The sequence below is a fragment of the Myodes glareolus genome, chromosome 1, assembly GCF_982192425.1.
Source record: "Myodes glareolus chromosome 1, mMyoGla1.1, whole genome shotgun sequence".
In the NCBI taxonomy this organism is placed as follows: Eukaryota; Metazoa; Chordata; class Mammalia; order Rodentia; family Cricetidae; genus Myodes; species Myodes glareolus.
In genome coordinates this window covers 53,508,651-53,797,008 of record NC_142026.1, presented here as the reverse complement: position 1 = coordinate 53,797,008, position 288,358 = coordinate 53,508,651, and the positions used below count along the sequence as shown (strand labels likewise).

Below are 288,358 nucleotides of genomic sequence, written 5' to 3'. Positions count from 1 at the left end.
ACCTTATTTGGGGCCCACCTCTTCTCTTTCTAGGGGTAGATAGGAGTTTCTGAACTCTGTAGGTGAAGCTCTGTGTGCCCCCAGACAGGGCTGAGCGCATCACCAGGTAGCTGCCCAGCCCACCCGGCAGGCCGCTGCTCCTATCCGTACCTCCCTTTTGTTATCCACTGTCCAAGTCCTCAGTCAGGAATTCAGGGCTGGATTTGTATAGGAAATTGTGCTCCACACGCCACCATCATTCATGGATCCTGATGTCCCAGAATTCAGTGTCCTCTTGCCTCCGCCCGTATATAAGAGGGAATGAGACCCCTCAGAAAGCCAGAACCTGTGTGGGGTTTGGAATAGGGCAAAGAGAAAATCCATCACCTGAACTTGGGTTTCTTATTAGAGCTTGGGATGGGGGGGGGAGGAGGACAGAGGGGTCTGTATTAAGGATTGTCATATCCCTGGACCTTGATTTTCACTGAGGTCCTAGGAACATTTTTACTATTAAACGTGCACCCCTCTCCCAGATCCCTCAGAATCTCTGTGCTCTCATCCACCAGGCCCCAGTCCTGCCCCTCAGGTCCAGCTGCTTGCTCACGCCAGTGTAGTTCATGGCTCCTGCCGGGGGCAGTGGGTGTCCCCTGGGTGGCGTCTCTCTCCTCCAGGTGGAGGCTCAGGGTCTTACTGCTCTTGCCCTTCTGCTTCTGTGTGGAGTGGATGTGATGGGCAGGAGAGAGGTGTCGGTAGCTGTTCTAGGGGTGCAATGGGGAGAGTGGGGGAGAGTCTGGCTTGGCAGCATGAGAGGTGGAACTCACTGCCTCCCCTGCCCTTCCACTCTCACACCATGCTCTGGAGGCCCAGCCCTCTCCAAGCTGTGGATGAACACTGTTGTCCCAAGCCCACAGGGATCTGAGTCAGTGGAGGTCATCGGATGGGAGACTCTTGACCACAAGGAGACGGCTGAGCCACTACCATTGACCTGGGAGGTAAATTAAACTGGAGGCCAAAGCCACAGTCCCTTGAGGCTGGCGGAAGTGGGGTTTCCCTGGATCGTTATTTTTGTTACATGGCACAAACAATGGCTAGAGTGAACGCCTAAGGCCACGTGCTTCTGGGAAGTACAAGGAGTGTGGGCTCTTCTACAGGGTGCGACAGGAAGGTCTCAGCCATCTGGGCAGGGATTTGGTGTCAGGCAGGGAACAGCTATCCCTGGCTCACATTAGCCCTCAGTGAAAACACTCACTTTACTCTGTGCTGCTCGGGTCCTGGTGCTAACTTGCATGTAAGACTGTCCTCATCACACCCCACACCATCCCTGTCCCTACCACCTCGCACTTGGCGATTTATGAGGATTTACCTGGTCATCCCGACTGAGTCTTCTTCCCCCCCTCCCCCCCATGGGCCCTCTACCTCTGCCTGATCAATGCCTCTGAGATACAGCGGGCCACACCAGTCTGATGTTCTGCAATCTGATAACTACCCAGAGCTCACCAAATGGAGCGCACAGTCCTCACCGTGGATCTGAGGCCAGTTTCTCCCTCCTCTCTGAGTGTGGCCCGTCTTCCTACAGCACCCACTCACAGGGGTTCTCTGAAACACATGTCCCGCGGCTCACCCTCACACACCCTCGCCTCCTAGCTGGCGTCTCTTGTCTGGTATCCTTCCAAGCATTATAGCCTGTGCAATATGTCAAGAAAAGAAGTATCGACGAGAAGAGGGAAGAGCAAAGGAAGGAAAGGGTTTCAAAGCACTCACCAAATAAAAAAAGCAGACTATCAAGACCAGAAATAGCACCGAGATCCACCATTATCTACATGCAAATGATAGCCAATTAAACATAATGGGGGCAGGGATATCCCATTCACCATAGCAACAAAAATACAAACTATCCAGGAATGATTAAGCAAAAGAAATTTATAGCATCTGAATTTTTTTTAAAAAAAAATCTATAAAATGACTGTGGGATACAAAATATGAGCTTCATAAATGGAGAGACACGTTACAGCCTACAGAGACTCGATAGTAAAAATATATCAACCCCCCCCCACCCAAACCAATCTATAACTGTAATTTCAGTAAAGATCCTAGCAGGACTCAGAAGGAAGAAGATAGTGAGATTCAATGGGAAGGATGCCAAATGACTAAGATGAGCTCAGAATGAAAAACAAAGGAGAATGAGGGGCTGGAGAGATGGCTCTGTGGTTAAGAGCACTGATCGTTCTTTCAGAGGACCTGACTTGGGTTCCTAACACCCACATCGTGGCTTACAACTTTCTGCAAATCTGTTTTCCCAGGGCCCAGCACCCTCGTCCAGCCTCCATGGACTCCTGCATGCACCTGGTGCACAGACATACATTCAGGCGCACACACACATGCACATAAACATTTTTTTAACCTAAAAAAGAATAGTGAAATAGACATGTGTTAGTGGGTACTAGACTGGAACAGGAGGAGAAACAACCAAGGATAGCTAAGATGATCCCTTCTCTGGTGTGGAGCTGGGATAGCCAACAGGCATGATGGAAGTTGGCCTAGGATTTCCACCTGCCCAGCCTGCTGCTAAGGACTTTGCATATTACCTCTTTTAAATCTTGACAGTAACCCATATTATGATCCCAAACAAGGAAACCGAGGCACAGAGATATCAATTAACTTGCCCAAAGACACAGAGCATTACATAATTAGAGGGGAGATGAAGTCATGTAGAGGAGAGTGTGGCATTCAGAGGCTTCTAATCTCACACCGTGGACAAAATTGAACCCCAAATGTGGGAAGCATTTCATGGTAGAAGAAGCCAGGCATGGTGGCGTATACCTGCAATCCCTGACATTCAGGAGCTTGAGGCAGAAGGATTGAGAGTTCAAGGTTAGCCTGAGCTACCTTGTCAAATCTTGTTTTAAAACAACAAATGGAAAGCTATAGCTCAGTAGTAGAGTGCTTGCTTAGCATGTGCACGACTCTGCGTTCAGTCCCTGGTACCGTATCTTCTAGCTCTTCCTCACAACCAAAAGCACTAGATATTTGTAGCAGTTCTGTTAAGAATAGTCAAACACAAACGCGGTGCAAATAACCGTCCACTGGCAAATGACTTAAGTGTGGTGTAACCGCACCAGGGAATCTTTTTCAGCCCTGAAGAAGGAATGAAGTTCTGATATGTGCTTCAACACAGCAGATCTTGAAAACAGCACATTACAGGGGATCCGTGGTGGCACACACCTTTAATCCTGGCACTCAGAAGCCTGAGGCAGGTGGATCTCTGAGTTTAAGGTCAGCCTGGTCTACAGAGTGAATTCCAGGACATTGAAGGCTACACAGAGAAACCTTGTCGAAGAAGAAGAAGAAAAAGAAGAAGAAGAAGAAGAAGAAGAAGAAGAAGAAGAAGAAGAAGAAGAAGAAGAAGAAGAAGAAGAGGAGGAGGAGGAGGAGGAGGAGCAGGAGGAGGAGGAGGAGGAGGAAAAGAAAAGAAAAGGTTAACTGTAAAAACCCAGGCCAAAGAAAGCAGCTGTCCTATGATTCCATTTGCACGAACCTCCACGAGAGATAACTCTCCAAAGACATAAAGCAGACTAAAAAGGGCTGCAGTGGGAAATGGAGAGTGGTTGTCTTAGAGGCCCAGGGTTTCCTTTGGGGCTGATAAAAATGTCTTAGAAGTAGGTAAAGAAGATGTGAATATTCTAAAGGCCATTGCATCTATTTATGTGTGTGTAGGTCCTTAAGGCACAGTAGTAGCCAGGCCCTGCTCCCCTGACTACTCCAAAGGTCAAAATGGCTGCTTCCAGGCAGCCAAGCTCCACCCTACAGAGAAAAAGAGAGCCCAGGATAAGGTACAGAAGTCCATCAATCCCTGAGCCTGTAATCATGTTTGATCCCATCTATCCCAGAGTTTGCCCCCAAATCCCACCAATCCCAGGATACCCTGGAAGTTCTGCCTCCAACCCTTCTCCTTAACAGGCACTGCAAAAGACATACACTTCAGGACTTGCCTGTAATCTCAGGAGGCTGAGGCAAGAAGAATAAGGCACAGTCAAGCCCCTCCTCTCAAAACAAAGCAAGAAACATTTAAATAAACAAATGAAAAACAAAATTGCAACTTTCACTTTGCTAACCTGGATCCCTAGGACCACCTACTTGGTCCTTAGCAGAGGCCAGTGTGGTATCTTGCAGGATGAGGGACCCACAACCACCTGCCAGTCTCAGTCAGGTGAGACCAACAGAAAAACCAACCACCTGAACCAGGTCCAACCGTCATCCAGATAATTATCCTAAAAACAGCGCCTGGTCATTATTGTGAGTTGCAGTGTTTTCCAGAGAGAACTGTTGGGTAGAAATAGGTAACATATACATTTAGGCTCCCAGGGTCCTTTGCCCCCAATGCAGAAATAAGATAAATCTAACTATAGAAACTTTAAAACTAAGCTAAGTCACAGTTACATAAAACCCTTTTATCCCATGGTCCCTATCCTGGGGTGCATCAAAACTGCCCGGAAAGTGAAAGTTCTTAGGTAGGGGTGCAAGAGAGACACTAAGATGTACTGCTGGACATGTCGGGTTTATTAGGAGAATTATTAGCACCCTCAAGGCTGCACCTCTGTAACTCCAGCTCCAGGGTGTCTAGCACCCTCTTCTGGCCTCTGAAGGTACTACACTATGTGCACATACTTGTATATAGACACACACATAATTTAAAACAAAATAAATCTCTAAAACAGAAGCACCAAACAGCTACTGAACAAGATATGGATTTAGGATGTTCACTGTTGATCTCTTCATGATCATCCCTTGTTAAAACAACACCGATGCCAATTAAGGTAGATTCATAAAGTAATGGGTATTAGAAAGACACTAAAACAAGTTTCAGAGCATAATGGCTCTGATAGGATCCATTTTGGCATAGAGTTATGCCTCATCTGGCAAGTGGCGGGGTGGACTATAGCATCAGGATATCTCACCACGCACCAGGGGCTGAGGATCCAGCCGTGCACATCAGCTTCATCAAACCCAAGGCTGATTTCCTCTCCATCTGTCTGATTACTGTATTTTATATTTCAAAGCATGGTGGAGAGAAAGGGCATTGTTTATCGTACACCTCCAATGCCAACAAACCCCTCATCTTCTCTTGTTCGTTCACAATAGGCCTGATTTGATGAACCATTAAAGCCCATCGTTTAGCAACCAAAAACCTGGTTACCCTTTCTTTCCTCAAGGGCAGGAAGGGCTTGCTAATGCAAACCTTCCTGGGAGGGAATGTAAGAGCTTTGCATTCTGTCTTCCTGATGCAACAGGGAGGGCAGGAAAAATCAAATACTGGGGAGTCTCTATGAAGTAGGCTGAAGTAAATATTCTGTTACCTGGAAAATGTAAACTTCTTTGTAAATACAGAAGGGGAAGTGGCTGGAAGGGCGCCCCTCCAAGAGGGAAGCTGAGGAAGGGGTTAACAGTAATGGGGAGAACAGACAGAGACTCGCAAGTTCAAGCTGTCAGTCACGCCCATTGCCAAACTGGTGAGGAGCCCTTGCTGGCAGCCTTGTGATGCGAAGGGTCTGAGAAATGAGCTGTGCTGAAATCTGGCTGGGCTTCTCTCCCTGGATTCTGCAAACTTAGAAAACAGCAGCCAACAAACAAACAAACGAACAAAGAAAAACCCACCCACTTTTTACCTAGCAGCCTCAGCAGTGAGGAGGAGGTGGGAGGACAGCTCAAATTCTTCTTGAAATCAATCTGGACAACGTGGTGAGCCCTCACAAGGGATTCTTGACTGTCGGAACCTAGTTGGATTGAGAGTCACCAGGAAATGAGAAAGCATGCTTTTCTCAGTATGTTGATGATGGCATTTCTAGGGAGGATTAAACAAGCAAGAAAGACCTACCCTGGATGTAGACAGAACTGTCCAATAAAGTTGATGCCCATGGGGACAAAGTGGGGAAGGGGGGAAGCTGTGGCATCCTCTCCCTCTCTCTACTTCCGGATCAATGTAAGGTGAGCAAGGAAGGTTATACATCCACACCCTTCCTCCATAGTTCTGCCTCACCACAACCCAGAAACAACAAAGTCACTTGCTTCTACACCGAGGCCTCTGAAAACCACGGGCTAAAAGAGATCCTTTTCACCTTTAAGTTGGCTCTCTGAGGGGCTCTGTAATAATGACAGATACAACCATCTGAAAGCAAGCAAGCGCATGAACAAATACATAAACAAGCTGTTTAAGCCTGTCCTGGCTGCATGATGTCATCAGAAGCATGGTTAACAGGCATCAAAATTGGTACCGGAAGTGGGATTGTAGGCGAACAGTCTCTCTCTGAAGCACAACGGACTGACTGAGAAAGTATGAAGGTGAGAAGCTGGTAATGAGGATTTCCCAGCCCACACGGAGAAACCTCTCCACTGGCTTGACATATTAGAGAAGCAATCAATGATGCCTGTTGGCTCTTGGCTCGAAGAGTAGAAACCAGGAGAGAATGAGGCTGGAGGAAGCCCTCACAATTGGATGACTCAGATTTTCATTAGAGATGTGTTGCCAGAAAAAAAAGAAATCTGGCCAAGAGGAACTGGTGATTCTGAGCCCCTCCGGTCATCCAGCTTCCTCCAGGAACCCTCCCCAGAGCTCCTTTGCAGGGGGATCCCACAGGACTCTTGCTTGCTCCCCTGTCCAGCAGAAAACACCATGGCCCACAGGTCAACAGAGAAGAACCAGGGGAGGCAAAAGTCAGTTTGTTGTCTAACTGCTTCGTTCTCTGTGGGCAGGAAGCCATGTCACCAGCTTCGGGAGAGGAGCAGACTGGAATTCTGTGCGGGAAGATTCTTGTGTTGCTTGAGATTGAGCCCAGGGCCTTGAGCATGTCAATCAAGTGCTGGGCCACTGAGTTATTTCTCAGGCTGCGCGGAAAGTTGCCTCCTCTTTCTTCCCTCCTCCTTTCCTTCCTCTGTACTGGGGATCAAACATAAACCTGTAAGATTTCTAGGAAGGCATGCTACCACCAATTATCCCTCCATCCGAGAAGGCTCTTAACGTGGTCTTTCTTTCTGAAGATGTACCTTTATCCTTTTTAATTACGTGCATGTAAGTGTAGGTACCTGTGGAGGCCAAGGCATTAGAATTCCTTAGAGCTACAGTTACAGGAGGTTGTAGGTGGCCTCCATGGCTCTTAAGAACCAAATTTGGGTCCTCTGGAATAGAACTACACACTTCTAACCGCTGAGTCATCTCTCCTGCCCAACATGACCTTTCTTATAATAAAATTCAATACATTCATGGGGTATGCTGGGAAGATTTCATTAGAACTCAGCCTGCATGTGGCACCATGGAGACCAGGCTCAGGGGAGGTGCAGGAGTGTTCTTCCCTCCAAGAAGGTAATGAGCTCTGAGTTTAGTCACTGCCCGGTAGGGTGGTCAGGGATGTCATGTTTCAGGCACTTTTCCCTGGCATCAAACCAAAGCAGTTGGATAGGTCAGAGGGGGCATCCTGGGAGCTCTATACCTCTGGTTCTTAGAATTCCAACACTGACTGTCCTTCTAGACATGGACTCCAGGGTGGCCTTCAAAATCCTTCCAAAGAGCACCCTAATTGGGCACGGTGGCACCTGCCCAGGACTCCGGAGACTTAGGCAGGAGGATGAAAAATTCAAGGGTCACACAACAAAACAGCACGCTTGATGCTGAAGTCAGCTGCTACCATCCATTGTTCCTTGCAACTTACAGAGTCTTGATTTGTTCATTTGTTTTGGTTGGTTTGTTTGTTTTTCAAGACCCCTGTCTTTCTCTGCTGTCCTGGAAGTCACTTTGTAAACCGGGCTGGCCTTGAACTCAGAGAGCTGCTACCCGCCTCTGCCTCCAGAGTGCTGGGGTTAAGAGTGTGTACTATAACGCCCAGCTGAGTCTTGAATTTTTTAGTTATTTTCACTAAAAGGCAATAACTGAACACTATAATGAATTAAGGATTCTATATGAAAAGTAGGCCCCCCCTCTACACCAGACCCCTGACCTATGATCCAACAGAAGACACTGTTGACAATTTCTATAAATCCTTTGAGAAACTGCTCATGCACATATAATCTCTGTATGCATGTATGTATGTATGTGTGCAATGTGTGTGTGCGCGTGTGCATGTGTGCGTGTGTGAAGGTCAGAGGACAACTCATGGGACTTGGCTCTCTTCCACACCATGGAAGAAAATCCCTAGGCTGGAACCCAGGTCCTGCGACTGGGCGGCAGGTGCCTTTCCCCCCTGAACTACCTCACCAGTTGTTCTGTATGTAGTTCTTGAAAACAAACAAGAACCAGGCATGGTGGCTCACATCTATAATTTCAGCACGTGGGAAGCTGAGGCAGGAGGATCACGGGTTCAAGGTCAGCCTGGGATGCGTAATGAGCTCCAGGCTAGCCTGGGTTGAAGAGTGGGATCCTGTCTCAAGACACCAACCAGCTAAACAAACAAACACAAAGAAAACAAACAAAAACAACAGCTCATTAAGCCCACTGTTCTGCCCTTTTAGTTTCCCCTTTACTTAATAATATCTTGGGGATTATTTCATGTACTAATTTATTTTTAATTTAAAAAACCACACAGATAAATAAATGGTGCTGTGGTAATTAACTGTTTATGAAGAAAAAATATTAAATAGATTCTCTCCCTTATATCATGTACCAAAATGAATTTCAAGTAGTGGATTAAAGATCTCATGATAACAAATGGAGACCTGAGAAACAATGCAGGGACCTGTGGGTGTGCAATCCTCATGCCGCACACTTGGGTGGGAGGAATGTCTTCTGGGCTAACAAATTAAAAGATCCCCAGACTCAGAGGTGTGAGCATGTGTGTCTCAGGGCTCTCTGGACTCTTGTTTTTTTGTTTGTTTGTTTGTTTGTTTTGTTTTTTGTTTTTGTTTGTTTGCTTTCCTATTAAGAGAGGGATCTTAGGTGGGGTAGCACCTCAGACAGAGCAGCTTCAGACAGGTGACTAGGAAGAAGATGCTCAGGAAATGTGCCAGGGGAGGGGTGTGCAGGGCAGGAAAGGGCAAGGAGCCAAGCTAGAGTGGGCCCATGCAAAGTTGTCACTGTCCCCACAAGGCAAAGGATTCGGCTCTCATCCCACTGGACCCATCACGTTTTCCCCAGAAGTATCCAGAGGGACCTGAGCTCCTAAGGTCACCACTCCCTGTGCCCAGTGAGGAGGTCAACTTCCTTTCCAGGGTGGTCTGCCCAGGAGTTGAAGATGAGCAAAACGTCCTACATGGCACGGGGAACCAGAGGGATTCTGGGAAGAGAAGCCACAGTGACCACTGGTGGTGGCTCATTTCTGTAACCCCAGTACCTGGGAGTCAGAGGTGGGAGGATTTCGAGTTTGAGGCCACTGATCTGGGTTCCGTAATGAAATGCCGTCTCAAAACAGAGGGTGGGATTGGAGGAAGTGTAAGCCCTTACACAGGAGCCATGTATCTGTTCAGGTTAAAGTTTCTGCTTGTAGTTAAAGAATGAATTCCTGTTTGTCTTGTTAAATCCTGGCAAGTTAAAGCTTCTGTATCTAATTAAGAATAAGTTCTTGTTCCTTAGATCTGATGTAAACTGCAAAACATGTTTTTCAACCTACACTGAACTTGTGGCCCCGTTCACATGATGTATTTCCTTACTTTTGTTCTTCCCCTTTCGTTGTATTTTTCCTAGAATAACAACCAGTTCTCTCGCCCCTGTAAACTTTATCTCTCCTATAAAAGGGACCTGCTCTCTAAAACCCCGACTTAGAGAGATGCAACGGAGCTGGCTAGTCCCGGTGAGCCCCCCAAATATAGCTTGCTTTAATCAAATAATCGCGGAATTGATTTTTCTCCTTGCAATTTTCAGGTTTAACTGAAGGAGTCGCCAAACAGAGCTCACTGCAGGTGGACTCCTTCACAAAGGCGCCCGGGCTTCCAGAAGAAATCCTGAGCCAGTAAACGCAGCAAGTCCCTCACACCTAAAACTAGCCCAAAGGCAACCTAGGCTTAGCTTCCTGCATTCCAGCTCGGTCTGAGCAGGTCTGCTCTCAAGACTAGGAAAAGAGTGTGCCCCGAAAGAGATCCCCACCATGAGCTTTATTTCAACAGTTCCTGAGCACACGCGGGGATGGGGTGGCGGGGGGGGGGGGGGGGATCTCTAGACGGGAATTCCCCCTTCGGAGTTGCCCCAAATCGGGGCAAGAGGCAGCACTTTTGTTTTCTGACCTCGGGCAGAAAACAACCTCAAAGAGGTTGTAACCCTGAAACCCCGCCCTGTCTGATGAAGTAATTCCCGGTGAAGAAGGCAAGAAGATTCCTGCAAGAATAAAACTGTGGGCCTGTGGATGAGGGCTGCCGCCTGGGGCTGGTCTGTCGGGAGCATTACTATAAAGTGGGGAGCTGGCGGATTTCTTCAATGGAACTCCTTGGCAAAGGAAGACCCTGGATCGCGTGTCTGTCTCCAGAAGGGACCTACTTGGGGCAGAATGGCCTGGCTTGGAGTGTGCTGTGAATTCCTTCCAGCTCCTATATCAGAAGAGCAGAGAAAGGGGCCCGGAAATATGGTGTGGGGCTAGGGAGGTTCATTGTATGGTACCCCAGCCCCTCCTGTCATCTCAACAGCTATTGCTTTTAAATAACTTTATAGGCAGCCAGGCCTGGGGGCACATGCCTGTAAGCCTGGATACTTGGAAGTCTGAGGGAGAAGGATTGTAAATTCAAGGTCAGCCTGCCCTAGTAAGATTGTACCTCAAAAGAAGAAGAAGGAGGAGGAGGAAGAGGAGGAGGAGGGCTGGGGATGTAGCTCGATGGTAGAGTGCTTGTTTGCCTTAAGATAGGTAAGATCCCTATCTTTAAAAAAAAAGCATCCACAGGAGATGGCTGGAGGTACAGTATCCCACACGTTTTACAAGTGGGGAAACTAAGGCTACAGCTGAGGAGTGTCCTGGGACCCCACAGAGAGACAACAGAGAACGCTAGCACCTCCATATGTCAAGTACAGCCACAGCTCAGGGTCTGGCAGGAACAAACCAGTCAAGGAAGAGACAGAACAATGAAAACAACCTGTGTGGTGGCCATCCCCCTACCCTGCCCAGCGCTGGACCTGAGCCGGGATCTCAGGAGGACTTGGCTTTGGATCTGGTTGCCAGGATACAGCACGGCCCTGCCTGAACATCCTTGGAAAGCCAGGTTTCTTATAACACCCCCAACCAGAATTGGAATGGAAGGGCCGAGCCTCATTATGGGCTGAGCTGATGGTTCTTAACAAATTGTCTTCAGCAAACTTGACAGACAGGGACGTGAGGGCAGCTGAGCCGTGTGAGATCAGCAAGGTTTAGCTACCTGAGGCTCAGGGAAAGAAGCTGTGCATCTGTCAAGATCAGGGCAGCTGCCATGCGGCAGGACAGGTCCTTGTTGTTATTATGTTTTTCCAGAACCATCCCTAGAACACCATGCACTGGATCCTGACCATACATCCCTCTTCCCAGCACCGCCCTTGGCTCCTGTGGAACCAAAGAATGGGAGCTGAATTATGGATTACGTCCCAAACCAGGAAGGACAGCCTACAACTCAGGACAAAGCTGTTTACACGGTATCGATCGGACCTGGCAGTGACTTAGAGGCCAGAGAGAACCAGAAGTGCTGGCGGGAGGTGAGAGTCTCCTGACTGGCGGGCTGTGAACGAATTCAATACACACGTAACATTTCCCGAGGGTGGCACGGCGCCCCCATTGCTCCACCCTGCTCAGAAAGCCGCAGATGGTCCACTTGGAGCTCAAGTCCAGCCCCCCAAGGACAAAGGGGTTCCACTAAGGACTCAGGATCTTGGGAGGAAACAGCCCATTATTTACAGTTTAGGAGAGGACCTGTTGGCCAGCGTGGGTACATCCTGGGTTCTGTCCTGCTGGATGGTGGGAGGACCAGGGAATGTGACACCAGCCACATGCCCCTAGCTCCTAATACTGGATGCAGACCTACTGTGCTCCAGGGCATTCAAGGTAGAGATGCAATTGGCGTTTGGCATGTCCACCCTTAGTGCCTTCCCTGCCCATGGCTTTCTAGAAGGGAGTCCTGGTCAAGTGGACTGTTGGGAGTGGGGGTTAGGGCCTTCCTAATATTTCCATGACTTTTAGGGGTTTGTCGAGAAACCCGGGTGGGTGGGGAAGGTTATGTTTGCCTAGGCAGCAGGTAGGGCAAGCTCCGGAGAAAGGAGTAAGCAGCCCTGAGCTGAGGCCTTTAGAGGCTGACCAATATGGTCAGGAGTATGGAAGTAGGCTGGGCACTGGAGGACAGGACAGTTTCTCCAGGCCGAGCGAAGGAGTCCTTGCCATGCAGAATGCTTGGCTTCTGCCCCGCTAAGTTCTCCTCCAAAGTCCTGAGGTGTTGTGGGATGAGTGTGTAGTGTCCTCAACATGTATTTGAATGTCTGGTCCTCAGGTATAGAACCCCTTTTTCAAAAATGTATTTATTTACTTATTTATTTATTTATATGTATGTGTGTGCACCTGCTTGAGCTAATGTTCACCGTGTGAGTGTAGGAGCCTGAAGAAGTCAGCAGAGGGTGCTGGGGATCCTGGAACTGGAGCTGCAGGCAGTTGTGGGTCACCATGTGGATGCTAGGAACTAAACCAAGGACCTCTGCAAGAGCAGCAGGCACTGTAACCACTGAGCCACCTCTCTAGTCCCCATTGTATAATCTTTTGTGGGATCTAGCTGGATGACATAGGACCATTGGGTGGGAGGCTTTTAGGTGACAGCCGGGACCCTCTTCTGGCCCAAGGTTCTTGCTTCTTGGGTTGGCCATGGAGATGTGAACAAGCTGTCACAGCTGGGAGTTCTGTGGCCACCATGACACTGTCCCCTACATGTTTCTGTCAGTATTTTCCTGTGATGGGAATATTAACTAATACAAGAGGAGGGCCATGGACGAAACCTGGGGTGGGTGCTGGGATCAGTGGTCACTAAGGGTATGTTCTATATAGTGCTCTACCCAGAATGTTCTGTCCATCACCAGCCTGGCTATCTTGTCACTGAAACTGGACATCTCCCTAGCTCCTTCCACTGACCACTGTTTGCGGTGCCCGAGGGCACAGGCAAGTGGCTTGCACAAACAGGAGTATTCTGAACACACAGCCCAAAGGTGAGAGGCTGCAAGCATCTTAATTCCTTTCTCGGAAAGCCACCTGCAAGCCAGAGCACAGGCTCCATCCTTGCGTCAACCAGCTGGATATCAGGGCAACACCTCCCCAGAACATCTGTGTAGACGGTGGCACCCCACAAAGAGGGATTTGACCTCAGACACCCAACTAGGCTGGAAAATTAGGGAAGTGACTTTTCTCTTATTTGCTTAGGTTAATGCAGCCGTGACCAGATAGGCTTCTGCAAACTAGACTCCTTGGACTGCCATGATGAAGGAGCTTGGAGTGTGAACCCCAAATCGCCCCCCTCCCAGGCTCATGTTTCACTCCTTGCTGCACAGAGGTGATGCCACACTGGAGGCTGTGGCACCTGCAGAAGGTGATGCTACACTGTTGGAAGTCCTTCACTACGTGTTCAGGTCTCTCTCTCCTTCCCTGTCATTCGTGATGTGAGGAATCTAAGCTACATGTTCCCAGCACCGTGGGCTCTGCCATGGCTCCTGCACCAAGATGGACCAAAACCATGAGCCCAAACGAATCTTTACTCTCTTACTTCCCTCAGACATCATGGTCATGGCATTAACCAGCTACTCCGAGAACCGACCTCAGGGGCTGCAGATAGATCCCGTAGAGGGAGTGGTACTCCACACCGGAAAAACCTTTGGCCACAGGCTCCTGCCAGGAGCTTTCCCAGAGTCCTTTGGGGTCGCGGGTGCTCAAGACAGCTCATCCAGGCTTCACTCCCATCCTACTGAGATGTGTGGTGCCCGGCACACCTCGCAATTCTCTGGGCAGATAGAGGAAGGCGCTGCCAGTTATGGGAAGAGCTTTCTGGTCACCAAAGCGCAGACTGCTGGCTGATTGTCGCCACGACCCATCTCCATGGCTCTTGCGGTCATCAGTGTGTGGAGAGAATAATGAACAGTGGAAGGAAGGATCGTGACTTAACTGTCACTCTTCCCGAGGGGTGGAGCCTGGTGAAGAAAGGACAACCATTATGAGGTCTTTCGTGTGGTGTTCTCAGAGAGCCAACTGGGTTTTTGTTTCCGCTACACCAGCTGCATTTACACAGGAAAAGGCTTTTAATTCAACTTTTTTTCATACAACATATTTGATCATATTCATCCCACTTCCCCCATTCCTTCCAGATTCTCCACACCTCCTACCCACCCAACTTCATGTTCTCTCTCTCTCTTTCTTTCTCTCTACCTTTCTCTCTCTCAAAAAGAAACTGAAAGAAACAAACAAAACTTCCAAAATACAAAAGAAAATTACACAAAAGAAACAAAAGTTTTTGTGTACACACACACACACACACAAAAAAAAAACAAACATGGAGAACGTTTTGTGTTTGCCAACTTCGCCTGGATACAGGCCTGTCCCGAAGTGTGGTTGGTATACGTGGTGACACTCCATTGGAAAAAAATAAAACCGATTTCCCTCCCTCTCAGCAGGTATCAATTGCAAAGAGCTTCTTGGCTAGGAGCAGGACTTTGTATGCATCTCCCCTGCTCAGTGCTGGTTTTATCTGGTTTGAACCTGCGTGGATCATGTGCGTGCTGCCACAGTCTCGTGAGTTCATGTGGGCATCAGTCCTGTTGGTCTGGAAGATACTGTTCTCCTAGGAGTCGTCCATCCGCCTGACTCTTGCAGTCTTCACATACATCCCTGAGGACCTGGATGAACACATCCCGGTTACATTGTTCACTTGTGGTCCTGTGTTAATTCTCATCTACTGCAGGAGTCTTCTCTACAGCAGACTGGGTGAAGTGCTGATTTGAGTTGCAGCCTAGTGCTTTTGTTTTTTGTTTTGTTTTGTTTTTGAAACAGGGTCTCTCTGTGTAGATCCGGCTGGCCTGAAACTCACTCTGCAGTGCAGTCTGGCCTCGAACTCCGCATGCCTCAGCCCTTTTGGAGCCGAGGCTCCCGCATGTACGACTCACCCAACAAACCTCCTTTCTGTTCTCGCCCTCACTGACCCTTATGAATATGAATGCATATGAATGTGTGCCATCCATGTGTGATCTCTGCACTCCTGGGGGCATCTTCCACCACACAGGGGAGGGAATCAGGGGGCCTGGGCATCAGGTGGGAGGCACTATCAAATGCAGAGGAGAGAGGTGCCCAGCAAACAGCTCCCTGCAGAGACCAATAGCTCCCCCTTTTCCTAGTTGATTGAGAGGCTGGGCAAGGTGTGCCAAATAAATCACAGAGGTGTGAGACAGCGAAGAGGATGGGAATCCAGCAGAGCTGGTGGCCAGGCCAGAAGGGCCATGAGAGAATAATTCATTCCCCTCTGTCGGCTTCGGCTCCGCAGGACTCTCAAGTGAGTTATTAGACTTTCGCATGCATGTGAAATAGTATCTAGATTGTGAGGGCCACCTGGGTTATAGCTGTGAGGTTTGATGGTGCCTGACTTTTAATATCGTTATCAAAGCCGTGCATATGCATAGCACTGAGAGCGAAAGACTGACCATGGGGGACAGGAGTAGGCCCCAGTCTTCCTTCCTGACAACTCTTTTTTGGACTCCTGTTGGTACGCTGGACTGAGATTTCCAAATTTCTTATCTTTCTGGCCCAATGAGGGTCTGAGTCAGAAACTGGTTCCATGGCTTTTCTTTTACGCCAGAAGAACCAGCTAGGATTTTAGCCCAGAGTGTGTGTGATTTCCTTGTGGGTGTGTGTGATATATATAGTACATAAGTATGGTGTATGATGCGTGTATATGGGGTTGATGCAGACATATGTATATTGCGTGCAGTGTATATATGGTGTACGTATAGTGTAGTGAATGTTTTCAGTATTGTGTTATGTCTTTGAGTGTGGTGTATATTTATGTGTGTGTATGGTGTGATGTAAGTATGTGGACATGATAGGTGTTTAGGTGTTCTAAGTCTGTAGAGATGCACATGAGTGTATGGCTGTTGTATGTGTGTTTGAGTGCAGTGGGTGTGGATGGATGTATATGTGTGTAGATGTTGTATGTGTGTACATGTGGGGTATGTGTATGTGTACAAGTGCAGCATATGTGTATGGATTCAGAGTATGGGTGTGTGTGATGTGTTTGTACCGATGTATTGCGTGTGAACATGTGTGGTATGTATATGTGACTATGATGCGTATATACATGTGGGGGAGTGGCATGTGTATGTATGTGTATATGTATTGATGTGACATGGGTGTGGCATGCATGAATCATATGTATTGTGTTTGTATAAATATAATATGCAGATATAGGTGTAGTGTATATTCAGTGCAGTACATATGTGGGTTCAGTGTGTATATACATGTATAGTGTCTTAGTTAGGGTTGCTATTACTGTGATAATGACTGAAAGCATCTTGAAGAAAAGGTTTACTTCACCCACAGTTCCAGATAACAGTTCATCACCGAAAGCAGTGAAGGCAGGAACTGAGAGAGCATGGGAACCTGGAGACAGGAACTGATGCAGAGGCCGTGGCAGAGTGCTGCTTACTGGCTTGCTTAGTCTGCTTTCTTATAGTACCCAGGACCACCAGCCCAGGAGTGGCGCCATCCACAGTGGGTTGGGTTGGGCCCTCCTGCGTCAACCATTAGTTAAGAAAATGCCCTCCAGGTTTGCCTACAGTCTGATCTCATGGAGGCAATTTCTCAATTGAGGTTCCCTCCTCTCATTTGACTACAGCTTGTGTCAAGCCGACATAAAACTAGCCAGTCCGGTGTATAGATGTACGTAGTGGATTGGCATGTGTATGTTTGTGGGTGGGTATGAGGCTGTGTGACAGAGGGCATCCTGTCTCTGGCCAGTGGAAGTCTGAGCATCCTCACTACCCACAGTCCTCTGCTCTGCCCGATACCGGAAAGTTAGTTCACTCCTTGGTTCAGTTTCCTAACAAAGTGAATCTCCAAGCCCCGTTTCCTGTCTCTGGTGCCAGGGGAGATGGTTTCCTAAGCATGGTAGCTGCAACCTTAGTCAGTTCTTATTTTTTAACTTCTTCTATTTGTTTTTTTTTTTGAATTTTGGTTAAATGCATGCCAACATAAAATTCACTGTTCTCTCTCTCTCTCTCTCTCTCTCTCTCTCTCTCTCTCCCTCCCTCCCTCCCTCCCTCCCTCCCTCCCTTCTTTCCTTCCTTCTCCCTTCTCCCTTCTTCCTTCTTCTCCTTCTTGTTTTGGTTTTGATTTTTCCAGTTAGGGTTTCTCTATGTAACCCCGGTGTATAAAGTGGGCATTTCGGCATCAGATGTATAAAGTGAGAAGATAACTGCTCCAAGGTATGGTTGAGGAGAAGGCTTTTGTTGTAGATATGAGGGAGAGTACAGCCAAAGGCATCTAGAAGAGTCTAGGGCAGGGAGAGAAAGCAGTGGACTGAACATGGGCAGTAGATAGAACCAGTCATGAGAGGGACAGGGCAGGCAAGAGAGTAAGAGAGGAGTCAAGTGCATGCATGGCCAAAATGGCAGGGTTATGTGGGAATGAGAAGTTGGGGAGGGAAGTTCAGGACCTGGAGTTTAGGGTAGGGATCAGGGTGAGAAGAGCTGAGGAGCCAGGATGCCAGCATGGAACCTATGGCAGGTACTTGCTGAGCTGAAGGAGCCTGGAGGCCAGCATGCACTATGGTGTGCTAATAGACACCACAGGTAGCCATTTGTCCCCATTTTATTTCTGACCTGACACCTGGTTGTCCTGGAACTCCCTCTGTAGACCAGGCTGACCTTGAACTCAGAGATCTCAGAGACCCACCTGTCTCTGCTTCCCGAGTGTGGGGATGAAAGTTGTGCTCCACCGCTGTCCGGCTCATTTTCTACTTTTAACAATACAATTAGTGGCATCAAGTGTGCGTACAATGGCCATAGCCGCCACTGCTTTCCATTTCCAGAGGATGCTGTTCTCTGACACAGCAACTCTGCACCCCCTGAGCACTCTGAGGGTGCACCTTCACCATCTGCTCCTACCCACAAGATCTTCTGCTGTCCTGCAAATCTGCCTGCTCTAGGTGTTTTGTGTAAGTAGCCTTATACAGTATCATCCCTTCCAGGCCTGGCTCCTCCCACTCATTGTAGTGTTTCCGAGGTTCGTCCCTGTTTTTAACATGCCTCTCAATTCAGTTTGTTACACAACTGGTTGTAGAAGGAATGGCAGGAACGGCGGGTTGCGTTCCCACCCAGATCCCGGCTAGCTTACGCCAAAATAATTACACGGAAGCTGTATTCTTTTAAACACTGCCTGGCCCATTAGTTATAACCTCTTATTGGCTAGCTTTTACATATTGATTCAACCCATTTCTATTAATGCATATTGCCACTTGACTGTGGCTTACCGGGATGAGTCTAACCGGGGTCCATCTCTGAGGGGAGAGCTATGGCGTCTGCCTCACTGCCTTCTTCCGCCCAGCATTCTGTTCTGTCTTCCCCGCCTACCTATATTCTGACCTATCAGGCCAAGCAGTTTTCTTTATTAATTAACCAATGAGAGTAACACATAGACCGATGACCCTCCTCCATCAACTGGTTACATTTTCTTTATCCATCCATCCACTGATGGAGACTTGGGTTGCTTCCACCATTTTAGTTGTCAAATAATTGGTACAAAAATATTCACTCTTTTCTCTACTTTCAGATATTTTAGATACATACTCAAGAGCGGAATTGTTGCTAAAGATATGGCAACTCTGTGTTGAACTTAAAAGTTTCTTTCATTTATGTGTATGAGTTTTATCCTGCATATATGTCTGTCACCATGTGCATGTAGTGCCTGTGGTTGGGGGAAGAGGTGTTGGAATCCATGGGATGGGAGTCACAGATGGTTGTGAGCTGCTATATGGGTGCTGGGAATTGAACCCAGGTCCTCTGTAAGAGCAGTCAGTGCTCTTAACCACAGAAAAGGTTCTGGTTTTATTTTAATTTGAAGAGGGAAAAAAATCAAATTGTAAAAAACAGAAATAAATCTGGGCATGGTGGTGGATGTCTGGGACTTAGTACTGGAGAAGCCCAGACCGGAGAATTATAGGTTCAAGGCCAGCCTAAGCTATGTCCTGACATTCTATTTAGAGGCAGTGGAGTTTGCCGTGAGACAGCTCTGCAGGTAAAGGGGCTTACTGCCCGACCATGCAAGTCTGACTACCTCATTCGCTCCTCAGAACCCTGGTAAAGGTAGAAGAAGAAAAAGGGAATAAGCAAAGTTGTCCTCTGACCTCCACGTGCATCCCACCCCCACACTACTACTACTACTACTACTACTACTACCAGCAACAATAACAATAACTATTTTAAAAGAGTATATATTAGCAGGGTTGGTGGCATCACTAAAGAAACACAATTTTACAGCATAACCTAGAACACTTTAAAGTATTCCACAGCGACTTCAAAACAGTTATGAAAGACACATGAATGCCAAACAGAGTCTCTTCAACCAACCCAACCCTGTGTTAATTTTGAGAATGCTGCAGGCTGGCTCCCCCTGGGCTTCATGCTACTGCCTTCCAGTTTACATTCCTACTAGGGATACACAAGAGGTTTTGATTGATTGCCATCCCCACCAACAGTTGTTGAGAGATGACTCAGTGGTTAAGAGCACTGGCTGCTCACCCAGAGGACCTGGGTTCAATTCCCAGGACCTTCATGGCAGCTTACCACCACCTGTAACTTCATCTCCAAGGGATCTAATGCCCTTTTCTGGCCCCTGGGAGAACCTGGACACATGTAGTGGACACGCATACACCCAGGCATAAGTGAATCTTTTTTTATTAAGGTTCATGGTGTGAGAAAAATAACCATAAAAATCAACGTCTCTGTCACACATCACACCTGAATCCTGCAAGTGTTCAACAAGGTGACCGAGTTCTACACAATTGCTTCAGACAGCTGTTGCCAGCTCCACAGATGTTTGGGTAGAGAGAGATTCTTCTGACTTCCGACATTGTCATTATCTATGACATCACCCATTTGTCCTGTCTGTCACCTTTTGTGACACCACTCCCTTTCTCTGGTTATAATCCTTCTAACCGTTATTCCCAGTTCCAGCTTCCAGAACCTGCCTAGCCCTCCGTCACTGCCTAGGAATCATGATCAATAAGCTCACGCCTTTGGTTCCTCTGAGCCACATCCAGTGTTGCCTTCTCTGCTCTACTTAGTCAGACTGCAGTCTTCCCTCTTTGTCTACCTCCCAAAGTCCACCAGAGTCTCTCATTGCCATTATCGCCTCAACTGGTCCTGTCCCTACCTCCCAAAGTCCACCAGAGTCTCTCATTGCCATTACCACCTCAACTGGTCCTGTCCCTGTTAGCTCATACCTTTCTAAATGGCTTTGCTTTCACAGTGACAAGATTGATCTATCTGAGATCTACCCACTTGTTTTAGCAGGACCACTTGGTTTTTCTGACCGTCTCACTTTTTTATGTGTGGCAGCCGTTATCGTGGACTGTCATTTTGTCCCTCTGTACACTGGCTCTGGCAGTCAGAAGGGGTGGAGTCCTGAGTTTGGAAGGGTTTTGCCCACCATTGTAATCAAGTCATTGCAAGAGTGTCCGCTGTGGGCTGCATGTGTGAAAACTGAGTCAAGATGGGGTGGCTTGGGCTCCCAGGTGTATTTCAGGAGGGAATGCTGTCTGTCACACACAACTCCGGAGCAGACTTTTCTCCAAGGAAAGATTGTGAACCACGTTTGTGACTGTCATGTCCCATGGATGGGAGAGGGGTGGGGCAGGGGGAGCCTGAGCCTTAATAGGAGTCCAAGAGTGGCCGAGTCTCTATCTGATTGCCAACGGGTGCCAATCACTCTCCCAGACCCGGGGAAGGCATCTCCTTCTTCTGTCCTGTAATGTTTAATATTGTGTTTCAGCCCAGCTTATGATCTCAGCCGCTGTCAAAGGACCTACAGCAAAATCCGCTTTTATTGAGGCAGAAAAGGTCAGCTTTCTTGGATGTCTCCATGGTGAGGATAATAAATGCAGCACATTCATACCCTTATGACATTTAGGCACTTCAGCCGCAGTGACCCTTGGGAGAAGGCATTGGAGATTTTAATTATGTTTCTGCAGAAGAGATTGGTTAGTGGGCTGTCTCCTTCCTGTGTCAGGGAGTTCGCCCCCTCTGTGTGGCATCTGGCTTAGCCTGGATGAGCTCTCAGTGTGCCATCTGGCTCCGGGGAGTGTGGCATCCATTTAGTCTGAACGTGCCCCAGAAGCCGTGTGCTTTCTGCTATTCGAGGCTTGTCCCATCATTGATCTGAATCCGCGGGACAGGCCTCTCTTTTCTGTCCCATCTCACCCGCAGCAGAGGGACCCTCTGTTGGAAAGGTACAGCCAGCTGTGCTCCCTAGGACACACTCCCCGAGGCAGATAGATGGACCTGGATTTCCTGATGACAGACCCGGAACAAATGTTGTGAACAGAGACCAGGAAAGAGAGGAAGTTGCTGAACTGGAAAGGAGAGGCCACGCCAAGACAAACAGGTTTACAGAGATGCGGAGGAGGAACCCAAAGCCAGCCTGTCCTAATCCCTTCATAGCTGCTCTTTGCTCGTTCGTCTAAGAGGTCTGACTGTTTAATCAGCCACCTCTCAACGTTTGTGGGTTGTCTTAGTCGAGACTGGGTTGTTATTTCATCCTCCTCTTCTCCTCTTCTTCTTTCTCCTACCCCCTTCTTCCTTCTTGTCCCCCATTTTCTCCTCTTCCTCCCACTGACAGTGTGTCTCAGGAACTTTATGCAGACCATGCTGGCCACAAATTCACTGTCCTCCTGCCTCGGTTTCCTAACCATGCCCTCAAGGCTTGGTAATGTAAAAAGAATAGAAGTTAATTTGGCTTATGGTTCTGGAGCTGCAGAAGGTTCAAGACCCCTGTGTTGGCACCTGCTTGTCCTAGTCAGTGTCTATATCTGAACAATGCGTTGTCTATCACATGGTAAGGCAGAGTACTCATGGCCGCTCTAAACTCTCTCTGTGTGTGGGTGTGTGCTTAATTCTGCCTGTTATCCAGAGACAGCCTACAGATGTGGGTCTATCTTCGTTTCAACGATGTTTTCTTCTCGTTCTTTTTGGTGTTTACTTTTCCTTTGTATTATTATGAAAACTCCTTTCTTGGCTGGGTTCCAATGTCTTTCTCTCAGATGTGCTGCCTGCTCTTTACTCCTCACTTCTCTCTTCTTTTTGGAGATTCTGAAATGTCACTGTCCACAGGGCTTCTCCACAGGTTCACTCTCGGTCAGTGGTAGCTTTAGAAATTCTGTCATTTAGGATCAAGTATAACTTAGTACTGCAGCATTTGCATAGAATCCCCCCAGGGTGGCTAGGGTAGAGGGAGGTTGGCTCAGTGGTAGAGCCTCTGCCTAGAATCCCCCAGTGAGGGGCTGGGGGTGTGGCTCAGTGGTAGAGCCCCTGCCTAGAATCCTCCAGTGGGGTGCTGGGGTGTGGCTCAGTGGTAGAGCACATATCTTGCACATTCAAGTTCTTGAGTTTGATTCTCAGCTTAAACAGTAGAAATCAAAGCAAACATAACAAAATTCTGCTCTTTTCCTTCAGATTATTTACCTGGCTTCCAGCTTCATTTTGGTCACAGCTTGCTTTCATCTCCTCCCTATTTTCTGGTTTTCAGAGTCGATTACTGTCAACAACACAGCAAAGAAAACCCTGCATCCTTCCAGGTGTGGTGAAACACACCCGTAATGGCAGCACACAGCAGGCCGAGGCAGGAGGATGATGAGTTCCTTAACTACCCAGTGAAACGTTGTCTCAAAACAACAATGACAAAATCTGTTTTGTGGAGTAAATATTTTGGGAATTCTGTTCTTTCTCCTTTCTTAATATTATTACAACACAGTTTCCGGCTCCATCTGCCTTCTCTCCAGGTGCTGGGTGGCTGGGGTTCGCTCTTGCTCTCAGGTTTCTACCTGCTGAAGTGGATACCTGTTTATGCCATTTGTGAGGGAGATGCACCCCTCTTTTTCAGGAAGGGTCCCTTCCTGAAAAGGTTAAGCCCAACATGGTGGTGAAAGGGAGTCCAAGAAGAACCTGGCCACAGGGTCAGCCTGAGGATGCTGGGTCTTTCAGGCATCAGTTTCCTTGTGGCAAGAGATTCTTATTATGCCCAGGCTGCTCTCTCTCTCTCTCTCTCTCTCTCTCTCTCTCTCTTTCTCTCTCTCTCTCAGTCTGTTCTGGGAATGGAACTCAGGCCCTTGCAAGCTAAGTAGCACCCCAGCCCTCACTGGGGGATTCTAGGCAGGTACTCTAACACCGAGCCACACTCCCAGCCCCTCATTTGGGGGTTCTAGCCAAGTGCTCCGGTACTGAGCCACCCAATTCTTTTTAATAATATACAGGGCTCACTGAATTGCCTAGACATGAGCTCAATATGTAACCCATATAGGGTTGAACTTGTGATTCTGCCTCAGCCTCTTGAGAACATGGGAATGCAAGACTTCCCCATCAGGCACCACTATAGACTACTCTTTATATCCAGATTGCCTCTCCAGGGTAGGAAGGGTTTACCCACAAATTACTCAACCCAAGGAAATAGCCAGGTCATGGAAACGCTACTCGCTCACATCTTCTTGGTTTAGCCAAGACTATGTCCATAATCCTGGGGTTTTAGCCTCTGAAGTCCTTGAAACACGGCAGTTTGAGGCCACATACTCCATACGACCATGGTCACTGCCTCATCGAGACAAGAGAAGATGTGTGCAAGTTCCAGCATTTTCTGTCTGCCTGTCCCTGACACTTCACTGACTCTCGGCAGAGAGGGGTGTAAGACAGCGTCAACTAACCAACTTCACCCTGGTACCCTGGTGTCTGCTGCCTAGTAACTACTGAAACTCTATTGTTACAGTTTGAATATGAAGTGTGCCCCCCAAAGGCTCAGGTCCCCAGCTCATAGCACTGTCCTAGGTGGGTCTGGAACTCTTGCAAAGTTGGGCCAGCTGAAGGAGGTGGGACTTGGGTGTATCTTTCATCTCTGTCTTTATCTTTGCTCTCCTGCTGTAGTTCCTGTTTGTCAGGAGGTCAGTTCCTCTTACTGGACATCTGCTTTTGTTCCCAGCACTCACGCGCCAGAGGCAGGAGGATCTCTGTGAGGTTGAGTCTAGCCTCGTCTACACAGCAAGTTCTGGGAGAGCCAGGGCTGCACAGAGTAACCAATGAAAACAAAACAGGGGTTCTCTGTCACACTCCCAGCACCAGAATGTTCTGTCCAAATGTGTGATGATCAAGCAGTCACAGACAGAAGCCTCTATGAGCAAAATACATCTTCCCTGTCCCCATCCCCACCCACCTCCCCCCCCCCAGTTCCCAGTTTCTCCTCTTTTAAGTTGTTTGCGTCAGATAGTTTGGTCAAATTTGCACAAAAATAATATGTATGCGAACTGGTTGGTGTTGGAGCTTCTGCTAAGCCTCTAACTTTGTTTTTCCCCCCAATTATTCTCATTTCAGAGAGGAGAGCCGAGGCCTTTTCCTGACACCACTGTCTTCGTTTACACACCTCACGCTTGGTAATTGACACACTCTGTCAGTCACGGCTAAGAACCCTAGTGAGTCATTTTTCCCACGGAGACTTTCGGAAGAGACAAAAATATTGTGTGTGTGTGTGATAAAAGGCTGATGACATATTTGGAGAGAGGAGAAAGCTTGACTTGATCTGAAGATGGAGAAAGTAATAGGACGTACTTTTGTTTCTCTGGCTGAAAGTCATTAAGAGAGCCTGTGCCTGCAAAGTTTAGCTCTGTGCCCTGCAGTGGGGAGGGGTAAGCACTTCTTGGGCGTGTTACTCCATAAAAACACGGTCGCTTCTCTTCTGGTTACAACTCTCTCAGGTTAAATTGCTATGCTATGGTCAAATCGCATTCTGTGTTTACGGCGACACACACAGCACATCTTTAAAATACAAAAGGGCCCCAAGGTTGGGATTATCCTCTTGCCTCACATTCAAAGCCCGAAGAGCTTTGACTAAAGACCAAAGGCGGGTAAACATGCCACTGCTGAGGGGAAAGGGGGACTGCCGAGCTATTGTGGTTTATCCTAGTGAATGACTCTTGTGCCAGGCGCTTTTAAGAATAATAAAGAAAACGTACATGTTTGTGAATGTGTTGTCCAGCGATACTTCCGCCCAACTGACCACCCACGATGTGACGATGGTCTCTGAAAATTTTAATGGATTTTTCTGCCACCTAGTGATGATGTAACTGTCACACCACAACGAGATGCACTGGACCCCTGTCAACTGTGGTCATCTGTGTGAACACTTTCTGATGTTGCTATTTTGTTTTTCGAGACAGGGTTTCTCTGAGTAACAGCCCTGGCTGTCCTGGAACTCACTCTGTAGACCAGGCTGGCCTCGAACTCAGAGATCCACCTGCCTCTGCCTTCCAAGTGCTGGGATTAAAGGTATGCAGTATCACCACGTTGCCAGTGTAAACCATTTTTTAAAGAGTTCTGTCTGCTATTTAAAAATATGACAATACGGTAATGTTTGTGACTTAATTATGTTTTTTTCTTAAAAAGTATTCTGGGGGGGGGAGGTTCGAGACAGGGTTTCTCTGTGTAACTCTGGCTGTCCTGGAACTCACTCTGTAGACCAGGTTGGCCTTGAACTCACAGAGATCCACCTGCCTCTGCCTGTCTGAGTGCTGGGATTAAAGGTGTGCGCCACTACTGCCCAGTTTAAAAAATATGTGTGTGTTTTGCCTGCATGTACTTCTGTATATCATTGCATACAGTGCTTCTGGAGGCCAGAGGGCCTGGATGTCCTGCAGCTGGAGCCACAGACTGCTATGAGCTGCCATGTGGGTGCTGGGACTCAAACCTGAGTTCTCTGGAAGAGCAGCTAGTGCTCTTAACCGCTGAGTCATCTCTCCAGCCCTATTCTGTTCTTTGTTATTTTTAATTAGTGTGAAAATATTGCGTTCCAGGGGGCTGGAGAGATGGCTCAGCGGTTAAGAGCATTGCCTACTCTTCCAAAGGTCCTGAGTTCAACTCCCGGCAACCACATGGTGGCTCACAACCATCTGTAATGAGGTCTGGTGCCCTCTTCTGGCGTGCAGACATACACACAGACAGAATATTGTATACATAGTAGATAAATAAATAAATAAATAAACCCCAAATAAAAAAAAATTGGGTTTCATTATGATATTCCCAAACATGCACATCAGGTGCTGTCTCTTTTTCTGAGATGAGGGCCTCATTGTGTTGTTCAGGCTGGCCATAAACTCCTGCATTCCAGCTATCCTCCTGTTTCAGCGTCTTCAGCAGCTGAGCCCACAGGCCCCGCTACTGTGCTTGACTGCTCGCAATCCTCCATTGCACGTGGCTGTTGCTTTCGGAGACACTTGCTGCGTGGTCCAGACTGGCCTTCGGGCCACACCCAGAGTTCTGGGACTACAGGTGTGCACCTCCACACCTGGCTTATTTTATACTTATTTTTAAAAGATTATTTTTGAAAGCACAAATAATTATAACAATTTATAGTAAATAAGAGTGAAGCTTAAATCCATTAGGGGAAAATGGAAATCACAAGCATTTCTATAAAAGAAAGTCCAACCCCAAGTGTTAAAAGCTTAACATTAACCAACTGCATTAAAAAAAATCAGCATTTAAAGCACTCAGAAATAGTAATATTTACTAGGAAAACGGAAAACAAATGAGAGAGATGGGTGAAGCAAGAAAATGAAACATGAACAGGAACCCTCAAAGGCATTTTAAGAACCAGGAAATCACAGCGGGGGATAAACACACACCTTGCCAGGCATGAGGCCCTGGATACAACAAAAAGCAACTCAGAGGCAGGATAAAATAAACAAACAGCAGCCCCAAACTCTGGTTCTTAAATGGCTTAATCCAGGTGTTACTCTGCCTTGGCATCAACCCCCAGAGATGTAGACTTTCAGAACCATTCACCCTGGAAAATATTGTTTTGTTCACATATCTGTTGACAGGAAAGAGTAGCATGTCAAAGGAGGATTTACACAAGCCACGTTTTCCAGTGACCAATAGGATCTCAGTCTTTCTTCGTGAGTGGATCTTGAAATGATTGTCTTCTGATTGACTCTGGTGTTCTGAATCAGGCGGCTGTTTACTCAGTGGCTGTCACACTGCGCTGTCAACATTTATTTATTTATATTCTACGCATGGGGTGTTTGCCTACATGTATGTATGCACACCATGCATGTCTGGTGCCCATGGAAGCCAGGAGAGGGTGTCAGACCCCCCAGAGCTGGTGTTACAGACAGCTGTGAGCCTCACTCGGGCTGGAACCCAGGTCCTCTGCAAGAACAGCCAGTGTTAACTGTTGAGCCATCTTTCCAGCCCCTTCTTCTGTATTTTAATCTTTATTTTAGAATATACTCTCCTACTTTAAAAAAAAAAAAGTGTTCACTAGAAAACATTACACTGCCAGGCTAAGCCAGCAGCAGCTCACACAGCTCTTGGGACAATGAGGACTGTCAAGTGGTGAACCTAGACCGTGTAGGCTCCGTGTTTATATCACAAAGTCACCAAGTGACACGCTTCTCAGAATGTGACCCTGACTTCAAAGGATGCCTCTCTGTGACACATATACACACATGTGAAGGAATGCCTGTAGAACATTCCGCCTCATCCCTCATCCCATCGTCTTCATAGTGGTACCTGGAGTTAATGCTCACCTTTAACCTTTACAACATCCAACGAGAAGGGATTCTCCTTTGGGAGTCAGAATGAGGTTCTTCTCTCGCTCAGACCCCTGAGGCCCTGGATTATATATAGCCTCACAATCCACGTATAGGTGCTCTTTCCAAAAGTTCAGAGGAAGGGAGTTTTTCTTCTCCAAGGACAATTGGCAAGAGGGGCACTACTTTACCAGTGTGGCTCTGTATCCTGCAGATGATAGGAAAAGAGACCTTATGTGTTCTATAGCATCATGGTGGTCCAGTGACTGTGTTGAGGATGCTACTGCCCCACTGCAGATGGTCCCTGGCAATTCCCTCTCAATGTGTGTATGGGGGATGTCTTGTGTATATGTAAGTGTACCACATGTGTGCCTGATGCCCACATCCCCACTCTCTAGGGATGTATGGGTATTTATCTGCATGTCGTATGTTCACCACGTGTGTACCTGGTGCCCACATTCCCCCTCTCTATGAATGTATGGGTGTTTGCCTGCATGTATGCATATATACCACATGTGTGCCTGATGCCCACATCCTTACTCTCTAGCGACATATGCCTGTGTATATGTATGTGCACCATGTGTGTGCCTGATGCCCACAGGTCACACCATTTAACTTGACCATGTACTATCCTGTAACATGAAGGGCCAGCTTGTTGGGGTATCTGTCCCACCTGGTACCCCACAGCCAGCAAGCCCCAAAGAAAATCACACAGAGGACCCCATAAGATTATAAAACTGATTGGCCCATTAGGTCAGGCTACATATTAGCTCTTGTAGCTTATATTAACCCATTGTTTTGATCTATGTTAGCCATGTGACTCAGTACCTTTTTCACTGGGGCAGATCGCATCCTGCTGCTTTGGTGATCTGCGCAGGACTGGGAGGAATCAGCTTCCTCCTTCCCAGAATTCTCCTGTTCTCCTTGCATCATTTCTACTTCCTGTCTGGTTTTTCCGCCTATACTTCCTGCCTGGCCAATCAGCATTTATTTAAACATGATTGACAGAATACAGACAATTCTCCCACACCACTTAAAAAAAAAATAAAGGAAAATATCCATAGTCCATTTTTGGGGAATGTGGGCATAGTATTCCAGGCTACTTCTGGCTGGTTGGGGGCATTGATAATCTTATGGGGACCTAAAGAAACATTTAGAGCTACGATCAAATCCTGTGAGTCTTGATCATCTCAGGTAGCAGTCTTGAACCTGTTCTGGATGAAGAACTCAGACATCTGGGCCATATATTCCTGTCGGAGATGTCCTTGATCAAAGCTGATTTTTCTTAACTCTGAATAAATCCACAGCCTCTCATTTTCTGTGGAAACAAAAGCAAAATCTCTTCTCCAAAGTAACATACATTTTGACTTCAATTTTGAAGTCAAGGTATTTTCAAAATACCTATCATGGATTAATTCTGCAGCATTTATAAGCAAATATCTTTTAGCAGCTGTTGCTCCTTCCTCAGCATTCAAACAATTTAAAGAGAGCATAATAACATACACTATCAAGACTCTCTGTGTATTTTCCATCTTTACGTGGCTTTATTTTAACCTCTATTTCTTTTATTTTTACTTTTACTTTTTGAGACAGATTCTCTGTATATCTTTGTCCTGGAATAACTCTGTAGACCAGGCTGTCCTTGAACTCACAGAGATCCATTTGTCTCTGCCTCCCAGGCAAATCCTACCAGCATGCACCACCACAACCGACAACTCTTTTTCTTTCTTTCTTTCTTTTTTTTACTCTGAGAACTTTAACCTTTAGCCTGTATATATTTTTAACACATTGTAAACCATTTAGAGGTTTTCTTCCTCTTTGAATCTCTCTTTACTGAATATCTCTCTTTTTCTGACCACATGGGTCTTTAATTTGCTAAGGAATATGAAGAAGTTTTTTGCCACAACTCTACTGGCGTTCTTTGCCAGGAAGCAAGCAGCAACAGTGTATTCATTGGGACCACTTGCTTGAAAGAGTCAGAGTTTTCCCTGGCATTTTAAAACAGCACAGCTTTTTTCCTGCTACGGCTGAAAACCGAAATGCTTTACTCTAGTCTTTCCCAAGCTTTCTCAGGCTTTTTGTGGATGCAGTTATCCACGTGGGCGCCATTTGTAGCATGGAGGGCCAGCTTGTTGGGTTATCTGTTCTGCCTGGGTCCCACAGCTGTTTATCCCCAAAGAAAAATCACACCGAGATCTCCATAAGTTATAAGCTGATTGGCCCATTAGCTCAGGCTACTTATTAGTTCTTGTAGCTTATATTAACCCATTATTCTGATCTATATTAGCCATGTGGCTCAGTACCTTTTTCAGTGGGACAGATCACATCCTGTTGCTTCGGTGATCTGGGCAGGAGTGGGAGGAATCAGCTTCCTCCTTCCCAGAATTCTCCTGTTCTCCTTGCATCACCTCTACTTCTTGTCTGGTTTTCCCACCTATACTTCCTGCCTGGCCAATCAGTATTTATTCAAAGCATGATTGACAGAATACAGACAATTCTCCCACACCACTTCCCCCTCTAAAAAAAAACAAAAAACAAAAAAAAGGAAAATATCCATAGTCCAGTTTTTGGGAATGTGGGCATAGCATTCCAGGCTACTTCTGGCTGGTTGGGGGCGTTGATAATCTTATGGGGACCTAAAGAAAAATTTAGAGTTATGATCAAGTCCATCAAGTCCTGACTGAAGTATTCTGTGAGTCTTGATCATCTCAGGCAGCAGTCTTGACAGAATACAAACAATTCTCCCACACTATCCTCTACTGCACTTCTGCCCTTGTTGTTGTTGGTGGTGGTGTTTTTTTTGTTTTTTTTTTTGTTTTTTTGTTTTGTTTTGTTTTGTTGTTTTTTTTTTTTTTGGGCAGGCTGCATTGAGGAGTCAACACTGTGGGCTCAGGTGACCTCGGTGTGGGCTAGGAAGTTTCTAAGTTCTCTGAGCTGCAGTTTGTGGGCCTGAAAACTGGGGATATCTGTAGGGAAAGGCACCATTTAGAATTCACTTAAAACCTCCTCGTTCCCTGTGGCCCAGCGGCTTGCCTAGCTGTCAAATCGCATGTCTCTACTTAACCATCATCCTAGACACCCCTGTTTAATGCAGACAGGCTTCTCCACTAGGCCTATTCTAGCCTAGTGGTTTGATCACAGCTGACAGTTTCCACTTAGTTAATCACTAAATCCCTCTGCTGCCACCCAGGTCCCAGTCTCCTCCACCCTCGCCCCATCAGCCTGGAGGAGGGAAGCAGAAGCAGAGCTCCAGTACATTTAGAAGCCCGAGAATATACTGGAAAGACCAATAATGACCCATGTAACCACAGGCCTGGACTTCAGGCTTACTGTCAGCCGGACCCCAAGCAAGCCATTAAGAAGGGAACAGGCACCACGCTGACAGTAAATGCCTACCCCACTGTGGTGCAGTGCAGTGAGCCCTGGGGTATATTCGGTGACAACTGGGCATTCTCTGGAGCCATTAGCACAGTCTGTGCCCTGGTGGTGCCAGCCCTGAAAGATCTGGGCCAGTATGAGGGATATCAAGAGCAAGATGCCCAGACCCTTGCCCCGTGCCAACCAACTTCAATGCCCTTTTGGGTGACACTGGTTAATAAGAGAGTTGTCTCTGGAGAAGGAAACAGGATACATTGCACACATGGATACACGTTTACCCAGATATGTATACCTGCATGCTCACACATATTGCATATATGCACCCTGTACACACACCTGTGTGCACCTCCCCTTAAATGCCATAAACATTTAAATACCTTTCTCATCCTGAAGTCACCCCTTGGCCAGGTTGGCACCCCTCCCCCTGGCTTTGGTGGGCCCAGATGGCCCCAGCAGGCTAGATATCATTAGATGTCTGCATGTCCCAGTGCCCCTGGCCTGGCCTCTGCTGTTCCAGGAGGCAGACGCTGCTGTTTAATTTCCCATTTTCTTCCCTTCACCAAGGAGACCTGGAAACCTGAGCCGCCTAAGGGCATGAGCTGTGCGTGGAGCTGCATGGGATTCATTTCAGAATCTCCAGCGGTAGTGTCAGACTGCGTCAATTCCAGAGTGTCAGACTTTATTAAAAAATGAAAAACAAAAAAAAAAACCCACAGTGTCTGGTCTGGTGTAGCCTCTCAGATAAATGCAGGTGCCTGAGCACACACACAAACCTGCAAAGTCACACGTCCTTAAATTCGCGCAATATACATCTACCCCAGCATGCATGCTTATGTGTGAAAGATCCACACACAGACACAAATCCACAGGCTCACAATACAACCATGCTATACACATTTCCACAAATGCTAATACAGAAACACATGCTTGCACAGTACAAATACATGTAGGCAGGCATTTGCACACAAAGTAAGTGCATGTGCACTTATTTACATACAGAGAAATACACCTGCCACAAAACCATCATGCATGTATACCCATATTACAGTGGGGTAAAGATGTTGCTAGCATCCTACTGCTTACTGAAAATCCTTCTATCCCATCTACTTCTGAGCCCCTGCTGCAGGAAAAGACTGGGTATAATTTCCTTTCTGCGGCTGTGATTAAATATCCCGACCGAAAGCTACTTAGGGAAGAAAATGATTTATTTGGCTTACAATTCCAGATTACAGGCCATAGTTGCAGAGAAGTCACTGCACCAGGAGCTTGAGACAGCTGGGCACCATACATCCACAGTCAAACCACAGAGAAACAAATGCACCCATGTTGGCCTGCTTGCTTGCTTTTAGCTTCTCTTTCTATATAGCTCAGGATACCTCCTCCCACTCCCACACCCCCACACACAGGGAATGGTGCCACCCACGGTGGGATGGATCTTCCTACACTAATTAACAATCAAGAGAGTCCCCCACAGACATGCCCACAGGCCAACCTGAGCTAGGCAATTCTTCATTCAGGATCAGTTCCCAAATGATTTTCAGCCATGACAACCTGACATTACAAAACTTGCCAGTGCAGACCTTTCGCTGAACAGACAAGAGAACCCCAAGGAAAGGGGGAGCAGATGTGAGAATTGACCTTCCAGGTGCCTGCTGGCCACTCCTTCTTCTAGACTTCTCCCTGCCCCCACCTTCCCACAGTGCTCTGAGCTGTGGAAAGCACCTCAATAAGGAGACAGGCGACCTCAGCCTGACCCCATCTCTCCCCAGCCTGCAAACTGACAGCACCGTGACTTGAGAGGAGTCCACAGTTTGTACTCCGTGCAGCCAGAGTTGCTCTCCTCCCACCAACGTTCTAACGTCTTCCTTTCCCCTTTCCCGTATAGTTCAGGATCGCCACAAGCTGGGGGTCGAGTGTTCAGAACATGAGCCAATGGGGGACACCAGATTCAAACCATAATTCTGTCTTTGTCACGCTGAAGATCAGTGAGACTCAGTTGTGTCTCCATCGTCTTGACTGTTTCCTCTTCACCTGAGTGTGCAGGGAACCTGGCCCGGAGTAAGCCCTCCATGGATATTTGCTGTCAGAGCAAGGTGCAAACACATCCACCAACGGTGTTAAGTTGAAGTCGGTTCTGTTCTGTTTGGAGACGAGGACCTGGGCCAGCTAGACGGTCCTCCCCTCCGCTATACCGTTCTCCAAATTCAGCCATGTTCCAGGAGCAGGATCTGCCTAGAGATCTCGGCAATAGAGAGGCACCTCCCACCCCTGTTCCTCACAAGGTGCCTCAGCAGGAAGGCACCTCTAAGCAAAAGGGAAAAATCAAATCAGGTGTTCTGTTGTCAAGTCTGTGGAACTCAGATAGACAAATCGAAACTGTGTTATCGTCCAGCTGTGGCTTGGATGTGGCTTCCAGCTGCAGGGCCATGAAAATGCCTGGTAACAGGAGAGGCTGAATTCCTGTGGGTGGAGTCACAACCCTGAGTTGGTCCCTAGAAGCTGAACTGGTGCTCAGGGGACACCCACCCATGACAAACTCTCTGCCAACATGAACCATCTGCCATTCGTTCTCATCTCTGGAGCCTTAAAGAACAAACCTTCCTTCCTACCCACAACCGTGTCCACTCATTGCAATCCAAACCTGAGACTTTTGCCTTTTAAGGACAGTTCAGATATTTTTGGTCCTAAGTTTCCGCATTTATCATTAAAGCAATTATCAGCAAAGAGCTCTTGGCTCCCTAAGACAATGTAATCAGAGAGCAGGAGGGAGTTGGATTATAAATAACTCGCGCACTCCCTGCTTTTCGTTTGTGGTGCTATATAAATCTTTAGGTGTGTGAATTGCATCATTACTAATGGTCTTTAAAATGTAATACAACTTTTCTCATTAAACAGAGCCAGCCAATCAAAAGAGGCACCTCACAGACCCTCCACCAAGGAGCTGCGGCATTTGCATTGCACAAAAACTGTAATTTTATTCATGGGTTGGCATCGCCTCAGCCCATCAGTAATTAAACACAGAACAGCTGTCACTCTGCGGCATCCTAGGCAGGCAGGATGGAATAATGAGCCTGTATCGATGGGCTTGGCGGTAGGGGGCTGGCATGGCTGGGGAAATGGCGCTTCGAAGAGGCTGGCGGGGGCGGGGCTGACAAGGTGAGGGACTCCCAGGACTGGGCTCAGGGCTGTCCCTGCCTCATCTGTGCCCACTGCTAATCCTTTAGCCAGAGTAGCTGGTGATGTGTAGTGGGAGATGGGAGCCGAGAGGGGTTTGTTCAAGTCGGAACATAGATCCTGGAGGCCACATGGGATCTGGGAAGAGGTAGGCTGGGGAGGATAGGTTGGGGGACACTTCCGGCTTCTACTTTTTTTTTTCTAGTTGAATTGTGTTAACAAGCAAGTAGGCATTCCCTCTGTAATTCAGAGGACTACTTTATTTATTTTAAATCAGCATTGGAGACTGAACTCAAAGCCTTGCATGTGCTAAGCAAGCACTCCACCATGGAGCTATACCCCAGACCTTGATAGAGCTAAATTAAACATTAACATTTACGTGTGTGGGGATTTGTGTGGAGCGGGGTGCATGCACCATGGTGCACGTGTGAAGCCCAGAGGACAGTTTTGAGGGTGTCAGTTCTCTCCTTCCATCATGTGGGACCCAGGGATTGAACTCAGGTCCCCAGGCTTGGCAGGAAGCACCTTTACCTGCTGGGCCCTTTTACTGACCCACCCCAGAGCTAATGTTTTAAAACTGTGGTTCTCAACCTATGGGTTGCAACCCCTTGAGGGGTCGAATGGTCCTTTCACAGGAGTCGCGTATCAGATATTTGTATAACAATTCATAACAGTAACAAAATTACAGTTGAAAAGTGACTGCGCAAATAAATTTTTGGTTGAGGGTCACCAGCACGTGAGGAATTGTATCAAAGGGTCGCAGCATTAGGAAGACTGAGAACCACTGTTTTAAATGTTTGCGTACTGAGCAGAGGGAGCAGAGAGGAGGGGGGCTACTGCTCACTCCTGGGTTTGGAGGGCGGGGTCTTAAACATGCATATCCCAGCCGTGTGCATGTGTGTGTGCATGTGTGTGTGTGTGTGTGTGTGCGCGCGCACGCGTGTGCGCTCTAGAGGTCTTGGGCCCCTGTATCCAGGTAGCTTTCTCATTGCCACGACAAAAGGCCCAACAAGAAGCAATGGAAGGGTGGAACAGTTTATTTTGGTTCATAGTTTGAGGGTACAGTCTGTCATGGCAGCCGCAGCCTGAGTCGGCTGGTCACCAGGCATCTACAGTCAGGAAAAGTGATGACAGCCAGGGCTCACTCAGCTCAGTCTCTCTCTGCAGTCAAAGATGGCCACTCAGGGAGGGGTATCACCCACAATTAAGGTGACCCATTCCACCTCAATCAACCAACCTAGGTAACCCCTCACAGGGTTGCCTTTAGGCTTGACTTCTGGATGATTCTGGATCCTGTCAAGCGGGTGATAAACATTAAGCATCACATGACCCAAGGGCTTATTTTGCTAATGAGGAAAACTGAGGGCTGTAGAAGGAAGTGGTTTGGAGCTATGGTCAGCAAGAGGCTAGCATATCCAGAGGCCTGGGTTCTGAACTCCCATGGTGGAACCTCAAGCGGATCTCTGGGCTTCAGTGCCTCTTCCAAACAAGGGGTACGGGGTGGGGGAGTCTTTAGGAGTGCCAAACCAGAGGTCCTAGGGACAGGCTTGACCCATTCATGACTGTGGGCCACATGCCTGACTGTTTGCTGCCTGTTCGTCTATCAGCCTCTACTAGCTGGGTTCCCCTCCTGTCTCCCCAGCCCCAGACTGCAGAAAACTTATCCGCATACTTCCCAGGAACCCCCTCCCTCCTTTTTTGTTCTGGACATTTCTAGGCTCTCTGGACCAGCCCAGCAGCGTCAGCAGGGGACAAGAACAAGGTATCCCAAAGTACCATATCATGAGAAATAATACCTCAGGCTCTACATTCCTGCAGGCCTGGCTCTATGTCTGCTCTCAGGGCTACGATGCAACAATATCCCCTTAGAGGACCTTCTGTCCTGACTCAGGCTTCCTGCCACGTTGAGGTTCAGGGTGGTGACCTTCAGGGAAGCTTCTTGACTTGTTTGAGCCCGCCAGATATCTTGCCTGTTTTGGAACCCTGTCAGAAAGGGCACAGTAGACCTGGCCAGCCCAGCTAAGGTTGGCAGACCCAGCCCCCCCCCCCCCCCCGCAGTGGGGCTGTGTTGACTCAGTGTCACCAGAGTGATAAGGAGAGGTCTTGTGCTGGTATGTGTTCAGTGTAGCGCTGGGGTCTGATAGCTACATGCGCTGTATCCACAGTGACAAGAGAGGGACCCTGTGAAACACCACAGGGAACACTGCCTGTCCTGAGTGTGTAGACAGTGGGCGTGTTCGTTGCTTTGCACATCACTGTGGCAAAATCCCCAGCAGAAGAAACTTGAGGCAGGAAGGATTTGTTTTGACTGAGGACCATCCTGGTAGAGAGCCTGATGCGGTTCACGGAGACACAAAGCCGGGGCTGGGAATCCTTGCATCTTGGTGGATCAGGAGACACTCGTGAGCTTGGCGATAACCTTTCAGGTAGCCCTCACCTCGTGGCCCAACTCCTGAGAGAGGACATTTTAAAGGTTCCACAACCTCCCGAACAGCTCCACTAGGTGAGGAAAAGGTGTTCAAACACACAAGCCTGTAAGTTACTCTGTGCTCAAGTGTTTGGCTCTGTGGGAGGCTGAGAGTACAGCATCCCAGAGAGAGGGGGCTATGCCTGGTACCTCTGAGGTCATCATTGCTGGGAAAGAGGTAATCAGGCCATTGCTAAAAGACAGTGGGGGGTGCCAACAGCCAGGCAGTGCCCTTTAGGACCCTGCTCCAGTAGGGAAAACATGTAACCCAGACCCAGGGCACACAGTGTGTCCATCACACACCATCACCACACATCCCAAGGCTGTCCCAGACACTCTCCTGGGTCTGTTTTCTCCCTGTGACAGTGTTTTATGTCCTACTGGGTCTGCTGTCCTCTAAGTCATTTTGCCTAGGCCAGCGAGGGTGGCTGGGCCCTCTGTGATCTGATGACAACATGCTGGGAATCAAAGAAAGGCCTTCTCGTCAGGCTCCTGGGCAATGGGGCAGGAGACTGTCCTCCTGTAGGATAGGTGAGGGTCAATATTTATAAGGATCAATGGATACAGGATATGACCTGTCCATGTGCTGGGGACCTTGGTGAGTGGAGAGGACAGTCACAAGCAGCAGATGGTTTCCCAGGCTGACAGCAAATAGTGCTCAGGGTGTGTGGATCCTGTGGAATGCCATAAAGAGGCAATGCAATGAAGAGGCTTCTGCTATCTGCAGGGAAAGCAAGCATTTTGGCATGTGTATGAGTGTGCTAGTGTGCACACATGAGAATGTACATGTGTGCCAGTAAGAATGTGCATGTGTACTTATGTATTGATATATGCTTATGCATTGGTGTGTGAAAGTGTTTATAGATGTGAGCATGCTCATGTGTCCATATATGTATGTGTAAGTGTGTACACTTGCATGTGTGCATATATAACAGTATGCATGCATGTGCACATGTGTATTGAGAGTGTTTGTGCATGTGTGATGGTATGTATGTGTGTGAGAGTATGCATGTGTATACATGAGGGTTGCATGTATGGGGGTACATGCATATTTGAAAGTGTGTATATTGGTGAGCATGGACATGTATGGATGTGTGATCAATGTATATGTGCATGAGTGCCTATGTGTGTGCACATGCATGTGTGTACACATAACTGCATGTATGTGGTACACATGCGTGTATGAGAGTATACCTATGTGATGGAGTGTCTGTGTGTGGCCATGAGAGGATGTAAAGTGTACATTTGTATGAATGTATTTATATGTGTACACATATATATGTATGTGAGCATGCTTGTTGTATGTAAAAGTATATTACTTGTGTCCATATATGAATGTATGTATATGTCTGGAAATGCAAGCATGCTGACATGTAAACATGAGAGTGTACATGTGTACATGTATGTACATATGTTAGACGTGTATGCACGTGTGTAAGTGAACATACAAATGTATATGTGAACATGCATGCTATGTATATATCTGTAAGAGTGTGCATGCAAGTAAGAATGCATGCATGTGAGAGTGTACATGTATATATGTTAGTGTGCATACATAAGTATTCATGTGTACATGCAAAAGCATGCATGTGTCCATGAATGCCTATGTAGGAGCATGTTTGTATACAAGCTTCTTTGTCTCCATGCATTCAGGAGGGCTTGGGATGCTGAGTTGACTCAAATTACAGTGTCAGCCCAGATAGGAGATGTGTCAGAAAAACTAATGGGAATAGAGGTGTCATTCCCACAAGTGGGCAGGGGTGACTGTCTCTGCATCCTCATTGCTGAGAAAAGGATTTGAAACCAGCAAGGAAGTTTTCTTGGGGCAGCCCCATTAGTGGCTTCCGCAGTGAAGGCTGCCGTGGTAGAGGGCATCTGCTCAGAGTGGGGGATTTGGATTTCCTTCTGGCCTGCTGTTCCCGGCAGTCCTGGGAGACTGATGGGCACACGGGCTGGGCACCATTCGGCTCTGAGTGCAGGAACGCAGGACGTTTACAGTTTGACTTGTGGGTATCCAGGGGCATCTAGCAGAGCACAGGGTGCATAATTGCTGAAGAGGCACAAGAGGTAAGGCAGCACCTCTGCCCTGAGACAGAGGCCCCAGGTAGTCCAAATGCGGTGGGGTGTGGTTCACCGCACTGTGCTACACCCCTCTCCCCACCGGCACACCAGTCATTCCTTTTAGCCTGTGCTTTGTACAGAGGATCAATGCAGAATTGACGTGGGCACGGTAAGGGGCCCTGGCTAGCGCAATCAATAGGATTAGGCCTGTGGAGAAGACAAGGGGTGCTTCCTAGCAGATGGGAAAGTGCTCCTGCGCACTATGAGTCTGGCGGGCAGGCCCTCTTCCTGGACTGTGATATCGCCTCGTGGCTCTTTCCACATGATAATTTCTCGACAAGCATCCAGCTTCTACTGGAAGCCAGGGCCATTCTTTATTGCACAGTTCCTCTGGTCAAGTGCTGGGCTTGGTGGCATGCACGGGTAGCCCATGCTTAGCCATTACAAACCTCCATAGTGTTAGGAGACGGGAGAAGCCCCCAAAGAAGACCAACAGCCACATATGCAATAACAAGAGAGCTTTATTAATTCCAACATTGGGGTGGCACCTGGAGACTCCCAAAGAAGATCACAAGCTCCTTTTAAGTGGAGTTAGGGGAATTCCAGAGAGGAGAGATCAATCTGGGGCTGATTGGTGGAGGAAAGATTAGTATGGAGACTGATTGGTAGAAGGTCCTAGTGGTTAGGTTCCTTCCAACAGCGGGGTAAGGAAAGCTATCTTTAGTTATCAAGAGACTGGGGGCGGGGCACGTTTACTGAGCCAGCAAAGAGACTTTCAGGGCCTGCTGAGCCAGCATAAGGCTGTGGTTTTTCTGAGGTCTGTCTGTTTAGCTCTGTCCCATTTTAGTGAACCGAAACGAAGGCTTAGACTTCTGTCAGGCTACCAGGAGAGCCTGGTCTGCGCCCGCCCCCGCGTTTCCCCCCAACCCCCAGTTCATTCACATAGGAGCTCATGCTCTCTCCCTGTAGTGCTGGAGAAATGGATGATGGCACAAGTTACAGCGATTGAAATCTGATTCTTTTCTGAGCCGCATCGCTCTGCCCAGCTCTCCTCCCGGTCAGCTCCACCTGAGCACAAGATGGCCGCCAGGAGTTCCCAGACCAGCCGGCTGCTCAGAAGTCAATGGGATGGAGAGAACACCGATGTTCATGTTTCATTGGCTCAGCGTGAGTCACATGCTTAGTCTTGACCCAATCACCTTACGTGGAAAATTCAATGCTCTGATTGGCTTACTCCAGGGTTGAGGTCCTTCTGCGACTGCAGAAGCAGAAAGTCCAAACAGTGAGGGATGATGAGTGGGGTAAAGAGAAAATGAAAGGTTCCGTGTTGAGTGGCAAAGTATAGATGCCCACCATAAAGGCCAGACAGAGATCCAAGAGTGTGCCCCAACGCCTCCTCTTGTCCAATATTCTATAGCATGCTAGGGTCACTGAGCAGATGTAGCTGCTCCCCCCCCCCTTTTTTTTTTACTATATGTTCCTGGGAAGAACTGTGACTGGGCCTCAGGTCTTAGGGCCCTGTATCAATGTATCAATCAACATCACTTCTGTTTGAGATATTTGGGGAGGTGCAGGATACAGGAGACGGGAAGAGGGTCCCCCAGCATAAGCCCTTTAAGCTAGGGACCCTGGGGAGCCCAACTAAATTTGCCACCGCTGTTATATAACTTAAATATATGGGACATAATTATTTTTAAAAATATACCCATAAAATTGTCTCTGATTATTTTAGTCACAATACAAATAGCCTCAATTAGAGCAGAAATAGGGCGCGGGTTTATGGCTCCCATGAATCTGTGAGTAACCTCAGCACCAAGGCAGTAAAGCCTGCAGCTCCCTGCTGGCCCTGCCATGAATTCTGGGACAAAATGGATCCAGATCCGGCAGCATGGAGGCAGCGGCAGGCGGGAGGAGCAAGGAGGGCACATTTCACTGGGTCTTTTGTTGTGTGGACTTGGATTTGTGTGCCCTTGCCTTTCTGGTGGGATCAGTGGCTGGACACCCTCAGGACATAGAAAAGACCCATATGGAACAGAATTTGTTATTTCCTTTTGGGCTGTCAGTGTCTGGTCTGTTCCACACAGTCCTCCTGAGAAACTGGGCCTCCAGGTTCCCTCTTCCAAGATGGTAGCAGCCACTAGCCAAGCATCTGATGACAAATGAAGAACCCCAGGATTGGAAGGGAAGCATGCCTTCCATGTTCCTCCAGAGTAGGGCAGGATCCTTCTGGAGTGGAACTCTCCCTCCCTGGCTGAGGCCCACACATCAGAACACATCCTCGTGGCCACACACCTCAGTCTAGTCTAGTGGAGTCTGCTCTGTCTGATGAACTTTAGCGTTTCCCATCAATCTCCCATGGAAATATCTTTGGGGACTTTAAAAATTAGCAATGACAATCAAAAAAAAAAAAAAGAAAGAAAGAAAAACCAGACAACAGATAAATTTAAAAAAAAAACAAAAAACAAAACTGGAATCTTTTCAAAAAGGAGTCGTTTCCATCTGGGGAAGACTGTTTCTTTCATGAGGCTTGTCTTTTGGTCCTTTGAAAATGGTTTTTGTTTGTTTGTTTTCTTCGTCTATGTCTCATGTGGGTTTTGTTACATCTGTATGATTTACAGCTTTGTTCTGGTTTCTTCTCCAATGCTGTGATAGAACACCCCAACCAGCAGCAATCCAGGGGGTCAGAGTGTTTATGTGGCTTATGATTTCAGGTTTCAGTCCCACGGCAAGGAATTCACAGAAGCAGGAGCGTGAGACAGACTGGTCACACCGGTCACTGTCGGGAGCAGGGAGACACAGTGCCTGTTTGCCCATCCCATGATGCCTCTTGGCCCTTGTTGGGCTCTTGCATCAGGAAATAGGATCATCTTTTAGGGTCAGCCCTACATCACCCACGGTATGGAGGTCCTTAAGAGGGAGCTGAGTATGGTGGGACATACCTGTAATACCAGTGCCCGGGAGGCAGAAGCAGGAGGATTAGGAGTTCAAGGTCAGCTTTGGCTACACAGCATCTGTGGTGAACCAACAAGATCAAAACACAAAAGTGCAGCACCTGGAGAATGTGAGAACAAAGCCAAGAAAACCTCCCTCGGCACCTGCCCTCCCCCACCCTCCCCCTACCTGCTCTAGGAGTCACTTAACACAAATTGGCAGCACAGCCCGCCCAGAATGAGCTGGAATAAGATCCAAGCCCTGGAGGATTTTCTCAAGATGGAAGACAGTCCTGAGATGTCTTCTAGAATCGTGCATGTGCTTCAGACAGAAGCGTCTGGCGTCTCCCATCGCCACAGTGGAAGTCTTGAGCAAGACACTCCAGAGCCCTCGGGGCTCCTCTCTGAGGCCTTACTGAGAAGTTGCAGATGATTGTCACATCACAAAGCAAGGGGCTGGTCCAGTAAGACAGGATAAATTAAACAAACAAACAAAAAAAAACCCACAGTGCAAAGATTTAAAAGGAAAGGACAAGATTATCATTCTTGGCAGATGATATGCTCATGTTTATCTTGAAAATCCAAGAGGATTAATTGCAAAATGATCAGGTAGAGAAGGAGCCATAGGCTGGGGGCGAGGGTGGCTCATGCCTTGATACCGGCACTTAGGAAGACCAAGGTGTGAGGATGTCAAGCCAGCTTGAAATAAATACCTAAAAATAAATGAACAAATATAAATAAACAACCCAGTTAGATCCATGGCTTCCCATGTGCCATGGAAGTGTTAGTTTCTAGATATAATGAAAACAAAACAAAACCTGTCATTCCAGCCTCGTTTTAACTGTTGATGCAACCTAGAGTCACTGAGGAGGGCGGTCTGAGTGAGGACCATCTTGATCAGACTGGCCTGTGAGTATGTCAAGGGAGGGTGTTATTCTTTTGGTCTGGTCCCTTTAAGGGGGAAGCCACGCCCACTCTCAGCGACTTCTGACCTCTCTTCTGACCTCCCGTGGTCATCTTAACTCCCTCTTCTGTTCCCTCCCTTGGCGTGTGCACACGTGTTTGCCCCCTCTCTCTCTTTTTCTATTTCTGCCTTTCTTTCTATCCCTCTTCTTTAAGTAATAAATGTTCATCTTTATGTTTAGCCTTACGTCTATTTACTATGTCCTGTAAGCCTTTTATCCACCGCCTGGTCACTTTCCCGCTTGAATGACTCTCCCGGCCGCATGGCAGGACCAGCCTGTCCGGGATGCACTCTCACCAGGTCTGCTGCTCGCCGTGGGGACCCTCACCACTCTAGCCATCTCTGCCTGGACTAGTGGCTGCGAATATGCCAACATTATATTTTTTTAAAGAACAAAAGAGGGTGTCTTTTTTATATATACTTATTTATTTATTATGTATACAATATTCTGTCTGTGTTTATGTCTGCAGGCTAGAAGAGGGCACCAGACCTCATTACAGATGGTTGTGAGCCACCATGTGGTTTCCAGGAATTGAACTCAGAACCTTTGGAAGAGCAGGCAATGCTCTTAACCACTGAGCCATCTCTCCAGACCGAGGGAGGGTGTCTTGATTGTTAGTCATGGACCTGATGCAAGAGCCTAACAAGGGCCGAGGGGCACTGTGGTCCTCTTTTCCAGTGAATTCCATTTGTCTTCCATTCATCTCAGTGCAGCCACTGAGCCAAAGGAGAGCATCTGAGTGTAGGGAGAACGCTCAAGGGCAGCTCAGCCAGATCAGCAGCCGCTTATGGAGTGAGGAGAAGGCGGGGAGTTGCTGCCGAGGCAGAAGTAGCACCTCTGCTTGACTTGCATCATGAAGAGGGGAGAGGCAAACATGAGGGGCATGCAGGTACCTAGGTGGACATGATGAAAAGACAACGCCAGGGGAGGAAGGCCATCGGGGCTCCAGGCTCCAGCCCGGGCAGACGTCAAGGCTGAGAAGGAGAGGCTATGATGGTGGCGGTCGTTGGGAGAATGGGCAGGAAGGGGAAGTACGAGTCAGAGGGTCCAAAGGGAGGAACTTATGCTGAGAGTGGAGGGAGGAAATGTCACTTCTGGTATGGCGTGGTGGGACACATTTGTCATCCTGGTGCTCAAGAGGCTGAAGATTAGGAAGTTGAGGCCAGCCTGGGCTACACAGTAAGCCTGATTTATGGCAGGGACAATGTTCACATCTTAAAAACTCTTAATTACTCCTTTGGGGGGTTGGGTATGTGCTACAGAGCACATGGTAAGTCATGGGATAACTGGTGGGGGTGAGATCTCTCTTTCCAGCATGTGGGACCCAGGGTCAACCTTAGATCACCATGCTTGGTGACAAGCACCTTTACCAACTGAGCCATCTCACTGCCCCAGTATTTATATTCTAGCAGCTTCCAATAGCATACCTGTTTTGGAAGTCCTTTACTCAGGGCCAGGCCCTGGCTGCCATGCTTGGGATGGAGACCCTGCCAGATGGATTCTCTCGGGGACAACAGCTGATGGTACCAGGAGCCCTGTTCATGCTCAGAGCCAGGGAGAGAAAGAGAAAGAATTCCATCCCTGAGGCCTTCTTAACTCCCCAGATGTGTTACTGTTCTCTTTATTAGAACACACTTTGGGTTGGTTTGGGGATGCCCAGCACTCATCCCTCATTCTTAGGGTACTGACTCACTGGTGAGTATCTCCACTCCCTTGTTGTAGATGGAGCTGTACCCTAGAAGGCATAAGACTTAGGGTCCATGTCTATCACAACATGGCTCTTCTGTGGCTATGGTAATTGGACTTGGGCTGAGTATGTGGCTCTGGTTAAATAATCAGGCCCTGCTGGAACTAGCCCCGGAGCCATTGTCTGAGAAACTTGGAAGCCGGACCCACAGATCCTAAAGATTCTGCGCTGGACAGTTGCAATGAGCTCACTGTTGTATAGAACTTGGTATATCACTGTCAGAGTCAGCCTGAACCTGGAGATCGTGGCTGCATCCAGCCCTGCCATTACCTAAGCTTCCCTGGGTGGAATCTGCTTGGCAGAGTTGGCATTAGCTTTGTCTCTCCATCGCCAAATATCCAACAGACACAATGCAAGGTGGGGAAGGGCGGCTTTGACTCATTGTTTCAGAGAGTTCTGTCCTTCTAGAAGGAGGAGGCCTAGTAGGGACAGCGGAGGTTCCTTATATCATTTTAACATAGTAGACAAGGCATAGAGTAAGTGGGCAACAATGGTAAGTGAATCTAACCTTCAAAAGCATGCTCCCAGTGGCCTGCTTCTGCCAGCCAGGCCCTGTGTCCTGGAAATCCCACAACCTTCCAAAACAGTGCATTCAACTGGGGATCAAATATTGAGTATGTGATCAATACTCAATATTGGAATGTCCCAAGTATGTGTGGGACATTCCATCGTTGAAAGGTAGCCTAAACATTCCTGCCTCTGCCATCCAAGGAGACTATCCTATGTACATCATTTTCCCAACATGCTGACCCCTCCTCTGACTTAGTTCAAAGTGGTTTGCGTTTCCTGGCAGATGAGGCAGCCTGGTGGTACATAGTCTACAATCCCAGTTACTTGAAAGTCTGAGACAGGAGCATGACAGGTCCCAGAGGTTAAGAAGAGCTCTTTAACACAATCTGGAGCTGGCCATATCTGAAGGTTCTGGCAGTTCAGGAAGAGATAAGCCTGGCTAGCATTGGCCTTTTGAGGAAAGGGACAGGAAGGGGTATTTCCTGAAGGGGACCCTGGGACAGGCCTGGAGTGGCTTGCATTAGGTCTTGATGGCATTTGGACAAGAGGTCACATACCGATATAGAAAAACAAAGGACTCAGGCAGGATAGTCTTAGATCCCTAGTCGCACCCTGGAGTAGAGGGGGTACAGCCTGCAAGCAGGCTGGGCAGTTTGGACTAGATCTCTAGGATGTAGAAAGTCTCTGCAATAAGATTTACTTTGGAGTGGAACTTCGTAGCATTGCCCTATAAGTCCAGCAATTCTGAAGGCAGAGACAGGAAGATTCCAAGTTCAAAGCCAGATTAGCCTTTCAAGCAAGCTCAAGGCCAGCCAAGGAAACTTAGGGAGGCCCTATCTCAGCAAGTAAAAAGAGGGCCAGTAATATAGCTCGGTGGGCGAGTTCTTGCCTAGAATCCACCAGCGAGGACTTTAGAGTAGAGCTGAGGGCTAGGACATTGGCCTAGGACCCCCTGGTGAGGGACTGGCAGTGTGACTCTGCTGTATAGAGCTTGCCTTGCAAATGCAAGACCCTGAGTTCAATCTCTAGCACCACAGAGGGGGATACAAAAGGATTTACTGCACATGGATGGTCAATGATTCCACTTCTGACAGGTGTGCTATTCTGGAACCTGTCAAAGAGAAACATTAGATCCAGAAGTCCCCATTCTGCATGGGGCAATCGCATTTCTCTCCGCCTGGTCAACTCTCGAGCCCAAGCACTTTGGGCCCCCGGAGAGGGGGAGCGAGGATGGATTTGAATTAACCGGGAAGTTCTTTGATGGCTATTTTAAAACTTCTCTCTGGTACCTGGCCTGACATCGTAATTACCCACCTGTGATTTATCTCAGGCAGATTATGAGTGATGATGGGTTTGGGGGTGCTAATTGAGCGGATCCGGCGCCTCACCCCCTCCCAGTCATTCACTCTGCAGCATCTGAAGTTCCCCTTGAACACCGGCATGCAATGCTGCATGGTGCAGAAGGTGTCCTGAGTTCTGCAGCTGTAACCCACTGTGGCCAGTCCCACAGGTTTGAATCTGGATACTTGGAAGCCATCCCATAGACATAATCCCAACCCATATGTTAAACTTGACCTATGCTTGACTTCACCTGTTAGTGATTGGATCCTACCCATGGCCAGCTCTGCTGTGGACTCTTGTCAGACAACAGAAAGTGCTCTCCCTGCAGGCTGCTCAGCAGGGAGGTTGGAGAGGCAAGAGTGGCCATGATCGAATCAAAAGAAAGGGTCACTTCAACAGGAGAGGTGTGGAAGGCAGCACAGGGAACGCTGGGAATGGCTGATCCCATATAGACTGTTCAAGCAGGGAGGTCAGGAGGCCACTCTGAGAGAGGCCATTGGAGGTGATCGCAGAATAAGCCACCACAGGCAATTTGGGAAAGTTTGGTCCACACGAAGGGAATAGCAGGTACAAGGCTCCTAGCATTGCAGAGGGGCCAGTGGTGACAGAAGACGGCCAAGGCACTGGCGATGTGGCCCGAGGGAAAGTGAGAACAATTCAGAGAGGCTGACGTACTGGAGGGGTGCTCTTCCATAGGCTCCCGGTTAAGTTGTCTCCCTAAAGTGTCTGCTTATCCAACGAGAAAAGCTGACCAGACACGGTGGCACACAGCTGCCATCCTAGCCGTCATGAGGCAGAAGTAGGAAGATGGCTACAACTTTGAGACCAAGTCGCTCTGAGTTCTAGGCTAACCAGGGCCTCATAGTGGGACCCTGACTTTAAAAAATAATCCCAGTGTCTAGGCCCCATGCCACACAAATCTTGAGAATGAATTTGTGGCATTATAATTTGCTTAAGAGTGCTGTCATTGCTAGGAGAGATAGAACCTGTTTTCTTTAGGGGTGTGGTCCCTGGTAGCTTGACCATGCTCCAGTGGGTAACTCCACACTGATGCAGATATATATATATATATGTGTGTGTGTGTATGTACATATATTTGTATATATATCACTAATTGAATTCAGTGGGTTATTTTTAAAAATTAGAATATGAAGTTGGAAGGGAGGATCTGGGAAGAGTTAGAGGGGGAAGGAAATAAATATAATTGAAATTCGTTGTATGCATATATGAAATTCTGAAAGAATAATTTTTTAAATTTTTAAAAATTTTATATACATTGGTGTTTTGCCTGTATATATGTTTGGGTGAGGGTGTTGGATTCCCTAGAACTGGAGTTCCAGACAGTTGTGAGCCTCCGTGTGGGTGCTGGAAATTGAGCCCAGGTCTCTGGTACAGCAGTCAGTGCTCTTAACCACTGAGCTATCTCTCCAGCCCCCTCAAAGAATAAATTTAAAATGATGTATAAAAAAGTATACAGCCAAGGTTGAGACTCAGCGATGCCAGGCTGTTCTCCCTGCTGGGGAGTAGGGATGGGGAGACGAGGAAATGGAAACCATTACTACAGCTCTCTGGTGGAGAGAGGCCAGCCACACAGTAACTGAGTCCTAGCAGGCAAGCTACCCAGAGGTGCTGGGGACCCTGGAGCTGTCTGGCTGCTCTATGTTAAGTTTAGGGATCAGTGGTACATTCTATGGGACAAGGGAGGGGACAGAGGCAGCGAAATTGGCCCTGATTTCTGAGAACTAAAAGGTGCAATGGCAAGAGAGAGGCCCCTTTGCTGCGAACGGGGAGAGGGAGGGCACTAAAACCAGCCAGAGCTGGTAAGCCAGGCCTGTCAGATACATTGGCTTCAAAAAAATCCCAAAACTTTAATTAACCAACCAACCAACTAACTAACTAACTAATTAGTTGGTATGTTTGAGAGAGATGGAGAGAGAGAAATAGAGGGACAGGGAGGGAGGGGGACAGTCGTGCTACTGCATACACGCATACACGTGGAGGTTAAAGGGCAATCTGAGGGAGTCAGTTCTCTCTCTCCATCGTGTTTGCCCAGGAGACTGCACTCAGACCTTCAGGCTTGCCGAGCATCTTTACCAGGTGAGTCAGCGGCCTGCCCTTGGCTCCTTTCACTTTCTGTTTGTAGGATGCATTAGCGTTTCAGCTCCTCCAGCTCCTCCGGGTGTTTTGTTTTGTAGCAGGATCTTGCAACTGAGTTCTGACTGATCTTTGGTTCACTCTTCCTGTCATAGCCTCCTGGATGCTGGTACCATCACTCCTGGCTCTTCAGTCTTAAGACCTAAACTGGAGTCTTTTTCCTGGGAAATAACAGAACTGACCATTAGGAAAAGGTTGTTGAAATCCCAGTCACCAAATCACCCCTTGAGCTTGTCTTGAAGAAACAAAGGCAGGGGGCCCCAAGCTGTGTGGGAATGAGGAGGGACACCCTGTCCATGACAGAAGGGAACAACTGGAAAGGTCATGTTTTTGTTTATTTGTTTGTTTTTGTTTGTTTGTTTTTATGAACCCCTGTTCAAACTGGAGCTGCTACATCCAACAGGCTTCTTGCTGCACGAGAGTTCTGTGATAGTCCTGAAGACCGAGGTGTGATGCCTGTAATCTCAGTACACCAGAGGCTGAGGCAGGAGAATCATGAATTGAAGGACAACTCTGGGTTACAAAGTAATCCCCTGTCTGAGAGAGGGAGGGATGGCGGAGGGGGAAAGAGATGGAGACGGGGGTGGACACAGTTGTTCTGGCTGTTTTAGTCCAGACCCAGCATGGACACAGGCACCCTTCCGGTCAGTCTCTCGGACAGCCTCTTATTGCTCTACCCGGAAGATAAAGGGACACCACCAGCAGGCATGCCTGGTGCAGGGGGACAACATCTCAGCAGCTGAGAGTCAGGTGCTGTTGGGGTTGGCATGAGCAAAATGTTGAGAGCCGACCCCCTCCCCCAGTCATACCAGTCTGGCTTCGTCTGGAGCCAGCGAGCTGAGCTGTACCCTGGGCACCAATATCTGCACGGATGAGTTGGGTGATGAGGCTTCCATGAAGCACACAAGCGTCTCTTTCGAACACTGTTGTTGAGTTCAAGAAGCTTTCCGACTAAGCCAGGCTGTTCTGGAGCACGCGAGGGCCCAGTGATGGACTCCTCGTGGGAGTCGGTTCGGCTGCAGAGCTCCACCAGAACTTGGCAGTGACATCATCAGGCCTCTCCCAGGACCCACAGCTCTCCCTGCCTGATCTCTCCCACTGGCCTCTTTCACAGAAATCATCTCTGATGAGCCTGTGGAGTTTCTGACTCTGTCATCTCATCTGCTACTTCCCCAGGGACCTGCAATGAGGAAGACCTGGGATAGCATGAAAGCGAATTCAGGGCCCTAATGAATAACTGTTGCATTGGGGGTGTCATCCATTTGGATGGAGTAGGGCCCTGCAGTTTCACGGGGAGAGTCACCCCTGTATACACCAGCCAATCTGCTGTGCCAGTGTCCACAGCCGGGCATGGTAACAGAAACTCCTGGAACCTGACGCCCAGGAAGGATACCCTTTCTCTGGAAGTGACCACAGAGTCTCTGAATACGCATGAGCCTTGCTATGGCTCGTACTCTGTCTGGGGAGCACTGTGTCCCCAATCCATGGACCCAGAGGCCCTTCTTGACTGGAAGAGCAAGTTGGGGAGAGGCATTTAGCTTGTGGATGCTCATGGTGTTTGCTGAAGCAGTGGCGTGCTTGTGAACCAAGAAGCAGGACGTCGGGACTCTACCCAAATTCTGCCACCCGCTTCCCTGCATGAACCTAGGGAAAGGATCTGTGGGGCCAGCAAGATGGTTCAGCGGGTTCTATCACCTGTTGCTGCGCTAATGAGCTGAGGTCTAACCTGGGACCCACATGGCAGAAGGGAAGAACAGACACCCTCAAGTGGTAGCACATAATCATAACCCCAACATTTTGGGCAACTGGGACAGGAGGATTGTTAACTTGAGGTCAACCTGGGCCTCGTAGGAAGAACTTATCTCCAAAATAAAAAAGTCACTGGGCCAGTGAGAGGGCACTGCGGATTAAAGGCACTTGCTGCGCCTGTCTGGAGACCTGAGTTCGGTCACTGACACCCGTGTAAATGTGGAAGGAGGGAACTGCATTTACAGAGCTGTCCCCTGACCTCCATGCATGCCCTAAGAACGCATAGTAGGTGGGGGAACGACAAGAAGAAATAAAATTTTTTTGTAAAGGAGAGAAAAGGTTGAGGCTGAGGTTCAGCTCAGCCTCAACACATTGAGCTGTAAAATGGGTGGAATGCCTTCTCCACAGTGTCCCTTCAGAGCTGTGACTGAGGGACTTGGATCAGCAATTGCTGGGCTGGGTGGGGTTGGCCACAGATTTCCAGGTAACCTTCTCGTTCCGAGTGCAGAGGTGGAGACAGCTTAGAGGGGGTAAAATCACACAGGCAAGCCCAGGGACTGAGGGGTCTCTGCTTCTTGTTCAGCGGGTGTCCAGGACCTCTTAGGAGCAGGTTTTAGTGACTGCAGATAATTCTTCCACCCTCAGTTCCAGGGTGGGACTTGACCCACATCGGACCAATGAGATGAACTCATTCCCGTTGCCGACTTGATTGGTTGTGTGATGGGCCTGGCCTGGGGCAATAAGAAGCTGCCTTTTATCTGAGTTGAGGAGATGCTAGGTGGACAGAGACTTTGGAAATGACTGTGACTGTTGCTACCGCAAAAGTCAGTCTTCCTAAAAATGGAGCCCAAAATACACAGAAGCAGAAACCAAAGGAATCCTCCCGCTGGCGCGCCTTTTGGAACCTGGTGGCGCGCCGTTCAGACTCGGATCTGTCTGTTCCTGAAGCAGAAACCCATTTAGACTCCTCAGTTGTGCAAGTCAATAAACCCTCTTCTCACTCAACAAGTGATCTTTTAAGCGCTTGTTAAATGCTGGGGAATTTACCGGACTCTGTGAAAACAACGTGAGGGGGACAGATGCGGCTAAACACAGGCGGAGCTCACAGGTTGTTCAAGAGAGCGCCCCGCCACCCCCAGCGACGAATCCAGCAGGAGTTTGTCGATTGGATCTTTGCAAGGGATGTGAGGGACACAGCAGATGGTGTCTGCCAGTGCAGTTTTATGAAAAAAGGCAGAGAGAGTCTTCATGCGAACATTTTGTCTATTGATCTTTGGCACAGACTGGGAGGGAGCAGAAGATGGGGCTTGGTTAAGGAAAAAAAAAAAAAAGCAGGTTCTGTATGAAAGCTGAGAGGCGCAGCGCCCGCCCGGCATGCCTTTCTGGCAGTCTGCGTTGAAACCGGAGCTGCAGTGCTTGGTGTGACTGTGAATGGCTGGTTTGTCCCCTGAGCAGACTCCTCTGAATGACAATTATCCTAGCCCTGCTCTTGACAGAAGCAACTCCAGAGAGAAATGTTTTAAATGTTTGGATACTTTTTTTTACACTAATGCAGACAACAAAAGCAACAAATGTTTGGAAAAAAGAGAGAAGAACATCCCTTGTACCCCCAGAACCTTGTACAAGCATTGTTGAAATACACGATTTTCCTGTCTCTCTACAATGACCTGTGTGAAGTTTGCATTGCTCTGTTCTTGGCTCACCACGGATCTGGCCTCACAAGTGAGGAAAAGGTGCTCAAGAGAAATCGGCGTCCCGTTCTTTTAAGGACTGTGTGATCTTGGGCAAGTGGCTTGGCCTCTCTGAGCCTGTTTTCTCCTGCTATAAGATGGAGATGTCTCCTGTATCCTCAGCAAGGGACAAGACTGCACAGGTCACAGCAACTGGGCCTTAGCCGCTGCTGAGCACAGGCACGGCTGTGGCTTTTCTCTTGGCTCTGACAAGATAGCTGACTGAACTGAAGTGCAGAGTTTTGTTTTGGCTCACAGTTTAGAGAGTATGGTCCGTCCCGGCAGGGGAAGCAGGTCATCCTGGGGCCATGGAAGACTGTGTTGACTGTTCACATCACAGTGCTAGACAGGAAGCAGACAGCCCAGTCACAGTGAGAAGTAGATACTATTGTCCTGGCCCCAGTATCTTGTCCCACTAGGCTTCAAATTCTCCCAGCCTCCCAAAACAGAGCCACCAGCCATTCAGATACACTCACTTATGGGGGACATTTTATTTAAACCACGACAGACATAGACCCTGACCCTGACTGACCTCATGCCCCTCCAGTCACCAGCCATGGGTGTCTCAACCGTGGACCGTTGGTGAGGATGCCACTTCCATGCAGGGAAGGCCACGGGGCTCAGTGGGAAGACTGACAGTGCGTGCTCTCCCAGTGTCCAATAGGATGGATGTGGGACCAATGCAGCCATCTTGGGAACCAGCCTTCTGGTTTCACCTAGACCCTCTCCTCCTGATGTCACTCACCAGATCTGCATTTGAAGGTGTCTAGTCACCACATGCCAGGGACCCTACTGTTGCTTGCATTCATCCACAGAGGCATTTGCTTATTAGTCTTACTGTTGCTGTGACCAAAGCACCTTAGAAAGGAAGGGAGGGAGAGAGAGACAAAGAGAGGGAGGGGAAGGAGGGAGGGACAGAGAGACAAAGAGAGGGAGGGGAAGGAGGGAGGGAGGGAGGGGAGAAAGGAAGAGAGGAAGGCTTCACCTGGCTTATAGTTTCAGAGGATTTATCCACAGTCTTTCCACCACATGTACTTGGGTAGGAAATCGTGGCTGCTGGAGACTTTGGCAGAGGACAACTGTTCTACTCTTCATGGTGGACAGTTAGCCAAGCTAAAGACTATAGGAAGAGGTCTGGGTAAGATGGAGCCCCAAAGCCACACCCACCGGTGACCCCTTCCTTTTACGAGGTTCCACTGCCTGCCTCCCACCTTTGCCCAGTAAGAGTTTCAGGTTTTGAAACTATCAGGGGATTAATCCCCTCCTAAGACCAGAGCCTGGGATCTGCTGTCTCTGGAAATGCACTCACAGACACACCCGTGTTGTGCGTCACTCGCTCCCTGGTGTCTCTGAATGCCACATTGACAGCCATCTTTAGCCAACCCAGGACACGATTCTGCAATGTCCAGGGGCCTCCAAATCCCACTAAGTGTAAAAAGGCCTGTGGGTTGACCCAGGGGTAGAGCACTTGCCTCCCTCCGGGCTCTGCGTCTTCTCCCCATTCTGCTGTGTGAGGAGTTGGAGGGGATGGGAGAGAAGTGTAAAAATCTCAATGAGAGCTATAGATAGGGTTTTGTAGCTTTTGAAGTTACACTACTCAAAGGACGGAACTCCAGTCTGGTTCAAAGATTAAGCCAAGTTTAAAATGAAGTAAAAACAACATGAACTGGTTTTCATATTTCTGTTAAGAATTTCTTTTCATAACTGCAACAGTACTATGGCTTATGAGAATCACCGTTCAGGTTTATGGATGAGAAGGGGAGGGCTCATGGGGTCAAAGGTCGCTTGCATTTTGGCTATAAACCTCAGGCTTGTTGGAGTTCTTTCTCGAAAAAAGGAAGCATTGTCTCTATGCAGGTGATCTTCTAATTGGTTTTGAATTTTGTTGGTTATGTTGAAACTGTGATTTCCAGCCAGTAAGAAATACAAATCAATTGATGGAGGTTGAGGGGTCCTTTCCCTTCCTGTGTCCTGTTAATGCCCCTAGTCTCTCTATACAGCCTCACAAACATGAAGGCTGATATTAGTGTTAGCTGGGGTCTCATGTCACTTAATGACGTTCAGAGGTAGCCCCTTGGAAAAGTGACTCAGATCTTTAGGGTGAAGCTTTTGCGACCGAATTCTGATGACTTTCCACAGAGAGAAAGAGGGACCACACAGGCAGATGCATTACTGCCATGATGTCATGCAGCTAGGGAGCGCCTTGCTGCAACCTGCACTGTTGGTTGAGCTTCCAGCATCCAAAACGTTGGGCTGAATCCACCTCCTTTCCTTAGAAAGCAGCTTCCCTCTGGGTTCTCTTGATAATAATAAAAAGACGACTCAACAGAGAAGCTTCTAAGGAGACAGGAGATGAGGAGGAAGGGAAGAGTCCACGTTAATAAGGTAGGTGGGGGGAACAGAGAAGACACGTGCCCAGGCCGGTTATCTGTGGAGACTGGAGAGTCCCGAGTTGGGCTAGAGCTGGTGACAGTGCTTAGGTCCTGTGTCCATGAGTACTGGGGTGGGCCTGAGGCCACATTGTTGACAGTTCCCTGGGTGACACTAGGGTGCAGCCCCCCTTGGGACTTCACTGTTATCCCAAGAATGATGCGCTGAGGGGAACGCATAAGGTTTCTTTTGTTTATAGGATGGCATGACTGACTGGAAGCCCCAGAGTCTTGGAGAAGGTTCCAGCAATAGCTCAGGGTAGGAGAAGTGAAAGTCTGGAGCTGGGATGGGAGAGGGGTTAGGAGTGAAGGTTGACATTTGGTAACAGATAAGATTTACCTGTGAAGATTTGGGGAAACCCAGATTTATGTTGAGGCTGTTGGTCATGTGACTTCTGAGATGGCGACAATGGGCACAAGGAGTTATTGTTTCAAACTTTCCTTTCCCAGTGACACCTGAGGAGAGCTGTTAGGCTATAAACTTTACATCTCGCTGGGAGGTGGTGGCAGCACAAGCCTTTAATTCCAGCACTTGGAAGGCAGAGACAGATGGATCTCTGTGAGTTCAAGGCTAACTTGGTCTACAAGAACTTGTTCCAGGACAGCTAGGACCACACAGATAAACCCTGTCTTGAAAAAGTTTATACCTCTTTTGTGAGTTTCTTTTCTAAATTTGGTAACAAGCAACACTGAAACGCTAACTATCTAGTCTTCAACCACATCAAAGACCTAAGAAGAGTATAATATTACCTCAGTAAACAGGAAGTATAGAGCAAACACCTTCCAAAACTATAGAAATGACAGAAATAGCTGACTGCCTGGACAGTCGCCCAAGATTCTTCTACAATGTTGGGGCATCCATCTACGATCTACCAGCCTAGAATGTATGACAGGTTTTTCTGTGAAGCAGGAATTTTGAAGAACTCTCCTACCTTGTCTTGGAAAAGTTCAGCAGTCACTTTCTTTTGTATTCTGTTTGTCCTGTTTGGGCAGCATATTGTCAGCAGTTGAGGCAAGGGCAATTTATTGCCCAAATAGTTAGCTTTGCCACATTGAAGACAAACTCCATATGGAAGTTCTTTGATGCCCATCGTCCGTTTTTGAAGTAAATTGGTGCTGCCAGGAGTAAACGTGTCTCACTGTCATGAAAAGCCTTATGTTTTTTAAATGCCATATTCTGTAGATCTTTGAAATGTTTGAAGACCATCTATCTATTTGAAATATATCTGTTTGACCTTGAAAACATACCTAACATGACTATAAATTTGTTTGTTATAGATGACTAACTAAAAATCCATCTTTTTTATTATCCTAAATAGCTTTCAAGGACTAAAACTTTACATTTTTAAATGAGCTTTATAGGTACAATACCTATGAGGAAAATAACCTCAAATTTGTATCAATATACAAAAATCCATACCAATGTACAATATTTGAAACTATTGGTTGTTCAAAAGTAGACTCAACAATCTACCCTTTTATCCCATCATTTCTGTACTATATCCCCCCTTTTCCCATTTAGAAAGAGATCCTTGAATCTCATCTTCTTTGTTCAGTTTTTTTCCTGACCATGACCAGTAACGACATGTAAACAACTGCCTTAAATGATGAGAAAAATTCATAACAAATAAAATGACCAAAACTACCACTCTACCTCTTGAGAATGTAGGCATCAAGTTCTCTAGTCTTCTTACTGTTGTCTGGGGATGACAGAATGTCTAGGACACCCTGAGAAAACTGGGACAATGGTCAAGTCCTGAGGGAGCTAGCTGTATTAATTTTTATTAATTAATTAATAAAAATTAATTAATTTATACTTGTTTAATAATTATATATTAAATTGTTAATTTATAATTAAACAATTAATTTATAATTAAACAATTAATTTATAATTGTTTAGTCTTTATGTGATGGGAAAGCATAGTTCTTATCTGCAGTCCTGGCTAGAGTAGTCCGTGAGGCTGGACCACCTCAGCTTGCAGCTTTGAAGTTGTTCTGGATTCAGAATTTTGAGAAAACTGCAACAGAGGCATTCTGAGAGACTGGGCTACTTGTCTTTATTGGTATCTGGTTCCCTTAATTCTGAAAACACATAAACCTTTAAAGGGAACATCTATATCTGCATTAACACAAGCATGGAATATGTAGTATGCACAAGTCAGTTAAAGGTGATATCTTTTGGTTTATGTTTAAGTAGATAAAAGACATCTGTTAACTTTATAAGTCTATTTACACTGTACAAACCTCTATCCATGTCATATGAAAGGATAGCATGTAATAATATATCATGAGGATCCTGTATCCAGTAAGGTATATTATGTCTCATTTAGTCTCAGAGCTGTTCCCACAGTAGAGGGATTAGCATATATGTCATCTGTCCTGTAGTTTTTCTTGATTTCGTTCTCCATGTCTGTAGTCAAGGTTTTCAGGAGGCTGCCCTGAATCAAATCTGGTCTTCATTAATTTTGAAGAGAACCATAACTTTTTGTTTCCTCTGGAAACAAAGGCATAACCTCTCCCCCAAAATAACGTATTTTCTGACTTCCTTTTGAAGTTAAGACATTCTTAAAATATATAGGTTGGCTTAATTGAGCAGTTTCCATAATCCAGTGTCTCTCAGCAGCTATTGGTTTTTGCTCATTAGCATTTAAAAAATTTAAAGTCAACAAAGCACCATACAGGAACCAGATATCCTGTATATTTCTCATCTATGTGGGCTTTTAAAAAAATTTTATATCCCTTTACTCACTCTTTAAAGACTTTATTCTTTTTAAACTGTTTATTTTTTATACAACTGTCTATGCTGATTTTTCACTGTATCTGTTTAAAGGTTTTCTCAGTCTGGACCACTTAGCCTACAGGGAGCAGCAGGGAGCCTTGTCTCTGTATGCTGTGGCCAGCCTGACAGACTATGGGACTAGGAAGCCTCTTTGGCTTCATGTTTGCGTGGTTGAAATTGTTTTTAAAGCTTTCTTAGGTCCTACATGGAAATATGTGTTCCCATGTTAGATGCTATATGTAAAGAGTCTTTCTCTGTCCTTCCAGCCAACTCCCAAATAATGACATGGAGACTTCTTATTAATTATGAAAGCTCCGCCTTTAGCTTAGGCTTGTCCCACTAGCTCTCATACCTTAATTTAACCTGTTTCTATTCATCTATATTTTGCCTTGGGGTTTTTTGCTTTTTCATTCTGTATGTCCTGCTTTCCTGCTTCCTTCATGTCTGTCTGTCTGTCTGTCTGGTGCCTGGCATCTCCATCTCTCCCTCTGTCTTCCTTTTTCTTTCTCCTTTCTCCCCAAAGCCTAGATTCCTCCTCCTACTTATTCTTTCTGCCTGCCAACCCCTCCTCTTCCTCCTCTGCCTAGCTATTGGCCACTCACCTTTTTATTAGACCAATCAGGCAGGCAAGGTAAAACGGCAACACATCTTTACATAATTACATAACACAGCATAAACTAAAGCAACACATCTTTACATAGTTAAGCAAATGCTGGGTGATGATGGTGCCCACCTTTAATCCCAGCACTCAGGGAGGCAGAGGCAGGTGGATCTTTGATTTCGAGGACAGCCTGATCTACAGAGTGAGTTCCAGCACAGGCAGAGATACACAGAGAAACCCTGTCTTGAACCCCTCCCCCCCCCAAAAAAAGAATTAAACAAGTATTCTATCTATGCCACAACACTAACTAGCTCTCATAACTTAAATTAACCCATTTATATTAAGCTACATTCTATCATGTGGCATTACCTCTCTTCCATTTCCTCTCTGTGTCTCCTGGCAGCTTCTCCATGCCTAGATTCCACCTCCTCTTCCTTTCTTTCCCTGGAAATCCTGCCTATATCTCCTGCCTAGGTATTGGCCATTCAGCTCTTTATTACACCAATCCATCTTCACACAGTTTACAAATATCCCATAACAGAAGGCAACAGAAGACCCCTAACATGCACCCACAAGCATGTACATGTGTACCCACAGGCATGTCCGTGTACACCCACACATACAGCACCACATACCCACATACTAATTCATGCACATCACACTCACAAACACTTGTCCATGAAAGAGAGAGCCAAAGTGATAGTACCCACCCTTTCTCTTGTCACTATGCATATCCTTTGGGTTCTGGTGAGGTGGGGCAATCGTAATACTTCACAGACACTCAGGCTGGGGCTGCTTTGTGTAGGCTCGATGCTCCCAAGTAGACAGTAATCCACTTCCCCTCGTCTCTTTAGCAGACTAGTTAATTTTGCAGATAGTACGAGAGCCTCAGAAACAAAGGACCCATCATGTTCCCAGACAGGATGGAGAATGATCCAATGATGTCCTTGATGCTCTCGGAACACAACCCCCTAGGATTTCTCTGTGTTCTGACTCTCTTAGAACTCACTCTGTAGACCAGGCTGGCCTTGAACTCATAGAGATACACCTGCCCCACCTCCTGAGTGCTGAGACTAAAGGCAAGCACCACTACTGCCTGGCCTGTCTCCTTACAGACTACTGCATGTCAGAACACAGAACTGTCTGAACCCAGGTCTTAGGATCTGGAATATAATGGGGTCAGAGGCTAAAGACAATGGGCAGGATTTGAGGCAGCTCCTTCGGCCAACTGTGGGACACTGAACATACAGTTTAGACAGTATCTCTCTCCTCTTGTGGTGGTCACAGTCAGCATACTCTGCCTGTCATGGAATTCCTTCAGCGAGTTTCTTTGATGTTAGGTATTAACATGGAGTGATTTTTTTTTTGGAGCCCCTTTACACCCCTCCCCCACAAAAAAAATGAAATTGAGAACTGTTGGGTACCAGCAAGTCCACAACACTTCCTGGGAGGGTCTCTAGAGGCAGGGTCAGTGGATGTGTGCAGAACTGATTCATAGCTTCTTCCCTTCCCCCCTCCTCCAGCCACTGGGCTACTCCCTCTCTCATCCCCTCCCCCTCTCTTGGGACTCAGGTGCTGGGAGCAAATATCTGAATCCATGGAAACCAAGAGAAGGCAGGAAACCAGGAAGAGGGAGGGGTTGAGAGCTGTCTTGCAAATGGGCAAGACAGAGAGGATATTCCCTTCTCATGAAGAAAGGGTAAAAATATCATTTTCTCTTCTGTTGGCAGTTACCCCGCGACTGGCTTCTCTCCTGGGTTGTTAGCAGGCCCTGGTTGGAGAGCAAGGTAGGGGTGTGTGTGTGAAGGGTACCCCTTGAGAGACTGGAGGGTCAGAGGTAGTGGTTAGTAGAGTGGAGGTGGGGGGTCAGAGGTCAGAGGTCAGGCTTGAAGATTAGAGCTGGAGTTAGAGGAGGGGCTCTGGGCCCGGGTAGGGTCTGTAGGGAAGGCTGGTTAGGATTTGATAGGCAGAGCTAGGAGTGTGGAAGACTGAGGTGTAGAGGACAGAGGAGGAAGGTCGGAGTGGGCACACGAGGTGTGAGTGCCCGTCAGACAAGGGAGGTCCCTTCCTCAGGACTTAAACCATCCCCTGGGCATCAGGCAAGAGAGCTTTGTCTATGGCCCCTATAAAAAGTCTTCAACTTACAAATCTGACCTCTTCACCCCGGACAGACTTGGACCTGTAACTGTCTAACCAGGAACTGAGAAAGGACAGGTTGGTGTGGGGGTAGGATTGGGATGTCTGGGAATAGCACCCATAGATTCTGGACCCCGTGGACTCCTTCACAACACCCTTCCACCTCCCTGAAAACAATCCTTTCCTGTTTATTTTCTTCTAGACTTTTAAGTTCTCTAAGCACATAAACCTGTGTCTTTAGAGAATCCACAGCCCCGCCTCTTGCTCTAAGGACCTGGCACACACACACTCGGCGGTTCCTGCCTCTCATCATCACTGTGTGGACAACTCCCATTGGGGCACCTGCAGAGCTAGGACAGACCTCTGAACTGGTCTCACACTCTCCCATGTGGCAGACAGGGGTTCACTTATCAGGGACACGCATGGCCTCTAATTTTCCTCCACCACAACCCCAAGCTGGTACTTTCCATCTCCTTGCATGAAGAGGCATTTCTTTACTCCGTGTACTGAGAATTGAAATCATAGGGTTAGAAGGTTTAGCCCCTCCCTCCCTTGCTCCCTCCCTACCTCCCTCCCTCCCTTTCCCCACACCCACTTTGCTTTCAATACATATTTCCAAAATGCCCTTCATCCGAAGTGGCTGTTCTCACTGATTTCCCCAGGGCATGACACAACATTCAATCTCAGTGAGCTTCTAATTGGTACCCATCTTGGGGTAGAAGCGACAGTCTAGTGAGCTCTCCAGACTGAGCAGGGACTGGGCCCATATGTAAGTACACCAGATAGTCTAGATAGGGCCTTCTTTTCTTTTAATTAATTAATTTTATTTGATGTGTGTGTGTGTGTTTATGTGCACAAAGTGCATATGTGAGCCCTGGGAAGCCAGAAGATGGTGATGGACCCCTTGGAGCTGGAGGTACAGTTAGTTGTGAGCCATCATGTAAGTGCTGGGAACTGAACCCAGGTTCACTGTAAGAATAGCAAGTGCTCTTAACCACTGAGCCACCTCCTCTGCCCTCAATCCTGGCTGGTCTTCTTATCTGACCTATTGGTAGGGCACAGGAGTAGTGTTGAAGGGTTCTTCCTAGATCAGTGATTAACTAGAAGGAGTAATGAACTTGGAATTGATGCCCATTGCCCATGCTTCTCCCAGGGAGAAGGAACTTACAGTCAGCATAATAGTGTCCACATAGACTCAAAGCACAAGAAAGGGCAGTTTCCTTGGGTAGCTGCCAAGACAACACACCCAGAATCTGGTCATAGGCCACAGGTAGCTATCTATAGTGCTGGTTAAGTACCCAGGTGCCCAGGTCACAACCAAGCCCTGTGTATCAGGATTGCTGGGGTGGGCAGTAGGGCCTCATTCCTCAACAGCAACCACAGAAGGAACTTGGAGCTCTGCTTTTCGGATATCCCTAGAAAATGCCCTTATTGCCGGGTGATGGTGGTGCACACCTTTAATCCCAGCACTTGGGAGGCAGAGGCAGGCGGATCTCTGTGAGTTCGAGGCCAGCCTGATCTACAAGAGCTAGTTCCAGGACAAGCACCAAAACTACAGAGAAATCCTGTCTCGAAAATAAAAAAAAAAGAGAAAGAAAAGAAAGAAAGAGCCCTTGTTCTTCATGTAGCCTTGTGGTTTTAATGCAAACTGTCGTTAACCCTGTGCTGAACACATGATCCGCAGCTGAGGGTGCTGAAAACTTTGTGAGGCAGAGCCTAGTTGGGAGAAGTAGGTCACTGAGGTGTACCTTTAAAATTTATACTGGCTGTGTCCCTGGTACCTTTTTCTGTCACACACACACACACACACACACACACACACACACACACACACACAGCGGTAGTTTGAAAGAAAATGATTCCCTAAAGGGAAGAATAACACTATTAGGAGGTATGACTTTGTTGGAGTAGCTGTGGTGTGGTCTTTTAGAAGGAAGTGTGTCACTGTCGAGGTAGGCTTTGAGGTTTCATATATGCTCAAGCCACACCCAGTGAGGCAGTCTACTTCCTGTTGCCTGCATATCAATATGGAGCAGCTCCTTCTCCAGCACCATGTCTGCCTGCTTGCTGCTATGCTCCCTGCCGTGATGATAATGGACTGAATCTCTAAAGTGTAAGTGAGCCACCACAATTAAATGTTTACTTTGTGAGAGTTGCTGTCGTCATGGTTGTCTCTTCACAGCAACAGAAACCCTAAGACCAAAGTTGGTAGCAGGAGTAGGGTATTGCTGTGATCAGCCTGACCAGGCTTTTGTTTGAAGGAATACGGACCTTAGGACTGTGAGTTAGAAAAGCGGTTGGACGCTTTAAGTGCTGCTTAATGGGCCATCCTGGTAGAAGCATAAAGGACAGTGGCGCTAAGAGTTGTTTGAACTGTTGGGGGCCTGGCTCAAGACGTTTCAGATTCAGAGGAGAAGAATTTAATATATTGCCTAGAGATCCTTCTTGTGATATTTTGATGAAGAAAGTGACTGCTTTTTGCCTTTGTCTGAAAAGTTTCCCCAAAGCTAAAGTTAAGAGTTTTGGATAAATTCCCTTGGCAAAGGAAATCTCAAAACTGCCCAGTGTAGACTCTGTCATGTGGTTATTAGTGGTAACTCTAATGAAGATTTATAATGAAAAGGAACAAGCTGAGCAGGGTAAATTACAAAATGTAAAATTTAAAGTAAAAAATGAGCACCAAGAAGTGGAGTGGAGCTAAATCTTGTGTTCAAGGAGATAAACAGATTAAGAAATGGAAAGAAGGGAGTGATGACCTCAGGGCAAGATCCCACCCAGCTCAGTTTCCAATTTATAGAAAGAAATTAAAGAAAAGCTTAGAGCCCTGTGTAGTGGGGCATACCTCTAATCCCAGCACTGGGAAGGCATAGGCTTTCCAGACCTCTGAGTTTGAGGTCAGCCTGGTCTACACTGCAAATTATTGAACAGCCAGGCTTAGGCAGTGAAGGACAGAAATCTGGGGAAGATGTAATTGAACAAGAGGGCCATGTTCCAGCCCCAGCAGGCAGCAGAACTTGGCAGCTTCAGTCACGTGGTTCTGGCTTACCGTCAAGTAGAAGAAAGGCGCTATGGAACCTTTCTTCATGGCTAAGGAAAGCTGCTGAGGGCAGGCATGTGCCAGGGGTGTCCCTGAATGGAGGCTTAGAAAGGCCATTGCATGAAGCTGTGAAGTTGAAGTCTGGATTTTCTTGGAGAACTCACGATGTTGGAGATGCTAGAGTCATAGGACACCTGCCAAAGAAAGCTGCTAACAGGGAGTGGAACCAGCTCAAGAGAAAGAAGTGTGATGCAGTCAACCAAATTGAAAGGAGTTGGAGATCTGAAGAGCATTTTGACATCAGATAGGGAGGTGCAGTTTGGAGTTTGCCCAGCTGGGTTTTGACCTTGTTTTGGTCCAGTATTTTCTCACTGTGCTCCTTTCCCCATGTTTTGGAATGGTAATGTATGTCCTGTGACATTATGTCTTGGAAATACGTGATCTGCTTTTTGATTTTGATTTTATAGGGGATTACAGTTAAGAGATTGCATGAAATCTCAGAAGAGACTTTGAACTTTAGACTTTTATGTTTTTATTTTTTTAATAAATGTTATGATTTATTTAACTTTATTTTATGTGAATTGGTGTGAAGGTGTCAGATCCCCTGGAACTGGATTTTCAGACAGCTGTAAGCTGCCACGTGATTTTTAAGAATTGAACCCGGGTCCTCTGGAAGAACAGTTAGAGTTCTTAACCGCTGAGCCATTTCTCCAGCCCAACTTCAGACTTTTAAATAAATTTGAGACTGTAATAGACTATGAGTACCTTTGAAGTTGAACGGAGTGCATTTTTGCACTATGATATTGCTACAAGTCTTTGGGGGCTGAAGGACCCAAGGCAGCTTGGTGCACACCTGCCAAGACAGACTCTGTGGAGACCAATAGGAAAGTAGACCTGAGTCTCAGTTTACCTAAGGCAATACCTGGTTCAAAGAAGAACCACAGACTGGGACCACCCAGGTACTACCCAGGAATAGACCATCCAAGAAAAATTCCTGGTATTCCAACTGTTATAGATAGGATCACTTGATGTCCCCTAACCCAGCACACACCCATCCCCTTTTTACCAGGACACCCCGGACAAATGTCAGGAATCCTGAAACTTAGAAATCAGGAGTCCTGAAACTTAGAAATCCCTCCCCCCAACCTCTGCTCTTATAAAAGTCCCACCCCAACTGAGTTCAGGGCTCTCTGGTTGTGTCAATGTATTAGACATGGAGAGTCCGAGTTTGAACTTGAGTAAGAATGAAGGGTTTTTGTTTTATATACGAGACTTGGTCTCCTTCTTGGTTTTTGTGGGTCTCTGTGACTTTGGCATAACAGGGGCCAGGGAGTAGAATGTGGTGGTTTGAAAGAAAATGCCCCCCTCAAAGGGAGTGGTACTATAAGGAGTTCTGACCTTGTTGGGGCAACTGTGGTCTTATTGGAAGGAGTGTGTCACTATGGAGGCAGACTTTGAGGTCTCATATCTGCTCAAACCATGTCCAGTGAAACCATCTACTTCCTGTCAACATGTAACAGCTACCTCTCCAGCTCCATGTCTGTCTGCAAGCTGCCATGTCCTGCCATGATGATAATGAACTGAACCTCTGAACTGGAAGTGAGCCAACCACAATTAAATGTTTTCTTTGTAAGAGTTGCCATGGCTATGGTGTCTCTTCACAGCAAAAGACTTAGCTAAGGTTAACTAGGACACACACACATGCGCACACACCAATACACAGACACATACTCCTGATGCATTGATGTTCTTCAGCCCAAACACATCAGTCAAGTGGCCATGGATTTAACCCTCTGAAACTGTAAGCTAAAATAAATCTTTCCTCCCTTAAAGTTATTTCTGTCAGACATTTTCTCACAGCAACAATAAAACCCACACACATAGCTGTAAATGGAGACCATGTGTTTGTTTCCTGGCCACCCAGACCCGAATAATCACACAAAAACTATATTAATTAAAACACTCTTTAGTCAATAGCTTAGGCATATTCCTAGCTAGCTCTTACATCTTAAATTAACCCATTTCTATCAATCTATGCCTCACTATGAGGCTGTGGTCTACCAGAAATGTTCTGGCGTCATTCTTTGGCAGCTACATGGCGTCTGCCTACTCTGCCTTCTTTCTCCCTGCATTCAGTTTAGTTTTCCTGCCTAGCTCTATTCTGTCCTGCCATAGACCAAAACAACTTCTTTATTAACCAATGGTAATGAAACATATTCACAACTTACAGAGGGGAATCCCACATCACATAGCAAGTGATCTCTGATGATAGCAAGGACAAGGTTTGCTCTTGACACAAGCGACAGAAAGTTTTCTGCAGTATGGAATTGAAGAAATATCCGCAAAGATTAAGTGAGCTGTCAGCCTGGCTTTCGCCACCGCCTCCTTTCAAGCACAGGTGGTACCTGGAAGAGAATTTAGGTCAGTTCTCCAGGTCCCTGTGAACAAAGGCTTGGCTGGCCACCTCCAGCGACCCCTGTGCTGAGGCTGGGATGTCCGTTAGTCAAGAAAGAAAGCTTGGAGAGGCTTGGCTAAGGCAGACAGCTGACCCTGCAGGTGGAACTGTGGCCTGAGCCCATGATTAGGGGCCTCTTTGGAAAGCCACCTGTGCCAGGCCACCTGCCTCTGGCCTTCCCACTGTCAGACAAGCTTCAATCCATTGTCCCTCAAGCCCTAAACAGAGAGTGTGATATTGATCTTTGAGATCCAGATAAAATCGTGATTCTTCCCACAGGCTGTTTGACCCCAATGTCCAGAAAGAATAAAGGAGGAAGTGAGGCTCCTGCTAGCTCACCCTGCAGCCTGTGAACCTGACATCCAGTTCTGAGACCGTAATATTGTCTGGACTGAGCTAGCCAACGGCAGCTTCTTGGGTATCTGCTAATTTTTCTGAATGATGATTGGTATTTAATAGCTGGTTTTCTGAATAGGGTGAAGCTCCTCTCCCCCACCACCAGCACCTGGGAAGAGGAAACCTCAACTGAGAAAATACCTCCAGCACAGGGGTCTATAGGCAAGTCTGTGGGAGCATTTTCTTGGTTAATAGCATGGGCAGTGCCACCCCTGGGCAGGTGGGTTGGGTTAAAATCAACAACAACAAACCAAAATAAATAAGCCGTGAGAGACAACGTCTCTTCATGGCCTCTGCTTTAGTTCCTGCCTCAACTTCCCTCAGTGACAGAGTGTGACAGGGAAATAAATGTCAGACAAAGAAATTCTTCTCCCTGAGTGGCTTTCGCACATAGTGTTTGTCACAGCAAAAGAAAAGAACTAGAGAAGTGGCCATTCGGCTTGGTCAGGTCAAACCTTTGCCATGAATCTCAACGGCAGGACCCTAATCTTCAGCGCAGTGGGCACGGTACTTTTCTCCCGTGGCTCTGTTCTTGGTTCCCTATAAGTGCTGATGATCAAGGCTGGTCTGGGGATGACCTCCTGGCTAGTCTGGGGATGACCTCCTGGCTAGTCTGGGGATGACCTTCTGGCTAGTCTGGAGATGACCTCCTGGCTAGTCTGGGGATGACTTTTTGGGTACTCTGGGGATGACCTCCTGGCTAGTCTGGGGATGACCTCCTTGCTAGTCTGAGGATGATTTCCTGGATTCTGGTCATTTCCACATCCAATCCCCTACTGTTTTGGTCTGAATCTGAAACATCTCCTACAGTCTTGTGTTTTGAACACATGGTCCTTTATTGTGGGGACCCCACAAACCTCAAGGCCAGTGGAAATACAATCCATGGAAGGGTATGAATAACAATCTATGGGAGACTCAGTACCATCTTTTCAGGCACTGGCTCAAGACTTCCAGAGACTGACATTGTGGTTTATTCTTCTTACACGCATAAGCATAGTAAAAACTTAGGGGGAAAAAAAAAATCTCCATTTGACAGTTTTCCTAACAAAGCTCCAGGATTGGCTACATCAAAGTGCCCTTGCAAAGTAGCAAAGCTCCTGTGACCTTTACGATAAGAATGAGTTCTACTGACTGATAAGCAGAGCTGGGGCCAGGGCTTAGATAGGAAGGACACGTAATAAGCCCAAGGACGGACTTTATCGATGGAGGATGCAAACAAGCATGCGGGGCCTCTTTCACAGGCATGAGTTCTATGCAATGAGAGACAAAACCTGGGATTAGGGCCTAGACAATGCTGAGAATATTGGGGAGGATTCAGGTGGAGGTTGACTCCTAATAGAAGAGCAGAAGATCACCAGGTTGTTTGACCACGTCACTGGCATTTCAGGTGATGTCATTCAAATTTCCATCCTTTGAAGAAGACAGGCTATGTGATGGACAATCCTGGCTTCTCCAGTGCTCACTCTAAGCTGTGCTTCCAGCAACTAGTTGACGGTGCTGTCTGGGGGAGGATCTGGAAACAAGGTCATGGGGTGGAGACAGAGGGTCCTCAGCGATCTGTTATCTCTGCCCATTTCCTGCCTCACTCTCTGCCTCCTTGTCTGTCATGATGTGACGGGTCTCTGCTACGTGATCCTGCCACTATGACGGAAGCAGATCCGCCATGCCTTTCCTGCTCTGATGGACTGAAATGCCCTGGAACTGTGAGCGGAAGGAAATATTTCATCCCTTAAGGTTTTCTTTTTTCTACTAGTCACTATAGACACAACACACATAAGTGTCTAATGTAGCTGTTTTGTGAACCCCACATGAGTCTTGTTCTGTACCCTCTCATCTGTGCAGGTGGAGTTCCATGCTTGTCTCAGTGGCTCTTTCTAACACAGAGATCTTTCCATCTGAAAACCCCTTCTAGGGATTTTTCTTGCTTGAATTATTTGAAGTAGGAAAACCCACTATAAATCTGGTTCTTTTGAGGTGGGAAGACCCACCTAAAATCTGGACCACACCTCTTCCCGGTGGTAAGCCTACATAAAGGAAGAAGGAAGCATTTGCTCTTTGCCTGCCTGTCCTCACTCTTGCATCGCTGGCATGGGAGCCTACTTCTTGGGGGCTCTGACATACACTGAAGATCAGCTGAGCCATCCAGCTTCATGGACTGAGCAACGCCTGGATTCCTGAACCTTCTGCTCATAAGCAGCCATTGTTGGACCAGCTGGACCACAGCCGATAAAGCCACTCTAATAAATCCCCTTTCTATATAGAGATCCGTTCTGTCCTGTTCCTCTTGAGAACACTAGTTAATACCATGTTCATCCTTACTGCCCATGTTCTTTCATAAAATTCAGTGTTACTCTAAGGAAAGTTCTATGTATGCATTATGTTATACGGTCATCCAAGAGCCCCAGTGTGCCAAACTTCTTCTGATCCTTGACGTTCCCTGTTCAGGAAGCAAATACCGTTTGGTCTCAAAATGGGAGCATGACGACCAGAGGTCCCCTGTCCTGACTCGACACACCTGTCTGCTCACTTATTAGTCTGCACACTTCTTTCTCACTACACAGTCAAACAGGCAGCGTCATGGAGGCAGAGCCATAGAAGAGCTTCAGAGCCCAAGAAATGTCATGTATGCATCACCACTCATAAACTGAAATTAAAGACTATGCCAAACTGTGAAACAAGAACTTCGGACTTAGCCAGAATAAAAATAGCTGTGTTTGGGACTTTGCAACTGCATTCATTATTCAGGGTAAGATTATTTGAGGGGGGGGACCTTTTCAAAATGCTATATGGAGGGACGGTTATATCCCTGGCTGATCCATCACTGTGCTGTTGGGCTTTGTGGGTGTCTGTCAAGATCTTCCTATTTGGAGATGAGAAAGTGAAGTGCTGTTGTGGTTCAAGTTCAAACCCCCCACAGGCTTGTCGTATGCCGAGAGTCCCCAGCTGGTGACACTGTTTGAGGGTGAGAACTTTGGGGTATCCTGCCTCCAGCCCTCTCCTTTTTCTATCTGTTTCTCATCCACCGTGAGGTGAAGAAGTTTTCCCACCACATGTCACAGGGAATATGCTCTGCCCAAGCACATGAAGGCAAGCGACTAGGGACTGAACCCTTCTTTGAAATCATGAGAAAAACAAATCTCTTCCCCCCACCCTACACACACACTGGCAAATGTTTTTCCGTACATTTGGTCACAGTAATAAAAAAGCTAACAAACAGATGCCATACAGTCCCATCACCCCCTTCCTCACCAGAGGCCAAAAGGAACAGGACGGACAAGCTGGTCATAAGCTCCTCTAGGGACTCTGGCCATGCAGAGAGTGAAGCCAGGATGCAGCGTCAGTGCAATGCTGTACCCAGGGGCAGAAGTGGTGACAACTGTCTTGGCAGCAGTAACAGCTGCTGTGGTTATGGCTGAGGGATGCACTTGGTTACCAGCTTTCCCAGGCCCCATCTGCTTGCTTGCTTTTCTTTCCTCCCTTTCCTTTGTTTCCTTTTTTTTTGTGTGTGTATAAATATATGCATGTGTGTATTGTGTGTGATATAAGTATGTGTTGGTGGGGGTGTGAACATGTGTATAGAGGTCAGAGGTCAACACTGGGTTACTTTGGTTTTCGAGACAGGGTCTCCTGAACCTTGGGTTCATCATCAATTCAGCGAGCCAGTGAACTCAAGGAACCTATCTATCTCCATCCTTCCACCCAGTACAGGAGTTACAGATGTATGGTACCATGCTCAACTTCTACTTGGGTACCAAGGATCTCAACTTAGGTCCTGATTCTTGTACAGCATGTCCTTACTTGCTGAGCCATCTCTCCAACCTCATCTTGAGTGTTTCCTAAGCCTGCTTTCCTTCCCCTCTGCTATGTGAGATCCCCCCTCTCCAAAAATTCCTCTTCTAAGTGGGCTGGCTGAGTTGAAGGTCTGTTTGCTATTGAAAACGCTGATGAACGCGAGACCTTCAGAGAAGCAGGGATATAGCCAGATGGACAGCCAGCTTGGGAACCTTGGCGATCACACGGGGAAGCCACAAAAGAGATGGATGGGCCATGGAGGGGAAGGTCGGGGAAGAGAAAGGTGATAAGAAGGCAGAGATCGTGAAAAGCAGAGGTCACAGAAGGAAGTGTTCACAGAAGGGAGAGGTCACGGAAGGGAGAAGAGAGAAGCAGCTGAGTAGACTAGGTCCTTAAAGACAGAGGTCACAGGGAGACAGGGAGGAGAGACGAGCACTGAGGAGGAAGGATAGGTGGTCTTAGGTCAGCAGCAATTCCAGCAGGAGAAGACACAGCTGTCGCCCCTTAATCATCATCACCATTTTTTTTAAACATCGAGTCTGACTTTATAGCTGTGGCAGTTTGAATAAGATTGGCCTTGGGGCTGGAGAGATGACTCAGTGGTTAAGAGCACTGATTGCTCTTCTTTCCTTAGGGCCCAGGTTCAATTCCCAGTACCCACATGGCAGATATCAACTGTCTATAACTCCAAGGTCTGACACTCTCTCCCACACACACAGGCAAAAACATCAATACATATAAAATAAAAAAAGTATAATAAAGAATGCGTCGTGTCCCCCCCCCCCCCCCAGTCATGTTTGAGAGGATTATAAGGATTAGGAGGTGTGGCCTTGTTAGAGGAAGAATTTCACTGCAGGTGGGCTCTGAAGTTTCAAAAGCTGGAGTCAGGCCCAGTCTCCCTCCTTCCCCTCCTCCCTGCTACCTGTAGGTAGCATGCTGGACTCTCAGCTACTTCTCCAGCACCGTGTTTGTCTCAGGCTTCCTTGCTCTCTGCCATGATGACAACAGACTAAACCTCCGAAATTCAAGCCCCAACTAATGCTTTCTTTTATAAGAGCTGCCTTGGTCATGGTGTCCCTTCACAGCAACAGAACACGGACTGAGACAGTAAGCCAGGTTGGCCTTGAATTCGTGATCCTCCTGAGTGCTGACTTATCATACCTATCTCGTAGATGACCCAGTCTTGATATTGGCATGGACAAAAGTATAGATGACTGCTGGGGACACAGTATAGGTGCTTTTCCTCAGGGCTACCCTACTGGGAACCCTCAAATGGAACACCTTCTGAATTCCATCAGAGACCCACGTACTGTCTCACAAAGACATCCAGTCACTTGCATTGGAGAGACAGTACACCCCCCACCCTTTGAGAGTTTCTCTCCTGGACACCCCCTACAGAACCAAGTCCTCCGACTCTAGAGCCTAGCACCCATACTTTTGAAATTAGAAATTTCATTCATTTTTGTATCAAGATCTTGACATAGGGTAATGGAGTTACACCAATGAATAGCCCAGCACCATACGGGCAATGCAATAAAGGGGAAGCAATAAAAGCGGACCGCCAGTGCCTGCACACTGGTTTGGCTCATTTTAAGAAATAAAAGTAATTATCACCTGTGCAACCCGGCCGGCCCGCTCTGTTCGTGGGGAAGAAAACAATTTCAGAACTTTATTTCCTATATTGAACGTCGATAATTGGATGTATTTATAAGTCTCGCTGGAAGAAAGCAGCCTGTGATTTCAAGATGAGAAAACAGTCTTCCAAAGACTGAAAAACAATATATTCCCCATTTTCACACACACAAAAAGAGCTTGTTTCGTCGAGGTGTTGAAGGGGCTGCTGGAATGATTTGCTTTTCTGAAGCCACCGTTCCATTTCTCATCTTGAATTGCCTCGTAGACCCTGGCAAAGCACACAGCGGGGACCACTTCATCTGACGTAGTGACGGGGGCTTCACGGGGAAGGCCCCTCGGCTGCTGCCTGCCTCTTTTCTGCAGGAAGATGGATGCCCGGATGAACTGAGCCAGTGAAAGAGGGCAAGAGGAACAGGGTGTGATGTAGGGCCTTCCTGGGGCTCATGATGTGGTCCTGGTCAACACTGCAAGCCACACTGACCTTAGAAGTGGGAAAGTTAAGGTTGGCCCAGTCATTATCACAATGGGTAAGGACTGGGGCCTGCTAGTACCATGACAGAAGAATAGCCTCCTAGGTATGTGCTATGGTTTGAAGGAGAAATGTCCCCTACAGGCCTGTGTCTGAACACTTGGTCCCCAGCTGGTAGTCCTGTTTTGGGAGATTGCTGAACCTTTGGGCTGTGGCCTTATTCATAGAAGCAGGCTCTAGAAGCTTTGAAGGTGACAATTGCTTCCAGTTTTCTGCTTCCTGATCCACTGAGACGTGAGGAGCTGCCACCCCACGCTCCAGCCATTGTGGCTAGAGCTGCCCTCAGAGCCATGCACTCCCTGCCATGCTGGACGATGGCTTTTCGTTCTAGTTTTGTTTCTGACGCTGTGGCAGAGAGCAGCTTAGGGGAGGAAGGGGCTTATTCCTGATCATGGCTCCAGGTTGCAATCCATTGCTTTGGGGGAGTCGAGGCAGGGGTGTCACACAGCTGGTCCCATCACGCCCACAGACAAGAGCAGAGAAACATGAATGCGTGCATGTTTGTTTGCTTGTGCTCAGTTCTCTGTCTCTACTCACAGAGTCCTGTCTAGGGGATGGAGCTGCCTACAGTGGGCTGGGCTTTCTCATATCAATAACCTTAATTCAGACAATCCCTTCCCCCAAGACGCAATTCAGAGTAAACAGTCCCTCCCTGAGACACTCCAAATAACGGTGGGTTGTGTCTAGTTGACAACGCAAGCTTAACCATCACAGCCTCTGAAGATATGGTCCCAAATTCACTGTTCCCCTTTTTATGTGCTCCTGTCAGGTTTGGGGGCACAGCAAGGAGTAAGGTAACTAACATATCATGTCCTGTCTGTCACATGCCTTCCTGTCCCACCTGGGTGAGGTGAGGTTGGAATACATCCTTCTGTCCCCTATCTGTCACACACACCCCATGTCGACTTGAGTCAACACGGGTCAGAGACCTAGTGGGTCAGCAGTATCCCTGGAGCTGTGGGGGAGTAGTGGCTTAGGCAGAGGGGGCGAACAGGGCAGGGTCAGTTGGCTCAACACAGTGCCAAAGGGAGAAAGGAGGACCTTGCCCAGGATGCACCTCCTGAAGGTGTGTCTAGGGCAGGACACTTCTGGTAAGTAACGCAGCCGGCAACTGGGCTAATAAAGCAGCCACCTCTCAGCCACCTGTAGGCCATTACAAGGCCAGACCTCGTCTCCAAGGACCCCATGACCTCAGCCGTGCTGTGGCAGAGTGTGAGGCCTGACTGCACTGCCTGGCGCACTTCATCGGCTGATTTACACACTCCCACGCGGACTCTGTAAAATCAATCTTTGCCCAATTGCCTCCTGGCTCCCAGCAGCGATCGGGGCTGTCCTGCATGAGTAACTCCAAAATGTTCTCCCGCACTCTGAGCAGTCTTTCCTAGAGTCCCTGCCAGGGCCTCTGCCGGGCAGGAGCAGGGGAGGGGAAGGCTCTGCCACAGCCTTCGGTGGGGAGGCTGGAATCTGCTGGAGAGCAGTGAGGGATCTGGTAAGGCTTGCTGGAAAGGTTCTCCAGTGAGAGTGGGGGAGGGACAGCCCTGCTGGAGTTTCTGATGGGGAAGGGTGGGGAAAGCTGACATATAAAACGAATGTCTGAGCAGACCCTGCCTGGAGGCCCACTGCCCAGATGGGCCTGGGTGGGCAGGAGCCGTGGGCAGGACTTCCCTGTTAACAACCATAGAGCGAAAGCTCCATTCAGTGGCTGGGTGTTCTCTGCCTCTCTTTTGTAAATATTTAGGATAATTACTTCTTTTACACATTAATAAGCATTAAGCTGGCAGTTGGCTTAATTTTGACATATTTTATGTCAAAAGAAGCGGGGTTGTGATTAGCTGGGGGCAGGTTTTCCTGCTACAAACTGACACGAATAGCTCTCTGCTCATCCTTCGCTATTTTTAAAGTGTCCCCTATTAGGGAGTCGAGACTCTTTAGCTGAAGATGGAGCTAATTCGTGTGCGTTTTCAAGTTCTCAAGAACAGGTGAACCCGTGTACACTCAGGCGTGTTACTTACCCTTCTGGGCCTCAGTCTCCTCGGCTGTAAAATGGTGCGAAGACAGTACCTACCTCATGGAGCTTTTCTGAGCAGTAACATCTGCAAAGAATTTGAACCACTGCCTGTAAATGTTTGGGACCTACTGAGAGTAGGGAGGGGGGCATCTGCCTTCTGATGTAGGACTTTAGTCAGACGTCCGTAGTCTGTTCTCTTTAGGACTCTGCCCTAGCTCCGAACCTGGCTCTCTGCCGGCTTCCCTCCACCTCCCATCCCCCAGCTTCTCTTCCTTCAGCTCCTCCATTCTGCACTTGAGGAGGTTTGAACAAGATCGTATTAGATTTAACTTCCCAATGTTATATTCAAAGCCCTGCAGGTCTTGCTTATCTATCCGGCCAGAGCCCCTCGCCTCTCTCCCCATACTCCCTTTCTAGGATGTTGAAGGCGACTGTTATAGTTGCCCCAGCCCTCTGCCATCCTTGGCCCTCCTCCCCATGGTTTCTTTATTCCTGTATGTTCTTCCCGCGGGTGGGCTGCCACAACATAAAGCCAGGGGTTGACCTAGAATCAAGTCATCTCCTGTCTCAGGACACTTCCTTCCACGAGGGAAAGCCTGGCTACTCGCGGGAGCCTGAAACTCCCTGTGGAGACCCTTAACCCTTCCAGGGCTCCGCCTCTTCTATGTGCTGTCTGGAGCCGGAGAAGGAGGGGCCGAGACCGTTGCCTCCGCCCACGCTCACTTAAAAACCCGCCCCTGGTCCCGCCCCATCCTCTCGTCAGGACCCAAGCAAGTTCAGCTGACGCCGCACTCCACGTGACGCTCGCGCCGAGTGAACATGGCGTCCACCTCACGGTGAGTGCCGAGTTTACCCCTCGCTCCTGCCCGCGGGTGCGGAGAGGTGGCCTGCCTCGGTGGTCCGGGCTGGACAGTGGGTGACAGCCCCCGGGTTCTGTCTGGGGTTGCCGTGTGGCCGCGGGCCGCGCACTTCTCGAGGGCACCGAAACCGAGCGCCGGGCGAGTGGTACCCGCAGCGTCCCTGCACGTTTGCGACTATCCACTGGCCCTTGGGGGTCTGCCCTGGAGCCCAACATGTGGTGGCCTCTCCGTCCGTGGCAGAGATAGGAGTTTGGCAAACCTGTTCACTGCCACGCCCCTCGGATGGGGTGGGCTCCAGGTCCCCAGGCACTTCCCCAAGAATGAGGGTAGTTTTGGAGTGGGCGTGGAATCCCGGTTTCTCAGGCCAACTCTTCCCCTGATTTCTTTTTGGGTCCAAATGTCAGTTCCTCCAAGACACCTTACCCTAACTAACTGATTAGCTCTGTAGTGCTGGTTTTCCATGTGTTTGTTGCCTCCTCTCTATCTTCAAGGCAGACTTCGTGCTGGGCCTCACTAGCCCAGTGCTTTGGTCGATTTAGGCCTGCCAAGATTCTGTAGAATTAAAGAAGGGTCGGTGGTCCTTTTGGAAGGTAGTGTGGACAGATGGGCACACTCAATCTTGGGGACAGGGAGAGTAGGGTGCATCCCTGAACTAGTAGGTGTGGTGACCAGTGACCTCTCCAGATTTTGTCCTGGGGGAGCAGGAAGGGTTGTCATCTGGAATTCGCTTTTTAAAAAATTTTAGATAAGGGTTTCATTATGCATCCCAGTCTGGCCTCAAACTCCGTTTGCTTTGCCCATCAGAATGCTGACATTTCAAGCATGTAGCACTGTACTGTTTAGGATCTAGCCCCTCCCTTTTTTTCCTTTTCCTTTTTCTTTTCCTTTTCCTTTTTCTTTTTTGTTGAGACAGGATTTCTCTATGTAGCCCTAGCTGTCCTGGAACTCATCCTATAGACCAGAACTCACAGAGATCTGCCTGCCTCTGCCCCCCTATGTCCTGGCATTAAAGCGTGCGCCACTACCACCGCCGGGTGGGATCTGCTTCTTAAAGAGCCTGATAGCTTGATCTGTGATTTCAGTGGGAGAAATCATGGACTTTAGTGGGTACAGGGTGTTAGGAAGGGTGGGGTAGAAGAGGATAGCTCTCCACATTCAGGGTTGGGAGCTGAGATAAGTATGGAGAAACTAGTGGACCAAAAGCATCTCTCTGTGTAAGACGGGGAAATGGAAACCCATTGGCATCTTAGATGGCATCCAAGGTTGGGAGAGCTTTGACTGTAGCAACATTTAGTGGGTGCCTGCTATTTTCTAGGAACAACACTGAGCCTTTAAAGCTGATGGACATGTGGGATTCTGTTGTCTATATCTCTGTCTTTGATCTTAGTCTGTGCCAGTGAGAGGCATGGGCTCTAGGGTCATGGGGTGATCTTGGTGCTGCTAGGTGATCTTTGGGATGAACTTTAAACAGTGAGACACGTTTAGGGTGGAGAACTGTGCAGACAAAGTCCTGGTAGGTGTCCAGGAGGCCAGGACCAGAACTTCGAGCCCAGCCTTTGGCCCTCTGTTAAGAAGCACAGTGAGCAATAAGTATGGGCAGGTATCTGTCTGTGGGGTCTCATCTGTCCACCTGGGCTAGCCAGGTAGTTACAGGCGGTTCCAGCAGCTGCATTTGGGTTTGAGGTTCCAGGCTGGCCCAAGTCTTGCTTCTTTCTGGAAGATTCTCAAGCTGGGGTAGGAACTGGCCAGATCTTCAAAGAAGCCTCTTGGAGCTGAGCTGATCTCTGGGGTCATCATGCAAGATGGCTGAAATGGCGACCCAGATCTTGGGGAGGCATATTTATTGGGAAATGTAACAGATGTAGGGAGTTTCCACAGTTGGCCAGAACCATCTCAGAATGGTTGCAGAACAGTCCTCAGAAATGCAGAGCCTGAGTTGAGTCCACTGATCTCCTTAAGGGGACAAGATTGGAGGATGTTCCTTAGAAAGCGTGGCTCTCAGCTGCTGCAGGCACATGATAGATCAATATGTCAATGGTTTCCCTTCTTTTTGGAAGTGCCAAGGTTATAACGCAGGACTTGCTTGTGCCAGGCCAGATGTTCTGCCACTATACTATATTCTTAGCATTTTTTTTTAACTTAGATTTTTGAGATAGGAACTTGCTCTGTGTAGGTCTTGAATTCATGATCCTGCTGCATAAGCCTCCAGAGTACTGGGATTACAGACATAGGCCACCGTGCCCAGCTAAGAGTGTCAGCTTTAATGCTTCTCAACTGACTGGATAGCCGCAGACTTCCAATGAGTCAGGGTTGGTTTCCTACAGAGTCCTAGTAAAAGCAGGAGGCTCATGAGAATCTCAGGTGTACCCCGTATGAATTGAGGAGCAGAAGATGCCCTAAGTAGCGTCTCAGACTCAGTGAGAAACTTCCCTAATTCTATGCTTTGGTAGGAGGTAACTGCTTTCTTCTTGAGCCATGCTCTGAGTTGCATATGTACCCGTCTGATTTTGTTGCCCTGTGTTCTCGTCCTGGGGCCTGCTCACCTAATGGCCCTGGAATACTCTTGACTTCTAACATGATTAACAAAAAGGTTGCTCACAGACTTGTAGGTCCAGTCCAGATGGTTCCTCCTCCCACAAGCAGGCCTCCCGTTGAAAGGTCCCTGCACACATCTTCACATCTGCCCATCATGAGTAGCCGTCTCTACTTTCTGTCATCGCTTTCCTGGCATCCTTGGGACCCAGTGCCAGTTTGGTTTGTATCCCTGGGGCCATCAACTTATGATTAGAGCTTGGTAAAAGGGTGTCATGCGAATGAAAGGGACATTTACCCTATGCATTATTCTGGAATCCTCTTCTGTTTTCCTGGGAGACAGTAGTGGCCAAGGAGAGGGCTTGTGGGAAGGGGGACAGAATTCCAGAGTGGGATAAAGAATGGTCTCTGGTTCTTCATCTGGGCGACACTCTAGGAGCCATGCACAGTCAGCAAGGGCCAATGCACTCGCTGCCCTGGGTGTGTGGGATGAGCTACTTGCCATGCTGGAGTAAGCATTCTAGACGAACAGTGTTGGGAGGAATCAGGGTCTTGATCAAACGCTGTCACACCCTCATGTGAGCCTTGTGCAAAGTCCTCACGCTGACACTGCAAGGCTGGAGAGTCGTGGAAGCCGGGCTGGCCCAGGTGCCCTTTGCCCTCTCTGGTTCTTCTCTATTTATTCTTCCCTCTTTGACCCTGAATGTGTGCGCTGGCTCTCCAGTCCTTCTCAGAGAGTGGGAAGTGTCTATGGGGTACCTACCTCCTGCCTAAAGCGCCCCTCCCCCAGTCAGGGATATCTTCCTGTAGTTAGGTAGCCAGTGGCTACTGAGCCCTTCAATGTCTTGTCCTTCTTGTATGGCCTGTCTTTTTCTGGGAGTTTATCCATGTGGCTCTATCTGGAAGTGGCGTCACTTGGTAGCACAGGGATCTTGTTATAGCCAGTGCAGTGGAGCTTGTGGATGTTAGTGAAACCTGTGTGTTTGTCTTCGTCTGTGTTCTGCTGCTGTACCTAAATACCTGAGTCTGGAACCTTATAAAGAAAATTCTTTTATTTTGCTCAGAGTTCTGGAAGCCATAGCAGCCAACTGCATTCAGTGAGAACCTCCCCTGGTGTTAGAACTTGGTGGATGACATCCAGTGGGAGGAATACAGATGAAAGGGACGAGTGGCTTATGCATAAAAGAAAGGTCCTGTGGCAAGACAGCCAGCTGACCTCACTTTGTGACAACCCACTGTCTCAGTAACTGCAACAGCCCCAGATGCCTAACTCATTCCCTTGAGAATGAATAAGTAGCTTGAATTCCTAGTCATCTCCCAGAAAGCCCCAGACCTTTTTTTTTTTTAAAGATTTATTTGTTATATACACAGTGTTCTGCCTGCATCTGTACCTGCATAACAGAAGCTCTCATTATAGATGGCTGTGGGTGCTGGGAATTGAACTCAGGACCTCTGGAAGAACAGCCAGTGCTCTTAACTTCTGAGCCATCTCTCAGCCCAGCCCTAGGCCTTTTAAAGGTCCGTGACTACTGTTACACTGGAGGCCAAGCCTCTTCATGAAGACCTTAAAGACGGACCAAAGCAGCAGCGTCCTTTAACACCGTTTATTTATTAGAAGATATAGGCAAAGGATCTCAATTGTGTAGCCCAGGCTGGCCTCTGAGTTTCAATCCTCTTGCCTCAGCCTCCCAAATGCTAGGATGCCACCACGCCCAGCTTGCTGTAATGTTTTAGAATGCATTAAACAAATACAAGATGACAAAGAAAACCAATGGAAATGCAGCTACCAAAATGTTAAATGAATTTGTGGTACGGTCCTGTGTGTTGATATTAATACATTAGATAACAGGAGCCTGGAGCAGGTCTAACAGGCACCTTGATTTTGAAGTCGTGATAAACAAGGGTGGCATCTTGAGAAAGTGTTGCAGCAATACTGTGAAGTAAAAGTACTTGTGAGTTCTGTGGGTGGCAGGTTCCCAGGCGTTGCTGATACTCAGTGCTTGGTTGCTTACGTCAATAATTGAATAAAACATAAGTTAAATGACGGCTTAGAGAAAACAAAGGAGTGGTTTTTTTTTTTTTCATCAAGAAGATGAGGGGTTAATATTCTCTGCGTGGCTCTCAATGGGCCCAGATGCCTACAGGTGACCATTGAGGGCAAAGGAGAGGGTGGTTGTGCTGGCTAGCTTTATCTCAACTTGAAACAAGTTAGAGTTTTGGAAGAGGGAACCTCAATAGCAAAAATGTCCCCTTCAGATTTGCTTATAGGCAAACCTGTAGTCCATTTTCTTGATGATTGGTGTGGGAGGACCCAACTCACTGTGGATGGTTCCACCCCTGGGCTGATGATCCTGGGTTCTATAAGAAAAGCTGAACAAGCCATGGGGAGCAAGCTAGTAAACAGCACCCCTCTCTGGCTTCTGTATCCTGCCTCCAGGTTCCTGCCCCAACTCTCTTGGATGGTGGACTGTGATGTGGAAATTGCAGTAAATAAACTCTTTCCTCCCCAAGTTGCTTATGGTCATGGTGTTTCTCACAGCAATAGAAGCCCTGAGGCAGCGGCACAGGGAGTTTGGGTGAGGATGGCCTTCAGGGGGTGGTGGCACTGCACTCTCCCTGGGGGCTGGCTCTGTTATTAGTCAGTCTGTTGTTGGCCCTGGGCTGCTTCCTCGGCCTTGGTGGATGGCCTGAGAGGGTCTGTTCTGTGGATGTCCACCAGCCACTTTCACTGTCTCAAACATACCTGTGCCCTGGCTGCACGCAGCAGATTGTGCTTTGTTTGTCCCAGGACGCAGGAATGACATGCTTGTGCTTTAAATCCCAAGGGTCAATTAGTAGCCAACAAACAAACCTTCATCAGAAACCAGTTGGACAGCCAGTCTTAGAGGCACTGGCCTGAAATCACAGCTACTTAGGAGCCTGAGGCAGGAGGATTGCAAGTTCAAGACCTGCTTGACTGACAGAGCAAGTTCAAGGCCAGTCTGTCTCAAAATAAAATGTTAAAAAGGGGGGTTGGCTGGGGATGTAGCTGGGGTGGGGGAGGTACTAGATTAGGATATGCCAGACCCTGGCTTTAATCCCCAGCATCACAAAAGAAACCAGTTGGGAATGTTTCCTTGGTGCTACATTAGATGAATTCACAGGGACAAGTCACTCTCTGACCCCAACTGTCCCTCCAAGGGTTTGGTGTCCTCATAATCTTTGATCCTGAGCGTTTCCTGCAGTACTCAGTGACTGCAGCACATGGCCTTGCCTGGTGGTTTAGGCTGAGGTGTCTTTCTTAAACCCAGCCCAGGACAAGGTGGGTGGTGTTATGACTGAGCCCTGTGGAGGGGTAAGTGCAGTCACCCTTCAGTCTCCCAGGGGCTTGTCCCAGGAGCCCCCTTAGATACCAAAACGTTCAGATGCTCAAGTCCCTCTGTGAAACAGGCAGTAGGTCCCAAGTCTGAGTGTCTGAAGGGATCTTAGGCCTTTGCGACAGTTCTGGACAAGAGGGCAAGAGCCTTCCAGATGGAGTAATCACATGCCAGGAGCAAGCGGCACTTAGGAGGCTTAAGGAGCTGGGCCACAAGGAGGGGAGCTGGGGGGGGCGAGGAAGCTAGATGAGCATTTTTAACCAGTGGTACTGTGGGAGGGGTGACTTGGTCTGAGCCCATCCATAGCAGGGGTCCTTACACATTTGCTCATGAGGACCCTGTAAAGATGAGTTCCCCTCCTCCGCTTGTGATGATTCCTTCTATGGGTGTTACTGAGTGGGTGGGAAGGGTGTGGCAGTCCCTTGAATGTGGGTGCTAGAGGGTGCACTTTTAGTTCCTGTCAGCCAGGCCACTTGGGAGCCTTGTTTACAAACTGTTACCAGGATCCTCCTGCCCTTTCATCCTTATTGCTGAGAATGACAGACGTCAGCCCTAGCTTTGTGGAAGCCCTGGCTACTCTTGCCCACCCAGCCTCCTGCACACTGTCCCGGGAGGAAGGAAGGGCAGATGCTGGGGTAGGAGTGAGTGTCCAGAGCATGGGCACATGCGGATGTCCTCCTCTCCTTCACCCTTCCTGCCGCACAGTTGGAGCTGATTCGGCACCCGCTGATCCGCACATTTGGGCTGTGGCTCCCCACAAATTGATTGTGACAATGGCATACACAGCATATATTTATCAAGCACTTGCTGCGTGTCGGTCAGGGTGATAGGCAAAGGACACAGCGACTCAGACAGATGTAGGTCTGCCTCATGGAGGACCTGTTCCAGTTAGGTAGCTGGTTGATGCTGGCAGTTCGCTTGCTACAGGGATGGTTTTACAGAACTGTAGGGTTGTGAAACAAACCGGGAAGAAGAGGGGAGTTGTGGCCCTGCTCTGAGAGACTGGCTCAGGCCATTTAGTCCTATGGCCTGCCAGGAAAGGCGGCAAGGGAGCAGGTTCTCTATGTCCACTGTTCTGCTTCTTTCCCCCATCTCTTATGCCTCCCATAGGCTCGGCCCAGGCTGATGGACTTACCAAACTCACAGTCTGTATGTTCAAGACACTGTAGGTGGGGTTGGATCCGGTGGACAAGTGGGGAGACTGGCCCAGTGCTGTGCGGGGCCTATGGTAGTGAGTGGTTGGACCGGAGAGTGAGGATAAGAGGGCATGCTTGGCATTGGGCCAAGATGTGTGGGCGGGATGGGTAAGGCATGAGGGTCCCCAAGGCCTCTTCATGGTCCACTGCAGTGTAAGGGGAGGCCCATCACAGTCCTCGTTCAGAGGCCACTATGCTGCTGGCAGTAGCCCTGGCCTGAGCCCACTCTTCTTGAACTCTTCCACTTCCCCCCAACTGGCCGCTTCAGGGGCTCCCTCTTGCACTCCCTATCCTTTGTCTGATTTCTAACTGCCTGACATGGTCTGCCTGCTTGCCTACCTGAGTTCATTCATTTACCAGGCATCCATACCGGTTCTGTCTTTGTCTTGGTGTGTCACATGTTCCCTGAGAGACAGCAACAAATGAAGCCTGTGCTTGGCACATAGGAAGAGGCTGCGAAAGGGTGGGAAACTCAGACCAGGAAAGCAGTGGAGAGCTTCTTAAAGTTGTCCAGGTGCGAGGTGGAGCCGGGCCTCCTGGGGGATGTCCCCTAGTGGGGAGAAGGAGGTTCTAGGTATGTGTTGGTGAGAGACCAGAGGTGGAATGAGAAGGCAAGGATGGCTTGAACACTGTCAAAGTACAGCCACCTCTAGTGGCATGAGTCTTTGTCGTGCTTACTGAGTTTGAGGTGAGAGATTTGTCAGGGCGGGGTGGAGGGGCTCTACATCTGGAGGGACATCATTGGTCTGTGGCAAGAGATGGGACTTAAAGCTGAGGCACCGAGTTAACTCAGCTGTGCCCAGTGGAGGGAAGCGTATGGACCTAGCCCTGGAGTTCCAGTAGGAGGTCGGTCTGGAAAGGGTGGGGGAAAGGAACTGAGTGAGGATGGAGGAGCTGTGTTAGGCGGAGTTCAGCAGTAGTGCCTACCAGTATCATGGCCACAGAAAGGCCTGGTGAAGACTAGATCAGGACCCACTGCAGGTTCAGGAATGTAGGGTCATTGGGGCCAGATGGATTATGTTTGCTTAGGGGAGCGATGTGTAGGCCTCATGGGTAAACTAAGGTGCAGGGGTTGTCAGGAATGCCAGAGTCTGGGTTTCTCTTTAGAGTACTTACTGCAAAGTGGAGGAAGAAATGGATTGCTGAGAGCAATGAGGAAACATTTTCTTTTTCTGGTTTTAGGGTCAGGTTATTGTATATCTGAATGTTGAAGGCGACCTAGTGGGGGAAAACACATTGCAGAAGCAGCCTGTGAATAGGTAGGGGGGTGGGGCAGACTGTACCTAAGCCACAGGTATGGCGTGGGACTTGAGCTATCCTGGAAATCTAGGGAGGCACATTTCCCAGTGATGCCAGGCCTGGCCCTTCCCAGCTCCTGTAGACTTTTTCAGAACACCAGCCTTGCTATCCTTGAGGTCTGCACTCTATATGTGCTGGTCACAGGAACATGGTGCTGTAGGGGTGCACTGTATGTGTATACTGAGGGGTTGTATTATTGTTGGGTACAGGAACTACCAAGGTAGACTATAAGGCTGGCAACATACGTGAAACGGGCAGAATGACAAGACCATGGCTGTGGCCAGTGCTGTCTGGGTCAGAGCTCAGCTTTCCCACCTGTTCTAGAAAATCCAAAGCAGATGGCAAGCCCTGAAGGGTGACACATGAGTGACATCTCTAGCCCCTGCCAAGACTTTCCTTCACAAACCTTGCCTCCCTACTAGCTGAGAAGGTACAGTCGTCCCTCATCCCCAGGGTAAGCCAGTTGCTTAGGAGCTGAAGGATAGAGTATGATGGACAAGCCTCTATAGCCTTGGTTGACTCAGTGAGGGACTGTCTCTGGGCTCCAATAGCTTAGGTTCAGGCTGGCTTGCCACAGGTTGACGGGAGTCCCCCAAGGGCCCAGACCACAGGTGATGATGGATGCGTGAGGGAGGTGCTAACCGGCTGTGCTGTATATGCTTATGTCTCTGCAGCCCTTCCTTTTCCCTGGGGAATGAGACCCTGAAGGTGCCACTGGCCCTGTTCGCCCTGAACAGACAGCGCCTGTGTGAGAGGCTGAGGAAGAATGCAGCGGTACAGGCCGGCTCAGCTGTTGTGTTGCAGGGCGGGGAAGAGATGCAACGTTACTGCACCGATACCTCCATCATCTTCCGCCAGGTGAGCCTTCACCCTGTTCTTTCAGGCCTGTCTGCCTCCAACATCAGGTGTGGGGCTGGGGACTTGGCAGGTTGGTTCCAAGGGCTCCTGGAGGCAACATGGGAGCAGTGATTCCACATCTGGGGTCAGCACCTTCACCCTCACCTGTTAGGCAGAGCTCTCAAGGCATAGAAAGATATCCTTGGGAGAGCAAGTAGGCTTCGTGGAGGAGCTGGTCTCTGGAGTGAACCAGAGCCAGGGTGAATTTGGACAAGCAAGAAGTCAGTGTGCATAGGAGGACCCGCAGTCTGGGCCACTGGCTATAGTGGTAGGGCACAGCAGAAAGTCAAGCTGCAGATGAGGGGTTGAGTTCCTGGGACTGGATGCTGGCAGCGAAGAGAGCTGGGAGGATTGTGTGATCTGCCTATTTAGAGGCCCCAGCCTTCATCTGATTTGGCCAGTGCTCACCCTTGGTACTCTAACTGGGCTGTGCACCCCGCATATGTGTATCAGGGGCCCTATGAAGTTCTAGAACTCTGGTGTACTTAGCTGAGAATTACTCCAGTACACAAAGTCCCTCGGAGTAACAATACTTGCCCAGTAAGCTAGGTTGATCCAGCATTGGGCCTACTCCCATTTATTCTACTAGCATCATGTCAACTTTACAGAGGAGGAGACTGAGACCTGGGGAAGATAACTTGCCAACAGGTAGGCCTGGAATTAGAACCCCATCTTCTAGCCAGGCCTGATGATGTAGACCTATAATCCCAGCACTGAAGAGGCTTAATTCGTTGGATCACTAGTTCAAAGCTAGACTGAAAAGCTTAGAGAGACCCTACCTCAAAATGAAAAAAAGAACTGACCATGTTCAGTGGTAGACAGCACCTGCCTAGAACTTCCTAGTGAGGGGCTAGGGGTATGGCTCAATAGTAGAGCATCTGCCTAGAAACTCCCAGTGAGGGGCTGGGCTGTGGCTCAGTGGTAGAGCCCCTGCCTAGAATCCCCCAGTGAGGGGCTGGGCTGTGGCTCAGTGGTAGAACCCCTGCCTAGAATCTCCCAGTGAGGGGCTGGGGTGTGGCTCAGTGGTAGAGCCCCTGTCTAGAATCCCCCAGTGAAGGGATGGGGGTGTGGCTCAGTGGTAGAGCATCCGCCTAGCACACAGTAGGTTCTAACTTCAATCTCTAATACCGCCACTGTGTGTGTGTGTTTTATAAAAACATAAAACTATGGCTATGGTTATTTTCTCTCTCAGCTTCCAGACCCAGAACTGTGGCCAGACCTTTCTAGGAGCAGGAGGTGGAGGCACAGTGGAATGTGAAGGGGCAGGTGGTGTAGAAGGAAGGAGCACAGTAGTCTGGCCTCTGGCCTGGAGCCCATCTGCAGCAGGACACGCATGACTGTGATCCTCTCGCTCACCACCACGTTGTCCTCACAGCCACAGGCCTGCAGTCTCCAGCTGCCAGTGTCATGGAGGTCTCAAGAATAGACCTCACCTAGTCTTGAAGCTTCTAGAGATTTGTTTGTAGTTTATAAAATCACTTTCCAAAATTAACTGTGGGCTCCCTGATTGATCTCATTCTGGGTTCCCTTCCTGACTTCATACCTTGGTGACACCAGCTCAATGCTTACTACTGAGCCTCTCAATCTCTCTCTCTCTCTCTCTCTCTCTCTCTCTCTCTCTCTCTCTCTCTCCCCCTCTCCCTCCCTCCCTCCCTCTCTCCCTCCCTCTTCTCTCTCTCTTCCTTTCCCCACCCCCTGTGTGTGTGTTTTCATTTGGATGCACATATTCTGTGTGGGTTTCTGAATTGAGTTTGTGCTTGGTACTGTTGACTGATGTCTGTCGTGGGCCTAGGAGGTGACCTGCAGACGGATGGGCTGGGGAAATGGCTCAGTGAACGAAAGTGCTTGCTGCCAAGCTTAACAACCTGAGTTTGATCCCCAGGAAAGAACCAATTCCTACAGGTTGTTCTCTTTCTACACATGTGCACTGTGGTATACACACAGATATACACAATGAATAAATACAAATTTTAAGAGAGAGAAGGCAGTAGAAGGCAGGGTCAGAGGGGGCCCTGTCTGCTCTTGACAAGCCACAGCATAGCAGGCGGAGAGCTGGTAGCTGGACTGGGAACCAGGCTGTGCAGGACTGTGGTCATTTCCTAAGAAGGGAGTCCTCAGCCTCTGCTCACCTCCCTCTTGTACCTCATGCTTCTGCTCTGGTGCCTGGGTAATGAAGCCGCTTGCTCCCTCCGCAGGAGTCCTTCTTTCACTGGGCCTTCGGTGTCATCGAGTCAGGCTGCTATGGTGTCATTGATGTGGACACTGGAAAGTCAACCCTGTTTGTGCCCAGGCTTCCTCCTAGCTACGCCACCTGGATGGGAAAGTAAGGAGTGGTCCCTGCCTTGGGGATAATGATCGGGTGGGGATAGGAGAGGGACGGTTAGTAGTCAGGTCCTTTGCTGGCGTGTTCTGTATCACAGCCCTTTACCTCAGTTGGGAAGAAGGGTCAGATCAAAGCTATGGTGTGGAGGCATGGTTTATTGAAAGCCCAGATTCCCTGCATACTAAAAATGCTGGCGGCTTTTGCACCAGTAGGTGTTCACTTCTGCATGGCATTGATGGGGGAGTGTGTGCTGTCTAGGCTCATTTCCCATGTCCAGGGGTATTAGTAATGCCTACCTCTGGCCACAGACGGTCTGTCCTTCATTGGCCTCTCTGGGAGAGATGGTGGAGGATTAGGCCTTTGCCACATGAGGAGTTTGGTACCAGAGGCCAGACTAAGCTTCCTGGGAGAGACTGTCCCACTTCTACCTTCCAAGATACCTGGCAGCTCCTACCTGCTCACAGCACTGAGGCAGATGCTGTGTATCCAGGGATGTTTGAACCGATCAGAGGATCTTGTCTTCCAGTCTGTCATTTCTGCCTGGAGAGTGATTATTTCAGGCTAATGTGGAAATTGCAGCCTTTGTTAGCTGCTGCCCCATCGTGCTCATTACCAGGTGGGCTGATGAGTCTGCGTCTGTGGCTGGTTTGAGTGACGTGGCACCTGGCTGCCTGAGGGACTCTGAGCTCTTTGCAGAGGGCCAGGGCCCCTAAAGGGCTGTCCTCCAAACTCCCTCTGCTTTGCCTGCTGTCTCTTCTGCTCCAAGCAGACTCCACAGTGTCCATTGCTGGTCCTGGCATGCTGCTCTTCTGCTGTCTTGGGGGAGGGCATCCAGCTCCACAAATTGGCATCAGTTCTGCCTTTAGGCCACTGGGCAGCATGCCAGACTGGCCCTGGGCCATCAGTGTTGCTATGAAGATGCAGCTAAGACAGAGTTGGCAGCAGGAGAGAAACAGGCTCTGGTTCTCCTGTGAGGTTTTCTCTGCTTGACCCTTGGGAGCGACTCAGAAAGGGTGGGGAGTGGGCATGTCTTGTCTAGCTGCCTTTGGGATAAACAACATGGCTGCCAGGGGGGAGCCATACCTCATACCTCCCTAGCTTATATTCCATTTGCAGCCAAATCCTTACCACTTCCTGCTACAAGGAGGAAAAAGTTTCAGTGTGCTGGGAAGACCTGTGTTGGCACTGTGGTCTGTACTTGTGGGAGCTGTGATTGGAAGTAAGGCTTACCTGTGATCTGCCATGGCCTCCACGTGGTGGCCATAAAGTACCAGCAAGTACAAGTATGAGGCTGACCTCTGCTCTAATTCCTTCCCCGGAAACAATACCATTATAATACAGTGGTGTGTGATTGGGTTGGTTACACCTGAGGTGACAGCATGAGGTGGTGGTGCTGCTAGGACTGCAGTTATAATGTCCCTGAATTTCTGACATGGACGTCACGGGATAGTTCCAGGCTGGCACTGAGCTTGTAACCTGCCTGTTCAGAAAGGTGAAATCTGTTTTACTCCTGCTTGACCCTGGTCAGGACTGTGATGCAGGATGTTGGCTGTTGACTTCCAAGGCTAGACCATAAAGTGCATTGAGGCTTCACCCTGGTTCTCTCCATTGGGACGGTCCCCTCCAGAACTCAGCTGCCCTACTGTGAGGAAGCCCAGACTCACCCGTGTGGGAAGCCTCCAGCTGGTACGGCACCAGCCATAAGCATGAATGAAGCGTGAAATGAATCAAGCTTCTGCTAAGGTCACAGGGGTCATGAAGCAGAGGTTAGCCCTGCTGCCTAGGCTCTGTCTCACTGCCTGACCTTGAGAGTCCACACATCAGTGACCTTTCTCATTCCAGCAGAATACCTGACAGAGCAACTTAAGGGAGGAAAGATGTGTTCTGGTTTAGTGTTTGAGAAGGCACAGCTCATCATGGTGGGGAAGGCAGCCGAGGAAGCAGAGAACAGAACCAAACATGTGGCTAGGCTGTAACTCAAAGCTGGCTCCCAGTGACCCAGCTAATAAAAGTTCTCAACCTTCCAGAACAGCAGCTAGGGATCAGGTATCCAAACACATGAACCTATGGGGGACATTTCAATTTCAAATCCTAGCAAGGATAAATACTTTCTGGTTTTTGTGCCACTCAGTTTTAGGGTTGGGTATTACTCCACTGTAGTGTCTAAGTCAGGTTTTCACGGCTATGACAGAGTACCTGAGAGAAACTAATTAAAAAGAGGATAGGTTAATTTTGGCTCGTGACTTCAGAGGTTTCGTTCTATAGTCTGCGGCGATGGTCTGCAGCCTCCATCGCTGTGTGTCTAACATAAGGTAGAATACTATAATGATGGAGGCTTGTCACACGACTGTCCTCATGATAGAATGCAAGGGGTAGGGGAAGACAGACAGACAGACAGACTATGTAGACCAGGCTGGTGTTGAACTCACTGAGATCCTCCTACCTTTGTGATGTGGGATTCTCATCCATATGCTATGAATATGTTTTACTACCATTCGTTAATAAAGAAGCTCTTTTGGCCTATAGCAGGGCAGAATATAAGCAGGCTGGAAGAGGGGGGGCAGAGTCAAAGAGATGCCATGTAGCATACATACATACACACACACACACACAGAGAGAGAGAGAGAGAGAGAGAGAGAGAGAGAGAGAGAGAGAGAGAAGGCAGAGTCAAAGAGATGCCATGTAGCATACATACATACACACACACACACACACATACAGAGAGAGAGAGAGAGAGGGAGAGAGAGAGAAGGCAGAGTCAAAGAGATGCCATGTAGCTGCCTAAGGAGACAGACGCTGGATCCTTACCAATAAGTCACAGCCTCCTTTTGATACATAGATTAATAGAAATGGGTTAATTCAAGATGTAAGAGCTAGCTAGAAATATGCCTGAATCATTGGCTGAACAATGTTGTAACTAATATAGTTTCTGTGTGATTATTCAGGTCTGAGCAGCTGGGAAACAAATGCACAGCCTCCACCTATACCTCTGCTTCCCAAATGCTTGGATTTAAAGTATGCACCACCACCACCCAGCCCAGACTAGGGTTCTAAAATACTATTTTAAGGATATGCCTTCCCCTGTCTTACTTCAATTAGGCTTCACCTCCTAAAAGCCTAGTAGTTGATCCACTGATGAAGTTATTACCATCTTAAATACCTCCTGAACATTGCCTCACAGGGGAGCAGGTCTTCAACATGACATTTCTCTTCCAAACCATAACATCCATAACTGGACCAGCCTTCTCATCTGGGTGAGATGCTCCCAGAATCCTTCCTGCACACGAGGCTGTCCTGAGCAGAACTGTGGCTGGCTGCTTTTTCAACATCCCCTTGGATGTTAAGATACTTTCTGGCTCAAGCTGAGCTTATTGAGATGCCCCGTTGCCTAGAGAGTCAACTCAGAGGTTGGCAGACACTGTCGTCTGTGAGCTGTGGGGATGGACCATGGGGGTCTGTTGACTTTCAGTTGAACCCACTCAGAGTCTTTCTGGAGAGGTGGAAGGACCCTGAGTGTGTCTCCTCCATTGTCCTCCTGCCCCTTCTTTCTTTCTTGAGATAGAATGTCACTATTAGCCTAGACTGGACTCAAACTCAGATCCACCTACCTCCTCCCAAGTGCTGGGATTACAGGTGACGACCACTATGCCCTGGCAAAAGAATGATGTGGTTACATGTGTGCATACATGTGTGTATGTATGTGTGTGTGTGGTGTGGTGTGTATGTATTGCTGGGGATTGACTCTGGGGCCTTGCACATGCTAGCCAAGCACTCTACCACTGAGCTGTGTACCTAGATATTCCCTTCTAAGAAGAACTGGCTCTATCAAGAAAGGAAGGATGCTGCCTGTGAGCTGAAGACAAGCATCTTCTACAGCTGCAAGAGTGGAGGATTGATCTTGCCTAAGGGACTCTATCCCAGTTGCTGAACCTGTGTGAACTCCCATGTCTCTTATACTTACATCTTGGCAGCTAAATAGCCTTTGACTAAAGGGTTTAAAGCCCAGGATCTGATTGGTCTGGCATCAGCTGTTAGCAGTCTGTTTTCTGGGTGTATAGTCTTCAAGAATACAGGAATTATAGTCTGCGCCTCAGCTGCAGCTGAGTCTCAGAGACTGTTCAAAGCTCTCCTTTAGTCTGTCTAAAATGTCTTTAGGCAGCTCATTGTCTAGTGCAGAACAGAGCCTTGAGTAACCTTGAGGATAGAAGCGGGTCTGCAGGGTTGGTTCCCCTGGTGAACGAGGCTGTGTGCTCTGTGCAGGCTAGACCAGGGACCTATGGTCCCAGCTGTGTGCGCTCTGCAGGCTAGACCAGGGAGCTGTGGTCCCAACTGTATGCGCTGTGCAGGCTAGACCAGGGAGCTGTGGTCCCAGCTGTGTGCTCTGTGCAGGCTAGACCAGGGAGCTGTGGTCCCAACTGTATGCGCTGTGCAGGCTAGACCAGGGAGCTGTGGTCCCAACTGTATGCGCTGTGCAGGCTAGACCAGGGAGCTGTGGTCCCAACTGTATGCACTGTGCAGGCTAGACCAGGGAGCTGTGGTTCCAACTGTGTGCACTGTGCAGCCTAGTCCAGAGATCTATGTTCCCAGCTATGTGCACTGTGCAGGCTAGACCAGGGAGCTGTGGTCCCAATTGTATTCACTGTGCAGGCTAGACCCAGGAGCTGTGGTCCCAACTGTGGTGCTCTGTGCAGCCTAGACCAGGGAGCTGTGGTCCCAGCTGTATGCGCTGTGCAGGCTAGACCAGGGAGCTGTGGTCCCAGCTGTATGCGCTGTGCAGGCTAGACCAGGGAGCTGTGGTCCCAACTGTGTGCACTGTGCAGGCTAGACCTGGGAGCTGTGGTTACAGCTGTATGCGCTGTGCAGGCTAGACCAGGGAGCTGTGGTCCCAACTGTATGCGCTGTGCAGGCTAGACCAGGGAGCTGTGGTCCCAACTGTGTGCACTGTGCAGGCTAGACCAGGGAGCTGTGGTCCCAGCTGTGTGCACTGTGCAGTCTAGTCCAGAGATCTATGTTCCCAGCTATGTGCACTGTGCAGGCTAGACCAGGGAGCTGTGTTCCCAGCTATGTGCACTGTGCAGGCTAGACCGGGGAGCTGTGGTCCAAAGGGAGATCATGACTTCCCGGCTGAGACATTTCTTTTCTCTTGTATCATTGACTCCCTCAGCAGACCTTTCCTTTCTGTGCTCTGGGGTGACTCTGTCTCTCTGTCCTGAGTGTTTGGGAGGGAAGGCCTGGTTGTAATGGGCAGGTGACAAAGGGGCTGGTTGTCTGGGCTTGAGCTGGGAAGCAGCCAGATCTGATGTGCTCGGCTGCTTCCAGACGCACTCGTAATCGATAGGGCACCGGGAGCAAGGCTGATGGGATTACCTGGCCTTTGCAATCAAAACCCACCAGACTGAACATTTGACCTTAAGCTCCTCAGCTTCCTTTGGAGTCTCTATCTGATGGCTTTTGAAAATCCATCTGGCAGATACTACAATCCAGAGTCTCTCAGGGAACCAGCGTTCTGCTGTGGAATCCACAGCTTCCGTGAGTGCAGCCTTGCTGTCAGGGTTGATGCTGGGGGAGGGGACTGGAAGTCTAGGGCTGGCCTGTGCCTCACCCTACACCGTCCCTGAAGCAGGAGGGTGGGAGCCCTTGATGTGTATTTGTAGGAGTCTATCCAAAAGAGGATTAGCTGCCTGTAAGTGTGGCCTGGCGTGTGTGGGCTCCTCTCAGCAAACTGGAAGTTCCCTGTGTGACACAGCACATCAGCTCAGGGCCTGTGCAAAGTGAGCAGCTGTGGGTAGGGATGGAGGATCCTCTACAGTCATGCCTGTTGCTGACCCACCTGGAGATAGCGTGCCTGGCGTTGGTTGGCAGGGAGGAGTACCCATCTGGGCCTCAGGCTGCCCAGGAAGAGGCTACTGTGAGTTCTCCAGGGCTGAGTCCCAGAGGCCCTGTGCACAGCTCCTTAGCTCCTTTTGATAGTAGAACCTGTATGGGCGTGTGTAAGAGTGTGATGTGTGTGTGTGTGTGTGTGTGTGTGTGTGTGTGTGTGTGTGTGTGTGAGAGATGTGTTGTGATTTGTAGTGGGATGCATATGGGGTGACTTTTGTTGTTTGGGACAGGGTCTTGCTGTGTAGCTCAGGCTGACCTTGAATTCAAGGTCTTCCTATCTCAGCTTCCAGAATCAGAGGCATGTGCCATCACACTTGACTTGCAAGTGGGCTGTTTGTGGCATGAGATGTGGTGTGTGGGAGGTGGTCTCAATTTATTTATGCTACTGCCCCCCCCCCCCCACTTGCGCACTTTGAGTCACAAGGACCACAGCTTCAGCTTCCTGAGCCTCTCTGGACCGTACTCGGGCTCCTGTCCTAATTAGGAGGAGGGATGGGCTCTGTGACAGAAGCAGTTCTTGAGAAGGGGCTTCTCTTACTGGCTTCTCCTGCACCCATGCAGTGACCACCAGCACCTAGGGATTAACCAGAGTCCCAGCTTTCATGGCTACCGTCATCATGGGTGAGTCTGTCTCCATCACATCTCCTTACAGTGTGGCCGTCCTCTGCCTGACTTCTTTGTCAGGTAATCTCAGCGGATGCACTGCGGCTGCTCCAGTTCACACATAGGAGCAGTCTCCAGGCTCAGACACCTGCTCTGATTTGCAGAAGGCTGCTTTCCTCTCTGACAACTTAATGACATCTTGACACGGCTGCTGACTTCTGCTCTGCACGCACCGTGTTGTGCCACCAGCGAAATAAAAGGCAGTGGCATTGTTTGGAGCTGAAGGCAGGTGCCAGGCGCCAGAAACTGACGGTGACTGCGGTCTTTTGGCCCTTATTACTTACTCATTAACTGCATGCAGGTGGTCGGCTAGCCACTAAGACCCACTCCTTTAAAATTTTATTTTCTGGAGGGTTCCATCATGCCTCCATCATGTGGCATTGATTTAATGGCACCGTCTCACCTGAGGTCTCACACAGGGCTTTGGGGCTCAGCCACTGTGACCAAGCATTGTCTGCCCTGACTCTGGGCTTGTGCTGGGGCCCACCTGCTGGTAGAGCAGACCTGCATGGGCCTGGGTGCCCAAGCACAAATCCTCTCTACAGGATGGGTATCCTGTCAAGTGAGGGGTCTTCTCTCTTCTGCCAGAACTGCTCTGTGCACTTGAATGAGGAGTGTCTGAGTGAGCATAGCTCCTCTTCTGACCTGCCCCTTCAGTCTGGTTCTTTCCAGTGGGCCCTCCCATGTGACAGGGCCAGCCATGAGCTGTGCTTGCTCCTCCCCACATCCCAGCTGGGACTGGGTGTAGACCCTCTAAGACTGTGTAGACCCCTGTGCCCTGAGCAGCACAACCCTGAGAGTAGTCAGAGATTCCCAGTGACCTTCCTGGCCAATGTCACTGGCCATGTCGCTCCTGTTCCTGGCTGCCAGGTGTGTTCCGTGGCTGGTTTGATCATGCAGCATGGCACACATATCCCTTCAGGTAACATTTAAATGATTTTTACTGTAATTAAGCCACAAACATGAAAAAGCAAGAACTGTTCAAACTTAATTATCTCTGCCCTTTCTAAGAAGAATGTGACGTGCAGAGTAGCAGACAAGAGACTTGCAGCACTTCATATTTTATTATATGTTGGCGGTTATTCTTGGCAAGCATCAATGCATGGGAGGTTTGCACTTAGCTTAGATTGTGGCGTCAGCCTCTGTAAGGAGAGCAAGTACTGAGCAGGGGGCACTTGATGGGACTTGTATCTGTGCCTGCTTCTTTCTGTTGGGGCTTTTCTAGGCGTCAGCCATCATTTGCTCTACCTTACCACAGACAGTGCAGTGACTTGTGGTTGCTGCTGTGGCTTAAATGTAGATTGTCCCATAAGGTCATGCATTGGATGTTTGCTTCCTACCTTGTGTTTTGAAAGTTTTAGAAACTTTAGGAAGACTTTGGAGGAAATAAGTCACTGGGGATGTGTCCTTGGAGGGTGTGTGTGTGTGTGTGTGTGTGTGTGTGTGTGTGTGTGTGTGCGCGCCCCTGTCTCTGCTGTCAGCTTTCCATCCACAGTCTTCATACATGCACTCCCTGTTAACTCAGAGTCAGTGGAGCCAAGCAACCACAGACCAAGCCCTCTGAAACAAAAAGGCCTGAGCCCAAATAAATAACTCTTATCTTAGAATGACTGTAAGGCATTTCATCGTATAGAGGTAACTTGTATAACCACTATGTGCATGTTTATAGGTGAGCCCAAGCAATGGGAACACCCACTGATCACAGCCCACTATGATCACCGTCTCTTTGCTGTAAGACTCCTGGGGCAGGGAAGGGCAGGGAGATGCTCCCTGGTGACTTCCCACTAAAGGACATTTTTTGGAGGGAGGCTTCAGGTGCCCTGTGGCAGTGGACATGGAAAGGTTAGGTCCCCCATGTTAGTGGTACAGAGCCCTGGAGCCTGAATCAGGTCTTTGTGCTTCTGAATCTGTAGGGAGTTTGCTTTCCATGCCTTTCACAAGGGGCAATGAGGAAGTAACTGGGACTGGAGGCAGGACTGGTCTGACTCGGCACAGCTGGAGAGGGAAAGAGGAAGCTTAGCAGCTGTTTTGTTGGTGGCCCTGCCTCTTGCTTTTCCAGCCTGCAGCTGGTACTCCCAGGATCCGGGTGAAATGACACATCCTGTCTCAGCTCTTGAGGCCTCTTGCTAATGGAAGTGTCAGATCTTGGCCAGTTAACTGTGAGTCCTGTCTCATGGCAGAAGTCAATGTGCCGAATTGTGCAAATTTAATTAATAGCAAGAACTTGATGCTCGATGAGTTTTTTAGAGGCCAAAGTTGTGGAGGGGTGGGGAGCAGAGGGCATTCTGTGAGACCTCAGTGGGATCAGAGTTCTCAGCCTGAGGTGGGTTTTCTACCTGGGCTGTGAGCCCCTTGCTGCTGCTTGCATTCCCCTTCTCTGTCCTCTGAACTTGTCGTCTGCACCTCTGACAGCCAGTTTTGCTTGCTTGGGTGGAAGGAGATTGATAGTGGGTCAGAGAGAATCACGGGCTCCTTGTTGGGACCCCCAGAACTGCCTCCCCCGCAATCTATAAACCCATCCTGACTGTGGAAGCAGAATGTGAGACCACCTTCTGTACGATACTGAGGCCTCTGCTGGGTGGGATACCTGCTGTGAGACCTCCGTAGGATGGGAAGGGGTGGGTATCTCCCCTTATGTGGCAGCCAGGTGTGTAATGTAAGGGCCACATATATACATCACTGGACTTGGCACTTGGCTGGTGACATCACCCCCTCGCCATATAGTTTTCTTCCATATGTGAGCACATTGCCCCAAACAACATTGACTCCTCTACTAACTGAGGACCTGGGGGTGGGGCCAGGTGAGGTGTGGCGGGGTGGCAGCCTGCTAGGTTCAGGAGAGAGCATCAAGAGCTGGGTGAGGGCTCTCACCTCATCTGCTCCATGCTTTCTCCCTGACTGATTTTTCAAGTTTGATGACTAAGCTTAAATTCTTCTCATCACACTGAGAAATACTGATGCTGACTTCCTTAAAGAGTTAGTTTATTAACCTTCCTTTAAAGAGGTCCAGCCTGGGAGGTTACTTATTCCGTGCCCCTGAGGGTGAGGCACACTGGCTGACTGCCCGGTGGGTCAGTGATGTGGAGGGAGATGGTGGAAGCGGGGACCATGTTCCACAGCTGCTGCAGGCGGCCAGGGGCATCGTGGACTGAGTCCGGGGTTCCAGGGGCAGCAGAGATGGTTCAGTGGCCTGGCACCCAGTCCTGGGTGTACCTGCTGGGTGCTAGATCCTCTCATCATGGCAGGCATGGAGCCAGGGTGCAAGGTGGCCAGGCTGAGGTGTCGCCAAGCCCTGACCATGGCTTTCGTTGTGCTTTCTTTTGAGGATCCATTCCAAGGAGCATTTCAAGGAAAAGTATGCTGTCGACGACGTCCAGTACACAGATGAGGTAAGTAGCCGATGCGGCACTCCTCTTTCTGAGCAGCCCTGGGCTGGCAGTCATTCTTCTGCCCTGGCTTCTCCTTACACTGTCACAATCTGGGGACACTGCCCCTGGTCACCAGCCCCTCAGGAGCACTCCTGTGTAGGAAGAGCAGACAGAGAAAACATAGCAGACCCCTTTGCCTGAGGAAGCTGTTTTCAGTCTGGGATGTGCATCTAACTTAGGTAGAACATCTGGCATTCAGGTTATCGTGACTACTGAGGTCCCTCTCTGAGAGCCAGCGTGCCTGCAAATGGGACATAGGCATACAGGTGTAATCAAAGCTGCCGGCAGGCTTGGTCTGGGTCTTCATGTGTCGAGGGGACTATTTATAATTCCCCACTAGGCCGGGTGGTTCACGCCTTTAATCCCAGCACTTAGGAGGCAGAGGTAGGTAGAATTCTGTGAGTTCGAGACCCGCCTGGTCTACAGAGTGAGTTCCAGGACTGGCTCGATAGCTACTGAGAAAACCCTGTCTCAAAACACAAAAAAACAAACAAATGAAAGGCCTCACTAGGTGCCACTGTCAGAAGAACCCCAGGGTAGGAATGCTAGTGAGAGGACAGGAATTGGGGGGGGACTGTGACTTGAATTTCCCTTCTAGCCTGGTGGCCCAGCAGTGTCAGGTGGTGTGGGGAGATTTATCAGCATTGTCCTGAGGCTGTGAGTCTGCCCCGTGTCCAGGCAGGTGAAGGGGCTCTCTTAGCTCCCACTGCTGACAGAACAGGGCTGACTGAGGCAGAGATGGGAGCACAGCGAGGAGCTCCAAGGTCTGAGTGAGCAAAGTCCTCTGATACTGTGGCCACTGCTAGGCACACAAGAGACTTCTCTGAATCATCCTCAGATGCTGTCACAGCTCCATGTCCTATGCAAGTCAGAGCTGGATAGAAATCAGCACCTGCCACCAGAGGTCCAACCTGGACCTGGCAGGGCCAGCTGGACAGGGCACTGTGACCACATTGCCCTAAACAGATCTTGATAGTGGACACATGCTAAGAGCCATGGCTGCCGAGCTAAGGGAGCAGCTTAGATTAGCCTGTCCACAGATGAGTGGAGAGAAGAAATGTACTGTATGCACACACTGGAGTGTTATTCAGACATGATGTCATTTGCAGGAAATGGCCTTATTGGATGGCACTGGAGACTTTTGTGTGAATGGAAAGAAGCCAAATGCCATGGGTTTGCCCTTGTGTATAGAGTCTAGAGGGGTGGTTCTCAACCTTGTCAATGCTGCAACCCTTTAATACAGTTCCTCATGTTGTGACCTCCAGCCATACAGTTATTTAACTGTAATTTTGCTACTAATGTGAATTATAATGTAAATATCTGATAGCAGAATGGTCTTAGGTGGCCCCTGTGAGAGGGTTGTTTGATCTTCAAAGGGGTTGTCATCCCCAGGTAGAGAACCAGTGGTCTAGATTCTAGAGAAAGCCTACCTACCTACCTACCTGCCTACCTATCTTGTGTGGTGTGAAAGCAGGATTATTTGGTAAGTGGAAGAGGACCAGTGAGGGGAGGAGGGAGAGACGGGGAAGGATAATGGAGCATGTATCCAAAGTACATGAGGTCATCCATGAAAACATCACAGTGAAGCACGGTTTTGTGCTGTGAATATACATTATTAATTTCTTTTGAAAGACCGTGAAGAAGAAGAGGAGGGGTAGTAGTTGGAGAGGAGAGGAGCTTTGAGGGCTAGGGCTCGGGTTTCAGGGTAGAGGTGGTCATGTCATCTGTCCAATGGAGACCAAGCAGAAACCCCCTTCCCTCTGGGCAGGCCACAGCTATCTGGGGGTGAAAGCACCAGATAAAGAAGCAGGTTTTGGGGACCCTAGCCAGATACACTGCACTGTGAGGAGCCCACCTGTCTCTGCTCAGTGTTTTGTGACTGGCCCTCTTGACATTTTTGCACTTATAACTGGAGGGAGGAGAGAATTTAACTCCCGTTTACACTGTGGGGATAGGATGCAGGACAGCAGAGGAAGAGAAAGTATCCAGACGGGGAAGTCCTTAGTGAGGGTGTAGACTGGCAGCTACATAAGCCATCTTGCTCTTAATCTTTTAAGGCAGAATATTAAATGAAGGCGTCAATAGAGGTCAAAGGGCAGAGCCTTTTTAGGGTTCTGGAATACTCTGCAGGAGCAACATAATCAGTATTGTCACCCATCAGCTCTGTTGATTGCCGTGACTGCTGTCCTTATCGAGGCAGGGACTCCTCTTAACAGTAGGATGGACAGGTGCTTCACTCTGCGCGTTTAAATGATTCCTCCCACTTTGTCCCATGGTGAACCCCATTTACAGACCAGAAGGTCAAGACTGAGAGGTAAAGGCCTCATCAGTGGCCCCACAGCTGGAGTGTGGCAGCGTTGGGGTGACCCTAAGACCTCTAGATTCCGGAGGCTGTCCCCTCCAGCTCTGTACTTGGCCTGTCAGAAGTGAAAGGCGCACTCACAGGAGGCTTGCTTGTGCAGAAGTGACCCAGGCTTCTAAGCCTGTGATGATTCTTGAGACTGGGAACGAACCCCACCAAAATGAGCAAACTGCTGCCATTGAGCCCCATGGGCTGGAAGCATTTTCTGATGTGGGCAACACTCAGGCCTAGCCAGTCATGAAAGGTGACAGGAAACTCTTTAGGCAGGTATTCCAGGCCAATTCTATGGTGCTCAACACTATCTAGCCTTGGCCATCCTTGGCCATCTTTATATACCAGACAGCTAGCTACAGGTGCATGCTTGCTCTGAAAGAGGGTAGGAGTGGCCTCAGGTCATAGCTGATCCCTTGATGTCTCATAAAGTAAATGTAGGTATCAGAGAATGTAGCTAGGTTAATAGAGCCTGGCATTCAGGCAGCCCTGAGTTCTGTGCCTATAGCCACATTAATGAAGCATGGTGGTGCATGCCAGTAGGTAGAGGCAGGAGGATCAGAAGAGCAAGATCGTCTTCAGCTATATGATGAATTCAAGGCCTGGGCTACATGAGACCTTGTCTCAAAAAACCAGACCTAAACAACAACAACAAAAATCCGCAGATGTTTGCGATGACAGACTGGGTCCCCTCCTCCTCAAAGAAGAGCCAGAACCTAATTACTGGGAAGCCGTCACTCAGAGAACCTCCGGGAGGGGCTCCACAGCATTGCTGTGTATATTGGGTATAGAAGCGAGTGTCTAACTAGCTGGGAACTGGCAGGGTGGAGGGTGATTTTTGCACTTGCTTTATGGCACTGGGCAGATGTTCGAAGGTCTCAGGGTCAGTTACTCAGCTGTAGGCAGGCAGGGTGTAAGAGAAACAGCCACAGCTGCCTGTGGGTAGATGCTGCCTGCTGCTCAGCCTTGGTGTGGGAGGCCTCAGTAGAGGGGTCTATGATGGGACCACAATTGCTGCCTTGCTCTGAGCGGCTGCTACATAGTCTGATTGTTCAAGAATAGAATAGTCTGGCATCCATATTGTTTGTGCTGTTTTCATTTTTAAAGTGGATTAAAAAAATTTAAGGGCATTTCAGGCCGTTGGTGTGCACTAGTGTTTTGGGAAACTGCTGTGAATAATGGTTTGTTTTCAAGAGTTTCAGTACTGGGAGGGCAGAGCCCTGCATGCTGGGCCACATGGGCTTTCTCAGCAACACAATTGAAGCGTGTCTAATTTCTTTGTTCAGAGTGACTCACTGGTTTGGTCAGAGTCCTGGTTAGGAACCTGTGTAAGGTTCCCTTGGGAATCTTCTGGGTTGTCCCCAGGGCAGGATCTGGGCCCATAGGGCTCTGATAAATTCTTCGGGTGCCTGTCCACCTAGTCAAGGCTGCCTGGGAGATGGATGCTGGCTGTGGCCTACTGTAAGGCAGGGACATTTAACAGCCCCTCTAGGGAGAGCAGATGAGTCCCCTGTGGCATCCGCTCCTGGAAGTGAGGCCTGGGGTTGTTAGAGCTGTGCTGTCTAGTCCTGGGGCTACGTTTGAGCCAGTGACACAAAACCGCATCTTGTTCCCTTAATTTTTGAGGCATGGCCTCCAATCGGCGTGCTGATGAGTGTAGCGCTAATGGGTCCGCGGGGAAGGCAGATGGAGCTGCTGGGCTGGGAGAAGTTCCGCAGCCATAGAGGTAACCAGGGCCCACTCAAGCAACTGTGATCAATAAAAGATGTTACTCTGCCAGGCCTCCGACGCCTGGCCTGCTCTCTGTATCCAGCCTCCGCGCATCTGAGCGTCAGGCTGGTGTGAGGGGGCTTTCTCCTCCATTGTTCCTAACCAGCATGTCCGGAGAATCATTGCGGAGAGGAAAACCATCAGCCTGCACATTCGTTATCCAGCTCCTCTCTCCCAAGGACAATAGCAGATACAATCCCCAAGTGCCTCCTCGCTCTCTGAGTCTGCTGCTGTAATTGACGGCATCGTTGTGTGCTGATGAATTAGACCCTTCATGTCAACAAAACAACACACTCAGGGCCTGACACACTCGGCTCTGTTGGTTTTAATGAGCCTTCCTCCCCTCCAGGAGGGGCAGGCAGGAGGAAGGGACTTTGCAAGCCTCCATTTGTGCAACACAGAGGCCAAGGGACTCAGTCATTCTCTAAGTGGTTACTGAGTAGGGGAGGTAGAAGCTGTACCCGGGGAGCCACTGTCTCCTGCCCAGATGACCAGACCATGGTTGGCATGGAATACTGACTTTTGGCCCTCTTAACTGGGCCACTTGATTTCTAAATTTTTTTTTAGTATTACCCTCTATCCTTTTGTCCTTACCTTCATTTTAAGGTAGGGTCCCATGGAGTCTATGCTGACCTTGAATTTACACTCCTCCTACCTCTCCGTCCAAGTTCTGGGAAAATAGCCACATATTATCATACCTGCTCATTTGTTTGCTTGTTTTTTAAAATAAACTTCTTTTTTTATGAGATAGGGTCTTATTGCATATTTCAAACTAGCTTCAAACTCATGATCCTCCTGCCTCAGCTTCCCAGATGCTGGAATTATAGATGTGAGCCACACACTGTATCAGGAGAAATCTTTCAAATAACATAGTTTTACACATACACACACGCACGTGTGTGTTCTCATATATATGTATATACATATGTATTACATATAAACTATATGCCATGATGGTCACATAGTATTATTTATAATAATTCATCATTAGAAATAATTTACATGTCCAGCAGAGGGAGAGATTAAGTAAATGATGTTGAGTCCATTAAGAATTTCCTATAGACACATGGTAAAATCTAGGCTTTGATATTTCTTTCTAAAGAGAGAAAGAGTGTGAGTGAGTGTGTGAGTGTATGAGTATATGTGTGTGTGCGTGTGGGCCTGCCTGTGGAGGCCAGAAGAGGGTGTTGATTCCCCAGGAGCTGGAATTCTAGGTGGTTGTAAGCAAGTGATAGGGGTTTTAGGAACCAACTTGGATCCTCTAGAAGAGCAGTCGGAGCTCTTAGTCATTGTGGCATCCCTGCTGTCCTGGCTTTGCTACTTACTGACTGTTAATTTAGGCAAATTCTATAGCCCTCACACAGGCGTTTTCGTCTCTGAGTCCTGGATGTTTTGTAGCAGCGCTTTTATGGGTGGTTAAATGAGATGATGTGTGTAAGATGACTGACATGGGCCATAATCAAAGACTTATTGAACGTTTACCATCCCCAGTGGTAGTGACTGCTAAAAATTGCATGTTTGAAGAATATTTAATGACAGGAAATAAGCGAAGCATATAATTTCATATGATCCAAATGTCATTACAGTTCTCTGTTTCTATGCACAGAGCTGAACTGTCTCTAGGGATGGCAGGTGCATCTTCTTTTTCATGGCTTTCAATATGTTCCAGCTTTTCTCTGGGAGCTTTTTAGTATTGAAAAGTGCGTATACTTATGTCAAAACTCATCAAAGTATCCACCTTAAATACGTGCGGTGTAGAGCGTTTCAGCAATAGTACAGCCAGTCCATTCCAGCAGCCCACCTTCCTCCTCTGTGTTGAGGGTGTCAGAGAACTTACAGTGGGGGTGAGGAGCATGACTTGTGTACGGCTGGCCAGAGGACCGGATTGCTCCCAGCAAGGTGGTCAGCGCTCTGGGCTGTAGGTTTCCTAGCTGGTGAGATGAGTGCTTTGTCAGGAGGATGGAGGACAGTCAGCTGAGGGTGGGTAGAGAAGGGAGTGACTGAACCTGCTTGTGGGGCTGGAGTGGGATGTGATGGAGTGTCAAGATGGTGGAAGATGACCCAGCCATCAGTGAAGATGAGCAGAGATGAGGAGAGGTGAGCCCTTGTCCTCTCACTCAAGGTACTGGAGAGGAAGCATTCAGCATGCAGGGCAGAGACCTGAGGGGGTGGGGGTGGAAGCTAGAGTGGAGTTGAGGAACACTAACTCCCCTCGGTTTAGTCCAGGAGATCAGTGGCAGGCAGGCAGGGAGGCATCTGCCCTGAGGACGAGAGGCTGCTGGGGCTGGTGTCTAATGGGATGGGTCTTTCTAGAGGGCAGGGAAGCTGCACACAGGTACTGGCCTTGAGAGTGGGCAGCTCCGGCTGTTAGAGCCAGGGGTCTGTGTAGTACCTGGAGGCAGGTCGCGTGATGAGGAGTGTGCCAGGTTTAGCTTTGCACCCTCTGTACTGTTCCATAGCTGTGGGACTTTCCAGAGTCTGTCTGCTTCTCTGAGCCTCAGTTTCCTCGTCTTAAAGGTGGGGTGACTATGGTACCTGCTTCATAGATGAGTGCTGTCTGTTGTCTCCGTTCCACTGTGTTGATGTTTGGATTGGTCCCGCATGGCTGTGGCAAGACACCGAGACAAACAACTTGAGCAGGGGAAGGGTTCTTTCAGCTCCGTGTCAGAGGGTTTCAGCCATGGGTGCGGTGTGTGAGGGCAGGAGCATGTGGTGGTGAGGATTCCCAGCACAGCAGACCAGGAGGCAGAGGGAGGCAGGAATCAGGAGCCATAGAAACGTTCTTCAAATGCCACCCCGTGACCTGCTTCTGCCAGCCAGACACAACCTCCTAAAGGATTTGCAGCCTTCAAAGTAATGCCACAAAGTAGCTACTTAAAACATGAATCTGAGACATTTCGGAATCAACCCAACACTACTCTAAAGTGGGTTTTCTTTTGATTTTCAGATTGCCAGTGTCCTGACCTCACAGAAGCCCTCTGCCCTCCTCACGTTGGTAAGTGACTGGTGTGTGGGAGCCGTGCAGTACTTGGCACCAAGGAAGTGTTTGTAGGGAGCTGCTTGGAGGATTGTACAATAAGAAGCTAGGCATAGAGGGAGGCTGAGGCAGGACAATCAGAGTTAGAGGCTAGCCTGGGCTACATAAGACATGGTCTCAAGTAAACACAGAAGAGAAACTGAGAAATAGTCATCTGTGGTAAGTAAGAACACCTGTGTAGTCCTAATGGCTGCTGTGTCTAAGATGCTGTCCTCACATCTGCATGTGATGTGCATGGTCATGTGGCCACAGTGGGCAAGGCATTGCCAGCATTCCTGGGATTAAACCAGCCTGTGAGATGTAACCGTATCCAGCTTAAGCTCATGGCATTATTTATTGTCACTCTTTATTCGCAGCCTGAATCCCCTATGATAATACAGTTTGAAAGCACACTCTTGAACCTTAAGGAGAGCACAGCCTGGGGTGGGGCAGGTGTGTGGGGTGGGTTCCTGGTGTCCAAGTGGGGCTAGGGAGGTCCTTGACGGTAGGACTCTCACACACAGAGCCCTTCTTGCTTCCAGAATGGCCTTTCTTTCCTTTGCTGACTGATTTATACAGTAATACCCCCCTCCCATTTGTTGTCTTTGCTGTGCTCCTTCTGTGGCTAAGCATGAAGGGTAGCTGTCTTGATTGTGGTCAGAGCTGGCCCAGTGTGTTTTATCTGGGATCTCAGTTGGACAGGGATCAGCTTAAGATTCTTGAGAAAGCTGTGGCTGCTCAGAGTGTCTCCCTCTCTGGGGTGGCTTGCTTTTCTCTGAACCCCTTGTTTTGTTTCAGTGTATGGCTGCGTTCCCGTTGGCTATCTGCTTACAGTTAGGAAAAGGAGGCAGATGGAGGCCAAGGCCTCCCGTAGTTGTCCCTGCGTATCTATGGGGAGTTGGTTCCCAGACCCCCTGGAGATCCCAACAGTACAGGTGCAGGAGTTTCTTTTATTACATTAACCGACGCATACCCTCCATATTCAGTAAATCATCGCTAGGTTAAATTTAACACCTAATGCAATGCCAAGTGCCTGTCTTAGGGTTTCTGTTGCTGAGGTAAACACCATGACCTAAACGGGCAGCTTGGGGAGGAAAGGGTTTATTCCATCTTCCAGCTTGTAGTCCAGCATCCGGGAAGTCAGGGCAGGAACTCAAGCAGGACAGAGACTTGGAATTGATGCAGAGGGTATGAAGGAATGCTGCTTACTGGCTTATTCCCCATGGCTTGCTCAGCCTTCTTTCTTATACCAAATAGGAACATCTGCCCAGAGGTGGCACTGCTCACAATGGACTGGACCTTCCCATATCAATCATAATCAAGAAAAAGCCCCACAGGTTTGACTGCAGGCCAGTCTAATAGAGGCATTTTTTTCAGCTGTGGTTCCCTCTTCTCAGATCACTCTAGCTTGTGTCAAATTGACATAAAGCTAGCCAGCACAATGCTCTGTGTGTAATGTTACACTATCTTGTTTAGGGGATGATTACAAGAAAAATCTGCAGCTGTCATTGTTATTTTTTGGGGGGTGTTTTCGTTTTTCAGATATTTTTGTTCTATGATTGTTGACTTTGGTTAAGGTGTCTCAGGTTCTTGCTTGTCTTGCCCTGCTCCTGCCTGGGCCTGAGTATCTGAGCAATGCGAGCAGTGTGATCTGGCCCATCTAGACCCATCCCTTGCTGTGTACCTGGGATGCTGTAAATCTATGGTGCCTCTGCTGCTTCTTCCTCTAATTTTCTTCTTTCTCTTTTTGTTGGTTCCTGTTTTTGCTTTTGAGACAGAATGTCTGTAAAGCCCAAGCTAGCTTTGAACTGATCAGCCCTCCTCAGCCTCCCTAGAGCTAGAACTATTAGCATGCACTGCTGTCTCTGGATTTCTCTGTGTTTCACATTGAACGAGGAAAGAAGTTCCATTTTGGCCCTGGGGCCCAGCTAAGAGTTACCCTGCTGTGGAGTCTCTTTGCCAGGGAAAGGCTAGAGGGGCAGGACATGCTGGGCTGCGGTAGGCCTCCTTGTTCTCTTCTATTTGAGTCTGGCTGGAAGAGACAGACATCCCAAGGCAGGCCTTGGGAGTGCCCCATGGTCTTTGTGTGACACACCTGTTCTCACACCTTCTTTTTCTCCCCACAGCGTGGTGTCAATACAGACAGTGGCAGTGTCTGCAGAGAGGCCTCTTTCGAGGGCATCAGCAAGTGAGTCCGACCTTTGTCAACTGATCTTTCCCAGACTGCCTGCACGGGGCATGAACATGAAATATGGGAGGGTGATAAGAATGGATTTGATCAAGTGTTTGGAGGAAATGTGTAGAGAAATCATTTGTGTAAAATCACTCTGTCTTTTGCCTTAAAAAAAACAGCCCTCCTTATTGGGCTCCATCTTAGAAGAGCCCTAGAGCCCTGAGCACTGTGTGGCAAGAGTAGCTGTTTTCTTTGTTTGTTTTTGTTGTTGTTTACATTGATCGATTGGATGTGTGTGTATGTGGGGGGTGAGTGTAGTGTCATGGGGTGTGTGGAGGTCAAAGGACAGCTTGTGGGGTCTGGTTCTTTCCTTCCATCTGTAGATCCTGGGAATTGAGCTGAGGATGACAGGCTTGGGCAAAGCAAGTTTACCCTTTAAGGCACATTGCCCACATTGACAGCCTTGTTTTGTTTTCTGTTTAGCCCAGGCAGGCCTAAAAGTGCTCTGTGCTGTGGCTCTGTGCTTTATAGTCTTTTTTTTTTTTTTTTTTTTGTATCAACACCATCCCCAGTCCTGGGTCAGCCCAGTTCTCAACAACTCCCAGTGTCTTCCATGGCCCTGATCCTTAACTCACTGCCCAGTTAGGCTCTGGGTTGAGCCCCCTAATCCCTACTCAGGAAGCGGGTCTCCTCTCTGGTCTGTCTCCTTGTCACCCCTCACCTACGCGCCCCCAGAGGGTGCTGCCTGCTGGCTGCACTTGTGCCACCAGGTCAGGCTGGGTCCTCAGGTCTGGGCTGGAGTGGTCTGGCTGCTACTGTTATAGTTGGGCCCTTGAGGAGGCAAACAGTCCTCAGCCATGCTCCTGCACCTGAGCCACAGTGTCCCCAAGCACAGGTTCTCTGTAGCCACTTTGTCCTCTGTTGTCCTTTTGTGGACTGAGGTGGTCCCGGAAGAAGCTCCTTATGATTATGTATGAGTCTCAGCCACAGGAGGGAATCTGTGTATGTGTGATGGAGGGGTGATTAGAAGGGATTATGAGCTCATGAATATGTATCATTTCTCTGCTGATAAGAGCTGTGGGGCAGGGGCACTGGGTATCCAGTTTGCTTCTTTATGGCACAAACTACTGAATCCTCCTGGGGATTTGCCCTAAGTGGCCTGGTGGTGACCAGCTTAGCTTGCTGAAATGCCCATTGCCTCATCACTGCCTTCCCCTCCTAATGCCCCAGAGCTGCCAAGTGCCTGCGCCCCAACACCCTGCTCACTTTTCACAACCCACACCATCTGCAGCCTCTGCTGGGGTCTCAGCCATGTGGGAAGGGCCCTGTGCTGCATATAGGTGGCTGGTTCTCACTGACTGACTCTGTGACTTTGACTACCACATATATCACAGCACTGCTTGGGTGGTGGGGACCAACGGAGACAGCTGGGGGCCAAAGCCTGCTCGGTAGCTCAAATCTGTTACCCCATGAGCCTTGGTCTCCCCAACTGTGTGATAGCCAAGTGGACCCAGCATGATCAGTGGCCTGATTCCTGTTTGACTGTAAGTGGCAGCATCCGAACCCTGCCTGAGAGGATGCTGAGTTTCTCCCACACCAGGGTCTGTGGGATTATGTTACCGGTGATGTCCTGGGGTGAAGCTGCTGTGGCAGATCACTGCTGTACTGGGAGGTTTCACCAAAGAAGGCAGGTGGGACCCCACGCGGCCATCACAGTCACTGGGGGCCTCACTGAGAGGATTCCCTGCTGCAAACTCCAACCTTGCTCTCGCTCAGCAGATCCCAGCTTCCGCCCCTTGCTCCTCCCCCGAGTCTTTTTGGTCATTCTCAGAACCTCAGGGAGCTTGTGCCCTGTAAGCCTCCACTCCATGGACATCTTGAGGCTTGTCTGGTTTTGTTTTGAGACAAGGCCATGCTCTATAGCTTAGGCTGGCCTGGAGCTCACACGTCTCCCGTTATAGATATGTGCCGCCATGTCTGGCTTGGAGACCTTTTCCTGAGAACCAAGGACTGCCTTACTTTTCCACAGTCTTCCCACTCATGGGATGCACCTATATGGTGAGGGGCTGCCTATGGTGTTCTTTGGGCCCCCTTGCAGCTGAGCTGGGTAACAGCTTTCCATGCTGGGTATGGGCTGGCTTCTGTACCCATGTGATGAGCTGTTGACCAGAGTCTGACCCATGATCTCTGCTTTGGTATGTCTGGCCTGTATATGGTACCCATATTCCCTCCTCTGTCTGGTCCAAAGTAAGCTTGTCTCTTATACCCCTTTTCTATGGACCTCACCTCTCACTCTGTTGCCCTTTGTGTGATTTTCAGGTGTTCTATGCTGGGACAAGAGCCTTCATCAGTGTCCTCTATTCTACATTCCATGAGCACTGACTTTGGGTCCTGGCCGCTGGTTTAAGTGCCCCCAGGTCCTCTCAGTTAAAAGTCATATTTGTGTTCCTGGGCTCTGGGTGTAGCCCAGTCCCATGCCTCTCACCAGGTAGCTAACAGCTTATTTCTATCTCCAATTGGTCTCTGAGTCAGGCTAGGCAGAGACCTTGTCCTCAAGGGCCACCATGACTCAGGATGGCATTTACCTGCCTGCTTAGTGACCCAGCTGTTTGCTGGATAATAATAGCCTGTTTCCTAAGCAAGATGAATCTTGCTGTTGTCCTAGTTTCCAACGTGCAACTGCTCTGTCCTCTGTCACCTCTCACTACCCGAACGAAGCTCCGCATTCCTGGTGCTTTTGATCTCTTTAAATGTCTCTCTTGAAATGCCTCTTCATCTTGAATCTATTTGACCTTTTGCCTAGGTGGATACTCAGGTTTAGCTCTCTCCATCTGTCCTGATGGGCCTCCCAGGCTGCCGTTTCCCTTTGGCCTGCATGAAGGAGGGGTAGCAGTAGCCTTAGTAATCTACCCTTCCCAGACCCTCCCAGCCAGGGAATTGGTTTGTGACTTTACTTCAGAGTGTGGCTTCATGGGGATTACCTACCTGGGGTACTGTCCCGTATGTGTAACCTCAGCTTCAGGCCTTAGGCCTCCTGAGGCCCGCAGGAGAGTGTACGCCTGGTTTGAGAGAGGTGGGGACAGTAGACAAGCAGAAGGAAGAGGGAGGTGGAAGTGAGGGAAGAGGTAGACATGTCGGAAGTCAAAGAGATCTTGCTAAAGCCACAGGTCATTGGACTCACAAGAGGCTATGGTGTCTGATTATTTTGTGGTCTTTGTGTTGAGTGAAGGGTCTGCCCAGCCTATGGTACCAGGCTTAGCCCTGTGGTCTTTGTGTTGAGTGAAGGGTCTGCCCAGCGTATGGTTCCAGGCTTAGCCCTGTGGTCTTTATGTTGAGTGAAGGGTCTGCCCAGCCTATGGTGCCAGGCTTAGCCCTGTGGTCTTTGTGTTGAGTGAGGGGTCTGCCCAGCCCATGGTGCCATGCTTAGCCCTGTGGTTTTTTGAGTTGAGTGAGGGGTCTGCCCAGCCTGTGGGCCATGCTTGGGGACCCTACTGGATCAGAGACAAGTTCCAGGGAGCGTTTAGTAGAAGGCCTTTCCGTATGGTGGACAGGAGCAGGGTCAAGTACTCATTACCAGGCTCTGCTGTGGGTGCAAAGTCTGGTGTGTAGGCTAGAGATGGGGGGCAGACCTGAGTGAAGAGGACCTGAGACCTCTTCTTGTGTACTCCAGGCACAGGGTCCCTAGAGCAGTCAGCTCCTGCAACCCACGACTAAGTCAAATGGCATGGATCTTTGCTAGTGTCTGGGAAAGTACATTTTAAGGCAGTTTCCTGAGACTGGGAAACTGACCATGAAGGTTCTATGGAGTGGGCATGTGAACTGAGCTGAGGGCCACCCATCCATCAGAGTCAAGACATGTATTGGGGATGCTTCCCTGGTATGAGCCCATCCCCCTTCCAGACAGGCAGAACCTGTGCCCATGAGCTCTTGGTGGAGACAGCAAATTGCCGAGTTCACTGTTTCATGCCGTCATCTGAGAGAGAAATATGGTCCTTATTTCACATCAGCTGGCTATTGAGAATAAGCATATTTCTTATCTTTTGGCATTTAGTTAAATTGCCTTGCATATTTGAAGACAATTGGTTACAAATTAATTCCATTTAAATAAGCAGTTAAATATGAAATGCTGAATTTGGGACTTGTTAATGCAAGGATATTAATATTCAATGATGTGAATTTTAAAACCCAGGAAGTTAGAGGGACATTATTAAAACTTGACGATTTACAGCAAAATGCCAATTTGTGGTTTGAGGACCATGACTTTTGGGTAACTGTTAACTTGCATATCAAGTTAATATTTAGGATTGGATTTCGAATTATGGCCCATGGAAATCTCCATGATGGGAGAACCTGCCCCAGCTTCCTAGTGTGTGTGTGTGTGTGTGTGTGTGTGTGTGTGTGTGTGTGTGTGTAGTGATGGGGGTAGGGTTAGAAACTTTAGGGTGGGGGTGGGAGGAGATAGAGGCCCACCCTGGGCCAGGCCCACCCTGTTCACCCTTGCGTTGTCCACCTTCCCCTTCGAGGATAGCCTTTCACCCTCACAGGCACAGTAGGGTTTTGGGTTTGTGATTTTTCACATAACAAACATATTCTCATTAGCAAAAGTGCTACTAGCACTGAGGTCACAATGTGGAATATCTGCATGTCATTACTTAGAGTTAAATCTATCCACACAGACTTTTGGACTCTTCTGTGTGTTCGAGTGTGTTTGTCCATTGGAATTCTATGTGTCTGTGTGTGTTTGCCTTGGTCTGTGTGTACCATTTGTGTCTGTGTGTCCCTGTTTATGTGGTTGTGGGTCTTTCCATATATGTGTATCTGACTATCAGAATGTGTATATGTACATGTCTGGATGATCCTGTGTGCTATGTATACCTGCCTTTGTCCGGGCATAGGGAATAATTCCTCCTTTGTCTGTATTTCTGATTTCTACAGTCTCACTCACAGTTAACCACAATCTGAAAATACTACATGGAAAATTCTAGAACTCTGTAATTCATAAGGACCCCAAGTCAGTGCTCATGGCCTTCAGGATAGGACACTCACTGAAGGCTCCTGTCCCAGCTTAGGAGCCCCGAAGACTAAGCATGGGGTAACAGAGTAAGAGGTGAGGCCCAGAGAAAGGAGGCACTAGGGGAGAGACGTGGGAGGGAATGGGAATGCTGTGCATAGGCCAGGCACCCCAACACATGCATCCCACTATTGAACTCTGTTCTCAGCTCTCACTCACATTCTGCAATTTTGAGACAGGGTCTCACTGTGTAGTCCAGGCTTGCCTCAAACATAGTCCTCTTACCTCAGCCCCCTGCATGGCTGAGATTGCATGCATTGCTATGCGAGTTCATAAGTTTATGTTGTTCTGGGTTCCATCTTTCATCGTTTATCCGGGACATGTCAGTTATCCGTGGTGCATGTGATACTCACCCATCAGTCTCTCAGTGGCTGTTTCTATTATCAAATCAGCCAGTACTTGTGTTCAGAAAGCCTTATTTTACTTGTAATTAGTTTTCCAAAGCACAAGTCTATTGATGCTGGCAATCTTATTCTAGTATGTTGTAATTGTTCTGTGTTATTATTACTTATTACTAGCCTCCTACTGTGCCTAATTTGTAAATTAAATTTTACCATAGCTATTCATGCTTGGGTGAGGGAAACATGGTCTATTTAATGTTCAATACTATCTATATTCTCAGGCATCTACTGGGGCTCTAGGAATATGTTCTTCCTAGCACACAGATGACAGATATGTCATCTGTGAGTAACTTGGATAGCTCTCTTTTTATTGTTTTTATTAAGCTATATATTTTCTCTGCTCCCCTCCCTACCTTTTCCCTCCCCTTCAGACCTCTCCCATGGTCCCCATGCCCCTAGTTTACTCAGGAGATCTTATCTTTTTCTATGTCCCATGTAGTTTAGATCCATGTATGTCTCTCCTAGGGTCCTCTTTGTTGTCTAGGTTCTCTGGGATTGGGAATTGTAAGCTGTTTTTTTTTCTTTGCTTTATGTCTAAAAGCCACTTATGAGTAAGTACATATATTTGTCTTTCTGGGTATGGATTACCTCACTCAATATGATGTTTTCTAGGTCCATCCATTTGCCTGCAAATTTCAAGATGTCATTATTTTTTTCGGCTGTGTAGTGTTCCATTGTGTAAATGTACCACATTTTCATTATCCATTCTTTGGTTAAGGGGCATTTAGGTTGTTTTCAGGTTCTGGCTATGACAAACAATGCTGCTATGAGCATAGATGAGCACATGTCCTTATAATACGATTGAGCATCCTTTGGATATATACCCAAAAGTGGTATCGCTGGGTCTTTGAAGTAGATAGTTTGTTAATTTTCTAAGAAATTGCCATACTGCTATCCAAAGGGGCTGTACCAGCTTGTACTCCCACCAACAATGCTGTAGTGTTCCCTTAACCCCACATCCTCTCCAGCATAAGTTGTCATCAGTGATTTTGATCTTGGCCATTCTTACAGGTGTAAAATAGAATCTCAGAGTTGTTTTGATTTACATTTCTCTGATGACTAAGGATGTTGAACATTTCCTTAAGTGTCTTTCAGCCATTTTAGATTCCTCTGTTGAGAGTTCTCTGTTTAAGTCTGTACCCCCATTTTTTTTATTGGATTATTTGTTCTTTTGATGACCAATTTCTTGAGTTCTTTGTATATTTTGGAGATCAGCCCTCTGTCTGATGTGGGGTTGGTAAAGATCTTTTCCCATTCTGTCGTTTTGTCTTGTTGACTGTGTCCTTTGCTTTACAGAAGCTTCTCAGTTTCAGAAGGTCCCATTTATTAATTGTTCCTCTCAGTGTCTGTGCTACTAGGGTTATATTTAGGAAGTGATCTTCTATGCCAATGTGTTCAAGGCTACTTCCCACTTTCTCTTCTATGAGGTTCAGTATGACTGGCTTTATGTTGAGGTCTTTGATCCATTTGGACTTGAGTTTTGTACACAGTGATAGATAAGGATCTATTTTCATTCTTCTACATGTTGATATCCAATTATGCCAGCACTATTTGTTAAATGTACTTTCTTTTTTCCATTTGATATTTTTTGCTTCTTTGTCAAAAATCAGGTGTTCGTAGGTATGTGGATTAATATCTGGGTCTTCTATTCAGTTCCATTGGTTCTTCTGTCTCTTTTTATACCAGTACCAGGCTGTTTTCAGTACTGTAGCTCTGTAATAGAGTTTAAAGTTGGGATTGTGATATCTCTAGAAGTTCTTTTATTGTACAGGATTGTTTTGGCTATCCTGGGTGTTTTGCTTTTCCATATGAAATTGAGTATTGTTCTTTCAAGATCTGAAGAACTTTGCTGGGATTTTGACAGGCATTGTATTGAATCAGTAGACTCCTTTTGGTAAAATTGCCATTTTTACTATGTTAATTCTACCTACCCAAGAGAGTGAAAGATCTTTCCATTTTCTGGTGTCTTTTTCAATTTCTTTCTTCAAAGATTTAAAGTTCTTGTCATACAAGTCTTCCACTTGTTTTGTTAGAGTTACTCTGAGATATTTTATGCTGTTGGTGACTATTGTAAAGGATGATGTATCTCTGATTTCTTTCCCAGCCCTTTTGTCATCTATGTAAAGAAGGGCTATTGATTTTTTTGAGTTAATCTTGTATCCTGCTACATTACTGAAGGAGTTTATGAGTTATAGAAGTTTCTTGTTAGAATTTTTGGGGTTGCTTATGTAAACTATCATATCATCAGCAAATAGTGAAAGTGACATCTTTTCCCATTTTTATCCCTTTGACTTCCTTTTATTGTCTTATTGCTCTAGCTAGGACCTCAAGAACTATATTGAATAGATATGGAGAGAGTGGACAACCTTATCTTGTTCCTGATATCAGTGGGATCACTGTGAGTTTCTCTCCATTTAGTTTGATGTTGGCTGTTGGCTTGCTGTATATTGCCTTTATTATGTTTAGGTATGTTCCTTGAATCCCTGCTCTCTCCAAAGTGTGTCTTGGATATCTCTTAAGTACACATTTCTATATGTCTTCTGTCTAGTTTTCTAAAGCTCACAGCTGTGTTTGTGTATGTGTGTGTCTGTGCAGCTGTGTCTATGTGCCATCATCTTACCCTGTCCCACCTTGCTGCCTGTGCATGCATGTGTGTTTGCACAGCTGTGTCTTATGCACGTGGGTATATGCATTGTGTGAAATGAGATGCAGCTAGCTGTTGATGGGAGGAACATCTGTATTGTCCTGATTTGTGTGACTTGCTGCTCTGTTCTCCATTCTGAGCTATATTGGCTGTCTATAGTCTCTTTGATACTCCACAGGTAGGAATCTGATTCTTTTGTTCTCAGATTCATTTATTTTTATTTTATGTGTATGAATGTTTGCCTGCATGTGTATCTGTGCACAGCATGCAGGCAGTGCCCTTAGAGGTCAGAAGAGGGAACTGGATCTCCCAGAGTAACAAATGGTTGTGTGCTGGTAGGTGCTAGGGACTGAACCCAGGTTCTCTGTAAGAGCAGCAAGTGTTCTTAACCACTGAGCCATCCCTCCAGGCCCATTACTTTGATTTTGAAGTATTTAAGTTGATTTAGAACCCAGATGTCTTGCTTGTGTACTTCAGGGTCTCCAAAACTTCAGAAATTAATCCTCTAAGGCTGCTGGTACCTTTTCGTGCCCATCCCTGTTCCTTTCCTTGGTCAGGGTAAGGCTGTTTCTTATATCCATGGCATTAGATCTCCAGTTATGAGGTCATGGAGAGTCCCTGGGCTGCATGAAGTCAGGAACTCACAGCTCTGCCTATGCCTCTGAGGAGGGGATTGTGGAATTCATAAGGCCAAGGACTTACCCATGGGTCCTCTGCTGATTCTTGTGAATAGGGTTGGTGTGCTCACTGAGTTATATGACCACCATCATTATCAGTTTCGGAACATTTTCATCAGTCAAATGAAGCCCTGTTCTCCCCTATGGCCAGTGTCGTTTCTCCAGGCCCCTCACTCCAGTTCCTAACTACCTCTGTCTCCCTATTTACCTGACGCTTGGTGATGAATGAAGTTAGCCTGTTAGTGGGCTTTTGCATCTGATATCTTTCTCTTTTCATTTTGTGTGTGTGTGTGAGCAAGTGTGTGTGTGTGTGTATGTGCATAATCACATGTGTATGTATGCATGTGTCTGTTGGTAATTTTTAAGGTGTTACAAGCAAAAGCTACATTTCTGCTGCCTCCATATTTACCTATATGGTCACCTTTACCAGTGACCCCTGCTAAAGGTTTCTTTTATTCATTTCTGTGTATGTGTATTCAAATCTGTGTGAGTGTATACATGCATATTTAGTGCCTGCAGAGGCCAGAAGAGGGAATTAGATCCCTTGGAACTGGATTACAGGAGCTACCCAAAATGGGTCCTGGGACTCGTACTCCTTTCTTCTGGAAGAGCAATATATGCTCCAAACCACCAACCATCTCTCTGGCACCAACCTCTGCCTTTAAAAAACAAACCAGAAAATCCCCCCTTTATACATTTATTCACTTGTGTTGTGTGCATATGTAATGCATGTTGCATATGTGGAGGTCTGAGGACCACTTGCGAGAGTTGATTCTCTTTCACCAAGTGGGTCCCAGGAATTGAAGTCCAGTCATCAAGCTCACAAGTGCCCTCACCCACTGAACTATCTCCCTGGTCCGTCAGTGCCTGTTTCTTCACGTAGAGCCGTGCCACTCTGCAGTGCCCGTTCAGGCTGAAGGAATTTTTGGAGGACAAATGTGTTAGAGATGATTCCCTCGTATTTTGTTTATCTGAGATGTTTTAATTCTCCTTCTTTTTTTTTTTAAGCAATGCAAGGAGACTTTTTGAAGGATTTTGCCATAACTGTAGTGAACATGCTCCAAGCTGTAGTCTGTCTTTTCCTTCATCCCCATCTTCACAGGGGTTGACGCCTACTTCCTTGTAATTCTTCTCTAGGGCAGCCATATCCTTCTGACCTCAAGCAACTCCCCTTTCCATGTCCTTCCCCGATACCAGTGTACAAAAGTCCCCTTGGCATACTTCAAGTCAGACTCATGGTCCATGCAGGCCCAGGCCTCTACAATGGCTCAAAATACAAAGCACACTGCGCTTTGGCCAGACTCCTAGGCACCACACTGGGAAGCGAGTAGTTGATACCAGCCTTGAAGTCCATGGGACACCAGTCCACATGGCTGCTATTCTTAGTCTTGGTGACAGTGATGGCGGCATTCATATCCTTGGGTGGCACATTTCCACAGTATGGGAGACAGCAGGCCATGTGTCAGGCTGTGCTGAGGGTCACATGTTATCATCTGATTGGCAGGTCCAGAGCAGCTGTTACTGATCTCTGCTAGGAACAGTTCTCACAGTGGCCTCTGCAGAGATGGCTGGGGCGTAGGCAGCCAAGGGGAAGTACATACGAGGATAGGGTACAAGCTGCTCTAGAACTCTGTCAGATTCGTGGTGGGGCCCCTTTGAGCAGTGGCTCTGTCATGACGGAGGAAGCATTTGAATGAGGAGCGGCCGAGGTTGGCATGGGTTGGGTGTTTGATGTCACACAGCCTCATTGTCCTCCAGGAAGCCACAGTTTGAGTGCTCCAGGGGGTGTGGGGATCAAGTTGGAGCTATAGGGTATGAACACTTGCAGAATGCCAGTTCAGACATCTTGCCACCATCAAGCAGTGAAGTAGAATAAGAACCCTCTTTAAAGCTGTGGAAACCGAGGAAGCTGCAAGCCCTATCTGGCTTGGTCATCTCACTAGTGATGTAATGAACATGGACATAGTTGTTAGTGGCATCATTTGGGTAGCATTAGTCACTTTGGGTCATTTTGGATCTCATCAATCACCATGGGCTCCAGATCTACAAAGACTCTCCGTGACTCATGGATTCTGGTTTAACAGAAAGTAGTGAAGGAGTTGGACACTTGTCAATCAGACTGAATCCTGTGTCCCAGACAGTTGGGCTCACAGCAGGTCTTACCCTTCAGGACATGCAAACTGACATGCACTTCCACATGATGAGCCCTGATGGTGCCTCTCATATAGTCAGGGTCACAGGTCACAATGAGACCCTTTTCTTTCATTTTTGAAGCATATCTTTGCTGAAATTTCTTTGTTCTCAGTTTTTTTTTTCTTTCAGTTTTTTGAACGGTCTCCCACTGCCTTCTGGTTGTCATAGTTTCTGGTGCGGAATTGGCCGCTGATCAGAACACACCAGGATCGTACCCTGTGTGTGGTGAATTGAGTTTCTCATTATGCTTGCAAGATGCAGAAACTCCTTGATTGACAGCTGTGTTGTATCCCATCAGCCTTTTTAAGGTTAGAAACTGAAAGTTGAACCACTCAGTTGTAGAACCTTCTCATTAAATCCCAGTAAAAAACCTTACAACTTCAAAGCCTAGCCACTGGGAGTTCAGGACCACCAACATATGTGCTGTTGTTTGGCATTTTGACTATGGTATGTCTTGGAGACTGTTGAACGTGATGACTCACAGCTGTCTATAACCTCAGTCCCAGGGATCCAGCACTCTCTTCTGGCCTCCCTGGCACCAGGAATGCACACAGAGCACAGATACCCATGCACCTGAAATGAGTTTGTTTTTAAAAAGGATTTTGTATTTTCATCACATTTGTGCAAGCTCAGTTTCCTCATCCCAGTATTCTTTCTGTTGTCCCTTTATGGTTCCCCCATTATGTGTGTGTTAATGAACTTGATAAGGGTCTGTCTAGTAGGGAAGAAGGGTATTTTATAGTCAAATGCTTGCTCTCTAACTGACCACACTTAGAGGTGGCAGCCCAGGCTTCCAGGCCTGCAGGAGGCAAGCACCAGCTTTCTCTGGGTCAGAGAGCCAGGCAGTTAAAAGGCGGGGCTGCTTTTGGTCATGATGTGTTTGTGTTGAATAAGGTACTTCTCACTGGGATACAATATAGGACATCCAACTAATGCCATTGTTGTATTTTCTCTCTAAAGGTTCAATGTCAACAACACAATTCTTCACCCAGAGATCGTGGAATGGTGAGTCCTCAGCTTGTGACTACCTGGGCTAATTGTGCTCAGTTCACGGAGAACAGAGACAGTTATTTTGACCACCTTTCTTAGAGAACCAGTCTTGACATGTGGGCCACCCTGTTACCCATGTTCTTCATGGCTGTGGCTCTTCTGTAGGCAGCTCTTCCATGCAGCACTGCTGGCTTGTCAGGTGGCTTTGGGGGTGAACCTTCTCAGGCTGGGCGTAGCTTCTGCATGCCGTTGCTTTTCTTCCCAGGCCACTGAGCTGCTCTTTGGTGGCGGCAGAGCAGTCTTTCTTTGTTGGGTGGCTGCACTTCCTGTGAAAGTGGGAGAGAGACAGGTAGACTCCTGGGAGAGGTGCAGAAGGCTTCTCACTTCCGATCCTGAGTTTGTGTGGTGACATTTTTCTGCCTAGTTGGGAGATCTGACTTGTGAGCCCTAAAATGTGAGGATACTGTGTGCTAAACACAGCGGAGGTGAGGGTGGTGCACGATGAGGTGGGGGTCGGGAACCGTGGGCTAGGGTATCCTATGTTCAAGGACATGGGGGGGGGGCCTTGTTTGGCTGTGCAAAACAAGGGAAGTGGACCCTGAGTGGATGGACGGACATTGTTGCTGTCAGGCTTTTGGCTTTGTCCCGAGAGGAGAAGAAAGCACAGGAAACTTGAAGGACTTGGGAGAGTACAGATCAGGTTTGTGTTTTAGCCTCTAACTGGAGACTCGGCTAGAAGGAGTGAGGACCAGCTGCCCTGAGGGGACTGCTCAGGGGCCATGTGGCCATGGGGCCAGCAGGGTGACAGATCTGAGACTTGTCTCGGGTGAGTTGAGTTTGAGGCAGGTGCCATGGGAGACGGGTAGAAGTGTCAGTAGTAACCCTGGCCCCGCACCTGTCACAGCCACACACTCTGAGGATGGAGACTATCCTTCAGGCTCATGGCATCTCTTCTTCGTTTCAAGTAACCAGTGTCCATCTCTCCGTAGCTCACTCCACAGAACAAGTCCCGAGTACTCAGGATTGTCCCCTGTCCACCATCTGCCCCACTGTGACTTTCCCCTGAGGTCATTGACAGTGGGGCGTGTGTTGGAGACCACAGCTGGCTTGTGAGCTCCAGCATCTCCCTGAGGGATGAGCCATTAGTTCGTCACTTTAGAGCAAGCTCACTTTAATTCCAGTGACATTTGCGAGGCTCCAAGGTGGAGTCTGCGTTTATAAGAATACTGCTCAGCTTTATTAAAGCGAGCAGCAAAAAGGACTTATTTGGCATTTGATGGTAGTAGAACAATTTCAGAAATGTCACATTGTCCTTGCCGCCTCAGGGGTGTGTTTTAATAGCACAGGGCCCAGTCTCTGTAGGGATACAGTTGATCTTGGCAGATCCATCATAGCCACAATTATTGCCCTCCTTGCCAGAACCCAAGGAGGGGCTCAGGGTGCAGCAGCAGCGGGTCCTTCGTCTCCCAGAGCAGGTGGGCTTTCTGTGATAGTAAAGTACCATTTGGTGTCATAGTTTTGGGAGTTCTTTCGCTTATTTTTCGTGGGTGGGGTTGTTACCATGCAACTCAGGCTGGCCTCAAACATGAGATCTGCCTGCTTTTTCATCCCCAATGCTGGAACTGTAGGTCCATGCCACCACACTCATCCACTCCTAGGTCTAGAATGCTCTTGTTGTCTGCTCACTCCTACTCGGCCCCATGGATGGAATCTGACAGGGAGACTGTCAGCTCAGGTATAGACTAGCTCCAGTCTCTGTCCCTATCAAGACCACCGTACAGAAGTGTGGTCATACCCAACTTATGGTAAGAATGGAAGGATTTGCCAGTCCTGTTTCTTCATCTGCAAAGCTGATGAAGTGATTGCATGGTGTGGTGATTACATGAGACAGCGTGCCTGAATAACGCCGGTCCCTACCGAGACTTCCCCTGCAAGACCTATGCTGATAAACACTGGACATGCCACTCTATTTCAAGAGGTTGTTGCTCCTGATATATGAGGTAGCTGCTCTAGTTATTCCCATACTACAGATGAGGAAACTGAGGCCCAGAGAGTTAATAACTCACCCAAGGAAAAGCCATGAGTCCAGGCTGTTGGCTTCATAGTCTGGCATAGCCTCTCGTTGCTCAGCTAAATGCCCTGGAGTCTGAGGCTTACCTGAGTGCCAGCTTTCTCCCAGCTCACTCCTAGCCCTTTTGGAATCCTTGGATTGAGTCTAGGGTTAAGCACAGCAGGACCAGAGAGCAGAGACTGTGTAGGAAAGCATCCCTGGCATCCACCACAGACCCAGATTAGCATTTTGGGCATGTGGGGGCTTTTTCAGGACGAGTCTGATTGGGAGGTCTCCCGGGATGGGAGCCGGCGCTCAGCTCAGGTTTTGTGTTTAGTTTTTGGGTGGCATTCATTTCCTTTGTGTGACTGTTTTATTGTTTTCCATCCTCTCAAGCGGTGCCTTTTTTGATTTCCTGTAAATTCCTCCATAATTGTACTCTTCCAACAAACACAAGATCATAAGTGCACATTTCTTTCCTTTTGCTCAGTATTGTGGCCGGAACGTATAGGTCAAAAGTTGAATCTCAGTAAGAGCAGGCATGTCACTGCCATAATTCAGACTGGGCTTCTGCTTTGCTGTTTTGTAGAGGATGAAATTGATCTGGAGGTAGGGTAGGAAATAAAAGGAGATGCCTTCATTTTTCTCATAGCTGCGTGCCAAGGGCTGCAGCTAAGTACTCACGGAAGAGTGAGTGTATCCATGGCTGCTGTGTATCTCCTTCGGTTTTAAGTGAGGCCGTGTTCATTTGAGTCATGCACCGCTTTTAGAAGTGTTAATTACATGGAGTTAAAGAGGCCTGCATGCATTAAAATGCGGCCTGTAGGTACCATTTCTGCTCCCCTGCCTACTGCCTGTATAGGATATAATCTTTAGGGGCTTCAGGACAGAGGTGCACCGGAACATGTCCCAAATTTGTGTGCAGACGATGACCTAGATACCTAGTATATGGAAAGTATAGACCACCGTCTGTGTCTCCTTCTGAGTAGTCCTGGCACCCTTCACAGATCCTTTATGTAAGGACCAGAGATTCCCCCAGGCAGAGATAGTACTTGGTTCCTGCATACCAGAAAGTGGGGGGACGGGTTGGGGAGCATTACTTGCCCAAAGTCCTGTACCAGACATCTGACCCTACAAACTGGATCTGGTCACTAGCCTCAGGAACCAAGCGGAAAGGAGTGTAGTCACCGTGATTATATTGGGAAGATGGAGAACAAGAGTCTCAGCCATTGATGAGCGTCATGTGAGTTTTTGAGGGGGTCAGGTAGGACTGAGAAATTTGTGCAGTTAAGGAGTTTGGGTCAACTTGGGGTCCAGCTGATCCTTGTCTTAGTTCTGGTTCTGGCACATGACTCCAGAGAAGTCTTAGCACTTGAGGGAACCATCTGTTTCCCATGAGATGTTTGCTCCTGCTTGAGTAGACAAGACACCCTTCCTTTCTCAGTATTCTCAGTCTTTGAGACAATTGCCCCCTCAGGGGGTGATCTGTCTGTGAGGCGCTTCTGTTCTCGGGGTGCAAAGTGACTGCAGCTCAGAACTATAATTGGGGACATTGACATGTCTTTGGGGGATATATTAGTTAGGTTTCTATTGCTGTGATAAAACACCATGACCGGGCTGGAGAGACGGCTCAGTCATTAAGAGCACTGACTTCTCTCTCAGAGGACCCAGGTTCAATTCCCAGCACCCACATTGCAGCTCACAACTGTCTGTAACTTCAGTTCCAGAGGGTCGGATACCCTCATACAGACACACATGTAGTCGAGACACCAATGTACATGAAATAAAAATAAATCATTAAAAAAAACCACCATGACCAAAAGTAACTTGGGGAAGGAAAGGATTTATTTGACTTCTTGCTCTTGTATATCAGTATATCATTGAAGGAAATCAGGGCAGGAACTTGGCAGAACCTGGAGGCAGGAATTGAAGAAGAGAGCATGGAGGAGCGCTGCTTACTGACTTGCTCCCTACGGTTTGCTCAGTTTGCTTTCTCATGCTCTCCAGGACCACCTGCTTAGGGACTGTATCACCCACATAGGGTCAGGCCATTTCACATCAGTCATCAGTCAAAATAGTACCCCATGGACTTGCTTACAGACCAGTCTTATGGGAGGCATTTTCCAAATTAAAATTCCCTCTACCCAGGTATGTCTAGGTTTGTGTCAAGTTGACCAACAACCAAGCAAAAAACAACCAGCACAGGGCATTAGACTAGGATGTTGTAAAGTTCATAGTACCATACCTTAGTTAATCTTTAGTTTTGTATTTGAGACTGGGTATCACTACACAGCCCACACTGGTTGCAAACTCTTAAGCCTCCTGTTCCCTAGAGGCTAAATACCTTAGTTACTCTCTATGCCTTCAGCCTTGAAGGGGGGATGATCTAGGTCAAGTTTCATGGGATTGTAGACAAACATTCCTTCAGTCATTAATGTGGCCTTGAATAGGAATCTAAATAGGAACCTAAATAAAGGAAACATTCACAGGACGAGAGCAGAAACACGAAGCTTCCTCCTGCTCTGTTTGCACCAGTGCCCAAGGAGGAGTCTGTACTTTAGCAAAACCCATGTCTGAGTACCTTTTCTGTGTGCACCATTACAGACACAGTCAGGTGTAGTCCAGGTATCTGAGTACCTGTTCTGTGTACACCATTACAGGCCCAATCGGGTGTGGTCCGGGTGTCTGAGCACCTGTTTTGTCTGTGCCATTACAGGCACAGACTGGTATGGTCCAGGTGTGGAGTGGACTTCCTCCCACCTGCCTGTCCCCAACTCCTCTAGGGGCTGAACTTGACTATGGCTTGTTGGAGAGGACTTGCTGGAGGAACCTCCCGAGGGCTGCAACTCCAGCCAACCCCTTTCTTTCCCTCCTGTTATTGTGCGAGCTATCTCCCTTTGATTGCTCAGTCCCCAGTGTGGAGGGGATGTTGGGGCAGGGCCTGGGGAGTCCTTTGGTATTGAACTCCTGCCCACCTGGCTCCCACAGAACCATTTCCTGTGCATTCATCTTTGGGAGAGATGGAATTCCTGGCCCTTTTAATGGGTTTTATTCAACAAGCTGGCACCTTGATGCTTAGAGACTGATCTGGGAAATACTTCATCCTGTCTTGCTACTATTTTAATCAGTGCTGCATTCAGACCTCAGTTAATTGATGTCTTAATCCTGGGTTTAATGCCTAGAGGCAGTTTTGTGACCTGTGAATATTTAAGGAGAAAAAAAAAGATTGCACAAATAAATCTCTGCCTCGTATAGTTCTTGTCATTTCAGGCCTGTGGCAGGAGACTCCAGTTTCTGGTTTCAGGGTGAGGCCTGCGATCCCTCGTCTCCCCTCACACATGTTGGTGTGTCTGTGTGTGTGGAGGGGGGCACATGTATGTGTGTGTATAACTACTCTATTACTGAGCTTCGTATCGAAGCCATTGGCTTTTTGCTATGTCCAGGCTGGCCACAAACTCATGATCCTTTTGCCTCCACTGACGGAGTGCTCAAGTTGTAGGTATGTGCTGTCAGACCTGGTTTGCTGCTGCTTTTCTGTGTGAGCAACCCCCGGGTATAATGATACTCACAGCCATTATTCCACGGCCAGGCAGCACCCACATCTCCCAGCACACATCACCTGTGCCTCATTCCCCATCTCTAAGCTCAAGCTGCCTTCCACTCCAGCTTCATAAAGGACTCAGGTTGTCTTAGCCTGGGCCCTGCTCCTTGGTTGCTTCCCTAGGAGGCGGCCTTGACCTTTCTTGGTGGTGTCAAACTGGTAGGGGTATCATAGCTGTCACATGCCTCCTTAGATGATGAGAATCCTTCTCTCAGGCTCTCTGACCTATAGAAGACATGATAGACGTGGCCTTATCACTTGGGAGAAGCTGTGCAGTCTCCTGGACAGACTAAGTGTTGTCTGCAGTACCGGAGCTTGTGTTTTGTATACACCAACCAGGTAGGGTAGGCTCTTTCTACCTGGCACCCGGGAGAATCCACAGGCCGAGAGCACCCAGGACTGTATAATTATTTACGTCAGCACCTGCAGATACCTGCTTAAATTTAGATTAAATCAGGAGGAGCCAAAGTCCAGCCAGGCCTCTGAGTTCTACCTTTCCCGGGTCATTTGCCTTAGTTCCACTTTTATTTGGTTGGCTTTGCTTTTCTGTATTTGTTTTTTGAAACAAAGTATCTCTAGGTAGCTCAGGCTGCCTTCAAATTCTAGCTTCCTGCCCCAGTTTCCTCAATGCTGGGATTGTAGGGATGGGCTACTCCAGCAGGTTTGACTTTTTGTTTGTTTTTTTGTTTGTTTTTGTTTTTTTCTTTTCTAAAGTAGTCCTAGTGAATCAGCTAGAGTCTTAGTGGCAGGGCTCTGAGCCTCTGGCCCCACTGGCTGCTCATGAGCATATCTCTGCTTGGGGAGAGAATTGTGTGGGATCTGACCTTCTTTCTCCCATGATAGAGATGGCAGTACTCTGTAGGGAGGAGCCAGGGGTGAGTGGTGGGGGGGGTGGAGGGGTAGGCTTAAGAGAACTGGTGTCAGAGGTCTAGCCTGGGCCTCTTCTAAGTATGAGTGTGTGGGGAATAAGGGTGCTAGGGGGAATCTTGACTGGGTCTCTTACAGGGATGAGTGTATGGGGGAATAAGCTCACTGGGGGGGGGCATTCCTAGCCTGGGCCTCTTCTAGGAACTAATATGTGGGAAATAAGAACACTTCAGTGGGGGGGGGGCAGTCTAGCTTGGGCTTCTTCCAGGGATGTGTGTGGGGGCAATAAGGGCACCAGGGTGCAGCAGTTCCCAGAAGGTTGTCCTGCTGGCCCGAGAGGACAGCAGTCCAGTCCTGGTGGGCACCCCCTGGCTCTGAGTGGGACTGAAAAAGTACCTGGCTAGGACTAGGAAGGCAGTGGTCTCCTTTAGCCTACCTCCAACCCTAAGGCGAGAGACAAGGTCTCACTGTGTAGCCCAAGCTAGCCCCAAAGTCGTGCTCCTCCTGCCACAGCCTCTTAAGTCCTGGGGTTACAGCTGTATGTTAGCATGCCTGCCTCCTCTTTTTTCTGGAAGTGAGGTCAGTCATGCTTCAGAAGTCCCCAGCCTGTGTGCTGTCGTGCTATCTTATCCAGACAAAGAGACACAAATTCCTCTACTCTGGGCCACAAATGTCCGCCACTGTCCCTGCTCTTCAGGTCCACTCCAACCTTTTGAGGACACTTAAGGAGGTTTTCAGTGCATTCATTCTAGGAGGATCCCTCTCCTACCTGGGAGCAGAGACGGACTTGACCTGGGTGAGGGCATGAGGGAGCCTTGAAAAAGTTGCTTCCTGGGATCTGGGGGCCACTGAGCCAGGTGAAAGGGCAGAAACTGGTTCCTGACAGAGAGGTTGCCTGCAGTTGCCTGTGAGAAACAGTCAGGATCATGGTATTTTCCTTTATCTAAGGGCTAACTAGGGGCTACTGAAAGTTTGTGAGCAAGAGGAAGGCAGGGACTGCCCTGCCTCACCATGGCCCCAGATTCTGTGTGCAGCAGGCAGGGCTGGAGCTGACAGGCCGCAGATGCAGAGACGGTGTGCAGGAAGCTCTGCAGTTGAAGGGCAGCCTTGGGCTTTGGCCTAGCATGCTATGCCAGGAGTCTGCCTTCAGCTGCACGAGGGCTGTGAGACCAGAGCATAGCGGGAATGTTCCATGCTGGGTTCTAGTGGGAGACCCAGTCCAGAGGCTTATACCACAGATAGGGAGACTTATAGACGGCAAAGTGGAAGGGAACCGAGGGCAAAAGAGAATGGGCCATGCCTGAATCCACCGGTGAGCTCTGGGGTCCGGGAATAGGTGAGAGGAAGGTTGGCAGAGGGTAAAGGGACAGGACAGCCAGAAGGAGGAAAGAAGGAGAGGAGGACAGCCAGAAGGAGGAGGGAAGGAGAGAAGGATAGCCGGAAGGAGAGGAGGATAGCCAGAAGGAGGAGGGAAGGAGAGGAGGATAGCCAGAAGGAGGAGGGAAGGAGAACAGGACAACCAGAAGGAGGAGGGAAGGAGAGGAGGACAGCCAGAAGGAGGAGGGAAGGAGAGGAGGACAGCCAGAAGGAGGAGGGAAGGAGAATAGGATAGCCAGAAGGAGGAGGGAAGGAGAGGAGGACAGCCAGAAGGAGGAGGGAAGGAGAACAGGATAGCCAGAAGGAGGAGGGAAGGAGAGAAGGATAGCCAGAAGGAGGAGGGAAGGAGAAGAGGATAGCCAGGAGGAGGAGGGAAGGAGAGAAGGATAGCCAGAAGGAGGAGGGAAGGAGAGGAGGATAGCCAGAAGGAGGAGGGAAGGAGAATAGGATAGCCAGAAGGAGGAGGGAAGGAGAGGAGGACAGCCAGAAGGAAGAGGGAAGGAGAGGAGGACAGCCAGAAGGAGGGGGGAAGGAGAGGAGAACAACCAGAAGGAGAGGGGGTTCATAGTGAATGAAGAAGCTGCTTTTGAAGGACATGGCTGGAAGAGAGGGGAGTGAGTGCAGGGGATTTTGCTGCAGAGGATTCAGCTACACTGGCCCATGTGGGCATCTGGTGTGGTGCATATGCCTGTAAGCCCCAAATGCCTGCTAAGGCAGGAAGGGCTAGAGTTCAGAGCTAGCCTGGGTTATATGGTAAATTTGATGCCACCTTGAGCTATAGAGTAATATCCTGTCTCAAAAACCAAAAACAAAAGAGGGTAAAAGAGGTGTCAGGTATCCAGAATCCATGTGGGGTAGGGCAGAGAGCGGCCTTAGGAGAGAGGAGGAGAGAGGATATATCTGGAAACAGAAAACTTGGCAATTGTGGCAGGAGAGGCAGAGTGGCCAACCCCCTAGTTTGGTGTTCAGTTGTTTATCTGCTGGGAGGAGCCTGCAGGGAAGGTAGGGCAGGAGGAAGTTGAGAGTCTGCACCTCCTGAGTGCTCCCCCCAGAGATGGGGATCATGCACTGATCAGGTGAGGCAGGTGTCTGGCAGCTTCTGTGCCAACTACCTGGTCCCATGTTTTCCCTGTTCTCAGCGGTGGGATTCTGTAGATGGGCAGACACAGGTTGAGGGACTGTGATGTATTGGTAGAAGCAACGATGAGAGGGATAGACCGGCAATCTAAGCCCAGGGAATGGGCACAGAGCCCGAGGTGGCACACCTACGTCTGATTTAGCTGCATTATTATTCTGAGCATCGCTGTGTTCAAGAGATGCCTGCAGTCTGTGGAGGATGGCAGTGAGGAATGAGATGGTGGTCACAAGGTTATCCTGTGGGTAGATTTGGACCTCCACTGTGAGCTGCACCCCACTTCTGCAGAATACCAGTGAGCATTCCGGTCCCCTGGGGGAACCACCACCACCTCCTGCTGTGGAATCAGAGGCCCCTCTGACAAAGTGTAGTCGGGCTTCAGGAAAGAGGGTATCTGCTTGGGAGCAGTCTCCCCACTGTGGTTGTCCTGCCTCCCTCTCATACCCTGATGGAGTGCTTTAGAGCCTGTGGAAGGCAGGAGGCCTTCCTCATTTCACCTTAACCAGGGGCTGCCCCAGATGAGTGGCATCGTGGAGACACAGCTGCTTCTGTGCTGTCCTGAGAGCTGACTACTTCTGGTGGAGTCTGAGGAATGACTCATCCTTGCCACTCAGAACCCATCCTGTTTCTGGCCATTCTTTCCTCCTTCTGGCTCTCTGTTCTGAGCAGCACCACCAGACAAGATCTGTGACCAGCAGAGGACAGACAGACAGGTGGACGATAGGTGCCCTCTGGACAGAGACACAGGTCCTGACCACTCCAGCTTGGCTGATCTTGGAATGCCTGGTTGCCCCTTTTGAGAGGGAAAGGTGGTCACGTGGGAGCTTGGTGAGGTGAGTAGCCTTCAGCTTTCCACAAAGGAGCTGAACTGCCATTAGAGGAATGTGCATTCTCCAGCCTCCTCCAGGTCCTGCTGCTGGGGGCCTCCTCATGCCTGGGTTCTTCCTTCCCATCATCATTTCCTATAGCATCCAGAGTCTCCCCGTGGCAGCCTTCATCTTCCTGCTTTATAATTGCTTTTTCTGTCTCTTTGAGAGAGGGACATTCTTAACTCAGCACCAGTGTTGGGAGCTCAGATCGGCATGTCCTTATTAGCGAGGTGAATGCACACTGACCACGTGGTGCCCCTCATTATAGGCTTAAAAGTGTTACCCAAGCAGTATATGTACCTTGTTAAAGAGCTCCGCTAGTTTTCTCGGTAGATAGCCATGCTGGCAGAGTGAACTGGGAGCTCAGTGCATTTCCCTGGTGGCTAAGGCTGCTAAAGGTTTTTCTCATGTGTTTGTTGGCCATTTTGTATGCCTCCTTTTCAGAACTGCCTGCTCCATACATTGCCCATTTATTGATTGGGCCATTTATCCTTTCAATCTTGATTCTTGTGATGATTTGAAAAAAGATGGCCCCCAAAGGGAATAGCACTGTTAGGTGGTGTGGCCTTGTTGGAGTAGGTGTGGTCTTGTTGGAAGGAACACGCCACTGTGGAGACGGGCTGATGATGGAAGTTACAAAATAATCCCACACTAGTTCAGAATTACATATAATAAAGCGTTATTTATTTAGGGGAGACTTACAGATCATTGTCCTAGATCACAGTCCTCTGCACGAACAGGGAACAGGAACACAGTCTAGCAGTTGGAAGTGAGAGCCGGAAGCAAGAGAGTGAGCGCAGACTTCACAGCTGCAGTTATAGTATAAGAAATGATGTCCAAGTGGGCTGTTATCTTAAAGGCTACTGGCTGAAGGAGCTGGAGGAGCTCCCACAGCAGCGAGCTTTGAGGTCTCGTATATGCTCAAGTCACGCCCAGTGAGTCAGTTCACTTCCTGATACCTGCATATCAAGTTGTAAAACTCGCAACTCCTTCTCCAGCACCATGTCTGCCTGTATTCCGCCTTGTCCCACCATGATGATAATGGACTAAGCCTCTGAACTGTAAGCTACCCAATTAAATGTTTTCTTTTATAAGAATTGCCATGGCCATGGTGTCTCTTCATACGATAGAAACCGTAGTGAAGACAATTTTACTTTTTATTTTTTAAAGAACACTGGGTAGTAAACCTGCCAGGTGAATTTTCTGCCGCTTTATAGGCTGTCTCAGTGAGGACAAATGTAGACTTGTAGAGCCTCTGTGAAAGTCAGTGTGGCAGTTCCTCAAAAACACGATAGAACTAACTACTAACTACTGTATGATCCAGCATTTACCCCAAATGAATCAGTCAGAACTCTGCAGACACACCTGCACACCCGTGTTTATTGCTGTACCTTTCACAACAGCTGTTCTGTGGAATCAACCCACCAGCAGCTGAAGAAAGAAAATGTGATGTGTGTACACTGAGGAGCTTGATTCAGCGACAAAGGATGAAATGGTGTCATTCGCAGGAAAATTGATGGAACTGGAGATCATGTTAAGTGAAATAATCAAGGTTCAGAGTGGGAAATATCACACCACACAACCCCTCCTGTGTAGAGTTTAGATTAAGGTGTGGGGGGGGGGTAGAAAGAGGAAGTGGTCCAGCAGCAGAGCAAGAAAGGACAGTGGGAAGGCCGACATGACAAGGCACATTACACACATATCTGCATGAAACGCGGCATGACGGACATGCCTTTGATCCACTCACCTGGGAGGCTGAGTCAGCCAGAGAGTCGTGAGTTCAAGGATGGCCTGCACTACTATAAAAATATCAAAGTGAAGCCCATTATTCTGTATAATTAATATATCTTTTTTTTTTTTTTTTTTTTAAAGAGAGATGGTTCCTCTAGTGCAGAATAGTTCAGGGAAGGTAGACTGAAGACCAGCCATGCACCTTGCCTGACATCCCTCATAGCACTGCTTTTAGTGCCCTGGTTCCTTGGGCTCTTCCCTGGGTTCTGTTTGCCAGCTGGCCACACACAGGGCCCTCCTTTGTGACCTGCTCTATTCACTCTGTATCACCTTCCTTCCCCACATAAGCCGAGCCTGCAGGAAGCCCTCACCACACATCCCATGATGCTCTCCTCATCTCCGACTCTGAGCAGGTTTTTTTGATCAGGATTCTTACCATTTCCTCTGTGCTTTATTGAGCCGTAAATCTTACATGTTTGGGATGAGACGATAACTGTAAAAGGTAAAAATAATAACAAAAATAAAAATGAACAAACCACAAAACTGGGTTTGCGTCGACATCACCGTGGCTGCGGTCTGTGCAGAGCTTCGGAATGTTTCCCAGCTGGCAGTGCTTCTTGTCCTGGCATCACCATCCAGCCTTCCTCAAGGACAGACTTCTAGTAGCAAAACAAAGACTTTTCCCCCTGCCCCTGCGTAGCCACCAGCGTAGACTTCCAGGTCTTGCATGGAGCTCTGCAGTAGAGCCCTCGCCTAGTACACACGAGGTCCTGGTCCCAGCCCCAGAACTGCAAAGAAGACAAATTCTTCCATATTTTAGTTTATTCCCCTTTGGTACATCTTCCCCCCCCCCCAATAAAACCCTTTCATTAAGGTAAAAGCAGCATTTGTATGTTTCTAAAAGTTCGGGAACAACATAGCTAGAGCAAGGAAAGGATGTGTAGGGGGAGAAGGCAGTTAATGGGCACCATGGGGAGAGGGCAGTTAATGGGCACCAGGGTGCAGCTGGAGAGACACGACTGAGAACAACCAACTGATTATTTGGAATTAGCCACTGGGAAGGAGTTTTTGAATATTTTTAGTATAAAGAAATGATACGTAGCTACGTATGGTGATGCATACCTGTGACCCTCGCACTTTGAGGAGCAGAGTGAGGAAGATGGCAAGTTCAAAGCCAGCCTGCCTAGTCTATATAGTAAGATTCTGTCTCAGAATAGAATAAAATATAAGGGAAAAGATGTATGCCTGAGGGTTTTTTATAACTTGCTAATTATACTGATAGGATCATTAAACATATTGAAATGCCTTGTTGTACCCATAACTATGTAATTTGTGTGCCTGTGTAAAACAGGTTAATGAGGAGTGGCTAGGGAGACGGCTTAGCAGTAAAAAGCGCTTGCTGCTTGTGCTGCCTAGTTTTATGTCAGCGTGATGCTGGCTAGAACCAGTTTAGAATAGGTACCTCAACTGAGAAAATGCCCCCCCAACACGTACACCAAATCTGTGACTGTGGTCAAACCCGCGATGTCTTTGTTTGTGTGTTTGTTTTTAATTGGTGACTGATGAGGGAAGGCCCAGCTCACTGAATGATTCCACCCCTGGACCGGTAGTCCTGGATGCTATAAGAAAGCCATGAGCAAACCTGTAAGCAGCACCCCTCCATGACCTCTGCATCAGCTCCTGCCTTCAGGTTTCTGCCCTTAATTCTCTGGATGCTGGACTACAAGCTGTAAGATGAAATAAACCCTTTCCTCCCCGAGTTGCTTTTGGTCACAGTGTTCTGTTGCGGAAATAGAAACCCTAAGACCTTGTTCTTGCAGAGAAACCTGGGCTCAGTTCCTAGCACCTATCAGGGAGCTTACAGGCACCTATAACTACAATTCCAGGAGACCCAGCAGCCTCTTCAGGCTTCCTCAGGCACCTGCACACATATGACACACATACATATGCTCAGGCACACATATGCACGTAAATAAATCTATAAAGTATGCTAATGATTAACCCTTTTTTTTTTTAAGTTAGGTGGTGCACTCCTTTAATCCCAACACAGAGACAGGTAGATCTCTGATTTCGAGGCCAGTCTGGTCTACAAGAGCTAGTTCCAGGACAGGCTCCAAAGCTACAGAGAAACCCTGTTGAACCCTCCACCCTCAAAACAACAATAGTAATTATAAACAGGAATTTCCCCAGTTGTCCTTGACACATCCAGTGTGGTTCCCGTATCTTCCCTGGATATAGTGACATTTTCTTACCCATGATTCTTAGTCATCCTTCTGCTACTGTGACAACCTCCCCCCCCCCCCGCCAGATGTTCAATGTCAAGGAGGAAAGGCTTGTTTCAGCTCCATTTTCAGAGGTCTCGAGTCCATGGCCGCTTTGGGTCTGTGATAAGGCCAGATACGTGTTTTGAAAGAGAGCTACTCAAGCCAAGATCGAGAAAGACATAGCTAGCCACCCAGTTTCCCCTGACCACCACATCTTCCTCCATTTCTGTCCCGCCCACCAGGTAAAGGTTCTAACATGCCTCCATGTCACTGCAGGCTGGGGCTGGGGCTTCAGTGTTGGCCTCTATGGGGACAGCTAAGGTCCAGATGACAGTCCTGACTTCTGAGAGGGATGGCTGCAGTACAGCAGACCACTCTGCCTTCTGCATTTGCGTTGTTGGCATTTAGTGTGCTCCTTCACACCCATGTTGCCTGCAGCCTGGACATTAGATCCAGCAGCGCTGTAAGCGTAGGATATGTGCTGAGATACATTGGAGGTGGCGCACGTTTCTCACTGCACTGCATGAAGATGCAGTGATCCTGAGTTAGCCTACCCCACCTTGAGACTTCAGCTCCCACTTGCACGGGAAGGTGTTGTGCACCGTGTTACCCTGACAGCCCTGTGAGTCACTATAATGCCTGTGCATCTGCGTTAGCCCAGAGTTTTATTTGCCTTTTCCTTCTCTTGTTGAGAGGAAAACTGTGTGTCTCCTTCAGCACACCACTGAAGAGTCTTAGGCGTCTTGTGTCTCTGTGTGGAAATGAACCCACCTAGTACTCATGGATGCTCTCAAAGCCACATACTCTGAGCACTGAGTTTATTTGCTTGACTTGCTGGTGACCTTACCTTCTGCTGCTTGTCAGACCAATGCCACTTTCTGAAAGCATCCCAGGGGTTGAAGAAGTGACTCAGTGGCTGAGAATGCATACTACTCCTATAAGACCCAAGTTCCCAGTACCCACATCATGGCCCACAAACACCTGTAACTCCAGCCAGGCGGGTTCAGCGCACTCTTCTGGTCCGCATAGGCGTTGACACGTATTGAAGCTTCTGCAGAGGCCTGGTTGGCTACCAGTCCTCTCAGCTGCTGGGAAATGAGGCCATGGTGCCTGAGAGGGCAGTTAGGGCAAAGTAGTTGCCATGCAGAAGACCTACATAAGTAAGACCCTGGCAAATGACAATTTAAGAAGAAATGAGACTGTGTTTATTTTCTAATTGTGCCCAGGTTTGTTGATGGGCCTGCTGTAGACGCTGTGTTTGGAAATACAGTTATCCCCCACGTCTGTGGGGTCAGCCACAGTGGGGAAGAATTTCAGAACATTCTAAAGACCAATACTTGAAACTACTGAGCATCATGCTGAATCTAATCTAAAGGAAGTACATGGGAGCGACCTGGTCTAGCCTCTGCTATCCCCTGGACTGTCGGTCCGGTCCCGGCACTGCGTCTGTACATACTGTTCATGTGTTCTGCGGTGGCTGCCTCAACTCCTGTCACTCACCTCTGCATCCATGTGACCATAAGACCTCCCAGAGCCAGTGGAGGGAGAGGGAAGGATTTGTTTGGCTCACAATTTCATCCATAGCCCTTTAGCCCTGTGCTCTTGGGCAGAGTATCAAGGCAGCAGGAGCATGTGGGGAGAAGTGCTCACTCCCTGGTCAACCAGAAAGCAGAGAGAGCTTATGGGAAATAGTGGTATGTTTTAAGGGCTCGCCCCAGTGACCTGTTTCCTCCATTTAGTCCGTACTTAAAATTCTCCCCCAAATAGTGCTCTGTCTGGAGAGCAAGTAATCAAAACATAAGCCCCACTCCCAGGATACTTCAGATCTAAGCCACAGTGTAGTAGACTTCCAGAGCCCCATTTTCTTGTCATTTCTACTTGAATCGTGCATAGCACCCACTCAGTGTGCATGTCCTTTGTGTTGGTTAAGCCAAGTCATCAGGAGATGGCCCTGAGTCCAACAGGATGTGTGTGTGCCATTTGTGGGTTTGGGTGTAACTGGGGTCCCAGGAGCAGCAGTCCCTGTGAGTACTGAAGGGTGGAGTTCTGCGGGTGAGGGCAGCTCATCTAAGGCTTCAGGTGAGCAGTGTGGATGAGGCGGCAGCTCTGCTTTACTCTCTTATGGGCCAGACACGGCTCTGACCGGTGCCTAGCACTGCTCTTGGTACTTTCCAAATGCAAGGCTCTGCTGGGCACACACCTATTGGAGAGTTTGAGGCCAGCCTGGGCTACATAATAAGACCTGTCTTAAAAAAAAAAAGCAAAAAAACAACTCTTTAATTCTCACAGCACCCCTTTGGGCAAACAGACAAGGAAAACAAGGCAAAGAGTCGGGCGTCTCAGCCACAGCTCGGGTGCAGGGGGTCCCTGGTCTGTCTGGCCAGTGCTCTTAGTACCTTCCATGCCCATGGAACTGGTGTTAGTCACTTCAGATGGGTGGAGGCAGAGAACGAGCATTTGCTTCTTTTATGTGAGTCTTACTTAGGGATAAGACTGCAGCAGGGCCTAGAAACTCGGCACACCCGAGCTGATACATTATCAGGAGTTCGCTGTGAGCTCCCCAGATGCCTCTGGAATTGGTTTGTAGGAGACTCCTCAGGGTCCTCTGCTGATGTCTTCGCTGCCTCTCTCCTCTTGCCTTCCCCAGGCTCCTGGTCTCTGTAGACCAGCTGTTTCCATGTTGTGCCTGCACACAGGGTTGAAAGATCCACCGTCCCCTTTGTCTCTTACTCCCCAACCCTGTCTTGGTCAAAGACCTGAGTCACATGGTACACCTGGGCCGCCCCAAGGGGTACCTTTGGTCAATGAGATAGGTCCCCGTGATGCCAGCAGCACCCTGATTAAGGCCCAGCACCTCTACCATATAGATTCTGTTCTTCTGTGAAGGAAGAATTGTAGCTCACGTAGGCAGGATGGGCCCTCAGCAAGCTGCTGGCAGCCATCATCACTGCAGGCTGCCTGCCTGTGGTGGGAGCCAGGACAGGCGCAGCTGCTCTGGTCTCCCAGGTTTTCTTCTGGATAGCTCAGGATCGCACATCATTGTGGGTGTTGGGCCTCTCTGGCATAGCTCCTGGAAGTGGTGGTCAGTCTCCTTGGGGAGGTCTCGGCCCTGCCGGGTCACTGACTTGGCCCTTTCTCTCTCTCTCTGCAGCCGGGTGTTCAAGACGGACATGGAACTAGAGGTTTTGCGCTACACAAACCGGATCTCCAGCGAGGCCCACCGTGAGGTGAGTTGGGCAGAACAGTAATGACCTTGCCGATTGCTGTGATCGAACACCTGAGAAGAAGCCCCTTCAGGAAGGAAGGCTGTACTCAGGCTCACAGTCTGTCATGGTCACTCGTGGGGTTGGGTGACTCCACAGTGGTGGGGCATGCAGAGACTTACATCTCAGCTTATCAAGAAGCAGAGAGACTGGGGTGGAAGTGAGGCTGGACTGTAGCCCTCAGTGCCAGCTCGTCAGCACCCCCTTCCTCTCAAAGGCTCCACAGCCTCCCCCAGGCAGCACCACCCACTGGAGACCAACTGTTGGAACACACCAGTCCATAGGGGACATTTCACATCTAAGCCATCACAGACTGCATCGCTTTGGGCAGGAGAACTGTAACGGAGATAAATGTTAGTGACCAGAGCCTGGACACCAAGGCAGGAAATTTCTCAGGAGAAATTCTCTCTTTCTTGGTGGGTGCAGGGAAGGGTTGGAGAGCCTCTGCCCCCTCCATCTTGAGGCACCCACCTCCATGAAGGTCGTGATCCCGGTCCTCAGGAACTGTCCCAACCAAATGGTCCTACTTCCAAGAGAGCAGGGCTCTCCTTCCTGGCATGCTGGCGTTTCCCAGGTCATGTTAAAGCATTTTTTGTCTGTAACTATAATTTCCGCTCCTATCAAGTGTTCTATTGTTGCGAAGAGACACCATGATCATGGCAACTCTTATAAAAGAATTTAATTGTGTTAATTACAGTTCCAGAAGTTTAGTTCATTATCATCATGGCAGAGAGCATAGTGGCACACAGGCAGACATGGTGCTAGAAAAGTTGAAAGTTCTACATCTGGATCCAGAGGCAACAGGAAGAGAGAGACTCTGGGCTGGCATGGGCTTCTATAACGTCAGAGCCCACCTCCAGCCATACACTTCCTCTAACTAGATCACGCCTCCTAAACCTTTTAAAAAGAACCGCTCCTTGGTGACCACACATTTAAATCTGTGAGCCTATGGAGGCCATTCTTATTCAAACCACCATACTACCATCGCTTTTATTTCTTATTTTTAAATTTAGATTATTGTTTATTTGTGCCTCTGTGTATTTGCACGTGTGTCTGTGTAATGCATGTGCATATGAGTGCAATGACTTTGGAGGCCACAGTTGTGAGCTGCCCAGTATGAGCAGTGAGATCCAAACTCCAGTCCTCATGAATGAGCAGCGAGCACTCTTTAACCATTGAGCTGTTTCTTCTTTTCTTTTTGTTTTTAAAGACAGGGTCTTGCTATATATCCCAGGCTGGCCTTGAGCTTACCATGTAGCCTAGGCTGTCCCAAAATTACGATCCTTCCACTGCACCTCCGGAGTGCTGGTATTACAGGTATGCTTTACCAAGTATACCTACCCATCACCCGTTTTCCAAAAACATCTTCACATGTGACAGAAGCCAGTATTTCAAAGCCACTCAAGGTGTCTGGAATAGCCTGCCTGCTCAGGGCCTGCCTGCTCAGGGACCATCACAGCTTGGTGATAGGGATGACAAGGATGGTTGAGAGGCCAGGTAATCTCTTGTCCCAGCTAATTTCTCTGTAAATAAAAATTAGACAAACGAAAATAAATAATAGTTAAAATCCTTCCTTCCTTCCTTCCTTCCTTCCTTCCTTCCTTCCTTCCTTCCTTCCTTCCTCCCTTTCTTTCTTTCTTTCTTTTTTTCTGAGGCAGGATTTCTCTGTGTAGCCCTGGCTGTCGTGGAACTCACTCTGTAGACTAGGCTGGCCTCAAACTCTTGAGATCCTCCTGCCTCTGCCTCTCAAGTGTTGGGCTTAAAGGAATGTGCCACCATCACCATAAACCCTTTCTTAATATTCAGGATTTGCCAAACATCTTGGTCAGATCTTTTGTCTTTAGGTTGCTGGCCACCTGCAAGCCATAGCATGGCGTTTGTCAGCTTCCAAATGAACGTGCTCCGCAATGGTTTAAATAAACTCTGCTAAAAGGTCCAATTTGTCACTTTTCTGCACCACTGTGCATGGATCTCCCCTCCTTTCTTTTTCTTTTAAAGAAGAGCTTTTGAAACAGTGTTATACATTATTTATAAGGCCGTGTTAGTTATCTGCTTAATACAAATGTCTTTGCTTAATACCCACGCTCTAGGTAATGAAGGCGGTAAAAGTGGGAATGAAAGAATACGAGATGGAAAGGTAAGCTGTGTGTCTCTGCGTAAAGATTAAAATGTAAAAAACCCCAGCAATTTATGTTCCCCAAGCAAGTAACAGATGAGGGGCTGGCGCACTGCTTGCAGACCAAGTGGGGATTATGTGCAGCATTGGAAGCCTCCTAGGCGGCGATTATGGTCCCTCTGGTGGTGGCCACCTCTCTGGCTCCTGGCAGAGTGTTTGATGGTAATGGGCCTTGATAACTTTCCAGGCTGGTTTAGTGTCCCATCATTCCACTCTTGGACTTTGTTTTCTGTAATTTGTTGGGGGGAAACTTTACTAAATAGCCACTATTGTGCCTCCAAAAGCCACTAGTAAAACAGCTTGCCATTTTTATGTGTAAACACCACCATTATGTCTGCTGTGCTCTGGCGACTGGGTCAAGGGATGGTTAAGTGGCTCATAAAGCACCCTGGAGAGCCCTATCCACCTTCAGCTCAATTAGACTTGCCACACGCAGGTTGGCATGCCCGGGTGCTTCCTGGGGCTGCCCAGCTCTGCTTCAGGACCCAGGGGTGGACTTACTGCTGCCCATGCTCAAGGAATCCCTTGACTCAGATCAGACCCACCCACCCACATCCTGGGTCTCCCACCGGTGACCACACCACTGGAAGCTCTGGGAAGTGACACTGGAGACATGAGTCACCCTACCCATCCCAGGTCCCCTGTCCTGGGAGGTCCTCATGTCACTGGGTGTCCTGTACTCAGAGGGCTTCAGGTAGTTCTTGATAAAGGATTATTATAGAGACCGCCTGACCACACCCAGATCTCTGGCTCCTTTTTTGTTTGTTTTTTTGAGACAGGATTTCCCTGTGTAGCCTCAACTATTCTGGAACTTGCTCTGTAGACCAGGCTGGCCTCAACCTCACAGAGATCTACCTGCCTCTGCCTCTTGAGTGCTGGAATTAGAGGTGTGCATCACACCATACAACTTAATTTCTGGCTTCTTATTAATTAGCCTAATCTTGAACTTTTAGCTTCCAAGATTTTAAGCTATACGAACCTCTTTTCTTTATAAAATAGCCTGTCCTGGGTATTTTATTATAGTAACAGAGGAAGGACTACTATGCACCCCACACCTGTGGCCTTGCCTGCTACATCGGTGCCAGGAGCAGCACTAAGGCCCAGGTGGGGTCACAGTGGCCAACATGACACATCTGTCCACTGTGGGCTTACAGATGGAGTTCTTCTTTAGAGTTTAACCCGGAAGGGTGAGTTGAGTGTCTCTAGTTCTCTCTTCTTGCCCTGAAGGACATGGAATTGTTAAAATGGCTTTCCTCTGCTGATGTGATGTCCCAGGAGGGGGCATGTAACAGCTGTCCATCAAAGCTGAGGCTCTGTCTCACCAAGGACACTGGGGAAGGGCGTGCACAGTCTCTGATTGCAGTTTGCACAGCATTTCCCATCCCTCCTGAAGGATCTGAGGTGAGAAGAGATTTGCTAGCCCAGGGAGGGAGGAGGACCAATGAGTCCCTCAGACTGGCACTGCCCCAGAAACCTGTTCTCAGTTGAGTTGACTCATAGTGACCCATACCAGATGCTTCAAATAAAAATAGCCAAGAAATCAGAGCAAGAATAGCTTACCTCAGTGTGGGCCCTCACAATCTCTGCCTGCCAGTCAGCTGTGCCCTGTGCTGTTGGGGGTTGGCTCTGGAAGGGACCCTGAGACACTCTTTCCTTAATTCCTGACCCTGACCCTGCTGCCGCTATTAGCAGAGCTACATGGGCTTTGGGTCTGTGACAAGGAATATATTGGTATAATGGAGGGTTCTTGTTTTTCAGAAACCTATAGGACTAATAATAGCATAACGAACCCCGAGGTCCTCATCCATTGTTGTTTAGTTCTGTGTTTGTGGTTTGGTTTCCTGGCATATGTGAACAGCTCAGACATCATGTCATTTCCCACGTATATATTTCAGGAGGTTTCTCAGTCAGTGAGACTTCTCCCTTTCTGTAACCACCCTGCCATTATCCCATCTAACCAAATTAACAGTGTAAGCAGATTTCTGTACCTGAGTATCCTGCATCACAGATTCAACCCCCTGCCATCTGTGGCTGGTGCACACCTTTTTTTCAGTAAGTGAACATGTACAGACATTGCGTTGTCATTTTTCTCTAAACCACATAGTATAACAGCCATTTGACATAGTGTTGGGCCTTGTAAATAACTTCCCGTTGATCTGAAGTATTTGGGAGATGTTTGGGTAAAAAGGATTTGGTCATCTGGGGAGTCTGATTGGTATCCACAGGGTTATTAGAGCCAGCCCCCTTCTCCTTCCAAAGATTGTCTGTGATTTAGTTAGTTAGTTGATGTTCTGTGTGTGTGAAGGCACATGCACACCTGCGCATGTCTGTGGAAGTCAGAAGATAACCTCTCTGACCCTTGAGTCCTGGGGATCCACCTGCTGTGGGCCCTCTGGAAGATCAGGGAATGCTTTTGACCACCCAAGCCCTCCCTCCAGTGCCCTGACTGTAATTTCTTAGTGTTATCATTTGCATTGGTCTGCATTGCTGTAAAACTGTTTTTTGTTTTTGAATTTGTTTTCTTTAAGCTTAGATTCAAACAGAGCCTGCACATTGTACTAGGCTGTTGAATCCTTTTGGAGCTGAACCCGGGGAGAGCTTTCAGGCTTTCTTGCCTTGGTGACTAGATCCCTGAGTTATGGTTAGCCTGAAGCTTAGCTGGCATGCTGGGAGATGTCTGACCAGGTGCACAGAGGGTGCCAAGTGGACAGATTTCCATTAGTGTTTGTCTATAGAACTCAGCCAGTGGGAGTACCTGATCACTGGGTCTCTGAGATCTTAGTGTAAAGGGACTGGTGGAAGTGGGCGTGCCCAAGGGAAGAGTGGAAACAATGGTAACAGAATGAGATGAAGAGTCTACTCATGAAGCAGTAGGAAGATACTTGTTCACGGGTGTCATCTCATCTGAGGATGTGTACCTAGATTTCAGAAGGGCACACCTCTGCCCCGTGAACATCTCTAGCTATAAATTGGACTAGTTCTTAGTCCCAAGCTCTCTTCCCACAGACAGGCCTGTCTGTCTGGGTCACTTTCTGGCTTCATTGCATAGTCTGCATCCATGAGAACCCGAAGATGCCTCAGGAGCCACGTCTCATCTTCCTGTACAGTAGCTGGTGTCAGGAAACGTGTCTGAGTTGTTTGGATAGATACATGGGTGGATGGAGAAGAAAAGATCTGAGCTATTTTTCTACCACCCTGCATGCCACTGGAGACTTCAGAATTACTCTCCTAAATTAGAAATCAAAGCCTCCTAAAGCAGGTGTTGTTGGCTACCAGGAGACATGACCCTTTTAACACAGGCTGGACTGCTGCCCAGAGTGGCCCAAGTGTTATGTAGGCAGTGGACTCAAAGTGGGACCAAAAGGAAGTGAGCTTCCTTATTGTGTGTGCTGATGGAACCCTGCACTCATGGTGGGTATTCCTCAAACCTGCTGGCCACACAGAGTGGGCTGGGGGTAGGCAGAAAGACTCTAAGCCAGGACTGGAGGCTGGGGTTGGAGGATGGCAGCGCCAGGACAAACAGTTTCAGAGATTCAGAGATGCCAGCTAGAGACCACATTCTAAGCCTTGTCCCCTCCCCCCTTTTTTAATTATCAGAGATTTATTATACAATCTTGAGTGCATGTTAAAAAAGCGTAAGCTAGCTGATGTCATTTGTGAAGACACCACCTTCTCCTCTGTGCTTCGCCTGCCAGCAAGGAAATGAAAATCATTTTCCAAAATTGAGGTGCAGTAAATTGTGTTAAACCAATAAGATGTTAATGTTTGGACAAATCGGGCTCGCCCAGCATCTGACTCCAGGCCCAATCAGGCGGTCCGTTTTACCACCTCGTATTATTTAATGTTAGTGGCGTAACCGGCTTGTAGCTGGCTGGCACGGGGCTGGCAGCTGAATCAATTACCTGCAAACACTAATTTAGAGCATGCTCAATTGGCTGTGTAAGCAGGTCCCGGTTCACATTTAGTACAAGGAGATTAATAACTTGATGCCATTGACAGCCTGGGACCTTAATTGGGATTGCTGTCTCCCTCACTTCCAGCTGTGAGGGGGCCACTTGGGGCTCCCTCAACAGCTAGGGGAGGGGTAGTGTGAGTAAAGACAGGTTCTGTGGGTATGACCTTGTTCCCATGGCCTTGCCCCAGCCCACTCCTCTCTCCTCCTGCAGGAATCCATCTTGGCAGACCCTCAGTCCTGCCTGGAACCCCTCCACTAGGTCTGGGTTTTTCTGGGTTTCCATGACAGGCAATGGCTCACAGTGGTAGTCTCCTGTTTTCTTTTAGGCCCGTGTTAATGAAGAACTTGCCAAGCAGTGCCTTTTTAAAATTAGTCTTAATGCTTTTTCCTGCCCTTTGGACAGATGGAGTGAGTCATGTGTCATTTGTCCTCAGGGTGCCCATTGGGTCCAGATTTGGGGAGTTGGGGTAGGAACATAGCCTGAGGGACTCCATCTCTTCATCACATGCATGCCTCATCCCTGGACACACTAGACACTGCTGCCTTCCACAAACATCCCTACACCCCCACGTATACACCATGCAAGCACGTCTTCTGTATGCCCACTGTGTACACACTGTGCCCACATCACATTCTACACACACTAGCACACTCCTGTCATACATCACGTAAATACACATACACTCCTAGTGGCCCCCAACTTCACCCCCTAATTTGGCCAGTTCGTCCAGGTCTCCAGGTGCTGGGGCAGTGGTGAAGCATCCAGTATAGCAAGGACTCAGGTTGCAGAACCCTAGCCATATTTGCTTCAGGCAGCTCAGGTTCTTTGTGTCTTTAAAGGATTAGGAACTTTAGCTCCAATAAGGACAGGAGGGAGGCTGGAGAGCCTGTAGGCAAAGTCCCACTTGCTTCTCCCTGAGGTCTGAGCTGCAGGGGAGCAGGCAGCCTGCAGCACATGGGCTCTATGAGCCCCACTGCACCCCTCACTCTGGGTAGGCAAGCCCTGGCTGCTCTGACAGATTCCTGGACCATGAGCTTTCTCAGGTTCTCCTCTTCCTTATTTCCCTCCTCTTCTCTCTCCCCTTCCCTCTTCTTCTCTTCTTCCCCCTCCTTACTTCCTCACCTTCCTCTTATTTCTTTTTTTGTTTTTGTTTGTTTTGTTTTTTTTGAGATAGGCCTTTTTTGTGTAGCCCTGGTTGCCCTGTGTAGACCAGGCTGACCTCAAACTCACAGAGATCCACCTGCCTTTGCTTCCCAGGCGTGCGCCACCACCACCCAGCCTTCTTATTCCTTTCTTGTGTCTTGTGGAAATGGAACATAGAACCTGGGACACAGGCAGAATACTACCACTGAGCCATAACCCAAGGCTAACATGAAATTGCTTTTTTTCCCCCAAAATCTTACTATGTAGCCCAGGCTGACATGAAATTCAAAAGCCTCCTTGGCTTGCCCCACCCGCCACCAAGTGCTGATTTTAGACATTCGTCATTGTGCCCAGATACTTGCTTCCTTGTTCATCAGTCCCTGTAGGCACGCCACCGTCATCTCTGAAGAATGACCTGTGTGCCCACACTATCCTCCTCTTGTTCTGCTGTCTTTACTGGGCATGAGATCAGACCTGGCTTTGTGTGTTCATAGCCAGAGTTGGAACTCCTCATGGGTCATTCAACAAGATTTGGTTTTGTTGATGATAGGTGTCACTCATAGGTGCTTCCTTCCTGGAAGGTTCAGGAGATGCCCAGTTTCCCAATAAGGTACATTCTGACCTAATCTGGCTTCAGTCTGAGCATAACTGGGCACCAGTGAGGTTGTCCTTAGTTTCTGTTGTCCCCTTCCTTTTAAAAGGTAGTGGGGTTTTGTGGAGAAGGAAGTTCTGGGGACAGGTAGCTGGGTGAGCAGGAGAGCCCTGATCTGGGTATGGAAAACCCTTCATGGCCTTGGTGGCCTGGTGTGGATTTCTTGCCCGCACTTCCTTGGTAGCCTGTCATGACAGAGGTCAGCAACAGCCCCCACCCCACCTCTCCTGGAGTGCACACAGGCATTTGTGCAAACATGTACTTTCTGTAAATATATAGTCAAGTGATGATAGTTCAGGCTTTGGAAACAACAGCACTGAAGCAGGCATCCTTTCCAGTACCAGAGGTGCCCCCCACCCCAGAACCTCAGTGAGTACCCAGCGGGCACCTTGTGGACCTGCAGTTTCATCACTTAGGGCTTCTGTTGATTTCAGATAAATGTTTATCAAGAGTTCAAAGGAAGTTGTCTTCACGACTTGCTTGGAGATTGTATCAGGAAAGGTTGTGGAGTGTTATCAGCTGCCGTTTAAGCATCTCCCTGGTCGGGGAGATATTCAGGAACCTTTCTGTTCTATTTTTTCAAATGTCTTTAACATTTTTATTTTATCTGTTTATGGGTGTGTCTCTGTGTGGTGTATGTTAAGGGAGGGGTGTCCCCAGAGCTCAGAAGAGGCCATCAAATCCCCTGGGACTGAAGTTAGAGGTGGTTGTGAGCCACCTGATGGGGTCCTGGAAACCAAACTTGGGTCTTCTGCAAGAGCAGGAAGTGCTTTTAAGAAGAGTTTTAGTCCCAACTCTGTCTTCACCTTTGCTGACGTTGCTATGGAAGCATCACTGATAGTGAGGTTATTGCTAGCTAATCCGCTCTAATTTCCTTAGTTCTCACCCAGTGTCCTTTTCCTGGCTCGGGAAAGCCTATAAAATCTAGTTGTACTGTTCCCTGGAGCCCTTCTGAGCTACGACAGTCCCTCACACTGCCCTTGTTTGTGGTGATCTGATGGCTTCAAAGAGTCACGCTTGGGCGATGGGAAGGATGTCTCCCCAGTTTAGCCCCTCAGGCTGACAGTGGGGCTATGCGATACCCGGATGAAGGTCAGAGGTAAGGTACCACTGTCATCAGAAAAGAACAAGTCCACATGCTGTCACATGATACAGGTCACCTGCCTAGGTTTGTCTGGTTTCTCCCTGTGAGGTCACTCCCATCCCTTCCCTCTCCAGGGTGCTCACTCTGCCAGAAGGCTCTGGGCACAGGCTGCACTTAGGCGGCGGGAGTCAGTTCCCGCATGCCTTATTTATGAGGCCTTGGTGCACGGTGCTCTCCTCTCTCCTGGTTATTTATTCAATATTTTATACGTATTTCTATTTAGACTCTTGGATGTTTTATTTTAGATTTTGGAATGTAATCTGGGCCCAGGCTATTCATCTCAATGTTTCAGTCATTCTAACTTTGAGAGTTAAAGGCTCTTTCTTTTGGCTCTTGTGTCCCTTTGATAAACACCTGTCATTTTGCTTTCTGAGCACTCCCTTGGCTTTCTTTCTGATTGCAAGATGCTCCAGGCTCATCTTGTTTATTCTTTGTTCAAGCCCTTGAGGGAGACGTTTCTCTAAGGAACGCTAGTTGCTGTCACTGGAGAATCATGTCAGAAGCCAGGATTGGGGGCTGGAGAGACTTGCTGCTCTTGCAGAGACCTGGGTTCGGGTTCCCAGCACCCACATGGAGGCTCACAGCCATCTGTAACTCCAGTTCCAGGGGATGTGTGGGCACCTGCGCGCGCGCACACACACACACACATGTGTACACATAAAATAATGACTAATTTTTTTTAAAGAGCGCAACCAAGATTTAGTAGTGGGCATGCCTCAGGTGATTGATGGTAGATTTCTGCCAGAGCCAGAACACTCTGCTTTGCTGGGGCACGTTGTTGTTTTAAACTAGCTGAAACTGGGGTGGGGGGTTGTAGTTTTGTGGTTAGCTTTCCTAAAGACAGGTGTCCTAGGTTTGGGTCCCAGCTGTGTAATGTTGGGCAGGCTGTACCTCAGTTTCCTCCTCTGAGGTCTTTACTAATAACCCTTTATAGCCTGGTCAAGTGAACTCAGTGAGTTAGATATTGGTACAGAGAACAGGTCAAATACACCAACTCTTACTGGCCACCATATGGGGTTGCCTTATTAGCATTCTCTACTTGCATTTTAAACAGTCCCAGAACAGAAGATTTAGCTCCAAATGCTTTTTTTCCCCCCACCCTCTACCCCTTAGCCATATTTTAAGATCATAGTTTGGGGCAAGCCCACCTCTGCCCCCAAGTTTCTTTCTTGAGGGGAGCAGTATATAAAGCATAGGGCTTGGATGTCCCTTGAAAGGACAATAGAGGTCGGACAGTGGTGGCGCACACCTTTAATTCCAGCACTTGAGAGGCAGAGGCAGGCGGATCTCAGTGAGTTTGAGGCCAGCCTGGTCTACCAAGCTAGTTCCAGGGCATAGAGAAACCCTTCTCGAAACCAGAAAAGAAAGGGAGGGAGGGAGAAAGGAAGGATGCATGGAAGGATGATAGCAGAGCCCTGTGGTGTGGTCGGTGGGTTTTCCTGCAGAGCTGACTGTTCAGGCTCCCCTTGGAAGGTCAGTACATGGAAGGGTTTTGCTTTCACCAAGGATTTTAAATGATGTATTCTAGTCCCCCAGGTTTCAATTTTCCTCCATATCCCTGGTCATATGTCCTTTCCCTTCCCCTCTGTGGATCCACGTTCCTCCTCTATTGATGAGTTTGTAACAATTGGATCTGCTTTATTGATCTTCTCATACAGTCCGTTCTTAAATTTCTTTTCTGGTTCTGTTGTTTATTTGACTCATGGATTTTCAATCTCATCATTAACTCCTTTCTCTTCCCTTTTCCAAAGTGGCTTTTGAACATCCATCTTTTAATCGTTTAGATGAATCTTAGTTCTTTCTCAGTTCTCTGGTAATAAATAGATTTGGGCTAGTTTTTTACTATTGAGCACAAGCTTTGGTCATATTCTAGTGAGTTTTGATTGATTTGTTTTTTGACCCGAGAATTGTACTAATTTGTTTCAGATTGATGTTTTTGGATTTTTCTTGGTTAACTTTTTGTTATTAGTTACTGGGTTTGTCACCATTTGTAATAAGAAAATGTGGTATTTGTTTTTTAAAAAAAACTAAATTCACTTTGAGATTTTTCTTCCTGTCTTATAGTATTTTTTGTCAGTATTTTAAAGAGTACTGAAACTTGTTTAGTTTTTAATTTAGAGTGGATATTTTGGTGCACACCCATCGGGTTTCTAGTCTCCTCTGGTTCCCTTCCTCTTATCTCCTTCCATTTGCCCTCAGACCAAGAGATAGACTTTATGAGTTCCCCTCGTGAGTGCTGGGTTTGTACACTCATTTCCTATACAGGCAGTTGGAGGTATGCAATATGGCTGCTAGATGTTATTTGTTCATTATAGTCTACCTTTTCACATATTCAAGAAATCCCTTTTAAACTATTTAATCAGAGTCCTTGATTTTATTTGTATCTGATTTTCTTGTTGGTATTATATGCTTTTTTTGTGTTACAATTCCTGATGCATCTTTGTTCTTTTGTTTGCTTTGGTTTTTTGTTGTTGTTGTTGTTTTATTTTATGTTTTTTTTTTTTTTTTTGAGACAAGATCTTGCTATGTAATTGGCCTGCCTGCCTCTTCCTTCTCTGTGCTGGGACAAAAGGCGGATACCAAACATGTGGCATTATTTGTTTTTTTCAGATTTATTTATTTATTTTTGTGTGTTTGTGTGTTTGGCCTGCTTGTAAGTGCGCCACATGCATGCTATGCTTGTGAAGACCAGAAGAGGGCATCGGATCTCCTGGAACTGATGTTTCAGCCAGTTGTGAGCTGGTTTGTGGGTACTGGGAACCAAACAGGTCCTCTCTAAGAGGAGTAAGTACTTTCAACTGCTGAGCCCTCTTTCTAGCCCCAGGTTTGTTTGTTGGTTTGTTTCTTACTTGTTTTTTATTTTGTGGTGCTGGGGATAGATCCCAAGAGTCGTATACACACAGGACAACTGCTGTACCTGCCAGCCCTCCTTTATTCTATTTCATTTCATTTCATTTTTTGAAATAGGCATCTACTGACCCGAAACTCAATATGCAGCCTGGGCTGGATCTGTCTGTCTGTCCACCCCAGCTCTAGACTTACAGGCACAGAAACACCATCCCTAGATTTTTTTTTTTTTTAATGAATTCTGGGAATTGAACTCAGGTCCTCATTTACTAGTAAGCTATGTCTCTAACCCCTCTTCCTTTATTTCGCTATTTTCTTTTGATTTGGAGTTTAGTCAAATAGAAGGGCCTGCTTGCCTATGTTAGCAGAGCCCGTGGTCACATTTACTGTGGTGGGCTGAGGTGTAAGTCTCCGGTAGAGCCTCAGTCTACTGTGAGTCAGGTCCTAGATTTGGAACCCAGCATTGCAGGGAAACAGCAACAACCACAAAACAAAGACAGAAAATGTCTGCTCCAACACATTTACTGGGGAAGCAGCATGCCCGTTCTCTTCCCCGCTGTTCCCAGTGCTTTCTGGTTTCTGTTTTAACTTTATAGCTTTGATTTTTTTTTCCCTGCTGCTTTGAACAGTTGAAGTGTCCTCTGTGTTCTTTCATATGCGTCCCACTTTCTCTGCAGAGTCACCTGTAAATTAAGAAACAGATGACTTGCATTTCTCTGTTGTTTCTCTGTGTTAGAATTAAGTTCATATCTCTGTCTCAATTAAGGAATTGGAAATTGAGCATGCACTTGCCTTTTAATCCCTTTTCCTTCTCCCTCCTACTTGTGTGGTTTTGTGGTGGGTTTTATATGACTTTCTATTTCCTTTAATTGCTTTCCACGTGTACATTCTTTTTGTAGTGATTAAAACTTGTGTTGCTGAAATTCCTTCCCTGGGGGAGACATAAATAGCACCTACCCTTCCTGTCCAGATCCTAATGACAAATTGAGGTACTAGACCATCAGAATTCACTCTGGGGAACCAGTGACTTTATTATAGAACAATAGGTGGGGTTACACCCAAATATGGGGGGTGACCCTCAAGCAGCTACACTGGAAGATCTACACCCCACATGCCTAATGGCTTCCCTGTGGCTGCATAAATGGAGACCCTTCTTGAGTCTTTCCCAGCCTGTATCCTTCTGACCCCTCCCCAAGGCTACATGAGATTAGGGCAAAATTAAATACATTATTTGGCGGGAATGGGGGGGACATTCTAGTGAGGGTCTCATGACCCTCTCCACCTCTTCTCAGATGAGAGATCATCCCCTCAGTAAGCCCCACTGTGATAGCTCCTCTGGTGGGCACAGCTGAATGCGTGAAAATGGCAGCCGTTTGACTGAGAGGACTGACGTCTGCAACAGCTTGAGGCAGTCTTAGCAAAGGCTTATGTGGCCTTTACTCACCGGCCTTGGGCTTGTTCAGTCTTGGCTCCATGTTTTGAGTATCTCACATGTGGGAAAATCTTTTGGGATCAGTGATGACATAAATGGATTTTGAGTCTTTGTTTCCAAAATTATGGAGGTCTTTGACTCTTGCTCTTTTCTAGAGATCTTTTAGTTTTTTTGCCTAGACAGCTGCTCCTAGGATTCTTGAGAGAGATGGAATTTCTCGTGGCTCTCTCTTGGTGCTGTTCTTATGGAGGACTGTACTCGGAAAGTCTGAGGGTAAATCAGCCCACTCGCCAGCTTTCGGAAGACAAAGTTTAGGGAGGCTCTTACAGCGAAGGCCTGAGAGGGGCCCTGGTAAAGCTTCCAGTGGGTGGCACCTCACATCTTAGGTAGCAAGATTCAGAGTGGGTTCTGACGTCAGCCCATCAACACTGACCAGAGGAGCAACCACATCTAACACAGAGCAGATGAGGTGAAGGAGGGGCATCCTGCAGACTGTAATGTGTGTAACAGGCTTGTGGAGACAAGGACATTTGATGGTCAGCAAGGCTGTTCCTGGGCCAGTAGTCCTACCCAAATGGTAGCATCACATGGTGTATCATTACTGTAATTATCCCCCTAGCCATCGCCAGCAACCAGCCTTTATAACCCCTTAGGTCAGGTGGCTTAGACAGGTGATGGTTTATTGCACCACTGTGAACAAGTCCCTCGAATCCCCATCTCTCTGTGTTATTAAAAGTAATATGGCAGTCAACCGTGGGCAGAAGTCATGCACACAGGCCTGGTGCTGTCCCTGCAAGCCCATATGACACCTGTCTTTTCTCTGGTGCGTCTTTGAAATCCTGCTCTCACAGACTGGGGCTTCTACAAGGCATTGCTGGTATTATTACTGCCCTTCCTCTTGCTCATCTGAAAACCTGACTCGGCCTTATTCTGAGCCAGGTATGAATGACCATAACCCAGAAATACTGATTGAATTTATCCCGAGTGGCATTTTACTATAGAAGAGGGTGCATGACGTTTTATAGTCACCAAACAGAAGTAAGCTGCATTTACCAGTTGCATTGGTGGGGACAGTGAAGTGAGAAAATCTATAGGTTTCTGATGTTGTGTTCTAGCAGAGGGTAGGGGTCTCCAAAGCCTGCCTCTGCATTCTGAAAAGTTCCCATTAGTCGGTTACAGAAGTCAAGGCCACCAACCAGCAGTGATAGCCCAGGGTCATTTTGGCTCTAGGCTTGTGCCATAGTCCCTGTGCTGTGCTCTGTCAAGGTCAAGCAGTCTGCAAGAACTTTAACACAGCCAGGCCTCTTCAGAGACCCTCAGCTGTGTAGAATCAATGGCGTTCCAGGTCGCCTCCTATAAGGGATCACTGGCATTTGCAACTTAACCTCCTTCCAGCTGGAGCCTCATTGTGACTGTGCTCCCAAGCCCTAACTCCCCACCCCACACTCACCAACACTGCAAGAGCATATTCCCAGAGCCACACAAAGAAACACACAGAGGTAAAGTAACCAGCAAGGCAGTTTCCTGTTACAAAAGAGGATCCAAACCTGCAGAGCAAGACAGGGAGGCGGAGGCGTAAAGCTCACTTCATTTTCCTCCCAGCACAGGTGGTAACATCTCAACCCCACTGCTGGGAGCTGGACCTCACAATCTGGCACAACTGGCTGATTTTGTAAATGGACCTGAAGGGGCAGGGTATGATAACAAGTCGAGTCAGGAATATTGAGGGTCATGTACATAGTTTTACATGGTGGAGGTTATGGGAATGTAGCCATCTTTGGTAGAACAAAACGCCTCTGTCACGCTGGAGGCTGTCTCTGAATTTCCTCTCATTCCCCATAGGGAGTGAGGTTTTTATTGATTTATTTTTCCCCACTGTGACTAAGAACCTGAGGACACCGACAACGTGAGGAAAAACTGGTTTTTGTCTCACAGTTTCAGAGACTTCAGTTTTGGCCTCGCTGCCGAGCCCTGGTAGAAGTGTGTGGATGAGCGAAGTTGCTCAGCTGTGGAAGCAGAGCCCACGGGAAACAAGGACCTCCTTCCTCCAACCAGCCTGCCCCATCTTCATGCCCCAGCTATAAACTTTTCAGTGACAAGTTGGTGTCCTAGTATCCATCAGCTGCCACCAGGGCCACCTGCTGGGACAGAGCCTACCACACTGGAGCTTTTAGGGAGACTTTATATTTTACCACAACAGGGATTGTGGCTCCGTCTCCATCCACTCGGCCACCTGGGAGATGTCAGGTGGCCCCGGATGCTTCTGAAAGTACTCAGGTACAGAAGAAGGAGAGTGGACATTTCAATTTTGGACAGGCTGTTGGAGGGCTAAGGAGTTGGGTGTGATCTTCACCAGCTCTCCTGTCTTTTAGGGCACCTATCAAGGTAGACTTCGGCCTGTGGGCCAACCCCTGGGGTAGGTTCCCTCGGTCTTCACACCCTGTCGGGGCACCCTCTTGTGTAGTCACACTGCTGGCCCCTGCTTACTTCCTTTTAACTTTTGAAGTAAGGTCTCACTGAGCTGTCCAGACCATCCTTGAACCTACTCCCTAGCTTAGGCCTTGAGTGTGGGAGCCTCCTGCCTCTGCCTCCTCTGTAGCGGGAGGGACAGGCCTCCTCCTTGAAGAACTTATCATGGCAAAGGCCAGAATTTATATTCTGGTAGCCTCTGGGTTCTGCTCAGTAGTCAACCTCAGTTTGGTCCATACAATGTTGTTGGGTTTTTTAAATAATTTTTTTAAAATTGTAATTATATTACATTATTTCTCCACTTTCCTTTCTTTTTTTCACTCCAACCCAACTCCAACTTCCAGGAAGGGAGCTTCTCTCTCTCTCTCTCTCTCTCTCTCTCTCTCTCTCTCTCTCTCTCATCATGGCCTCTTTCTTTTTCTTGCTTGTTCATTTGATTTAACTTGAGTCAGTGATAAAAAATCAGGCAGTTTCCCCAACTTTCTCAGGAAGACTAGCACAGTTAGTAACCTTGAGCTAGAACCCCACAAAGCAGTGACCTCTGCATGGTGACAGCAACCTTCAGGTGCAGACCACGGCCTTCCCCAACCCCTCCTAGTCCCCGCCCTCACCCCAGGCTGACTTTTATTATACTCAGAATACTGATTCTCCCCTAGGTTAAAAAAAAAAAAATCTCATACCGATGTCTCTATCAAGAGGAGGCCAAGGGTAGGGGAAGGAAAGAATTTAAAGGGTCATATATTTTAAAAAAGAAAATGCTGTGCTATGAGTGAAAATAAAAAGGCTTTGGTGTTTTATACCTAAATACCCAGTGGGCTCTCTTCCTGCCAGGGGTCTCCAGGCCTCCGAGTTGGCCCTGCTCCCACCTCAGGAGCCCCCTGCCCTTCCTAACACACTTCTGAAGGAGCCCTCCGTGAACTGTCAGGAGCACTGTGCTGTGGGGGGTCCGGAGGATTGCCCCAGAGGAGAGGTGATAGCAATTTGGCTCCTGGAGCAGGCAGACAGTTATGATTAGCTGCCAGCTTCCTTGCCGATTTTTAGAAAATTCTCATCCAGACCTTGTACATGCCGGTGCAAAACGACGTTCCCTGTGGGAGCAATTATTCTGGGCTGGGAGTTTCTTCCCTCCCAGCTCTGAATTCTGTGGATGTGGTGGCGGGTTTAACCCTGGAACTTTGAAAGGTGTTTCCATATCTGCCAGTGGACACATCTGCTCCTGAGATCTGAAGTTAGTTTTTGAGAGTAGCGGGGGCAGGATGGGAGTTCCCCTGTAGAGACCCCAGTTCCTGGGGCAGTGAAGCCTCCTAGACCATGCTGGCCTCTGCCCTGCCCATGGCTCAGACTGTGTTTGGCATTTCTCAGTCAAGGAGCATAGATGGTGAATGGTGTAAGCCCTCTGGCTTCTAAGAGCAGGCCACAGTGTGGGACCCAGACTTCCTTCCCCATGGCTACTCCAGAGCAGGTAGATGAAGAGAGCCTGAGTCAGCCAGCAGGTCAGGCCACCTCCCCCACTTAGCCACCAAACCTGCAGCTGCCACACAGAGTGAGGGACTCCCCACTTACTGGAAAGAGTCTCTGACACCCCAGGGAACCAGCTGCTGATGGTGGATGATGTCCACTGTTGTTCACAGGCCTCAGGCCAGGGGACAGCGTTAGCAGGATCCTGACCTACCTGCAGGAATGGTGGTGTGTTTGTCAGGTATCCTTGGCTGTAGCAACTTCAGGAGCCTGGTAGGGGTCTGGAGTACCAGAAAGGACCTATAGTGGTTGCCTGCTGCTTACAGACCTAGCCAGCTGCTTCCACCTGAAGTCTACCCTCTTTGACAGGCTGGTTCTGTGGTGGAAGAGTCCTGCTTGATCCTGATCCTGCATTTCCTTAGGCTGCGCTCTCTCTCTCTCTCTCTCTCTCTCTCTCTCTCTCTCTCTCCTGCTTGATCCTGATCCTGCATTTCCTTAGGCTGCGCTCTCTCTCTCTCTCTCTCTCTCTCTCTCTCTCTCTCTCTCTCTCTCTCTCACACACACACACACACACACACACACACACCTCTTAGCACTCATTCTGCAGACTCACTCTGGGTTCTCCTTATTTATGAGTGGCAAATTCTCTCCTCTGTATCCGGCCTGGGTTAGTGCTGTTTCCAAGTCACACAGCATTCAACAGCAACACCAGTGCCTGCTCAGGGCCTTCTTTGGGGCATCCTATCTAGGAACAGGTACGTTGTGGTACTCCTGGTATATAGTTCCTGGCTGCTTGGTAAAAGGCTCTTCATGTCTCCCCTGCCCCTGCCATGGCAGTGCCTGGGTGGCTGAACCTGGCTAAGCTTCATTTGTGATGGTTTACTTTCTACCTGTTCATCCAAGTAAGAGAACAGGCTCAGTTCCTCCCTAGACAGCTAATGGTAGTAGGAAAAGATTCATCTGAAAGCTGTATGGCCTCCAATAGGTGGAGAAAGTCTGACCACCACTGTGAAGGGAGGAGGCTGAGGTCTCCCTGCAGGTCCTCACCTTGGGATGAGCATCCATGGCTGAGCGTGCCCTGTGGTGGTGGGCTGAGGGCTTTCTAGGCAAGAGGGTGCCAACAGCGGGGCTTTGGGATACAGTATGCAAACAGTACTTCCTCCCTCCCTTTAACCACAGCTAGTTGGCACTGTGCAAGAGGTAGCAGGGACTTGGCCTGGCTTGGACACTCAGGCTACACAAGCCTCATCATTCCACATATAACTGCAGAGAGTGTGTGCTTACAGGGCGGACCGGAGCAGCAGCAGCAGCAGCAGCAGCGTGCTGGCCGGCACTGGCCTCCCTTCTGCCAGCTTATGCAGAAGCAGCTTTCACAGTCTATATATTTCTAGCAACAGCCAGAGTCTTTGAATCATTTATCTCGGCAGCTCTTCTTAAAGCCAGAGAAAGGTGGAAATTCATCTGGGTCCCGAGAAAAGAGCCTGGAAGAAAAAAGTGTCTGGTGGCTGCCGTGATGGGTGGCGTGCCTGGAGATAGTGCTGGTGGCTGGGAGATCAAACAGCTGAGAAATGGTTTTGTAAGGGAGAACCTGGGGAATTCTAAGTAGATAATGAGGAGTGACTCTCTTTTGATTTACGGCAAGGCTCGGCAATCCATCTAGAATGCTTTGAAGAGGAAAGAAGGGAACCCAACAGACTCAGAATCTGCTTAGGACCAGTAGTACCCGGTCCAGTACCAGTGTGTGGGGGTGCTCAGAACCCCGTGGAGGGACAAGCAGGTCCTCTCCTGTCTCCTGACAAGCCAGGTCTCTCCTCCATGCTGCATCAAGGATTGGCCTGGAGGAGAGGGCTCCTCTGTCTTTTTACTGACTCCTGCTAAGGTATTAACTTTGGCCCAGGTAGAATTCTGGTTTAGAATTCAGGTCAGAGTAATTTAGATCTCAATGGTTTGTGACCACAGTCTACAAACCATATCATACCTGGGACCCACATCATATTGGGGGACCCTTCTGTCACTCCAGCATAGAGGTACAGAAATTAGTCAGCTCAGACTTCCATAACAAAATACCACAGACTGGGAGATTTAACAACAGAAGTTTCTTTCTCATGACCCTGGAAGCTGGTAGTCCAAAATCAAACCATGCCCAGTTTTTTTGTGTGGAACCTGAACTCAGGTCCTCATATTTATGCAAGCAAACAAACACTCTTATCCACTGAATTTGCTTCTGTCAAGCCCTGTTGTCTCCAAATACAAGCACATTGTCTAGGATCTGGGGTCCCCCTGTATGGATCCAGGAGGAACACTGTTCAGTGAGCAGCAGCGCCACTCCCGGCTCAGTATCATCTACCTTCTGAAAGATTTTACTTTTTTAAAAATTGTGCATGCACACGTGTGTGTTCCTTCAGAGTCCAGAAGAGGGCAACTTAGTTCATTATCATAATGCACAGGAAGCTAAGAGCTACATCCTGATCTGTAGACAGGGGTGTGAGGAGAGACAGACAGACACACTCTCTGTGCCTAATGTGGCTTTTGGAACCTCAAAGCCACCTCCAGTGACACACTTCCTCCAACAAGACCACACCCACTCCAGTGGGGCCACACCTCCTAATCCTTCTCACTCTGTGCCATTCCCTGATGGTTAAGCATTCAAATATGTGCGCCTGTGGGGCCATTCTCATTCAACCACCACAGAGGGGAAATGTACACAGTAAACATCATCTTTGCCCATTAAAATGAGGAGCTGGCTTTGTAACTGCCAAATGATGGGAAGCTGTGCAGCAAAGAGTGAGTGAGGCCTTGCAGGGAGGAGTGGGCAGCAGAGCCAGTTCTCAGTAGGGCTCACAGCAAGTGGGCTGCAGTCCCATAGGTGAGGCTGTGTCTCTGGGAGGCCCCTAGATGGAGGGAGGATGATGAGGAAGCTGGTGAGTATGCCTGGGCAAGCTGAGCGTCCCTCATACATGGAGTGGGTGCTGGGGTGAGAAAAAAGAAAAATGGCAGTGAGGCCCAGCTGCCAAGTGGTGGCCTTGGCTGGTGAGCATGGCCTGTCCCCCGAGGGAAGCTGAACCAGGCAGTCCTAAGCATCTTGCCTTGTTTGTTAACTTCATTCCCTGCCTCCTATAAAAATCAAAGACTCTGCCTCCTGGCTATACTTTTGTGAGCCTCATGAATGTGACAGGGAGGATTTTCCCCAGGACTCTGGTGCTACAGTGAGACACAGGCACACACTGGGGGAGTGTACTGGTGGGTGTCTATGAGAATTGGACACACCTGTGTCTGCACTACGCTCATGCACTGCACCATGCCTCTTCTAACCCGTTCTTGTTCCCTGCATACATTTATTAAGCACCTCCTGTGTTAGACATTATTCCAAAGTCCAGGGATTCGGGCCTGAAGAAAGGGGCTGCCCAATAGAGCACACTTGCATTTCCCATCTATGTGATGTGACAGGAGCCACTTAAGGAAGGAAAGGTTTATTTTAGCACAGTTTAGATGTGGCAGAGATGTGTAGCTGTTTCATATACTAGTAAATCAGGAAGCAGAGAACTTGGGTAGGAAGCAGGGGTGGATATAGCATGCAAGTATACCCCCACTGGTCTACGTCAGTCAGTTGGATACCTTGTTCCAAAGGACCCAGAATTTCCCCAAACAGTGCCACTGACTGGGGACCAGGTGTTCAGATACTTGAGCCTAATGGGGACATTTCAGACTCCATAGCAACAGTTCTTGGGACTTCCAGTGGACATTGCCAAAGACCTGTTTACAGGCCAGCTCTGGCCTAGGCCCCATTTGTGTCTGTTAATTAAATGAGGGTATGATCCATCAAATATTCAAAGCATCCCCAAGAGCATAGTGACCATTATTAAGCTTCTTTAATGACTGAGGAACAAAGAGGCTGAGTAATTTGTCCATGCTCATGCCAGGGGCAGGTTGGGGAGTTAGAATTTAAAGATTGTCTGTCACCCCCAGGGCCTACTGCAGGGCCTACGGTGTGGCCCGATACCATGAAGCGTTCCCATGAAGAAGTGGAATGAGACCCACAGCTCACTAGGCACGTGGGTTGGTCGGCCGCTCAGGGCAGCATCAGATCTGGGTCAGAGTCACCTGGGTCTCTGTACCCTTCTAGCAGCCATGCTTCCTGGGGATGTGGTTGTCACAGCCCAGTGGTTATCGAGGAATCAGCTCCACACTGCTGGGATGGCAGATAAAGGGCATGTTGGTGGTGTCGCAACAAGGTGTGTGCCAGTTGGTCCCCACAGCCTTCCAGAAAGATGTTAAATGTCTGCTTGTGCTTCTGCAGAGACCATCTCCGGAAGTCTTGGGGCTTCACAGAAGCAGTGAGAACCCCGGGTCCGTTGTCCCTTTAAGATCAGGGGAGAGAGTCTGTCTGTCTGTATGTCAGTCTGAGATAGGGTATTGCTGTGTAGTCATAGCCCAGACTGGCCTCTGTCTCCCAAGCTTCCTGCCTGTGAGCCCTGAGGTCTGGACCTCCACACTTGTTCAGACCAGGAGTGACCGGTATTGTTTCTACAGACCCTAGGGCCTCCCCAGATCAACCAGGAATTCCATCTAAGGCTGTCTGTTAGAAAGCTCTTGACTTGGAGCCAAGCAAGCCAACAAGTATCCACCACTCATCATCCTTGCTGGCCAAGGAGTCTGGTTCTTGCTGCCTAGTATGGCGTGTCCCTGGGCTGCCTGTGCTGGTTTGTTAAATCACAAATACTTACTGAGTAATGACAAGTGTCAGGCCCTCTTCTGGGAGCTGGGGAGGCAAAAGCGAGGAAAAGCTGTCTTTAACACTCTGGGAAATAGATCAGGTTTAAAAAAAAAACAGTCAGATATTGCCGGGTGGTGGTGGTGTATGTCTTTAATCCCAGCACTCCGGCGGATCTCTGTGAGTTCGAGGCTAGCCTGGTCTACAAGAGCTAGTTCCACAGCAGCTAAGGCTACACAGAGAAACCCTGTCTCGAAAAAGCAAAAAACAAACAAACAAACAAACAAAAAGTCAAATATGGCATGTATTTGGTGACAAATTCAGTGCCAAAAATTGAAGTCAGGGAAGGCAATGAGGGGACTATTGGGAGCCATGTGCCATTAGTTTTAGTAGGGTGGTTTATTGGCTTCCTGTCACGGCAGCACACACTTGGGCGGTCAGCCTATAAAGAGAAGGATTATTTTGGCTCAGTTGTACTGTTTCTAATCTACCATCCATTGGTTAGTTGCATTGCTTGGAGCCTGTGACAGAAGAAATGTTCACCTCGTGGCTAGGAAGCAACAGAGAAAAGGGGGCAGGTATCTTATTGTCCCCATTAAGGGCCTGTGCCCAGTTACTTGAAGATCTCCAGCCAGGCCTACCTCTCAAGGGTCCCATCACCAAAGGAGCCAAGCCTTTCCCTTAAGTAGTGCTAACCGCCTTCTCTATGGGCATCAGTCTAGGGAGACCTGGGGTGGGTGAGAGGCCGCAGGCTGTCAGAGAACATAAAGGAGGCTTAAGGATAGAGAAGCCGGGGGCTGGGGGCACAGGAGTGAGCCCAGAAGAGCCCTTATAGTGAGGTCTCGCAGGTGGAGCAGATTGAAGCGGGGAGTTTGTGGAGGGGCCTGGAATCAAGATGGAAGGGTGAGAATGTGTGGGCTGGGGTTGGGTGAACAATGCCTGTTGTGCCAATTTTTACTCTTTTGTCTTTTTAGAGGGCCCAACACTCAACTCCCAAATAAATCATACGTGGAGGCTTATTCTTAGTTGTGAGTGCCCGACCTTAGCTTGGCTTGTTTCTTGCTAGCTTTTCTTAACTTAAGTTAACCATCTACCTTCTGCCTCTAGGCTTTTACCTTTCTCTTCTGTAGATCTTACTCTTACCCCATGACTGGCTGGGGTGGCCGGCCTCTAGCATCTCCTCCCCTTGCGCTCTCATTGCTCTTCCTCATCCGCATTTCTCCTAGTTATCCTCTCTGCTGGCAGCCCCACCTTTCCTGCTCCTGCCTCACTATTGGCCGTTCAGTTCTTTATTAGGCTGTCATGTGTTTTAGACAGGCAAAGAATCACAGCTTCACGGAGTCAAATGCATCATAAACAAGAGTCACACACCTTAAATAGTATTCCCCAACAAATGTCTACCTCTTTCTCCCAAGGTTTCAAAGACACCAAAGTAGGCTTTCACCCTTTATGTCCCAGACACGAGCGTGTGAATCCGAAGCAGCCCCACTGGAAAGTCTTCTCCATGGCCCCATAGAGAGTTCCCTCTTCTGCGAGCCATCCCCAACATATACACCCTAGCACTTCCCCAGAGACCCAATACATGTGCAGCTAGGCAAAGCTGTATACAAATGGCTGGGAGGAATCACTGGACACACAAGTGAGGGCCCAGTGGCCCTCCCCACACCCTCTTTCTAGGAAGGGATGTCATGGTTCACAGGCTCTGTCTTGGTGATGCTCCCAAGGCAGACAGCTGATCTCACCAAGATGTATGCAGTGTGGCGCCAAGGTTAGCACCTGCTAACACTGTAGGACTGGGAGAAGAAGGGCCGGGTGTGGTGGGTTTCTGATGACTCAGCAGCTGCAAGTGTGGACTGCTGAGTGAGCAAGGGACCCACGCCTGCCTAGGGAATTGAGACAACAAAGAGCACATGGCAGAAAGGTTTATTTCCAGTCTGGGGCACCATCCGTGGCTACAAATTAGGATTACATAACCCATACTGTGCTTGAGGGGAAAAAAGAGTGGTGAACTCGTATTTCAGAGCATTTAGATGGGGGCAATGAGCGTGGCTCAGCAGATACAAGCCTTCCACCAAGCCTGATCCTAGTTCAGTCCCCACGTGGTAGAGAACTAACTCCCACAATTGTTCTCTGGCTTTCCCACATGTGCTATCAGAGAGTTTATGAGAAGTTAAAGGGTGGCAGCACTTTCAAAGGCTGTGGTTAGACTCAGTCACAGGACAGAATGACACTTGTAGGGACAGCCTGACAAAGACGATGCTGGGTTTTTGGATCTGTCATCACTTGAGGAACTGTCTATGGCAGACTTTTGTTTTTCTAAAGTTTTTCTTAATTACATGTATCGTGCAGGGGCAGGATATACATGCATATGGGTGCAGGTGTCTTTGCAGGCCTGTGTGGGGCAGGGGTATGTGTGAATATGGGTGCAGGTATCCTTGCAGACCTGTGTGGGGGCAGGGGTATGCGTGCATATGGGTGCAGGTGTCCTTGCGGGCCAGAAGAAGGCATTGGATTTCCTTGGAGCTGGAATTACAGGCAGTTGTGAGCTGCTCAGTGTGCATGCTGGGAACTGAATTCAAGCCCTCCACAGAGCAGTGTTTGATCTTAGCTACTGAGCCATCACTCCAGGCCCTGTGGTAGGCTTTTGGCTTGGTCCTTCTCACCGAGGAAATTCCCTTCCTAAAAAGCTAAGACAGGGCTAGGCATGGCGGTTCATTCCTGTTGTCTCAGCACTTGGAGGGATAGACAAGAGGATTGAGAGTTCAAGATCAGCCTGGGATAATTATTAAGATCTGGTCTCAAAAAATGCTGGCCATTAGACAAGACCCAGTCAAAGTCTTACCCATCCTAGGGCATGAGGCAAGGGAGAACCCTTTGACCTCTCTCCCCTCTGATGTTCCATAAACATCATTTTTTTATCAGCTGCAGTCAGCCTGCAGCTCACTGTGTTGACCTGCGGCTGAATGGAATTACAGACAGGTGAGGTTTCCTCTGCTGAATGGGCACAATGTGACCCCTGTGAGAGTTGGGGTGCAGAGGACAGATGGTGTCTTCACTCATGCCCAGCACTGTGGATATGCCCTCCAAGAGTCTTCTCCGGTTCTTGGCACTCCCCCAATTGTTGTGGAATATTAATTTAAGATGTGGTACATTGGTTTATGGTGTGGATATTTGTTTAATGATGCAAAGCTGTATTGCATTCTTTTATGTTGCATTTGTTTAACTGTGAAGCTGTGTTACTCTGCCTATTTAAAACACCTGACTGGTCTAATGAAGAGCTGACTGGCCAGTAGCAAGGCAGGAGAAAGGCTAGGTGGGACTGCCAGGCAGCAAATAAATAGAAGGAGAAGACTGGGAAGATAGGATCAAGGAGTGAGAAAAGGAGGAGAGGAGGGCATGAGGGGCAGCTGTCCAGCTACACAGCAAGCCCCTCAGTTAGAAGTAAAGAAGAGTATACAGAAAAGAGAAAGATAAAAGCCCAGAGGCAAAAGATAGACAGGATAATTTATGTTAAGAAAAGCTGTCTAGAAACCAGGCAAGCTAAGGCCGGGCATTCATAAAGAATATACCTCTGTGTGTTTATATGGGAGCTGGGTAGTGGGCCCCCAAAGAGAAAAGCGCAAAAGAGTTTAAAAAAACAACAACAAAAAACCCTGCTCTACCCAGTCTTGTTCGTTGGTGATGTCCTCGAGGTTTGTGTCAGCCAGAGGGATTTGGGTTTGGGGGTGACCTCCAGCTGTCGAGGAAAATCACACAGTGCTTTCAGGCCTCCTCCCCTGTGTGCCCCCCCCTTGCATTCTTCACTGCGTTCTCCTGTGTTCCTTTTCCCTCTCCCCGACTCTGCATGACTTGGCCATTGCTGGGAACAGCATGGGCATCAGACCCCATGGGTTACCTCCTCCAGCAGCAGTGCACGTACATGATGGGAAGCAGTGACCGTGAGAAGATAGAGCTCAAAGCACATGTTCCGTGTATTTCCAGAAGTCAGTCTCTGAGTTGCATCTAATGACTCCGCCCACCTGAGAACGCCCCCACTGATGTCGCCTCCTGCTCACCTGTAGTGGGCAATTCGGTTGAATTTATGCCAGTGGGCTCTACACTTAGCAGTTAAGAAAGATATCTGTCACTTTGCTATAAAACATCAACCCTGTCATGACCTAAACGATTATGACAGCAGAAGGTTCAAGCATTGTCTAAAATTTTAGCTTTATTTATGATGCTTGGAGGTCTGGTGCCTACAGTGTCTCCTTAATCCAGTCTCCATCCGGAGTGCTGTCTCCTGGGCTTGCCCGTGTGTCTCCCAGGGCTGTTAATAACCGCTGCTCCAGGCGCCCCATTTGCCGACGAAAAATCCATCTGAGGTTTTTCACATGTCACGTGGCTGTTAAAAATTGACATCTCTTATTGATGTCACCGGTTCCTGCCAAATACTCAGGGACAAATAAAAGTAGCTGGACCCAGAGACAAGCAGAAAACCATTTGTTCGTGAAATTGCTAGCCAATTGATGTTGGCAGTTAAACAAGCCATCATTTAAAAAAAAAAAAAAATCCTGAAAGGAAAAAGTTGACAGTTGTAAGACAGGATTGCACAGAGTTCTTTGCCAGGGCCCAGGTGCTGCTGCCTTTCTGTGGGTCAACACCCAGTTGGCCTGGAGGCCTGACACTTTTCCAGACTCAGTGTCTGTGTGCACGTGTGTGTGTGTGTGTGTGTGTGTGTGTGTGTGTATGTGTGTGTGTTGAGACAGGGTCTCACTGTGCAGCCCCAACTGTCCTGAAACTTGCTATGTAGACCAGGCTGACCTCAAACTTATAGAGATCTGCCAGCCTCTGCCTACTGAGTGCTAGGATTAATGTGCCACCGTGCCTGGTCCAGGCTGCATTTTTTAAGGACCCCAGCTTGGCATGGCCACTGCTTCTCTGACACACCTCTGCATTCCCATTTGCTAATTCTCTGTAGGTGCCACCAGCTCCAGTGACTTCCCTCAAGGCCCATCCCATGGCTGTGTTCTCCCAGCACATAGCTTGTCTTGTTATGTTCAGCATTGTGAAAAGCCTTCTCTTCCACATCCTGGGAGCCTGGGTTTGCATGTTGTCACAGCGCTGTGTGACTGGCACACAGTAGGTGTGCAGTAGGACAAATGAGCCACAGAATCTCAAGAGCCAGCAGAGTGGGGCATGACAGCTGTCTGCCACCACTTCCCTCTAGAGTCTGTTACAATTCAAGCACAGGTACATGAGCGCCCTACCAGCGCTCCACTCTGGAAATGCTGGCCGGGTTCTGTCTGTCCTCCATAGTGATTGCTGTAGGCAAACACGTGTGGGAAGATGGCTGCGTGGTGAAACCAGTTTTACCACAGAGGTGTAGTTTGTCGTGTAAGAACCATCCTGGCATTACCCCATCCTACTCCCCAGTGAGCTCTGACTGCAAGAAGACAACAAAGGGCATCTTGGACGAGTTACCCATGGAGTCCGGTCCTGTGGCCCAGGGCAGTACACAGGGACAGGTGTCTCTTTACCCTAGCATGACTGTAATCATCTTGTACAGGCAGGAGCATCCTCGTCTGGGCCACTGGGAGATGCTGAAGAGGTTTATACTCCCCTCTGGGTGAGGTGCTTAGGGCCCGAGCTCTGGTCCTCCTACTCCCGTCTCTGTTCATTGCCGTCATCCCCCACTGTCTTCATTTCCTTCCCCTTTCTTCTCTTTTCTCACCTTCCCTCCATCCTCACCCCTCCACCTCTTTCCCCGAACCCCTTCATTATACTTCTCATCCCAGCCAGAAGTGGCACAGCAGGGGCATCAGTGACAAGCATGATCTGTTCTTCACCGAGTTTGTGTTGAGGCTTGGCCTCCAGTGCTATTGTGTGGACAAGTGTGGGGACCTTTAACAGGGCTTGATGGTAGTCTCCTGAGATTGAGAGCGCTCACTGCTGCCAGGCAGGATTGGCCATTACAATGAGTTGTCTGCCTGGTGCCTCAGGCCCTTACTCACTCAGCCTCATACATACTGGCCACTCTTACACATGTTCCTGCCATGTGATGTCATCTGCTATGTTGAAATAACACAGTGAGTCCCTCACCAGAAGCAGCCAGCATCCTCTTGGGCTTCCAGACCATGAGGTAAATAAATACGCCTCTTTGCTTTATAACATTCCCAGTCTTAGATATTCGTTGTAGCAGCAAGGTCAGCGGGAATCCAGGGCTGACTGTAGCTGGGCCTGCCCCAGTCTCCACCTCCCTTTTACCCTTTTTGCGTCTTTCCCGCTCCATGCCCACTCTGCCTGTCCCCAGCATTTACAGAGTGTTCACTGCTAGACACCTGGAGGAAGGGAACTACCAAGGGCCTAGAGGGAACATCTGCATGCCACCCAGCCTAAGGCCATCATGAGCATCCCCTGGAGCTGGTGCCTGTAACCCAGCTGGGGGATACCACAGGAAGGTGGTTGGGTACGTGGATTGGGGCATCAGTGTGCCTGTAGCCTTCAGCAGTTCTCACCCTAGGATTCTGTTAGATATTAGGGCCATCCTAGTGAGCAGCTAGGAGACGCAAGCCAACACTGACAACCTCGAGAGCACTAGTGTCTCACTGATAAGGTAGCAGAGGCTAGAGGGATACACTTAAAAGATCTAGGAGCCTGCCACCAGGGCAGCCATATCCAAAACCAAGGAAGAGAGTGGGTTTCAGAAGCAGTGGAGTTCCCCAGACAAACTGGTCCCCCATGACTTTTGTTCTTGACTGTAGTTGAGAGAGTGGCTTGTCTCCCACTGACTGTCTATCCACCATGAGAGGCTGAAAAGCAGGAACAGGAGCTCAGCCACTAGCTCACTCACTTGGCCTTCCGCTTGGCTCCAGAATTCTGTTTTCCATCATACTAATTACATTTATTCATAAACTGCTGAAGCTGGCTTCTGGGGCCCCAATTTCCCAAGGCCCCAGGCTGTCACAGCCGAGGCTCCTCTGTGTCGGCTTGCCAAGGGTCCCTCATGGTTTGGGTCAGGATCAGACATTTGCACAGCCAAGGGGCCTCGGAGTTTGGAAATGAAAACAAAGGATGCCCCGCTTGGTGTCTTCTGCAGCCACAGCTGAGGGTGTCTGGAAATGCTGGCTGGATGGGAGAGGGCCACCCCCACCCACTCTCACCCAGCCTCATCCTATTCCAGCTCACGCCTTTGATCAGCTTTCCAGTTTTGTTTTGTTTTTTTCCCTAAATTTTGGCTTTATAAGTTGTGGAGCAGCGATAGAACCCAGGGACTTGTACATGCTAGGCAAGCACCCACCACAGTTTTGCCATGAGCAGTGACTTTTTAAACTTTATCTGTGGTGCTGGGGGTGGGGGGTGTGGAACCCAGGGCCCTATGCATGCTTGGCAGGCTCTCTAGCCCTGCACTTCACCCCCAGCCTTTGTGACTTTGATGTCTGAGTCTTGGGCCTGGAGCCACTCTCCAGGGGTCCCTCTGGGGAGGCTAATGTCCACCTTACTCCCTTCTTTCCAGGCTATCCTCCGATGTTTGCTAATGTCCTTGAATGACGGCAGAGGGGACCAGGCCTGTGCTAGGCAAGCCCCATGTCGGACTTGCTGGACTTCCTGCCGCTCTTCCTGGCTTGTTTCTGACCCCGTTCCCAAGGTCTACAACGGTCCATTGACCCCTCCGTGGCATGGCCTCCCGTCAGCCCTCCCGTCAGCCATATAGAGACACCCCAGCTGGCAGCTCTAGCTTTCTGTGGAATGGAACTTGTGAGAATCTGCTCCACCCCAGGGAAGCATAAACATTACCGCCTCTTTACAAGGCCCCAAGGCAATGCAAAGACTGGGCAGAGGTGAGGGGAGGGACCACACACAGGAGAGTGAGGAACCCCTAGAAGAGCGCCACTGCAAAGGGGTGAATGATGGCACCCCACAGCCACACAGATGGAGTTTTTCCCTTGACCTTTCCCAGCCTCTGTACTCTAGTGCCTCACAAGTCTGCAAGGGCAATTAGACAGTTCTGTAGTCAGGGCAGAACTGCAATCAAATTACTTGGAGAAACAGCTGGAATCTCAGATGAGGGGCCAGTCACCCGCCCCACCCCTTCCTTATCTAATGGTCGACCAGACCAACTTTAGGGGTCCCTTGCAAGTAGTCCTAGCTGCTCTGATGACTATGACAGCTGTTTTGTCAGCACTGAACAATCTCTCCCTCTCTCTCTCTCTCCCTCCCACCCTCCTTCCCTCCATCCTTATCTCTCTCTCTCTCTCTCTCTCTCCCTCCCACCCTCCTTCCCTCCATCCTTCTCTCTCTCTCTCTCTCTCTCTCTGTCTTTCTCCCCTATCTCATTTCCTTTTCCATGTAGTCTCTGCTTGTAGGAAAATCTCTGCCAAGAGAAGGCCCCCTGCTCCATCACCCCACTTCTGCCTGTGGTGAGGAAGGTGGTGAACTGCACTGTTGTCGCAGTCGGGTTCAGGTCTTGGGTCCATGCTGGTGGTGTGCTTGAAGGTTTAGTTTCTCTCAAGGGAGAAAAAAAAACAGGAAATGGAGATTCTGGAACTGTCACTGAAAACCAGCTGTCATCAGCTGCTAAAACCGAGCATCCCACGTCTGACGCCCCAGCAACCCCACCTAGCAAGTAGCACCTAGACAGAAATGTGTAAGCACACTTGCTACCCAGACCAGGAAAGGTCCGGAGCTGGGCAGAGTTTGGGCCTGTGGAGCAACTGTGCTCCAAGTCTGGAGAGCAAACCAGTGCTGCTGTGCACAGGAGGGTGATGTCAAATGACGGAAGGCTGGGTTAAAAAAACAGGTCCCATGGGGACCATGGGAGAGGGGTGAAGGGGAGAGGAGAGGCAGGGAGGGGAGCAGAGAAAAATATAGAGCTCAATAAAATCAATTTTACAAGAACAGGTCCCATATATATATAACTCTCAAACAAGTAAAACCCTGGTGAATGAGGAGCAGGGAGGAGGGGACAGCAGTAGGAGGAGACCAGAAACCCCTGGGTCTCAGAGAAAGGCTTACCAAACTTTCTCTGTTTAAACACCCGAGATGCCTGGGCATGCTGGATTTACTGTACGTTTCAACAAATAAGTACAACGCAGGGCCACCCCACTACTCAGGCAGAAAGGGCACAACAGCCTCGAAACTCCCAGATCAACAGGTGTTCTCTGGGATTTAGAGCCGTCACAGCAAAATGGCCACTTGACCACTGTCTGAATTAGTCCACTGATGAATGCAGCAAATGTGAAGCCAAGACAGTCGAGAGAGCACTGCCCCTGCTGTCTGTCAAGGCCAGGACCTGAACACTAAGTCTATTAGGAGCAGTTATAAAAGGGACAACATCTCTTAAAGTTTCTCATTTGACAAGAAGCTTTTTAAATGTGGGGCATTAGTTAATAAAAAAAAAAAGTCCCCAGCAGCCCAATGTAATATATTACCTAATTCCTTACAGCTCATAGCCACTGGAATAGGTATAAAGGGGATGTAAAATTAATATATAGTTATTATTAAAATTGCCTTATAAATTAGTTAAGGCCCCCGGAGCGACAAAGTAGCCATCATTATTCCAGGAGTTTCTCAAGGGCTTTGCAGTGCCCTGTATGTTTGCAGAGTGGGACTGACCCCTGTGCAGGGTGGGGCGGGCTGGGCGCTGTGGTCTAAGGTTAAAATACTTGTTCCCACTATGGAAACAGCAGCCAGGATGCAGGCACTTCTAACAGGAACTCTTCCTTGGTTATTGAGGTTTCCAGGGGAGCGAGCACTCTGAGATATCACATAGCTGGAGGCAAGCAATGCCAGAAAACACTACCCCATTCTAAGGGTTGGGCATGGCCAGAGTCTCACATAAGCATTTGTATAGCTACTAAGGTCTTGGGGACATACTGGCTTGTCCCAAGCCTGGTAAGGTAGAAGTAATTTCCTGAAGTAATTTTCCTTTCCCCAGGTCATGAGTAGGTTGGGAAGGAAACCTGGGATTTTAAGCCAGGGTACCTATTGGCTGCTATAGCTGGAACAGCTGGGGCTGTCTTCTTAAAAACAAAGCAGTGACAACCCTGTAGGTCTGACTTGGATGGTCACTGTCTCCAGGCCCTATGTGCCAAGAGCCCAGGAGCCTCAACTTTCCGACCTTCGCCATGCAACCATGCATTTAATTAGGGATCTAGAGTCCATGGCTGGAAACCCCTTCCCATCCAAGCTGTTTGCAGAATCTCAGTTTTCTGTCCGAGAGGATTTGACCATGTGATAATCAGTACCTTTGAGGTGACTTCCTTGGGCCTGTTGCTCCTGGGCCACGTAGATGGGTAGCTGAGGTTTTCCCAGTGACAGCACTAGAGGCTTGTTGGGCTGTTTTAAAAGCTGCAGGTTAGCCCCACTCTGTTCCTGGCCCCCTGGACTGCAGTGGAAGCCCCAGCTGCCACACTTTGGATAGGAGTTGTGTGGTCTTATCAGGGTGGCCCACAGAGTGCAGTGTACGGGGCGGGTAGAAGGTTGCTTCCAGCCGGTCTTCCTCCCTGTTCACTATGCAGGGGTTGTGAATCCCTCTCTGTGTAGGTTTTCAAGAGCCCAGATTCTAGAGAAAGGCTTTTGAGGCAGTGCTGAGCCACACCAAGAACCTATCTACTATCTTTCCGTACTTCCTGACACAGCGGAAGGTACTCGGGAGCGCTGTGTAAGGGGACTGGCGCACTGCCTCTAAGAGCGCAGCCTGCCCTGGTAAAGCTGCTTCTTGGCCCCTGCCTTTAACAGGCTCCCGTGACTCCTTGGGTGGTGACCACTTTGTACTTCTCAGGAAGCAGAAGAGCAATGCCATCCCCAGAGACAGGCACCTGACTTTGGGTAGAACTGCTACCAAGTGTGTGTGGTAAGGCTGGAAGGAGGGAGAGTCTCTGAGGGGGCTAACTCTCCTGGTAAAGATCTGTGCCCAGGAGACAAAGCAGGCTCAAGGTGGAGACCGTGAAGGAGGCACTGACAATATGCATTCCAGAAAGTTCCCCTCTGAGGAAAGAAAGTCCCTGTGTGATTCCTGAGATATTGAGCCTGGGACCCTCAGCAGCATTGAGTCTATGGATGACCTCAGCCAGTCTCTGAGTTTCCTGATTTGGAATCATGGCTAGAAGAAGGCCTGGGTTATATAATCTGCTATTTGTCCATAACAGTAGTCTGGAAAACAGATGGTCCTCACAGACAGCTTAAAGGTATTTCAAGGTGCTCCTGGTTGGAGGCTGTTGGTGTGCACGTGCGACCCCTTGTGGCAGCCCTGCAAAGTCATCCTGGGTCTGAGCTACACTACATAGCCTCAGGGAGGGACTCAAGGCTGGTAAGAGGGGAAAGGCTGGATGCAGGGAGTCCATTGCTCTTTGATAGGCAGCTTGATCACTCCCAAAAAGTATTCAAAGATGAAAATAGCTTCACTCGGGAAGAAAGGTAGAACCTCTCCCTGCCCTGTCAGCACAGAACATTGTAAACCAGATTGCCATAACAGCCTGTCATGCAGAAGCTCAGGCTGAGGGTCTCTCTGGGTCCCAGATGGTACTAATGTGCAGGAGGATCACGCTGGGTGGACGTGTCCCTCCTCCTTTAGGGACCTGGGGCACTCTGAAGGGACCCGTGTCATCTCCCTGTCCAGTCTTCCCGGTAGGAATGGCACTACAGCAACTGTCTGCCTGCTCTCACTGTTCTGTGAGGGAGTCTGGCGGATCACTGTTGTGGGGCGGATGCCTGCAGTGGAATTTCTGAGAATATTTTGAAGCACAAAAACCTGCTGTCTTCCAGGAAAGCTGTCCAGCTCACGGTGGCAGCTGGTGGCGGCGTTTAATGCTCAGCTGCTCGGCGCTAACTGGGGTTTTCAGCTAATCTAGTGAGGGGTGAGCAGCCACCACTCGCTCGGTAAGAACAAGCCAGGAGGGCCTGAGAAGCTGGGCCAAGGCCTTGGCCTCGTAGGAGCTAGGTGAGCCTTCTCCAGAGGCTGCCGTCTCCAGTGCTATGCTGGCCGTTAGGCATGGCCATGTGCCCACTGGACCTCAAGAGTAAGAGTACTGTCTCTGTGCTGAGTCGTCTTCGCCTGACTGGTGAGAAGTACCTCATCCCATCTTTGCAGATGCTCCCTGGACGGTTGGGGAAGTTCACCTTCACCCTCAGCACTTAGCTCCTGACCCTGTTTGCTCTTTGTCCTGTTTGTTAAGGGGACTGTGTTGTGTGGCATTGACAGACTGATCTATAATAATACCGTGTGGTGGGGTGGATGCTTCTTGTTTTTCCTGTATTTTGAAAATACGTTTCCCGGTGTGATATTGAGAAATTTTAGCTGTCAACTTTCAGACTGATCCTCTCCTGTGTAATTCACACCTCTGCTTAATCACGTTTGCACCATTGCTGTTCACACTACTGCAATACAACGGTGTGGGGGTGGGGGTGTTTTCCCGTCTTGACAGTTCTATGTAAAGATTTAAATGAATTTGCTATTTATATATGAAATTGTATTCAAGCACTAGTGCATATCGTCCAGCACATGTGCATCCACAGGGGTTTGCTTTTTGCTGTTGTCTCTGCCCTGTTGGTTTAAAACTTTACCTGTTCTAAATGTGTGTTGATTAGTCAGCAGAGAACAGCTGTTGGCAGTAACAACAAAAATCCAATTCTGTATGGCTTGGGACAGTCAAGGCTCATGTCTTGCTCACGTTACAGCCTGTAACTGGCACGTGGCTGTCCCCGGCAGTGACTCCAAGCTGCTTCTGCTTCCTGCCTCTGCCTGCTCTGAGCAGCAGGAGGAAGAGCATGGAGTACATACCTCTGCTCTTAAAGAGTCACATGTACTGGAATTTCTCTTCATATTCCTATTGGGGGGAACAGTCACATCATCTCCATTTAATAGCTGGGAGGCTTGAAGTGAGCCCAGAAAGGGAAAGAGTTAGGTGGCCAAATCTCCATCTGGGCCCATCACTGGACAGGTGGAACTTAAGGTATGCAGGGATGTATACATGTGCATGTGTGTGAGCGCACACCATTGTATGCAAAGGTTCTATTTTGATCATTATGCTTGTTAAGGCCAGTTCTTCGTGCCTTCTGTGGCCCTGTCATGTTGTGCTTTCTGAGGATCTACGGTGTGTGTGTCCTTGTGCCTTGTACGGGTGGTGTGACCCTGCCTTTAGGAACCAGTACAGAGGTCAGCTGCATGCCAGACTGGGAGCTCCATGGAGTTGGAGTGGGGCTGAGCTCAACCATGCAGGGCTTTGGTGGTGACAGGAGGGAAAGACTATCCGAGAGGGGAGAGACCATGTGAGGAAAGCCAGGGAAATTCCTGTAGAGGTGGTCATGTCCGATGTGTGAAAGCTTGCAGTGCAGGTGATCTTGGTGCTAAACAAGAGGTGAAAGTGCCTTCCTCAGCTCCCAGAGACCCCTGAGCCAAGTAGCTAGTGCCGAGAAGCCACTGAGACCTCCACCTATCACTTCCTGGGTGGAGTGGGCCAGGAGCACAGTTAAAATTGGGAGATTACCACGATGGTGTGCTGCAAGTTTGAGTTTGGGTTGGCTTCTGAGTATGGACAAGTGTGTGATGTAGATGCTTCCCACACCGACTGAGCACAACAGTTGGGAAAACAGGACTACCACAGGTAAGATTTGCTCATCCTGCAAGCCCTCCTTTATGCTTTATGAACCTTCTCAATGTTGATGTCTTGCTTGGCTCGTTCTAGTGAGGGCTTACAGGCTAAGCAGTAGCCAATTCCAAGGACATCCTGCCACACGACTCAAGAGAGAGAGGGCCCAGACCTTCATTACATATAATTGCTACTTCTGCCTTAGAGAGTGACTCCATAGGAAGCCGGAAGAGCCCTATCCCTCAGTCCCTGCCTATGAGGATAGGGTATCCTGAGCTCCCCCAAGCACTCCACAGGCCACTGAGATGGGGATTTTACACATGGAAGAAATCCTTCCACTGTCTACTGGCTTCGTGAGTAGTGTTATTAACATAAAGAAAGAATGTTTAACTTTGCATCGATAGGCAAAGAATAATTAAAATGTAATTAAAAGCATAGAATCTTCTAATTATTGGCTTTGTATAATGTGTGTTTAAAAACAAGACATCTGCAAACGCTTTCTTTTGAATACATCCAGAAACAAGAGAAGGTAGCATTTTAATTAAAAATGGATTATTTCAAAAACAGTTTAATCATCCTGTCATCAAAGGATGTAGGCCTTATTAATTAGCTATTGATATGCAGGCCTAAGTTACCAGAAATTTAAATTCCTAGGGGTTGTCTCTGGCACCCCTCTCTGGGAAGAACTTTTTCAGATTCACCCCGTGTCTTTAGGACGCCAGCAGGAGAAAGATCTGGGTCATGTGGCTCTCTCTCCTCTCGTTTATGGACAGGGAAAGATGGAGAACACCATGTGGCTCTCCCACCACTCCATCTCCTGCCTCTGTGATCTGGCATGAATTGGTACCCAAGTCCTGGTAGGTGGCGACTGCTCACTGTTGGGTTCCTCCCATCTGAACCAGGCCCAAGGCCACTATGACAAGTGCAGAATGTGCTGGAAAACACTAGCCAGGCAAGTCCTGGGCCCCACCCACACTGTGGCAGTAACATCTCCTCTTGTTCAGGGCAGCTTGAGCACGGCCCCTATCCATCATCCTAAGTGGATAAAGACTTACAGAGTGATAAATTGTATTCGTGTTGCTCACTTGGCCTGCCATGGCTAAACTAATGCTCAGGAGCCACTCAGCACCCTTAGCAGGGAGGAGACGAAGGCTCAGAAGAATGGCTCTTGCCTGCCCAGTCAGCACACTCAGCACACAACCCCATGACGGTAGAAAGGGCTCCCTCCCAACACTCACCAGTGACCCACCAGGGTCTGGCCTTGCTGGACAGCACGTCAGCCTCCCTCCTCTATAGTTCTGACTCCATCTTGACCTTTGAAGATCATGGCTGCTTCAAGGAAGCAGACACTGTTTTAGGTCTCTGGAAGCAGGCCTTGGCTGTAACTTTTATTTTCTGATGGTGGCAGGGACTTGGCCTGCTCCTTCCAGGTCGCTCCAAGCTGGCATGGCCTCCTGATGACCCACTGACCACCACTGGGCTGCCTGTAGCTCCTGAGTGACTAGACCCTTATATTTAGTCCTGTAGCTAATAGCATCTCTGGTGACTGTGTCTCTGCCTGCCTGCAAGTTAGCAATGGCTGCTTCCCCCTATGGCCCCTTCAGTACCTTCACATCTGCAGAGACATGTGGACATGGAGCCCTGAAAGAAGAACAGGATGTGCAGACTGCAGAGGGCCACCCAGGACTTAGAGCTTAAGTGACATGTGCAGACCAAGCTTCAGAAAGGCACTCATCCAAAGCAGCATTTCCTCCAAAGCATTTCTGAAACAGCTCAGGTGTTTGCATTTATAAAATAGTTTAGATTATAAGGCTGAGTAAGGAGTTGAATATCTAGAAATAACGTATCACTGGAGTCTTTCAAAATGAAACAAACACCTTGAAGGGGTTCACAAAGCAAAACACTGTCTTTCCTAAAACAGTGATTTGGGTCTGCTGCCCCTCACGCCATGGCTGGGACCTGGGGTTCCTGTTTCCTGTGGGTCCAGGATTATGGGAACACCTATCTGCTGGAACGTCTCAGGTTTCATTCCTGAGTGGAGCGGGGGAGCCTTGAAGTGTTCCCACTCTCCAGTGGAGTGAACAACCATTGGGCCTTCGTGGTGCCCTTGAACCCACAGCCTGATAAATCTGATGATTGATGCTTGGGCCAGGCTGTGTCTAGTGACCCAGTCTCATGATGCTGAATAAAGCAGATGCAGCCGTGCCAGGCGTGACTACTGCCAGCACTCTGGGCTGTGGGAGGCACCTATGCCAAGCCTCGTTAGCAGAACAGGCCATCCTCATAAGGACTTGGCACCTGCTTAGTTAATGCCCTCCACTGCCAGATTTGCTTGGAAATGACTTCAATCCCTGACATCTCTCAGCACCTTGGGTCCAAAGATCAAAAGGCCTGTTTGGCCTTTGTCCACAGGGTCCTCTCTGGCCTGCTGTCGCCTGCCAGCTGAGCCAGGCAAAGAAGCAGGCTCAGACACAGAGGTGAACTTGGAGTCTGTTGGAGTTCATCCCAAAGCTACCAGATGGAAACTTGAGAGTACTGGGAAAGGGGTCCAGACCCTAAACCCCTCTCATCTAGAACCAAACCCAGGCTTTAATTCCAAGAAGCCTCGGAGCGGAATGACCCAGCCTTGGCCATTCACAAGACACTTTCACTGTTTTAGCCAACTTCGTAGCCCTCATCTGATATTGTATTTCCTACTTCTGCTTTCTTTAAATGGAGTCTTTCCCCCTGTAAGTATTCTCTTTAAAGATTTATTTATGTGTATGTATGTGTCTGCATGGATTTGTGCAGCGCGTGTAGGCAGGTGCTGTTGAAGGCCAGAAGAGGGTGTCAAGTGGCCTGGAACTAAAATTGCAGGCAGTGAGCCACCTGATAGTCATGCTAGGGACTGAACAGGCCTTCCAAAGGCCAGAAAGTAAGCCATCTCTCCAGCCCCCTTTAAAGATTTAAAAAGCATTGTTGTTGTCGTTGTCGTTGTTGTTTTGCTGTTGTTTAAGACAGGGTTTCTCTGTGTAACTCTGGCTGCCCTGGAACTTACTTTGTAGACCAGGCTGGCCTCAGACTCAGAAATCTGCCTGCCTCTGCCTCCCCTACTGGGATTAAAGGAGTGCGCACTACCACCTGGCTAAAAGAAAACTTCATACCTGTCTTAAGTATAATTTTCCAGTATGACCAGTAATAACTTAAAATATACAGAGTAAACGTCCCTCGGGAAGAAAGTGGCTGTGGATTGGGTCAGACTGCCATCACCTTCCTCCACTGTGGAGCCTTTCTGTTTCCCAGACATCGTATGGCCTGGGTTTCTCTGGGTGATTCCTGTTCCGGCGGACATGTAATGGGTGGGGTGAGATCTTTTAGAGCCAAGAACAGTACAATTGCTGAAGTCATGGTTGTGGGATCTGGTCAGCCAGAGGTAGAGAACCATCAGCAAGCTGTACTTCCCTCCTTAGGCAGGGCCCAGAGTGCTTGTTAAGATGGATGCTCAGACCTGGAATTTTCCACCTGAGCTATGTGCTGTGGTCTTGGAGCTTCTTCCAGTGTGTACTCATGTGGCCACTGTCTTATGTATCCTGCCCCAAGTACCTGTTACTCTAAAAACCATCAAAAAAGATACTCAACAGAGTCAAAGTGTGCCAGCTGCAGGTCCCAGTGAGGGCAGGAGACAGTCCTTGCACTTAGGAACAGGCAAGTGGAGCTGTTGTGTGCTGTGTGCATCGCAGCCCCACCCCGCCTCCATCCCCTCTCCTCCCACCCCTAGTGTGTAAAGAATTCATCTTTGAACAAGATGGTGATCAGGTCAGTGTGAGGACAGTTCGAGAAAACCAAAGGGAGCTGTTACATTTGAATCTGCAGTGGGGTACTCTGGGAAGCTGTAGAACCTCTAGGAGATGGATCTGGCTGGTGGAAGTGGGTCACTTGGGGCACCTGTCTGCCCCTGACTCCTGCCTGCTCTGTCTGCCTCCTGGTCTGCACCATGTGAACAAGCCTCTACCTCACCCCCACCACCACAGACGAACCACTCTGTCCTCCCTCACTGAGATGGTGAAGCTGATCAGCCCCTCCCCTTATCTATTAGCCTCACCCTTCCCTTGTTAACCCCACTCCTTCTGTTGTTTTTGTCAGGTGTTGGTCACAGTAACATCAAGGTACCTAACCGGGCTCTGCCTCAGTCTAGCGAATTCTAGGCTGGCTGATGAAGTGAGTGGGGAAACAGCGCCCCCCCACAACACACACATAGGGATAGTTTATATAGTCACCGGGATAGGAAAGAGCAATCTTAAATATGATGCCAAAGGAAGAAGCCATAAAGAAAAAAGTCAACACCAGACCAATAAAAATGTAAATGATCTGTTCAGAAATACCATAAAGAAGATGAAAGAGCAGGGGAGAGAATGTTACATGAATGAGAGGCCAAACCACTGCCTAGAACCCTCCATATATAAATCCTATAAGGATCAATAAGAAGATGAACACCCACACTTTTCAGAAAGGAACAAACCATTCAGAAAGGAAGAAATATGAGGACTAAGCATGTTTAAATGTATCAGTTTATTGGTAAAGTACCTATGTTTTGCCTGCCAGATGCCCAGCTCTGTGGGCAGATAAGCCCCGAGGTCTGTTGCCCAGGACCTTGAGAGTCTTTTGTCAGTGTCCCAGGACCCGTTTTGCAGACCATTCCCCGAGACTAAACACCATGCATATGTTAGATCGTTCCACTGCTAGGAATTGAGCCCACGCCAGTGTAAAGGCACATGGCCAGGAGCGTCCATCGTAACCCAGGTGGAAGTAACCTAGATACCTGACAGCCTGAGGCTGGCTACATGAACTGTAGGCTGTGTGCTGCCAGCTATACTTACTCAAAGTTAGTTATTCAATCACTCTTCAAAAATCTAGCATAAACCTCGTGTGCACCAAACACTAATACAGACTCCAGGACAGACTGCAGTGAACAAAACATAAATCCAAGCCTGTGGCAGGGGAGAGAGGAAGGGAGGATGGATGGACGGACAGATGGATGGACAAGTAGGGTTAGGTGCATGAATGGATAGCATAGATAAATGGGTGGGTAGGTAGATGAGGGAAAGTGGGAGATGGGATGAAAGGATAGATAGGTGGTAAGTAGACAGACTGACAGACAGATGGTGAGTGGATATATGTATATATGTGATTATTAAAACAAGAACAAGATGCCCTTTACCCAGAGACTTAGGACTGGCCTCCCTGGGGTGAGTCTTTAGAAATGGTACCTAGAGAAGGTAAGAAATCACACTATGGGTTTCTGGGTGAGATGGACTCTCTACCGAGAGAATGGGGCCAACCTAGTGACCCAGAGGCAATATCAGGAACGAGGAAGAAATCTAAGAAAATGAGTGGAGCTAAGGCAGTGAGAAGGTGGGCTGTGAATGTTGGGCTTGAGCAAGGGAGGCCTGTGATATCCTAGGCTACTCAGGGGGACACACGGGGAGACCCGCCAGGCTGCTGTGGCCAGTGACCAGCACCAGGGAGAGGGCAGTAGCAGGGAACAGTCAGTCCTAGACACAGCATTCAGCGTAGAAACACATGGACATGTGTGCCTGACAGGGAGCAGGTTTGCTTTAGAATACTCGGTGCTCTGGGACGGGGTAGGCTGTTTCTCTGCAGACTGTCTGGGTGCAGTTCGCCTCTGTGCACAAGCGTGAAGTGGAAGAAGTCCCCAGACAGACTCAGTGCATGTGGCTACCTGGAGAACATCCTGGCCTTTCTCTATTAAAACTGAACCCAGGCAGGACCCTGTGACATGGTGCTTCTACTCCCAGATGTCAGCTCGACAGAGAGGCTACACACAAGGGCCCCGAAAGACCAGACATTTTCACAGCAGCAGCACTCAGAATGACTCAGAATGGCTGCATTATGGGGAGCAGCCTGAAAGCCCACTGCTAGAATGAAAAGATATGCTGCCTTGTACTCAGCCAATGAGACATGACCATAATGGTGGCTTTTTACAGGTGCATTTATTTTTATCTTATGTGTTTGAGTGTTTTGTCTTCGTATATCTATATATACCACATGTGTGCCTGGTGACCATGGAAGCTGGAAGAGCCTTTGGAACTGGAATTATGGATGGTTGGTTGTAAGCCACCATGTGGGTGCTAGGAACTAAAACCAGATCCTCTACAAGAACAGTCGGTCTTAATTACTGAATCATCTATCTCTCTGACCCCAGTGGTTAATTTTTTAAATGTGTGTATGTTCATGTGATATGTACTTATATGTGAACGCGGCTATACTTGTGCACTGAATGGCACAGGTCTAAGGACAGCTTTGGATATCGACCTTTGGTATGTTACTACAATATCTCTTTGTTGGTTTTGGATGTATACACTCGGCTTTCTGGCCCTTGAGTCTCCTAAGGGTCTGCCTCCACATCCTGTGTCTTCCTGTAGGAGTACTGGGATCTGGAGATACTAACTCAGGTCTTCACATTTGCATGGCAAGGAATTTTACCTACTGAGCCATCTCTCCAGTTCTTGCAGACTAGTGAAGCCCACCTCTGGGTACATCTGTGATGGCATTTTTAGAAACAGTCCGATAGCCAGGTGGTGGTGGCTCACACCTTTATTCCCAGCACTCGAGAGACAGAAGCAGGCAGATCTCTGTGAGTTCAAGGCCAGCTACAAGAGCTAGTTCCAGGATAGGCTCCAAAGCTACAGAGAAACCCTGTCTCGAAAAAAACAAAAAACAAAAACAAAAAAAAGGCAAAGAAACAGTCTGATCATGAGGGCTCCAGCCTAAAACAGTGGTTCAATCCCTTGATGGTGTCATAATGTGACACATTACTGGGAGGTGGTGAGCCTATTTGGAGAAAGTAGTCATTGGGGTAGGTCACTGGGGGATAGCATCTTGCCCTGGCCTCTTCCTATGTGTTCTTTCTCTTTCCTGTCCACAATGAAAAAGCTCCTGAGTCCTACCCCCTGCCCCTGCCATGATGTTCTGCCCAAGTCATGGGACTGAGCAACCAAAATAAGCCCTTCAGCGTTTGTCACCTGGTTAGGTTCCAGTGCTACCAAAGCAACTAATTGACAGTGACTAGGACTAATGGGCAAGAGCACCCACCACCCACACAGACCTCACGCACAGGATGCTGGATGGCAGGAGGTGGCAGCCACTAAGGAGAACATGCTGCCTGATCCTACTTAGAGCAAGCTCAGAAACCAGCAAACCCAGTTAGAAATCAGGCCTTGTGGGGAGGAGGGGCCGACCCAGGGGAAGGGACCGACCCAGGGGAAGGGGCACAGGCTGTTTATGTGGTACTGGTTCATTACACTGCCTCCTTAGGATTTGAATCCTGCCTGCTGGATGTCATGTTTCAGTAAAACAGTTGACAGCTAATTATATTTTAAAATCTGTGTTTATGAATTTTAAAAATGCCTCGAAGGGTGTTCAAAATATTTGATAGAGGTTATCTATCATTGGGTGATAAGATTATGGGGTGATTGTATTAGTGTGCATTCAAGTGTGTGTGTGTGTGTGTGTGTGTGTGTGTGTGTGTGTGTGTGTGTGTGTGTTGACAGAGTCTCACTATAAAGCCTTGTCCAGCCTAAGCTCTCTGTGTAGCCAGGCTGGCCTCAAACTCATAGAGATCTGCCTCCTGAGTGCTGGGATTAAAGGTGTATGCTGCCATGCCCAATAGTGTGTATAATTTTTAACAAGGTTTATTTTTGGTTTATGTATATGGCTGTTTTGCCTACATGCATGCTAGTGGACCTGGAGGTCAGAAGAGGGCTTCAAATCCCCCTGGAACTGAAGTTACAGCTGTGAGCTGACACATGGGTGCTGGGAACTGAACCCACGTCCTCTGGAAGAGCAACATGTACTCCTAGCCATTGAGCCATCTCTTTAGCCCCCATTGTACATAATTTGTTAAGAATGTCTTAGGGAGTTGTGTGTGTGTGTGTGTGTGTGTGTGTGTGTGTGTGTGTGTGACTCTGTCAACACACACACACACACACACACACACACAGAGAGAGAGAGAGAGAGAGAGAGAGAGAATTTATTAGTCTGCAGCCAGGGCTTTGACAATTAAAGCAACATGAACTCCAGTTTGGTTTGGTGGGTTTTTTTTTTCCTTTCAATAACTGATACGGACAAAGTCAGAAACTCAGCTTAATCAAGCATGTCGAGAATAAAGGGGACGATTTGTTAATTGAATGTCATGTTATGTCCTCAGTTATGCTTAATAGAAGATAGGCAATTTAGAATTCCCAATTATCCAATTAAAATGCTAATTATCTCATACCTTGATAAGGCCTTTCCAAGCGAGGGGAGCTGCTGCACGGTGGCTGCTCACCTTCTGTCTTCCGCCGTGACCACTGCAGCCCCTGCTGCCGCCCTCGCCTCTGGTTAGTGGGGCCTGTCCCTGGGGTTTCTGCATCCCAGCATCCTTTTTCCGAGTACCAGCTGCTACTTCCCAGCAGCCACCTGGGGCCTCTTCACCCCTGACTGGGTGGACCCATATGTCCTTGTAGACCCGTGCACAGCTGTAGAGGATTGTTGTAGCGCCCTCTGCCACTAGGATTTATGCAGCACCAGGCCCTTCCCTGCATGATCTCATCCAGTTTCCTAGAAAGGTCTGTGAAAGGTGCCCTTCCAACCCTCACAGGCTTTGGAGGCCTTCAGATCTGAAAGTCTGCACAGACGCCAAACCCAAACCCACTGGCCCGATCCTCCCATAACAGACCTCAGATTGCGAGTGTCGGGTTAATCTTCACTAACATCCTGACTGGGTTTAGAGTCACTTAGGAGGCACACCTGGAGGTGTCTGTGAGGGCATCTTCAGAGACAGTTATCCAAGGGAAGAAGACATATCCTGAATGTAGGCGGCACTGCCCCACGGGCTGGAGACCTGGATGGAAAGATTTAAAAAGGCAGCTAAATGCTGAGACTGGCTCATATGTGAGCAAGCTGTTCACACCCCTGCTGCTGTGCCTCCCCCAACTAACTGCACCTTCACATCTGAGGCAAAATAAGCCTGCCTTCCCTCCCTACTTCCTTCATTCCCTCCTTTCTCCTCCCTCTTTCCTTCCTTTCTCCTCCCTCTTTCCCTTCCTTCTTCCTTCCTTCCTCCAGCTACTGCTTTTCAGGTATTTGGTCACAGTAAAAAGAAAGGTAGCTAATGCGTGGAGGTACCCATCAGGAGCAGAAAAGTTAGGACAAGTGGCTCAGGGTGGTCTATGCAGGCCCAGGATGCCCGGGACCCATCCCCTGAGGCAAGATTGGCAGAACCTTTGTGAAATTGTCTTGACTAATACAAGGGTAGTGTTGGTGGGAGGAGGGATTGTGGACACTTGGGGAGCATCTGAAAGCAGAGAGGCTGCTAAACACAGGGATGTCATCACAGTGATTGCAGATGGGCCTTGTGACTAATGATGCCATATTGGTGCAAGTTGTGTTGGGATTCTGTCAGCCCCTCTGCTGCGACTGGTTTCACTAATAGTGCATTGCTGATTTTAGTGGAAGACTTCACGCCAGGCCCTTCTTGACAACATACTATGTGAATTCCACTTGATCATTTAAAACATACAGAGAAGCCAGGCAGTGGTGTTCTGTTTGTCCCTAGCCTTCTCTGGGTCCATCCTCTCTTGGGATCTAGGGCAGAAGAGGACAGTACCCCAGTTCACTTGTCCCAGTGTCTGTCCTGCAAAATGCCCACAGAAGACACATGCTGAAAAAGCTGGCAGTGGCACGCGGAGGCAGAGCCTGTTTGCCAGGAGCCTTCTGATGGCCCATGGTCGCCTCAGAAGAAAGGAGCATGTGGCTGTTTCCTCTCTCTGCTCCACATGTCCCTTCTGCTGACATGCTGACCAAATATCTGACCTAAACAACCTCAGGAGGAATGGTGTGTTTGGGCTGACGGGGAGTTCAGTCCACGATGGTGGCAGCATGTGGTTGAGGCTGTTCTTCAGTTCTGAGCAGAGAGAATGCCAGCACTCAGTCACCGTTTCCTTTGTCCCTTTTTATGTTGGTTGGCCCTGGAATAGGCCCAGCCACATTTAGGGAGGACCTTTTTTTTTTTCTCACAGCAAATCCTTGTGACACCAACCCTTTCCCGGAATGCAGTTAAACTGACAGTCAGGATTGACCACTGCACATATGTGACTCCTGGTCTCTGAAGACTGGAAACAGGAAATACTCCGTGTCTCTCGTGACGCATCTTAAGGCTCTTCTCTGAGGGACTGTGTCTCTCTTACCCTGAAAAGGGACTTCCAGTCACACATGGAACGAGCTTAGTTAGGTATGGTATATTAATACATAAAATCTTCTTACTTAGCAAACATCAGAGCCAGTATATAGTGTAAATGTGAATTCAAAGCAACTCAGACATAAAAAAGTTACATAAAAAAAGTCGGGCTGGTGAGCTGGCTCAGTGCGCAATGCTTGCCACTCAAACCTGATGGCCTAAGTTTGATCCTGAAATCCATTTAAAGGAGCAAAGTTGCCCTGACTCCACACACATGTGCCAGATCTCTCCTCCATCTTATACTCAGTAATAAAAAATAAATCCCAAAGCTAAAGGTGCCGCCATACCTGATGTCCTGAGTGCCACTCCTGGAACCCACAGAAGGGCACTGGCTCCTGCAAGTTGCCCTCTGACCTACGCACACACACAAGAAGTGAGTTAATGTGTTTAAGATGTTAAGTAACTCGGTGCTAAAACATTTATATACGACACCATTGTTTGACACACCCTCCAAAAAAATACCTTAAGATACCCTACACTTCCCTCTCCTCCCTGTTTTTACATGGCTCTGGATCAGCCATGCCAGAGGTCACCATGAAGGGCCAGGAAGCCATTATGTGAGCATGGATCCTGAAGCTGTGTGAAAGCAAACATTTGCCTTCTCTGTGATAGCCTGTGCAGGACCGGTGTGGCAGGGCTGATGCAGGAATGGTGTGGATCTCTGCAGGTTTTGTTTGGTTTTCAAGAAAGAGCCAAGGGCCAGGCATGGTTGTGCGTGTCTCTAATTCCTGAACTCACTCAGGAGACAGAGGTATATGGATTTCTGTGAGTTCAAGGCCAGTATGTTCCAGTCAGGACTATATAGTGAGGGGGAATGTGTGTGTACATGCGTGCACACGCGCCAAGGTCTGTTTTCTCAAAGGCCCCCACAGACTCTTTCTGTTTCCTCTAGCTTGTGGACACCTCTTAAGACCTCTGAACAGTGGCCACAGAAGGAATGGTCTGTTCATGGTGCTCATTGTTTGTCAGTCACCAAGCCACATATTCTAAGGATTAAGTAAGGGTGGCAGGGCAAGGGTTGGTGTTGAAGTCCTGAGGTCCGCGGGGCCCAGCTTGAGGAATGATGTGGTCGGAGACACCTTCCTTAGCGGCCTCTGCTGACCTCGAAGGCTGCAGCCACGGAGCTTGCAATGCCAAGGCTTAGCTGACTTTTGTTAGCAGGGCAGGCCTTCTACTGTTATCTCAAGCAATTAGTGCATCTTATTGAACTGCTTATCATTATGTATTTATTAGATGATAAACCTTCACAGGCCAGAGCTGGGCTGCACGCCCAGGAGCCCTCCCAAGGACACAGAGGCAGGCCCAGCAATGCTGTCCCTGGGGTGTGGTTCCTACAGACGTGGGCCTGAGTATTTGCCGCGTTTGCCCCATTAGTCATCTCCAGGCACTGACAAATGGTCCTGCCCCACTCTGTCACTGCAGTAACTCCATCCACCTTGTTATTCATTGTGCAGATTCTCCCAGGTTACCTGAGGTTCTCATTTATGCCTGGATACAGTGCAGCTTTTACCCGAGCCTGGCTTGGGAAAAAATTTATGGCAAGGGTGTTGGAGAAATGGCCAAGAGCCTCAGCAGCCCAGGCAGTAGGGATGTGTGGAAGGCTGCGTGACCAGGACATTGGCAGCTCCTTTGCCTTCAGAAAGTCCCTGGGTGGGAATCCCTAGTGCCTAGTCACATACCTGACTTGGTCACTGCCTTTTGCTATGAGGAAGCACCATGACCATGGCAACTCTTATAAGAGAAAACATTTGAGGTTTATTCCATTATCATCTTGGTGGAAAGCATGGTGGCGTGCAGGCAGGTGCTAGAGCGGTAGCTGAGAGCCACATCCTGACCTGTAGGAAGAGAGAGACTGGGCCTGGCTTAGGCTTTTAAAACCTCAGAGCCCACCCCCAGTGACACACTTCCTCTAACAACTCCACACCTCCTAATCAAACAGTACTCCCTGATGACTAAGCATTCAAATATGAGCCTGTGGGGGCCATTCCCATTCAAGCCACCATGGTGCCCAGTCTCGATGCTTCCAGGTGAGCCAAGGGAGCAGGATTAGCAGTGGAGCCTAGCATCATGCCTGTGCCGTGGGCAAATCACAGATCTACAGAAAGAACTGTCTGGGGAGACTGGTCATTGCCAGTTCTTTATAAAATCTACCCATTCACTTTCCATGCTCTGTTTAAGTATTGATTATGTTCCATGTGTGTAAGGTCTTGGGCATTGTTTCTAGAAATTCTTGGGTTGGGGAGGGTTTGTTGTGTCTGAAAATTTTGTATGGAGGGGGCATGATGGGTGTGTGAGTTCATAGTTGGGGGCATGATAGGTGTGTTCGTCCATAATGGTAGGGTGCATCATGGGTGTGTGAATCCGTAATAGTGGTGTGGTGTGTCATGGGTGTGTAAGTCTATAGTGGTGAGGTGTGATGGGTGTGTGAGCCTGTAGTAGTGGGGGTGGGGCATGAAGGGTGTGTGAGTTCATAGTGTTGTGGGGGGTGATATGTATGTGATGTGTGTGAACATCACAGATGCATACTTGGCCTGTGCTGAGTATTCATGCAGTATCTAGAATATGTGTAGAATGTGTGGTGAGTGTCTGTGAGGCGTGTGTGTGTCATGTGTGAGTGATGTGTGACGTGCATGTGTGAGAACTGAACTGTGGTTTGTATATGGTTATGTGATATGTGTGACACACTGTGTATGGCATGTGTATAACTTGGTGTAAAAGCCTGTGCTGTGGGTGTGTATGTAGTGTGTGAGTATGATGCGTATGACATGCTGCGGGCCTGGGGTGGCACATATGTGACTTGTGTATATGTAAGGCCTGTGCTGTGGCAGTATCTGTAGTCTTTGGCTGGCCCCCTTGAGGCTGTGGCCATCCAGTTTGGATGCAGTGTGCCCTCCTGCTAGCAACTCCAGTATGGCTGTTTTGTTCATTCCTGCTTGGGGGTTTTTAAACCCTGAAGATCATTCCCATTTGAACAGGGAAACCCAGGGCACATGAACCTGTGTGTATAAACCCTGAGATATGTGTGCCCTTGTGTAGTCCAACAGGCTTTCTAGCTGCTTGCTTTTTTACAGAGTTGCCTCAAGTCCTGTGTGTGTGTGTGTGTGTGTGTGTGTGTGTGTGTGTGTGTGTGTGTGTGACCATGCAGGGCCCTAGCTCTGTGTGCATACAACCTCTCGGTTCTAAGCCTCTGCCTCTCATTTTCCCATATGGATTCTAGATCCCCAGGCTGACTCTGGCCTCTGCTCCTTTCTCTCTTGCATTCTGCTCTGCGTGTTGTATTCCATGCTGCACCTCTGTGTATGAGAGACAGGAGGGTTTCTGGCTGCAACTCTCCATCAATTCACATACTGTAGTTCCAGAGGGGCAGCTAGCTGGTAGCCTGTAGCTAATTGTGACCATGGGCTTGGGTACTCAGCAGTTGGCCTTTCCATTACTGGCTTACTCCATCTTCCATAGTGCTGCAGAGGGCTCCTTTAGAAGTATCCTGGCTACTGATGTGGGGTCAGGCCGCTCTGCTAGCCCGGCCCATGCTCGCTCATCCCAGCGCTGCCTGCTGAGCTCAGACCAACCTGTACAGAGCCTCGCACTGCCTCCGTGTGACAGCTGTGGCTCAGTTGAAAGCATTTGATCCTCTGCTCTTCCCCTTTTAAAGATCAGAAACATGGCATTACCTCTTCACGCCCCTGCATCACCCTTGCTTTCCTTAGAACTTGGGTACCCTTACACGTCCACAGCCCAGGCTAGAAGCCTGCAGAAAACTGGCCCATTTAATTCACTTATTATGACCTCAAAGCATCCGTGTGTCCTTGGATGCTTCTATCCTCTATCAGGAAAAAAATCAAAACATCAAGGGCTTGGGAATGGTTTGGTGGTGAAGTGCTGGCCTAACTTGTATAAGGCTGGGTCTTGATTAGCTGCCTGTCCTATGGCTGTGACAGAATAGGGAGGGAGACTTTGCTTCGGCTCATGGTTCAGAGACTATCAGCCCATTGTGGCAGAAAAGGCTTGGCTACAAGAACTGCTCTGGCTATGGCCCAGGGAGACTCAAGCGGTGTCTGTCTCATCTCCAAGGATCAGCGTGTGGACTCAGAGTGGAGCGGGCTACCTGAGGGGCCCGCTCCCAGTTACCCTGTCAACCAGCAGGCTCCATGTTCCAAAGGTCCCACAGCCTCCCCAAATTCCAGCAGCAGCTAGCCAGCAGCTGTCCAGACAACCATTTAAAGCAGAACATGCCATTGTCCAGTGTGAAGAAGACCAGGCTTTGGGGTGGATTTTCTGCATGGGTGACTCTAGTCCCTAGAGTTCCTGCTTATGGGAATATGGAATCATGCATGTGGCTGGAAGGTGGCCCGTGTCAGACTGAGTTTCCCTTGCCTGTTAGCCACTTCTACGGACCATTCCCTGTACTGGACATTGCCTTTTTCTTCCACGGAAGTCAAGGATACAAGCAACGTTTGTCTCTGCTGAGATCAGGCCCCAGGCAAAGGTGCCCAACCCACTCCAAGCTCCATCCTGGTAGAATATGTTTGCCACCTGTATAAGCCAATGGCATGGCTGTCTCCCTGCCTCACTGAAGCCAGACAATCACAGTAGCACCTGTGGTCATGTGCAGGGCACCTGTCTGCACCTCCGTGAACATGGCCATGTAGTCCCCTGATGTTTTGTGAAAGGACCATCTCTCCAAAAGCTGAGGGAGCTCTGAGGCTCCATGGGGTAGCTTAGAGGCTTCCTGTGTAGAGAGGGAGCTGTTTCAGAGGCTGCCTGTCCATCAAGGGATTTGTAGAGGGAGGCTGCCTGCTGGGGTGGTGGGAGAACCCCAGGGATGTGCCTAGCTAGCTCAGGCCAGACTCAGCTCTCTGGTTTAGGTCTGACTGCTCTCATAGCCCATGTCTCCCATTGTGAATATGAGACCAGCTAAGGAAGGAGTGGGTATCCCGCCACCCACACACACACAGCTCCTGAATCCTTCGCGTTGAGGAAACATCTTACTTGTAAGGCACCCAGTTATCCTGGAAGGTTTGCGGGCAAGTCTGGAAGCTGATCGAATCCAGGGAAACTGTTTCTGCATAACAAGTACTTAATACCCAGTCATAACAATTATACATAATTTGTGTTTACAGCGCCTAGAAGATTAAACTCCTCCGTGCAGACACTTTCCAAAACAGGCCTAGAACGTGCAGGGCAGGCAGGGCTGCCACTCAGCATGCCCACAGGCTGCCTTTGGTACTCTGCAGATGGCATAGGCAGGATACAACCTACGCCTTCTCAGAGCAGGGTTGAGCCAGGGCCCAGCTGGGAACATACGCTGGAGCCTCTAGGATGGAGTGAAGGCGGTTCCCCATCACCACCCCTTACCAGCTACAGTCTACAGAGACTGGGCATGTTGTGTTCCAATGCTGAGATCCAAGGCATTCAGGAGGGATGGGGCCTGATGCATTCTAAAGCTGTGGTCAATGCAACCTCCCTGGGGTCCAGCTTTTTCTCTTAAAAAAAAAAAAAGGATTATTTTTGTCAGGCCCCTTTAATCCCAACACTCAGGAGGTAGCAGTAGATCTTTATGAGTTCAATTCAAGGCCAGCCTGGTCTAGAGTTCTAGACCAGCCAGAGCTTCAGAGTGAGGTATTGTCAAAAAGGGGTGTATGTGATTCTTTTTAAAAAGGTTTGCTTATTTTTATTTTACACATTTGAATATTTTGCCTGCCTGCCTGCATGTATGTATGTGCACCACATGCATGCCTGGTGCCCATGGAGGTCAGAAGGTGTCAGATCTCCTGAAGCTGAGGCTGCAGGCAGCTGTGAGCCTTCTGGTGTGGATGCTGGAAACCAAACTTCAAAAGAGTGCTCGCTTTTGAACGCTGAGCCCTCTCTCCAGCCCTCGCGGTCTTCTGTTTGCCACTTTTGTTTGCTTGCTTATTTAGGTTTCGATTCTTTAAGACAGGATTTTGATATGTATCCCAAGCTTATCTTGAACTCATAGCAGTCTTCTGCCTCAGTGTCCCAAGGGCTGGGATTACGGGTGTGTACCTTCTGATATGACCTGTCTGGTCCATCAGTGTCTGAAGAGCCTCCTCCAAGTCTGCCCAGGAGTCCCAGTGTGAGGAGAGAGCTCGCTGCTCCTCTTTCAACATGGATACTCTCATTGCTGAACCTTCTTGAAGGCTGGACCACCTCCTACCCTCCTTGTCGCTCTTTCAGATTGCGCAATATTATAATGATCCCCCACTCTTCCAAAGACACCCCTTGTCACTGGGGTCAGGGCCCATCTGTCCCTTCAGTCCTTGCTGCTGGGCCTCCCTGCTTGAGATGCGAGCATGTCTCTAAACCCAGCTGGCTTATTGCTTTCTCAAGCAAGGAGATGTGGAACCTGCCCCCAAGACCTGGCCCTCATCACCTTCCTGGAGATTGCCCTACTTGCCCACTTAACCAGCCCTGCCACCCCGTCTGCGTAGCACTCTCTTGGCAGCCCAGGATAACACTGGGTCATGTTGCTCCTCGGCCATGCACCAGTCACAGATTCACAGGGATCTCCTCCAGCCCTGTAGAACTGTGTCCCTCGTCCTAGCTTGTCTCCCAAGGCTCCAGTGCTCGTCTTGCCCTCCTGTTATGCCCACCTTCTTTCCTGGTGACACTCTGACCTTCATAGTTCTATGGCCCAGGGCTGGCCCTGTGCTCACGCTCACTGGGGAATTCCAGCCTGCTCAGGGGCATAGCAGAAGCAGATCTGCATTTGAATATGAAGACCATTCAGACCCCAGTAACATCCCTGTCTCTCCCCACAGCCTGTTCCAGCACTACTGTTACTCTCGGGGCGGCATGCGCCACACCTCTTACACCTGTATCTGCTGCAGGTAAGTCTTGGGCCTCATGGGAGGGCAGGCAGCAGGGGACACTACATCCTCCCAAACTCTGCTTAGCTCAGGGGCACTTGCTTACTGCTCTGCCCACCCGAGAGCCCAGAACTCTCCTTGCCCTCTACTGCTGGCATCCCGTGCTCTGTCACAGATATGCACAGGTAACATAGACAAACAGGCCAGCCTTTACGTAGCATGTAGCAAATATGCTTGTACAGTGGGGGGAAAACATTAATAGAGCTGTGTCAATACAGGGATTGAGTCATTTTCTAAGAGTATGCATGGTTGGGGGCAGATGTTGGGCTCTGGGTGGGTGTCTATGTGGCACGTTGAGGCTGTGCATATATGCTCCCACGTACATACATGGCAGAACTAACCATGGCCGTAGGGGCAGCCATTGACTCTGACAGCACTGATGTGGTCTCCTGGGGGTACTCACAGCTGTGTAAATGGCTGGTTGCAGGTGCCATTCTGAGTGTGACTGCATGGGCACATCATAACTGTGTGTCTGGGGCTGACCCTAGCTGGCCTCCCAAACTCCATCCCTCCTGCCTGGTCCCTGCTCAGCCTGGACAGAGGTGGGCGGCTCTCACTGATGTGAGCATCCTCACACATGAATAATACATCCAAACATCTCTGTCCTTGGAAATGTTCTCCTCTGGCGGATAAGGAGAAAAATCATTATTTCTACTTTATGATTCCCGAGACTCCCGAATGGGGCCATAAATATTACACCCAGGTGGGGTTTTCCCCTTAGGACAGATCTATAAGTTCTTCCTAATGGCATTACTCATTAGGGTAGCTCCATGGACCAGGGAACAAGGAGCCACTAGCTTCCTGTCTCCCTGGTCCTGGATAGGACCCCTAAGAGGCTCCTGAGACAGCCAGGACCCCTCCATGAAACCTCCCAGCCATTAGCCCTTCTCCGGGCCCGTAAGCCTCTGCTCTTTGTGTATGCTGCCCATACCCCCAGAAAGCAGCTGTCAGACCCAAGGAGCTGCTCCCGGCTGTGGGCCTGGTCCAGCCTCCAGGTCCTGCTGGGTGACAGTGGGCTCTTAACTCCCTCCATGGCTCTTTGCAGTGGTGAGAACGCAGCCGTGCTGCACTATGGCCACGCCGGGGCTCCCAATGACCGGACGATCAAGGATGGAGATATGTGGTAAGTGAGGCTGCGCTGCTGTCATCCTGCTGTGCACATGTCCACCTGGGTCAGCCAAAGGCCTCTGGGCTCCTGTCCCAAGAGGGTTGGATACAGCAAAGCTCTGGGCCTGCTTTCAGCCCAGGCTTCTCTGCTGTAGATGTTAGCCTGCTTGCTCCCTTCCCCAGGCCTGAGGCCTGCACCCTAAAAGTAAACACCATGAAGCATAGGGCCATCAAGATTCCCTGTGGTATCCTGTGGAGCTAAGAAGGGGCTGGGAAGCAGGGGTGCTTTTTGACTATCCCTAGCCCCTTTCCAACCTTTGAGCTCCTGGTGTTTGGAGCTCCCCGTTCTGAAACCTGTTATCCCCGGCCACCCAGCTCCTTGTCGTCTGCAGCCATTGCTTCAGCTGGACTGCCACCCTTGGGCTTGGAGGGGTCTGCACTCACTGATACAGCTGTTCCTTAGTCACTCCATGATCCCAGCCAGACATTGGCCAGGGCAGCTTCAAGCCACACTGGACTCCTAAGAGCCCCTCTACCTTGGCCTTCAGATGTGCTGTGATCATCAACTGACCAAAGGGTTACCATCTTGCCTGGTTCTTAGATGTCCATTTTGTGTGAGGGTCTAGCTAAAGCTAGCCAATTTAGAGCAATCTTCCTGCCTCTGGCTCCCTGATGCTAGGATTATAGGCATAAACCACCAGGCCTGGTTGGTTCTTAGCTGTTGTTCAGTCTGTTGTTCAAAGCTGGGCTCCTAGGCAGCGCCGCAGTGTAGCTGGCTGGACCATCGGCTTCCTTCTCAGCCACCTGCGGCACTCATTCCCTGTGGTGACTGCTCACTGTGGCTTTGGCCCTGCTGCAGGGAGTGGAAAACTGCTCCACAGAGTTCCCAGCCCATGTCTACTAAGGACGGACAGATAACTAGCATGCATGGACAGACCGATAACCACTGAGAAAGACAGCATGCTCTGAATAGTCACTACCATGCAACCACTCAATCCCAGGGTCCACACCAGCACATGATTGCCAGTCTGTCTACCAGGGTCAGCCACTAGGTAAGACATTCTGGTTCAAGCTGTTTAGCTCTCTATAAGGAAAGCTTCTCTCTGAGCCTCTGTTTACCCATCTGTGAGTGGAGATAACATACACATCTTGGGACTCCCTATGATAATGACAGAAAGGGCACATAAGGAACAAAGAGGCTGCAAATGGCCTCTTCCTGGGGAGCCAGCAAGAGATGAGGCAGGAAAGGCCCTCAAGACCAGTCTTTAGGACTGCTGGCCATTGCCACTCCATCTGCTCCGTGACTACAGCAGGACCTCAGTCAGTGTCAGTCTGCCTGAAGGCTGCTCAGAGCCCTTGGAATCATGGGCCTTAGAGCCCTGTGCAGTGGGCGCAATTGGGCCCTGGCTGGAGCTGGAGTGACTGAGGTTCAGCAGGGTGCTGGGCTCACAAGTGGTGTCACAGGGACTGGGGACAGGGGTGGCTGCCTCAGACTTGGCTCAGTTGGAGATGCATAGAACGGGCCCTCCCTCCCCTCTAGGCCTTGGTGGAGCCAGTGGCAGCAGGAGAGGCCACCTGGTCCCTTCAGGCAGGCACTATGATGGCCCCAAGCTCCCTGACCTCCTCTATTCCTCACCCACACCTCCTGACATTTCTGAGTACCTAGGGCCTTGGGCATGTTTGGCAAACAGTCTAGCATTGAACCATGCCCAGCCCAGCCCTCTTTTCATTTGGTTGGTTGGTTGCTTGGTTGTTTTGGCTTTTTGAAACAGAGTTTCTCTGCACTTTGGATCCTGTCCTGGAACTAGCTCACGCAGACCAGGCTGGTCTTGAACTCACAGAGATCCACCTGCCTCTGCCTCCCAAGTACTGGGATTAAAGGCCCGCGCCACCACTGCCTAACTCAATTGTTATTTTGAGACAGAGTCTTACTAAGTTTCCAGGCAGGACTTAAAGTTTCAATCCTCCTGCCTCAGCCTCCAAAGAGCTTGACACTTTGGCCTGTATCACAAGCCCCCAGCGCCTAAGAGTCTTTCTGATGATCTTTAGCTCTGGCCTGTTCTGGTTAGGACTAGGGAAAAGGACACTTAAACCCAACCCCAGGGCAGAGACTGAGGCCAGCCACATCAGCAGGTCCCCACCATCCTGGGGGAGTTCTGGCAGTCTGGAGCCCCCTTGGCCATGAGTTTGGCTCTTCTTGAGTTCCACACACCCCAGAGGAAACACCTACTTCTACTCTCTCTGTCCAAATAGGGGATCTTGCCCTGTGAAAACGCCAGCCCTACCTGCATTCCTGGGGATCCCAGAGGTGGATAGGGGCCAGTCAGGATACTTGTGCCCCATAGGCCTCTATATGACCCAACTGCTGTGACCTCAGTCCTCATGGGCAGCATGTGGCACCTGTGCCTCTGGATACAGCTGCTAACAGGAGTAAGCTGAGGAACCCCGTGGATGTTCATGCCAAACTCAAATTGGTGATTTTGTTTTTCTAGTGCTAACTTTGAAATGTAGCCAGTGGAATCATTATGAGTTTATTATAGTCAATTTATTATGCAGCATTTAGAACATGTTTTGTTGATTACTGCTACTGCCAGATTGCTGGCGGCATTTATAATCCATTGTTTTATTGAAATTGATCTGCCAAGCACCTAGTGCGTTTGGTAAATAATAAATCACACTGTTATCCCAACATAAAGCCACAGCCCTTCATCATAAGGTAGGGGACCAGAATATGTGTCTAGAATGGAGTCTGTCCCAAAGCTGAGTGCCACCTGAGACAGGGCATGTGTTCCAGGCATTGAGCACACTGGACTCTACCAAGCTTTTGACATGAAAGATAATTTAACAGTAATAGGGCTGTTTGGGGAGTCAGAGCTCGTCCAGAGCAGTGAGGAGAGAAGATGCTGAGTGACAGTCAGACCTTCAAGTCTCTTTCAGTAGTCCCAGCAGTGAGTACACCCACACTTCTCAGCACATGCCCACATAAGTGCACCAGGAGCCGTGTTGTATGATCCTTAGCACAGAGGCTCCCTGCTCCCACCGCAATTTTTCAATCCATATATGGGGTCTTAGAGCACTACCTCCAAGGAGTCGGGTGCTGGTGAATGCCGAAACCAAACTGCAAAGCCAGACAGGCTGGACATCTCCCTGCTTTCTGTGTCTCCGAAGAGCATTTTCCAGCCCAGGGCCAGGGCAGAGCACAGATCAGGCCTCCTTTATTCAGGCAACTACTTTTTTAAAACAGCTGAACTAGGATCTCACACTGTAGCCCAGGCTGGCCCTGATGTATAGCAGTGTCTTGGCCTCCCAAGTGCTCGGATTGCAGGCATGCACCACTGTTGCCTGCTCGTGTTAACCTTAGGTGGGGCTGAAAGCCAGCTAAGGCCACTTCCAGCCACTATGGGCCACAGTCCTGACCTGTGAGGTCTAGATGTTGCCCAGGCTGGTCTGTGCTGTATATCAAACTTGTCAGCCAAGTCCTGCAGGTCATCCCACATCCTAGCCAGTACTCCCAGGCCCCACACCCAGCTGCTCTGTGTGGATCCCAGGGAAGGAGTGGGGACATGTATGGCTTCAGATGTCTGGGCCTCTCTCAGTTCAGAGCCAGGAGGCCTGTGCAGAGCCTGTGGCTGTTGAGCCTCTTCGAGTTTTCCCGTTGGCTCCCGGAGCACCTTCTGGCTGTGTCCCTGGAGTCCCCTGAACCCGCTGGTCAGGTCACTGTCCTGCAGGAAACATCAGCTGCATCTTGTTTCCTTCTTCAAGGCAAGCAGGCAGGGCTTTGACGACAGGGCTTGCCAAGTGTGGCGGTCTTGTTAGTCGATGCTTCCAGCATGTTCATATAAAGAGTAGTGTTGAATAAGGTCACCGGAGGCCCTTCCTGAGTGGGCGGCCACAGAAGATGCTTCCCACTGCATCTAGCTCCAAGCAGGTGGCTGTGAGCACATCTAGAGAAACAGGGAAGTCACTGGCTCTGGGTAAGGAGTGGTCCTTAAATACCCCTCTGAGCCGGCTCACAGACAGATAAGCGCTGCACCTGGGTCAACAGGAAAACCACCATCCATGCCTAAGTCCACCGGGAAGAGGGTATCCCAGATTGGGTCATTCTTGTACAAGACTCTCCAGCCTAACTGTTCACCCCACATGACAGAGGATGTGTCCCCAGTGGGGGTTCTGATTCAGGAAGTCGATGGGGCATGCCTCCTCAGCTGCCTGCCAGCCTATAATAAGAGGGGAAGCTAGGTGCCGTGACTCCTCTGCAAACCTATCAGAGTTCAGGTGCACGTGTGCTCCAGATCCGGGTCTCCCAAGTACAGGTGGTGGCTTACAGATGGTGTGCAAGGCTTCCCAGCACTGACCAGAAGAGGGCAGTGTAGCCTCAGGACTTGGCCAGCCCTCTCTGGGTTGTGGTTTGCTGTGCTGCCCTGGGGTGTGGGAGGTGGGCCTGCAGCCCAGCTAGGGACAGGCCTGTCCCTAACCTTGCACTTAGCATCTTGCCAGTGCACCCTCCCACTCCACCCCTGCTGTGGCCTCCGGCTTCATCTGTCTCCCTGCTCTGATAATGGCCATGTATGGAGGTCACTAAAACCCAGAGAAATGAGGGTGGTTTCATCCCAGAACGGTTAGTACTTAAAGGTACCCAGAACTGTGCTGCTGGCCCTCTGTCTGGGTCACAGCTGGAGCCTGGGTGGCATCCAGGCTGACTCACATAGCTGTTGCCATCTCAGGTTTACCAATCCTTACCCCTGGGCTGCAGATATCAAGGGCCTTAGCAGACCCCACTTGAGCCCTGCACTGGGATAAGATGGTTGTGCCTATTCTGCTTGTGTGTCTGGCTGCCAGGTGTGGCCCCTAAGCAGGTGAGTCTGTGCCCAAGGCTCTTCTCCTGCTGCAGAAGGCATGGAGTAAGGGCTGAGAGTGGCTCCACGCTCCATGTTATCTGTGCCTAGGATTCCAGTAGGCTTTAGAGACTGTCATCCACAGCTAGCTCCCTGCTGTAGGCTCATTTCATATCCCTTCACCAGCCTTGCTAGTTCTAAAGGGACGCTTGGTGGCCACTAGGGGGCCTCATCCAGAGCATTTCATAGGGAAGATATACCAGCCTTTGGGGCAAGTGATCTCTCCTGCAAACATAGCCCCCATAGCCAGCTGTCTGTCCAGATGAGTTGGCCAAGGCTTTCCATATCCCATTGCTGGAGACCATTAGCCTTCTAACCAGGGCTCATATTTGCAGATATGCCTCCTGGCCATAAGCAGATGCCCTCCCCACGTGCTTCCTGTCCCTTCTGTTTAGTTTGTCACTACTTTGTGACCGCACCCACTCCATTGACGTCACAACCCATGGTTTAAAAAGCGCTAGTCTAGACAGCCCGAGTGCTCACAGACATCACAAGACACTGGTCACCAAAAAAGTGAAATGAAGCATGTGCCGTCTGCGTGATGATGACTGCTGCCCCCCTCCCAGCAGCCACTGACCTGGTGCTTGTCTCCACCCCCCCCCCCCACACACACACACAGCAGCCACTGTCCTGGTGCTGCCTCCCCAACAGCAGTCACTGCCCTGGTGCTGCCTCCCCAACAGCAGCCACTGCCCTGGTGCTGGCCCTCCACACACCCTCCACACACACACACACACACACACACACACACACACACACATACACACACACACACACACACACACAGCAGCCACTGCCCTGGTGCTGACCCTCCACTCCCACAGTAGCCACTGCCCTGATGCTGGCCCTTCTCACACACACACACACACACCCCACAGCAGCCACTGCCCTGGTGCTGCCCCCCCCCCAACAGCAGCCACCACCTTGGTGCCCAACCCTGGGCCCAGAAGGCTGAGGCAGGCAGCAGCTGGTCAAGGCTACAGGATGGTGATCTCTCCTTGGCACTCGGCCTGGCACTAGTGCTCTGCATCTCTGTGGCATCCCTTAGAGGGCAGTGCCCTCTCTCTGTGAACATAGGGGGACCCCGGCAAGGAACTATTCTCATTAGCGTGTACATCAATGATTTATAGGTGGGCCTTGGGGATGGAGACCTGCTGCTAGCACGGGGGACCATCCCTGCCTACTTAGACCCTGAGGAGCAGCTGGCCCAAGGAGTCTGTAGGAAGAGTTTCCTTCCATGGGTCAGCCTGTAACCAAGGGGAACACTGAGAATGGCTCTGCTGCTGCTGCTGGCCATCCCCGGAGGCTGCCATGCACAGAGTCCTGCTGGTAAGCCAAGAGTGGACAGCTGGCCCGTGAACTGGGAAGGGGGTGCCCACTGTGGCCAGCCTGCTGCAGAGACAACATGGCTGGCTACAGTCCTGTTCCATCCTCTGCTGAAGTCTGTTTAGAGCCCCTGTCTCTCTCCCTCTCCCTCCAGCCTGGCATGCTGACTGTACAAAGCAAGCATGCTTAGCACACGTGCATAGAAGATGTCAGTCTTGGGTGAGAAGCAGCCGAGTGTGTGTTGCATACTCAGATTAAAATGAGGCTACAAGCTGAGTACAAAGTGGCCCTTGTATAAACATCACAGCATTTCCCTTGGAGGCCCTCTGCCTGTGGGCTGGCTTGTCCCTGCACAGGGCCTAAAGGGAGTTAAGCAGGACCTGGAGAGGGTCTGGGTGGGCCAGTGGTGGCAGGTAGCCCAGGCCTGGCGCTGCCCCATGAAGAGCCAGAGGAAGACAGAACGTTCATCCCAGCCAGGACCACAGCCATAGGAACACATGTGGGGAGGAGACGCCAGCACATTGCTTGGAGACATGTCATCTCCCAGATGTCTCAGATTATCACACAGACCCACTCGGCCAGTGATGGAGGTGTCCCTGGTGGATGTCCCTACACAGCCAGGAAGGGGAGATCTTGCATTCTCGCCTGAGCCAAGAATGACCGAATTCTCCATCGTAGTTCTGCATGGAAAGGGCAGGCGCAGTAGATAGAACTGGAGGGAGATGATTTGTAAGAACGATGGCTTTCATCCCTGGATTCCAAATGGCTCGGATCGGAATCACTTATGCATGGGAAAGCACTGAGGGAGGATTTAAAACAATAAACAACAGCAGAAAAGAAGGCAGAAAATATGGGGAACTGAGAACACAAAAATAGACTCCGGCCCGTGCCCAAGCGTCGCCGGGCAGGATGGAGCTGGCTGGCGGGGTGTATACTTCCTTCTCCGGAAAGTGGATGCTTTTAACAAAAAAAGAGAGTTGAAGCCATTAGAAACTGAGGAGAGAGCTCGGCTGGCTGAAGAAGTCAGAGCGCTCTTCATGCCATCTCTGGGGGAAAGTTTGGAGAACTTGATTCAGTCTGCTGTGCCCCCCAAGAATCTTGTTTTGTCCCATTCTAGATGAGTCTAGCATTTCGTGTCATCTTGTGAGCTTCCTGGTTTTTAAAAATAGTTCATTTCTGTTTTTCCTCTAGACTAGCACCAGTAGAGCCCTCTTCCCCAGGGGCGACTGCAGGTCACCCTTTATGTGGCACCTCCCAGGAATGAGTGTCCCCACATGTTTGACCGACCCTATCGTGTCTGCCTAGGCCATTTCTTCTCAGATGCTCCAGCCCACCAAACCACGAAGCATTGTTTCCCTTACTGAGTCCAGGAAGCTCAAATAAGTGTTCTTCCAGCCACCAGAGGCTGGACCCCTTTGCAGCTCGGTCCCCAGTGCTGCCTGCACTGGCTCTGAGCCCCTGCACGCCTGCGGCTTGCAAGGGTCCCCTGCCCATTTTATAGGTGGGAAAATGAGGTCCCAAAGGCTGAGTGGCAGAGGCAAAACAAGGTGACTGAAATGTTTCCCCACTTCAACTGCAGGCTTTGCTGGGCCTGTTCACAGCCTCGGTTTCCCTTCTGTCTGGGGCTTCATCCTCTAGGCTGGTTCTGAGAGTGTATCCTACACTGGAGTTAACCTGCAGGCAGTTTCTGGCCCCAGGGCCACAGAGCACCCCAGGGGGCAGATGCTTGGGTGTGTCTCTGGCCTCTCAAGTTTCATGGCCCTCTTTGTAACTGAGCTGAGTGGGTTCTCCTGAAGTGAGGCCCAGGTCTCTTGAGTCTGTTCCACACAGGGTCCCCAGAGACTTTGACCCAAGCCAAAGTTCCCTGTCATGCTGGGGAGTGCCCCTGCCCACCCCCAGGAATCACCTGAGATGTTATCAATGCTTCGCCTTCCGTACTGTTGACCCATTCGTTTATGGTGTTTTGCAACCAGGAGAGTCAGGAGATTAAAAAGTGCCCCGCTGAGGACTTTGGATTCAGGTATCCTGGACATTGCGTTTTTCCTTTAAAATCAGCTGCTGTGTGGTAGCTGGTACTGTCTGGCAAGCCATGTGACCAGAATGCATGCGCTCCATGCAGGGCCAGGGGCCCACCCTGCCCCCGGCTCTGTCTCCAACACTAGCACACAGGCAGCTTCTGGAATGTCTGTGGTTACCATTAGAGTAGGATTTGGGTGCGAGGGCCTCATAAAGAAAGCCACAGATATGCCCTGGGCTCAGACTGGCCAGCATGCGTCTGGCTGCAGATGGACATGTCCATCCCCACCACACTAAGCAGACCTAGCCTCTAGTGGTGCAGGAAGACTGGACCATGGTCCCTCAGCCAGTTTGATTGGGATTAATGTCATGACCCCCAGGAATAGGCCCTTGCTCTATGTCTGTTGCAGGACCTTCCTGGAGGTACTAGACTGGGGCAGGTTGGAAAGGGGTGCCCTGTGTGTACACCTCCTTGCCTTAGTCACATTCTGGCATTCTCCATACCATGGGAGACTGATCTGTATCCCAAAAGCCAGGCCAGAATCCACAGGCCGCCTTCTTGCTCTATCCCAGATGGTGCACAGGGCAGAATTCTTAGCTGTCCCCATTGTTGGGCCCCGTGGCCCCGTTGTGGGTTCTGCTATACCAGGAGCCATGACACGGTATCCAGAAGGGTAGCTCCATGGTTCTGACTCAGCAGGCCCGACTGTCTCCTACCATTGTCCAGCCTCTACTGGCTCAAGGCTCCTGCAAGTCCTCTCTACCGCCTCAGCCTGCACAGCCACCCACCAGGGGACCACATGGCAGCACCTCTGTCAGCCCCCAGGAAAGCACTGCTAAATAAGCTCCACACACCTGACGTTTGCTCTGCCCCCCTCCGATGCGGCTGAGACACACCTGCCCTACCTGAGCAGATGATGCCAGATGGAGCAGCACCAGAGGGCCGGCCACCTGCTGGCTCTTCCTGAGCACTGTGGGCCTGTCAGAAAGGCCTGGTGCAGCTCAGCCCACTGGGCAAGCGAGGTGGCAGTAGGGAGTCTCTTGGCATGCTCATATGGAAGGCAGTTAGCATGAGGGAATCTGGAGACCCAGCCATCCTCCCATGGGTCTCTCCCACTGCTCTGAATGGGTCCCCACAACCAAAGCTGCTTTTGCCTTCCCTGGACAGGCTGAGCCCGTCCCCGCTTCCCCCTCTCTTCTCCCCCTTCCCTCCTTCTCCTCCCATCTTTCTGTGGCTCTGGAGGTTGAGCCTAGGATCTCATGTGTACAGACCAGTGCCATCTCCTAAGTGCCATCTCCAGCGCTTTCTACTCTGAGACCAGGCTGACTTTGAACTTGCTCTGGAGCCCAGGCAGATCTTAGAGATTTTTTTTTCCCCTGGAACTCACTTTGCGATCGCCTGCTTCTGCCTCTGAGTACTGGGATTAGAGGTATACTCCACCTCCCAAGTTGCTAGGGTGACAGGCCTGCACCGCCAGGCCTAGGTCCCTGCGTGGCGCTCTTCTGTTGGAAAGGAACCTGCCACACCAGCCCCATCTCCTGATCAGCCAGGCCCCAGCAGAAAGAGTGAAGGGGTGGGGGTGAGGGTAGTGCCTGTGGGGGTTGGCGCCTGGGAGCGTCTGCCCGCCTGCCTCACGATGCCCTGTCCCTGCAGTCTGTTTGACATGGGTGGAGAGTACTACTGCTTCGCTTCTGACATCACCTGCTCCTTCCCGGCCAATGGCAAGTTCACAGAGGACCAGAAAGCCATTTACGAGGCGGTGCTGAAGAGCTGCAGAACTGTCATGAGCACTATGAAACCAGGTGAGGGACAGGAGAGCGGGGCTGCTGAGGAGCTGCCCTGCAGCGGGGGTGGTGGGCTACTGGAGGGACATACCGAGTGACAGGCACTGGCAAGCAGCAGGCATGAAGTCTGTCTACACCTACTCTGCATGCTTGGCCAGTTCGCGTCCAGGTGGTGTGATCTCCCAGAGCCCCCAGAGGGCACAGGGTTGACCACCAGTCAGGGACAGAGGTGGCTCTGGAAGTTCAACCCCTTGTGACCCCATGGCCCATCCAACCCCTGACCAAAACAGAGTCCACTTGAAGAAGGTCCAGGCCAGCTTTGGATGCTGGTTGAACCCCAGAGCAAGCTCTGACCTCACTCAGAGGCCACGACCTTGAGTCATGAAGCTCCCCCTCGGGTTGTTGTTTTGTCTGCATGGGAGACAGCACCTGTTAGAGTTAAGCAGAGTGGTAGAAAGCACTGAGACTGCCAAGCACGAGTTAGTTATTTGCTGTGGTCACTGTCCCTGCTGCAGTGGTGGTATTGGGCCTGGTGTCCTCTCCATGGAGCCAGCTGCCCTCCCCCCACTTCACTGTATGGCCACTGCCTGGGCCTTTTCCACGTACTTACCCCCCCCACACCGCCATAGTGCTGAGATGTGGGATTAGAAACTCGCAGCACCGAGCACAGCTCTGGCATTTGCTCTTTTGCCTACAGCACGGGAGCCCCGCCTAGTACAAGCGCCTCCATGTAAAGGGAACATTTAGGGCTATGTGTGGCTCTGCTGAATTCTTCAGGTCCCCACATCCTGAACACAGCTTTCAGGTGTCAGTCATCCCCCTTTTGTCCCCCCACCACACCCCCCGCAAGTTGGGCCCTCCATGGACACATGGCTACTGGGTACCACCTAAAAGTCTCTCTGCTGCAGCCAGGCTCCATCTAGCCATGGGGCAGCTTTCCCCACCTGTCTCCCACCTGGTGATCCACCCATACCAGCCCTGACACAGGTGTCCCACTGAGGCCTCTGCATCTTCACTAGTAAGCAGCAGAGTCCTCGCCAGCAAGGTTAGGTAGTTTGGGGGGGTCACAGGCTCAGAGAGGTAGAATGGCCTGCCCCAGCTATGCAGACCCCAACTTAGGGCTGAAATGATAAGTTGTGATGCTAGCTAGAGTGTGTTGTCCAATCCCACACCCCGCTCCTCTGTCCCCATCCACCTCCCTCATCCTAAAGAAGCAGCTGAGTGGCGGCTGTGCAAAGCTTTCCTAGAACCCAGGCATCTCCCTACACCATGTGGGGGCCACTGTGCAACACAGTGAGGGTCCAGAGCATCCAGAATACAAGCCCAGCCCAGCAGCATGCTGGTTGCGAGCCGGGCTCCTGCCCTGCAATTTTCTTGTACTCCACCTGTCCAGGTTAGCTCCCCATGCTACCAGAGCCCACTCTAGGGCAGGCTTAGCCAGCTCTGGACCCTGGCATCTACATTCTTAGGGGCCTGGAAGCTGGCAGCAGCCATCCCACTCCACTGTGATCTGGAGGTGCTAAGTAGAAGCTTCAGAAGTCATGGGGGCTCATGGGAGGCCTGAAAACTGGATTTTTTAAAAAGTATTTCTAAGGACTCTGGTGGTCAGATTTGCTCATCTCCATGGTTCCTTGATGAGAGAGGGGTGGGGAGGGGAGATGATCTTGTTCTCCAGAGTTGTAAAACCCCAGGATGTGGCATGCTGCGGCCCAGAACTTGATGGCTCAGCATTTGGCTAAACAGTCCCCTGTGACCCCATGGCCCATTGCTGGAATGATTTACATTGTGATCTCAGGACCCTGTTCAGTAGTGGAGGGACCATCCACCATCAACACCAGTTATTTTCAGAAGAGGCATGTTCAATACAGCCCCCAGCCTAGCCCTAGGAGCGCCTACCAGAGGCCAGGAGCTGCAGGAGAATGTGGTTGCAGTAGGACCCTGGAGCCAGACCCCAACACTACATACAGCCCCATACCCTCACTCAGTATGCAGGACCAGAGTTTGACAGATGGATGAGTCCAAAGACAGAAAGTCAGTATGCCCCGGAAGGAAGACCAGGAAAATCTGGAAGTAAAGCCTTCCTATGGGCAGCAGTACTGACTGGCTCACCGGGGCTGCTGCAGGGCACAACAAACAGCTAAAAGCAACAGCCCCTCTGAGCAGTAGACAAGGCAATGCCAAGGCAAGGGGAAGTCAGACCCGCACAGGGCACTGTGGCCCTCCAGGCCGTTTCAATCAAAGAACAGTGGAAGAACCTGGACTCTCAAGGTCTGTGATTGAGCCACTGGAGGGAGCAGGAGCTGGGGAGCATGTTTGCTATACCCCCTTTTAAAACTGAAGTCAGCAGAGCAGCCACCTAAGGGGCACATGGCCTCCTATCCTACACCACAGGGATGCTCATTTTGAATATTATGCCATTTAAATGATTGGCTAGAAGGTGGGGTCGACTATTGACTCCCATGATGTGTACTGCTGTCACTCCACCAAGAGACTGGACCGTCTTCCTCCCGAGGACCCTCCACTGGGCACAGTCCAGCATCTGTGAGGCTGACCTCAAGCCGTTCTCTGCAGACAATGGTGTCATGAAGTAGGCTGGTGGTGGCCCTGTCACATTAGGTAGTGTCTTCAAACTTCTCCAGGCAGGGTGGAATGCAGGCTGCTCTTACTGGTCAAGGCAGACTGTGCTGTAACAGCCCCAAGGCCAACCTCAGCCCAGTCACCTTCACGTGTCATGATGATAAAGCAGCAGTGATCAGGTGATCATTATCATAGGAGCTGTGGAGTGAACCCTGTGCCCCTTCCCCTCCCCCCACCTCCACAGAAAAAGGGCCTGGGATCATTCGCTACAGTGGAGGCTGGAGGAGGGGCTAGGCCTTAGAGGACTGGATGCAAGAGGAGCAAATTGGAGAGGGCATCCTGCTTATCAGCATGCAGTGTCTCTCCATCTGCTCACCTGGGAGTGCCACGCTTCCATTTGTCCATGCTACCCAAGTCTCGGGCACTGTAATGCCTGTTGGCACCGAGCATTATGACCATAGCAGTTTGGCCAACACAGTAGGCCCCTCAGCCACTCCATTGTCCAGAAAGTGGCCAGGCTTACAAAGCCACTCCCCACTTGGTACTCAGGGAGGCCGCTGGCTGGATGTCCACACCCACCTGGTCACCTTCCCTGGCTATGTGAACTATCTGGAGCAGCCACTAGGCTGGAACATCCAGATCCAGTTCCTCTGAGTCCACCCCTACAACAGACACTTGAGGCAGAGCTTCCCAAAAGTCCCATTCTTGTCAAGGCAGGGCTCCTGTAGGCACAGACCTGGCTGCCTAGGTGAGTCCGTGCTGTTGACTTGAAGATGCCTTGTGGGAGGGTGGAACAGAGCCCCAGCTGTTTCCCACAGATTATGGCACTCTGAGGGTTGACTAGGGCAGAGCTAGACTCTTGTCTGGTCACACAGTGTAGGCTGGCCTCCAGGGTTCAGAGTCCTGTGGTCACAGAACTGCACAGCAGATAGGGACAGATCGCTTCACCATAGTGGTGAATTGGCAGTGGCTAGCCAGCCCCCAGCCCATCTCAGTGGAATTGCCCCTGGTATGTGGGTTTAGCTTCTGAGCCAAGACAAACGCCCTGCTGAGACTGCCCGGCTGCTTCCTGAGACCTTCCAAGGAAGAGTAAATAAAGACAGGCAGGAAATCACACAAGGACGCCCAGGGGAAAGGCAGGAACGAGAATGATCAGAACACACATGGACCAGCAGCTGCAGCCCCCGGGGATTGAAGAATGCAGGCCTTGGCTCCTTGTCCTGGGCCAAAAGGAAGAGCAGCCTCTGTCACTCAGAGAGCAAGGGTGAGAGGTGAGTTTTGCCAGAGAGGTCACTGGAGAGTCTGCAGGAGTGTGGACAGGCTGTGCTAGCATGGAGAACACTGCCCATCCGTGCTGGCTGCTGGCAGTGGAGTCTCAGGGCCAGCGGCCCACACTGTGCAGACTGCCCACTTTAGGATTAAAGGTGCGTGCCACCACACCCAGCCTGGTCTTGAAGTTTCAGTCCTGCCGACCTTCATTGGTTCAGTCACCTCCTAGGACCCACCATTTCTCCTTCTGCTGCCCAGCCACACTCTGCCCTACAACACCCGCCTTGAGCGAATGTTGCTGTGGTCCTAACTGTGTGAGCCAGCACTCCTGACTCTGGTCCTACTTCAGGCTCCTGCTGTTTGTGTGTGTGTTGAGAGGTATGCGTTGGGGGCAGAGGTAGGGTAGCAGCATGAAAGCAGAGGGGCTAGCTATCAGTGACCAGCAGTACTCCTGCTCCCAGAGTGAGCCTGAGAGAAACATAGGTCATGACCAGGTGGAGTAGAGAGGGGCACAGTGTCCACCACAGCTGATTCCATATGTCTTCTGTTGACCTGTGTGGGGATGGGAGAAGGGGTCATCTTTCCTGGCTCCCTCCTACTCTAACAGGCAGGCAGGGGAGGATGAAGTGGCCATTGTCCCTAGAGATGGGGAAGAATATGAAGGATATGAAGGTTGTGCCATTAGTGGTACAGGGACCTCATATTACCCTGTGGTGCCCCTTGCCAGACTGGGAGGGCTATCTTGGTCCATTGCTCACCACTCACACTGGCTGTAGGATGAGAGCAAGCTCCCTGCTCTCTGCCTAGCTCCAAGCATTTGCGTGGGTGCTCCCAGAGTGTGGAGGGAAGAGCTTCAGGAAGTGTGCACATGACGGCTCCGCCTCCGCTTCATCAGCAGCATCAAGGCGCCTGCAGCCTGGACACATGCTGCTTCCTGCCCCTCTGAAGGGTGAATGAGTCCCCAAGGTCCCGAAGTAGACACTGCAGGGTGGGCTGGGCTAGAGGCCCTGGGCCTGATGCCAGCTTGGCCTGCCATGCAGCTAGCTCACTGTAGCTCCCAGGGCCTGCCCTGAGACCTGGGCTTTATGCCTTTGCTCCCACACCCCACAGGCCTGGCTCCCACATCAACCATCCCGTGAGGGCCATTGTCCACAGATGAAGTGAGCTCTTTGTCTTACCAAGTAGCCTAGGGGTGGGTGAGGGGGATCTGCTGCCTTCCTGGCTTGGCTGGGGAGCCCCCCAGGGCTGTCACACTCTGGGCAGGAAGCCTGGGGCCGTGATGGATGCTGCTGAAGCTCTAAGAGGCCTCCCTGGCTCCAGCGGCAGGCTCCAGGCCTGCTGGAGTGATGGTAAGGGAGGCCTGGCGGAGCAGGGGGCCAGCAGAAACCATCCTGGAGGCTGGGCACAGGAACTGTCACTTCTCTGAGCTCTTGTCATTAAGTGGGTGCTAACCTCTAGGATACTCTTCCCACCCCTGAACTCAGTGGGGTGCAGGTCCCACATGAATCCAAGATGATGTATTTCCTTCGTGGCTGCAGAAAGTCACAAGGAAGGCTAGTGCTTAGCCTACTCCTCACTCTTAACAAGTGCCGGGCACAAAGCAAGGCTAGAATCCCGCCCTCAGACCCAGGCTATGCCGCTCTGCTGTGCTGTCATGGATTGGCTCTGGTAGGCCAGGAATGGGCAATCAGAGAGGACTCCTTGGAGGAAGTCCCTCAGAGGCCCAGGATGAGGGGGACTAGGGGCTTGAAGAGGACTGCAGATAGGAAGCACACCTGGAGATAGGTAAGACCCCAGGAGGGGTACGGCCTTGTCTATTGATACCCTGGTCTAGCTGCTCCCCCAGGAGTGGGGAGTAAGATGTTGCTACCGTGGCCCACCAGTCTCCCCAAAGCCTCTGAGCAGTATGCAGGGGTTCTGTGGAAGGAGAGTGGGTAGGGATCCAGGAATAATACTGTTTTCAGAAAGTCAGGGTGAGGTTTAGCAACATGAGGTAGGAGAGCAAGGCACTATTCACCCAGGGTGCTTTAATGTCTAATGTGGGCCTCCTGGGGATTCAGGGATGTCTCCCAGCTCAGGACCTGGGCTTTCAAGGTGCCTATGGCTGCAAAGGTGGAAGGAGCCCAGGAGTGATTTATGCCCAGCCTCAGTCTTGCCAGGGGATGGCAACCTTCACACACTTCAGGGTTCCCACCTCAGGCATGGGTGGTGGTTACAACACCCATGGCTGATGCCAAGGCCAAGTCACTGGAGGTTTAATAATTGTTATAACCCAACCACACACAGGCAGAAAGCCCCCACTTACAACCTTGCATCTACGGATGTACAAGCAAGCACCACGGGGGCCCAGGTCCTGTGTTTGGCCAGGTACCAGTAGTCCCCCGGGAGCCACCATGAAGCATGGGGTCTACCTGATGCTCCCCCTCAGTCGAGGTTCCAGCCATTAGCCAGGCTGAGAGGTTGGAGCCAGCCACTCCTGGGGCTCTCTTTTGGTGACAAAGGAAGGACCCAATTCAGGGAAAACCTTTTCCAAGCTCCCTGTGCTGGGCTGACTAGAAGCTGAGTAAGCACAGCTCTTTGGACACTTGCAGGACTTGAACTCAGAGCACATGGACTTACATGCTCTGCCAAGTCTTGGGGTATCATGGGGGACACCACTATTCTGGTATAGATACATAAGCAGTGGTTAAGCAGATGTGTCAGGGAGTGGACAAGGAGCAGCAGTAAGAATGGGGGATGTCTTAGGAAGGTAACTTGATGCTGGGACACCCCCACCACCTCGCAAGGATAGCTTAACCAAGACCCAGGCCCCAGTGTAACTTGGGAAGATCTTGTGTGCTTCTGGAGCAGAAGGTAACCTAGTCTCCGGAGAGTCCTCCAGGAGTGGCTCTGGTGAAGGAGGACAGGGCTATCCAGGTCACTTGGGTCTTAGGGAAGAACAGCAGCCGGAGGTGAGGCAGACTTGACTCACACAACATTGTGGCCAGAGTGCTGAAAGCAGGCTCTGGCTGGTCTTAAGGGAGAGGTCATCAGTGGCTAATGCTGGAGATGCAAGGCCAGCCAGCCCTCTGGGCCAGCTCTGTGGCTCTTGGACAGAGGTAGCACCTGTGGATCATGGATCCCCACTTCTGAAATGTCAACCGTTGAAGAAAACCCTCACAAGGGTGTAGGTTGGGTTGTCTAGGAGGGCCCCAGATGTGAGGCAGCAATAACCAGAAGCTCCCCAGGGTTGCCCCTAGCTAGACCCTAGGAAGGCTGGCTCCACGTCAGAGCCAAACTTCTCCCACCTCTCCATACATACAACTTGGGCCATGGGTCACACAGCACCCTGTGAACCACCTATGCACAACCCTATACCGCCAGCCTTGCTGGGTCCATCTCTGGCAAGGAAAAGGACCGCTCACCAGCCTTCAATCAGCCATGGAGGCTCAGCAGTCTGACCTTCCAGGCCTGGCCCTTTCTGGTTCATTATCCGGTAAAGCAGTGGTTCTCAGCCTTCCTGATGCTGTGACCCTTTAATACAGTTACTCATGATCTCTCAACCCCAAGATTATTTTTGTTGCTACTTTATAACTATAATTTTGCTACTGTTATGAACCATAATATAAATATCTGACGAGACCCCATGAAAGGGTTGACTGCCCAAAGGAGTTGTGACCCACAGGTTGAGAACCACTGCTGTAGAGCCTTGAATTACCTAGATTTCCTGTCTTCCCTTCTCATCAAAGGGTGGGGTGATGTGATGGCAGGTCTGGCTCTGAGCCAGAGCAGGACATGGCAGGGAGACCTTTGGAGGTTGATGTTCCACCCATGGGGTCAAAATTGACTGGGAGGTCAATATTGTCTACCGTCTTACCGATGCACTCCTGTGGCCTAGGTTCACCCTTCATGGGATTGGAGCTGAAGACTCCCCTGGACCTAGGTCCTTGTCTAGTGGTCTTCCTGGAAATCACCATAGCAGGCAGGGCTGCCCCTGATGCTGTTTAAGGCCCTACCTACAAGGACTTATTAGTTCAAGCAGTGTTGACTGACTGTCCTTAAGCCTCAGATCCACAAAGCCCATCTGGCCCCTGAAGCTATATGCATGGGAGGTGTCTTAGTTAGGGGTTCTATGGCTGTGATGAAGCACCCCCCAAAGCAACTTGGGGAGAAAAGGGTTTATTTGGCTTATATGTAACAGTTTGTTGAGGGAAGCTAAGGCAGAAATTTAAGCAGAGCAGGAACCTGGAGGCAGGAGCTGATGCTAAAGGCCATGGAGGGGTGCTGCTTACTGGCTTGCTCCTTATGGCTTAGCCTGCTTTCTTATGAAACCCAGGACCACCATCCACAATGGCCTTCCCTCATCAATCACTTAAAATGCACTATAGGCTTGCCTGCAGCACAACCTTATGGGGGCTCTCTCCTCAAATAACTAGCCTGTGTCAAGTTGGCATGGAACTATCCAGCACAGGAGGCTCTCCACAGTGACCTTTGCCCAAGAAACATGGGGCAGAGATGAGTTTGATTAGCAGCCTGGGCTTAGCCATCCAGGCAACCATGGAAATAGTTCCAGACCCCTGCCCACCAGAGGGTGAGGCCACGCCAGCTGTCCCTTCACCCAGAAACCTTTGTCCCTACAGTAGCTTCCAGATTGAGTCAGCCATTCTGGGGTGTGCAGGGATGCCTTCTTCCAGGCTGAAGCTCCAAAGCCTCCTGTGGGGCTGAGCCATTCAGGACATGGCCAGACCCCTGGCTTTGGGTGGCAGAAGCTGGTCCTGCAGTATGAGGATGCAGCCAGGGTCCTTACCCCTTAGTCTGCAGAGTCCTGGCTTATCACAGCCTCTTCTTAAACCCTAGGTGTCTGGTGGCCTGACATGCACCGGCTGGCTGACCGTATCCACCTAGAGGAACTGACACGGATTGGCCTCCTGCGTGGCAGTGTGGATGCCATGCTCCAGGTCCACCTGGGAGCAGTATTCATGCCACATGGGCTCGGCCACTTCCTTGGCCTAGATGTGCACGACGTGGGAGGCTACCCTGAGGTCAGTGTGGCACTGCTCCCCCTCAGCCTGGCCCGTACTGGGATAGAGTGAGGGGCTTTTTGGCGGGGTGGGGAGTGTTTCTGGAGATGGGTCTTCCTATGACGTACAAAGGAATTGGGGTCCTGGACACAGCAGGGTGGGTCAATGAGTGATCTTCCCCAGTGGCTGCACAGACCTCAAAAGATATGGAACTGAAGCCAGGTTTCACGGACAGAGTTAACACTAAACTGCCCACGTCCTTCATTCAAGCTTCAGCCCTTAGCTCAGCAGCAAACCCCCTTCCAGCTGCCTATAGGCTAGCTCACCCACCCTCTGCCTCCCAGGCCACTGGCAGGAGAGGAAGGCTTAAAGGGCATCTTCGGACAGGGCTCCCTTTCCTCTTACTGCCAGCTCTCCAAGGACCACCCAGTGGGTGCCTGCGGACTCCTGGGAAGCCCTACTGGGCAGGTGGCTACAGCCCCTCAGGGCCTGTTCCTGCTGCCCAGCCTGGCCTGGTGCCCACCGTGCAGGGGGCGGATTGTGCAACTGGTGCACACCCTGGGGCCCACCAGCCAGTTAGCCAAGACTAGACCCAGCCTCTTGGCTGTGGGGTATTTTGAAAGCACTAAGAATGATTTTGGGGGAGGGGGAGGATTGCTCAAGAGAAGCATTATTATTCAATTATTTTTTTCTCAAGTGTAAACAGTTAAATTTGGAGAAACAAAATCAGTTTTAATTTCCTAATTTCTGTCCATCCTATTGTGTGCAGGGAGCCAAAAGCAGGCCCTTCCAGACATTGTTAGTTGAGGTTCGTTATTCATTAGTCGCCAAAGTTCTTTTTTCCACCAGAGAAAATTGGCAGCAAACTGTTTTCATCTTTTCCAGTAAGCAGCCCTTTGTGCTCAGTCTATTCTTCTGACAGATAAACACTGTGGAAAAATATGGCTTTTCCTATAAAAGTCATTTGTTTTATTTCAGGCCTACAGACACATATGGGTCTCTTCTCAGAGTCCAGTACAAGTTGAGGCCTCACTGAACCCTCTGCCCAGGCAGAGCAGCAGGCATGGGCACCCCTAGCATAGCTGGCATCCCCATCCCTTGGCTGCAGGTCACTTGGACTGGCTCACCATTCTCTGCTAAGCTATGTATATTGGAGACCATCCTGTGGCCCCCAGCCTAGCAGACCCTAGGAGCAGCTGCTCTGCAGGAACGTTGGCTCAGACAGGTATATCCTAAAGCCTCGCTGCAGATCCTTCAGTATCCCTAATCCCCACTGGAGTGATGGAGTGGCAGGAAGCTGTACCCTACACATCCATAGAGCAGGATGGACTGAATGGACCTACTGGGTGTAAGCTCGGTGGCAGAACACTCGCCAAGCACGCTCAAGTCTCTGAGTTCCAGTGCCACACACACACAAAAAAAGACAAACCCAAGAGACGTGACCTGGTCAGGCCTTGGTCCTCCATAGGCGTTCATAGCCGTGGTTTGAGAAGGAACACACACTTGGGATGTAGCAGAAGGTGCAGGCTCAGTGGCAACTTAAACAATTCTGGAGCAAAGGCCTGGCACAGATAGGAAGCAGGCGCCTGCCCTTGATGGGAGTGCCTCTCACCTAAACTAAGGCCACAAGTCCTTTCTTCCACCAAAGTGCTCCTCCCCACAACCTCCACGCCTGCTGATGCAAGTGTTGCAAGGCTGACGATAGCCAGCCACAGTTTTTCCAGAACATGACCTACAAGACGCATGGCCCTTTGTGTCTCTTCACCACCTTCATCCAGACTGCTCACACAGGTCACAGTGGCTGTCCCTACCCTCAGAATCCCAGTCACAGCCCTCCTCACTGTGCCCAGCCTTGGAGGCTGAGCCAGCCTGTTTCTGGTTACCTTACGTGAACCACTAATTGAAGTCTGATGTTCTTGGCCCCCAAACAGTCAGAAATGACAGCTCTGTCTCCAGCAGCTGGGTGTCCTTGGAGGAGCCACAAGTGGGGCAGACAAACTCAGATCCTGACCAGAACGCTTACTTTGCTGCCCACTTGCTCAGAGGCCCTGGCCATAGGCCAGCTGAGTGCCCCGGGGAGTTGGAGGAGCAGGACGGACAGAGCTTCAGCAGACAGCAGTCATCACTAGTACCCTCAATGGCACAACGCTATTTCCTAGGGCCCCAGTGTAGGCTAGACACAGGCAGGTACTTACACGCCAGTGCTGCTGGTATCAGCACCTGTCCCCTCCTCTACTGAAAAGGCTGACTTGGCCTGGAGGAGCCAGGACCAGTCCAGTTTCCACTTGAGTTGCCTGGAAGAAAAGACCAGGAAGGCCCTGCAGGCCATTCAACCCCTAAGAGCTTTTTTGGCTTTCCTGGTTGGCTTCTGACCTGCAGAAGGGCCTGAGTGAGGGCAGCCAAACACCCAGCCAGCCCCGTGGGGCTACCTGGCAGCTTGGCCTGCATGTGTGTATTATCAATGTCCTGAAGGCAGACCTGAGGGTAACCAGGCTCAAAATGTCCTGAATACGGTGTGTGCAGAGAGGGCAGAGGGTTTCTGTGGTTAGACTGAGCTGGATACACTCCGGTCAGGGGAGAGAACCCAGGGGGCTGGAGCCAATCCTGTCTGGTTGCCTCTCAATACTGGCACATCCCAATTAGCCTTGGAATGTTCAGTTGGGTTCCCCCACCTTTTCTCGCTCCACAGGGTGTAGAGCGCATTGATGAGCCTGGCTTGCGGAGCCTGCGTACAGCAAGGCATCTGGAACCAGGCATGGTGCTGACCGTGGAGCCAGGAATCTACTTTATCGACCACCTCTTGGACCAGGCCCTGGCAGACCCAGCCCAAGCCTGCTTCTTTAACCATGAGATCCTGCAGCGCTTCCGCAACTTCGGTGGGGTGAGTACCTGGGGGCCCCACATTCTTATTCCCAAAATGTCCACCACCCCAATGGTCCCTCAGGGATAGGTCAAAGGATAGTTGGCCTGGCCAGCCCCTTGTTGTCACCAGACAGATGCCTTGCCTCTCAACCGGAAGAGATTCTTCAAAATGCCCCCCAGTTCCAGAGGCTCCCTGTGAGCACACAGTACAAGCAGAGGGCCATAAAGGAGCCTCCCTGTCTTCCTCAGAGGCTTTGAGACCAGTCTGTCTCATCACAAAGACTAGTCCCATCCCTCAGCCAGCTTCCTCCCAGGTGGAGCAGGTTGGCACTGCTAATGTGACAAATTAAGCCAGTGTGGTCATAATGGCATCCTGTCTGTATGGTGCAGGTCCGTATCGAGGAGGACGTTGTAGTGACTAACAGTGGCATGGAGCTGCTGACCTGTGTACCGCGGACTGTGGAAGAAATTGAAGCATGCATGGCAGGCTGTGACAAGGCCTTTATGCCCTCCTCTGGCACAAAGTAGAACCAGCTGGACACTGGTCTTGTGACTCTTCTGTGACGTCAGCCTGCCCATGGCACCCCAACAGCAAGAGGCAGTGCTCAGCAATCAAATCCTGGAGCTCACGCTTGATCCAAAATTATCACTGCCGTTTCCAAGGGAAGGCAGCATTTTATTAATCTGCAAGATCACACCCCTAACCTTGACTTTGCTTAAATGACTGAGTGCTGATTGAAAAAAAAATCCTGTTCTAAAGTCGCAACTCAATTTTCTTGCTGCCATTTATATCCATGTGCTCAGGAAAGATGCACTTGTATCTTCTCAAAAAAAAAAATCAATATGCAGAATGGAATTTGCAATAAAAGCTTTTCTAAATTGGCCCTTTGTACCCAGCTTCCTTTTTACTCCTTCATAGAAGAGCATGAGAGCTGTGGCCCGAGGTGATGGCTCCCAAGATCGTGTTAACAAGAATCTGTCCTGTTAGCACAGGCCTGAGCCCTAGACTTCTGCCTTGGACTGGCCTGGGAGAACCAGGGAAGTCCTTTACCAGGAGCTTCCATTGCGCTCCAGTGATTCTGCCCAAGTTAGTGCGACACTGTCACCTACTGCCAGGATTCCCAAGCAAACAGACACCAGAACCACTAAGGATTTGGTAAGAGGTTCTGGGCCCCGATTTCATTTTTATACTAGTAAAGATAGGGCGTGTCAGCTAGCAGCACTGCCTAATACAGCAGGGTGGCAAAGGAGGGCCTGTTACCCAATCGACATGTCTGTCACACCACCATCCCCAATACAAGTCTATTGACCCAATTCCATCCCAAGGCTGTAAGCCATACAGGGCCCAGTTGGGTCCATGGTGGACCATGTGTCCTCCTCTCCGTTTGACAATCTTTCTCACAGTCCTAGGGACCTGCCCCACCCCCAGAGCTGGCTTCTAAAACTGACACAGTTCCAGGATACAAGCAAAAAAGGTTCCCAGGGTGTGGCTCAGTGGGGGGTTCCCTCCCCAGTCCTGCCATACCTGTGACCCCAGGACAGAGGCTGGAGGCAGATGATCCGCGGATTGAAGATGAACCTGGGATGTGAGACCCTATCTCAAAGCAAAGGCAGGTCAATCGCTGTTGAGTTCCAGCACAGCTAGGTCTACATAAAGATCTTGACTCCAAAATAAAAAATTTAAAAAATAAAATAAATGGAACTGTAATGGACAAAAAGAACTGGTCCAAGCTAGAGACTTTAAAGCAGTGACCGAGGGTTTATATTCACTAGAAATTGGCTTCTTTCTATGGCAGTAACACAAAAGTGCTTACGAGGTGGCCACAAGAAAATAAAAAAACAAATGCCGATCTCAGGCCCAAAGCACCATTTATCTCGTTTACTTAAGTTTACAACACCTGACCTTAGGGGTTTTGCTGGTCCAGATGGCCCATCCCCTTGGCTACCCACCAGAGACATGGCAGTCTGAATAAACATGGGCTCACTTTATCCCATGTTCCTGAAGCTGTATCCATCCAGAAAGTTCTACAATGCTAAAGCCTTCCCCACACTCTACAAGGGCCCAGTATTAACTGAGCATCTACTCCATGAGCTCAGACCTAAAGTCTCCTTGAAGCTTCACTTTAACAGTCTGACATCAGTACTGCCTGACAGTGAGACAAGCAGTGAAGGAGAATGACAGGGCTGGCCTTGTGAGACTAATCCAAGAAAAGTCTACAGTAAAAGCAGGAGATGCTGCATCCAACAGAAAGAGCTGCAGCAGGGAGCAGGGAGAATGGCAAGGATGATGGCACCGCATACCAAGACTGGGGAGCAGAGGAGATTCTGGAGAGCATGCGACACACTGCCACACAGGAAGAGCCATGCAGGGGGTGCTGGGTGCCGGCTCTGAGCTGAATGGGCTTGAGGCAGGCCAGTCCAGGGTCCACGAGGTCCAACTTGACCGTGGTGCCGCAGAAAGGCACCTAACAGTGGCTTCAAACGGAGGGCTAAGAGCTGGGGACTGGCTGTGGCAAAAGACAATCTAGAGGTAGGCTTTTTTTTTAATGCACAAGATACAGTTATGAATTCTTTACACATGTACAGGCACTCAGAACTGGTCATTCTAGGTGTTTTTATTAAGACCTGGTTTTGTCACAAAGTATAAAATTTTCTAATACAAGTTATTAGAAATAAACTCCAACTAGAGCAGGAGATTATTGCTCAGTTGGTAGAGTACTCACCTACCATACACAAAGTCCCAAGTTCAAGCCCCAGCATCACACAAAACCAGTTGTAGTGGTATACACCTACACTTCAGAGGTAGAGGCGGAAGGTCAAATGTCTGGCTGCATATCAAGTTGAAGGCCAGGCTCGACTACATGAGACCATCTCACTAAAACTACAAACAAAAATTCACAACTAATTCATTCAAAGTTGGATAGGAATGATTACTGTGCTACAATTTTTTTTTTCTGAGACAGGGTTTCTGTGTAGCCCTGGCTGTCCTAGAACTTGCTCTGTAGACACCTCTGCCTCCCAAGTGCTAATTAAAGGCATGTGCCACCACTGCCCAGTTTTTACAAAAAAAAAAAAAAAAAAAAAGCAAGGTCTCAACGGTACTCACGCTAGCCTAAAATTCGAAATTCTTCTGCATAATGCTGGGATTACAAATGTGCTCCACCACTCAGCCACACAATTTTCATGGTCATGCAACAGTCAGAAATTTACATCCCCAAACACACACAAAAAAAAAACTCAAAGAACCAGAGGAAAGCATCTAATTGTTTTCCTTGAAACACACAATTCAAATTGGTTTCATGGACCCACGATATTTCTGAAATCAGCTAATTCACTTCCATACCCAGGCACCATGTAGGTAGATGGTGCTTGTACTCAACTCTACTGTTAGGGACAGACCTCAGATGGAAACCATAGGCTAGGAACCAGCAGGAGACAGCCCCTTTCATCATGCCCCCTACTCCGGGATGCAGTTTTAAGTAAGACCAAACAACTACAAACAACTGAAAATGCATTCCAAGTTTAGAGAAAACTACTTCACTGTCTACTCAGGGAAATCCAAACTTGTACAAAAGCACCCTCCTGATCACGTCCCCCAGCCCAGCCCAGGACAGCAGCAGGCTCTTTGGGGCCAATTACAAGTGAACTTCTTGCTCACCTCCAAGATAAAGAAACCCACAAAGAAATCCAGTCATTGTTCCAAAGGTGTTTTCTTTTATTTTTAAATTCATTGAAGAAATAAAATTATATTTAAAAAAATAGAGTAATCTCACAAACTGAAAGCCAGGAACAAAAAGAACAAGTTAGTATTTTTCCTGAGAGGCAGATCTGATTAGCTGTATGGAATCTTACCTAGCCTGTCAAATACACAGGTATCGTTCCTATTTCTAAGGCATCAGAAGCACTCTAGGTGCTACATGGGTTGTTCAGGCACGAAGCTTCAGCCCGGGGGGCGGGAACAGCTAAGAAACATCAAAAGCTGCTGCATTTCCTTTCTTATTAAACTGTACATGTTTCTACTTCCACACACTGAGAACTATAGAAAATGAGTGGACTCATGACCGGGACTTCAAATCCCAGGTCACATTTTAGTAAAATCCTTATGAAGATTCCAAGGTCACCTGTCACAATGAGCCAGGACAGAAGGGAAGCTCTGATCCCTCCCTCTGCACCCAAAACTAGCCAAAGGGCACCCACCCCAGGGGACGTAGTGTGGCTAATCCACGCTACGGCTTGACTCCTAAGCCACTGGACCTGTCCACAAGGCAGATCACTCTAAAGGTTCCCCAATAACAAGCTACCTCCAAAGTCCTAAACTTACCCACTCCCCAAACCTAGTTCCCTTCAATTTTACATTGAGAACTCCGCCAAGCTGAACATCATTTCCACTTTAGTAAGAAAGTCCAAGGCCAGCTAACATTTCTGTTCTATGGGAACTGCTTGCTTGTGCTAACCATCTGATTTACAAAGGTTAAGAGCGTTTAGTTAGAACTGATTTGTATCTTCTGATTAGACATACTGAGCACTGCCTTCCCTATGGCTTACATCCTCGCACCAGTAACCACAAATTCCATGAGAACATCCGTTTGTGAAAGCTGGTGTTTGGAAGTAGGCGTTTCCAATGTCTGAGTACCTACTGTAGGTACTTACATGTTCAACCAGGACCTAACTGTATCTCCCATTAAGTTCACTACATAATATCAATCAGCTGGTAAATATTAGGATTGTACAGGTGCATCCTTGTTAGTTATACAAAACATCTATCAATCTTTGTAAATAGATGGCTACTACAACCAAGGTAAACTGGTGCTGGACCCTAACACTTAAGAAGCCCTCTCATTTCTTGGTTCCCTAAGAACAGTGTCAACTCCTGTCTTCAGCACAGTGGCCCTAAAAGGCTTTGCTGAGCTTCAAGGCACCAATAGCTTCTGCACAGAAGAATCCGCACTCTTCTGCCACACTCAGGGAGCAACCTGAGTTATACTGGGGTGCAGTAACCGAGTCTTAGTAGGAAACCAGGCCAGAAATGACCATGTTCAAGCAAGAGTCCCAGCAACACACACTGTGATCATGCAAGACTCATGTTTTCGGCACCATCTCAGGAACCAATAAACTTTAGCTGGAACTGTGCAAAAACTGTGAGTTACCAGACAATCTACACTACAGCACTGACAAAGCGGACCCTAGAGACACCCTACACTGCAGTCACAACAAAGTCAATATCCTGAGTTTTATCAGCTTTTTCTCTCTAAAATAATTTATCCAGAACATAAAAAGCATACTAATGGATAAATGGGCAATGAAACATTAAGTCTGGAAGAACACCCCACTAAACTAGAAAAGAAATTCCTTAAAAAAGGATAAAAAGATTTAGGAAATAAATTAAAGACTGAAACCTTATACTTTCAAGTTTTCTTTGACTATTCTTTTGAGAGATGTCATGAAGTTGACACATTTTTCTAATAATCATTTAGTTGAGATCAAATGCCAAAACGTGTCTCTTCACACAAGCACACACAAAAAAACTATGCCTTTAAAAATCATGGCCCCATTGGAAGTTATTCTGAACACAGGAGAAACCAAATCAATTGATATTCTTTTCTTTTGTTGTTTTTGAGACATTTTTTCTCTGTGTAGTCCTGGCTGTCCTGAACTCACTCTGTAGAGCAGGCTGACCTTGAACTCACAGAGATCCATCTGCCTCTATCTTCCTAGTGCTGAGACTAAAGATGTGTGCCACCATGCCCAGCATAAATTAGTATTCTAAATTATGGTCTGTATCATCAAGCCAAGGTGTTTCACTTACTAACTTGGCTGTCAGAAAATGGTTTCTCCCCCTAAAATAAATGCTACCTTGATCAGCATCCACAGAAACTAAGCTGTCAGTATACAGTAGATACTGTTTTTTAGGACACAAGATAATGCTAATCCAATAAACTAAAGGACCCCAAAACTCAATCCCACTCTCTCTATGCCCTTTAAAACATACAAGGGGCAGGGAGCAGTTCTTTCATTCCTAAATGCAATTTGTATTGTGACATGACCTGAATGGGGTTTCTTTACTTCGCCTGAAGTCACTTTTAAAAAATATATACTTGTTGGGATAAACAATGCCAATTATGCTAACACAAGTTTATACTAGCTATAAAATGGGGCCAAATTATTATGAATGGTTTCTGAAGCCCTAGAATTTACAATACACAATTTAAACTAAAATCACAAATCGAGAACACAGATGGAATCCAGCTTTTCTTAATCCACGGTACTGTCTCATTAAAACTCAAAACCTTCTGTATGCCCCTCCACTTTCCCATTCCTAAAAAAGATGCATTTCTGGGGAAGTCAGGATTTATTAAGATTAAGGTCCAGGAATTTTGTTTTAACCATAAACCCTAAGTTTTCTTTTAGTGCTTCAAAAATCCATTATCATTTAAGACCAGATAAATTACATGGCTAATCAACTGTTCAGTGCTGAGCCTAGAAAATAACCTCCAATGGAACAAGACCAAGCTCAGCCATTGAAACAGGCGGTACAGGATGGTCACACCTCTCATGTTCAAGCCACAAAGCTGTGGTGCCTGGAAGGAGATCTACTGCCCTGTGTCATCAGAATTTGTCGTCGTAGTTTCAGTGCTGATGGGCTGCACGTTGTCAGCGAGGTTGTGTGCATGCTCCAGAAACAAATCTTTCAGTACACTTAATTCCTTTGTCAGCAACTTAATTTTGGCTTCCAATCGTTCATTCTCTTCTTTGAGCTGGTTCACCCTTTGCAGTGTATCTTGAGCTTTCTGCTTGCTTTTTAATCGGCTCTTCTTCACGGCCATATTGTTCCGCTCTCTGCGCTGGCGATATTCGTCACTATTTCGATCCATGGGTGAGCTCTTTTTGCTTTGCTTGCTTGGAGGCACAGCTTTACCTCCTCCCCCAGGCCCGGCGGGCACCAGCTGAGGAACCTGCTGTAAGCCACTGGCATGTGCCTGAGTATGAATGACACTTATTCCGTTCACTCCTGGAGTAGTGGCTGGCTGCGACAGCTTGCTCATTTGGGCGTATTCCTTTGCCAACACAGAACAGGTAGAAATCAAAGCAATGTGATCAGCAGAGGCCACACTCAACTGCCAAAAAATCTTCACATGTACCTAGTTAGAAAATAAGTTGCATTAAAATATTTGAAATGTCAGGATCAAGTAAGATTAAACTTGCATGAACCTATTGCAGGCAACCATTATTTGGTTTTTCTGACACAACGGCCAACTATTGTTTCCAAATTTCAAAAGATAAGTTGGTTCAGAAGCACCATAAGCTGAAGGCCAGCCCCACCTAGGCATAGCTGTGATTATCAATAAGGGGAGGGAAAAAAAAACAAAAGCATAGCACAAATTAAGTAGCACATGTGAGCTAACAGCACTTGGACAATCAGCCAGGGAGAAATCTGAGCGGCTTGGATGGAATGAGCATGGAAAAGCAAGTTCAATTATTGTAGAAGGAACACCTGCAATGAGAGGGGGGCCTTTCAAGTCAGGTCAGAACACTCTGCAGAACCCAGTGTGCGGCTATGATGGCAGCACATCCCGTACTCAATATTCCCAGGGTGACTTAGCAATGACTTCACCTATTATGGGCTATTTTTTTAATGCAAGGTATTTTGAGTTGGTTAGCTGATTTGCCTTTTTACATTTTTAGTAACCTTATATGATAGTTTACTGAAATTTACTCAATTGGGTTCTTGTATTTGGGAACAGAGACATCCAGTAAAGTATCCCCATTCCAGCCTGCATCCGTTTTTTATTCTTGACAGAATCGCCTAGTCCAGTAGTTCTCAACATGCAGGTTGCAATCTCTTCTGCAAACTTATCTCCAAAAAATATCTACATTATAAATCATAACAGTAGCAAAGTTACAGTTATGAAGTAACAACAAAAATAATGTTATGATTGGGGGGTTACCACAACATAGCGAACTGTATTAAAGGGTCACAGCATCAGGAAGGTTGAGAACCATTGGCCTAAACATACTGACGAGGAAACAATGTTCTAATGATATAGTGAAGGAAGGTCAAGTACTGGAACCCAGGCAGGACCAAAACAATGCAGCCAATGTTGGTACCCACTTCTCCCTCAGGGAGCTCAGCAGACACTGAAACACTTCTGTGGAGAAAGTACTGAGAGCTGGCTAGCTGTGGCTGTAACTAATCCCTCTGGTCACCCATGAACTGTGGAGTGTGAAAGCACACCCCACCGACTCCAACCCTAGAGGACAGGTCACTACAAACTGAACAGCCGAATCAACTGTGTTCATGAGGAGACACAGCACCCTTACAAGTGTATGCCCGGCTCTTTTTCCAGAACTGCTAAAACATCATCAATGGACAAAGCTGGGGAAGTTCACCAGAGTTAGGGAAATGCCCAGTGAGTACACCCAGTGTAAATACCAGTCCAGGCAGTAAACATCATCAGCTTCACCCAAACTTTGCTCAAGCCTTCCTTCAAGCATGCTTATTAAGTTGGCCTTTTATTATTTATTACTATTAATCTTTGCCTTTAAATGTCCATATATCATTACTTTGAATTGTTTTTAAAAAGCCACTTAGCCAGCCCTGAGCTAGTGGGTCATCTGTTCTTACTCCAGCACTAAAGCAAGACAGAAAGCTTCCTTCCAAGCCATGATGGATATGGACTCCAAGTTACGCTCAATAACAGACATTTCACAATTTCCCTTGAAAATGATTATGTGGCCTAATTTTTCTCCCACTTAAAAGGTGGTTGTTCAAAATAAAGAAAGTAAACAAATTAATTAAAAAATAAGAAGTGGGTATTAAGCCACCCTAGCTGCCATGGAACCCTGTTGCTTATCAAGTTGGTATAATGTTTAATCCAACTTTAAAGACTTGTATGATTTAATGCCTCTCCTGGGATTCTATTTCTTACATTCTTCTTCAGAACCAATCTCTACAGTCAATCTGTCCTAGCTTAAAAACAGCCAACACTCCAAAGAAGTACAACTAGACACCAGATCAAATCTTTCCTTGGCTCTGGCTCCCTCGTTTTCACCCCAGACATACCCCTTCCCTCCTGTAAACGTTAACTACCCATCCATACAAGAGACATGGAAATGGTACAATGCCCAACGAACAAAATACCATGAACTCCAGTCACTAACAACTTATTTACAACAGGCTTCAAATTCAGTGATGTTCTGCCTATTTCTGAACCAAAATAGAAGAATGGGGAAGGATTCTAAATAGTCTTACTAAGGTGCTAACCAGAACAAAGGAGAGGTTCTGAGTGCACCTTTGGGCTAGAAAAACAAGAATATTGTTTACTGAACCTACAAACTTGCAAGAAAAAGGGAGTGGAAATAAAAAGTAACTCATGATTGTCAAAAAAAATTAAAATAAAAAAGTAGGCTGGACAAAGTGGTGCATGCCTTTAATGCCAGTCTTAGAAGGTGGAGTCAAGTGGATCTTTGTGAGCTTTGAGGTTAATGTGGTCTGCTTGTCTGCGAAGCAAGTTCCAAGACAACCAGGGTTATATAGAGAGATCCTTTCTTTATTTTTTAAAAAAAAAAAAAAAAAATGTCGGGCAGTGGTGGCACATGCCTTTAATCCCAGCACTCAGAAAGCAGAGGCAGACAGATCTCTGTGAGTCAAAGTCAGCATGGTCTACAGAGAAAGTTCCAGGGACAGCCCTACACAGAGAAACCCCATCTTGGAAAAAAATAAAAACAAAAAACAAACGAATCTTCAACCAGTAGATAAGCCAAAAAAGTAACTCTTAAAATGAAGAGTGGACAGAGGATGAAGGAGTAACTAACTACTTTTTATTTTTCAAGACAGGGTTTCTTGTAGCTTTTTGGAGCCTGTCCTGGAACTAGCTCTTGTAGACCAGGCTGGCCTCGAACTCACAGAGATCTGCCGGTCTGTGCCTCTTGAATGCTGGGATCAAAGGCGTGCGCCACCACCTCCCGGCCAAGGACCTAATTTACCAGGCTTCTAACAGATCACAAAGGTTTGCACTGAACAGACACTGTTGTGTATGCTTTTGTTCCTTTCACAAACATTTACTGAGCTCTACAGCAAAGGAGTCTGACATTAAGTATCTCGACATTTAACCCTAACTCAAAGTCTGGCTCCTGAATGGACTAGTCTATTCCAAAGTTCAGTCCACAGGAAGCGGGGTGGTGCCTTCTTCCTTGTACTTGTCAATCACCCAAGAAGCAATAGGAAAGCTGAGGAACAGCAGACCTCAAAGTGGTCTCTGGACCAAACACCAGCAACTCTTACAAGCGCCAATTCTCAGGCTGCCAGACAGAGGAACAAGTTCTGGATGTGGGCTTTCAGAGTCTTGTTTCAGGGGTCTCCCAACATGATTTGGTGACACTGATAAAGAACAACTATGGCTGCGCATAAACAACGAATCTTAAGAATGTGGGGCTAAATGAATGAGTTAACAGTTCTTTTTCAAATGCAAATTTAATTCAAGTAATGTTCTTTCAAAAGAATAAAACAATGAAACACTGAAATCCTAGAATAGTAAAATAAAATAGGATTTTTCTCAGTTTTAACTTGAAACAATAAACCTATACAAATTTTCCTAGCTTGTCATTTTTTTCATAAATTTGGATAGAATCACATATTTCTCCCATTAGCCTCTCAAAATAAATTTTTCACTCAATTTCCTTAATGAAGGTTGAGTCTTCAAATTTACAAACAAAAATACATCATCACATCTATTGTCCCTCTTAATGCCACAGAAATTACCTCAGGCTGACATCATCTCTCAGGGGCCCTAATCTCTCAGGTGTAGCAGCCTGAGCTCCCCAACCACTCACTATCTAGACTAGCTAGGGCAGTGCTTCTCACCCTTCCTACCACTGTGACCCTTTATACAGGTCCTCGGGGTGTGCTGACCCCAACCATAAGATTATCTTCATAGCCAATTCATAACTGTGATTTTGATACTGTTATGGATAATATAAATATCTGTGTTTTCCAATGATCTTAGATGACACTTGTGAAAGTTTTGGTTGTTCGACTCCCAAAAGGCTTGAGACCCACAGGCTGAGTTGCTGATCTAGGGCAATCTACTCAAACCTAATTATGTCACATCTTGCTCCTGAAAATCAGTGTCTATGACTCCAAAGTATATGTCCTAACCCTCTACAGTTCCTGCTTCCTTATGCCCAACTCAAGACCACTACACTACGAAGTGTCTTCCAAGTGGTCTGTCTTCTCTGTGCTTTCTGTCCTTTCTGCTCCCCCAGTTTCTTTGGCAACTTCAACCCCAGCTTCAGTGTGTCTCCATGGAGACAATTGGAAGCAGGGTCCATGAAGGAGAGGACACTCCCTCAAAGAGTCCTGTGAAGTGGTCCACTGGAGGATGGAAAGAAAATACATGCTTGTTGGGGTGCTATCCCTTAAACCTATTCACAGTATTACCTACCACATCCAAAACAAAAAACTTATTGATAGATTTATATTTATTAGATCCTGTTCAGGTTTCTTTTTTTTTTTTCCTTTCTTCTTTAATGGCAGGGCAGGGCAACAGGGTGGGTAAGGGACCAATAATAGTGTTAAGAACCTATGTAACCACCCCACAGAGGGAAACCTAGAACTGCCATAGTAGTCACTACTATGACTGAGTGAGGCAACTCTGGACCAGGTCCTGTGTCTCTTTCCCATGATCTCAGGAGGGAATGTTCCCAGGGGCTTTTCCGGGGATCATTTAATTCACTAGGGATGAAAGCAGCTCTCCAAGATCACAGAGCCGGACGTGCTTGGGAGAACTTAAAGGATACTGGGGGAGGGGTGGCGTCTGTTCCCACTTATTTATTTCTGATAGGTAATAAAAATAACTGAGCCAGTCGAGCATGGCCATCAGAGGCAGGAAACAGGCTCAAGTTTTTTCTTCAGCTCAACAGCATCCTGTAATTATTTAGTTTTTCAGAAACAGGGAAATAACCCCAGGGGTTGCTTATCAAAAATATTACTCAAGTGGGAACAGCTGAACAGACCTTAGAGTTCTGTGAAGCCTAGGAGTATGGCTCAGAGATGGAGGGGCTTGCCTCACCATGCAATCAATTCTTCTATGTATAATTTCTCAGTAAAGAAAGCCCTTACGGTGCTTTATTTCAAATTTTCCTCTGTGAAGACAGGTCTGCATTCAATGATAACATACTCAAATAAGGATTCAAGTGGGTGGAAACTCGGAGACACAACCCCCAGCTGTTGTGCAACCCACAAAGGTTAAAACCTTTCTAAAATTGACACATCTTATGATGCAGCTTACCGAAACAAAACACACACACACACAAACTCAAACAAGAGCAAAACTAAACATGCCAACTTTCTTAGGACCAGACACCCAAACACACTCGGAGAAACAGACCATCCTTCCCCTCACATATGCATTTCCGACCTCTCCACCTGGATACCTCCGCTGGCTCTCTTCCCGCGTTCCCTCCAGCCGTGCTAAGGAAAGGCTTCATGGCTCGACCTTCTGCTTCTAGTGATCTGGTGGTCGATGGGCGATCTAGGATGCCCTCCCCCTCCCAGTGGACTGCAGGACACGCGACCGTCTCCAGAACCAAAGCCAAACACCCCTCTTACAACGTTATGTGTTTAGAACCCGAGTGTTTTCCCTAGGCGGCCACTAGATTATTAACTCCAAATAGGACCCGGGCCCTCCCCACGCCCGATGATGTTTGTGAACCGACAGGAAAAGAGTCCTAGGTGGCTCCAAAGTAAGATTCAGTCCACCTTCTATTCTAGGAACACCCTCCATCCCCAGGGGCCAATGCGCGCCGGGCTTGTCACGCTGCACGTCGCAGGGGGCCGGGTTCTGGAGGGGCCACCTGGTCCTCCATCCCTTCCCCGACTGGGGCGAGGGGCGCCCGGGGAGGGGGGGGGAGCGCGGGGGTCGGCGCCAGGCGAGGCGGCGCTGGGCCGCGGCCAGAGATGAGCTCAGTCCCGCCGGGTGTTGCCCGCAGGTTGCATCAGACGCCGCTCCGGGCCCCCCGCCCGCGCCACCAGCCGCCAGGGGCCTCCCGGGCCAGCCTGCCGATTCGGGCAGGGCCGGGTCTCGTCGGGCCGGGCCCGCCGCCTACTCAAGCGGCGGGCTCCACCGCGGCCTCCTCCCCCGACCCCTCCTAGCGAGAACCCGCGGCCTCCTTACCTGCGCCTCCGGCCGGCCCACCCGCCCCCAGGCGGCCTCCACTCCGAGCGGCCCCGCGCGGCGCGGCCCGACCCGACCCAGGCCTCGCAGCCCGCGAGACGGCGAGGAGGAGCGACGGTTACGAAACCGGCAGCCTCCGCCTGTTCCGCCACCGCGGCCACCACCGGCTTTCCCCCTCCTCGGCGGGTCCGCGCGCTGCCGCGCCGCCGTGACCAATAGAAGCGCGGGTCTGAGAGCGACGCGCTCGCCACGCGAGACGGGCAGCGCCAGCAGCCAATCACAGGCCGTATGACGGTGGGAGGCGGGCGCGCGGTGGGGCGGGACCGGTGGGCGTGGTGGGCGTGGCGGCACCGGCGGTGGCTGGAGGCGCGCTCGGTGGTTCCCATTAGGCTGCTGGCGCTGGCGGGCGGCGGCCCGGAGCTGTGGGAGTGACCGGTGGAGAGGAAAGTTCTGTCATGTTGGAGGCTTGAAAAGATGGTCACCTTGTGAGGGCTTCACCTGCCTTTGGGAAACATTTCCTAACGTGGTTAGGCCTTAGGGTCCCGAGACTTTGGAAAACTTTATTTTGACAAAAGCAAGTTACTGCGTCCGAAGTAGGGTTAGTACACTTGTCACACTTGAGAACTGCGGACTGTGGCTCCCTGTCAACTCATGATTTCCAAAGTGTGCTTGCCTCCGTGAGGACGGGTGATGGACTTGTCATGGTCTCTTAAAAGTCACTAGCAGTCCTGGTTCTCCCGAACAGTTCACGGGAGGATCAGAAAGCATTTTTGAAAAACAGGAAGCAGCGCGCTGGGTGGAGCACAGAGCCCTCCTGATAGGTTTGATTGCTTCCTCTTTAGCAATGCTTACCGTTCAAAACTCCCAGGCTTTCAAAGAGGAAACGTTTCTTCATCGCCAAGGCCAGAAGCGCAGCACTCCACGGAAGACTGTTTCGAGGAATCCCTGGGAGATGAGAATACCTGCGGGGGGGGGGGGGAGGGAGAAAGAAAGAAAGAAAAGAGCCACCACTGAGAGTGAACCCTGATAACCCTGTGCCCATTTAGAAAACTAAGAATGTCATCAAAATCAGTATGTCTCTTTAGGCTCGGATCTCTCTGTTGAGAGCCGACATTTCTTCAAGACTGTCAAAGTTGGACTATGCTCTGTTCCTCGCAAAATCATGATTTTTATCTCTAATATTGTCTAGTCATATAAAAACTATAGAAAATAAAAACTAAAAAAAAAACAGCCTTGCATGTCATATGTATATTGAGTTAGCCTCTGGTTTGCCAGCCTCTCTGCTAACTGTGTTCTGTGTTGTGTCTAGACAAGCCTTCCACACCCAGCAGTCAGGCAAAGTCCAGGAGTCTTGAGATTTCCTCGTTAGCTGGTTACTGGTAGTGCTTTTTCTGTTTACAAACATATATTTGGTGCCAACTATGTGCTAAGGTGTGGACTAAGAGCTGGGAGTCAGCAATAAAGAAGACAAACTCACAGTCTCTGCCCACATGGCGCTTACCCTGAGAACCAGAGAGACGTGGTTCAAGCCCCATTTTCATAGACGCTTAAGAAAAAAAGTCCAAGATGCTGAGAGAGATTATAAAATGGGGAACAGACCTGACCTGATGAGTAAGATGAGGAGGGTTGGCTTGGGTGCCTCTAGTGAGATTGATGCACCAGGCCAAGGCAGAGGCTTTGCCTAGAGGCCCCGTGGTGGGAGGAGCTTAACATCAAAGTGGCTGAGGCCAGAAGCCCCCGTGGAGACTGATGGGGTAGGGCCCTCCACGCGAATCCAATAATGGTTTTGTTAACGGGGTGTTTGAACCCCGGGTGTCCATACAGGGTAAGCCCGCTACCTTTGATCCAAACCCCAGGCAAGGGGTACTGTTGTTTACCAGTAGGAACTGGAAACACTCAATGTAAGAAAATGAGAGCCTGAGGAAGAATCTGCTTCCAGGTTGTGGAAATCTAGGCCACTTTCTTGCAAGTCACAAAGAAAGACACAGTGAAGGAAAAAATGCCCTGTTCCTCACGAATATGTCTTAGAAAGCCAAAGACGCTGTAATCCAGCGGGATATTAAAATACCCTTTCAAAGGACGTGAGAAGTAGGGCATCCTGTTGGTTGAATAATCCAGCCACTTGACAACTACTCTGACTAATCCCGCATTGCCTAAACGCTGTGGTCCAGTGTGACTGGAATATTTGTTTACACTGTGGGTCTCTGCCTAAGGCGCCTTCTGAATGGTTTAATAAAGAGCTAACTGACCAATAGCTGGGCAGGAGAGAATAGGTGGGACATACAAGGAGGGGGGGGAGGGAAAGGGAGGGGAGAGAGAGAGAGAGAGAGAGAGAGAGAGAGAGAGAGAGAGAGAGAGAGAGAGAGAGAGAGAGAGAAAGAGAGAGAGAGAGAGAGAGACTAGGAGGAGGAATCTAGGTGGAATTTTGCCAACAGACCAAAGCAAGTCGGATGTGCTGGACTAAGAAGAGGTAACCAAGCCATGTGGCAGAATGTAGATTTTAAAAATATGGGTTAATTATAAGAGCTAGTTGGGGAAAAGCCTAAGCTAAGGCCAGGCTTTCATGACTAAAGTCGTCTCCGGGTCTTTATTTCGGGCTGGCGGTCCAAAGACCGACCGATAAGAAGCTTGCTACGGTACAGAATCAGAATGTTCCTGCACAGCTTCAGCTCTTACAGAGAAGTGTGACCTTAGGCAAATTAGTTAACCTCTGCATCATCTGGAAGTGGGAGAAGGTTCCCGCACACCTTCAACTCTTTCACAAAAGTATGACCTTAGGCAAATTAGTTAACCTCAGCACCGTTTGGAAGTGGGGATTGTAGTTGGGGTTTTCTTTGGGCCACCAACCAGCTCCCAAATAAAAACACAGAGACTTATTATTTATTGTGAATGGTTGGCCTTAGCTTAGACTTGTCCCACTAGCTCTTTTATTTATTCATTTATTTATTTATTTTGGTTTTTTCGAGACAAGGTTTCTCTGTAGTTTTGGTACCTGTCCTGGAACTAGCTCTTGTAGCCCAGGCTGACCTTGAACTCAGAGATCTCTGCCTCCTGAGTGCTGGGATTAAAAGCTCATGCCACCACCACCTGACTCCCCACTAGCTCTTTTAACTTAATTTAACCTGTTTCTATTCATCTGCGTTTTGCCTTGGGGCTTTTTACCTTACATTCTGTGTGTCCTATTTTCCTGTTTCCTCAGTGTCTGGCTTTCTGGCCCCTGGTGTCTCCCTGTCCTCCCCTTTCTCTTCAAACCTAAATTCCTCCCCCCCTCCTCACTCTCCCTGCCTGCAAGTTCCACCTATACCTCCTCCCTCCTATTGGTCAGTCAGCTTTTTATTAACCCAATCAGGTGCCTCAGGCAGGCAAGGTAAAACAGCAACACATCTTTGCATAGTTAAACAAATGCAACACATCTTTGCATAAATTAAACAAATATTCCAAAACAAGGGTTGACAACAAGTGTTGGTGTGAGGATTGAAAGAATTCATGTTAGGCCTCTGCCTCCTACATGGCAGGAACTATTAATATTGACTAGGATTAGTGTGGTGCAACTAGGTGAATAATGAACAAGTACGTTCATAGAAGTAGAGGAGACTGAAACACACTTCAGAATTAAATCAGATGAACATTTGCATTGCTCTAATGACTCAATCACTCAAATATATAAAATATGGAAGGTGTAGTTATTAATGTGCGTATTAGATTTTTTTCTAATAGTAAATTTAATTATATCATCTTCATTTATTTCCATGAAATAAGGATGGGGGAAATTAGAAATCCATATTTTTCTTTTACATACACACACATACACACACACACACACACACACACACATATAGTTATATATATATATATCTCTGGAACTATCTCTTATAGACCAGGCTGGCCTCGAACTCACAGAGATCCGCCTGCCTCTGCCTCCTGAGTGCTGGGATTAAAGACGTGTGCCACCAGCACCTGGCTTAGATACATTTTTTTAAGTTAGATATGTATTTATATCTGCATGTTTGCACACCTGAGTGCAGTGCCAAAAGAGTCCAGAAGAGAGTGTTGGATTTATCTGGGGCCGAAATTACAGGTAATTATGACCCACACAACCTGGGTACCAGGAATTGAACTCTCCCAGACCTCTACAAATGCAGTAAGCACTCTTAAACCCTGAGTCATCTCTCTCTCCAGCCCACTGTCTGTTTGTTTTTAAGTTGTATTTTTATCTATTGGTTTATTTATCTTGTGTGTGAGTGTTTTGCCTGCATGTATGTGCACCACGTGTATGCGGTGCCTTCAGACACCAGAAGAGGGTGACATATCTCTTGGAACTAGAGTGACAGTTGTGATCTGCCACGTGGGTGCTAATCACTGAAACCCGGCCCTCTGTAAGAGCAGCGAGTGCTCTGAGCCACCTCTCCAGCTCAGTTTTTGGAATCCCAGCACTCAGGAGGCAGAGGCAGGTAAATCTCCGAGTTCTAAGCCTTCCTGGTCTACAACGCAAGTTCCAGGACAGTTAAGGCTACACAGAGAAACCCTGTCTCATAAACAACCAAACAAACAAAAAAGACCTCGTCTCATACTATAGCCCAGGCTGATCTAGAGCTACTACTCCAAGCTGGCCTTGCACCTATGGGAATCTTCTTTCCTTTTCCTGAGTTTTACAGGCACACACCACACCCTGATTGAAACCTCTTATCTGAAATCCAGATAAACTGAAGTTTGTTTTGCAAACTTATGATAATGTGTTTTTGGAAAGTTTCTTAGCAATTAACACAGAAAATCACCCTGGCTGGTGGTCTGGTCTGGACTATGTCCTATTCTGAGAACCGAGCAACCATCACAGGTCTGAGTCTCTCATTATCCGTGCCTTATTAGCACTTTCAGAGATTATCATACCACATTGAGTAAGGATCCTTTGATTAGAAAGAAGTTGACCGTTCGGGTTTTGTTTGTTTTTTTAATTTGCTTTTTGTTTGAAGATTTAATTTTTGTTTGAGTTTTCTGTTTTGTTTTGTGAGACGTGGTCTCACTATACAGCACTGGATGGCCTGGAGCTCACTACATAGACCAGGCTAGCCTCAAATGCAGAGATTCACCTGCCTCTGCCTCCCAAGCCCTGAAATTTTTATTTTATTTTTACACAAATTTTCTTTTTCTTCCTTCCTTCCTTCCTTTCATTTTAGTTTGTTTCTCTGTAGTTTTGAAGCCTGTCCTGGAACTAGCTTTTGTAGACCAGGTTGGCCTTGAACTCACAAAGCTCCACCTGCCTGTACCACCCAAGTGCTGGGATTAAAGGCGTGCACTACCACTGCCCAGCCACAATATTTTTTTATATTAATTTATTTATTATGTATACAGTGTTCTGTCTACATGTATGCCTGCAGGCCAGAAGAAGGTGCCAGATCTCATTACAGGTAGTTGTGAGCTGCCACGTGGGTGATGGGAATTGAACTCAGGACCTCCAGAAGAGCAGCCAGTGCTCTTAACTGCCAAGCCATCTCTCCAGCCCCCCAGCCACAATCTTTCTATTAGGCCTGTGTGGCCTCAAATTTGCAATCCTCCTGCCTCCATCTATTTAGTACTAGGATTATAAAATAGGACGTTAGGTGTGGCTTGGTGCTGCTTATCTTTAATCTCAGCATTCAGTAGGCAGATATAGGCCTTTGTAAGTTTGAGACCAGCCTGATCTACAGAGAGTTCCTGCCTAAGTGTATGTGTTGGGGGGTTGGTGTTATGAAAGATTTTCGGGATCATGTCAGAACCAAACCAATCTCTCTCTCTCTCTCTCTCTCTCTCTCTCTCTCTCTCTCTCTCTCTTTCTCTCCCTCTCCCTCCCCTCTCTCCCTTCCTCCCTCCATATATTTTTCTGCTTGCTCTTAAACTGGCCATGGGTAGCTTCAATGTTGACAGCCTCAGCAGTAAAGAAAATCCAACTATCTTTGGAAGTTCTTGTTCTAAGAGTTTCAGGCGAGCTCTCTAGAACTGGCCCAGTTGGGTCAAGTGCTCCTCCATTAATGATTGACTGACCAGGGACAGGGCACAGTGCACTAACATGGAGGAGCTCTTCTCAGTGAAAATGAGGGGTTTCTGAGCCAACAAATCAATGGATATCACTTGAAATAGTAGATCTTCCTGTTGGAAGCATTAGTCACTCAGACTGACAGGTGTGTTCTTTCTCCTGAAACATCGGCCTCATCCTTGAGGTTTCACCTATGAGGACACGATCTAGAATTCTAAAAGCTAAGACCCTAGATTATTGTCATCGAACAGCCTCAGATTCATATGAATCCTATGCATAACAGAGAAAGTCAGCAATGTAAACTTCAACAATTGGCAAGGATTATCAATAACTACTAAAAATAACTTTCCCACATGTTAAATATTATTATCTTATGCAGTAAGATGTCATTGTGCCCAGAAGGCAGACGTGTGCCATGTGAGTATATGTGAGTCTTTGCACATGAGGATAAATACTTGCCATCTGTGCATGTAATGATATCTCTGCCCACTAGGACCAATACCCGCTTCTGTTCTCGCTTGCCTGCTTGCCGCTGCCATTTGGCATCAAGCCTCTGCCTCGCCCCGAGGCGTTTCGCGGGTCCCCCCCCCCCAGTGGCATGACTCAGCCTCAAATCAGTCACAATGGCAGAGTTAAAGCCTTTGTTTAATATCTTGGAAGGAGATCCCAGGATTACTTCTTATCGCGCTCTTACGCCAGCGGCACGCAGCGCAATTACTAGAGCAGAAGCAGCCATTAACAACGTGCGACTAACACGCATTGATCCTTGTGCACCCTTTTGTCTGTGTGTGCTCCCCACCTTTCGACAACCTACTGCAGTTATATGGCAGAAGGGCCCCTTACTTTGGGTCCATGCTCATGCTTCCCCAAGTAAAACAATAGAACATTACCCAACGGCAGTGGCCAGTATAGCCCTGCAGGGCATAAAAGTGGCAACTACGCATTTTGCCACCGCTCCATATCTTTTGGTTCAACCATATACTCCAGTGCAGATTCAGGTTTTAGGATCCACGGTAGGTGAATGGGCCATTTTGCTTTGTGCTTATTCAGGTAAAATCGATAATCATTATCCCAAGGATCCTTTATTGCGGTTTGTTATGCACCATCTCGTTATTTTTCCAAAGATTACCTCCGAAAAGCCTCTAGTAAGAGCAAAAGATATCTATACAGATGGCTCTAAGAATGGGCGTGGAGCCTATGTGGTCCAAGGGGAAGATCCTGTGACTTTTCAATTTGAACCAGGAGCCCCCCAAATTGTGGAATGCCGCATAGTTTGCCAAGTATTTAAGGTCTTCTCAGAACCTTTTAATTTGATTTCTGATTCACACTATGTTGTTAATGCTGTTAAAGGTCTTGAAATTGCGGCAGATATTAAGGTTAAAAGCCCTGTGTCACATTTTTTAAGTGAATTATGCAACTTGATTCGGTGTCGGACCGCCCCATTCTATATAGGACATATACGGGCTCATACCATGCTTCCAGGCCCTATGGCGGCCAATAATGATCTGGCTGATAGAGCAGCGAGGGGGCTGGCTTTGTCTGACCTTGATAATACTGAGGCCGCAAAAGACTTTCATCATCTGTATCATGTTCCAGTTATCACATTGCACCTTAAATTTTGTATCCCCCGCCAGGCAGCAAGGGATATCGTGACCTCTTGCCCTTCCTGTGTACAGTTTCTGTATCCACCCCACACAGGGGTCAATCCCCGGGGATTACGCCCTAGCGACCTCTGGCAGATGGATGTTACTCACATCCCCAGCTTTGGGAAACTTCAATATGTGCATGTCTCTGCAGATACTTGCTCTGGCATTATTTATGCCTCTCCTCTCTCTGGAGAAAAGACTGTCAATGTTATCTCTCATTGCTTGGAGGCCTGGGCGGCCTGGGGCAAGCCCCGAACATTGAAAACCAATAATGGCCCTGGATATACTTCTAAGGGTTTTCAAACTTTCTGCCAAAGGATGCAGGTGCATCACATTACAGGCCTACCTTATAATTCTCAAGGCCAAGGAGTGATTGAACGAGCTCATCGCTCCATCAAGGAACTTCTACAAAAAAAAGGGGGGGGGAATAGCGGAAGGCTACTCACCCAAGAATAAATTAGCTTTTGCCCTTTTTACTCATAATTTTTTGATAATAAATGACAAAGGCCTCTCCGCCGCCAGTCGGCATGCGGATCTAGTTCATTCTCAATTTCCTTCTGTAAAATGGAAAGATGTGTTAAATAACACTTGGCAAGGACCAGATCCAGTCATATCTAGATCCAGGGGAGCTGTATGTGTTTTCCCACAGGACCAAGAAAATCCAATTTGGGTACCGGAAAGATTGACTCGCGTGATACGCCATGAAGTTTCTGATCCTGTTGCTGAGCCTGATCATGCTCCGAGAGAACAATGGACACAAGATGCACCTATGGGCAGTGACCAGGACATGGCCAATGCCAATGCCCGTGCATGCTGATTCCAGTGCGCTTCCAGTGATATTTTCCATTTCCTGTGATTTGGAGGCGCCATGCATGTTGCCAAGAGAGGATTCTTTAAAACCCTTCAACTTGACTAGAGTAGGCCTGAATGGCACCTTCTGCTTTACTTTGGTTGATGACCCCCCCATGCCTTAATTTAAAATGCAGAAACATTACTACATGGATGAATCCTCTCGAGCAGGCACAGGTCTCTATAAATACACTTGCGAGTGCGCTCACCCAAATAACCCAGGAGCAGACATCAGGCTCTGGTATTGGCAATAATAGCTCTGGAGGGGTTAATGTTACTACAATGGCCATCAGGAGTACCCTGCTGGTGCCCACGGCCAGTACTGATTTGTCTGCCAATGGCACTCGCTTTACTGCTTCCCCTTATTGTAAGCCAGATTCTTCTTTTCCTCCAACTTTTACCACCTGCCAGAGCAGGCTGTGGGAAAAGAACCAAATTAGCTCAGGATTCTCTTTGTCACCATTGCTAAAACGCTTTGTGATTGGTAATGATATCAATACTACTGTAGGGGACGGCTGGCCTTAGTATCAGTGGCTTGTTTCGAATAGTGCAGGTGCCGTCTCTGATGTTTCTGCCCTAGCTCAGTTGGGTGGACTTGTTCATAGATTGCAAAATATTTCTGGGACGGTGACAGAAAGCAGCAAAGGGAAGCGGTTATCCAAAATTAAGGTTAATACAGAGCTTGCTAATGCTACCTTGCCCAAAGCTGCAGTATGTGTTCAGTCGCCATTTGTGTTTTTGCTTATTAATCCATCTGAGCATAATGTTACAACAGTGGACTGTAAATCCACACAATGCGCTCTTGCAGAATGCTGGAACGACACTTGGCCGTTAGCTATGGTCATGAAAGTACCGACCCTCGTTCCCATCCCAATTGAGGCTGACCCTGAGACCTTTCCGTTGGTCTCACTTTTGAGGGAACGAAGAGATTTTGGCATCACAGCAGCCATCGTGACTGCCATTGTCTTCTCTGCCGCTAGTGCTGTCACTGCGGCTGTGGCCATGACTAATCAAGTACAAACAGCAAGAACCATAAATGACGTTGTTCAACAAACAAATTGTCTGTATTCTGTCAATCATATTTTAATAAAACGCTGATTGGCCAGGCAGGCAGTATAGGTGGGAAAGCCAGACAGGAAGTAGAGGTGGAGCAAAGAGACTGGGAGTATTCTGGAAAGCAGGAAGCTCCCTTCGCAGTTCTGCCCAGACCACCGGAGAGGAAAGATGTAAACTGCCCCGCTGGAAAAGGTACTGAGCCATGTGCTAACGTAGATCAGGATAATGGGGTAACATAAGTTATAAGAGCTAATAAGTAGCCTGACCTAATGGGCCAATCAGCTTTATAACTTGTAGAGATCTCTGTGTGCTTGATTTTCTCTGGGACTTGCTGGTTGTGGGGTACTGGGTGGGAACAGATACCCCAACTAGCCGGCCCCTCATGATACAAACGTCCATGGTTTTGGAGACCCAGAATCAAATTAATAAACATTTGCTGTCAGGCATTGTGGCGGCTAATCAAAGAATAGACTTGATACAAACTCAGGTGGAAGATTTGTTTAATTTAGTTCAGATAGGACGTGTGTCTCAAACAAGACATGTATGCATAACTCCGCTTAAGTTTTCTGATGCAGGAAACCAAAGCAAAAGATTGGGAGAATATCTGGCGGGCAACTGGACCAGAGAGGCCGAGCAGCTCATTCAACAGCAGTTGTTCCAGATCATCACCCTCAACGAAACCCGACTCGAGCCCATCTCCTTCGGGGACTTTACTGAGTGGCTGTCCTCAGCTTTCTCCTTCTTCAAAGAATGGGTTGGGGTGGGCATTGTTGGCGCTGTTTGCTGTCTTGGCGGTTTTTCTGTGTCTGTGGTTCTTGTGTCGCCTCCGAGCACGGCAAGCCCGAGAAAAAGCTGTGATCGTTCAGGCTTTAGCGGCACTTGATCATGGCGTCTCCCCCCCAAGTTTGGCTTGCCAGCCTTAAGAGAGATTTGTAGGACACGGCCTTGGCACCTAGGGACCTTGCTGTCATTGCACTTAGTAAGGTGTGCCCTCTTTGGTTGCCAGTAGCCTTTGCACTCCATAGGCCTTGTTGCCATTGCACATGGGAGGGTGCTGGTTTTCCTTTCTTCTCTCCAGGGCAGGAGCTCCTATCCTTGATCGGCTGGTTCCCCATGAAGTCCCGGCCTCGATCGGGTATGCCCCAGATTGCTCTATAATAAACATTATAGGGGGAGATGTAGGGCGCCAAAGCGCCGCCATGTTCTCGCTTGCCTGCTTGCCACCACCATTTGGCATCAAGCCTCCGCCTCACCCCGAGGCGTTTCGCGCGTCCCCCCCCCCCCAGTGGTGCGATCCAGCCTCAAATCATGAGCCGACCCCTATGCTCAGGAGGGGCCTAGACCAATCAGACACGGATGCATCATGGCTTTTGTTCTCCACTGCTTATAAGCAGTGCGCGCCTGGGATCTGGGTCCTTCGCCATCATCCTCAAGTTGTGTGCTCCCAATAAAGTGTGTTCTAAGAAGAATCCTGTTGTGATCGTCTCTTCTGCTGGCAGACGTGGCATGCCACAAGGGTTTACTTTGACTTATGGTTCCAGAGGGAGAGTTCACAATGGTGGGGGATGCATGGCAGCAGGCAGCCAGAGAAGAAAACAGAGAGATCACATCTTTATCCATAGGCATGAAGCAGAGAGGGAACTGGAAGTGAGGTGAGGCTATAAATCCTTAAAGCATTTCCTCCTCCAGCAAAGCCATACCTCCTAAAGGTTTCATAACCTTCCTAAACAGTGCTACCAACTGGAGAGAACAAATGCTCACATACCTAAGCCTACCAGGGACATTTCTCACACCAACAACCACAATCTATTTCATGGCTCCCATAGGTTCATGATATTATCATAATAAAAAATGCATACCAGGCGGTGGTGGTGCATGCCTTTAATCTCAGCACTCACAAGGCAAAGGCAGGCAAATCTCTGTGAGTACAAGACCAGCCTGGTCTACAGAGTGAGTTCCAGGACAGGCTCCAAAGCTACACAGAGAAGCCCTGTCTCGGAAAAAACAAGAAAAATGTATTTAGTTCAAATTTTAAATCTCTTAACATGTATTCCCATGGATCTGAGAGGCTATCATTTCATGTCTTCACCTCACAGAATAAGCACAATGCCCTGTCACATAATGGGTGTGAGGTAAATTATTTCAGTATCTGTGGTATCTAAAGATAAACAGAATTTTGTTTATCTCTGGTGCACAGGACACCAGTCTCCATCACAGAAGTGGATTTTCTTTAGAGACAAAACAGGATGATGCTGGCTAGCATTTAGCCTAGCTTAACATCCCTTCCTATCTGTAGAGTGACAGTATCTACATCATAGTGTCATCCTGAGGGTTAGAATAACAGACCTGGAAGAAGCTAGCACCTGCTCCCAGAAGGCCCAGAGTAGCCATTTAAAACACACTGCTCTTAGGAGTCAGTTCTTAGTTTCCAACCAAAGCAACCACGTTCCTTGGAGAAGTGACCAATGCTAGAACTAGGGTAAGAAATGCAAAGAAGAATGTGTGGCCTGGAGTGACAGACAGGAAGAGCCCAAAAACAAACCAATGAGGATGTGTATTTCAGTATGCAAAAGCAACATCTCATAACCTGCTGGCAAGAACAAGACTAATTAATTTCTCAATATCTGAAGGCTAGGGAGTCCAAGATTAAAGGGTTAGCCTTATTCTGTTGTAGGTTGTTGGAGTTTCTGTTGTGTTTATTTTTATTTTTAGATTTATGAGAATTTTTATTTGTGTGTGTGTGTGAGCGTGTGTGGATACACATGTGCCATGCCATGGTCGTGGAGGTCAGAGGACTTACAGGAATCGGTTTCCTCTTTTCACCATATGGGTCTTGGGGACTTAAACTCAGGTCATCAGGCTTGATGGCAAGCACTTTTACCAGTTGGACCATTTCTTCAACCAGGTTTTTTTTTTAATGCATATGAGTATTTTGCCTGCATACATATATATGTGTGCCACATGCATGCCTGATGCCCATAGAGGTCAGAAGAGGGTGTCAGATGCCCTGAAACTGGAGTTAGGGGTGGTTGTGAGTCACTGTGTGGGCCCTAAGATCCAAATGTGAGTCCTTCGCAAGAACCACCTCTCCAGCCCTGTTGCCTGAGGTTTCCGTCCCACCAGGTCCCATAGTCATTCAGTCTCAAAGAAACACAGGTCTACATTATTTATAAACTGGTTGGCCTAGTATCTCAGGCTTCTTATTAACTCTTGGTGTGGGAGAATTGTCTGTATTCTGTCAATCATGTTTTAAATAAACGCTGATTGGCCAGGCAGGAGGTGTAGGCAGGAAAACCAGGCAGGAAGTGGAAATGATGCAAAGAGAGCAAGAGAATTCTGGGGAGGAGGAAGTTGATTACTCCCACTCCTTCCCAGACCACCGAAGCAACAGGATGTGATCTGCCCCACTGAAAAAAGGTACTGAGCCACATGGCTGAAATAGATAAGAAAAATGGGTTAATCAAGATGTGAGAGTTAGCCAGTAAGAAGCCTGACCTAATGGGCCAATCAGCTTTATAACTTATAGAGATCTTTGTGTGGTTTTCTCTGGGACTAAACAGCTGGGGGGTCGGACAGGACAGAAAACCCCAACAAGCTAGCTGTGGGGAACTGGGCAGGACATAAACCCAAACAAGCAGGCCTCTTTCATGTTATAACTCTTATAACTTATATTAGCCCATAATTCTTATCCATGTTAGCCACATGGTTTTTTGGCGAGGCAGTCACATCTTGCTTGGTCTGTGTCTGGCTTCCTCTCTATCTGGGTGATGACTGCAGATTGAAACTTTCCTCTTTCCAGAATTCTTGTTGCCCTGCCTCTACTTCCTGCCTGGTCACCCTGCCTATACTTCCTGCCCGGCTACTGGCTAATCAGTGTTTATTAAAAGCAAAAGTGACAGGGTACAGACCATTGTCCCACAGTACAGTCCCTTGTTCATTTTTTTTGTTTTATTTTTGAGACAACACTAATAAGTTTTATGTAGCCCAATAATAGGTTTCTCTGCAGTAAGCCAGATCAAACCAAATTGAAAAAGTAGAACAAACCGATCAAACACCATTCCCTATTGCCCAGGCTGGCCTCAGCCTCCTGAGTTCTGGAATTGGTAGTCCTTTGATGCCATACCTCTTGGTACACATCATTTTTTAAGACATTTCCCCTCAGTTTGTCAGTGACTACCGACTCCCTGTGACCTCTGTACACAGACTGGGGAGAGGCTGCAGGACCGCAGAGGGCTAGTTCTTCGTATCTTCTTATAAGGCACTAACTTATCAAGAAGACACCACCCTCATGACCTGATCAGATGCTCCTTAGTTACCAGCATATTGCAGGTTAGGCCTTCAGCATATATGCAGGTAGGGACAAGCATTCCCATAGTATGCCAAAGGGTCACAGGATCCAGGGAAGAGCTCTCTATGCCCAAAGCTGGGCTGACTTGAGAGCCAAAATAAAGAAGGTCTACTGGATTATAAACTGGAGTGTAGAGTCAATATCCACGAGTCTGTAAGTATATTAGCAAATGACTGCATAAACAGCAAGGAGGAGCTAGACCTGCTATGCGGAATCCCATACAATCTATTTAATCTGTCCTTGGTAGCCAGTGTAATGTGCATGTGTGTAACTCCTGTGTGTGTGTATGTAACTCCTGTGTCTGTGCAACTCATGTGTGTGTGTGTAACTTCTGTGTGTGTGTGTAACTCCTGTGTGCATGTGTGTGTAACTCCTGTGTGCGTGTGTGTAACTCCTGTGTGTGTGTGTGTGTAGTATGTGGAGATCAAAGGACAACTTGTGAGAGTCTGCTCTTTCCTGCCATAATGCGGCACCGGTGCTTGAACTCAGATCATCAGTCGTGGTAGCGGGTACCTTTACCTTAAAAACTCTCTCTCCAGCCCTCCCAACATTAAAATAAATAAATAAAATGGAAGTGTGGTGGCACACACCTTTAAGCCCAGTGCTTGGGATGCAGAGGCAGGAAATCTGTGTAAATTTGAGGCCAGCCTGGTCTACATCCAAGTGCCAGGCTAGCCAGAGGTAGAGAGTGAGAGCCTGTCTCAAAATAAATAGATAAATAAGACAAAGAAAGAAAGGGGGAAAAACAGCCAGACAAACAAAGAGAGGTGGCAGGAGGGAAGGCAGAAAGAGAAGAAAAGAGAGAGAGGAAAAAAGTTGCTTTTCAAAATAAAAGTCTACACCTAGAACGAACACTATTTAGAGAAGGAACACACTGGGACATTATGAAAAGCTCAGGACAAAAGTGGTCTTATGGTGGCAAAGGCTGACAAACACAGGAGCCAGGGGGTCAGAGTCAACATCAGCGGTCACAAATCACGATGACAGCCTCCAACTTGACGGGATCCGATGAAAATGACACTTGACTTCCTTGTCTTCTTGGCCCTGGGAGCTTCACTCTCACCACAGTCAAAGCAGATGAACTTCAGAGGGAGGCGGTCTGCAACCAAGCAGCCCTCCCCATAGCCAAAAGATCCCACAGGGAAAGCCAGGAGTGTTCCAGTTTCTAGGATCCTCCCATATGACCTGGAACAGAAAGCAAGCAAACAGAAGGATACAATGCAAAAATTAAGGAAATCCAAATGGAGGAGGGGCTTTAGTTAATAACGACACATCAGTGCATGTTCAGGAATTGGAAATGAGTGCTGTGCTAATGTAGCAGGTCAATGGACTGCATTAGGTGTCGCAAGAATACAGACTGCATTCGATCTTGTCAAGCTGTGGATTCATAATCACCGAGTAGTGTCTAAGATTTCATCATTTTTCTTTTATTTGTATGAATGTTTTGTCTGCATTTATGCGTATGCACCAGGTGTGTACTGTCTAAGGCCAGAAGAGGGTGTCACGTCCTCTGGAACAGGATTTGCAAGTGGTCATGAGTTATCTGTGTGTACTGGGAATAGAACTTGGGTCCTCTGAAAGAGCAGAATGTGCTCTTAACCCCTGAACCATCTCTTCAGCCCCCTAAAGTTTTGGGGGTGGTTATTGTTATTTGCTTTTTTAAAGTATTTGAACACACTGCGTTTTGTTTGTTTTGGTTTGGTTGTTTTTCATTTTCATTTGTCTCAGACTTGCGATCCCCTGACTCTACCACCCCCCCTGAGTTCTGGGATGTCAACCCTGTGCACCCCATTCACTCTTCCCCACCCCCAACACAGATGCGACCATGCTGGACTGCACTGCAGCTTTAACATCAAATGAACCACTCTGTTTTTGTTTGTTTGTTTTGGTTTTTGGTTTTTCGAGACAGGATTTCTCTGTGTGGCCCTGGCTGTCCTGGAACTCACTCTGTAGATCAGGTTGGCCTCGAACTCATAGAGATCCTCCTGCCTCTGCCTCCCCTGTGGTGGGAACAGAGGCGTGCGCCACCACAGCCTGGCTAACTGAACCTCTTTTTAAAAAACATGAATGAGTCTTAGGACTGGAGAAGACTCAATAGCTAAGAGCGCTTCCTGCTCCTCCAGATGAGGAGCGTGCAGCACGCAGCACCCGCATCACGTGACTCCCAACAGCCTGTCACGTGACTCCCAATAGCCTGTCACGCCAGCTCCGGGAGACCTGATGCAAAAAACTAGTGACTCTGACTGAAGCCTGGAATGTCACCAATAAAGCTGAATCCAGCCAATGAGCCGCTAATAGTGACCGCGTTGCCAAGGAAAGCCAGCGTCCTCCCGAAGCATAGCGTGAGAACTGAAGAGCAGAGAGGCACAGGGGAAGAAGAGAGTGGACAGGATGAAAGAAGCTGTGGAGTGGGACCACGCTGGAGCTGAAAGCTGTGCTGGAGCCCAGGAAGCCTCACCTGAAGCTCCAGTTACCAGGTCAACCCTACAGGCCACACCCCTGGAGCTGAAGCAGAAGAATTGAAAACTGGAGGCCAACCTGGGCTACACGGAGAGACTCCGTCTAATGAAGAAGGGTCCTACTTACACTAGAGGAAGATGGTGGTCAACTGTCCAGTTACCCATTCTTCCTCCTCCTCCATCACCACCACCATCACTTAAATCTGTCTCAACCAATAGATGTTAGCTGAATTTCCACCCTGCCATACACTGCCCTGAGTGCTGAGAATCTTAGAAGGAACAAGGTTGGGGCTGTGAAGTTGGGGGGGTAGGGGCTGTTACTCAGTGCATATAAATTAAAGCAGAGGAAGCTGCCAAGCTGAGTGGGCTTGTGGGGTAGAATTGTAGAATTCCCTGGCTTAGAGCCAGCTAGGACTTTGTGTTCCCTTCCACACTTTCGTCAGTGTTCCTTCCCCTTTCGGATTTTTTTTTTCTCTCTCTCTTTTGAGTTTCTGCAGTAACCACAGTTCCTGTATGAACCTGAACTGAGGGTCAAATAGGCTTGGGCTTGGAGGGTGGGACCGAGAGTATTTATATGGGTGAAAGTCGGTTGGGGTGGCAGGTCCGAGATTTTCTTTTCTTCGGCAAAAGTGTTTTGGGAAGAAGCTTGAGCCAGGGAAGCAACAGGAATTGTGGGGTGGAGAGGGCGAGGAGAGCGTTTGCCGTCATCACAAGGAGTGACATTTCCCTTACCTCTGTGACAGACTCCCTTGTGGCCCGGTGGGAAGAAGGATGAATACGGAGCCACTTCAATGATTTTAGAACCTGGTGTTTTTTTGTTTTTTTTTTTTTTAAAAAAAAGGAAGCCACATCCTTAGTGTCAGCTTTGTAACCTAAGTAGGGAGTTGAAGGAGGCTGTCCTCAGGAGACTAGGAGACCCTTCGGAGCTAATGGTACTTGGTGAGTACCCAGAAACAGACTAAGGTAAAGCGCCATCCAAGGATACACTCAGAAATATTGGGTGATAGAGGCTGGAGCACGGTCCAGGGACTGGTAGACCAGCTGTCCCTGTGATGAAGCCCTCAAGGCCAATAGGAAGGCTTTGAATAGGAAAGGTCTACAGGCTCCCTTGGTCCCTCACCTCACCAGTCTCCTAGCTTGGTGCTACTTATTTGGGAGACAGCAGAGACTTAGGAAGTGGGACCTAGAGGAAGTGGGTTATAATACACAACTTCAGCTCCTCCTTACCCTACTAGCCCCCACCCCTGCCAAACACACACATCTTCAGGGGCCTCTCTCCCCCACCCATCAACCTGGCTCCCTCCTCCCTACTCTATGGGCAGTCCATCTCCTGGTGACCCCATTCTAGCTTCTGTGAGCCACTATGTGGGAATTGTCTTCTCACCCTGTAGAGAGTCTCCCTTCTTCTGGGGTCTCCTGTCATAGTGCTGCCAGATTGTTTGGCGACTCCTCCTCCCTCTGGGATCTCCCATCCCCCACCCCTCCTTCACACTCCATAAACTGCACCCTCCTGTAGGAACTTGAGACCTCTTTCTCAGGGCTCTCAGGTAGACACTGTCCCTTCTGACCCCACAGGCCTCCCGACAAAGTTCCCAGCTCCCAAGCCTCCTGCCCCTCACTGCCTGAGATCACTCCAGGTAGAGAAGCAAACGGGGAGAGCCATAGCAGGAGGCCGAGGAGAGGGCCAGCCAGGCTGTGTTGAGCCAACAGTAGTATCTGTTCTCTCAAAGACCAGAGCTTCAGCCTGCAACCTCAGCACCAGTTCCATCGAAGAAAACGTCGTCTCAGCCCTCCTCCCACTCAGTGCTCTCCTGAGCGTTGGTACACACCGTCGTGGAAAGGAGAGCAGCTATGGAAGTGAAAGAAAAATGCAGCTAACAGGAGTCTGACTTGGAAGGTGTTTTGTCTATGGCTCCCTCTTGTCCTCCTCTCCACTTCCTTGATACCATGAGGCCAGTAACTTGGCTCTGTGGCAGCCTTCTGTCCCCATGGGGTTCTGCTTCCTCACAGGCCCACAGCAAGGGGGCCTGCTGACCATGAACTGAAACTGTCCAAGCAAACTTCCCTCCTTTAGGGTGTTTCTCTCAGTGTTTGTGACAGCAACACAAGGGCCAGAATGGGAAGCTAAGTTTCTTTCAAAGCATTCCAATTTGGCCAGGCGGTGGTGGCACACGCCTTTAATGCCAGCACTTGGGAGGCAGAGGCAGGTGGATCTCTGTGAGTTCAAGGCCAGCCTGGTCTACAGAGAGAGTTCCAGGACAGGCTCCAAAGCTACACAGAGAAACCTTGTCTCAATAAAGCTATATATCACTCCAATTTGATCTCAGCTTCACGAAGTACGAAACCAATTGTGACTGTATCCAGGTGGCTTGTAAAATGGGACTGTGTCTAGGAGACATAGGGGACAGAGGGGAGAAGAAAAGATAAAAATGTCCACCAACAGGTCAGAGAGATAGGTCTATGGTTAAGAGTACCTGCTGTTCTTGCAGAGGACCAGGTATGGTTCCAAACTGGTATAGGAGGTCCTTCTATTTATGTATTGCTTTCATTGGTTAAATAAAGAAACTGCCTTGGCCTTTTGATAGGGCAGAACTTAGATAGGCGGGGAAGACAGAACTGAATTCTGGGAGGAAGAAGGGCAGTGTCGCAGACACGCCATGATTCTCCTGGCCGAGATGGACGCTGGTTAGACTCATGCCGGTAAGCCACAGTCAAGTGGTGATACACATTAATGGAGATGGGTTAAACTAATATGTGAGAGTTAGCCAATAAGGGGCTGGAGATTATGGGCCAGACAGTATTTGAATGAATACAATTTCTGTGTGGGTATTTCGGGGGTTAAGCTAGCCGGGCAGTGGGACGCAGCCTGCTCCTCTTACAACACCAAACACCCACACGGCAGCTCACAACCATCTGTAGCTCCAGTTCCATAGGATCTAGTGGCCCTCTTCTGGCCTCTGCAGCCAACAGATGCATATATATGGTGCATGTCCATGCATGCACACTAAACACTCGTATTTTTCCAATAAAAATCAATAAAGCATAATAAAAATAGAAATGCCCGCTGAATTTTGATGGGCAGGTTGGTGGGCCATTTCTTCCCAGCTCCCACATGTCCAAGGTCTTTCCTATTCCTCGGGCCTCGACCCAAGTCTGATCTCCGGGCATCTGTTGACTATTCAAGCTCTTGCTGGTCCCAGTTTTCCTTCAAAGGGGCATAGAATCCAACACCAAAATACACGTGTTTTGGCCCATGATAGGGTTTTGCTTTGCTTCCTTTTGAGACAGGGTCTCACCAGTATATCCCAGGCTGGCCTTGAAGTCCCAGCCCTCCTGTCTTAGTTTCCTGAGCTCCCCACCACTCTGGGTTGTGCTCCTCTCTTATCAGAGAGAAGATAGGGTTGTGCCTCACTCATGGGTTTCTGTTGCCATAATGAAAGCACAGGGGGAGGAAAAGGTCTAGTTCACTTCTATTCCACAGTCCACCGTTGACGGACACCAGGGGAGGAACTCAGAAGGCAGGAACTGAGGCAGAGGCCACCGAGGAGCTCTGCTTACTGGCTTGCTCGGTTTGCTTTCTTAGAGGACACAGCCCAAGGGTGGCCCAACCCACAATCACTAATTAAGAAACTGTACCATGGACTTACAGGCCAGTCCCGTGAAAACATTTTCTCAACTGTGGTTCCCTCAGATTAACTCCAAGCCTGCGTCAAGTTGATAAAAAAACAACAAATTAGGACAGCAGACCCAGGAGAATGAATGTCCCCCACCCTGAATGGGGGCCTGGAGGATTCACCACAACATCTGTAGCTGCCCAACTCTTGCCCTGCTCAGAAACTTAGCCCCCCAGTGAACCGTTTCTCTGCGATTCAAGACGGCCTCCTGTATTAATTAGACCATGTTGGTGTCACAAATATCTGACATAAAGGATCTAAGGAGGGAAGATTTTATTTTAGTTCATAGTTCTGAAGGTGCCAGTTCATCAGGGCAAGGGAGCAGGGAGGAGAGGAACAGCTCACATCATGGTGGCCAGGAAACAGAGCATTTCTTGAACCTGTCCACCTGACCAGCTGGCCTGGGACTCACTGTGTGAACCAGGCTGGCCTGGAACTCACAGAGATCCACGTCCCAAGAGCTAGGATTAAAGGCATGCGCCACCCCTGCCTGGCTCAAATTCATTTTCTAAAAGTGAAAAAGGAAGGTGGTAATGTTGCTCTCAAACGTGATGGGTTTGAGCTCTGATGTGTTGTTATCATTTAGTAACAGTGACAAAATTTACAAAGCCAGAAAGTATAATTATAATGCTGGGTGTAGTGGTAAGTGCTTGTCATCCCAGTACTCGGGAGGTGGGAGCAGGAGAATCAGGAGTTCAAGGTCAGCCCTAATTACACAGTGAATTTGAAGCTAACCTAGACTACGTAAGTCCCTGTCTGGCCAGATGTAGCGGTACACACCTTTAATCTCAATCATCAGGAAGCAGAGGGCAGGAGGGTATCTGTGAATTTGAGGCCAGTCTAGTTCACAAAGCAAGTTCCAGCACATCAGGAACTGTTACACACACACACACACACACGCGCACACACACAAAAAAAATCCTGTCTCAAAAAAACCAAAATAAAACACAATACAAAACAAACAAACAAACAAACAAAAATCAACAAAAACACCAATAAGAAAACATAAACAAGAGAGGAAAAAAGTAAAATAATGTAAACTTAAATTTCAGTAAAAAGACTCAGGCACAAGATTTCACAATTATAAAAATATAACCAGTGAAGCTGAACACAGATCAATATAGATCATTGTCTTATTAGACAATGTGATAAAAGACCTGCTGCCGGGCAGTGGTGGTGCACGCCTTTAATCTCAGCACTTGGGAGGCAGAGGCCAGCTTGGCCTATAAAGTGAGTGCGCAGACAGCCAGGAGAAACCTGTCTCAAACAAACAAAAGCAGAATCCCTGCTAAGACAATGCAAGGAAGGGCTATTTCAGCTCCTGGTTCCAGGGCGCTTTTCTTTATCACTGTGGGGAAGTCCCGGTAGCAGGACTGGGCAAACCGTCACATTGCTCAGTCAGGAAGCAGAGATGAGTGATGTTCAGCACACTTTCTCCTTCCCATTCGGTCCGAACACCAGCTTTTGGAGAGATGCTGCCTTATTTAGGGTGTCTTCCCGCCTCAACCTAAACCAGAAACTCCCCCAGAGACACGCCCAGGGGCTTGTTTCTATGGTGATTCTAAACCCCATCCAGTTGACAAGATCAACCACAATTATGTAAGCAGAAGCAGAGAGAATTTTTACAAAGGAAAGTCTAAGAACCTAACGACAGAGGACATAAAAGAACATTAAGAGTATGTTTTTAAAAGAATCTTTTAAAAGCAATCTCAATATTTGAAATTTCCCTAGTTTAAGCAGGGCTCAGCACAGCGCACACACCTCTAATCCTAGGCTCGGGAAGCAGATGCTGGGAATGTCAGATTGCATCCAGGACAGCCTGGGCTACGCAGGAAGACTGTGTGAAAGGGGGATACAGGGACTCCGGGTTCAAGAGTGCTGGCTGCTCTTCTAGGGAAACCAGGTTCAATTCCTAGCACCAACCATCTATAACTCTAGTCCCAGGGGTCCCTTTTGTGACTTCCTGGGGCACCAGGCACAATGTGCTATACAGACATGCACACAGGCAAAATGCTCATACATATAAAATAATAAAATAAATAAATCTAAGAAAAAACGAAAAAGGGGTGTGGTCTGGTGATAGGGCTCAATTGGTAAAGCACTTGCGGTGCCTGCATGTGGTTGTCACTTAGGTCCCCAGAATCCACTTTAAAAACACCAAAGAGGAGATGCGCCTTTCCCTCCCAGGGAGGTGGAAACAGCTGCACCTGGGGATGCCTGTCAGCCTGCCAGCCTAGCCTGCTTGGTGAGTTCTAGCTCCTGTCTCAGGCAATGAGGTGGGGCCCGAGAGATGACTCACTGGTTAATTAATGGAATTTGTTGCTTCCGTAGAGGACCCAGGTTCAGTTCCCAGCACGACTCGCAACTACCTATAACTCCAGTTCCAGGGGATCCAAAGTCCTCCCCCGGCCTCCATGGGCTCCTGCGTGTCCATCCATGTGCACAGACACACTGAGGCACACACGTATAAACTAAGCTAAATTAACGTCGACTAAATAAATATTCAAAAAAATTTTAAGAGTAAGTAAAATAAAATTTAATTAAAAACGAACTATGCACATATTTAAAAGCCAGACACAGGTGAACAACAATGGCTGGGGAACGATCCTCCCAAAATGTCCTCTGCCTCCACACCTTTGCACACACCAGTGAGTGCACACAGAGTTAGGGAATGTCTGAGTAATCGCACAGTAAATTCTAAGTTATATTTAAATATTAAATATGTCAGTGTTCTGTTAGCCAAAGAATATACGTTCTTTTCCAACAGTCATGAAACATTTAGTTAAAATAAAGATTTCATGTTGGGCAGCAAGAGAAATGTAAATATATTCCAAAGAATTTCCAATTCCTATTATCTACAATAAAACCAGATGTAAAATAAAAAGAATCAAGAAAACAATCAAGTAATTCACCAACCAAAAGAAAAATACCTTCTTTTTGGTGTGCTAGCTTTAAAGGAAAAATAATATTTTTAAATCTCAGGGGTAGAGTAAGTCTTTTGGATATATTTGAAAAAGACAAATTCAGGTATAATTAGAAAATAATAACGAGAAGAAAATATATTCACTTTTGGAGCCTTGGGCCAGGCATAATGGCACATGCCTTTAATCCTAGCTTTTAATCAGGGATCAGTGGCAGAGCAGGCAGCTCTCTGTAAACTGAGACCAGCTTGGTCTACACAGCAAGTTCCCGGCTAGCCAGGACAATATAGCAAGAACTGTCTAAACCAAACAACAAAGCTGGGGCCTCGGGGAGCCAGCTTGTATATCATTCAGCCATTTTAAAGGGCGACGCTCTGCTGGCCACAGGATGAGCTCTAAGACACACAAAGTCGGTCCCCTGTGCTTGAAGCTCCAAGGCTTGGATGTCATAATTTGTGACCGTCATCCTGACTGCCTGTGTCACAAGCATAGCCACTGACTCGGGTGGATGAAATAACATTCATGCAGGCTAACAGCTGCCAAAGGGAACTCAATCGATTCAGGGTCCTGATGGGCAAGGATCAGGAAGGACACTGGGAAGACAGAGCAACAAAGCCAGGCTGTCACAGACCATCTCAGGTTTGATTGTTTGGTTTCGCAGAGTGAGGTTGGACCTTTATTTAGTGGGTTATGGAAGGGAAGAGGAAAGGGGAAGGGGGAGGGAAAAGGGAGATGAGGAGAGAGAGGCAGAGAGAGAGGAGGGAGGGAGGGAGGAAAGGAGGAAGGGAGAAGAGAAACAGGGAGGGGGGAAGGAGAAGCTACCTCTTTGGGAGAGAGACAGAAAAGGAAAGCTTAGTTTTCTAAAATATAAAATCAACTCAACTGTTCCTTAGACTTGTCTAAATCTTCAAGGTAGACCCCCGTGTGTATCTTTTTTGTTCATTGTTTATGATATTCGGTTTTGCATTATTTCGTTTGCTTTGCTTTTTGTTTGGTTATATTTTGTTTTGAAAAGCCAGAGTCTCACTGTGTAGCTCTTGGCCACACCCAGCTTTTTATGGGGGTCAGGTATGTGAACTCAGGCTCTAAGTTGGCTGGAGTCATTTGGGAGGAAGGATTCTCGGTTGTGACAATGCCCCCAATATGGCCTGTAGGCAAGTCTGTCAAGCATTTTCTTAATTAGTGATTGATAGGGAGGGCGCAGTCCATTGTAGGTAGAGCCATCCCTGGGCTGGTGGTCCTGGTTCTATAAGAAAGCAGGCTGAGCAAGCCACCAGGAGCAAGCCCGTAAGCAGTACTCCCAACCAATATTGTTGATATTCTTTATCCTAGAATAAAGAGATATCTGCCACTAAGTCTTTTTGTGGTAACTCTTTTATTTCCTTATTATGTGACCCCAGGTGATCTGGAACTTGCTTCGCAGCCCAGGCTGGCCTTGACCTCCCAATCCTCTTGCCTCTGCCTCCCAAGTGTTGGGATTAAAGATGTGTACCATTAAGCCCTGCGAGTTCCCTGTTTGTGTCAGACTCCCAGTAGCCCAGGCTGGCCTCAAACTCCCAGTCCTCCCATCTCTGCCTCCCAAGAGCTGGGATGGCAGGTACACTCCAACAACGGTAGCCATTAGTTCCTTAGTGCGCACATCCTTTCCTAACGGCAAAGATATCAAGGGAATGAGCAGGAGGGAGGCCTTTGGAACAATCAGGCTAGCGCGTAAATGGAATTAGTTGCTGTTATCGCCACTGAGTGTCCCCTCACCAGAAGGGCTGCATGCTCAGGGAGTCTTCAGAGGAGGGGCCGTGCTGCCTGACTCCACTTTTTCCTGGCCCACGTGAAGTGGGAAGCGGGAAGGCAGCCTAGTCGAGTCCCAGGCTTCTCGCTGCGGTTATTCTCAAACCTCAGGTCTAAACACTGATGTTTCCTGAGTCATCAGTGTAAACTGTGGTAGCCTACTTTCTGTCACTATACCAAAACAACACAGGCCAGGTCACTTAGGAAGAAGGAAAGTTTATATATGCCGCTCATGGTTCTGGGAAGTCCAAGCATGCCGAGATGACATCTGGTCAGCTGCCAGTGACGGCCTCATGTCATGTTGTAGCTTGGTGGAAGAATGGAGGGAGGTGAGGCGGGCAAGGGGGTACGTGTGTGAGCCAACTTGCTTCCTAACACCCTGCTCTGATAACAACCCATCCATTCAAGAACACACTCACCCTAGTGAGAGCACCATTAAACACTTAAGTGTAAAATCCCCAAGACCCAAATACTTCTTCCTGTTCTTATTAGGGGGGACTGGAGGAAATGGGGGCCAAATTCCAATGTAATGTTTGCTGAGGTTCTGGGGGTCTTCTTATTACTTCATTGAGTGTGTGCGTGCACATGCAGTGAACGTGTGTGTGCATGCGTGTGTGTGTGTCAGTCAGAAGACTTCTTGTTGGAGTTAGTTTTCTCTTCTGCTATACGTGACTCTGGGATTGAACTCAAGTCTTTAAGTTAGGTGACAAGTGCCTCTCTACCAACTCTACCAATTAATTGAGCCATCTCACTGGCTCTAGAGGTGAGTCTTTTTGTTTTGTTTTGTTTTGTTTTTTGAGACAGGGTAGCTTTTGGGGACTGTCCTGGAACTCGCTCTGTAGACTAGGCTGGCCTCGAACTCACAGAGATCCGCCTGTCTCTGTCTCCTGAGTTCTGGGATTAAAGACATGAGCCACTACCGCCCAGTTTTAGAGGTGAGCTTTAAAGGGGGAAAACTATAGGAATAATTAAATGGAAATCATGTATTTGATGGGTTGGTTTTGGTTTGCTTTTTGTTGCTGTTGTTTTGTTTTTAGTTTTTTAGACAAGGTTAGTTCAGTAGCCCATGCTAAGACTTTCGTGTCTTCCTCTTCCTCGGTCCCCAGGGTTTCAGGTGAGTGACATCGCAGCCTGTCTGTGGAAACCAATCTTTCACATGCCCAGTCTCAGCTACTCGGCGCTCTCTTCTGAGAGTCAGACAGACTTCCAGTCCTGTGGGAAAGTGGCTTAGGAGGTGCATCATGGGTGACAGTACCCATGCCTCCCAGGGCCGGCTCTCCTGTCTTTTAGGAACCATATGAGTCACACATGATGGGCACCTCTGAGCTGGCTGCCAGTATCGGTGTCCCAGGTCTGGATTGACAGGCATTCGTTTCCTTGGAGCCTTACATTCCAAACTCTAGTGCCAAAGCAAAGATGTGTTTGACGGAACCCACGGCATGCCCAGGCCTGCTCCAAAAACTTATTTTTGGTTTTGTGCTCCAGACCTGCATACCACTGCTCAATGTGGCTCTGATAAAGCCAGTGGCATTCTCTTTCTTCCCTTTCCTTCTTCTTCTCTTTACTTACGTGTTTGTTTGCTTGTTTGTTTTGTTTTGTTTGAGATAGTGTGTCACCACGTAGCCCCGGCTGGCCTAGAACTCTCTAGGGAGAACAGGCTGGCCTCAAACACACTGAAATCCACTGCCTCTGCCTCTCTGGTGCTGAGATTAAAGGAGTGTGCCCCATGCCTCATCTTGCACAGGCATGTAAGGAAACTTAGCCATGCTGTGTTTTTGTGGCGAATGGGAGGCCTTCAGTATCATTGGAGGTGTGACTATTGCAGTTTGCCTTTCACCTGCTTTTGGGGGATGGTGTTTCGAGACAGGCTTTCTCTGTGTAACTGTCCTGGAACTTGCTCTGTAGATCAGGCTGGTCTTGAACTCACAAAGATCCGCCTGCCCCTGCCTCCCTGAGAGCCGGGATTAAAGGCATGCACTACCATTGCCCAGCTGCCTCTCACCTTCTTGCAGAAGATCTAAGCATCTTTACCGAGAAAGAACTGAAGATCAAGTATTTTTCTCTTAATTATTTTCTCAAGTTTACTCTTGTATATGAGGAAGATGTGTGTGTATGTATGTGTATGTGTGTGTACAAATGCACATATACAGAAAGAATGTATAGAGAACATATAGAGTCTATATATTCTCTACGTATATAAATTTTTATGTTTATGGGTGTTTTGCATGTATGTATGTAAACACACATACACACATACACACATGGGGGAGGAGGGGGTGTACCACTGCATTCCAGGCTGGCCTTGACCTCCTGATCCTCTTGCTTCAGCCTATGTGCTGGGATTATGACACCAGGCTCAGAAAGTAGATTCTGTTAAATTAATTTCGTGTTTAAATAAAACATTGGGCTTGCTATTCTATTCTATGTATTCTATTCCAGCTGACCTTGAACTCTATAAAATATTTTTAAATTAACTGTGTGAGTACATGCGTGCGTGTGCATGCATGCATGTGTGTGTGTGTGTGTGTGTGTGTGCAAGTGTGTGTGTGTGCACATGAGGATGTGAGTGTGGGGGCCCCTGGAGACAAGAAGAGGGTAGCATATCAACTGGAGCTGGAGTTCCAGGCCGTTGTGAGCCACCTCCCATTGGTTCTAGTAACTGAACTGGAATCATCTGGAAAAGCAACCTGTGTTCTCAACCCCTGAGTTACCGTCTCTCCAGCCCAGGCCTTAACCTCTTGACCTTCCTGCTGTAGTCTCCCAAATGTTGGGGCTACCGCTATGGAACACCAAGCCTGGCTTCCTGTGCTCACTTGTGCTCATTTTGTGCTTGTGTGAGTGTGTGTGTGTACCTGCCTGTCTGTATCCACGTGTGTGTACAAGTATGTGGAGGCCAGAGGTTAACGCCTGCCGTCCTCTCCTGGAGCTCTCCCTCCTCCGTACTGTTCTAGGCAGGGTCTCTCACGGACTGGATCCTTCTGTCTCTGCTTCCCCAGCACTGGATGACAGACCTCTGCACCCCACTCGTTACATGGATGCTGGGGACCCTCTGAGCCATCTTCTCTAGTCCTTCTGTGCTCCCCCACCCCCACAGGGTTTCTCTGTGTTGCAGCCCTGGAACTCACTTTGTAGACTAGGGTGACCTCAAACACACAGAAATCTGCCTGCCTTCCAAGTGCTGGGATTAAAGGTGTGAGCCACCACCACTTGGCTCGTTTTTTTAATGCACAGACCAATGAGTGAAGCTCACCGCCTGTGAACGTCACTCAGCACAAGCAGCGTTTTCCAGCTGATGGGGCCACCGGTTTGCAAACTCTTCAGCATCTCCAGGTTTGGGTATTCATATGTTTTCTGACTGACCTGCACCATTCTTTTTTTTTTTTTAATAATTAATTAATTAATTAATTGTGTATACAATATTCTGTCTGTGTGCATGCCTGCAGGCCAGAAGAGGGCACCAGACCCCATTACAGATGGTTGTGAGCTACCATGTAGTTGCTGGGAATTGAACTCAGGACCTTTGGAAGAGCAGGCAATGCTCTTAACCTCTGAGCCATCTTTCCAGCCCATCCTGGGGTCTTTTTTTAGCCACTGTTATTACCATATGTAGGGTTTTTATATTTAATTTACCACCAAAAATATTAATAGCAGCCCAGGGAGATGGCTCATCATCTGGAGCACTTGCTGCTCTTACAGAGGACCTGGATTCAGTTCCCAGTACCCACATGACAGCTCACAGTAAATCTGTAACTTGTTTTGAGGAATCCCACTTCTTCTGATCTTTTTGGGCACCAAGTGCACACGTGGTGCAATACATATCTGCAAGCAAAACACTCATGCTCATAGAATAAAATAAATATTAAAGAAAATAGTGCTTGCAGCCAGGCGGTGGTGGCGCACGCCTTCAATCCCAGCACTTGGGAGGCAGAGGCAGGGAGATCTCTGAGTTCAAGGCCAGCCTGGTCTACAAGAGCTAGTTCCAGGACAGGCTCCAAAGCTACAGAGAAACCCTGTCTCAAAAAACCAAAAAAATAAAAAACAAAAATAAAAAATAGTGCTTGCTATGCAATCATGAAAAGCTGAGTTCAAATCTCCTGCACCCTGTAACAAATATGTGTTTCCTGTAACCTCAGATTTGGTACGAGAACAGGGACAGAGGCAGGTGAATCCCAGGAACTCGAGGGCCAGCCAGTCTCCCCAAAACGATGGGCATCGGATTCAGTGAGAGACCCTGTCTTGGGGGGAGTAGGAGTGGGATAGGCCAGGGCACCTGATATCCTTCGCTGGTCTCTGCACACACAGATGCACATATACCACACACACACTTACACACAAATAATAACTAAAAAAAAAATGATTAAAAATGTCAATGTCATTGGTCAACTGGACCAATGCATTTTACCCCTTGGGTTTTCAAAATTTTCCCATCAACTTGTGAGTGTCTCATGCATGACTGTAGGGATTACTCACACCTAAACAAACAGAACTTGATTTCCCTCTTTGGTTATTCTAATTCATCCCGTACATATATCTGTCATGGTCCCGAAGGGCGTGTGCAATTATTCCAGAGGGAGAATCTCAGATAATTAAGGCCAACCTCAATGTTTTGAAGGTGTGACTGTTGTGGGAAGAGACAGATAATTAATTAGATTTGAACAGTCTCTGTGCCCGATGTCTGTCCTTGAAAATAATTGAAGCCCTTCCAAAAGGAAAAAAAAAAGGGGGGGAGAAAAAAATTACTTGTGTTCTTTAGAACATTCATCAAAAAAACTTTAAAATGTTTCAATAATTCTTAAAATGCCCATAATTGCCCTAGTTCCTTGTGCTTAAAGGGATTTATTAAGAGTTATTTTCCCATGACAACTTAAAATGAAAAACTCCAAGCTGAAAAAAAAAAAAAAACCGAACTGCAGTAATTGGCTTTGATGAATTCAAGTCGCTGTCCCACACTGTTAACTGTGGGTGCTGAGCGCTTAAAGGAACACATGTGCCCTGAAAACACAGGGGGATGAACCCAGGCGCTGTGGAAGGGGCGGGGGTGGGGGGGAGGCTGTGTTTGCATTTACTCTGTAACTGGGTCAGCCTGAGCTTAATTCTTTCATGGTTTCGGGAGCAGGCATCATACAGCTTTACAGATAAGATCTCGTTGGTTGGGCCAAGATACAGGAAAGCCTGTTGCTGCCTCAGTCATACAGAACCAACCCAGCAGGATGCCCAAGGAACTGACACAGCCCTTCTAGATGCCTGGGCCAGAGCTCAAGCCCAGCCTGGTTTGGGATTTCCCATAGCAAACTGAGGGGCTTCCAGTTCTGTTCCTGTGGCTTCCTGGGTAATTGACAAACTTCAAGCAGGTCCCAGGGAATAAAGGAAAGAAACTTGCATTTCCCGGCTTGGTTGAGTAAGACTGAGCCCGCCTTTGACTGGTGAAGGGAAGGTCAGAGCAAGGAAACAGTTTCTTTTTTGCTTTTCTGGTGGTGTTGAGAGTTGAATCTAGAGCCTTGTATATGGTTGGCTCACACTCTGCCACTGAGTTCCCGCCCCCGTCACCAGCCCAAACCACAGTTTGCCTAAAGTGAGTTTCACTCTCTGCCCAGTGGTTCTTAAACATGCTTTCTAAACTACAATCATCCGTGCTGAGAATAGAGAGAAAGAAAAGATAGTCTTCCCAATGAAGACAGGCTCGGAAACTGAAGATTAAATAAGCCAAACACACGGGTTTCTGGAAGCTTCCATGAGCTCACAGGTTTAATGGGAGCTAAGAGACGAATCTGCTTTAACCGGCTTGGTCATCACCACCTAAGAACAAGATGGAACACAATGTATCCTTGGGTTTGGCCTCTGCCTGCTGCGGTCACCATTCTCTGGCTTGTACTTTGCATCATTGTTTCAGATTTCAGGTCCTGACAGTGGACTTGGGAGGAGGTTTGAATAATTTGTGCTCCAATTCATGGGTTGAAAACCTGGTTCCCAAGATAATGGTATTGAGGGCTGGTGGGACCTTTAGGAGATTGCTATGTCATGGGGCTTCGCCTTCCTGAAGTTAGGATTAATGTCGTTATCTTCAGAGCAGGCTGCTATGAATGGAGTCTGGTATCTCTACCCACGCTTTCAAACGTGCCTGCTCACCAATCTCCATCAGATACACTTGTGCCGTGTAATGCCATGTGCTGCGCTGTAACAGTTTGACGACCTGGAAAGATTTGGCTACCAGGCTTGGGGCGTGGCTCAGTCAGAGAGCACTTGCCTAGAACCCATCAGGAAGGGGCTGGGGGCGTGGCTCAGTGGTAGAAGACCTGTCTAGAATCCCCCAGTGAGGGGCTGGGGTGTGGCCCAGTGGTAGAGCCCCTGCCTAGAATCCCCCAGTGAGGGGCTGGAGGCATGATTCTGTGGCAGAACTCTTGTTTAGCATGTGCAAGGCCTGTTATTTTTGTAGCCATCAGCACCGCAAAATAACAATGATAACATTAACTATTTGGGGCTGGGTGTGGTAGCACATGCTTGTAACCCCAGAACTCAGAAGGCTAAAGAAGGGCTTTATAGGCTTCATTCACGGACCCAGCCTTGTCACAAAACAAAATGAAAGATACAGTTGCCCAGTTTCAAACATCTCAGCCTCTAGAACCACAAGCTAAAATAAACCTCTTGCTTTTATAAACAACCCAGCCTTGGGTGTTTTGCTTTAGAAACAGAAAATGAACTAAGCGTGCAATTGACAGAATTTGGATCTCATGTTTCCTTCTACCCCCAGCATCCAAGAAAAGAAGGGCTTCCCTCTGTACTTAGAGCAGCTACGGGACAGTGGAGATAAAAGACAGTGACCTGGAGGTACCCCTATGCAGAGATAGGGATGAGGCAGTGCTAGTGAGGATAGAGGTGTCACGAGGAAAGACAGGAAGTAGACAGCTAGACTCAGCCAGTGGCCCCTGACTGGCTGAGAATGTCAAGGGTACTCCACGGTTAGGCTCCAGGATCATCGTAGCTCTGACGACAGCTTCCTCTCCTTCTTCTTCTCCCCCTCCTCCTTCTCCTCCCCTTCCTCCTCCTCTTCTCTCCCTAGATATCTATGATGGACTGCAGTCAGTTGTCACAGCCTACCACGAAACCAGGGTTAACAGGCACCTCCCGGCTAAGTGTAGGGCTTCCTACAGAGATCTCCAAGGAAGCCTGCACCATGCTAGGAACACAACAATTACTCAAAACATATGCGCTGACCGGGAATATGAAACCAAGGACATATGCACAGAATCCTGTGTTCTGGAAGCTGAGGAGACCATCTGGGGAGAATCTCTAGAGAGGAGCAGCCCGAGGCTCCCCCTCAGCTGGGATCTGTGTGACCCTGGGCTGGCTGTCTCTCCTCTAGGTCTTTGTTCCTCTGTAGACCCGCACGCTGATATGTGCTCCTCTTAGGGAAATTGAGTGACGGTTGACAGAGTGCCTGGCAGGAGTCTGGCATCCAGTTCACCGCTTGGTCCCTCTAATGGCCTGTCAGCCTTTTCCACATGACGTCTCAAACCCTTCACGCCGTGATTAAAGACAAATGTGTCTTTAAGTTATTCTTCAGAGAATCTTAATTTAACCCCAAATTCACTTTACATCCTAGAATATAATTCTTCTGGCATTTTACACCTTGATATTAGTGGATTAATTTATTTACAGATAATTTTTTTAAGATTTGTTTTTAGTGTTTTAAAGTGTGCGTGTGTGTGTGTGTGTGTGTGTACATGTGAGTGCAGGTGCTCACAAAGGCCAGAGGCGTCCAGTCCCCTGGAGCTGGAGTTGCAGGTGGTTGTGAGTCACCTGACATGGGTGCTGGGAATGAGAGTCAGGCCCTCTGGGTGAGCACACAGTGCAAGCTTCTGACCTCTGAGCCATTACCCCAGCCCTAATAATTCATTTCTAAGCGGAACTGCAGACAGAAACAGCACAACCTGACGCAACAGCTTTAAATCTATTATAATATACTTTGGGGTGACACCAAAGAGTTTTTGTCATTATTTTGCAGTGCTAGGGTGGGAACCCGAAGCCTTATGCATATTAGGCAGATGCTCTACTGTTGAGTTAAGGCCCAAGTCCCTTACAAAGACCTTTTAAAAGTTTTTAATTAATTAATATGGAGATGAACATGCCAACCCTTTGTGTGTGAGGCAGGGGGGTCAAAGGACAACATGTCTGAATGCGTTCTCTCCTTCTGTCATGTGACTTCCTGGGATCAAACTTGGGTCGTCGGGCCTGGCAGCAAGTACCTCTGCCCACTGAGCCATCTCCCCTGCCACTGCAAAGACATCTGAATAAAATATTTCAGTTTGATTGCAGGAAAAAAATAACTTTAAAGGCTTAGAATTTCATTAGTTAAAACACTGGATAGGAAAAAAAAGAGGTGACATGAACATTGTATTGAAAGCCACAGGCAGGGAGATGGGAGGAGGCTGAGGAGGAGGGCATGGGAACAGTCTTTGCAGTAGTAAGTCAGATTGGGGCTATAGCTCAGGCCCAGCAAGCTCACCCAGTGTCTCAGGTGGTGGGGTCCATCCCCAGCAGTATAATACAAACAAAGGAAATACCACAGTCGGGGTAGGCCTCTGTGGGATGAGATGGGAGCAAATATATAAAAGGCAATTATAATGAAGTCACCAATCCCCGCCCCCTGTTAAAACAGACCAAGTGGTTTTCCACAGGAGACATGCTACCTAAAAACCGCATGCTTTTTCTTCAAGGTACCTGCCATTATGGACTTAATCCCAGGTGCTTGTGGGAGCAATCCCCTTCCTGCTTTCTTAGGACTGCATAGAGGACACCGTGTTCAGAGAGGCAGGGAGCTCCTTAGAAAAAATCAAGGTCTTCTGTCTACAGACATTTGTTCCTGAGCTGGGGTATGACTCAGTGGGTGATCTAGCACCCCCATGGAGAGCCAGGCACTGTAGAACTTGTGTGAAATCCAGTCCTGGGGAAGAGGTGGGAGCAGGAGGATCCCTGAAACTTACTGCTCAGCCTAGTAACTTACTTACTGGTCTAGCCAATCGGTGAGGTCCAGAACCGAAGAAAGACCCTGCCTAAAAAACCAGGTAGCCAGGTGATGTAGCACACCTTTAATCTCAGCTCTCAGGAGGCAGAGGCAGGCGGATCTCAGTGAGTTCGAGGCTAGCTTGGTCAACCAAGCAAGTTCCAAGACAGTCAGGACACAGAGAAACCCTGTCTCGAAAAACAAATAAATAAATAAATAAATAAATTTTTCATTGCATGTATTTACTTATTTAGTGTGGGGGTGTTCGTGTGCCTCAGCATGAGAGTGGAGGGCAGAGTTAACTTTCAAGAGTTAATTCTCTCCTGCCAACTGTGTGTGTTCCCTGGGTTCGAATTCTAGCACCTTTATCCCTATGCCATCTCATCAGCCCTTATGTTTTTTGAGACAGGGTCTCATGTAGCTAAGGATCGCCTTGAACTTCTGATCCTCCAGCCTCCACCTCCCAGATGAGTCTCTCTGTATACCAATACACACACACACACACACACACACACACACACACACACACACGAGAGGGGGGGTCACCGCGGTGGATTTTACATAAGATCTGAAATTTAAATAATATTCACCGAAGCTGCTACCTTCTTAGCAAATTATTACTATTATTTTAACCGCCTCACGTTGGTACTGCGATCCGACCGAGTTCACATCCGCTGCCAAAGTGCCTTGACCATCACTCCAGCCCGAACTATTATTATTATTTTACAGGGCTCATCGGTCTAAAACTTGTCCAAACAAGAGCTCTCAGGAAGCACCCGGGAATAGAGCGTGCTCTCTTGCTCGCGGACGGACGGGTTTTAGTAGCTGCTACGCCTTCTTCCAAAAACTCCCGTGAGACCTGCCAGGATGCCGTTCTCCTTAGGTGGAGGGCGGAAGGGCCGGGCCTCGAGCCAAGAAGCACCAGCTGGGTAGGAAATCCCCACCTGTGATTACTCGGGTATTCATTAATCCAGGATTGTGGTGAGAAAAAGAAGAAAACGAAGCTGGTTTTGATACAGAATTCGGCTGGAATCACATGAGGTCCGCAGATGCCAAATCCGGTTAAGAGTCCAGGGTAAATCAGCAATTCGCTCAGTTTCACTCACCCCTACGCCCACTCCCACCCACCCCCGCGACGGTGCTATCCAAAGCTGCAGCTTGAAGCGCTCAGCTCTGCCCCCTGGGATAAGGAAGAAGAGGGTAAGGGTTGTTTTTGATTACAGGTTTCTATGGTAACCGGGACTAGCAACAGAGGGGTTTGGGCATAGCAACTGCAGACTCAGCTAGCTCTGGGACACCCAAAGCCCGAATCCGCCTAACTAATCCATGGGGGGATAAAGGAAACGGCGTCTTTTAAGGGAGACCCATGGTGAAAATTAGTTTTGGATTCCTCGGGGATCGGAATCACATCTGGGTAGTTGTCGGGTCTATTCTTGTCTTGTTTTCCCCCAGGTTGCTCCCCCCCCCCTTCTTCTTCTGAAATCTCTCTCCTCAATTCCATAATAAAGAATACAGTTGACACTTGAGAAGCCCAGGTTTGATTGGTGTGGGCCTACTAAGAGTGGATTTGGGTAGTGGTGATCAGAGATTTTTCAGTAACGTGAAAACATTAAGAAAAAGATTAAAAAAAAAATATTTGTAGGGGAAGTGATGCTTATCAGCTACTGCAAAAAATACATTCAGAGGCTGTAAAAGGCTACAGTTGATCAAAATGGAAACGTGCAGATGCTGTACATGACCACATGATGCCATTTGCAGCCCAGGGAGATGTAAACAAGCGGACAGATGCGGCATTAAATCATAATTGCATAAATTAACTGCAGGACATACCGTCCTGCGTTCACAATGCCCGAGTCTGTTGCTGTGGGGAAATTACAAGCAGATTGTTTTAATGCACGGACGGTTGGCACCTGTAACTCTCAGGTAATCTCTTAGCTATGCTTTCTGAGAACAGAACAGTTGATGTTTCTTTAACCACGAAAGTTAGCTTTGTGGCTGTTGTTGAAGCAGAATCGCAGGTACCCAAGCTGGCTTTGAACACTACATAGCTGGGGATGACCTTGAACTTCAGCCCTCCTGCCTCTACCTCCCCAGCATTTTGACCCTTCCAGGTGCTGCCACACCTGGCTTCATGCTGTGCTGGGCCTTGAACCTAGGGTTTCGTGGGTACTGGGTAAGCACTCTGCCAATTAAGCTGCATCTCCAGCCCCCAAAGTGTGGTCTCTGAAGGGGGAATTTTGCAAACTGTTCATGGTAGTGTTAGCTAGAAATGCTGTTGGGAGCTTGGGTCTAATACACTCGATTCGAATTCCTGACAATGGGGACATTAGGATTGTCCTGACAAGGGTGTTTGCTTGCTTTTAATTTTGTGTAGACCAGAATCAGGCTAGTTTGATGCCATCTATCTGTCTGTCTGTCTATCTATCATCTATCTATCTATCTATCTATCTATCTATCTATCTATCTATCATCTATCTATCATCTATCTATCTATTTATCTATCTATCTATCTACCTGTCTATCTATCTATCTATCTATCTACCTATCTATCTATCATCTATCTATCTATCTATCATCTATATATCTATCTATCATCTATCTATCTATCTATCATCTATCTATCTATCTATCTATCTATCTATCTATCTATCTATCTACTATCTATCTATCTTGGTTTTTCAAGAGAGGGTTTCTCTGTATAGCCCTGACTGTCCCGGAACTAGCTCTGTAAAAACCAGGCTGGCCTCGAACTCACAGAGATCCACCTGCATCTGCCTCGTAAGTGCTGGGATTAAAGGTGTGGACCACCATCACCACCACCCGGCATTTATTATTTATTTTAATGAGCTCATATGAAAAGGAAAATTGCACCTCTCTCCAATATCACAGGCTAAGTACTGGATCAAGGAACTGCTTTTTCTCCTTTCGAGACGGTCTTTCTGTACAGCCCTGACTGGCCTGGAGCCCACTATGTAGACCAAGCTGGTCTCAAACTCACAGAGATCCGCCTGCCTCTGCTTCCTGAGTGCTGGGATTAAAAGCGTGCACGCCCTGCTCTTCTGTTTTTTTTTTTAACTTAATTTATTATCATGCGTGGGGATGTGTGTGGCCATGCCACCGCTCATGTGTGAATGTGGAGGTCTCAAAATCAAAAGTTAGACAAGAACTGGAGTTATACCTAAGAGGTGCATAGCATTTGTAACACCCCGGGTCCAATCCCTAAAACAAAGCAGAGCAGAGCAAAGAACAAAACTCAAATGTGACCATATGAAGATAGGGTTTTAAATGTTTTGCATTTATTTATTTTTCAGAGGGGGCACCTATGTCATAGCGTGCAGGTGGAGGTCAGAGGACAACTTGTAGGAGTCCGTTCTCTCCTTCTGCCATGTGAGTCCTAGAGATGAAACACAGGTTATCAGACCTGGTTGCAACGACCTTTGCCACATCACTGTAAACAATAGCAGTTTCATTTCTTTTTCCATCCTTATACCTTGTATGCATGTGTATACATGTATGTTGATGGGCATGCAGGTGCCTGTGTGTGTGCATGTATGTTGATGGGTATGCAGGTGCCTGTGTGTGTGCATGTATGTTGATGGGTATGCAGGTGCCTGTGTGTGTGCATGCATGTGGAGGGCAAAGGTTGATTCTCAGGTGTCATCCACCTTAATTTTTTGTTTGTTTGTTTCTGAGACAGTCTTTCATCAGCCTGAAACTTACTAAGTATGCTAAGCTGGCCAGAGAGCCCCAGAAGCCCCCACCCCTAACCCCCACCCTGCCTCCTCATCCCTGTGATTACAAACCCGAGGGACCACATGCTTGTTTGTTTCTTCGATCCTGAAGATTGTACTTAACGCTTATATGGCAAGCATTTTACTAACTGAGCTATCTCCAACAGCCCCTGCCTTTATAGAGGCAAAGTAGCTCAGGCTGGCCTCTAATTAGCAGTAATCTCCCTGCCTTGGCTTCCGCAGAGCCAGACTCACAGGCATGTGCTGCCACACGTTTTCTGCCTCTTTGCTTTCTTTCCTTTCCTTTTGCATTGCCTGGATGCACCAGTGCAGTGCGATCAAATGGACACATAACAGACAATACACTTCCCTTCCACATCTTCCTGGCTGCTGAGGGAAGTTTCCTTGTTTTGTTGGTTCCTATTTTATAGGTAGTTTTAGGCATCCTACAACCTTGCATTTATGTTTACGCTAGGAGGAAAATTTCCCAGTTGGTTTTCTCTTGCAGTAATCAAACACTGACCCAAAGCAACTTGGGATTTATTTGGCTTCTGTAGCTTCCTTCATTAAGGGACACCGAGGCAGGAACCTGGAACCGGGAACTGAAGCCATGGAGGAACACTGCTTACAGGCTTGCTTTCCGTGGCTCACATTCAGGTGTCTTTGTTGCACAGAGCAGACTCACCTACCTAGGGATGGTACCACCCACAGTGGGCTGGGCCCTCCTTTATTAGCGAACTAGAAAAGCCCCTCCAGACCTGCCTACCATCTATTCTGATGGAGTTATTTCCTCAGCTGACGTTTCCTCTTCCCAGGTCTGTCAAGTTGGTGACTGAAGCTAACTATGACAGAAAGTTTACCATGAATGAGTACTGGGATTTTTGTTTGTTTTACATACCTGTGCAGTGTCTATTGAGGTAATCACATGATTTTCCACTTTGTTAGATTGTCCTGGGAAATGACCATTTGTTTAAAATACCAAGGATGGTACGTGCCTTGAATCTCAACACTGGGGGTGGGGGGAGCTGGGGCAGGAGGATTGCTGAAAGTTCAAGGCCAGCCTGGGATAGATCTTGTGACCCTGCCTCAAAAGAAAGCAAACAGCAACTACCAAGCCGAGGTGAGCCTGTAGGGTTAAAGGCTACCCTGTCCTCTAGCTGTTGGCCGGTGTCCCCTATTAGCAGTTCCTGGAAAAACAAATATTTACTGTCCTTGACTGCTTAGTGGGGCCACCGCCTGGACGTGGTGTATCAGTTCTAGGAAGGGATGAAATCACTCACTCGACTCATTCAGTAGATGTGACGTCACTCGGGGTTTGCTCACTTTTAATGGATTATGGTTTTTTTCTGGATTGTATTTGAATTCCCGTATTTATATGCATAAAAATATTCTCAGATTCCTTATCGTATCCTTCCCTACCCATGTCTCTCTCTCCTTCTGTCTGTGTGTGTGTGTGCGCGCGCGCACGTGCACGTGGGTGTATATAGTTTCATATTTTTGAGACAGTGTCTTACTTTGTAGACCAGGCTGATCTTGAATTCACTGAGATTCATGTGCCTCTGCCTCTCAAGTCCTGGGATTAAATCCCTGAGCCTCCATGTCTGGCTTGAACATTTTCATCCACTAATTAAATTGCTCATCATTTAAGATCGCTTACGACTCTTGCAGAATGCCCAGGATCAGTTTCCAGCACCCACGTGGCAGATCACGATTGCCCGTAGTTCCAGGGGGAACTCAACACCCTCTTCTGGCTTCGACGAGCTTCTGCGTGCACGAATGCTGGGGCACGCACACGCACACGCACACGCACACACACACAAATAAATAAATAAATAATCAATCCTAAAAATACATCTTAGAACTTTAAGATCATAATATGAACAGTTTCTAATTAATTCAGGGAGCTCTTCCAAGATAATTAAAAATAGATTGGACTACTTTGTTGCGCTCTTCCCCTGTGGTGGATGCGTTCCACACCCCACTGAGATCCCTTGGCACTGACCACTCCCTTACATGTTGGCTTAATTTACAGCTCCCTCCATCTGTGACTCAACTACTCCTGAGGGCTTCTCTGGATGCTGCGCGAGGAGCACGGAGCAGATTGGAAGAGCCGAGAAATGAAAAACTTCCTGGAGTTGCGCCCCATCAATTAGTGACCGCAGTTGCCGGGTAAATACCCCGGTTTCTGTTCTCTTCATGTGGGATGAACTCAGAGCAGCGTGCTCCGCGCTGGCTCCCCACGTTCCTGATCCAGTGACTCAGTGATAATTTGTTGGCGCGTGCGCTTTTCGTTTGTTTTTGCACTGCTGGGATTCTGCACTGCTTCGGCCAGGCGGGCGCTCTGCCCCTGAGCTATGCCCCAGACCCAACATGTGTTCTGTTGATTTCCTTCCCTTCCTCGCTCCCTCGGTCCCAGAATGAACCGTCAGGCTTAGCTTCGAGAGTAGATTGCTCCAACTGCGGTCTGGTTTTGCTTCTTGTAAAATTCCCTAGACCATTTTGTGACATTGGTATACTCGTGTGTGTGTGTGTGTGTGTGTGTGTGTGTGTGTGTGCGCGCGCGCGCGCGCGTGTGTGCGCGCGTGCGCTTGGCTACGTTTTTTCGGGGTTTGTTTGTTTTTGTTTTTCTTTTAAGACAGTTTCTCTATATAGCCCCGACTATCCTAGAACTCTGCCTCCCGAGTGTTGGAATTAAAGGTGTTCACTACTACACCTGGCTTCAGAGCAAATATTTTGGTATTATGTGTTTATAAATACCGATGTCATCATCTTTGTTTTATACAGCCAGTATTTGCTTAGAGACTAGGTCTCACTTTGTAGACCAGGCTGGCCTCAAACTCAAAGAGCCATTCGCCTCAGCCTCCTAAATGCTGGGGTTAAAGATACGTGCCACTAAATAAGCCAGTGGTTTTATTCCTTAATCAGTTTTCCCTGGCTCGGATAACTGCTTTTAGCATGTTTTGTGCCTTCTGTGGCCACTTGCACAAGTAGCTAACTCCCCCAGTTACTGACTCTCTAAGCATTATCTAAACACTCCACTCAGTGCCCCCCCCCCTTTCTGGAGACTGAGCTGTCTGTGATCCAAGCAGGCCTCAAACTCTCCATTCTCCTGCCCCTGCCGCCTGGGTGCTGGGATTCCAGGTGTGAGTCACCACATCCACCGTTTCTCAGCTTTCTCTCTGAAGCTTACCGTCACTGGATATAGGTTGGCGATGATCTGCTTTTAGCTTATTGAGGACATTATCCTCCAGATGTGGTGACACACCTCTAATCCTAGTCCTTACGAGACAGGGGTAGAGAGGGTCTCAGGTTCGAGGCTCACTTGGTTTATGTAGTGAAACCCTGTCCCCACTTCAGGAGCGCAGCCTTGGATATGAGGTGCAAGGGGACACTGACCTAGATTACTGGGGGGGTTGAGAAGTTTATTAGAGGAGCTATTAGTGTCACAGACAGACCGACAGATAGGCAAGAATCTCAACAGAGTTCAGGCCCCAGCATCAGATATAGATAGCATGGTGGGGCCTCAGAGGAGAGAATTCAGGCCCCAACGCTAGTCCTCAGAACAAGGGGGTTTCAAAGCACAAGTCCACAGCTGGGCTCTCTGATTCCCAGGCCATGGCAGGGAAGGGGTGGGGCCAGCCACACTCAGTTTGATGTGAACTCACTTCCCAGGTGAGAAATCCTAATCTCCTGAAGTCTGTAAACTATGGGTTCACAGTGTCTCAGCAGGGAGCCTGTCGGTGTGGGAGTGGGAGGGGCTGCCGCAGGTATGCCTAACCTTCCTTCTGTATTATCTTCCTTCTTAGCTAATGGACCAAATTTATGATTCCTTTTAAAGACAGTGTGCTTTCTCCTCAAGCTTTTTTGAGATTCTGTCCTGTTTATTGGTGAGATTTTCCTTGAGGCTATTTTCTTGAGCAATTAATCCAACAACTATTAACTGTTAACAATTATTATTAAATAATTAACAAATATTATTAAATAATTAATAATTATTAAACCAGGCTGGTGGCACAAGCATCCTGGCACTCAGAGGCAGAGGCAGGTGGATCTCTGTGAGTTCAAGGCCAGTCTGGTTTACAGAATAAGTTCCAGGCCAGCCAGGGCTACACAAAGAGACCCCCTGACCAAGCAATTTTTTAAATGTTTATTAAAATATATCATACTTCACTAGAGTTCTAAAAATAGGACCTAGCCTAAGGTGCGTGCACACGTGTGTATAAATAGGTAAATTATAAGGAAGCAACTCACATGAGTATGGTGGCTGAGAAGCCCAGATTCAGAAGGATTCAGTTTAGGTTCCTGCCCAAAGGCAGGATGCCGATATCTACCTTAGAGATAACCGCTTCCCCCACAATTTACATAATTTCATTATTTAAAACATTTTAAAACTTATCTTTATGTTCAAATGATGTATGTAAGAGTGTGCTGTGTGTCTGTAGGTGCGCACAGGCGCAGTGCTGGAGTCCGGAAGAGGACGCCCTTCCTCTGCAGCTGCAGTTACAGAAGGTTGTGAGCCACCCCACGTGGGTGCTGGGAACTGAACTTGGGTCCTCTGGAGGAGCAAAAAGCACTCATAACCGCTGAGCAATCTCTCCATCCCCAACAGTTTCATCCTTTACAGCTGAGTCAGACTATCTTCTATGTGTGTTCCGCTTTGTCTCTCTGTCCATGTCTCCATGGAGCTCAGTGGCCTCCACATGGTTGAGTGTTGCAGACTGCACCGCCGTAAGCACGCTGTGTCCTGACCTCCAGGCTGCAGAGAGCTTTGCTTCTGTTTGTATTTGTTGGTCAAACAGAATCATATGCGACATGTTTATTTTCTATTTCTACAGAATAAATTCACTCACATTTCACCGCTTACACGAAAACATTTATTATGTCACGCTTCTCCTATGGGTCAGGAATCCACATGTGGTTGGAGATGTTCTTACGACTTCAGGCATGACACCTGAAAGTCATCCTGAGTTTGTTAAGCTCACCATTAGGAGGATGGTCAAGAGTTTACCTCACTTTGGAAGTTATCAAAGTTATCTATGAGTATAGGATAAAAAGTGACAAAGAGCAAGAAGGGGGGGCAGAAGGGGAGGGGAGAGGAAAGAGGGTACGGGGGGAGGGGACGGGGTGTAGGGAAGGGAAAGAAGAGGGGATACAGAGAAGGGGAGGGGAGAGGAGAGGGGTGCAGAGATGGAGGGGAGAAAAAGGGGGATGCAGGGAGGGGGAGGGGAGAGGAGGAGGGAGAAGAAAACAGGTAGAGATTCCAAAGAACAGATTCCCCAGCAGCCTAGAGTTGTTAGGACAATCCTACTTTTAATTGACTGGGGAAATGAATATTTATCCTAACTGGTGGTGTATACTTAATCCAATCTGTAAATCATTGACTTAAAAGACTGTCTGCGTTGTAAAACCCGAAGAACTAAGATCACGTACAGTAATGACACCAGAAAGGGAGATGTTTCAAAGTTATTCTATAATTCAGCTTCTTCTGTCTTCTTTCCCTAAAAACGTGTGAAGTCAGACAATCCAGGAATTAGCTTGGTAATACAAAAGACCCCAAGCAGCCAAAAGCCAAAAGCAATACTGGACAGATCCCAGAATCTGATTTCACACTGCACTGTTGAACCGCCTGATGCTGATGCGTATAAACCAGCCTGATGCTGGCACAGATGCAGATATGGGGACCAGCGGAGTAGACAGCCGGGCAGAAATAAAGCCGCATGGCTTGTGCGTCTGAATCTCATGCACTGGAGAAAGGACAGCTTCCTGACAAATGATGCTGGAAACTTTGGATGTCCATGTGTGGAAGATTGAATCTCATCTCTTACTCCGAACAAAACTCAACTCAGGACGAATTCTAGTGTAAAACTCAATTTCTGAGAGCTAATGGGGAAAACTTCAACACAGACATAGGCGGGGACTTTCTGAATGGGGACTTCAGTGGCCCCCGAATAACAGCCAGGAGTGACGGGTAGTTACATGAAATGAAAAACCTGCACAGCTGCCGGGAGGTGGTGGTGTATGCCTTTAATCCCAGTATTTGGGAGACAGAGGCAGGTGGATCTCTGTGAGTTCAAAGTCAGCCTGGTCTACAAGAGATAGTTCCAGGATAGACGCCAAAGCTACAGAGAAACCCTGTCTCGGAAAAATCAAACCAAACCAAAACAAACAAAACAAAACAAAAAAAAAGCCCGCACAGTAGGAAGCTGTTTCTCTGGTTACTGCACTCTTCAGGGCTACAAGTATTTCCTTGGAGTCCATGAGTTTCTTCAAATTCATTTAAATTAACCACACACCACTTCTGTTGCTTGTAAATTGGTAAGGCCAGAAAGATCCCAATATGTACTATAAGGCAATTAGCTAAGTTGTCCCTTGGCAGGATAAGATGAAACAGACCACAGAAAGGCAAGGCCTGGACCGGCCTTGTACAAATAATATATGCCGTGATGTCACCTTAAGCACCAGGCACACGTGAAGAATAGACATTGTCTTAGTTAGGGTTACTATTGCTGTGATGAAACCTCTCCATGACCAAAGCAACTTGGGGGAGGAAAGGATTTATTTAGCTTATACTCCCCTGTCCCTGTTCATCCCTGAAGGAACTCAGGACAGGAACTCAAGCAAGGCAGGAACCTGGAGGCAGGAGCTGATGCAGAGGCCATGGAGGGGAGTTGCTTACTGGCTTGCTCAGCCTGCTTTTTTCCTTTCTTTTTTCTTTCTTTCTTTCTTTCTTTCTTTCTTTCTTTCTTTCTTTCTTTCTTTCTTTCTTTCTTTCTTTTTTCGTGACAGGGTTTCTCTGTAGCTTTGAATCCTGTCATGGAACTAGCTCTTGTAGATCAGGCTGGCCTTGACCTCACAGAGATCCACCCGCCTCTGCCTCCCAAGTGCTGGGATTAAAGGCATGAGCCACCACCATCCGGCAGAGCCTGCTTTCTTATAGATACCATAACTGCCAGCCAAGGGATGTCCCCATGCACAATAGGATGTGCCCTCCACCATCAATCAATAATTAAGAAAATGCTCCACAGGCTTGTGTCAAGTTGACATAAAACTAGTCATCACAGACTAGTATATATGCAAGCCAAACAACCACACAATACAATGTATAAATTGAATGAATGATCCAGGCACGGTGGCACATAGTTGTAATCCAAGCATCCATCAGACAGATCATGAGTTCAAGGCTTGTCTGGGTTATACAGTGCCACCTTGTTTCAAAACAATAACAAAGAAGTGGAATGAGGAGGAGGAGGGATGAGGAGGAAAGATAAGGAGGTATTAAGAGAAGGAGGGATGAGGAGGAGGAGAGATGAGGAGGAGGGATGATGATGAGAGGGAGGGAAGAGAGGAGGAAAAATAGGCCTTGTATCCATGTTCTACTATCTTTTAAAAAAAATGTAGAAACGTTGGGGACTGGAGAGATGGCTCAGTTGTAATGATATTTCATTTGTATTTTAATAAATAAGGCTTGCCTGAAGGTCAGTGCAAAGCAATCACACTAGTCAGCTATACAGGCCAGGCAGTGGTGGCACACACCTTTAATCCCAGCAGCCACACTAGTTAGGCATAGAGGCCAGATGGTGGTGGTGCACACCTTTAATCCCAGCACTAGAGAGGAATGTAAGGCTGGATGAAACAGGAATTCGCTCTCTTTCAGTCTGAAGATTTCAAAGAGGTAAGAGCTCTCTAGTGGCTCGGCTTCTTTTGCTTTTCTGATCTTCAGGTTGAACCCCAATATCTGTCTCTGGGTTTTTATTATCCGTGCTACACTCAGCTGTTAAAAACATCTGCTGCTCTAGGAGGTCCCAAGTTTGGTTCCCAGTCCCCATGTCAGATGGCTCACAACTGAGTGGAATACCAGCTCCAGGGTGTCTGGTGCCCTCTTGTGTCTTCCTGGGACATCCACATGCACACACACACACACACACACACACACACACACACACACACAAACAATAATTAAATCTTTACAACAAAACAAAACTTAAAGGGAAAATAAAAATCTTTTCATGTTTTAAAACAGAAACTGAGCCCAGTGAACACCAGCTTCCCGCTCTTCCCCACCCCAGCATGCGTCTCCCTACTTGCTGTTTCTGTGAGCTTGACCATTAGGGGCCCCCAGGGGGAGGCATTGCTGTGTTGCAGGCTGCTCATTTTGCTTAGCACAGTGTCCTCAGATTTCATCCACACCGTAGCAATCCCTGCCTCTTCTTCCTGTAGGCTGTTGTGGCACAAGCCTGTAATCCCAACACTCGGAGGCTGAGGCAGGAGGCTTGAGGTTGGAGGCCAGCCCTTGGGTGACACCCAGTGCAAACAAACAGAAAGCGTTCACTTCCTTTTTGCGGCTTATTGATATTGCCATGTGGCTTCTCAACTTTTTGTTGATCAGTTGTCAGTGGACACTAGAGTGGCTCACAACATCTGGCTTCTATGAATAATGTTGCTTTGAACAAGCATGAACAGAAACATTTTTGAGACCTTGTTTCCAGTTCTCTTGGATATATATGCAAGTTGCTGGTCCTACAAAATTTCTACTTAACAAGTTATTTCGTGTGTGTGTATGTGTGTGTGTGTGTGTGTGTGTGTGTGTGTATAAATGCATGCACATGTGTGCATGCCTGTGGAAGCCGTGGCGGGGGGTATTTGATCTCCTGGAGCTGAAGTTACAATAAGTTGTGAGCTATTTGACATGGGTGCTTGAAACCAAGTCTGGGTCCTTGGAGAAGTAATAATGTGCATGCTCCCAACCATGGAGCCATCTCTCCAGCCCCGGGGAATTCTATTTTTAACTTTTGAGGAACTATCATAGCTTTCTCCGGGCTGGGGGCATCATTTTACATTCTCGCTATTACTGTGTGAATGCCTCCAATTCCCTACACTCTTGCCAACACTTCCTTGTCTAAAAACAAAACAAAACAGAACAAAGAAAACAATGGCTATGGTTCTCCTGGTTATGTGGACCAGGACAGTTCAAGACTTGCCAGTGATGGATTTGCAAAGTGTGGATTCATAGAACGCAATGTAAGGCAAGTCTGGTGGCGTTAGCCCACAAATTCCAGCATTCAGAAGGCAGAGGCAGAAGAAACACTCAAGTTCAAGGTTGGCTTGGTTTAACAGAGTGAGTTCTGGGCCAGCCTGGGCTACAGTGAGAGCGACTCTCAAAGGGGAAAACACAGTGCATGGGGTGCTGAAAGTGCCAGGTTTGCTGGCATCACGGCCGGCAGAGACACTGCAAAGGCCACCGCAGGAGGACAGTAAGTAGCTGCTAGCCCAAGAGAGCCAGCAGCAGGCTCCGGCCTCAGAGATGAGGGAAGTATAGCAGGACACCCTCCTAAAAAAAAAACTGTGCTTCATTGCTGCTTTCTACCACAGGAATGTAGAGAAAAGGCTGGCAGATTGCAAAGAGGAACCAGAGCTATTAAAAGAATGGAGGAATTAGCTCAAGACCTGAGTTCCGAGGGATGGCCTGGGTCATCTGTTTCCCTCTACATACTGACACATCACGGTCCAAACCCACACGGAAATCTGATGGTGTCTTAAGTAGGCAAAATATATTAGACACACGGGAAAGCCTCTTTGGGAGAAGAGTCTGAGCTCAATATTAGACCCATGCCATCCATACCAGGCTACACAAGATGCGGACTAACTAGACCAGAAACCCAGGAAGTGCTGTTTTTGGAGCCCTCTGCACTAAAAGCAGTTTGTCTTAATGGAGGGAAAGGTCATTCTTTCTACAGATCCATTGAGGAGCAGTAGGGAGCTCAGTCTCTGTCTCTGTCTCTCTTTTTAAATTAGCATGTGTGTGTTTGCTCATGCACGTGCGTGCGTGAGTAGTTAGGCATAAGAATGTGTGCCTGTCGTTTCATCTTCTTGTGAGAGGGTGAGGCAGGAGTATCACAAGTCTGAGACATGCCTGGACTATAGAGTGAGTTCCAGGTCAACTTAAGCAATTTAGTGAGACCCTGTGTCAAAATAGAAAGGGAAAGTATAGGCTAAGGGCTTAGCTCAGTAGGAGAATGATGGTTTTGCATGAATATGGGTCTGGTTCAATCCCCAGCACTGACTGTATGACATAATACATATGCATATATGCACACACATATGTGACTATATGCACACACATACATGAATATATGTATATATATGGCTACATAAATATATAGTTGTGTTGAGCAAATATTTCCTAGTTCCCATTTAGCTCAGCAAATGATCAGATTGTCTCAGTGTATCTGGAGACAAGCCTGTCCCCCTCCCCTTTCTAAGCTGGCGTGAATGTGAAGGACCCTCCATAGGCTCAGGCACTGGGGGCTTGGCTGGCATTGACCGGCTCATCTGAGAACTCTGACTTTGTGAATGGATTAAGCAATGGGACAGTTCATAACTCTGTGGCCTTCTTAGGGGGTTCTGGGGTCTGACTGAAGGCAGCCAGTAGAGACCTGAGGAATACGACAGGACCAGCGAGGGAGGAGCAGGGGTGGAGGCTGGTTTTATTAGCTAATTGGAAAGGAGCAGATTGGAATGCAAACACGCTCCAGGCTCAGAGGTGTCGACTCTGAGATAGCATCTGTGAGATGGACAGGTGGCCTGGCTGGGTGCTGAGAAGCGGCGTTCCCATGCAGCACCTGGGCTGAAGACACAGTTTAGGACTGATCAGCAAATAGCACCTAAAGCCCTGGAGGAGAGAGACGGCACATGCCTTTAATCCCAGTCCTCAGGAGTCAGAGGGATCTCTATGAGGCCAGGGCTACACAGTGGGACCCTGTCTCAAAACAAAAACAAAAACAAAAAAACCCATGGAAAGATGCTGCTGTGGATATTATTTGAGTGTCCTCCAAAGGCTCAGGCCTAGGAACTTGCTTCTCCTATGGAAATTATGGAGATGCTGAGAGATGGCACCTAGTAGAAGGCGGTGATGTCGTCTGCAATGAGTTGTCACCCTTGCTGGAGATTAATAGAGTTTCAAAGAATCTCAGTTCCCCCAAAACTTAAGTTGTTCAGAAAAAAAGTCTAGACTCTGACTCTTTGTTTTTTCATTGTGGGATGAACCGAATACATAAACTATAACAACAACAAACAATCCATACCACCATCGCCACCACAGCCATCACCACAGCCATCACCACCACAGCCATCACCACAGCCACCACCACAGCCATCACCACAGCCATCGCCACCACAGCCATCACCACAGCCATCGCCACCACAGCCATCACCACAGCCATCGCCACCACAGCCATCACCACAGCCATCGCCACCACAGCCATCACCACAGCCATCGCCACCACAGCCATCACCACAGCCATCGCCACCACAGCCATCGCCACCACAGCCATCACCACAACCATCACCACAGCCATCACCACCACAGCCATCACCACAGCCATCGCCACCACAGCCATCGCCACCACAGCCATCGCCACCACAGCCATCGCCACCACAGCCATCACCACAGCCATCGCCACCACAGCCATCACCACAGCCATCGCCACCACAGCCATCACCACAGCCATCGCCACCACAGCCATCACCACAGCCATCGCCACCACAGCCATCACCACAGCCATCGCCACCACAGCCATCACCACAGCCATCGCCACCACAGCCATCACCACAGCCATCGCCACCACAGCCATCACCACAGCCATCGCCACCACAGCCATCGCCACCACAGCCATCACCACAGCCATCACCACAACCATCACCACAGCCATCACCACCACAGCCATCACCACAGCCATCGCCACCACAGCCATCACCACAGCCATCGCCACCACAGCCATCGCCACCACAGCCATCACCACAGCCATCACCACAACCATCACCACAGCCATCACCACCACAGCCATCACCACAGCCATCGCCACCACAGCCATCACCACAGCCATCGCCACCACAGCCATCACCACAGCCATCACCACAACCATCACCACAGCCATCACCACCACAGCCATCACCACAGCCATCGCCACCACAGCCATCGCCACCACAGCCATCGCCACCACAGCCATCGCCACCACAGCCATCACCACAGCCATCGCCACCACAGCCATCACCACAGCCATCGCCACCACAGCCATCACCACAGCCATCGCCACCACAGCCATCACCACAGCCATCGCCACCACAGCCATCACCACAGCCATCGCCACCACAGCCATCGCCACCACAGCCATCACCACAGCCATCGCCACCACAGCCATCACCACAGCCATCGCCACCACAGCCATCACCACAGCCATCGCCACCACAGCCATCACCACAGCCATCGCCACCACAGCCATCACCACAGCCATCGCCACCACAGCCATCACCACAGCCATCGCCACCACAGCCATCGCCACCACAGCCATCACCACAGCCATCACCACCACAGCCATCACCACAGCCACCACCACAGCCATCACCACAGCCATCGCCACCACAGCCATCGCCACCACAGCCATCACCACAGCCATCACCACAACCATCACCACAGCCATCACCACCACAGCCATCACCACAGCCATCGCCACCACAGCCATCACCACAGCCATCGCCACCACAGCCATCACCACAACCATCACCACAGCCATCACCACAGCCATCACCACAACCATCACCACAGCCATCACCACAACCATCACCATAGCCATCACCACCACAGCCATCACCACAGCCATCGCCACAGCCATCACCACAGCCTTTGTTCTATCATTCTACATAAAGTCCTCACCGCAGGCCAAACATATGGACTGCCAAAATTTCCAGTGTACAAAACTGAGAGACAGGTCTTTTTACTTCATAAAGTACGGGGATCAGAAAACAGACAAATAGAATAGAGAAGAGAACCAAGACCTGAACCTGGAGGAGGAGGAGCTGGGGAAGGGGCTGAGAAGCAACAGTTTGAAGGTAAGAGAAGAAAGAATGTCCACAAGTGAAGAGTGTCAATGTTGCCCTGGAGGAAGGGAGGCGAGGACAGGGCGGAGGCTATTGGATCTGTAAGCACGAAGATCTTCTCACCAAGGGCTGTGGTCGGACTAGGATACAAATACCCATGGTGAGCAAGCGAGATGTTAGGTGGAGTCACTCCTGTCACAAAACTTAGTCGTGTACAAAGAGTCAACAGCTGGGGAGATGAGCCGGGTATGGTGACTCACATCTGTGACCCCAGTCCTTAGGAGGCTGATGCAGCAGTATTGTGGTGAGCCAGAGGCCAGCCTGGCCTTCATAGTGAGTTCTGGGCCACTCTGCTCTGGGATGAGATCCTGTTTCAGACAAACCACACTAAACGGGAGGGGGAACCCCAAAGAACTGGAGTTAAGGGGAAAGGGTGTGAGCTGGAGAGAGATACTGTGGGTGCTTTTTGTTTGTTTGTAGTGTTTTCAGCTGGGAGACCTTCCAACAAGGGTCATGGAGAAGGAGGGAGAAAGTGGACAGAATGCGAAGAAAAGACTTCGCCCCAGGGAGGGTGGATCGCTTCCCTTGTCCCAACAGAAGGGAGAAAGGAAAGGGCTGGAGATGCCGTTCCCTGGCAGAGCACTTGCCTAGTGTATACAAGGCCTTTTATTTTATCCCAGCATCGCAAGAGAAAGAAAGCTATTTGGATCGAAGTGATGAAGGAAAAGTAAGTGACTGAGGAGGGGGAAGTATGAAGAAAAAGCCCACCCTCTAAAACACACGTGTGTGCGTACACACACACACACACACACACACACACACACTTGTACACAGATGCAAACACACACACACACACACGAGAGAGAGAGAAAGAGGAGAGACAGACAGACAGACAGACAGTAAGACAGAAAGAGAGCACACACGAGAGCAGGTTACCCACAAGGCAGTGAGGCTCCTACAAGTATCGTATCTCACCTTGGACATTGACTGACATTAGAAGACATAGTGACGTAGAGATGTCCTCAGAGATTCTTACTATGTGAGCCTGAGGTTCTGCCAAGTCCAGCCAGCATTCAAATAGAAAGCACACAACAAAAACATTTTCAGAGCCAGGTGTAGTGGGGCACACCTTTAATCCCAGCACTCGGGGCAGAGGCAGAGGGATCTTTGTGAGCTGGTCTACCAGAGCAGCTGTCTACAGAGCCAGCCTGGTCTACAGAGCAGCTGTCTACAGAGCCAGCCTGGTCTACAGAGCGAGCTCCAGGACAACAGAGGCTACACAGAGAAACCCCGTCTCGAAACAAACAAGAAGACCTTTTCAGTTATCCAAAAGCATAAAACTTACTCTCCATGTCACCCCTGAAGATCACTAAGGGGAGAATTCCAGGGTCAAAAGTCAATCTATGAGAAAGGTGAGTGATACTGAGACAGCCCATGCAACAGGGTGTGCGTCAGCATGTATGTGCACTTATAATTGAGTCTAGACCATTGACGGCTTTTTGATTTGATTTGGAGTTCTGATCTAGAGGCCGAAGCGATGGCTCCGTCACTAAGAGCTCATATTACTCTGGTAGAGTTGGGTTCCCAGCTTCCATTTCCACCAGCTCACAGCCACCGCCATCATGTGACTCCAACATCAGGAGACAGGAAGTGTCCATGGACATCTACCCTCGTGTTGTACATACTCACACGTGAACATATACAAAAACACAATTGAAAATCTTAAATTTTTTATTGCATCATGATACGGGGCACAGGCTAGCTATTTTGTAAAGTGCAGTTTGGAAACCAAGTTTAAATGAGGCAAGCGTAAGAGATGGGAGACGACAGAGAGGGAAGTGAACCTCACTAAGTTCTTCCTCTCGTTCAAGGGAGGAAATAGAGGTCAAGTGCCTCTTGGGATTGGCAGAAAGATGTCTCTAAACTGGAACTATCATCGGAGAAAATGGAGGATTTATAAACTGCGTATTCTTTTTTTTTAATTAAGAAAGATTTGATTTTTTTATTTTTAGTGTGTGTGCATGTCTGTTTTACCAACATCCATATATGTGTACCACCTGCCTGCCTGGCCTAAGGAGGTCATAAGAGGGCATCAGGTCCATGAAAATGGGTTTACGAATGGTTGTGAGTTTCCATGTGGGTACTGGGAACCAGACCCAAGTCCTCTGGAAAGGCAACAAGTGTTCTTAATCACAGAGCCATCTCTCCAGCCCCCAATTCTACATATTCTAATTCCCAGAAGAATTCAATGTAGAAAGTTGTCCTGGCTAGTTTTATGTCAACTTGACAAAAGCTAATGTCATCCGAGACGAGGGACCCTCAATGAAGAAAACATCTCCTTAAGGTCAGGCTGTAGGCAAGTCTGTAAGGTATTTTCTTAATTAATTATTAATAGGGAAGGCCCGCCCCATTGTAGATGGATGATTCCACCCTCGGGCTGTTAGTCCTGGGATCTATAAGAAAGCAGGCTGAGCAAACCATGAGGAACAAGCCAGTAAGCAGCACCCTTCCATGGCCTCTGCATCAGCTCCTGCCCCCAGGTTCCTGCCCTGTTTGAGTTCCTGTCCTGACCTCCTTCAGTGATGAACTATGATGTAAAATGTAAACCAAATGAACCCTTCTCTCTCTAGTTGCGTTTGGTTACGGTGTTTCATTGCAGCAATGATAACCCTAACTAAGAAAAAAAGTGCAGGGGGCTGGAGAGATGGCTCAGTGGTTAAGAGTATTACCTGCTCTTCCAAAGGTCCTTAGTTCAATTCCCGGCAACCACATGGTGGCTCACAACCACCTGTAATAAGGTCTGGTGCCCTCTTCTTGCCTACAGACATACACACAGACAGAATATTGTATACATAAAAAATAAATAAATATTTTTTAAAAAAGAAAAAAAGTGCTGCTCATTTAAAGCAGATAAAAATGTTTTAAGTGTAAAAGGGAATACAGGTTAGTCATGGTGGGCCCCACCTACGGTTCTAGTAGTTGGGCGGTTGAAGCAGAAAGATTTCAGGTTCAAGGCCAACCTGGGCCAGAGTGAGACCATGTGTCAGACATTCAAAAGAAGTTAATACATGAATAAATTTATTTCTAGTTAGAAATAAAAATAGAAACATCATAAGATAGCATAAACTCAAACATATCTCATTGAGAAAAATAGAAGGACAAGTTAATAGTAAATATAATAAATAATTTGGTCAGGTAATGTTCTCTTTCATTTTTTGTTTTGTTTTGGCTTTTTGTAGACAGGGTTTCTCTGTGTATCCCTAGCCTTCCCGGAACTTGCTCTGTAGACCAGACTGGCCTTGAACTCAGAAAGCAGCCTGCCTCTGCCTTCTGAGTACTGGGATTAAAGGTGTGTGTCACCACCACCCGGTCAATTAGATTCTTTTTAGTAGTATGCCAAACAAAGATGACATACAGCAATGGCATTTTTTGTTCTGTTTTCTTTTCCATGGTCCTGGGGACCAAGCCCGGGACTTTGCAATGCTAAGTCTGTATTCTCCCCCACCCGCTGTTTTTTTTTTTCAGATGGTTCACTGCTCTGCTTCTCAAGAGCGAAGATCTCAAGCACGGGCTGCCACACTCAGCCCCCCAGCTTGAAAGCCTTGCTAGTCCATGCTGTGTCCTTAACAAATCCTTTACTGAGTTTCACAGCTTTCTTCCGTTCCAGTCCTATTAGAAACACAATCAAGAAGATCAACTCCTTGCTATTTCAAAGAAATATGGGTGCTGGAGAGATGACTCAGTGGCTAAGAACCCAGTCTGCTCTCCCAGAGGATCCTAGTTCAATTCCCAGCACCCACATGAAAACTCACAGACATCTGTAACTTCAGTTCCAGCTAATCTGATGTGCTCTACTGGCCTTCTCAAGCACTGTACATGTTGTGTACACACACACACACACACACACACACACACATGTAAAACACTCAAACTCTCTAAAATTCTTAAAAGGAAATACGAGCTGGGTGGTGGTGGTGTTGGCGGACACCTTTAACCCCAGAACTCTGGGAGGCAGAGGCAGGTGGATCTCTGAGTTTGAGGCCAGCCTGGTCTACAGAGTGAGTTCCAGGTCCACCAGGACTATAAAGAGAAACCCTGTCTCAAAACAAACAAACAACAACAAGAAAAATATATGAGCGGCATAAAACCACAAATAAGAATGAAATAAAAGAATATAAAAACATACCAGACTTTGTGAGAAAGATAATGCCGGGCAAAAATATTAGATAATTTCACATGTTTTAATCTCATAAGTAATCAGGGAAAGTTTTAAGATGATATTAACAAATACTTAAAGAACTCTGACTGCAGTGTTGCTTGCACAGGAGTCAGGGAAGCATAGAACCCCACCACTGGTGGGCGTGTGCACACCATATCGATTTGCAGGTGTGTGCCATTATATTGCCTTATGGAAGATAATTTCGGTCTCCGTTAAATTTTAACCCCCCCTACCCTTTGACCTAACAACTCCACTAGTAGCAGAGTCTTTGCTAGTCAATGCTGTGTAGGGTTTGGGAGAAAGCAGGCTCTTTTTCTTTCTTTTCTTCACTTCCTCTGTTGTCGCGCTAACGCCGTTTTGTTTGTTGGAGAGTTAGAGCCGGAACCCAGAACTGCACATGCTGGGCAAATGGACCACTCCTGAGCTACACTGCCCATCCACCGTGCAGTGTTTGTTTGCTTGAGGCAGGCTCTCAAGTAGCCTAGGCCACCTTTGAACTCCTTATGTAGCTGAGGATGATCTTGAACTTCTGATCTTCTTGCATCTACCTTCCAAGTTCTGGGTTCTCAGGCATGCATCATCACTTTTGTCTGGTGTTCTGTGCAGTGTTTGGTTTTTTTAATAGATGAAAGGAAGGGATGGAGGCACAGGGCAAGGGGGAATGAATTAGAATAAAGTAGAAGGAGACACGTGTTGAAATGCCATAATGAAACCCTTTGCTTTTTATGCTAGCTTAATAAATAATTAAATAAATAAACAGTTGTGAGAGTCTTCACACAACGATGTGAAGGATGGTCAAAACGCAAATGAAATTAAAAAAAAATGCAATCAGAGATCAATACAGATAGCAGGATCTCTCTTGCTTCTTAAGTTAAACAATTGCTTCATGTGTCCACACCTTGTTTACTTATGTGTACACACACACACACTCACACACACACAGGACACACAAAGAAAGGGTAACATTACACTGATGACAGCGGCTTCCTCTCAGTATTCCAGCAGAAGTTTAAGGCAAAGGAAAAATTAGATATTTTTCTTCTATAAGCTAGTATACTTTGAAGCTCTTTCTTCAGAAAGGTTTCTTTATTTCCTTGTCCGCTTATTAATTTGTGTGTTCACGTGTGCCTTGTGCATGCAAGGGTGCTCAGAGGTCAGAGGAGGACGCTAGAGTCCCTGGGACTGGAGTTGTTGGTCACATGGGTGCTCAGAACTGAACCTCAGGGCCTCCGCAACACTGAGACCTCTGAACTGCTGCGCAGGCTCCCCAGCCTTTGCTTTGAACTTATTCACAACAGCATAAACATGCAAGCTATAAACTTTAAAAATTAAAAGGTCTGTGGTTTAGCTGTGGTAGGGCACATGACTAGCACGCCTGAGGCCCTGGGTGCAACCCAAGCATGCAAAGAGCAAATAATAAATGAAAATAAGACGGATACACACACATATGTATATATATATATGTGTGTGTGTGTGTGTGTGTGTGTGTGTGTGTATACACACACACACGCACACACTAGTTTTGGTACATATATAAAGTTTTGGAGGGATCTTTTGTTTATTTCTTGCATGCTGGAGATTGAACCCAGAGTTTGCGCATGTTAGGCAAGTGCCCTACCTACTACTGAGCCACACTCCAGCCCCTCACTGGGGGATTCTAGGCAGGGGCTCTACCACTGGGCCACACCCCAGTCGCTCACTGGGGGATTCTAGGCAGGGGCTCTACCACTGGGCCACACCCCAGCCTCTCACTGGGGGATTCTAGGCAGGGGCTCTACCACTGGGCCACACCCCAGCCCCTCACTGGGGGATTCTAGGCAGGGGATCTACCACTGAGCCATGCCTAGTTCTCCTCTTCTGTTTGTCAGGCCCTCCAGTGATTTAATTTTTTTTCTTATTTTGATAATTTTATTTATAGAATTTCTATTATTTTTTCCTTTTCTTCCATTATTTTATTTTATTTTTTTATTTTGGTGTTTCAATACAGGGTTTTTTGTGTCACCCTGGTGCTACTGGAACTCCCTCTGTAGACCAGACTGGCCTTGAACTCACAGAGATTTGCCTGCCTCTCCCTCTGAGTGCTGGGATTTAATGTATGCACCATGGTACCCAGCTACTTTGTCCTTGTTTTGTTTTGCTTTTTCAAGACAGGGTTTCTTTGTGTAACAGCCTGACTGTTCTGGAACTAGCTCTTGTAGGTCAGGCTGGTCTCAAACTCACAGAGAGCCGCCTGCCTCTGCTACCCGAGTGCTGGGATTAAAGGCATGCACCACCACTGCCGGGCTTCAACTTTGTTCTTTGTAAAATTTCTTTTTCTTGAAAATTTTCTGTTCTCTTATTTATGAGCAACATTGCATCCCACTCTCAACCCCTGTTGGGACGGCCACACTGGCGTTTGTCTCTGCTCACTTATTTTCCCTTAAAAGAGCTGGCATTCCCTTGGTCTTTAGCACGTTTGGTGAGGTCGCATTACAGACATTGTGAATGAAACACGGCAGATGCTCTGGATGCTGCTAGGTTAGGTTCTCCTGAAGAACATTTGTTTCCTTTTTAGCTTACAGTTAATCTGACTGAATTCAAAGCGGATATTCTGTGTCCCCTGTGGTAGGTGGCAATTCAGACTTAGCTGGGTATCTGTCCTAGGCCTATGAACTTCACAGATCAAACAGAGAGTGGACGGTTCACACACAGAAGGGGCTTCTTGGCCCCGTTTCTTGGATCATCCACACCTTTTATTTTTTATTTATTTTTTTGTGAGTAAGGTCACTGTGCTAACTAACCTTGTCCATTAAGCTAACAGCACTGCATAGTTTTCTATCAAAATTTTGGCTTCCTCCTCTGGTGCAGGCGGGGGCTCATCTTCAGGAAAAGCACTATTTAAAGAGAGTGAGACTCGCTCTGTGATGTCTTTCTTTCAAATGTCGACTCCTCTTCCACAGCTGCCCGCTATTATAAATTCTCCATTATTTTGGATGGTTGGTTTTTTACTTATTTTCTAGTTTAGAGCCTGAGATATCTGTGGATTTTTGTTAATTGATTCTAAAGGAGTCAGTGCCCAAAGGCGGTGGGGGCGGAGGGTGCGGATGGACGAGGGTGGAGGGGTGGGGTGTGGCTTAAGACTGTTCTAGCTGGTCAGGGGATTTTGGTTTTGATTCTATTACAAGCAATTTTAAACCCCTCATCCATTCATCTAGGTGTCAAGACACAAGCGTCCCTCTGCAGTTCAAGCTGACGCTGAACTCACAATCACACTGGCTCTTGCTACCTGCTAAATGCTGAGATTACAGGCATATGCCATCACACCGGGCTTTAAGAAAGAATTTCAAAACGCCCCACACTAGCCATTTTATTTTCCGTGCTGACAAAGCTAATCTTCAGTATTTATGTAAGAGCTTACTTATTTAATCCTTGCAGCTCTGGAAAAGAAGGTACGTTATCCCCATTTGAAAGATGAGGAAGCGAAGCAAGAGAAGCAGAGGGCCTGCCAAACCCACCGCGCATGAGCAGTGGCGTTTAAACCGGCCGCTTTCTGCCGAACTCTCTTCTTGAACTGAGAAGTGGCTCGTAAAGAGGGCCAGGTGTCAGGATCAAGGTGGTAGCTAGGAGGAGGAAGTGAAGGAGCCGTCTGTGACTTTGAACTTGGTCAGGACCTCATTAGTCATCCCGACCAGAGGCTTATCCCAGGACTACAGAGTTCTGACTGGGGTGGGGGAAGGGACTGAGAGAGGGGAGGGAATTATTCAGCCCAAAGCAGAAACAACAGCATCCATTTCAATTAAAGAAGAAACAAATGTAACAGGATGTGAGGAGTTGGCCGTGGCTTTAGGAAGGACAGAGGCTCTAGTCCCCAGTCCCCAGAGCCAGTCACAACAGCCAGAGACCAGCTGAGTCTCCCACTCCTTCCCATCGTCCCTCTAGCGTTGGTAGCTCTCACTAGGGTGGGAGGTTGGCAGATCTTCCAACCCAAGCCTCCCCTGCGCTTTGAGGGACTCTTCCCAGGTTGGAAGGTGGGGCTCCAAAGGTGAGAACATTCCCAGACAACAAGGGTAGGGAATTTAGCGTTGCCAGGCAGCCCAAGAATCCAGTCAGCATCCAGCCCGGGGAAGGTCCCTGTCAGGAAGCCACTAGGCAGGTTCCATGTGACCTATTTGCCTTCAAGTAATTTCTCCCAGAAAAACAAGAAGTCCAGAGCAACCTTATCCTGTGAGGATCACCTGGAAGTTTCCCTCACTCCGAGAAACACCGAGCTGTGGAAGCTCACTGTTTTATTGGGAGTCTGACTCACTCTGGTTTTCATTTAACTCTTCCTGCACCTTGAGTGAGAGTAAATTTTTTTTTTCCTTTTTGAAAAGAAAAGATTGCATTTGGAATGGATGCAGGGCAGGTTTTCTAAACATATATATTTTTAACTGACTTGTTGAAACTCAGTGCTCCCAATGTCACCTCTACCTGCTGAAGTAGATTGGGAGGGCTAACTGTATTTTCTTGGTCCCCGGCTTGGTGAAATGGGATTTTGGCCTTGGCAGTTATCTGGCCAACAGGGAGTGTCACAACAGCGGGTTCTGTGCTTTCCAATCGACCTTTGGGTTTTTGACTGAAAGGAGTGAAATGGTGACCAAATGGATTAGTGGGAGAAGTGGGCTGGGCCGGCGTGCCCCGCCCATGCTCCCTAAGCTGCTAATCAGTAGGATGGGAAAACCCAGCTCCCAGTAGGGGAAGCAGGTTCGGGTAGGTAAAAGGGCTACATTGAACCTGGCAGCTTTAGGGGTTTTCTTGGGGCCGCTGATGGAGACTAAAGTCCTGTGTAGACCCATTTATGTTTTGTCCATTTGGCTCTCTACCTCTGGGAAAATGAAGCCAAAGCCTTCTCATGATCCCAGGACTGGTGCGTTTTGAGTAGATAGAGATATACTTCGGAATTGGGGCACAGTTAATCATTGCGTTGTGTGGCTTAAGTCTTTCATATATCTTAACATACAGTGAAAAAAAATGTCCCCCCACTTGCAAGCTCCTTGTAGGTGAAAGATCCCAGACATAAATGTGCCCATGTGCCAACCTTCCTTTCTCTTTGCATACATGGACTAATATATGTTTTCTGCGGTGCCTCTCTCCATATGCACACACACACACACACACACACACACACACACTGTGCATCTATCTATGTATTTTACTTCCTTTTCTATTGCAATTCCTTTGTAGTGAACTGTGGAGGTTCATTTGTTTGTGACAAAGCTTCTCTTTGTAGTCAAAACAACCTGGAATTTGCTATGTAGCCCAGCCTGGATTCAAATTTATAATCCCTCTCCTCCCCACAGCTGACTCTGAAGTACAGAGATTACAAATTATTGTGGAACAGTTTTCTTGGAGATTGAAACAATCCATCCTGCAGGGAAGCTCCTTAAGCAGGAAGGTAAACAAATTAGCTTCAGGAAGTCCCTGAAACTGACCAGATTCACTAGGCCCCCTCCCTGCCAGAGGAAGCAATACTTCTCAGGGGAAGTAAAGCTGGGCTGTACAAAATACTCTCAGATGAGCTGAGCTTCTAAAAAGACTCTCAGAGGAGAAAAGCCTCAATGGCTTGGAAGAAGCAGAACCCTGCTGAGCGGACAAACTGGGGCACGTGGAAAGGACACCCTCCAACCCAGCAGCCTGGGCAGTGTGCTTGAGCTTCCTGCTTAGTGAACTCACACCACACTAGGCTTTGGTGATGCCACTGTCTTTTGAGGCATTTCTGCAAGTAACCCCTCCTTGATATTCTTGTAAATAGCCCCATGAAAACTCATTAGTTCACAAAATTGGACTTCAGTGGTATCCGTACTTTGATCTGTCATGGGTTCTCTAACTGGGGTGAGTAAATGTGTGCTGCATGTCTCCGGGAAAGGTTTTGTCACACTACACAAGTGTGTGCCACCACGCCCTGCTAGAAGTTAATGTATCTACACAAATGAACTCTTTCTCCTTTCAAAAAAAAAATGACTCATTGTACATCAAATTGAATGTGGTTTAGTGTTGATAACTCGGTAGGACTTTCCCAAGAGAAAGCTCACAAATCAATAAACAGTCTGTTATTAGAACATGTTTCCTAATCCATCCATCCACCTGTACGTGCATAGGTGTAATAAATACAGGTGATGAAGACACAGATCAGAAATCTTTCCATGTTCCTCTCGCCTTTTAAAAGATGTGTGTGTGTGTGTGTGTGTGTGTGTGTGTGAGAGAGAGAGAGAGAGAGAGAGAGAGAGAGAGAGAGAGAGAGAGAGATGGCCAGTGTGTGGAAGTCAGAGGACACCTTCATGAAGTTACTTCTTTCCTCCTGCCTGTACATGGAGTGCAGGGGTTGAACTCCAGCTTGCAAAACAAAAGCCTTTACCCACCAAGCATTCTTGCTGGCCCTCCTCTGGCTTTTTAATAGAGGCATGGGTTTTTATTAACCTGTTTGTTTCTAGTTTTTCTTTGTTTTGTTTTTGCAATTATTAACAGCAGTGCTGAGCATGGAGCGACTGAGGTGGGAGGACATGAGTCTGAGGCCAGCCTGGGCTAAAGAGAGAAACTCTGCCTGGATAACGATAGTAATGCCGTGGTCACTATCCTTATGGCTGCCTCTCTGTGTCCACCTGGGATTTTATGGGCTTAAATTTGGAGGACTGAAGTTGCTAGTGAAAGAAAACTGACACTCTGAAGTGGGATAGTCACTGTCAATCTGTCTCCCAGCTAGCTCTACCCGGTTACTGGTACTGCACAGTAAGCGGGTGTGATTATAGTGTGTCTCTCATTCACATCATTAGCACTTTAATGTATCTTTTGTGTTTATGTGTGTGGTATATGCACACACATGTGTGCAGGTGCATGCACCTGTGTGTGCACCTGGAGGCCAGAGGAGGAGTCCGGTGTCCTGCTCCACCCCTCTCTGCCTTCCTTATTCCCCTTAAGACAAGGTCTCTCACTGAATCAGGAGCTAGGCTGGCAGCCAACAATCCTCTTACCCCCTCCTAACCCACAGCCTGGGGTTACAGGTGCATGTGACCATCTCATCTTTCACCAGGCATTCTAGGGATTTGAACTCAGGTCCTCATGCTTTTCAGCAGGCCCTCTTGAGACCTCTGACTCTTAAACATGTTTAGGATTCATTTGTACTCTCTGTACCTTTGTTTTGATTTTTGAGAACAGGTCTCACTAAGTAGCCCAGGCTGGCCTGGAAGTCACTGAAGGCCAGACTCACCATTCTCCTTGTGCCAACATTAGCTGTTTTTAAAATAAAGACCGAGTATAATCATTTTCTTTGTATTTGATTCCCATTCATTCTGATTTAGATTTTTTTTAAAATGGTTTTCCAAGACAGGATTTCTTGAATAGCTTTGGAGCCTGTCCTGGAACTAGCTCTAGTAGACTAGAGTAGGCTGGCCTTGAACTCACAGAGATCTGCCTACCTCTGCCTCCCGAGTGCTGGGAATAAAGGCATGCACTACCACTGCCCAGCTTGGATGGTTTTATACATACATAAATGTATGATCTTCAAGATAAGAGTGTCGTATCAATAGCAGAGATTAACATGAGTCAGTACCCATAACCATGTGCAATGCCTCGTCTGAGAAAACCCACGCAGCAGAGGGGAAAACAAACAAACATTCTCAAAGCATGGTTTGAACTATTCTCTCTGGAAAGTATGGTCACTAGGAAGCATTCTGAATGCCTGGTAACACCAGGAAGTCTTCAGTGCAGCATTTTATATTTGTGGAGTAAATTAAGACAGCTTAAAGTGTTTTATAGTATATAAAACTATAAAAATAATAAAACTAGTAAAGTAAGGTGTCTTAAGACATTTTTATAGTTTATAAAACCACAAACATAATAAATACATACTTACCTGTCCAAAAAGTTCAATAGCTCTGAGTACTTAAATTACAGACTTCAAGCTATGCTCTTCCCCACACCATCAGAAACCCTAACAGGTGTGTGGTCTTACTTCTTCCTATACATATATATTTATGAATTTAGTGAAGTTTTGTTTTCTACTTTTTTGTTTGTTTGTGTTTGTGGAGATAGGGCCCCGGTTGTTCTGGAGCTGACTATGTAGACCAGGCTTTTCCTGAGCTCATAGAGACCCACCTGCCTTTGCTTCCTAAGTGCAGGGATTAAAGGTGTGCAGCACCACACTTGGGCTTGTCCGGTTCCCCCGCCTCCCCCTGGTACACAGGAATTTAATTTGGGCCTTATGCATACATGGTAGGCAAATGCTTTCCCACTGAGCCAAGCACCCAACCTTTCACTAGGGGATTCTAGGCAAGTGCTTTCTCACTGAGCCACACCCCATCCCCTCACTGGGGGATTCTAGGCAGGTGCTCTACCACAGAGCCACACCCCAGTCCCTCACTAGGGGATTCTAGGCAGGGGCTCTACCACAGAGCCACACCCCAGCCCCTCACTGGGGGATTCTAGGCAGGGGCTCTGCCTCTGGGCCACACCCCAGCCCCTCACTGGGGAATTCTAGGCAGGGGCTCTACCACAGAGCCACACCCCAGCCCCTCACTGGGGGATTCTAGGCAGGGGTTCTACCACTGAGCCACACCCCAGCCCCTCACTGGGGGATTCTAGGCAGGGGCTCTCCCACTGAGCCACACTGCATCCCCTCACTGGGGGATTCTAGGCAGGGGCTCTACCTCTGAGCCACTGCACCCCCTCACTGGGGGATTCTAGGCAGGGGCTCTACCACTGAGCCACACTCCAGCCCCTCACTGGGGGATTCTAGACAGGGGCTCTACCTCTGAGCCACACCCCTGATCTGCAGCTGTACCACATTTACAGCCCTCTTTTCACCTTTTGAGCCAAGATTTCACTCCACTGTGCCCGAAGGTCTTAGATTTGTAATCCCCCTGCCCCTAAACCACTCCAGCAGCTGGGGTGGTGGGCCTGTGCCACTAGGCCTGGCTTACATTATGCATCGATTAATGCTTTCCTCGCAGAGTGGAAGCAGCATGCCGTCCATCCCACAGCTTGCTTTATCTGCCGTCAGAATGCATTCCGTTGTCATGCCAAGCGTGGTGACTTTTGAAGTCTGCCTTTCCCATGTGACCATATACTACACAGACCCTAGAAGACTGAGGAGAGCTTCCTTTAAGAGAAAACAATGACTCTCACCCAACATGCCTGAAACCAAGTAGCCCACCGTGTGTCTCTCTTTTCCCCCAGAGCCTCAATGTCACATTCGGAGGACATTTCACCCTCTTTGGGGGTCTTAGACTTGAAAGAGTAGAGTCTAATAAAATCAAAGGGCTTACATTGGCGTCAGCTACTTTTTAATCTCTTGATTTTTCACGAAGTTTGGTTTCTTATTTTGTTCAAAAATTTTTTTAACCTACCTTGAGGGCATGAAGTCTTGGGATCGACAAAAGACATGATAGGGTCAGGACAAGAGTGAGTTCAGAGGAGTGTGGCCGGTCCACAACCCCTGCCTCCCACAGGAGCCTGGGCCCCCAGGGAGCTAATGCCCAGCCTGTCTGGGTTCTACATCTGGCTCAGCTGGGGCACTCTGCTAGCTGTGCTCTCCAGACCCATCTTACAACAGAGCCAGGGCAGCTTCAGGACCCAGCTCTGGGGACCTTTGCTGGCAAAGACTCTTGTCCTGCCTGGATTTTCCCCCAGAGAAAGAGGCCCTTTCTCCTCCCTCCAAGGCACTTTTTCCTCAGCCAAGCCCCTGGGGATCGCATCTGCCTGAGGGGGGCCCTCTTTCCAGTCAGCAGCAGGCACCCTTGCATGCGGTTCAGACTTTTGGGAACTGCTTCAAGGGTTTCTGAACTGAGTCTGCTTCGGAGACGGACTGGTCCTGGGGGTCAGGTCTTCTCCAGCATCTTCAGGGCGACTCGACCCTTCAGTAGTCCTCCTCGGCGTGAGGACAAACCGAGTTCTAGGAGGATGTCTGGGTAGCTGCTTTCTTCCACACAGTCCATTCTGTGTTCATTTAACAAATATTTGAGGCTCTTGTCTCAGCCAAGGCCTCTTCTAGCCAGGGGAAATATGCAGAACAGGACAGACAAGGTCCCTGCTTTTGTGAAGCTGGCACTCTAGTGGGGGAAGCCAGATAAGGAACAAGCAAAATAAGTCAACAAGCACATTCTGAGTAAGCCACGAGGAAAATAAAGTGGTGTGGTGGCCTTAGTGGTGTGGGGGAGGGTACGGCTCACACCTTTCTGAGAAGGTGGCTCTCAACTGCCTGGAGGAAAGGGGACCGTGCCAACATAGAACACTCCAGGGAACCAGAAAAGCAAAGCACAACCTCCAGAGGCTGGGCAAGCCTGTAGGAGGGGAGGCAGGAGTGGATTCATGCTATGTTCTTCCAGAACCTTCCTTTCTCCCTCACATCCAAGGTGTTAAAGACCCTGACCGAGTGTGTTGTTTTGAAGATACTGGGGAGGGGGGGAGTGTCTGCAGTTCCCATCTGTAGACAGACAGCACACTGTCATGGACCCTAGAAGAC

At 48.5% G+C, this 288,358-nt stretch overlaps 2 protein-coding genes and 1 long non-coding RNA gene across 3 annotated transcripts; 2 read left to right on the top strand and 1 right to left on the bottom strand.

Moving 5' to 3' along the window:
* Window positions 1-74,468: 74,468 nt before the first annotated feature.
* Window positions 74,469-211,019, top strand: Pepd (peptidase D). Its single transcript, XM_048448771.3, has 15 exons — window positions 74,469-74,541; window positions 83,623-83,806; window positions 86,041-86,168; window positions 96,037-96,100; window positions 103,210-103,257; window positions 105,405-105,466; window positions 117,398-117,442; window positions 134,473-134,548; window positions 136,675-136,721; window positions 187,193-187,261; window positions 188,346-188,423; window positions 198,299-198,447; window positions 207,112-207,296; window positions 209,965-210,156; window positions 210,528-211,019. Exons 1-15 carry the CDS (start codon window positions 74,525-74,527, stop codon window positions 210,663-210,665), a joined length of 1,482 nt encoding a protein of 493 aa, XP_048304728.1. The 5' UTR covers window positions 74,469-74,524; the 3' UTR covers window positions 210,666-211,019.
* Window positions 211,020-213,828: 2,809 nt separating this feature from the next.
* Cebpg (CCAAT enhancer binding protein gamma) lies at window positions 213,829-223,442 on the bottom strand. Its single transcript, XM_087906336.1, has 2 exons — window positions 223,310-223,442; window positions 213,829-217,276 (listed from the first exon to the last, which is right to left on the bottom strand). The coding sequence occupies exon 2, from the start codon at window positions 217,178-217,180 to the stop codon at window positions 216,728-216,730; it is 453 nt and encodes a 150-aa protein (XP_087762462.1). The 5' UTR covers window positions 217,181-217,276; window positions 223,310-223,442; the 3' UTR covers window positions 213,829-216,727.
* A 34,269-nt stretch (window positions 223,443-257,711) lies between these two features.
* On the top strand, window positions 257,712-265,646 carry LOC125409631 (uncharacterized). The gene is made up of 3 exons (XR_007234846.3): window positions 257,712-258,261; window positions 260,373-260,448; window positions 262,825-265,646. It is a non-coding gene; the product is annotated as an uncharacterized LOC125409631 (long non-coding RNA).
* The last annotated feature ends 22,712 nt before the right edge of the window (window positions 265,647-288,358 follow it).

Coding starts and splice junctions, on each gene's coding strand:
- Pepd (XM_048448771.3), top strand. Junction 103,258..105,404: donor CCTCTGCCCTCCTCACGTTG/GTAAGTGACTGG, acceptor TTCTCCCCACAG/CGTGGTGTCAATACAGACAG. Junction 136,722..187,192: donor AAAGAATACGAGATGGAAAG/GTAAGCTGTGTG, acceptor CTCTCCCCACAG/CCTGTTCCAGCACTACTGTT.
- Cebpg (XM_087906336.1), bottom strand. CDS start 217,180: ATGAGCAAGCTGTCGCAGCCAGCCACTACTCCAGGAGTGAACGGAATA.